Source organism: Ambystoma mexicanum, chromosome 6p, assembly GCF_040938575.1.
Source record: "Ambystoma mexicanum isolate Mex_15411 chromosome 6p, UKY_AmexF1_1, whole genome shotgun sequence".
In the NCBI taxonomy this organism is placed as follows: Eukaryota; Metazoa; Chordata; class Amphibia; order Caudata; family Ambystomatidae; genus Ambystoma; species Ambystoma mexicanum.
In genome coordinates this window covers 167314741-167603098 of record NC_090935.1, presented here as the reverse complement: position 1 = coordinate 167603098, position 288358 = coordinate 167314741, and positions in this window count along the sequence as shown.

The window sequence follows — 288358 nt, the reverse complement described above, 5'->3', positions numbered from 1 at the left end:
TTTGTAATCCTGCACTACCCCTCCAAGCAGGAATCATATAAAGTGGATTGGATGAAATGGGCTTGGATGAGTCTAAACCTCACTTCAGCCAGTGATAAATATCCCTAGGCTTCATTGTGATAGCAATCAATCCTTCCAAAATACATTGTGAAGTGTGTTTGGCAGTACCTGGCAGGAGACCATGTTTAACTTTTTGCGAGTCCAGGTGTAGTGGAGTCTTTCAAAACTGTCTACTGGTTTGGAGGTGGAGACTGAAACTACTCAAATAGTAATACACACCGCGGACATGCACTGTGTGTGCAGTACATTTGGCAGTGTTCATCAGAAGGCACAGCATGGCTCGAGATCAGAGAGACTTTTAAATGGAAGTGCAGTGTGAGTGCCACTCTCATTGATTCAAGCCTCATAATAGTTTTGTATTCCTGTAATTATTGACTTGAGAAAGTGTGTGCTTTCCCCTCATGGCTATTATTCCTGTACATCCACCAGAGTCATTTTTGACCCATGTACCTTAGGAGTGGAGCCAAGACAATTGCTGAATGTGGATATGGTCCAGGACCGGACAGATGGACAATTACAGACTTGAAACTAATGCACTTGGCCTTTGACCTCACGTTTCCTCTATCTCCAGGAGAAAGACCCTCAAGTGTAGAGGTAGCAGCTCCAACTGGGCTGGGCATGTGTGAGCAGAGAGAACGGTGAGACATGGTGGTTGTAAAGGTAATAGCTGTGGCCCAAGGCAGCATTATCACCGCCTTCTTTAACACGGTGTGGGGAAAGGCGACGGACCTTTCAAAAAAGCATGTGACTCAAATAAGATCTGCAAGACAAGAAGTCCCTGCAACACCACATAGTGATGTCTACAGTGAGAGTGATGGGCTTGAAATAGAAAGCTTAACTGGGTAAACAGATGCAATGAATGGCTGGCAGTGTGAGGTTTATGCCTCTCCAGATCTAACGAAATCTCGGTCTATGACTCTAATTTTTTTGCGACACATAACACGACCCCAGCTCTCTCTCCACGCAGGAGAAAACCGAATGAGTCACACAACATGGACCAGTCCATAAATAAGGAGGGGTACGAGACTCCAAACCCGGTGCTGGAAGAGATCAATCAGGCGCTGAGCATCCTGGTTACATTGGTTTGTTGCATGAAGGCCGAAAAGTGGAAGTCAAAATGCAGGCCACATTATTGGAATTATTGGTATTCAAATTCAATAATGTGGGCATCTGTCAAAAGATAAAATACTTCTTGAACTTAAACAAAACTAACCAAAGGACACTGATGGAATTAGGAGCAGCGGACCTCAGAGGAAATCTAATGAATGCACCTGAGAGTCAGTCCGTGCCCCTAACTTGTGGGAACAATGTGTGGCCTGAGTAGCACACAAACCCAAGTATGCAAAGGCAACCAAAGCTCAGAAGACATGTTGCAACAGACACAGTGGGAGGTTGATACACACAAAGAGGTCACGCAGCCTACAGCCACATCCTTAAATGCTGAACATACAATTTCATCAGGTGAAGAAGACCTTACTCAAAATGTTCAACCTAGGAAAGCAAGAAAGAAACAGAAAACCAGGAAAGTATTGGACATGGCAAAAGAAGATGAAGTTACACAGGACCAAGTTGAAGCAAAGAGGAAAAACACCAATAAACAATCCTCTAGCAAGTTCTTACATACATTATCTAAACAGCCCTCAGTCATGGCAGTACAAATCAGCAAACAGGACCAACTATTAGATCTGAAAAAAGGTCTCCTTCAGTGACTGGCAATATAGACAATCCTACTGCCACAGTAACTAAAGTTAACAGGAGTACACAAGTGCCCATCATGGTGGAAGAAATAGAAACACAGACTAGCAGAGAGACGCAAAGCTTGCCTTCTGTGAATGCCTGGTTAAATGTTGATGAGCAGTAATAATATTTCAATACTCTGGCGTATTGTGAATGGAATAGAAACCTCATAATCATGTGAGCAGTTAAATGCAGTGGCATAGCTGGTTTGGGTAGCCCATTTCGATAAGATATATGAATTGGATATTCTAAATATCAATTTTCAATTAGAATTGAATCCAGTGGATTGGCAATTAGAAGTGGACAAAGAACGAGTCCTGGAAATTCTGGTTAGAATTAGCATATCAAGGGCCTCGGGACCGAAATAACTTTGTCATTTTGTGTTCAGTGGGTGGTACTTTTGGCCCAACTTTTCAAAGATGTGATAAAAACAAATTATTTTCCGACCACCTGACATATGGCACATGTGGTCCAATTTACAAAATGCACCTAAAGATGATCAGGGAATTATCGGCCAATCTCTATTCTTGACACAGAAAGCAAGGTGTTTGCTGCCATGCTGCGCGTCATGTGGAGAATTGGGCACAGGAGACGGGTATAATCCTAAAGTTGTGAACCAGTTTTTGGAAGATAATGCATAAGTCTCTAAAAGTTATTTTTATTGAAATGTATTGAAGCCACAGCCTGGTAAAAATCATACTCCTCAGTATTCATTGCAACAGTTGATCTAACTGCAGCTTTTGACAGAGTAAATTGGGACCTCCTGTCGAAGAAGCTACAGGCGTTGGGAATTCCTTTTGGTTTACTAAGGCACATAATTGGCTTACACGAGAATTCCCCAATGCAAGTCAGACTAAATCAGGACAGTGCACTTTCTGGTAAGATTCTTGTTCGATGAGGTGTTAGACAAGGCTACGTTCTCGCGCCATGTATATTTAATCTATACACCTAAGATATAGGGGAATATCATTTGTTTCACCTAAATTAGCCCATTTGAAAATAATGTGGCTCAGTTACACGGAAGCGCCTCTCTTATTCGTTTGCACAGAACGAGGTCTACCATACTTACTGGATGCATTTAATGGCTATGCTAGTGCAAACTCTGGCAATAAAACCCACAGAACACAACAATCAAGACTAAGGTATCTTCATATATACAGTGATTAGTAACAGAGGTACTAGAAAGGGTGGACAATTTTATTTATTTAGGTTTTCCAGTGCATTCCATATGCAGTATTTCTAAAGTAAAGGAATGGGTTAGAGCATGCATAATGGCAATGGTAAACAAAATGAAGCATGTAGATCCTAAATTTGGTAAGTGTTCGGTGAGACCAATTGTTAGATTTTAAGAATGAAAGCTTTTACCTAGAATTTCATACAGAATTTAAACTTTTTACCTGTGGATTTTAAAGATTTTGATATGTTTGGAAGGTCTGATCTGGAAAGCTGTGCTGAGTCAAAACTCCCTTCCCATTTCTGTTTCACGCTATCAACTTGTTTTGTGTTCACTGGAGGTTAGAGCACACTGGAGACTATAATCTTTTTATAGAAAATTACTGGTACCTGTGAAAGACTTCCTGTTTTTAGATCTGAATCTGGCAAATTCTGGTCAGAACACTTACTATTTAAAAGAGTGTTTGCCATTCTGTTCTGGGTTGCTCACTAAAATTGGAATAACTGACATTGACCTTATGAGTAACCCAGAGAGGGATAAACATATATTGTATATGGCCAATTGGGTGCAAACCACTGAGGAGTTTCATTCCTGTGAATCTCTCGATCCTCTGAGAATGGACCATAAGAAACAAGGTGTGATTGCCCTATATCTGTACAGATATCCGAACAGATATGTCAGAAGATCCTTATTGCGGGTGCGTGGCTTGGCCCCGACAGAGATTGCTGCCTAGCTCCGGCACGCTGCTCTGGTGGATTGGCACTGCCTTTATCCCTCTTCACTTAGCTCATATTTTGCTTTCTTGGTGGCCTATTTCCTGCTGTTGAACGTCCGGGGGACCATGGCTCCTTCTGAACAGCTACATTTCGGCCGCATTTCCTCACTTGGAGCCTTCGTTGGGCCGAGCCTGCAGCTGCGTCGTCCCATGAAGGAAGCTGCTGGTGTCTCCTGTCCGCTGCTCGGCCTCTGTGATGCAGGAAGCTCTGCTGACACTGGTAACAAGTTTTCTTCAGAACACAGGCTTTCTTCACAAATAAACTCCTGACATCAATATTGTCCTAATTTTAACAATATATTAAGTTATTTTTGAGATTTTTTGCCAGAATCTTTCCCTTTGGAAGGGCTTGCCCGCATAATGACTGCTTTTTAAGGGAGAACTAGCTTTATTTTTCTTTTTGTCTCATGTCACCTCATAAAGCTTCTGCTTCTTACTACTAATGATTTTCTTCTAACCACTCCCTCAAGCAAATCAATAATTTGTCTGGGCTCAAGGATTATTCCACAGGTTTGCTTTTGCATGCTTGATGATTCTTTGCTCTCTCCAAGGGAACTAACACAGCTAATTTTCCTATCTGCAGTGATATACACTTTTGAGTACTATGGCTTCTAAAAAGGGACAGACAAATGAGACATCCTCGTCAACACCTACTACTGTCAAGAGAGAGAAAAGTGATTCTCCTACACATAAATAAGACACGTTGGATCCCATCATTCAAACAAGAGCTCTTAAACCCTTATGGAGGACACCAATGCTAAACTCCAGCAGCTCGACAATAAATTGTCCATATTTGAATCTCGGATGAATGAGGTGGAAAGGCGTGTTAGTGACGCAGAAGATATCACTAATAGGGTAATTAACCTGGAAACTAAAATTAGTTCCCTACAAACACAGGCTGAGAATCTTTAAAACAGAAATAGGAGAAATAATCTATGTATAGTTGGCCTTCCGGAAGGAATAGAAAAGCATAATCCTATTGCTTTCTTGTATGCCTTTCTACCTCAGATTCTTTACCTGCCAGAATCAGTGCATCAGTGCATCAGTGCATCAGTGCAGATTAACATCCAAAGAGCACATTGATTTTGTCCTACTATCTTGGCTCATAATTCTACTGATCTACCCAGAACTCTCATACTGGCCCACATCACTGTAATAATGGAGACAGACAAACAAATTAAGCAGCTGGCTTGGGTTGCCAAGAACATTTTCAGTTCAACTGCAGCAAGAAGAAAGGAACTCCTCTCCTTTAGACCATTCCTCAGGCAGTTAAACGCTAGATATGGGATTATCCATCCAGCCATTCTCAAAGTGACCCTCAATGGGCATACTTCTACTTTACAGAATCCAACGGATTTGAGAGATTATATCCAATCTCATAAAATAGATGATATGGACACATCAAGACCCCCCACTTGAATGATATCATAACTTCTTTTTGGATAAATATTGAACTATTTCAGACTACTGTATGTCCTTCTCGGTGAACTTTGTGGCAAAGTGAAAGAACTGTTAATTTATATGTGAAAGCAGTTATGAGTGAACTAATTGTACATTGAACTGTAAATAAAAAAAATACTTTGTTTCAGAGGTCATTCATTTTGAATAAAACAATCAAAGAAAATAGTGAAATCCGGGTAAGTACAAATAAATCCAGGTAAGTGAATTTCATTTTGAACCAAATAGAAAAAGGTCAATTTGGCCCATTTAAAAAAGTTCAATTTAGTCATTAGGTCAAATGCTTTAGGTCAAATAGTCCAATACCTGCTCATAGACCATCTCCAGCAATAGAAGTGAATTAGTTCCAATGACATTTAACAAGGAAATGAGAGCAGGATTATACATATTGATATACAATTTGCATATCCTGTTGTTAGATAGATTTTCACTTATGCCATGTTAAGCAGTTGAAGAGTGAACAAACTGCCACACATTCAGGTATATTGTAATGATGTGTGTTTTTGTTTATATGCGCTCGTGTTCCAGTTTCACAAGCTACGTTGAAAGTTCTGCGGGCTCATGAAACTGGAACGCAGCATTTAAGAGTTTACGGTTGGGCATCACAATTTTGGTGGGCCCGTTTCGAATAAAGACTTACTTTAGCATATCTCCCTGCATTGCGCCTTTCTTCATATTGGTGACGAGGTACTGAGGCAGGCCCGCCACACATTGATACTGCTTCTCTAACCGGACTGCTTGCATTGGCAGGGAGCCAATGAGAGGGACACGAAGCACAGGATGCTACGGTTGTATCTTAGGGACCTGAGGCCATTGAAGAGAGCAGGCTCAACCCTAATGGACCCCACGCGGTGCGAACTGGTGAGCCGCTGACCGCAGATAAGCCGCTCCGCCCTTACCCTGGGCATCGCAGCGGCCAACGGAGCACAGTAACACTGCTGCTAGCCCCTTTCGTTTCGTTGCAAGCGGCAAATATATCTCCCCGCCCACTTTTTGAGGCCCAGGCTGCCTCCTCCTACCGTAACACCTGGTAGTGAGTGGCAAGGACCTTTTTGTTGGGCTCCTCCTACCGTAAAGCCTGGTAGTGAGGGGCAAGGACCTTTTGTTGGGCTTTCCTGCATTGGCTGCGAGTGTGGAAGGGGGCAGTGTGTCTTCCCAGGAGCAAATTCTGGTCAGGGGGCCCAAAGTCAGCATGTTGTAGCTGAGGGGCACTTAGCCTTCCTGATTGCATCCACATTGAGGAAAATAGGCTCAAACTGAGAAGCATCTTAACAGGAAAGACTCAATACAGGGAGCACAACAAAAGAAACACTGAGTGAAGCTACAGACAGAGTGCATCTTTGCAGCAGTAACCTAATTTATCACAGGTTAAATCTAATAGTTCAGCGTTCAAATATATTGTGTTCAACATGCAAGAATGGCAGCTCTCAGCATGTCTCCCCTTCCACGTTTTTTGTCAGAACCTGGTACACCACTCATCAGATGGGACAGATGGAAGACGTTATTCAACACTTAAGTGATTGCTATGGGGGGGGGAAAGTTTGCCCCAGCCAGGAAGGATGCTGTATTACTGCACAATTTGAGAACTGAAGGACGCAGTGTCTTAGAAGGCTTGTCAGAACCTATGGGAGTAGGACAAGGGGATGTAGATCAGTTTTCAGTAGCGATCAGGAAACTGCAACTGCACTTTGAGCCTAGGAAGAACGTCACCTTCGAGAGGCATACATTCTTTTAAAGGGGCCAAGAGCTTCAAGAACCAGTTGATACATTTATTGCTGCACTTCTGACCCTGAGCCACTCGTGTTAATTTGGACCTTTGGCAGACTCGCTTATTACTGATCAACTGGTACGCTGCACAAACAACAGTAGGGTGCAAGAAAAGCTGCTTATCTCTTGAACAAGCAGTAGAAGTAGCGAGAGGTATGGAAGAAACGACCAAGTATATGGCGAGTATAAGCCAGACAAAAAGTCAATGAAGTTGTAGCAGTCAGAAGTGGCAAGAATTTTAACACTGGGAGAATTTTAAAGTGTTTTAAGTGTGGCTGTAATTAACATGTTTCTTCAAATCCATTTTGTCCTGCCCGGAATGCCAATTGTCTTGTCTTGTCAATTGTGCAAAAAGAAGGGGCATTTTGCCAGAGTTTGCAGGGAAAATTCTTCAGTAGAAAATATAGAGACAAATGCTAGATTTCCTGAACAGGGAGAAAATGTGGGAGAGTTTCAACAAGTTAAGCATGTCCTGGAAATTGGAGATGTGTCAAATGGAGAAAAGGGGCCTATTGATGTCTTTTTGGTTAATGGCAGAGTAGTCACCATGAAAGTGGACAGTTGTTCTCCATGGACAATAATGTCTAGACAGACGTTCTAGAATTGTGTAAATGGCAAGATGGAGCAACTGAAACAACCTGACATTGAACCCTATGCTTGAGGCAACATCAAGATAGACGTACGAGGAAAGTGTCCTGCTACTATCAAGTTTAAGGGAGGGAGTTGCGAAGCTGAAATATTCATTACCAGAGAAGGATCGTCGCTGTTAGGATGGAGCGAGCAGAAGAAGCTTGGGATACAAATACAAGACAATGCTGAGTTCCCGGTCACAATTGCAGAGGTGAGAGACCAGTGGTTAAAGGAGTTCCTGAATGTATTTACAGAGGACCTAGGGAGATTGAGAGGCTATGATCATGAAATCAAGTTGAAGAAAATTCCTATCCCAAAAGTACATAAAGTCAGACTAGTTCCACAGAACCTCAAGGACAAAGTAAAAGAGGAGATTGAAGCTTTACCCCAGAGGGGCATGATAGAAAGGGTGGAAGGATCAGAGTGGCTGTCGCCAGTTTTCATAGCTACAGAATTCAGCTGGGACATAAGTCTATGTGTCGACTTGAGGGATCTTAATAAGAACATTTTGGTGGACCGTCATCCCCTACCCATAATCAGTGAAAAGATGGCTATGTTGAGCAAGGCGAATAACTTTTCAGTAATTGACTTGTCACAAGCATATCATCAAGTGCCGCTCTCAGAGCGGTGTCAACATCTGGCTGCTTTCATCACCACTGAAGGCACATTCAAATATTGCAGGATGCCGTTCGGTTTGGCATCGGCGGCTGCCGTTTTTCAGAGAGTGATGGAGATGATGATGGATGGTGTTCCGAATGTGATCATTTTCCAAGATGATATCTTAGTATATGCAGAGTCTAGTGAAGAACATGACAATCTATTGAGAGTTGCACGATCAAGGTTGGGTGAGGCTGGACTAACAGTAGGGAGGAGTAAATGTAAATGGTCAGTAGATACTGTTGAGTACCTAAGTCATGTAGTGTCGAGTCAAGGTATCAAACGCAAGCTGAGTTTCGTGGATTCCATTGAGGGAGCTCCATGTCCCTCTGATAAGGATCAAGTTAGGACCTTCCTTGGGTAAGCAGAGTATTACCACAAGCTTGTGAAAGATTCTGCTAGCATTTCAACTCCTATAAGGGCTTTTTTTTTAGAAAGGAGTGAAGTTGCAGTGGTCCACGCAATGTGAGAAAGCATTTAAAAAGATTAAACAAGGAATTGTACGGGTTCCCACCATTGGGAAGTTTGATGCCAGTGACCAAACTGTTTTAGTGTTTGATGCCAGTATGTTAGGTTTAGGAGCGATGTTAATACAGTATGACACCAATAAGGTTGAGAGAGTTACAGCGTTTACTTCCAGGACCCTCAGAGGAGCTGAGGAGAATTATTCGGTAATAGAGCCTGAAGCGTTGGCCATGTTCTGGGCTGTCAATCATTTGAAATACTTTCTGTGGGGAAGAAGGTTTATTGTGTGGTCATACCACAAACCATTGGTACAGTTGTTTGATAGTGGCAAATGGGCCGGGGGATCTCCAAGGATAAGTAGGTGGGGTCTAGGTCTTCAGTTGTATAATTTTGATTTTAGCTATCTGCCGGGAAAAAATAATTTGGTGGCAGATTGTCTGTCAAGATTGCCTGTGGAACGTCAACTAGCACAAGCTCAGGAGTGTGAAGAGTGTGTTGTTGCCGAGCTAGTAAGTGTGGACCGTGAGGAGTGGGAACAGGCAGAGCTTGTAGATCAAGATTTTAAACGTATTAGCAGTGGACTGTGGATGGGTGGCCTGACAAGGAGGTTCTTGAAAATAGGTTTGAGACCTGGTGGGAAATAAAAGAAGACTTGAGTTTGGTGGGAAACAGGTTGAGAAGGGAGATCTGCATTGTTCTACCAGAAGGAGTGAGGAGATGTTTGTTGGAGTTGGCACATCAAAGCCATCTGGGTGAGGGAGCTACCAGAAGGAGAGTGAGACATAGTTACTGGTGGCCCATGATGGATAGAATGGCTGAAGAATTTGTAAAACAGTGTAATGCATGTTAACTGAGTGATAAAAATAAGGTTGTGCGAGAAGTACCTTTGATTCCTAATTCTGTGCCAGTTCAACCATGGCAGAAACTGGCTGTGGATATTCTGGGACCCGTGGCAGGTTTAGGAGACGGATTCAAATACATTTTTGTTCTTGTTGATTTTCATTCCAAATGGGTGGAGTGGGAAGCAACCAGGGAAGTGACGGCAACAGAATTGGTTTCTTTCTTAGAAAGAGATTTTCTCAGGGAGGGTTGTCCTTCTGAATTGGTTTCTGACAATGGTGTGCAATTTGTTTCCCAGTTTATGAGGACATTTTTAGAGGTATATGGGATTAAACACATTAGAACAGCACTTTATCATCCAAGAGCAAATGGATTGGTTGAGAGGGTCAACAGGTATATCAAGGGAGGTATTCAGCTTGCTATGCGAACCGATCAGTCATGGAGAGATTTATTAAATCACATGATGTGGAGTTATCTAACTACTCCTCATTCCACCACTAAGGTGTCTCCCTTTGTGTCACTGAAGGGTAGGGAGCCAGGATCTAAGCTTTGTCCCGGTCGGTTAGGATTAGCAGGGGCAGTTGTAGTGGATAGAAACGATATTATGAGATTTATAGAACAAAGGCAGAGAATCAATAAAGAGTCGTTTGACAGGAGAGAGAGTGTGAAGAGAAGAGAGTGGAAAGTTGGAGACTGGGTGCTAGTGAAGAACTCCAGGACTTCACAAATGTGTGTGGATAGTAAATTCATGGACCAAAGAAGATTGCTGCGGTGCGTGGAAGTGTTGTCATATTGGAAGGAGGTGAAGTGTGGTCTCAGGGCAGGTTGGCAAGAACTGAGGTTGTGAGGGGTGAAGATTGTGAGGAAGCTCAGGGTGAGAGTGATGAGCAAATCACATGTGAGGAGGGGGAAGGTGATGCCTCAAGCACAGGTTCTAAAGTGATCGACATTAGTGCTGCAAGGAGATTTACACGTAAACCGAGTTGGATGAAGGATTTTGTTCAGTGAACATTTTATATATATATTTCCTTTTTTCTGGTTACTTGGTAATTGTTAAATTGTGTTATCCTGATTGTGTTGGGTTTCTACTTTCTGTTCTAGGGGATGGAGATATGTAATGATCCGTGTTTTTGTTTATATGCGCTCGTGTTCCAGTTTCATGAGCTACGTTGATTTTCTGCGGGGCTCGTGAAACTGGAAAGCGGCATTTAAGAGTTTACGGTTGGGCATCACTGTCCTGGTGGGCACGTTTTGAATAAAGACTTACTTTAGCAAATCTCCCTGTGTTGCGCCTTTCTTCACATATATCTTTTTGTTTATTGCCAAATGTACTTTACCCAGGAGCAACGTTAGCAAATGTGGCTGCTCATATTTTAATGTTGAATTTCTATTCTTCAACACAACTGTATTTTCTGTGACCTTCTTCATGCAAATACACACTTGCAATGCTTTTCAGTGACAAAGCCACTTGGTGGAACATTTAATTAGCTCAAAGAATAGCACGGTCAAAGCAATTTGCTATTGGCATGATCGTGAAAAAACATTGAACTTTACCAAAATCATTCCATCAGAAAAAAACGTTCATGCACCTCAAGTCTCAATACAATTTTGAGGTAAAGTGGATTGTACCTAGTTTTGTAATGTGTTTTTCATTCATACAACTTGGAAGGATCTTTGATAACTGGGTTATGGCTCCCTCTGCGGGCTAATCCTGCTAGATGCCTTGGAGGCTATTGATATGGTAGTTCATGACATCATAATACGTCCACTTATACATGGTTCCAGAGTATTTGACCCTGCCCGTGGCTGGTTCTGATCATTCCATGCTAAAAATGGGGGCAATATATAAGGTTGGTAAAACACCTCTTCTCTTCCAAGCTTGTCACATGTGTAGTTCAAAAAGGATCCCGTCTGTCACTCTTACAGTTATTGTTATGGTTATGTTTGAAATTATTTGGGAGTCATTATCCCCATGACGTTTTTTATGCTAGCTTGAAGAGATGTAAATGGGTTGAAGGAACTTGCAATAAAGGGCAGTAGTGAGCCAGCTCTTATATTGCTACAGTGTGTATACGTATTGTGAAGGGCCCACTTTCAGGCCCTGGCCAGGGAGGGAGTGAGCCCAACCCAAACAACCTGTGATGCCCAAGTGAGTGCGAGTAAGCCCCTTCACCTCTCCACCTTCGCTGGGATGAAAGTGGCGGCCCCGCTGCCGGAGAACACTGGCATTGAGAAGACACAATGGGTAGCAGCTGGAAGATCATTCCAGAGCCGCACAGCAGCTGTCTCAACTATGCCATGGGATGTGGTGAACCACATAACACCACCCATAAGAGAAAGGTGCTGCAGAGGCTTTACAAGCCAGTGCACGGTCACAAAATTGAGCCTGAGCAGCACCACTAACAGACCAAGGATTCTTATTAGTTAATGAAAGCTTCTACAGAGGGCCTATTGAGGAAATCCCAAAAAGTCACCAGGGATAATTTGGGTCAGGGTTTGGCCAACATGAAGACTTGGACCCCATCAAGGTCCATATTGGAAATTCAGCAAGAGGTGGGGCTTACATGTCCTTTTTAAGCCCTCCCCTATAGCCTCTCCAGTGTCCCGTCTCATGCCACGTAAGTGATTGGACAGCGTAACTATCCAATCCCAGGAGGGGGTGGGGTATTTAAGGAGGTGAATGTGAGTTGTGCAGTGTGGGTTTGTTAGGTGATGAAAGAGGTGGTGGAGGACTTCCAAGAGACCAGAGGAGGAGGGTGCAAGTGGAGTGCTGAAGCTATTGGTGAGTGGGGGTCTGTGGAGAATCTGTGTGTGAGAGTGGAGAGTGTGAGGAGTACAGATAGCATATGGGTTGAAGGGTGGTAGTGGAGGTGGTAGTAGTTGTGGGTGTAGTAGAGTGGTAGTGGGTTTAGGAAGTGTTAGTTGGTAGTAGCAGACAGTACTTTTAGTGAGTGATAGTAGCGACGCAGAAGTAGTGAGACGGAGTGGAGGAATAGGAGTGTTGGTAAGAAATTAAAGAGAGTAGTGCTAGTGGTGGAGTTGTCGGACCAAGGAGGTAGCATAGGAGGTAAGGGAGACAAAAGCATTGCAATGAAAATAACAGGGGGTAGCAACAGTAAGAATTGATAGAGTTTAGAAGTGAGAGGAGAAGTCAGATCAAAGTGTGAAACACCTGTGTATGAGTGTGATACGAATAAAATATCGATATCAACATCAAAGGTAGAGTGAGAGATCGGAGGAGCAGCAGTACGGTGGGAGGTGAACATCTGTTGAGACTAGGTTAGAAATGGGTCAGGAGAGAATGGGAGTAACAGACAGAGGAGTGACACTGGGCGAAAGAAGGTAACATCCCTAATCCCCTAAGACTACTAAGCAGGATATATCATGAGAAGCCTAGATGACTCATAAGGAGTCATGTAGCCACTGTATTAGGGAAAACACCATTAGCACCAGGAAGAAGAACACACAGTAGGAGTCACCTGGCGGTAGTACTGTTAGGGAGAATTCTCTGTTTAGGCTGAATTTCCTAACCTAGTGAGTCCCCCAGCAGCTTTGCTGGATTTCTGGAGTTTGTTTTTTTCCATCCTGCCAAGAGTGAGACTCTTTTTCTCCCACTCTTGGACACGAATGTGTGTAATTCCTTTGAATGTCAATATGTTCTATGGGCTATGTGGTCCTTTACTCCATATGGTCTCATATGTTTTGCTATGTGTGTTACACCGCACCCTCCGTGCCGTAACACTGGGGCGTCCTAGCGGACCTCCATCATAGACTCCATACCCGGGGACTGACTACTGTCTCCCCGGGCATGTAAAGTCACCATTGGCTTTACTAGACCTAAATTTACTAACAGAACTAGTACAAACCATCCTATTGTGGACGTACTAGTAGGGGTAATTCGATTACTCCTGGGTCTGTTATTCGAGGGGGCACTGTCCCGTCCCCCCTCGTCGAGTTTTGGCTGGTGGCAGTGGAAACTACTTGTTATATTCGACCCCGAATATAACACTATGGGATTCTTCCCATTGTTAGAGATTGATACTTTTTCTCGTTAGTCTCTAACATACCACCGGTCTACTTATCTTAAATAAGTCTATCGGATGGTATTTTCTGCCAGAACTCGGTTTTTAAAATGGCGTCTGTGTTCGTCTCTGTGACTCCTAAACCAAAGGTTGAGCCCTTTGTTCCACTTTTGGCGGGCTTCTGTACAGAGACCCTCCAAAGTGGTGCCATTCTGTCTGGGTTACCACAGGGGTGTGGGAGGGGGTTTAGGCACCCTGGACCGAGTTGCCTTGCCAACTCCGGTCACACTCTGGTGTGATTGGCCCAAGTGGTGAGCCTCCCCGCTCACCACTTAGCGTGTGTTGATTGACAGCTAGGCTGAAAGAAGGGGGGTTTTCTGCATAAAAGCAGGGCTTTTGGGACTGGATCTTCAGAAGTCTCCACAGGACCTAAGAATCCGACGAGGGTAAAGCTGAGCCGACCTGCAACGACGACACCTCCGGTGGAGCCCTGCTGAACCAACTCACCACTTCCCGACGACAGAGGAGATCTCCCTGCCAGAGAGTCTCTTCCCCTGACTGGTGGGAACAACCAGACTCCTTTTGCTTTTTCTTAGTCTCAGGACGCAGTGGTCGAATTGCCCGTGCAGAGCACCTCGGCAACTGGATTGCCACTACCCCTGTACCGCGACCAAAAGGTGGTGCCTTGTGACGGAGCACTCCGCGGCTGGTCTCTTCCCTGGTGGTGCAACGATCTTCAACTTTCCTTCTACGACGAGATCATCTCTTCTCTTGGCAAAGACCGGACGTGCATCCACCACCAGGAACAACTGCCCCCGCCGGAGCTGTCTCTCCACAATCAAGGTACTGTGTCCACCTGGCTTCCCTTGTTGCCGGATAGAGTGAGGTGTCTTAATCCTCGCCTCTCCATAGAATCGCCTCCAAGCTTTCTCTAGCGTGTTGTTCTGAACTGGTCCAATCTGTCGATAACAATTTGCTACAAAGACTCGAACGCATTTCCACTAAGATACTTTTTGGGACATATCGCCTTGCCTCTCTCCGAGTGGGCCTGGCCTCTGAACTTTATGATCTACCGTGGTTCTTGTCTTCTTGCCTTGCAGTTGTCCGTTAAGTATTGGAACCATGTTGATTTCCTAACCTGCTTATTTTTCTCTCCCGTCCTAACGAATACTAGAGTGCCATCTAGGTTGAAGCATACACCTCTGTCTGCAAATAAGTGATGCTGGTAAAACCTAGACTTGTCGAACTATTGTTGGGGGGGATTGATCTGTTTCCTTCGTAGAGTAATTGTAATTGAAGTGTTTGCCGTGATAGTGCCAAAGTGTTTTCTATAGATGTGCCGTTATAAATAAATACCTTTATATCTTTACACTGAAGCTTTGTTGCGTGTTTGCTTGTCTTACTGTGAAGAATTGCCCTATGTTGTATACTCCACATACTGTCTAACTCTTCTTGAGGGAAGTCTGACTGCTCAGCCACAGCTACCAAGTGAATCTGTGTGGTACAGAATGCTACCAAGTGGGTTTACTGCCAAACACCTGTGGTCCTAAATCTTTTGCAGTGGTCCCAGAGGGAACTGCACAGGTTTCCGCCTAACAAGTACTAACAGCCCGTTATGGACCCCTGTGCTAGGAAGGAGGGAAAGACCGGGGTAGACTAGTATCTCCCTTCAGACTCACTGCCAATCTGTCTGTATTTCCAAAAATAACTCCCTTGGACTTGCTACCTGAGTCAGATTGGTTATTTGTGGAGGGCCGCCCCGTCACAATGCATACATGTAGGGTGATTCAGTTGGACATAAAACTGTTATGAACTGGAGATATTTCACTCTGGCACAACCGTGCAGGAGACGTATGGTGGAGTGGCATTGGTCAGGCATTAAACCGTGCACCCCTGCTATGTAAACAAATCACCACAGCCCATTTTAGGGGTGATTATTAGTGGTCTACATATTTCTAATTGCCAAATGATAAAGAAGAAAAATAACAGCAAAAATGTGAAAGTATGTAAAACAAAGAAGAAAAGAAAAAAGTACTAGTGCTATTTTATAGTTAGAAACGTTGAAATATTGGGATGGAAAGAGAACATGCTTTCATATCTAAATTTCTCACAGTAATATCTATTGGAACAGACCAATAGAGTTTAAATACAAAAGTACAAATCAGCAGAGAAGCAGGTCTACATAAACCCAATGGCCAACTAGCAATGCAAGAGGAGCTGTTTCCATGATAGATTATATACCTCTTACCAAAAAAGAATGCAAGCACTGTGAACACTTTGAGGTTATTCCTGCAGAGTAACCATAATGCAAAACCTTATCTCTGATTGTAATAAGTGAAAAGACCCTGCAAACAGACAAGATCACATTGTACGATGGAGAAGGTTCAGATAGCAAATCTGAAATGCAGGAAGCCAATTAACATTGCGTGGAGGCTGAAGAAGTCTGATAACTCAGGTTCCAATATTACTTTTCCTAACTCCCTAAGAACAAATCCATTATGGAGCTAATGTTGGCAGAGAGCTGCACAAGAAAATGATGCAAAGACCGTCTGGAGATGTATAGCCCAAGGATCAGGTCCATGCAAATCCTGCAAATAAGTCAATAGCTCGGATCATGACTTGACCAATCTAGTGACTTCAATATTTAATGAACAGACCAGAGACACTTTCAGAGTCAATAAAGGATGAACAGCTCAAGCCACACAAAATAACATCACAGTCAAATTTCACCATATCATCTATTAAATACTGAAGTTGATAGCCTTTTAGCACTAACAGACCTGACTTCATAGAGATATATTTGTTTTCACAAAAATTCAGTGATGCTATAAATTATACATACAGTGGTAAAGCACCTGGGCACACCTGGTTCAGTTGTTCAGCATCGTCTTAACTGTTTCAAGCAGGTATTCATTAATTTGACGCTAAAGGTATATTTTCTGATTCTTGGTTGAATTCCACCATAATCCGGTTGTACAAATATTTTCCAAAATAGGTGATATTATCTTACAGACCTATCAGTTTAACCGACGTAGACTGCAAAACCTACAGTCGTGTCAGTCTTTCTGAACTGAATGACAGGATCAATGAGAATGCAATCATGGACCCATGCTGCTATATTTTGCCACCCTGGACTTTTCAGCAGTATTTCACTTGGTGGTTTCAGAGGCTATGGGCCAAATTGTCAAATATAAGCATTGTAGGTTGCTTTATATCATCCTGGGTCTATTTACTGAGACGGTCACCCAGGTTTGTTTCGGCAGATGTGGTAATTTAGCACACGCAATCACCACATCAGGGGGAGTGAAACAGGATGGACTTGTTAGCCTCAGTACTGTTCCGTTTGTCCTTTAATCATATGGCAAATACATTTGTAATTGTAGTCCAAGGTGTGCCATGCATTGTAGATGAACCGGTGCCTATACTTTTATATGCTGGCGAATTTCTTTTATTGGTCCAGACCCTGAAAGCATTAAAAGCACAGTTTGATGCTCTTCGCAAACTAAGTAACTGGGCACTAAATAAAGTTACATTGAAAATCATGATCTTGAAAGACCTGCAAACCATACAATACTATGAATATTCCCCAAACACTAAATAATGCTCTACACTCATCTAAACCACTATGCTATGCCATACTATACATTAGTACCCGGCGGTCCGTGCGTCCACGGGATACACTAACGTCATTGACTCGTTTCCAGCCATAGCACGTTACAATCCCCTGGACGCACGTAGATGCCTGTGTTTGTTCCCGGTGGGGGGTGTGGCAGCCTCTTAGCCAATGAGGAGGCTTGAAAAGGGGCAATCCCCGCTCCGAGCCTCCCCAGTATGTTTTTTTTTTCCTTCACCCCCTTGCCCTGCACACTGCGTTTCGGAACAGAAAACAATGCCACCGGTCTAACGGGCCGGGGTACTAATGGCTTTCGGCGGCGGGCCAATACCACCCACGGTAATGCCCCTGGGGCCTCGTTAAGGCGCCTTGCTACGCTCGGGCCTGTAACTAGGGGGCTGCAGGGGCATTACCTGGGGCAGTATTGGCCTGCCGCCTAAGGTCGAATTGCCACATTATTCTATAGCATACTATATATTCATTTCAAACTGGATGGTGAATTGCTTGATCAGGTCGCCTCTTTCTTGTACCTTGGCATCACCCTATCAGCCAACCTTACCTGGAATTCCCCCACACCTCTTTGGCAGTTACAAAAGCAGATTGTGTCGCAAGAACAATTAGAGATTTTGTCAGGGAAACAAAATAACACACTAACACAAACAAAAGACACAGTCTTTCTTGTCACATGAGTACGTTTCGTATCACACAGAGTATAGCTATGGGCGCTAGACAACAACGTTGTGAAGGTCGCAACAGTGAAAGAAAGTTTTGGAACCATGTCATTTATTTGCTCTAAGGGTTTCTGCAACTCATCACTAGAAATAGACCTTTGCATTGTTTCCCAACAGACGCAAGGAAGAGCAGGCCCAGCAAGAAACGCAGCAAAACGAGTCACATTTGGGAATGGAACCTTGACTGACAAAGCGTCACTCTTCTAAATACACAGGTTTTGGCTGCCATTTTGTATCCCACTGATCAAGACATAGGGTCAGAATTGAAAGCAACACAATATGAAGAAGCAGTCGGAAGCGGAGCTGGATAACCTAGTCCATGTGGTTGGGGCAGATGTAGATTCATGCTTTCAATGGCCCTATTTGAAAACTCTAAGAGATGGTTTTTCGCCCCAGATAGAGCAGAAAAACTATCCCTCTGTGGCCATCTAAAAAGATGGAATTGTACCAACAATCCAGTCACCAAAATATTCCAATCAGAAGGAGAGACTCCCACGCATTTTCTTTTAAAGTGTCATGGTTATACATACACACATTAGAAGCAAACCCATTGATCCTCATTTGCCAAGAGAAGGTCGTTTAGATGACCAGAGCGCCTCAATGATTCTTCTCTGTGGGGAGCTGGCGCACAGCACCACCAGTATGGCCACTGCTTACCTTGCTGCAGCCTGGAACTCCTGGGTACATGCCATGTCATGCATTGAGCACACCAATAATTGGAAATGTAACTGCTAATTTCTGTTATACAGTTTTCTCCCTTTTTAGCATGAAGGCTGTGAGGTGAAAGCAGTGAGGCACTCAATTAAAGATGTTATTTTGTTAAATGATACATTAAAATCTTGTTTTAAAAAATAATATATAAAACAGGCTTATGGAGTCGAATGTGTAAATATATCATTCAAATCAAATTAATCGACATCATCACCTAACAGGCAATCTCTGATTGCCTAGAATAATGTGTCATGCTGATCGCAGTGTGCCTACTGTTGTACAAAAGTGTTGTATCTACAAGCAATGAGCAAACTACATTATTGCAAATGTTTTTTGGGCCTCATACTAAGCTGGGAACTTCTTGCAACTGATAGTGAAGACCGTCTGCATATTTAATTGATTGTAAAAGGTGCTGAGAATTTAGAAAAGGTAACTTTGCTTATTCAATTCCTTTTGGATCACGTAGGAAATCAACGTTTTCAGAGACATTCTTTCTAAAATGTAACTTTTCAGTGCCACCTCCAACCATCACCCCCTAGAAATAGATGTACTGACAATGAGGAACATTGAAGAGGATATTAGAGGACTGGAAATAAGCGTTAGCATTTAATAACTAGTATTTATTTTTGTAATGGGGGCACAGGATGTGATGCATAAAAAAGGACTTTGGACATGGAGTGCATGAGTGTTAACAATACCTGCATCTAAAGCTTACAAGCTGAGACTAGTTGAGAAAACCCCATTCTGGCCATTTGCAATCTGGAAACCTTCAAAGTGCCCAGTTCTAATGCATTGGCATAATTGAGCCTGGAACTTGCAGGAGTGTTGACAACAGCTGGTCTATCACCAGGGTCCAAAATGTAAGAGTGTTTTTCAGAGTCCGTATTGGATAAAAAACACCAGCATCTGTTCAGCGCTTAATCCTGGAGACAAGCAGAGCAGCCTAGAATAGAGGTCCAGGGCTTTTACTGTTGCTCAATGGAATCATCACGTGGCCCCGCCATTAGGGTTCAGCAGAGCCAGTTACAATGAGACCAACCGCATCCTGGAAACAGCACAGTAATGGCCAATTGTCAAGGGAGTAATTAATAATCAGTATTCCAAGATACTGGGGACCGGACAATGGTATCACCTGCAGCTTGTGCATCACACGCAGGAGCTCATAATGTCACGTGCAGCAAATCGAAATTCATGCATAAAAAAAATGTAAAAAACATGTTACACGTGCATTTTACTCTGCTCGACGTTTCCCTTCCTTTGTAGAGTGCAGATGGGGTACACGACAGAATACCTGTTTCTGCCAGCCCCATCTACAAATGTAACCAGATTTATGCCCGCATGGCATTGCCATGCTGTCCTGAATGTGTTGCATTTCTATGAAATAGGGCTGCTTTTAGCACCAGCAAAAATGCATCTGGATTCCATAGTTTTCCATTATACACGCTGCCTGCCCTGCCTACATTTGCAGTGTTAGCATTGTATACCTCCTTTGGGAACTTTGCAGTTTAATGATGAAAATTGTCCAGAGGGTATTCGTTTGCACCTAAGTGCAAACATAACACGTTTCCTCAAGACAATTCGCGCCCAGGAGCAAATTGAGCTCCATGGTCTGTTAATAAACCCATGGCACGTCTATTGTAATTGTAATTGTTTATTTGTAAAGCGCTTATACACAAGTGAAGGGCTTCAAAGTGCTTCAAAGTGGGAAGGGAACAAGGGAATACAGTAGTCATTCTTAGGCCTTGAAGTTTCCAAATGATCTAACAAAAATAACAAACCTACTAGGGCAGAGGCATTTCTACTAGTGCAAGTGCATGACTGGAGGGAAGGAGAGAAGGGGAGGCGGGGGGAAGGAAAGAGCAACAATCAACAAACTGCTGTACTAGGCCTAACGACTTGTCACATAGTGATATGGTATGATATGATATGGCATTTGTAACGCGCCTATACACAAGTGTTTCAAGGCACAACGAGGCAGGGAAGGTGGAACAGAGGGGGGATAGAGATAACCATCTTACTAGGCCATGTGGCATTGTGATCGGGCAAGTGCAGGGGAGGGTGAGGGGAAACATTCCAGGGAAAAGGGGAGGGGGCAGTGCTGTACATGGGATCAAAACAATAACAAGAAGTGTGGCCTGCAGGTTGCAGGTGCAAGGGTAAGTGCAGACAGCAGGTGTCCAAAGGTGCAAGTAGGGGGTCTGTAGGGTTACCGATACAGACCCAAGTGCAAGGCTTGCCGGGAAGCAGTGCGGGTGTGCAAGTGCATGACAAAGAGTGGGAAGAGAAGGAGGGGGGAGGAGTCACTATAGACTAGTCTAAAGTCACTACCCACTGCCCACCCTGGTATATTGTTCATGAACTAAGAATCAGTGAAACACTGCTGCGGCAGATCGGGGAAGAGCGTCAACACACAACCAAGCTTTACAAGATTCCCCGATGCAGAGATGGGTTGCCATAAAATAATCCAAAGGAAAGATGTATAATCACTGAAGAAGTGGGAGATATACAGCATCATCACGAGGGGTGTCTTGCTAAAATGCCTCACTATCTTAAAACCTGTGACATTACTCAGATTTGACTAAGACGTGTTGCATGAAGTTGATTATATTTTAGAAATCAGTATTTTCTTGAAATTACTACATTGTGTCATCTTGTAATGTCCGGGTTAATAATTAGGCAACTAAACAGTATCCATTCATTCATTCAGTCTAACAAATGAGTCTGTTTGTCACATTTGTATTTGAAGAACCTTCTACTATAAGACATGATTGATTTTAAGTGGAATTAATGTAATTGTACATCCAGCCATCCTGAATCTAAACATGCACAAATTCATAGATATGTCTGAAAAGTTGTACTGGAATTATCCCAATCACGTCGTGTGTCACTAGAAGGAATGTGGTGCTTTGTTTTTTCTGAGACTACTCCTGCCTAGTGATAACTTCACTGACACCAGCACTAATTGCATGTTCTACTGTAGTTACAATACCTAAGCCAGATAGTTCAAGGAAGGTTTACAATGAATCTTAACCTCTGGCATCTCTCTAGGCAACCCTCTAGACCATGGCTCTGCAGACTGCCAAGCCATTACAGAAAGGGGAAAGACCATATGCAAATCAGGCCTGGTCCCACACCAAAAGGACAGTCCAGCCTGAACGTCAGGTTCACATCCCTTCTGCACACGAGCACAAGCATCCCCAGACATGTGTTGGCATCATTGGGCATCATCAGCGAGGTTTAACTTGAATCTGTAGGCTCAGAAGGCTCAGGACCCATGTCTGGGCATAGCCTCCCCAGTCACCTCAAATGGGACAGTTCAGTCAATCACCTCTTTGATTTTGCTGAAATTACAAAATATGACAGATATGATATATGTATGTTGACTTATAATGGTGCCTCTAAAGTGGCAGTCTAGCCAAGGGCTTTACCAGACGTTAGAATTAATTCTAATCATTCCAGCCACCACCTCTTGTGTTTTGCTGAATTTACACCATTTGCCAGATAGGATATATATCTTATGATGGTTTTAAAGAAGTAATAAGAAGTGGAGTATCTCTTACCAACTGCCTTAGCCTGGTCTGACCTGTGTGTGCGGTGCAAAAAAAGCAAAGCTGAACTTAAAGCCTTCCTGCTTGCTGCAAAATGTCTCATCAGGTGGTTAAGAACATTTGTCCAAATCAACCCCTGTCCTCACAGAGTTAACCTTCAAGAAGGCATCATGTTGAATACACCCTGCATCAAACACAAAGCACTCATACACCAAGCAGTCACTCTACCAGACTTATAATCTCACCATGCCTGGAGAGAAAATCCGATATAAGCCCCATTATTGCCAGAATGGAAATAAAGACCAACAGGACGGGGGGTGGGGGGAAATGGCACGCCCAATTTACTGAATTCAACATTTGTGTATTTCTTTCTTTGTTTTTTATTGACTGTGAATGGAACAGCAAGGGAGAAGCCTACCACCATTCTGAACCCTATATGTTACTGGGAGATATGAGGCAGTTAGGGCCATCCTTTGTTGCTCTTTTCAGCTCCTGCGGAGGATTACCCCAATAAAGGTCTTTAACTCCATCCCCTTTTTGGAGAAAGGCAGGCCAAATTCCCCCTGGTGGGTATAATAACCAGATCGCTAAATCAGACATCTGGTGTCATGACTCGGATACCTCAAAATTGGAAAAATAGAAAACGATTTTGACACTGATGCTCCAGCCCACATCTCAGAGTCCCCAAATCTTAAAGATTATACATTTGTTTTGGCGTCAAGATGAATGCTTATTTTATACAGAGGTGTATCATTGTAGGCAGGAGGAGATGAGAGGTCTACAAATCATAGCCAGCACACTTTAGTGTATGGCACATAGCCTTTGAGATGCAGAGGCCTCGAGGCATGGCAGCTTGAGGAATAAGAAACATAAGAAAATGAAAGCATATACATCATAAACATTTAAGCAATAAGCCCCGAGCTGTGGGGGCATTACTGAGTCAGGTAATTCCGATGGCCTTAACGAAGTCCCCGGGGCATTATCTGATCCAGTAATTCCCCCGCGGCAAGGACCATATTGCTATTAGTACCTTGGCCCGCAAGACAGGAGTACTAATACCATTCTTTTTCTGTTCTGAAATGCTGCAGCGCTTCGGACCAGGATTATTTTTTAGAAAGTAAATTTGAAAAAAATGGACGCCGTAGAAGGGAAAACAGATGCGCTGGGGACAGGAGTGTTCCTGGTGCATTTGCTATCAAAAACAGAGTAAAAAGAAGGTAAGTGGGGTTGGGAGGGCAGGGAGTGGATTGTTTCAAATGGGGGTGAGGGGAGAAATCACTTTCCTGAATCTCTGACAGGGGAGGATGGCAGCCTCCAGCCGTGTAGTGTCTCGGTGCGGGGATTACCCCGTGTCACGCCTTAGCTGAGGGTCTGCCACACCTCCCCTCCGGGGATATGAAGGCGAGGGATTCTGCGTCGGGTAATGCCCGGCTAGGGCCAATCAGATGGTTTGTTACATTCTGATTGACCCTCGCCGGGTACTACTAAGGAATAGACAACGTAAGGAAAATGAAACAATAAAGGAAAGGTAGGATAACATAGTGGGTGCATGTCCATTGACAGAGGGAGAAACACAAGTGCACACGCAAATGGAGATACAATGTGAGAGACACTGGAGCACAGTCCTAGAGAAAGATATAGATCCACCACCAAAGGATTCAGGCAATATTGCCATTGAGCTCATTTACTGGCTGGATTCCCAAGGTTCCAAAAATGAATTTCAGGATAGTAGGGCTGGCCAATCTGTGGGAAAGATTCCAATTTACTAGGTTGGCTGCCCACCAGCACATGATGGCTTTTGATTAAAGTCGAGATCAGAACACCTGTATAGAGAATGAATGCTATCGAACACAGCGTTATCATGAACAGAGTCTGCGGGGGTCACGAAGCAGCAGCAAGAACAAGTTTTGGAATTACAGAAGAATTTAGAGAGTTGCTAGCAGGAATGCTTGAATAAGTATAAAAACAATAGACATGCCCGAGATGTATCTTAGCAGGGCACTGAGAGATGCAGTGGGAAATAATGTTAAGAATGGTGATGAACCCTACCATACAATCAAATACTACAAGATGGTGGGCTGTGGCAGCCTGTTACTGTTACTCTATGGAAAGAGATTGAGAGCACCAATCTTTAAAGTATAAACAGCTGAGGAGCTTTTGGATGAAAAGAAGAAAGGTTCCACTTGGGTGGAAAGGTACGTTAGAGAGAAAGATAGTATAAAGGTGAGGTACAGGAGGAACTGGGGGCGAAGCTCAGTAAATTGGATAAGGAGTTGAAGTCAAAAGAGGAGGAGGCCCTGTTATCATGAAAAAGGTATTAGGAAGCAATCACAAATGATGACAAGAAGCCGTATCAAGCAGGGTCACTTAAACTTATACCGTGAACAATGCATGGGATTTACTGGTGATCCCAGATCAGGCTTATCAGCTGACGGATCCGGAAGATATAAACCAGGCTGAGGCAAAGGCATTTTTATTACGAATAATGAACCCCAATACAAGAAATAGCAAAAATGCTCAGCACCATGCAATGTGCCTCTGGAGAGTGAAACTAAGCACTGTGCAATATGCCTCTGGAAGTGAAACTAAGCACCATGCAATGTGCCGCTGGAGAGTGAAACTAAGCACTGTGCAATGTGCCTCTACAGAGTGAAACTAAGCACCATGAAATGTGCCTCTGGAGAGTGAAGCTAAGCACCGTGCACTGCGCCCCTGGAGAGTCAAACTAAGCACCATGCAATGTGCCTCTGGAGAGTGAAACTAAGCACCATGCAACATGCCTCTGGAGAGTGAAACTAAGCACTGTGCAACGTGCCTCTGGGGAGTGAAACTAAGCACCGTGCAATGTGCCTCTGGAGAGTGAAATTAAGCACCATGCAATGTGCCCCTGGAGAGTGAAACTAAGCACTGTGGAATGTGCCTCTGGAGAGTGAAACTAAGCACTGTGCAATGTGCCTCTGGAGATTGAACCTAAGGGTGTGCAGCAATGTGCCTTTGGAGAATGAAACTAAGCACTGTGCAATGTGCCTGTGGAAAGTGAAACTAAGCAGCGTGTCTCTGGAGAGTGAAACTAAGCACCATACAATGTGCCTCTGGAGAGTGAAGGTAAGCACCATGCAATGTGCCTCTGGAGAGTGAAATTAAGCACTGTGCAATGTGCCCCTGGAGAGTGAAACTAAGCACTGTGCAATGTGCCCCTGGAGAGTGAAACTAGGCACTGTGCAATGTGCCTCTGGGGAGTGAACCTAAGCAATGTACAATGTGCCACTGGAGCGTGAAACTAAGCACTGTGCAATGTGCCTCTGGAGAGTGAAACTAAACACTGTGCAATGTGCCTCTGGAGAGTGAAACTAAGCGGCATGCAGTGTGCCTCTGGAGAGTGAAACTAAGCGGGATGCAATGTGCCTCTGGCGAGTGAAACTAAACACTGTGCAATGTGCCTCTGGAAAGTGAATCCAAGCACCATACAATGTGCCTCTGGTAAGTGAAACTAAGCACCATACAATGTGCCTCTGCAGAGATAACTAACGGTACAAAGATACAACTATCCTTGGAGTAGGGGGTAGATTTCTCACCTGCACCTTTCACAATGTCTCTTAAATGCACCAACCTGGGTGAAAAATGAGGGCTTCTCTTGTAAAAATGACTCCCCTTGGCAATCATGTGTGTGACACTCTCCTGAGAAACACTGTATGGTTTCACATGTTTTTGGTTCTTAGCTGTGCCTAGTTGTGTGTGATGCTTTGTACTCCCAAGATTCCATCTACACATCTCTGGAATGCTGCTCATGTTTTTTTTTCCTCAAATGAATGTATCATTCACATTGGACACACATTTTGTACACATGTAAGATCACCCAGCGTTCTCGACGGTCGGATGACACTGAGCACAGCAAAAATACAAAGGAAAAGGGAGGAAGAGGATCATGCAGACAAGTGTTTATCAGCAAAGTGTTAAAGGACTGAGAAAGAAGGACTTCAATTAACAATTGCGCTGCCGAGTGCCACAACTCACACACCATTGCAGTCATGATTGAATATGTTATAGCTCTTGAAAACATTCCCCCCTTTATTGGTAGAAATGTGTAAAGCCTTTGTATGACTAAACTGGAAGGAATTTCAATGGGGAAGCAGCATTCAAAAGCCCTCGAACAACTGAAGCAACCTTTGTCTGCAGCACCAAATATCATCTCACCTTCACACCAGAAGTGGAATCGCCCCTACGGCTTCTGAACACTGTGACTAGGGTGTGTTCCATAGTCATAGTGCTGGCATCGTGCACACAGTTGTATGATCTTAAGCACATGTTGGTAGCATGCAATTCAAAAATGTTGAAAAATACATATTTGAGATACACCACATGCAAATGTTGTATCTTGACAATGTATCGGGTACCTTTCACTATTTAATTGGAGATTGGAAAGTAATTATTAAACGAGGAAAGCACCATTTATACGATTCTTCTCTCTGAAATGGACGCCTGGAATGTGTCTTTACACAGAATAAGGGCATGGCTAGTAGCTTTGTCATGGTTGCCTTTGGAAGTGCAGGAATATAGCAAGGCTGACACTGGATTAATTGAGGTAGAAGCGTCAGAACAGCAGCATAAGGAGTAGGGCCACATTCACCTTCTCTTTATTTGTGCCACGGGAGCTCCCACATGGCGGAAAGGAGAGTGGCAGCGAGAGTAGGAGTAGTGATTAGAACAAATGGCACTTAAGAATAATGACCACATTTTAAGATGGAATGGGTGGGGGGCAGTGCGTGCAAGGCTGCAAGAAGTGCCCACCTCACTCGCGCACTGTTATGCTCTGCCAGAGTTCGCAGTAGTTTTGCATGTAGACTTACATTTTGTGTTTAAGACTTCACTATCGATTCACACTGTCGCTGTAGAGGTACTGATTTGCCAAAACTTAATTTCTATTTCTTTGTGGCAAGAAATGGAAGATGTGGTCAATGTCAGATGCACAGTTAATGTTTTACAAGTAAAAGTTCATTCCAACTGCAGAATTTGAATGGAAGGTAATGTTTTAGCACATGAATCTGAAAAGAAGGGAGATTCTAGTGTGCAATGTGGCACATTGCACAAATGATAGTTGGCCTGTATGTCCCACAGAAGTATTTATATCACCTCCAGGTTTAGAATTAGATGAATGGGCGGTTGATTATGATGAGTGCAAATTAGTTATTCGCAGAGAGCACAAGTTATGAGACCATTACAGGATGAGGACAATACCCTCACATCTTGCAAAAATTGAGGGATGTTTCTTGTTATTCCTCCAAATGTGACAGACAATATTGTATATTGGGCTAATGAAGATTGGGCACCTGGGACAGGTGACAACATTTAGGATTGGTGTCACCCTCCTTGATTGGAACCCTTTTCTAGTAGTTTTCTCAAAGCCCGGAATAGTGACATGGGGGGCGCAGAGGACTCCACCGGGGAGGGAAGGGAGGGCGACAGCTCATAAAAAGCCGCGCATAACTTCGGCGCAAGGAAAAGAGGAATGCGAACGTTCCCTAACCAGTACCCTTGGGAGGAAAAGGCCAGTATGTCTGAACCGTTTAAATGTGTTGACATTCTTCAATAAGGTGGAGAGGTCGGTGGGCATTTCCTCGAGGGCTATAGATAGGGTGTCATTCCCCGACAAGTCAAACAATTGTGCATGCAAGTTACATTTTGAATCTCGTCTGGTAAGAGACCTTGGTTTCTCAGAAGGGGGAGACCTGGCAAGTATGCTGTTCCGAGTTGAGGGAGTGGAGTATGGGGAGGAAAAGCAGGCGTTGGGGAGCAAGGGAACCTACGAGTGGTGGTTAAGTCCGGGGAGTGCGTGGTCAGAAAAGTCAATGAGGGGGGTAGAGAGGAAGAAAAATTTGGCGTTCACAGCAAAAAGAATGACCTGTGCCTAACTTCTTGGAATACCAGGTGTAATGCCCATCTATTTAACAACCAGAGAGCACTAGATCAATTGGGACAGAGTTATTTTATTACAGGAAACCCTGGCTGACAACCTGTTGGGTATTTTGTGGATATTTGGGGCTTTGCTGTATTTTCTTACTGCCAAAATACCTTTAGCAATAATCACTCTCTGTATTCATATTGGGTCACACATGACAATAATACATTGCATTATTTCAGAATTCAGACCTATTTAGATGGTATGCGCGGTAGTTTGCGTGGTTGGTTGGTATAGTGGTTGGTTTATTTGTGGCCCCAATATCCAACATCCCTTGTTTTTTATCTAGATTGTTCTTGATCACTAGAGAGACCTCAGGCCTACATTTTAGGGATACCACATTTTCAGTGTTAGTGTTGTGTGCCACCATGGGCTATTGTGGTATTTTTGTGGTAATTTCCACTACCTTATATACGGTAGGGAACTATGTCCAGAGAGTCTCTCTTCCCGTTGACTCATGTACCTCCAACAGGCTATGCTACAAACAGTCACTCACAACTGTCCATACTGAATAGAATCATGCACACATCTGCCTTAAAATGACAATTGCACTGTTTAAAAATCTACCCACGTTTAAACCTTTCCCCATGCAAAATGAAAGAGAGAAATAATACACACTAGCTATCTGTTTTCAAATATTTTTGTATTATAGAAATTTCTTTTAAACTCAGTTTAACTTTTTTTACAGAAATAAATGAAATGGTACAACATTATTTGTGATAAAATGAACAGAGAGCTGCGAGAATATATTCAATTGGTAACATTAAATATGCTGATAATAAACTGAGACTCCCTCGAATACACTGGCTGAACAGTTTCGCACACTTTCACACAGCTCCCACTCGCTTCTATAATTACCTTATCTGTTCAGCATGAGTTTTCTCCGGCTATTCTCTTTCTGAATTTGGCTCCCTTGAAGATTAACCCCAGTGAAAACAAGCGTCTGCCGTTCTCAAGCCGGGGTTATTGCCTGGAACTCTCAGCTTTTGCAGCAGGAATGCCTCAGCCAGGAAACAGGTCCTTCTCCCAGCTCTGCAAGATCTCGATTGCCCTCCCCCTCTCCTCAAGCTTCTCCAGCAAAACTCTAATCACAGCCTCTAGCATGATACTTGCTATGACGCTGCTCCAATCAGAATCAATCATGTCATCTCCTCCCTCACTACACAATGGCTCGCTTATACAGTGGCAATTGTAACAAACTGATTTCCTGTTCCTTCGAGCTCTTTGCTTCCTGTAGTTATGTGGACAGAGCAGGAGAGAAAAAAAAATGAATGTGCGTTTAAAAGTTCACTTTCAGAGTAGGCCTAATTCTGCAGTGGAGACACATCTTTATTAGTGGGTTATGTTAAATGAAGTTTTATTAGTCAGGTTAGTTATTAATAAGGTTAGTTATTAATTTTCAAATGTGTCTCTTGCAACATAGGCATTTCAGGTGAAAAATAGTGTGCATTTTGAATGTGCACATGTGTGCTTTTAACTGTAAAAATAGATTTGCATCTTATATGTAAAAATCGTTTTTGACTGAATAGCCTGTCTTTACTTATATGTCCATGTTACTCTGGCAACACATATAGCAATGCACCACACCCATGTGGTGGTGCTGCATCAAAGAAAAAAATGCTACCTGTGCAGTAGTGCTGTACTCTGTGCTGTAACACGCCAAATATCCTTACATACCATCCTTTTGTTTTTAGAACTTGGCTACGATCCAAGCCAATTCCTAAAAACAACTTGTTCTTTTTTTTATTTTTTTAAATGCATGTGTATTGGGATATCTTTCTCTTCCTGACGTAGCTACTAAAATCAGTAACATTTTAATTTTTACTGATAGCACAATCAACCATCCACCCATGATTAGCACCAGGACAGCCAAACTCACTATTGAGCGTTCCCCCCAGGATCGCCAATTAAATCTTTCCACTTCTATTATCCCCAGATTACTAATTGTAATATTGTTTTTTCTCAAATTCATTTTTATAACATGTCTTTCTTTGTGATTCAATAAATATTCCACATCCGGATCTATTGGAAAAGTATCCCTTTGAAAAAAATCGATATTTTCCACTTGGCTTTCCCAAACATCACTTGTTACATGAAACAATGTTAACCCCCCAATTGACACAATTGTAACCTTTGGAACCTGTAAATAAAAAACATTATATTTCACCTGTTTAACCACGTATGTTCCATGGTTTAAATGTACTACCGTCATGTTCTTTAAACAGGCGCTGACCAACCATTTACCTCTGACCATCTTAGCCTGTGCCAGTTCTTCACTCCCCATATTGCTAATAATCACTTCACATCCTTCTGATATACTTGGGTCAGATTTCAAACCACATATAGCATCTGTGGCATCAGGAACAAACGGATTACCTAGACACATATAATTTTGTTCTTTAAATTTGACACATGTTTCCAGGTTTGGTATTAAATAAACTTCAGGTTCCCATGACTGAAATGCCACCACTTCTGGAGTCCGAGGGGCCGATTCATGGAACAAACGTGCGCCGAAAATCTTTGCGCAAGCATGCGCAAGCAGAAAAAAACAGGCGCACGCGCGTGCGATTCATGAAAGTCCCTGCGCGTGTTCACCTCGGGATGTGCGCCAAACCCGTGCATGGCGCACAAGTCACTGCAACATCCCGAAAGGCGTGCGCGACGCGCACAGTGAAAGCGCACAACCTCGGCGCATACACCAGAAAGTGGGCGGGACACGGGGCGTAACGCGCGGAATGGGGAACAATGCGCGAAAATAAGGGCGTAACTGGGGATGTACTGCAGGGAAGCAGACGGAACGCCCACACGCACTCGAACCACACGTATTCATGGAATCGAATAGGGCAAAGCCACGCACAGCCAAAGACACCCACAAGCTGAAACACGTCCACCACACGAAGGCAGGCGGTAGAGTCCCATCGCATCACAAAAGTGGCAACATACAGCAATTGAGCCTGTGCGAGCGGGGCACGTGTATTTTGGGGGTGCGCGGGAAGTTACACACGCGATTGAGCGGGCTATGTGTATTTCGGGGGTGCGCGGGAAGTTAGATACGCGATTGAGCGGGTTACGTGTATTTCGGGGATGCGCGGGAAGTTACACACGCGATTGAGCGAGGTACGTGTATTTCGGGGGTGCGCAGGAAGTTACACACGCGATTGAGCGGGGTACGTGTATTTCGGGGGTGCGCAGGAAGTCACACACGCGATTGAGCGGGGTACGTGTATTTCGGGGGTGCGCGGGAAGTACACACGCGATTGAGCGGGGTACGTGTATTTCGGGGGTGCGCGGGAAGTTACACACGCGATTGAGCGGGGTACGTGTATTTCGGGGGTGCGCGGGAAGTTACACACGCGATTTAGCGGGGTACGTGTATTTCAGGGGTGCGCGGGAAGTCACACACGCGATCTCATCAGGGTACATGTATTTCAGGGTGCGGGGGAAGTATCCCACGCAACATCAGCAGGGTACGTGTATTCCAGGGGTGCGCGGGAAGTTCCACACGCAATTCCATCAGGGTACGTGTATTACAGTGGTGCGCGGGAAGTTCCACACGCGATCTCATCAGGGTACGTGTATTACATGGGTGCGCGGGGAGCAGCACACGTGAATTGCACGTGTGGGTCCTCCCAGGTGTTCCCTCTACACCCTCCATGGCCCCTGCAGGTGGCTCACACCACAGGGGCCTACCCAGCACATGTCCTGCAGGCACCCCATCCACCATGGCCATGCCCACCAGCCAACCCACATGTCAACTTGCACTACTGCCCACCAACGCATGTCCCCCTGCACCCCCAGCCACCAGGGGCACCCTCCACCAGGCCCCCACCCATGTCTCCCAGCACCCCCACCCCCCAGCCACCAGGGGCAGCCTCCACCAGGCCCCCAACCATGTCTCCCAGCACCCCCACCCCCCCAGTCACCAGGGGCAGCCTCCACCAGGCCCCCACCCATGTCTCCCAGCACCGCCACCCTCCACCCCCCAGGGGCAGCCTCCACCAGGCCCCCACCCATGTCTCCCAGCACCCCCACACCCCAGCCACCAGGGGCAGCCTCCACCAGGCCGCCACCCATGTCTCCCAGCACCCCCACCCCCCCAGTCACCAGGGGCAGCCTCCACCAGGCCCCCACCCATGTCTCCCAGCACCCCCACCCCCCACCCCCCAGGGGCAGCCTCCACCAGGCCCCCACCCATGTCTCCCAGCACCCCCACCCCCCAGCCACCAGGGGCAGCCTCCACCAGGCCCCCACCCATGTCTCCCAGCACCCCCACCCCCCTGCTACCAGGGGCAGCCTTCACCAGGCCCCCACCCATGTCTCCCACCACCCCACTCCCCAGCCACCAGGGGCAGCCTCCACCAGGCCCCCACCAATGTCTCCCACCACCCCCACCCCCCAGCCACCAGGGGCAGCCTCCACCAGGCCCCCACCCATGTCTCCCAGCACCCCCACCCCCCAGCCACCAGGGGCAGCCTCCACCAGGCCCCCACCCATGTCTCCCACCACCCCCACCCCCCCAGTCACCAGGGGCAGCCTCCACCAGGCCCCCACCCATGTCTCCCACCACCCCCACCCCCCCAGTCACCAGGGGCAGCCTCCACCAGGCCCCCACCCATGTCTCCCAGCACCCCCACCCCCCAGCACTGTGGGGCACCCTCCACCAGGCCCCCACCCATGTCTCCCAGCACCCCCACCCCCCAGCCACCAGGGGCACCCACCACCAGGCCCCCACCCATGTCTCCCACCACCCCCACCCCCCAGCAGTGCAGGGGCAGCCTCCACCAGGCCCCCACCCATGTCCAACTCATGTTCTCCACCACCCCCACCCCCCAGCACTGTGGGGCACCTGCCAGCAGGCCCCCACCCATGTGCAACTCATGTTCCCCAGCCAACATGTCATCACAATCTAGATCCATGGTCCCTATGGTCAGCCTCCAAATGCAAAACACCCACCCGAGCATTGCATCCACCCACTCATAATTTGCAATTACATCACAGAACACCAATTGCAAGTTCCGAAACGAACACATTTCCCTCACATACACCCAATGGGTGTCAGTGAATCTCAAAACACATATCATGAAATGCATGAAACCAATGAGATACCACACATTGAAGTTCACCAAAAAAAATATGTATTAAAGGAAACATAAATAGAATAAAAAATGAAGAAACAGAAATGTGAATGTACAAAAATTAAAAGAAGCATGTCCGTGAAAAAAAGCAAAACCAAAAATAAAAATCCAAAGTAATGTTGTCCAAAGTCAATGTCCACAAAACAAAATCCAATGGGAAATAAAAAAGAAAGCCATTGCTCCATGGTTAAAAAGTGAAAAAAAAATACAATCCAACTGTGAGCTATGTACATGGGAACAAGCCAGGGTCCATTATCCCAACAAAATAAAGGAAACCTATCTAACTAAACTAACTAATAAAATAAACTATATACAAAAATGTGGCCAATGTCCGAAAGGTCCAAAAAAAATCAAAACCAAAATGAAACCTAACACTACCTACATAACTATGTACAAGGGCAGCGGGCTAGTTTCACGGCTCACTTGTGGATGTTCTGGGCCCGGTGCATCATGGAACTCCCCCTCAATTTCCCTGAGGCGGTCCTCCTCCATGGCCCCGAGGGTCCGCAGGGCCGTCGACGTCTCCACCTCCAAACCCCTGCGGATTGCCTCTAGGCACTCGGCCCGCCTCAGGGCCCTCCGCATGGAGTTCTCCGCCCTGACCATTGTGAGCCGTGCCTCTTCCGCCCGCTGCCGCTCCGCATCTATGGCGTGGCCCAACCGCTGCCACACGGAAGACACTCTCTGTCCTGGGTCCCCCTGCCCTCCGGCCGATGCCTGCCCCTCCGATGTTGAAGGCCCCGAGCCTTCATGGCTCCCACCACGTTGCTGCTGCTGCTGTGCCTCTGCCCGTGCACTGCCTCCTGCTGCCTGCACATCCTCCGCCGGCCGGGGTGCAGTCGTAGATGTGGCCACCCCTGCTGGACGTCCGACTCCCGACTCTGGCAGGACTCCCAGGACCCCCCTTGTTAATTAGCATATGCAAGTAACTTTGGGTCTCACCCTAAGTTACTAGGGGAATCCAGACGTGGACCCCTTGCTCACTATTCTCAGAGAGGCACAGCTCCTCCCTACTGATGAGGTCCAAACAGACCGAAACACGTGTCTGGGGATGCTGTTGGTACTCTTGTTCAGAGGAGAATTGCCTAGCATTTCGGTGCTGGACTGCCCCAGGGCAGGACAAATACTGATATGTTTAGGATATTTCTACTCTGTGAAAGATAGTGAGCTAAAGACTCTGGGTAAGTCTCTCGCAACCAGGACTAATGTCTGGCAGAGGGACTCCCAGGACCCCCCTTGTTAATTTGCATATGCAAGTAACTTTGGGTCTCACCCTAAGTTACTAGGGGAATCCAGACGTGGACCCCTTGCTCACTATTCTCAGAGAGGCACAGCTCCTCCCTACTGATGAGGTCCAACCAGACCGAAACACGTGTCTGGGGATGCTGTTGGTACTCTTGTTCAGAGGAGAATTGCCTAGCATTTCGGTGCTGGACTGCCCCAGGGCAGGACAAATACTGATATGTTTAGGATATTTCTACTCTGTGAAAGATAGTGAGCTAAAGACTCTGGGTAAGTCTCTCGCAACCAGGACTTATGTCTGGTAGAGGGACTCCCAGGACCCCCCTTGTTAATTTGCATATGCAAGTAACTTTGGGTCTCACCCTAAGTTACTAGGGGAATCCAGACGTGGACCCCTTGCTCACTATTCTCAGAGAGGCACAGCTCCTCCCTACTGATGAGGTCCAACCAGACCGAAACACGTGTCTGGGGATGCTGTTGGTACTCTTGTTCAGAGGAGAATTGCCTAGCATTTCGGTGCTGGACTGCCCCAGGGCAGGACAAATACTGATATGTTTAGGATATTTCTACTCTGTGAAAGATAGTGAGCTAAAGACTCTGGGTAAGTCTCTCGCAACCAGGACTAATGTCTGGCAGAGGGACTCCCAGGACCCCCCTTGTTAATTTGCATATGCAAGTAACTTTGGGTCTCACCCTAAGTTACTAGGGGAATCCAGACGTGGACCCCTTGCTCACTATTCTCAGAGAGGCACAGCTCCTCCCTACTGATGAGGTCCAACCAGACCGAAACACGTGTCTGGGGATGCTGTTGGTACTCTTGTTCAGAGGAGAATTGCCTAGCATTTCGGTGCTGGACTGCCCCAGGGCAGGACAAATACTGATATGTTTAGGATATTTCTACTCTGTGAAAGATAGTGAGCTAAAGACTCTGGGTAAGTCTCTCGCAACCAGGACTAATGTCTGGCAGAGGGACTCCCAGGACCCCCCTTGTTAATTTGCATATGCAAGTAACTTTGGGTCTCACCCTAAGTTACTAGGGGAATCCAGACGTGGACCCCTTGCTCACTATTCTCAGAGAGGCACAGCTCCTCCCTACTGATGAGGTCCAACCAGACCGAAACACGTGTCTGGGGATGCTGTTGGTACTCTTGTTCAGAGGAGAATTGCCTAGCATTTCGGTGCTGGACTGCCCCAGGGCAGGACAAATACTGATATGTTTAGGATATTTCTACTCTGTGAAAGATAGTGAGCTAAAGACTCTGGGTAAGTCTCTCGCAACCAGGACTTATGTCTGGTAGAGGGACTCCCAGGACCCCCCTTGTTAATTTGCATATGCAAGTAACTTTGGGTCTCACCCTAAGTTACTAGGGGAATCCAGACGTGGACCCCTTGCTCACTATTCTCAGAGAGGCACAGCTCCTCCCTACTGATGAGGTCCAACTAGACCGAAACACGTGTCTGGGGATGCTGTTGGTACTCTTGTTCAGAGGAGAATTGCCTAGCATTTCGGTGCTGGACTGCCCCAGGGCAGGACAAATACTGATATGTTTAGGATATTTCTACTCTGTGAAAGATAGTGAGCTAAAGACTCTGGGTAAGTCTCTCGCAACCAGGACTAATGTCTGGCAGAGGGACTCCCAGGACCCCCCTTGTTAATTTGCATATGCAAGTAACTTTGGGTCTCACCCTAAGTTACTAGGGGAATCCAGACGTGGACCCCTTGCTCACTATTCTCAGAGAGGCACAGCTCCTCCCTACTGATGAGGTCCAACCAGACCGAAACACGTGTCTGGGGATGCTGTTGGTACTCTTGTTCAGAGGAGAATTGCCTAGCATTTCGGTGCTGGACTGCCCCAGGGCAGGACAAATACTGATATGTTTAGGATATTTCTACTCTGTGAAAGATAGTGAGCTAAAGACTCTGGGTAAGTCTCTCGCAACCAGGACTTATGTCTGGTAGAGGGACTCCCAGGACCCCCCTTGTTAATTTGCATATGCAAGTAACTTTGGGTCTCACCCTAAGTTACTAGGGGAATCCAGACGTGGACCCCTTGCTCACTATTCTCAGAGAGGCACAGCTCCTCCCTACTGATGAGGTCCAACCAGACCGAAACACGTGTCTGGGGATGCTGTTGGTACTCTTGTTCAGAGGAGAATTGCCTAGCATTTCGGTGCTGGACTGCCCCAGGGCAGGACAAATACTGATATGTTTAGGATATTTCTACTCTGTGAAAGATAGTGAGCTAAAGACTCTGGGTAAGTCTCTCGCAACCAGGACTTATGTCTGGTAGAGGGACTCCCAGGACCCCCCTTGTTAATTTGCATATGCAAGTAACTTTGGGTCTCACCCTAAGTTACTAGGGGAATCCAGACGTGGACCCCTTGCTCACTATTCTCAGAGAGGCACAGCTCCTCCCTACTGATGAGGTCCAACCAGACCGAAACACGTGTCTGGGGATGCTGTTGGTACTCTTGTTCAGAGGAGAATTGCCTAGCATTTCGGTGCTGGACTGCCCCAGGGCAGGACAAATACTGATATGTTTAGGATATTTCTACTCTGTGAAAGATAGTGAGCTAAAGACTCTGGGTAAGTCTCTCGCAACCAGGACTAATGTCTGGCAGAGGGACTCCCAGGACCCCCCTTGTTAATTTGCATATGCAAGTAACTTTGGGTCTCACCCTAAGTTACTAGGGGAATCCAGACGTGGACCCCTTGCTCACTATTCTCAGAGAGGCACAGCTCCTCCCTACTGATGAGGTCCAACCAGACCGAAACACGTGTCTGGGGATGCTGTTGGTACTCTTGTTCAGAGGAGAATTGCCTAGCATTTCGGTGCTGGACTGCCCCAGGGCAGGACAAATACTGATATGTTTAGGATATTTCTACTCTGTGAAAGATAGTGAGCTAAAGACTCTGGGTAAGTCTCTCGCAACCAGGACTAATGTCTGGCAGAGGGACTCCCAGGACCCCCCTTGTTAATTTGAGGGATGCCTCCACCACCAGCCTGGCCGCACCGTCAGAGGCAGCTCCACAGGACACCCAGGTGACTGATGGGTGGGAAGATGGCACAGAGGATGACTGGCACGTAGGGGGTCCAGTTGAGGAGGGGGTCGTAGCAAGCCCCATCAGACGGAGGAATCCGGCCTGCGTGACCTGTCCCAGCAGGCTGACGTGGTCAACGAGCCATTCGAGATGACGTGCAGTCTCTTCATGAAAAGACTGCAGGTCACCTCGCATGGCCCGTTGATGCAACGCCACACCAGCCAGGACAGGCTCAACCCAGACCTGGATAGCCACGTCCGCAGGCAGAGGAAGGCCAGTTGATGTGAGCTCATCCCCTGCCTGAAAACGGGTCTGGACGTAGGCATCCCTGCTGGTGCAAGATGATGCAGGGACAGGATCAGGGACAGGATTGCACACAGGCACCTCCGCGGCGGCCTGTGCTTCCTCCTGTCCCTGGTCCTGCACTGCACCACTAGCACCAGTGGGATCCCCACCTCCAGACCCCGTCTCTGGTGCTTGCATGGCCTCCTCCTCCACCAAACCCCCCACCAACCTGGATGACTCCGTGCCATCTTCCTCTGTTGGGCCCTGTGGGGTCCCAGCTGCCCCTTCTGCTGCCGAGGAGTCCAACTCCAACCTCCGCCTCTTGGACCTCCCCCCGGCAGCTGCGGCCTGGGACGCGGCACCGGACTCCTCACTCCCCAACGAGATGACAACATGGGAGGGGAGCCGGACCTTGCGTCTCCGGCTGGCGGTGGGATCCCCGCTGCTGTGCTCCACAGCACCTTCTCCGCCCTCTTCATCAGTTGACGCTGCAGACAGGGAGAAACAAAACATAGGCATCAGGGCACTGTACAATGGACACATACACACATGACAGTTGTACATGAGTGGCATTGGCAAACCTCAGACATGTCATCACAATCCCCAACACACATGTCATTACAACTCGCACACATGAGCCATACCACAGCCATATCGCAACTGCCACCACCATCCATACACATACAACAGCATGAGCAGCCAAAGGTGAGCCAGACATCACATGCAACACAGGAAGTGCACCACACATGTACACACACCACCACACTTGCATGCATGTGTACACCTCTGCCAAGTGTCGCAGTGTTCAGACGGGCATCCATGTCACATCTGCCAATCAGGCTTCCACATACCGCTGTCACATGCATCCATGTTGCATCACTGTTGCACCCTTGTCAAATACACACACATGCACATGAACACAGCGCTGATACATGCAGCCAAAAACAACATACATGCGTGACATCACAGACATGTCTACTTACATACACATTCATCCAAACATGTGTGCCCACACAACTGCATTTGGCATGCAAGCCTACACACACAAGCACCATCCATGTCTCACACATTACAGCCCTCGCATGTGTCAGCCCCACGGCCCTGTACACCCCCACCCATACTCGACCCCATACAAACAGATGTGCAACCTGCACACTACTGAATAATCACCATACGCACTGCTCACAATCAGGATGCATGTACACTCACCGCTCGACTCCAGATGGGTCTGCTTCTCAAGGACCTGGACGTGGAGCGCTGGGGATATGCGTTCCAGGACCCTCATCTGTTCTTCCGACAAGTGGCCCCGGCGCCCCTTGGCATCCGCTGCCTTCAAGAGGCGCCGGGCCTTGTTCAGGGTCATGGACCTGAAGTCCTCCCAGCGCTTCTTGACATGTTGTAAGTCGCGGACTGCCACCCCCTCCGCGTTGATGGCAGTCACGATGTCAGTCCAGATCCGAGTCCGTCCTTCCTTGTCGGCGCGGGAACTTCCGAAGAGGGCATCATACTGCCCCAGGACTTGCTCCACCAGGACACCAACTTCGGTGGCACTGAAGCTGGTGCCCCTCTGCCTCTCTGGCCGGGGGTTGTCAGTGGTCACAGATGGTGTTTGCCCCGACATGACAACCCCAGAGGCAGGAGTGGGTGGGCAACTGGGTCCTGGGGCTGGGCTGTGGAGCGATGGAATCCCAGTCGGGAGTCTTCGGTTCCAGCAGGGGTGGTCACAGCAACAGCACCCCTGGCTGATGTGCAGGCAGCAAATGGCAGGGCACGTGGGCAGCAGGCAGTCAGGCAGCAGCAGATGGCAGGTGGGAGCGTGCTCGGGGCTCTGGGGGGCAGTAGTTCGGCCTTCTGGGCAGGAGCGTGGTCTTCCGTGTGCTTACGCGTGGCCAGCTTGATACGGAGTGATTTGGCACGTGAAAAATCTGCACGTCAGCGTGTAATTCGAGGAAAGGCCCTTAGAGCGTAAGCGCGTCTGCACGCATACGCATTTTCATTGGACAGAAGGCCCCTCAAGCGCAAGCGCCCCTGTGACGTGACGCGTACAGACGTGCATGGGCATTTCAGCGCGCGTGAAAAAATGCACGTCCGCGTGTAATACGAGGAAAGGGCCCATGCGCGTAAGCGCGTGAAAAAATGCACGTCCGCGTGTAATACGTGGAAAGGCCCTTAGCGCGTATGCACGGCAGCACGCATATGCGATTTCATTGGACCAAAGGCCCTCAGCGCGTGAGCACGTCTGTGACGTGACACGCGCGGGTGATGACAGAACACACGTGGATTTCCACCAATCGCGTGTGAAAGTTCCCGGCACCCCGGAACACACGTACCCAGGCTAATCGCGTGTGGAACTTCCTGCGCACCCCGAAACACACGTACCCAGGCCAATCGCGTGTACGCTCACTCCCCTCCGATCACACGCGATGACACCCGAAAACGGGAAACCCGGGCACGGCAAAAGACGTGCACAGGCGTCAACGCGTCCCTCCACACGAAGGCAGCCGGAGGCGTCCCCGCGCACAGCATAAAAGCGCGCGCAAACAACAAACGCGTATATACAGCTACGATGAATGCCCCATTTGTCGCTGCACTTATCGTGGGACACCGCAGGAGGAGGAGAATAGCCAGGGCACGCATTTTCGCACCACGGACAAGCCTTTTTGGGATGCCTGACGACCAGGTCTACGGCAGGTATAGGTTTCCACCCCATATCATCCTAGACCTGGTCAGGGAGTGGGATGATGACCTCACATCCCCCACCCTTTGCTCCCAAGCATTGAGCCCCTTGGAAAAGCTGCTCAATGTCCTGCATTTTTTGGCCACTGGGTCATTTCAGCGGACCACTGCCATAGTGGGGGGGGACTCACAGGCCACGCAGTCAGGCTGCCTACACCAGGTACTGGCAATCATGACAGCGCGCCCCTCAGTCCGCAGGCACATATACATGCCCAGAACACCCGCAGAAATGCAGGCCGTTGTCCTGGATTTTTACAGGGTGGCACACTTCCCCAGAGTGCTCGGTGCCATAGATGGCACCCATGTGGGCCTACGTCCACCTAGGGCCATTGAGCACATCTACCGAAACCGCAAGCACTGGCATTCCATCAATGTACAGGTGGTATGTGATGCAAAGGGAATCATCACCTCTGTCTATGCAAACTACCCTGGCTCCACCCATGACAGTTTCATATACAGAATGTCCGCCCTGAGCCGGGCCCTGGAAGCTGGGCAGCATGGCGACACATGGCTCCTAGGTCAGTACAAATGCCCTTGCACATGCATGCAAGTCACACACAGACAAATATCCAAACCCTAATAATCTCAACTATTATCACCTCCCCAGGGGACAGTGCCTACCCTCTGAGCAACCACATGATGACGCCAATCCGGAACCCCACCACACCACCCCAGGTAAGATACAACGCCGCCCATATTGCAACCAGGGGCATAGTGGAGCGCACATTCGGAGTGCTCAAGTCACGTTTCCGCTCCCTTGACCGCTCTGGTGGGCAACTACTCTATGCACCACCAATAGTGTGCAGGATCATTGTGGCAGCATGTGTCCTGCACAATGTTGCAACACGGCAGGGCGTCCCGGTGGACATGGTGGTGCCCCCACATCCCCAACCACAGGCACAGGCGCTGCCCATGGGAGGGGACAGGGCACGTGGCGAGGAAGCCCGGACCCAGCTTGTGGCCACATTTTTCACCTAAACTCCCACCCCTGCGGAGTGCACACAGGCCTGGCACATACCAGGTGACAATCGATGATGACAAAGAGACAGTCAACTGTCACAACCCTACCACGCTGAGATAGTTGCCATGGAAGTCCCACATCGTCTGCATCCCTAGCTACTTAAACACAAGCTATCCTGTGTGACCAAAATGCACACATATGACATATGATATGATATGGGCCATACACAAGTATTCCAAGGCGCAATGAGGCAGGGAGGGGGGAACAAGGGAACACAGAGAACGGTACTACTAGGCCAGGTGTCATTGAGATTGTGCAAGTGCAGGGGTAGGGGGAAGGGAAAAGTGCAAGGGGAAGGGTGGGGGGGAGTCCAGTACAGGGGAAGTATCCCAAAAAAATAATACATAGGTCGCCTGGTGGCAACTGCAAAGGTAAGTGCAGACAAGTGCTGGGAAGGGAGGGCTGTAGGGATAGAGAGACAGTACTGCAGTGCAGGGGTTGCCAGGGAGGCAGTGCAAGTGGAGAGTGGCTGGGCCAGGGACCGAGGTCAGTGAGAGTGGCCCAGTTGCAGCTCCTGTGCAGTTCCAGTGAAGAATTCTGCAAGGGAGAGGCAGAGAGTAAGCAGAAGCAAAGAGGAAGGTCTTGAGGTGCTTCCAGAACTGGAGATGGTTCCCCTCAAGTTCAAGTCAGGCAGGAAGTCTGTTCCAGGGGGAGGGCCCTGCTGCGGAGAGAAATCTACCCCCAGCTAATTGCTCTGAGAAGCGGATGACCCGGACATGCAAGGTGTGCATCACACACACCTGCAAAACAGGCCATGGCCATCAATGTCATGTCACTCAAACCCTCCCAAACATCAACATGACATGGCAAGCAATACCCATACACCAACGCAGTAACGATAAGGTACACATTGCCATGCCCTAAATGTACAGTGGCATCGGACACTGCTGCCTGACCCGGAATCAGATGAAATGACAGACCAACAAAATCCCCCACCCAAAATAAGTCATTTCCAAATGCATTACAACAGTCGTAGACGTAACATCGCAATGAATGCCTGTCTACATGCACATTATGCATTGCAAAATCAACACTGCAGCTCATGTGTGCAGTGTCCTACTCCTGCATCACACTGCTCAGCGCACAGCACAGTGAACAGCCATTGTGTGTGATGCACACCCTGAGCATCACATCTAAGTGACAGACCACGTCAAACATCAAATTAGGCATGTACTGGATCCATGATCGGTCACAGAACATGTGCTGCCGGGACACAGTGGGCACCAGAAGGCAAACAGTGTACACATGGATATGCAAGGGTGGGAGTACATGTAGTGCATCAGAGTGCAAGTGTGTGGTTCTGCAAGGACATGCACTCCACATATGCATGTGCACTCCAGTGACCATCAGTGTTCCATACACATCACATGTGAACATCCACCATGTGTACACCCCAGCATGTCAAACCACAACTATCCCCTCGCACCTGAAAGGAAAACACAACACATGAACAGGCATTGATCAGCAGAACACAACAGGTACATAGGATACCACCATTACTATGTCAGAGTTCCCATCACACTGCAGGGCAAGGCAACTATCAACAACAACCCCCCCCTCACAAATGACCATGACCCACTGAACAACTGCACCTGGGTCATGGAGCCTCCAAACCTCAATTCCACCTGGCCACAGGATCACCTTTACCCTTCGTCACCATCTCCCACCTTGTGTGTAAAAAGATGCCTGCACCCTCAGAATCCACACTCATTTCCAAAATCACAAAATCCAAGGCATGAAAACGAACCCGAACACCCTCCAGTAGATGACTTGACATAGCAGTACCTCACAAAGGCCAAGTACTACCACAATGATGCAACAACCAAGGTAGCACAGCAAAACAATGTCACGACAGGATGTGAGACATGTGTGGTACATGACATAGGATGATGCTCCATGAATGGATGTGTACTGTCACAGGTCCCCTGTACAGGCGCGGGAGTGTCACGAAACAACCACCCCCACCATGTCCCGGGTGCCTGCAAGGTCAAACTCGCACAGGCCCCTGAGACCCTGGTGGGGAAGGAGGTTCAGGGATATGCAGTCGGGACAGGTGTTGACACACTGGATGACTGGAATGAGTGGCAGGAGAGGGGAGGAGGAATGACACATGAAACTAGGGAATGCACGAAAATGTACAACCTGCATGAACACATACACAATCCAAACAAACTTGGACATCATTGTCATGGCCTTCTGTAGTCCAGGCTCAGGAGTGGTACGAACCAACCACCCCCTCTAGGGTTTTGGCGCCTGCAAGTTCGAGGCTTACACAGGCATCCGCAACCCCAGTGGGGAAAGAGGGTCAGGGAACGTTGCTTGGATAGGCACGGGAAGCAGGAACACCGGGTGGAGGGTACAGGTTTCAAAATTGCATAGGATCACGGGTGATTAGGGAGAAAAAAACATACAAAATTGAACCACACATACATCCATGCATCAGTACACTCCCCAGCAAGCCTATGCAGAGCAGTTCGTAAGAAAAACAACAAGACACTTAGCTCTGGTTTTGAGTGCTGGCCTCCTGCCTGCGCACTCTCAGGTCCGGTTACAGTAGCACTGCAATGCTGCAAAGAGAGCCACAGTCAACAAGCTGTACGTGCCAATTACACAAAAACACAACACCAAACATGCCCCATAGCAACAAACTACTCTACAAACAGACAATCTGTGGTCGATGCTTCGTACCCATATATAACATCACCTCTGTGACGGGTCATACACAGTTAATGCAGTAAGTCAACCGCTGGTGGGTGCGTGGCAAATGGAACACCAATGTGTCACAATTCACACAACATGCAATGTTCCCTGGGTAAGCAGACAGACCCATTTAGCAAGCCATGACTACAGAGCAAGTTGCGTACCACCATGACCGAAACAAAGTTGGCAGTGCATTTATCATGAAGTACGTGGAAAAGACATTCACTGCACCTGAGTATGTCCCTTGCTGTATGTCCCTGTGAGCTGCCCCTTTCCATGTCTCGGAAGGCTACATGGTTGATACAAGTGCCTCAATGGACCTTGGTGTACCGGAGGGTATGTGCCACTGCCCCTGCATGTGTCCCAGACAACCCTACTATCAACAGCCATCAGTCCACAAACACATCTGAGCTGCATTGTGTGCTTCAACACCAATATTCGTCTAAGCTCACCCTCAGTGCTGTGACTAAGCCTGCATGTGCAACTCGCCTGGTGCAAGCTTTGCTGTGTCGTGGCCCCCCTGTGATGCTCACCTTGCCTGGAGTTCCTTGGAACATGTCAGCAGTTCTAGGATGTGGGTCTGCAATCACTGTGCCTCTGCTTGTGCACACATGTGCATGTGGGCACCAACAAACGGGTCCAGAATTCCGTCGTCCAATGGGCCATGTCTGCTGGCAAAGGTGCTCTGGAGGCTCATCCCCCTGCAGAAAGGGCATGAAACACATGATTAATGCTTCAAAGTCATCTGTGTGTGTCTCATCAGGCATCTCATTACTTGACCATGTCAGAGAGTCACATCACAAATCACACCATCAGTCCGTCTATCACCTCCAAAGTGTGGAACACTATCTACAGCATGAATTGCAACAAGCACATGTACAGGAAAGATATGAAACATACTACACAATGCATAGCAATCAATGTCCACATTAATCATGACACAACCCATCTAGCAAAAGCTGAACAGTGGACAATGACACCTAAATCATCCCCACTAGGGGTGTCAACACAAGTCACACAGCACCAGACATGCCACAGATATGAAAGTCCAAAGCCCTTGTGTAATATTCTGTAACACTGAACCATCCTTGCGAGCCCATGGATAAGGGAGGCAGGAGTGGCATATGTGAGTCAAGGACCTTAAGCAGCAAACACATACACAAAACAACCATGAAGGGCCCAGCTGGAACAGACAGTGGATGCCTTCAAAAGCCACAAAGCACCGCACCGTCACATGAAAGCACAATAGACTAGCAATTTTAAACTAACTCAACTATTAACTAATTACACTAACTATGGAAAACCTACATTACCTATTTAAACTAACTATCAAACAGAAACTTAACTAACTAAACTAAAAGAAAAATCAGAAATGGCCACATACGACCCGGGGGGGAGGGGAGGCACCCAGGAGGGGGGAGGTACAGGGTGCTGCTCAACATCCACATGCAATGATGCTGAGCCAAAAAAGAAAATCCTCCATGGGCTCAACGCCTGCACAGCACGACCTATGTGGGAGATAGATGGTCGTCCGAGTCTGGCTCATCCTGGAAAGGAGGACGTGGCACAGTAGCCTGGCCACGCCTAGCCGCAGCTTGCCCCTCGTCGGCAGCAAGTCTGCCGGACGGGTGAGCCTGGTTCTGTGTGGCGATGTGACGTAGGTCTGCATGCAGAACCTCACGTGATACACGTGCTTCCTCTTGCAAGGTAGCACGTGTAACACGGAGTTCCTCCTGCAAAGCCTGGCTGGACAACCGCTGCACCTCCCGGCAAGCCTGTAGCTCAGCTGAGATGGTGCGCTCAAGCTGTGCAAACCTCTCCTCTGCCTGCTGCCTCTGGGACATCAGAGTGGATCTGAGGGAAGCATACTCCTCCCTCAGGGCATCCATGTGCGCCTCTGCGTGAGCAGCAATTGCTTGACGCAGAGACGACATTTCAGCCTGGCGTGCCCTGTCTGAGGCCGCCATGCCCAGCCTGAGCTAGCGGGCCGTGGACTGTGCCGCCTGCTGCTGGAGAAGCACCTGCCTAGCAGGGGGGAGCACAGATCGGGCCACACGCTCCATGCTCTCAGCGATGTTCTCCATTGCTGCCCCCTGCCGTTCGGAATTGGCAGTCATGTCTTGCTCCCACTCAGTATACAGCGGTTGCGCGCGGCGACCGCGTTGCCGGGCTTGATCCCTGCGGGACCCAAGGACTGGGGGTCCTTGCTGTGTTGGCACCGCCTGCGGCTGCACGACTACATGCCCCCGTCGACGTGATGTCCCAGGCACATCAGTGACTGGTGTGGAGGGTGACCCTGCGTCCCGATCCACCACGGGCAGAGGAACCAAGACTGTCCGATCCCTCAGTGCAGGTGTCGCAGACAGAGGAGTGTCCACATCAGAATCACTCACCCCTGACACATGGACTTGATGCTCATCCAACTCAACATGGACGTCAGAGTCGTCATCAAGGCTGGACTCATAGGCAGCCAGAGACAAGATGGACTGCAGCACTTGGGGGTTTTCGTGGCCTACCACCCCACGACCCCCACTAGTGCCGGGTTGATGTGGTGTTACCAACCCTGTGTCTGGCATGACAACACCATCCTCCGCCTCCATTGCGTCATCACCTGAAAAATAGAGAGAAAAAGGTCAATACACATGTCAGAAGCACACGACACACACACACACCGACAGCAAAGGCATCCGGCAGACATGTGACACACAACATATGACCTGGCATGCATGCTGGGTCTACTTTGAATAGCTTCTGTGATCAGACCTGTTGAAAGGTGGCAGTTTCCATGGAAGTGGGTCTATGCAGTGCAGAAAATGTGTACGCCACTCACTACCTACATGTACAAGCACTACATGGTGTGTGCCAGGAAATGTGAAGGCAGTGCAATGTCAAATTCAGACATCACGTGCATTGTGCATTCAATGTGTACCATGTCTAGAAGCCAAGCACCCCTCTACCCCAGTACCAAAGCAGGGATGCCTAGCATGGTATCAAAAGGCTGACCATACACCTGTGTATTGACAGGCAGTGTTGACTGTCATCAACAGCTTAATGTGATTCAAATTACAACACTGCAAATGATGCTGGGACAGTGGGCAGGACACATGATGGAAACTCCGGAGGCCGCCCACGTGTGAAGAAGACATAAGAGTTGGACAGAGTCATTGGCCATTGAACAGGCTGAGGCCTGTGAGCCACACAGATTGTCAGGGCCTAAACATGTGTGCAACGCAGGACTGAGCCACAGTTGACATGGGGAGGCCGATGAGATGGCAGGCAATGTATGTAACCAAGGACTCATATTACAGTGATCATCCAGTCAAGGACACATAGGGGCATGCGTGCAATGCACATGGAGCATGAATGGGCACTCATGTCCCTGCGGGACATCTGACCCATGCACAGTACAAGTGAGATACCCTGCATCGAGTACTAAGGCTGTACCACACGGCATATGTCTGGCAGTTTCTACGCTGGAAGTTGGCATCTACACAGGACACATGAACAAGAAACTACACATTGGCAAGATTGGAGCACACCAGTGCAAAGGTGGAACTGGAGTGCAGAGTGGCGGAGGAGGGGCAAGGGAGCATGCCCACATGGAGTCCCGCATGCAGGCAGAGGAAACATGCATGATGGTAGCATTGCATTACTTACACATCAGAACCATGTACACGTCACATGTAGCAGCAATCATGCACAACACATCCCACAAGTGAAACACACACGTCCTCAACAAACACGCATCAGCACTCACTGGACTGGGCATCAAAGTCCAGCATCTCTCCCACTCCTTCGACCAATTCAGGTGGTATGAACTCCGCAACGAGAGCCTCATGCAGAGTGAGTTCTTCCTCCTCTGGTGCAGGCCCACCGCCAGTCACCAGAGTCAAGTTGTAATTTGAGGCACGCTTGGCCTTAGTGCTGCGCTTGATGTCATTCCAACGCTTTTTGCACTCCTGCGCCGTGTGCACCTCATGGCAGAATGAACTGACATGTTCCGCAACATGCTTCCAGTGGGTGTCACGTTGGGCAGCCGTAGTCTGACTATTGGCACCCACTAGCATGTCACGGCTGTGGCCCTGCACGTAGTCCACGAGGAAGTCCAGTTCCTGCTTACAGAAAGGCTTCTTCCTCGACGTTCAGGAGGTCGTGGCTGTGTGTGGGGTCCCAGCCTGTGCTGCAGGTGCAACCTTCCTCCTCTTGGACCGTGGCGCAGACCCTGGCTAGCTAATGCCGCCCCGACCAGTATGGCCAGTGGGTTTGGTGGATTGAGCCAAGGGAGTGGCAGGTGGAGGGATGACCAAAGGCCTGACTTGTGTCAGTGGCAGCTGGGTGCCCACTAATGGACCCTGTGCAGCAACATCAGCTGTGGCAGGGTCATTGACCGCAACGGTCCTGGTTGGCAGACTCACAACCGGGGTGCTGTTGGGTGCATCTGCCCCTGCACTTGCCAACACCTGGCTGTTCGGGGCAGCAGATGACATGACTGCCCCAGGGACACGTGTCTTGGTCTGAGCAGCCCGGCCTGCCCCTATGGTTTCCCCCCTGGCCTGTTGGAGATCTACCAAGGGCTCTTCAAGTGCCAACGCAGCCTGCGCTGGCAGACCCTGAGCCTGGGTGGCGGTGTCCACAGCTGCACCTGCAGCTACCACTACCCTTGGGCCCGTGGCAGTCGATGGAACGGACTGCCGGGTCATATGGGTGCCAGTGCCAGATGCAGGAGCTGCATCCCCCGGAACCACAGGGGGTGGTGGCATGGCTGCACCGACACATGGCACAACATTGTGCTCAAGTGGCACACCCCTGCCTCTTCCCCCTCTGTGGCTGCCCTGGACACCCTGGAGTCCCCCTACTCCCTGATCACCACGGCCACGTCCCCGACCACGCCCGCCACGAGGAGTAAGCCCAGCTGAGGCGCCCCTCACCTTTGGTGGCCTCCCAACCATGGCACAGATGTAGTAGTGCTGGCACAGATGGAGTGGTGCCAATGGGAGGTGTACACAACAATTGACCTGGGCAATTGGGGTGAAGGGGGTGGGAAGCAAGATGTTAACAGCCCCCCTGCACCTGAAAGGCTGTATGTGACCCCGGTGATGTGGTGATGGGTCACGCAACGCTCAGGCACCCCAAAACTGCAGTAAAACCGTGCACGCAACCCTGCAGCCTACGTGCGTGGATTCAACCTCCCGCAGTACGCGGTGGCACCCAGTAACACGAATAACGCGTACGCGTGGGACACGCAGGCTACTATGACATCGAAAATGGGTGCGATACACAGGGGCACCCGCAGTGGGAAAAAGAGCGTGTGCGACTCACCGTCTGACTAGCGCGATGCAGAAAAACACGCGTAGCCAATACCCCCGCCAAAAGAAGAGATACGTCCTTGATAGCTGTGAAGTTGTGATGGCACGCGAAACAACAGGAAGCAGCAACACACGTAGGTCTCCACGAAAGGCACGTAGAGCGAACTGCTGGGCCCGCTCACCTTTAACCTGTGCTGAGGGAAACACACGCGCGCGTCACGTCACTTACGCGCATGGGCCCTTTCCTCGTATTACATGCGGACGTGCAGTTTTTCACGCGCGCTCACGCGCTTAGGGCCTTTGGTCCAATGAAATCGCATATGCGTGCTGCCGTGCATACGCGCTAAGGGCATTTCCTCGTATTACACGCGGACGTGCAGTTTTCCACGCGCGCTTACGCACATGGGCCCTTTCCTCGTATTACACGCGGACGTGCAGTTTTTCACGCGCGCTGAAATGCCCATGCACGTCTGTCACGTCACAGGGGCGCTTGCGCTTGAGGGGCCTTCTGTCCAATGAAAATGCGTATGCGTGCAGACGTGCTTACACGCTAAGGGACTTTCCTCGAATTCCACGCTGACGTGCAGATTTTTCACGTGCCAAATCACTCCGTATCAAGCTGGCCACGCGTAAGCACACGGAAGACCACGCTCCTGCCCAGAAGGCCGAACTACTGCCCCCCAGAGCCCCGAGCACGCTCCCACCTGCCATCTGCTGCTGCCTGACTGCCTGCTGCCCACGTGCCCTGCCATTTGCTGCCTGCACATCAGCCAGGGGTGCTGTTGCTGTGACCACCCCTGCTGGAACCGAAGACTCCGACTGGGATTCCATCGCTCCACAGCCCAGCCCCAGGACCCAGTTGCCCACCCACTCCTGCCTCTGGGGTTGTCATGTCGGGGCAAACACCATCTGTGACCACTGACAACCCCCGGCCAGAGAGACAGAGGGGCACCAGCTTCAGTGCCACCGAAGTTGGTGTCCTGGTGGAGCAAGTCCTGGGGCAGTATGATGCCCTCTTCGGAAGTTCCCGCGCTGACAAGGAAGGACGGACTCAGATCTGGACTGACATCGTGACTGCCATCAACGCGGAGGGGGTGGCAGTCCGCGACTTACAACATGTCAAGAAGCGCTGGGAGGACTTTAGGTCCAGGACCCTGAACAAGGCCCGGCGCCTCTTGAAGGCAGCGGATGCCAAGGGGCGCCGGGGCCACTTGTCGGAAGAACAGATGAGGGTCCTGGAACGCATATCCCCAGCGCTCCACGTCCAGGTCCTTGAGAAGCAGACCCGTCTGGAGTCGAGCGGTGAGTGTACATGCATCCTGATTGTGAGCAGTGCGTGTGGTGATTATTCAGTAGTGTGCAGGTTGCACATCTGTTTGTATGGGGTCGAGTATGGGTGGGGGTGTACAGGGCCGTGGGGCTGACACATGCGAGGGCTGTAATGTGTGAGACATGGATGGTGCTTGTGTGTGTAGGCTTGCATGCCAAATGCAGTTGTGGGGGCACACATGTTTGGATGAATGTGTATGTGAGTAGACATGTCCGTGATGTCACGCATGTATGTTGTTTTTGGCTGCATGTATCAGCACTGTGTACATGTGCATGTGTGTGTATTTGACAAGGGTGCAACAGTGATGCAACATGGATGCATGTGACAGCGGTATGTGGAAGCCTGATTGGCAGATGTGACATGGATGCCCGTCTGAACACTGCGACACTTGGCAGAGGTGTACACATGCATGCAAGTGTGGTGGTGTGTGTACATGTGTGGTGCACTTCCTGTGTTGCATGTGATGTCTGGCTCACCTTTGGCTGCTCATGCTGTTGTGTGTGTATGGATGGTGGTAGCAGTTGCGATATGGCTGTGGTATGGCTCATGTGTGCGAGTTGTAATGACATGTGTGTTGGGGATTGTGATGACATGTCTGAGGTTTGCCAATGCCACTCATGTACAACTGTCATGTGTGTATGTGTCCATTGTACAGTGCCCTGATGCCTGTGTTGTGTTTCTCCCTGTCTGCAGCGTCAACTGATGAAGAGGGCGGAGAAGGTGCTGTGGAGCACAGCGGCGGGGATCCCACCGCCAGCCGGAGACGCAAGGCCCGGCTCCCCTCCCATGTTGTCATCTCGTCGGGGAGTGAGGAGTCCGGTGCCGCGTCCCAGGCCGCAGCCGCCGGGGGGAGGTCTAAGAGGCGGAGGTTGGAGTTGGACTCCTCGGCAGCAGAAGGGGCAGCTGGGACCCCACAGGGCCCAACAGGGGAAGATGGCACGGAGTCATCCAGGTTGGTGGGGGGTTTGGTGGAGGAGGAGGCCGTGCAAGCACCAGAGACGGGGTCTGGAGGTGGGGATCCCACTGGTGCTAGTGGTGCAGTGCAGGACCAGGGACAGGAGGCAGCACAGGCCGCCGCGGAGGTGCCTGTGTGCAATCCTGTCCCTGATCCTGTCCCTGCATCATCTTGCACCAGCAGGGATGCCTACGTCCAGACCCGTTTTCAGGCAGGGGATGAGCTCACGTCAACTGGCCTTCCTCTGCCTGCGGACGTGGCTATCCAGGTCCGGGTTGAGCCTGTCGTGGCTGGTGTGGCGTTGCGTCAACGGGCCATGCGAAGTGACCTGCAGTCTTTTCATGAAGAGACTGCACGTCATCTCGAATGGCTCGTTGACCACGTCAGCCTGCTGGGACAGGTCACCCAGGCCGGATTCCTCCGTCTGATGGGGCTTGCTACGACCCCCTCCTCAACTGGACCCCCTACACGCCAGTCGTCCTCTGTGCCATCTTCCCACCCATCAGTCACCTGGGTGCCCTGTGGAGCTGCCTCTGACGGTGCGGCCAGGCTGGTGGAGGAGGCATCCCTGCCACAGTCGGGAGTCGGACGTCCAGCAGGGGTGGCCACATCTACGACAGCACCCCAGCCGGCGGAGGATGTGCAGGCAGCAGGAGCCAGTGCACGGGCAGAGGCACAGCAGCAGCAGCAACGTGGTGGGAGCCATGAAGGCTCGGGGCCTTCAACATCGGAGGGGCAGGCATCGGCCGGAGGGCAGGAGGACCCAGGACAGAGAGTGTCTTCCGTGTGGCAGCGGTTGGGCCACGCCATAAATGCGGAGCGGCAGCGGGCGGAAGAGGCACGGCTCACAATGGTCAGGGCGGAGAACTCCATGCGGAGGGCCCTGAGGCGGGCCGAGTGCCTCGAGGCAATCCGCAGGGGTTTGGAGGTGGAGACGTCGACGGCCCTGCGGACCCTCGGGGCCATGGAGGAGGACCGCCTCCGGGACATTGAGGAGGAGTTTGATAATGCCCTGGCCCGGGACATCCACAAGTGAGCCGTGAAACTAGCCCGCTGCCCTTGTACATAGTTATGTAGGTAGTGTTAGGTTTCATTTTTGTTTTTATTTTATTTGGACCTTTCGGACATTGGCCACATTTTTGTATATAGTTTTTTTTTATTAGTTAGTGTAGTTAGATAGGTTTCCTTTATTTTGTTGGGATAATGGACCCTGGCTTGTTCCCATGTACATAGTTCACAGTTGAATTGTGTTTTTTTTCACTTTTTAACCATGGAGCAATGGCTTTCTTTTTTATTTCCCATTGGATTTTGTTTTGTGGACATTGACTTTGGACAACATTACTTTGGAATTTTATTTTTGGTTTTGCTTTTTTTAACGGACATGCTTCTTTTAATTTTTGTACATTCACATTTCTGTTTCTTCATTTTTTATTCTATTTATGTTTCCTTTAATACATATTTTTTTTGGTGAACTTCAATGTGTGGTATCTCATTGGTTTCATGCATTTCATGATATGTGTTTTGAGATTCACTGACACCCATTGGGTGTATGTGAGGGAAATGTGTTTGTTTCGGAACTTGCAATTGGTGTTCTGTGATGTAATTGCAAATTATGAGTGGGTGGATGCAATACTCGGGTGGGTGTTTTGCATTTGGAGGCTGACCATAGGGACCAGGGATCTAGATTGTGATGACATGTTGGCTGGGGAACATGAGTTGGACATGGGTGGGGGCCTGCTGGCAGGTGCCCCACAGTGCTGGGGGGTGGGGGTGGTGGGGAACATGAGTTGGACATGGGTGGGGGCCTGCTGGCAGGTGCCCCACAGTGCTGGGGGGTGGGGGTGCTGGGAGACATGGGTGGGGGCCTGGTGGAGGCTGCCCCTGCACTGCTGGGGGGTGGGGGTGCTGGGAGACGTGGGTGGGGGCCTGGTGGCGGGTGCCCCACAGTGCTGGGGGGGTGGGGGTGGTGGGAGACATGGGTGGGGGCCTGGTGGAGGCTGCCCCTGGTGGCTGGGGGGTGGGGGTGCTGGGAGACGTGGGTGGGGGCCTGGTGGCGGGAGCCCCACAGTGCTGGGGGGGTGGGGGTGGTGGGAGACATGGGTGGGGGCCTGGTGGAGGCTGCCCCTGGTGACTGGGGGGGGTGGGGGTGGTGGGAGACATGGGTGGGGGCCTGGTGGAGGCTGCCCCTGGTGGCAGGGGGGTGGTGGGAGACATGGGTGGGGGCCTGGTGGAGGCTGCCCCTGGTGGCTGGGGGGGTGGGGGTGGTGGGAGACATGGGTGGGGGCCTGGTGGAGGCTGCCCCTGCACTGCTGGAGGGTGGGGGTGGTGGGAGATATGGGTGGGGGCCTGGTGGAGGCTGCCCCTGGTGGCTGGGGGGTGGGGGTGCTGGGAGACATGGGTGGGCGCCTGGTGGTGGGTGCCCCTGCACTGCTGGGGGGTGGGGGTGGTGGGAGACATGGGTGGGGGCCTGCTGGCAGGTGCCCCACAGTGCAGGGGGGTGGGGGTGGTGGGAGACATGAGTTGGACATGGGTGGGGGCCTGCTGGCAGGTGCCCCACAGTGCTGGGGGGTGGGGGTGGTGGGGAACATGAGTTGGACATGGGTGGGGGCCTGCTGGCAGGTGCCCCACAGTGCTGGGGGTGGGGGTGGTGGGAGACATGAGTTGGACATGGGTGGGGGCCTGCTGGCAGGTGCCCAACAGTGCTGGGGGGTGGGAGTGGTGGGGAACATGAGGTGGACATGGGTGGGGGCCAGCTGGCAGGTGCCCCACAGTGCTGGGGGGTGGGGGTGGTGGGGAACATGAGTTGGACATGGGTGGGGGCCTGGTGGCGGGTGCCCCACAGTGCTGGGGGGTGGGGGTTGCGGGAGACATGGGTGGGGGCCTGGTGGAGGCTGCCCCTGGTGGCTGGGGGGTGGGGGTGCTGGGACACGTGGGTGGGGGCCTGGTGGCGGGTGCCCCACAGTGCTGGGGGGGTGGGGGTGGTGGGAGACATGGGTGGGGGCCTGGTGGAGGCTGCCCCTGGTGACTGGGGGGGTGGGGGTGCTGGGAGACATGGGTGGGGGCCTGGTGGAGGCTGCCCCTGGTGGCTGGGGAGTGGGGGTGCTGGGAGACATGGGTGGGGGCCTGGTGGTGGGTGCCCCTGCACTGCTGGGGGGTGGGGGTGGTGGGAGACATGGGTGGGGGCCTGGTGGAGGCTGCCCCTGGTGGCTGGGGGGTGGGGGTGGTGGTCGACATGGGCGGGGGCCTGGTGGAGGCTGCCCCTGCACTGCTGGGGGGTGGGGGTGGTGGGAGACATGGGTGGGGGCCTGGTGGAGGCTGCCCCTGTTGGCTGGGGGGTGGGGGTGCTGGGAGACATGGGTGGGGGCCTGCTGGGAGGTGCCCCACAGTGCTGGGGGGTGGGGGTGGTGGGGAACATGAGTTGGACATGAGTGGGGGCCTGCTGGCAGGTGCCCCACAGTGCTGGGGGTGGGGGTGCTGGGAGACATGGGTGGGGGCCTGGTGGTGGGTGCCCCTGCACTGCTGGGGGGTGGGGGTGGTGGGGAACATGAGTTGGACATGGGTGGGGGCCTGCTGGCAGATGCCCCACAGTGCTGGGGGGTTGGGTTGGTGGGAGACATGAGTTGGACATGGGTGGGGGCCTGCTGGCAGGTGCCCCACAGTGCTGGGGGGTGGGGGTGGTGGGGAACATGAGTTGGACATGGGTGGGGGCCTGCTGGCAGGTGCCCCACAGTGCTGGGGGTGGGGGTGGTGGGGAACATGAGTTGGACATGGGTGGGGGCCTGCTGGCAGGTGCCCCACAGTGCTGGGGGGTGGGTGGTGGATTTAGACATGGGTGGGGGCCTGGTGGAGGCTGCCCCTGCACTGCTGGGGGGTGGGGGTGGTGGGAGACATGGGTTGGGGCCTGGTGGTGGGTGCCCCTGCACTGCTGGGGGGTGGGGGTGGTGGGAGACATGGGTGGGGGCCTGGTGGAGGCTGCCCCTGGTGACTGGGGGGGTGGGGGTGGTGGGAGACATGGGTGGGGGCCTGGTGGAGGCTGCCCCTGGTGGCTGGGGGGTGGGAGTGGTGTGAGACATGGGTGTGGGCCTGGTGGAGGCTGCCCCTGCACTGCTGGGGGGTGGGGGCGGTGGGAGACATGAGTTGGACATGGGTGGGGGCCTGGTGGAGGCTGCCCCTGCACTGCTGGGGGGTGGGGGTGCTGGTAGACATGGGTGGGGGCCTGGTGGTGGGTGCCCCTGGTGGCTGGGGGGTGGGGGTGGTGGGAGACATGGGTGGGGGCCTGGTGGTGGGTGCCCCTGCACTGCTGGGGGGTGGGGGTCCTGGGAGACATGGGTGGGGGCCTGGTGGAGGGTGCCCCTGTTGGCTGGGGGGTGGGGGTGCTGGGAGACATGGGTGGGGGCCTGCTGGGAGGTGCCTCACAGTGCTGGGGGGTGGGGGTGGTGGGGAACATGAGTTGGACATGAGTGGGGGCCTGCTGGCAGGTGCCCCACAGTGCTGGGGGTGGGGGTGCTGGGAGACATGGGTGAGGGCCTGGTGGTGGGTGCCCCTGCAATGCTGGGGGGTGGGGGTGGTGGGGAACATGAGTTGGACATGGGTGGGGGCCTGCTGGCAGATGCCCCACAGTGCTGGGGGGTTGGGTTGGTGGGAGACATGAGTTGGACATGGGTGGGGGCCTGCTGGCAGGTGCCCCACAGTGCTGGGGGGTGGGGGTGGTGAGGAACATGAGTTGGACATGGGTGGGGGCCTGCTGGCAGGTGCCCCACAGTGCTGGGGGTGGGAGTGGTGGGGAACATGAGTTGGACATGGGTGGGGGCCTGCTGGCAGGTGCCCCACAGTGCTGGAGGGTGGGTGGTGGATTTAGACATGGGTGGGGGCCTGGTGGAGGCTGCCCCTGCACTGCTGGGGGGTGGGGGTGGTGGGAGACATGGGTTGGGGCCTGGTGGTGGGTGCCCCTGCACTGCTGGGGGGTGGGGGTGGTGGGAGACATGGGTGGTGGCCTGGTGGAGGCTGCCCCTGGTGACTGGGGGGGTGGGGGTGGTGGGAGACATGGGTGGGGGCCTGGTGGAGGCTGCCCCTGGTGCCTGGGGGGTGGGAGTGGTGTGAGACATGGGTGTGGGCCTGGTGGAGGCTGCCCCTGCACTGCTGGGGGGTGGGGGCGGTGGGAGACATGAGTTGGACATGGGTGGGGGCCTGGTGGAGGCTGCCCCTGCACTGCTGGGGGGTGGGGGTGCTGGTAGACATGGGTGGGGGCCTGGTGGTGGGTGCCCCTGGTGGCTGGGGGGTGGGGGTGGTGGGAGACATGGGTGGGGGCCTGGTGGTGGGTGCCCCTGCACTGCTGGGGGGTGGGGGTCCTGGGAGACATGGGTGGGGGCCTGGTGGAGGGTGCCCCTGGTGACTGGGGGTGCAGGGGGACATGCGTTGGTGGGCAGTAGTGCAAGTTGACATGTGGGTTGGCTGGGGGTCATGGCCATGGTGGATGGTGTGCCTGCAGGACATGTGCAGGGTAGGCCCCTGTGGTGTGAGCCACCTGCAGGGGCCGTGGAGGGTGTAGAGGGAACACCTGGGAGGACCCACACGTGCAATTCACGTGTGGTGCTCCCCGTGCACCCCTGTAATACACGTACCCTGATGGAATCGCGTGTGTAACTTCCCGTGCACCCCTGGAATACACGTGCCCTGCTGATGTCGCGTGTGAAACTTCCCCCGCACCCAAAAATACACGTACCATGATGAAATCGCATGTGGAATTTCCCGCGCACCCCAGAAATGCACGCGCCCTGCTGAAATCGCGTGTGGCACTTCCCGCGCACCCCTGAGATACGCGTACCCCCAATCGCGTGTGGAAATTCCCGCGCACCCCTGAAATACACGTACCCTGCTGAAATCGCGTGTGGCACTTCCTGCGCACCCCTGAGATACGCGTACCCTGCTCGCACGGGCCCAATCGCATGTGGAAATTCCCGCGCACCCCTGAGATACGCGTACCCTGCGGAAATCGCGTGTGGAATTTCCGGCGCACCCCTCAAATACGCGTACCCTGCTCGCACGGGGCCAATCGCGTGAGGTACTTCCCGCGCACCCCAGTGATACACGTAGCCCGCTTGCCGTGCTGGTACAGGGTTAGCGCAGCCCTTTGCGCTGGATTGGGTATATTGATGGCTTTTCCCTGCGCGAGAGGCGTTCTTGGGGGCGTAACTGGCGCTGCTGCAGGGTCGCTGCGCCACTGTGCGCCACGGCTGGTTTTGGTGGCTGGAATCCATGAATACGCTGTGCGCGGAAATGGATTTTAGCGCACGCGGCTGGCGCAGGGATTCGCACGCGCACACTGTGCGCCAGCCGCGTGCGCCACTTGTGCGCTGAATTCTATGAATTACCCCCTTAATCTTAATAAATTTGTCCTCTTGCCAAAATCCCACGTTGTGTACCCACTTCGTTTGATAAATAAGTTCAGGAGCTACATATGGGATGCATAGCAAAAATCCGATCTCTAGTCTTTCCAACGGCATTGCATTACCCATTTCAAATGCGATTTTTACCTGTATTATATCAATTTCCCTCCTGGTCAATCTTTCTATCATTTGACGAATAATATCCTGCGAAACAAAATACAAGGGAATATGTCCTTGAATCAATTGTGAAACTGCAGTTTGAACTTCTCTCATATAATTCGTTAATAGTCTATCAACAGGACTCATTATGTTCAATATTTCATTTAAAGTTCTGTCATGCTTAAGTATTATTTTAGTCGCCCGTTGCATCACATCTGCTTGTTCATTTAGAATGATTGCAGTTTCATTTATGAATCTTACTTGTTCATCCAGTCCCCCTCTAATCCCATCTAATGTTTTTTGTATTATTTCTAGGTCAATACTCAGTTGTTGCGCTTTAGTACTCAGTGTTCCTACCGATAAAGAATTGGCTGTTGATATTGTGGTACCTCTTATGGCTCCAACTATAGACATTACCAATGATATCGCGAGCATCACCGCACCTCTCTTTCCTCTCCTCTTCTTAATGTCTGCTGAATTCACAAATGTTTTCTCCAACTGCATTAATATATCTCTTATTGACTGCTTAGTGTCCTCTTTTCTTATTTCCAGCCACTCTTTAGTCTGTTCAATCTTAATTCCGGTATTGTTCAAATGTTTTTCAATCAAAATCTCAGGATTCAATGGTATGTAGATGTTTTGGAAAATCATCCTTCTATCACTCATGATGAATCCTGGTGCCTCTTCCACCGCGATACCAGATGCTGGTCCAGGTTCAATGACAATCTGTGCTTCTGAATTCTTGAAGATCCCTCCAAATATCATCATCATTAACCATATCATCGGTATCATCTTCAATGCTGATCGCTTTGCAGCCTTGGTCTTCACCCCTCTTTGGGGCTTTCCCGGAATCCGTCCACGTGGGCTCCAGGACTCCATCGTCTCCCGTGGCCTCTGATCCCGGAACCTCCCACCAAATAATGTTAATTTTCTAAATCAAATAGAAAAGAAACAGATTAAGTATATTGCACAATACTAACTTTACCCTTTTTCCAAAAATAAAACATGCTTGGTAAAAACATTTCATTTTTTTTTTTTCCTGAAATTAAACACAAGTTAAAAAGAAAACAAGCATATATAAAACAGCATTCAATATTTAATACATTTTCTCTCTGCACACCAACCATGAGCTTCCATTATATATATTTATTTATTTATTTATTTATTTATTTACTTATTTTATATTATATATTTTTACATATATTACAGTGTTTGTGTGCCATTATAACAATCAACTTTTTAACTTCTCTGTCACTGCCTCCTGATTGTGTCCATTTATTTTCTCTTTTTGTGTTCAAGGGACTTTATGTTGTATTGTGTGCATCAGTGGGTAGTAGCCCCAGGGCTTTCTGTTTCTACATGCTCAAGCCGCCTGATCTCGTGTCTGGGATGGCATGGTTTGATCTGATTTACATGGACAAACTGCTCTATCGCCGTTTCACCTTCATTTTTCAAAATTTTATAAACCACAGGAGAGACCTTATCTATAATTCGAAATGGCCCCTGCAAGGCTGCAAGGCTGCTAGAAATTTAGAATTTTTCTGTTTACTTTTTCCAAAAATGAAACTTGTACACCTGATGCCCTACACTGTATTCCTTTACTGATGTCTTTTTATCATAATAAGACTTTGCACTGTCAGCAGCTCTTTCCAGATTTCTCTTCACAAAAGCAAATGCATGTTGCAAATGCCTCCTCAGTTCGTCAATATATTCATGAACTGTGGATGCACATGTTTGCTCATGTGTTCTGTATAGTAGGTGTTGTGGTAACACCATTTTCCTACCTGTCAAGACCTCATGGGGGCTAACACCTGTTGCTTGGCAGGAGTTGATCTGATTGCCATCAAAACCAACGGTAAACGTAAATCCCAGCTGGAACCTGCTTCTGCCACGAATTTCTTTAAAATATCCACAACAGACCTATTGCTTCGTTCAACTCCACCTGAAGAGGCCGCCCGATATGCAATATGTAGTTTTCTTTTCACAGCCAGTTTTTGCCATACCTTACTCATTAGAATACTTGTGAAATGACTTCCTCTGTCTGACTCAATTCTTTGTGGCAACCCAAACCTTGAGAACACATGGTTCACCAGCAATGTGGCTGCTGTTTGCGCACTACAATCTGGTGCAGGAATGCATTCAATCCACTTTGACATCAAACATACCACACTTAAAATATAATGGTTTCCTCTGCTCGACCTTTTTAAAGGCCCTACATAGTCTATTTGCATATCTGACCATGGAAGAGTTAGGCCTCTTTTCATTAATGGGGCTCTATGTATTGGTGAAGCAGGTTTAAATTGGGCGCATACTAGACATCCTCTAGTATATAATTCCACATCTTGGGACATATGTGGCCAGTAAGCATAATCTTTTAGTATTTCTAATGTTTTTTGTGAACCTCTATGGCCTGCAGTTATGGCATCATGTGCATGGTGTAGCATTAGCCCTCTGAATGAAAGGGGTACCACCCACTGTATTTGTCCTGTTATGGACTCTCTAATCATGAGTCCATCCTGTAATCTAATTCGTGTTTTGTTCTTTAATAGCACCCTCAACTCTTCTTTTCCCATACAATCATTTTCTGATAAAGGATTTTGTTCAGGATCTATCAAATGATTATAATAGATTCCCAAAATTTGATCATTCTTTTGTGCCTCAATCAAATCTTGGTCTGGTGTGTCATGACTCCACTGTACCACTGGTTGATCTACCTCCTTTGGTGCTTTAGAACGTGTTACTGCATCAATTTGTATTTCACCCATTAAATAATCAATAGGTAGCAATTCTCCCATCACAGCCCCAATCTTAGCCAGGTGGTCTGCCTTATCATTTCCCTCCTTATCCTCTCCTGCTGTTTTTAAATGCCCACGAATTTTTCTCCAGTATATTGTTAAATTATTCTCTGACACCAATTTGTCTATGGCTTGTATCATTTTTCCATGTTTAAGTGGCTTTTTGTTGTATGTAACCATGCCTCTTGCTTTCCAACCAGGCAAATACTCCACAAAGCTATTCCGTGCATAGTCAGAATCAGTCACCAGGACAATTTCACTGAACTTTTTATCAACTACAGTATCAATTGCTTTATAAACGGCTGCCAATTCCGCCACCTGACTGCTCCTAGCTCCAATCCTCATCCCTATACTGGGGACGCCTTCACATTTCAACCAGACATTTCCTATTCCTGCCACTAATTGTTTATTACTGTCATTTTCAATGTGAAAAGCACAACCATCCACATATACAATTGGCAAATCCTTGCATGTTTTTTCATCAAAAGCTTTGTGTGGTGATTGTTCAAATTCCTGCAAACTAGTTTCCACTTCCATTTCATTTGGTATTTGTTCAGCTGCGCAGTCATGTAAGTCAGCTAACCCTTGAGCAATTGGATTCTTTTTATTTTGTCCATATCTCACTTCTACAGGAAAACCTTGTAATGCCAGCGTCCATGAAGTGATTCTGGACTGCGCTAGATTACCTGATCTAATTCTTTTACTCTCTAAAAATTGCAAAGGTTGATGATTTGTTTCAATAATCACCTTTTCTCCCTGAACAATGGGGCGGAAATGTTGTAGCGCCCACACAGTGGTTAATAGGGCCTTTTCACATTCATTAAATTTCATTTCAACTTGGGAAAATGCCTTACTTGCATAGGCAATGGTTTTGTGATTCAAATTGTGTTTTTGTGATAACACTGCTGACATACAATGTTCCGAAAAACCTATTTCTATAAAGAAATCCCTGTCCTTTATGGGATATGCTAAACATGGTGTCTTCACAAGACATTCCTTTAATTTAGCCACTGCATCAGACTGCTATTTTTCCCATTTCCAGGGAGTATTCAGTTTAAGCAGTTTAGTCAATGGTTGAGTGATTTCTGCATAATTTTCAATGAACTTTCTGTTATAGCCTGTCATCCCTAATAAACTTTTTACTCCTTTCACATTTTTAGGATCTTTTAATCTTTGTATGGCCTCTATTTTCTTCTTTTGTGGATTTAGCCCATGTTCAGTCACTTCATGCCCTAGAAAGTTCACTTTTTTCTTGCACCATTGTGCTTTCTGCAAAGATACAATGGCGCCTGCTTTCTGCAATTGGCCAAGCACATGTCTTATTTCATCAAAATGGCTTTTCAGGCTTTCATTTTTTATCAGGACATCGTCCACGTAAACTATTGTTCCTCTTTCCGCTGCATCCGGCATGGCCTTTCTCAAAAATATGCCAAGTTCACTCCCACTATTGATGTACCCGAACGGAGCTCTAAGCGAGGCGTATTGATTCCTGTCAAATGTAAAGGAAAATAAATGTTCTATCTCCTCTGCCAATGGCACGCACCAATATCCAGAGTTGAGATCTAATGTGGTAAATACTTTTGAACCATGTACCTGAGCTAGGCCCTGACCAATGAATGGCAGTGGCCATCTAGATACTGGTACTCTTTTATTTAACTCTCTCAAGTCTGCACATAGCCGCCATTGACCATTTGGCTTTAATACACCTAAAATAGGTGTATTGGATGTGCTATGAATGGGCCTGATGATTCCCCGCGATTCCAAATGTTTAATAATCTCTGCCAATGATTCTAAACATGCCAGCGGTAGTCTATACTGGCGTACAAACACTGGACTTCTGCTGCACCCTTCTGGTAGTGTGGCCACATGTAAATCAGTTAAACCACAATCATAAGCATCTTTTGCAAATACATCCTTAAACTCCATAAATATCTCCCTCATATTGTCCCTATCCTCATTGCTGTCACATGCATCCGCTAAGGAGATCTGCTCTTCTACCATTTTGGAAAATTCTGGAAAATCTTCTGGTAAGGGAATCTCGGCGCTTTCCTCTAACTGTGTGGCTGTGTCTTTTTGTAAAGCTGCCACTTTTAAATATTTTGGCATATCAGCTTCCACTTCAATGGGCTGATTTTCTGTTTCATTTTCATTTAAATTAAATATTATGCAATCCTCTTGATGGCAGCACACTGTCTCATTTGAATCATAAGGATACACAGAACGAATTTTAAATATTCCTTTGGGCTGAGAGTCCAGGTGTTCTGGCAACTCACCCTTGGCATCTACATACTTTTCCGGGATATTTCCAATCACCATGTTATTTAAAACTGCCGTATAATGTGATTTGTGTATGGTCATTCCTAATGGGGAGTTTTCCTCTAAATGAATATCCTGACAACCTTTATTATTTACCATAATTTTTACAGATCCTTCACCAATATCTACTAATGGAATGTATTCATAATCCAGGCCTTGCTTTTTTATGTATTCATTCAGGCATACAAATGCATCAGAGTCTTTCATCTGCTGTCCATTTTTGCATTTCAGTGTTATTGCAAACTGTTTTGTAAATGCAGGAATAATAGTATCTTTCCTCATTTGTAATTCGATTGCATAAGGAACCAGTTGTGCACAATGATAAGCCCTTCTTTTGTCTTCAAATTCAGGTGCCGGACCACCTAGGCGTGACCATATTTTTTGATTAAGGAAATCTAACACCATACACATTCTGTGCATGATGTCATTGCCCATGTAAAATTCATTTTGTGCTCCACTCACTATCCATACATTATGGTAAATTGTTTTCTGCCCAATGCTAATTTTAAGCATGCATCTGCCTGCAATTCGGTTTTCAAAGTCTGGACTGTCCAACCCAGAAACATATTGGTTTTTAATCCTAAATTTCGGGATTTCTACCCTCTCCATTATTTTTTGCAACAATTTCTCATTAATGAAACTCCTTTCATGTCCAAGCGCTAAAGTGGCTTTTATTGTTTTAAAATAGTCATTTATACCAACATGAACCCATGGTTGCTCATCTTCCATGTGTATTTCTGCCAGAGCGGTAATGTGTTTTTCTGAATCTGTTTTAGGAGCAATATTCTGTTTGCATGTTTTCTCTTTTAAAAAAAAAACGTAATGTGTGCTCATCTATGGCAGTCTGCCAATTTTTCCTTGGGTCCAAGTATATTTGTACAGGTAGTTTTTCATTGTCGCTCTGCATTTTGTCTTGACACATTAATATAACAGTGACACTAGGTATGCAACTATTCTGGAGATATACCTCCACATCATCATTTGTTTTGGCAACGGTGTGACATTCATTTATGTTGCTGTTTTGTGAATTTAGTTTCTTAGGCCTCAATGGTTTTTTGGTTAAGGACCACAGCACTCCATTCACCCCATCTATGAGAGGAGACAATCTTTTCAGGCAATCTGTCCCCATCAGAAATGGAATTTCACAAATAGATGTGATCAATACCTCTTGTTTCATTCTGTGCTTTGCTATTTTTATGTCAACCTCAGTTACACCTATGATGGGCACCTTCTCCCCATTAAAGTTATGCACTGGACCTTGATTTTCCTTCACTGTGATCTGACTCTGTGGGGTCTCCCTTCATTAATACTCTTTACCAGCTCCTTGGACATAATTGTGGCCTGTGCGCCAGTGTCAATCATAGCAAAGGTGTGGCATTTTTCTTCTACAGTGATGGGTGCATAATATCTGCCCTCAACTTCCTCTAATACACATAAGAAGTGTGAATTCTTACTGATTTCAGGGCTCACCTTTCTCAGGCCTTTTTCACTTTTGGCTAAGCACATTGGTAAATGGAAAGACATTTTTCCCTCCTTTTTACCCATTTCTGCACGAGAGACTTTATTCATTTCTCCATGATCAGAGGTTTTTTGGAGTGTGGCCACTGTTCGCCCATCCATCTGGGTAACATCAGAGACCACACTACAACCTTCCAACTGAACATGTGTAACAACATCATTCAACAATTTGTCATTTTTTAATTCTGTGCATTTGTGATCATTTAGTGTGATACCAGCCCTTTCAGCCTCTTCAAAAATATGTGGCTCAAAGAATTCTTCAGGTGATTGACTTGTATCCTCCTTTTGAGTATTTCCTTTTTCGGCCTGTGTTTGGTCATTGTTTTGCTTGCCCAGGGAAGGAGCTATAGCATCCCCACTTACTCCCTGTTCACTGGTATTCCCCATGCATGAGTCATTTTTCTTAAATCTGTCCCTTTGTTCTTTTGGAATTCCTAATGTTTCTTTTTCATTTGTGCAAATCTTTACTGTTTTATTTAGCTCTAGGTTAAACCGTACCTCTTTTTTAGAAGTATTTGCACTTTCTGTCACAAGTTCATTTACTGGCACTTTCATTTTTAATTCATTAGGCATCTCAGAGTCGTTATGCAAAATTATATCAGAGCAATCTGTCATTTTGGCACTGCAGTTATCATGAGTACTTAGTCACTTTTCGGAAGCCCCCCGGTCATTGCTATGGCCATCAGCCCCCTCTTTGGAAGGTTGTTTTTGCGCTGTATAGAGCTTTCCTATTTGCTCAGCTAACATTTTCACTTGGGCCTCAAGGCACTGGAACCTTTCCATCTCTCTAGAATCCTCTTTCTGTGGCCTAGGTCGATATTGGTTGTTTTCCCCCTGATTGGATCTATTCTGATACCTCTCAGGTGATTGATGTCGGTTGGGATGGTTTCTGAACTCTTGATTCATTTGTGGAGGGGAGCGGGTTGCACCCATCCTTTGATTATAGTCCCCTGGTGGGGAATCATTGTACTGACGTGGATTGTAGTTCATGTTTTGCCTCATATCCTGTCTCTCAGATTGTGGGTACTGGCCCCTATGTTGATTTCCATTATCAGTAAATCGATCCACATATCGGGGTCTATCCTGATTACCATATATCATGGTGTTGGGATCAAATCTGCTCTGTGTCCCCAATGACTGGTAGGGACCATCATTTCTTTGATCTTGATTTTGTCTCTGGTTATTGTTCATACCTGCCATATCAGGCCGATATCCTACCCGGGGTCTGTCCCCTAAATACCTAGGGCTGATGTAGCTCTCCCTATTACTAGGATCATGTGATTGGAACATTGGTACAGGAAATGGCGATCTTTGTTGATTACCCCTTTGTTCAGGTGTCACATTATTTTTACCTTGGCTTTGAGCAGACTCAAGGGACATTTTGGCTGACCTGATTTCCTTTACTGTGGCTAAGGGTTCTTTAGATTTAGGTCTAGTATCTTTCATTTTATCACTTTCTCTACCCTGACAATAGAGTACCTCATATAGTTTTGTGCTTTGATGTACAATCCATTCAAGGGACTTGTCACGGTCAAATTCACGGACCAATTGGGATATGATGAGTTTCTGTAGCCCATAGAAGTATGCAGTTTTAAACTCATTGGAATTTGGGTCAAAAGATACATCAAAGCGAGAAAATGCTCTTTTTAAGTCTTGTAAAAATTGGCGAAGGGATGTATTAGGTCCAGCAGTAATTGTGTAAGCGACTTTCTTTGTCTCCTGCAATGACTGAAAAGGAGAAAAATGACGCCTAATTTCTTTTTCAAACTCCACCCAGGTCATATTCTGCTGTTCATTTAATCCCCTTATGATGCTGGCCGTCGGGGCATCTAAAGTTAAATGAAAATATTGTCTGTACTGTTCCTTAGGTATCTGGAGTGCTTTAAAAATGTCATGCACCGCTTCTAAGTGATCCTCAATGCAGCATTCACCTCCCTTTTTAAATGGTTTGATCAGGGCTTTAATGGATTTCATTATTTTTACGAGGCTACTTGTTGCAATGCATGGAATTGCACTATTTTGTGATTCAATCCTGTTTTCAGGTGTATGAGATTGGTGGCTGCCCCCAATGGGAGTATCAAATCCCCCAAGGGCGCTGCAACCAAGTTCAGTCACCGGCCCAGTCACTGGAGCACTAGCTCTTTGGGCAGAACTAGAATTCACCTCCACTCCATTGAATGGGGTACCCTGCCGCCTCTCCTGGGACCTGGGAATGCACATTTGCTCTTCTAAGTCCTTACACTTTTTAAGGAATCTGTTTGCTTCATTTTGCAAATAGTTGTTTTCATCACTCATCTTATTAATCACCTCCTGCATGTAGCACATTTGCATTTGGCATTCATTGAACTCTTTATTTCTCTTGTCTCTTTCTTGAATCATTTTAATCATTTCTTGTTCTGCACTCTGGAGATCACATTCTTTTTCACAATGTTCTTTTTGTAAAATCTGCATTTCTGAAACAACCTCATCTTTATCCTGTCTAATGTGGTCCACTAAGACTTTTAAGTGTACCAATTCTTGCTCACTATCCTTAAATTGTTTCTTGCTTTTGGATAACTGAGCATCAAAGTCTCTGCATTTTAATTGCATGTCTTTTTGGCATACATCCAATTCTGCTCTTAACATTTCCTGATTTTTACTTGCCCCATCTAATTCAGTCTTTAACCTGTTAATTAGCTGGGTATCATTCTCCTGCATTCGCAGGGACTTATTCAAAATAAACCATATTTTGCCGCATAGCCGTATTAAACAATCTTTCTCTGCACTTTTATCGGCTGCATTCAATAATCTTGTAAGGCAGACCTGAATTATGCTGCCTTCTGCAAAAATATTGTCTAGTTTTTCTTTCTGCACCTCACCCTGAATGCGGTCACGCCATTCTAAGGTGCTGTTCGACGACCACGTCCCATGTGCAAACAACTTTGCCTCTAAATATTGCACTAGGTCTGAAAATGTGGTTTCCCTTTGTGACATTCTGAAATTCGTTTTTAGTGGCACACTGCTATTATAAAATGGGTTCCCTTTAATGTGCAAATGGCAGTGTGAGACACGCTTGCAACGCCCAGTAGGTACTCTATGATCACTTTCCTGGCCTGCAACGCACCATAAATATGTTGGGTATTTTGTGGATATTTGGGGCTTTGCGGTATTTTCTTACCGCCAAAATACCTTTAGCAATAATCACTCTCTGTATTCATATTGGGTCACACATGACAATAATACATTGCATTATTTCAGAAATCAGACCTATTTAGATGGTATGCGCGGTAGTTTGCGTGGTTGGTTGGTATAGTGGTTGGTTTATTTGTGGCCCCAATATCCAACATCCCTTGTTTTTTTATCTAGATTGTTCTTGATCACTAGAGAGACCTCAGGCCTACATTTTAGGGATACCACATTTTCAGTGTTAGTGTTGTGTGCCACCATGGGCTATTGTGGTATTTTTGTGGTAATTTCCACTACCTTATATACGGTAGGGAACTATGTCCAGAGAGTCTCTCTTCCCGTTGACTCATGTACCTCCAACAGGCTATGCTACAAACAGTCACTCACAAATGTCCATACTGAATAGAATCATGCACACATCTGCCTTAAAATGACAATGGCACTGTTTAAAAATCTACCCACGTTTAAACCTTTCCCCATGCAAAATGAAAGAGAGAAATAATACACACTAGCTATCTGTTTTCAAATATTTTTGTATTATAGAAATTTCTTTTAAACTCAGTTTAACTTTTTTTACAGAAATAAATGAAATGGTACAACATTATTTGTGATAAAATGAACAGAGAGCTGCGAGAATATATTCAATTGGTAACATTAAATATGCTGATAATAAACTGAGACTCCCTCGAATACACTGGCTGAACAGTTTCGCACACTTTCACACAGCTCCCACTCGCTTCTATAATTACCTTATCTGTTCAGCATGAGTTTTCTCCGGCTATTCTCTTTCTGAATTTGGCTCCCTTGAAGATTAACCCCAGTGAAAACAAGCGTCTGCCGTTCTCAAACCGGGGTTATTGCCTGGAACTCTCAGCTTTTGCAGCAGGAATGCCTCAGCCAGGAAACAGGTCCTTCTCCCAGCTCTGCAAGATCTCGATTGCCCTCCCCCTCTCCTCAAGCTTCTCCAGCAAAACTCTAATCACAGCCTCTAGCATGATACTTGCTATGACGCTGCTCCAATCAGAATCAATCATGTCATCTCCTCCCTCACTACACAATGGCTCGCTTATACAGTGGCAATTGTAACAAACTGATTTCCTGTTCCTTCGAGCTCTTTGCTTCCTGTAGTTATGTGGACAGAGCAGCAGAGAAAAAAAAATGAATGTGCGTTTAAAAGTTCACTTTCAGAGTAGGCCTAATTCTGCAGTGGAGACACATCTTTATTAGTGGGTTATGTTAAATGAAGTTTTATTAGTCAGGTTAGTTATTAATAAGGTTAGTTATTAATTTTCAAATGTGTCTCTTGCAACATAGGCATTTCAGGTGAAAAATAGTGTGCATTTTGAATGTGCACATGTGTGCTTTTAACTGTAAAAATAGATTTGCATCTTATATGTAAAAATCGTTTTTGACTGAATAGCCTGTCTTTACTTATATGTCCATGTTACTCTGGCAACACATATAGCAATGCACCACACCCATGTGGTGGTGCTGCATCAAAAAAAAAATGCTACCTGTGCAGTAGTGCTGTACTCTGTGCTGTAACACGCCAAATATCCTTACAAACCCCACTGATATTGGATGGTTATAAGGTTTTTCAGCAAAAATACAGGTCGAGTCAGGGGGGACGCAACACAGGGTCCTGCTCCCGTCAATTCAATTGGGGTAGGGTCTGAGAGCAAAAGAAGTTCCCAAAACACTGTTTGAAGAGATGGGAGTGGAAGTCTGGGATAGTGATGTTAACAATCCAACGCTAATACGTAACGTATATTGGCATAGGAGAATCTTGGTACTACATACCTTTTATTAGATATTGACTGGGATACAAACTGATACTGGGATACAAAAAGATACTGACTGGAAAAACGAGAACCATAGAGGGAATATCATCCTGGCGGGGGACTTAAATGCTAATTGTCATGTGATAAAGTCCAAGGGAGAAGAGTGGGAAACAACCCCCGGACCCATGATAGCCAGCGACCACAAAAGCCATGCAGGAATGGAATGGCTGGTTGCCCTGGCTGCTGTAGGTCTTTGCAAACTGAATGGTAATGTACAAGGTGATTGGGGGGCAAGGCATGCCTGGCACAGGGGCGCAAGTGAATCAACACTTGATTACGTCTTTGTGAACGTAGAACAGTTCCTCTTATGCAAAGGGATGGAAATATTTGAAAACATATGGATTGACCATTCTATGTTGAAGGTGAAGTTTAACGCGCCCGCATGTAAGGTCGAGGAAAGTGCATGTGTGACTGTTGTCCCAAATGTGGTGGTAAATAGAATACGATGGACGCCTCCTCTGTTGTCCAAATAAAATCATTACATAACTACCCTGATCAAGGAGACATTTTACGAGTGGAAACTGAAGGTGTTTAACATTAATAACTTTGATAATACTATTGAATACTTGCCAGATGAAACCCAGGGAAGGGTAGGAAAAGGTAGGGGGCAAGAACGAAAAAGATCCATGAACTCCAATACAATGAGGATGTAGTATGAAAAAAGGTTGAAATGAGATGCACATTATGAGAAATAAAACATTCAAAAAACACAGAGGCCTGGAAAGTGGAGAGGGGCAAATCTGTAAAACAAGCATACAATAGCTTCTGCAAGAATTACAGGGTGAAGTTGTTAAAAATGGACGCAGAACTAATGTTGGGTATTCTGATTGGGAAGGACTCGAGGGCCTTTTGGGAGCTATCAAATGCAAAAGATGGCATAATCAGAATGGCCCTACTAAATGCCGTACCAGATGATACTTGGTGGGAGCACTTTAGTACCTTATATATGCAAATGGGGCAAAGGAGGAGGGTGAGAATGGGAGTGACAAAGCGGCAAAGGTTGAAAGGGTAACCACAATAGAACATAAACAGATACAATACTTGATTCTGAAGTGTAAAACCTCAAGGTCCCACCATCCAAATGGTTTAACAAACATGATACAGAAATCTAATCCAGATGACTGGGCAGTTTTGCTGGCTTGCCTCTTTAAGGATGTGGTAGATCCAGGGTTCGACTGGAATCATGGAACACAGTACTAGTGGTCCCCATATTGAAATATCTACAGGATTGGGCACTAACAGTGGCAAGGTCTTCCAAACTTTAAATGGGCTTCATAAAATTCTGTTCAATGAGACTGAATGGGCTTGTGGTGAGGGAAATCCAAGAGGGGGCATGGTCAGGAAAATTGGGCTGCAGGTTTATGAGGTTTATGAGTTCAGTGGACCTGTTGGCTGCCTTTGACCGCGTTGAACGATGCACGCTATGGAGAAAGCTGAAGGGATGAGACTTGCCGGGGGTCTTCTGAATCTCATAATGCAACTCCACGAGAACTTTGGGATAAAGGTTAGATTGAACCAGGAGGGACATCTTAATAGGATGATAAACAAAGAAGCAGGTTTAAGACAGGGGCGCATTCTAGCTCCCTGGTTATATAACATGTATGTATCTGATGTAGGAGAGTTCATGGCAGACAGAGGATTGGCAATTCCGAGTCTGGGCAAATTAAAAATACAGCACATAATATACGCAGATGATTTCTTGTTCTTTGATAAGACCATGATCTACCTCGAGTGCCCGATGGGAGCTTTTGAGGAGTATGCCCTTGAGAACGGACTGGTGATGAACCCAGAAAAAAATACAATTTTACAATTCTCAAATAAGAAAAGGGCAGGGGCGTCCAATGGGTAATAGCAAAATTGTTACTCCAAAGAACTAAGTGCGTCACGTACCTGTGCTTCCCAATAGCGGCAAACAAAGGCCACGGAAATCTGTCCACTGTGTTAAAACAAAAGCCCCAGCTCTTTTAAACCAAACCGTGAAGAGTGGACTGCAAGTTTGGGTGATGTTCCGTAAAAGCGGTGATTACGTACTATGAAGGAAATATAGTACCCAAATTAACCTATGGTCTTGAACTGTGGGAGGCAGATTCTTTTGCACAATTAGATAAGATGGAAGCAATGCTGTGAATACATATATTGAAGGTCCCTAACTGTGTACCACTGACTGCAATTCGTTTTGAGATGGGCCTTCTGTCCTTAAAAGTAAGAGTACAGTAGAACATATTAACATTACTCTTTAAGGTTTTAACAGGTCCTAAGGGATCCCTGTACAGGGACCTTGACGAGTATAGAGAATGGTTGGTGCAGTCGAATAACACTACAAATTTACTGGGGAAATTATTTGAATATGGAAAACTCTATTGGATGAAGTCAGCCTTTATATAGAGATATTGAAAGCAAACCCCAAGAAAGCAACAAAAAAAAAAAACTCTGTAGGATCATGATTGGGTAATTACACTGGAAGGCTTCCACACCTATAAGTCATTGGTACACTTATCACATGAACATAAACCAAGAGGAGTAATGGCTCCATATGTGCTGCAATTCCCAAATAAGACATGCAGTCAAGTAGTGATGCGTTTCAGGTGCAACCTCCTTCTAGGGAGGTGTTGAGTAGAAGGAAACTAGTAAAGGCAGGGGAAATAAGCTGTATGTGCTGCAAACAAAATGGAGGGGTATGTAAACACAAGGCATTTGCTAATGGAATTCCAAATGCTGTCAAGTACAAGAGCAAGGTATTTTGGAAAATGGCAGAACATATCCTGGGTGAATGGAGAAGATCTTTGGAGAAGATGCCTGTCACCTCAATCAACCCCTGTGGGAATTGCGGTCACAGGCTTTTTGAAAACCCTGAAGCTTGACGCTCATCAGACTGAGAACCCCAGCAGAGAGGACGTGGAGGCAGGGCAGGTATGTGATGGCGGAAGGGGGACCCACGAGAATGAATACCATTGATGATAAGCGTGTCACGTTTTGTTGAAAAGGATTCTAACCATAAGGTGCTGCTATAACTTAATGTAGGCGGAAATATATAAAGTGGTGGGCGAAACGAACTCAGTTTCTTAATAGATGAATGATAATGATGAATTGTAGTTTTAACGTTTTTGTGTTTTGTAAAGGTTCAGTCATGTATGTGTCTTTTTATTTGATTTTATTTTACTGAATCATATACAAATAAAAAAAAAATGAGTTTTCTTTCTCCATATCCCTCCCATAACCCTGGGAGTATAACACATCTTAATCCAGCATGCATTAGATCCTTCTTAATTGCAACGCATTCCATCCCAAACTTGAGAGTGAGGAGGGTCTTAAGTAATGAGACGTGGAAAAGCAGCGCTAGGAGTAATACTGATTACAGGTAAATAATGTGATCATTACCTGCACATCCCTCTTCCTCGTCCAGTACTTATGAGGTATAACAAAGACACTGTGGAATGGTTTGAGAATTCCAACTCTGGCCATGGAAAAGTGCAAATTGTTCCCATGAAGGCCACGCAGCAAGAACGACACTGTGGGAACCTGCGCACAGAAAATAAAAAAAGGCCCTGCATACTAATAGAATTTCCTGCACAAAATAACAGTATACGCAAGTTGTTTTGGAATGCCCCGACATGCCCCCACGCAAATCCAAACAGCCAGAAAAAGCTACATTTACTTGCTCCCCAGATGCGCATACATGCACCCAGTAAACATTGTGTGGGGTCCCCCACAAGCATTCCTACACCACAGGGACCCTGCACAGGGTCCCCCGCAACTGTTAATGGCACCCGGTCACAGCACATAAGGTTTATCGTAACTCAGTTATCACTCAGGAAAATCTGAATGGGAACCCCCCTAAACCATTTCTGCATCCCGCTACGCTGCATTCGCACACCCCTAACTATGATCGGGACCCCTTCTGCATGCACGCACCCCTAAATCTGACATGTAACCTCATCTCCGAAGTTGCAAATCCTCTGCGCATGTCTGTATGCCTGGTTTCAAGTGATGGAGAGTTCAAGGGCTTTGCAAGGGCATTTCGCAGGCAAGAGGTTGCACGGTCAAATCCATGAATATGCTTTGTTGTGCACACTTGTCGACTTGCCATGCACTGCCTGCATGCTATCCCTTGTAACATCCCCTTTTCGGCATGTTGTTCCCTATTTTCCATGTTCCACCCACAAATCTACCCACTGCTTAGGTGTTGCCCATGCCCTGCGTGGTCTCTCGTGCAATGCCCTCAGCCGCTCTCAGAGAGACATGGAGAATGCTGGCAATCCGCGAAAGTCGGCAAAATATCCTGCATTGTTGATTTCATGAATCGACTGACAGGATTCTGTGTGCATTTTGTCTCGCCAATCCTGTATTTTTTACACACAAATAATTCCGGGAATCGGGCCCCTGGTGATCAGTGACCTTCTCCTACGCAGGTTCAAGTCCTACCTTGCCAACCACCTACAGTCGACGAGATAGACTCCTCTAGATCATCAATGCTACTCATCACCTGCGCAGTTCCATCCTCTCCCCAGTGATTTTCAATCTATACATGGAGCTGCTGGGAGCCACTAGGAGCCCTCCTAGCAACACACAACATCCACATCAACCAATACGCCAACGACACACATCTATATTTCAAGATCGACTCCATCAAGGACATCCACAGGGTCAAACCCTTCCTCTCACTGATCCATTCATGATTCCCAGTGCATACTTGAATCTCAACCCCACCAAGACCAAATGTCTTCTCCTTACCAACAACCCCGAACACCCAGACATACAGACCTGGCTATGAACTATGAACTATGAACCCTGAAGGCTTTACACCCAAGCTCACCCCCTGCTCCAAGCCATTTGGGTCCCACATCAACAAACACCTCTCCTTCAATAAGGAAAGGACCAGCATCAAACTCGCCCCTATGCTCCTACAATTCAGAAAATAACTCAAGATCCACCTCTTCAAGGAGTCTCTCCTGCACAACGCCTAGGCCATCATGTCGCCCCATGCCTCCTGACTCGCTAGACACTGTCCGTCCCTCTCCTACCTGCCACCCTGTATAGCTGTACCCCTCCTCTGTGCCCCTATGTATCCTCTGTATCTGTTGTTACCTCTGACAAGGACTCTGTTACACATATGTACTGTTGGATACCTCTGTAAAGCACTCTGTTATGCATCTGTATTATTGTTATCTCTGTATAGAGCTCTGTTGCTTCTAGAAGCTTTGTCCGCACTCAATAAATATCAATAATAATGATAATAATAATAATAATAATAATAATAATAATAATAATAATAATAATAATAATAATAATAAATACAAATTAGTCAAACAGTCTATTTACAAAATGCCAACACTCAGAATGCCCCTACCAAATTAGGCTATCCCTTCTGTGTGCAGTTAAAATGATACTGTATTGCGAAAGTGTTGAAATCAGCCCAGGTAGCAGCCCTACAAATGTTTTAAAATCCACATCCTGAGTTTCTGCCAAGGAGGCTGACATTAATCTCATAGAATGCCCCATAAACACCTAAAGAAGGATCTCATACCCCCACTAAGTAATATTGCAAAAGATTTCAACAGACCTTTGCTGAGAAGATAAGATCAACACATAGAATAATTGCCAAACACCCTAGCCCCAAAGCACAATTAAATTGTATGGGAACTAAAGATGCTGGCACACAGCTAAGGTTTGAATTTAAACAGGTTTCTGTAATGGAAGTAACTAAAGTATTGAAAAGCATGCGCCCTACAACATGCAATTGGGATACCATTCCATCCGAACTCATCATATGCAACTCCTTGCTCCTTTCCTTACGCGCTTGGTTAACTCTAGCTTTGATCACAACAGTATAACAGGCACCATTTATGTATGTATTTATGTATGTATGTATGCATTTATGTATGTATGTATGTATGTATGGATGTATCTATGTATGTATGTATGTATTTATTTATTGGAACACACATCATGCCTAACGGCCTCAGTGTGCACATAAAACAGGACAAACACAAACACCACAGAAGGAATCCAGCAGGAAGAAAATAAGTCAAGAACCAGCAGATCAACACGCACAACTCAAATAATGACTTAGGCATTAGGCATGAACAAATGTCTTTTTATAGCTTTCTTAAAGCTAAAGAAATCATGCATCTCCTGCAAAGTATCTCGTAGCACATTCCAGAGTATTGGGCAATAGTGATCGAAACTCGTGCCACCAAAGTTCTTAAGTTTTTCCTTGTGATAGGTGATGTTTATTATTTTCATTTGACCTGGGCACCCTCACTCTAGGGACCTCTTGCAAATGATCCTTGAACTCTAGAGATGCCACAAACCTGAGGCCTACTCCTCTTGAAAATGTCCAACAAAATGGCTGCCATACAACTCCCAGAATACTTAGAATGCAACTCCATTCTACACTCAAGGCAACCTGGTGATATCATAGCACAGAATCTGCCTTATTAGATTTCCAATCACAAATGCTAAATATTATGAATAAAAGCAAAAATGGCCTCTTGGTATTACTAGACCTGTCTTCAGCATTTGACCTTCTCAATCATGAATAACTCTTACAAACTCTAGATACTACAGGTTTTTGCTTCGAGAACGCAGTAAAATGGATCCAATCTTTACTAGACAATGGAAAATCCTGGGTGCAATGGGACAATCCCATGTCTCACCTATAGAAATTTACCTGAGGAGTCCTACAGGAGGCCTGCCTCTCTACAGCTCTCTTTAATATATACAGCAAACCCTTATGCAACATGCTCACGGGTATGGGGTACAATTCACCAACTACAGAGACAATATATGCAATAAGAACCTAAAAGAGTATTACACTCCAGTAAACCTCTCTGCCTGGTGTGCCCACAAACTAAGTGGGTGAGAGGGAACGGCTGTTCTTTATCTGCCCAAGCAGCACACACAAGGAACACATCCTCTTAGGATCTGTGGCAGGAAGGAAATCGCTCAACTTTTAAGAGATGTTTGAAGACTCACTTATTTGAGTGATCTTTTAGCCTTCGACCGCACAATTACCTGCTAGATCTCGTAGCATTAGTTAGCTTTTGTCTTGTCTCCTTCTTATATTGTCCTGTGTGCATGTGACAGCAAAATTGGTTTCCACACACAAAACGAAATTTGTGCCACACAAATTTGTGATACTTCAACAACTTTATCCTTGAACTTCAAAAAGTAAAAAACAGAAAGTGAAAATGAAAAAAACACTAATGTGGTGGTGCCTTGTCGGCAAACACATGAATTTAGGAACCGCTATTGTCCAATAGTGCCCTTTGGATTACACATGTTTCGGCATTACGAAGTGCCTTTCTCAAATCAGGGCAATTTTTCTGAAGCCAATAACAAATCACAATGTACATACATTTTTGTCAAATGATCATGAAACTAATTTCCATGTGCAATGGGTGTCATCTCCAAAATCATGGGTTCAAATCCCTCCTTGCGTCGGCCTGTGTGTATTTGAGCCCTGATGCCTGCAGGCTACGGTTCATTACAAATAATTGAATGAATAAATACACAATTGGGAATGTGATGGGAGGCATTCTGAGTGCTCCAACCTTGTTGTCTTTGAAGTATTTAGCACAGGCTGCAGAATTAGGGGCGCTTATTTAAATGCTGCAGAGCTTTGAGAATGAGGAAGTGACAAGGTACTCTGACTCCGCCTACGTGGTGTTAACTGTGCATGCAGGTCTGTCATGCTGGAAAAGGACGGGCACATGCAACATGCTGCCCTATTGGATAGGCGTTTTGAAGCATTAAGTCTCCCATTATTTCTTAGCAGTTGTAAAATGCTCAGCGCATTCTAAACGGGCAGCTTAAAATTCCCAAAGAAACAAAGCCAAAGAAAGATGTAGCGACCAAAAAAGCAGCCTATTATCCACCCACATCTAGTTTAGAGATAGAACATATTAAACAAATGACAGGATGATGCATGTTGGTAAAAGAGGGCTTTAACATGCTGTTTATTGTCCAGTTAATTGAAGTACAAGGCCGAGCTCCACAAGGAGAACAAGATGTATGGAGAAAGTGGGGGTGTTCTTTATCCCCCACTGAGTCAATGTGAAGGCAGGATAGCACTGGAAAGCAATTTTTCCCTCTAGCATTATTAAGAGTAGCACTGGAGCAGCTTCACTACCCAGCACATACGACTCTCGAGAGAGCCTAGCTGCAACAATTGCAGAAGAGCGTTTCTCACCTAATCTCCTGGAACATGTGGCACAGTTCATTGTGAATTGCATTATGTGTCAGAAATGTACTGCAGGACACACTTTGCAAACAGTAAGAGGAGCAATCCCCAGACCCAATGGCCCATTTAAACATTTACATATAGATTATGTAAATATGCTACAGATATGTAACGGCCACATATATATGCTGGTTCTAGTATGTCCTTTTTCAAGATGGATAGAGGCAGGACCGTGCAAACACCCTGATGCCTTGTGCACTGCCAGGTTTCTGGTATGCAAGTTGTTCCCCAATTTGGGCATGTGCCAATTTTGCGGTCTGACAATGGACCGCATTTTGTACATGAACTTTTCGAGCAGATAGTATTTCTGTTAGGCATAAAACACAGATTTCCGTCTGCTTATCACCCATAGGGCAATTGTATCTGTGAGACATTGAACAGACTCCTTAATGTGAGGATAGCCAAAATCAAGATCACTTTAAAAAAGGAGTGGTTGAATTGTCTGGCCCTTGCTTTGTTTGAATTAAGAAACCAGCCTGGTTCCAATCACCATCTAACGCCTCATGAGCCGGTTGACTAGACTCTGTATGAGAACCCCATTGACTCCTCCAACTAGGGTAAGAACTGATGCCCAATATGTAGGCATGGCATTAGGTGACGAGATAAATGATTATTTATCAACAATGATTGCAAGTGTTTCTTTCATGTCTCAACAGATCAAGAACAGAAGTGAGGGGTTAAAATGAAGCAATAAAGATGATCATGTGTATGAAACAGAAGATTTGCTGAAGCCCCCAAGGTTGTACCAAGGAGACCAGGTGCTAGTGGACAAATTCATATGCACCTGGAGTATGCCTCGCTTTGAGGGTCCACAAGAAGTAGAGGAAGCAAGCCCCACTGCAGTAAAATTGAGGGGGCAAAGAGTGTGGCTACATCTATACAACATGTATACAACCATATAAAGGTGAAACATCAGCCCCTGTCAAAGACATCCCAATGAAAGACCAAAGAAATATCGAGGCTTAGTACCACAAAATGAAATACACCAATCACGGGCTGAAAAGATACAAGTATCTTTTATTTCTGTACAGTCAAAGCAAAACAGATAGCTATCTGGCTCCCAACACCTCACAGTGTCTACCAGTAGACACAGTGAGGAGTGAGAATGCTGGACATCTAAACACAGACATATTTATACTATTTCTGAAACATTGTCTAGCCCCTGTCCATACTAATAAGTTACTGGCTAGAGTTTGTGCCCAGTTGACATGTCAAATATTAAAATATTGTAAATGGGATTATATAAGTTTACATGTCCATGACCATACAATGGTACTGTTAGTTCTCAGATCCCCGGTAAGCCTTATTCCAAGAGTCACTATAATGCAGTTCAGCTAAAGCATACGCTTGAAGTTTGTTCTTCATAGTTTCTTTGTTTATATAAGGATGAGGCTTTTGAGCGCAGACAACACTTGATGGCAGTTCATTCGAGTTACAAGGTTTCTTTACATTGGTCAAACAGTCTGCTCTCGGTCAGCATAAACATTAACATAACTCTAAGGTCGTTCAGCTTGGCTGCAAGTTGAAAACACAGTCCACCATTTTAGAACATAGAAACAAGAGCTGAAATCAAAATGGCAGACGATTCTTAAAATGGCGGCAGCATTGATCAAACAATGGAACATTTCAGATGCGGTTTTCTGTGTAACACGAAAGGGCTTAGGCCAATATTTATAATAAGGCGGCAATATGCAAATACGGTTTAACAATCCCTCCTTTTGGCCTAAGCCAGACTGGATATAACATTTTAAGTAACAGTTTTAATTGAATAATTTGTATATAGTATCTGTTCCATAGATAATTATGTGGTATACATTTGATATATGAAGATTATGCTTAATGTTATCTTTATTTTTATTTTTATTTTTTTTCTGTTTATATTAATGTTATGTTCTAACTATATGATATTTATTTTATATTATGTGTAAATTTTATATTTTAAACTGTATCACAATAAATAAATAAATAAGCCAAGAGCATTACTCATACATTCACTTTACTCATAACCCCACGTCTCAATGTCCGTACATCCTGAATCACATTCTTCAGAAATATCGATTACCATTAGTTCTGTGATAGTGATATCCTTCATTACAAAAACATTAGTCATTTTCTCGAGTGCATGTATTTTTGGTCCTAATGTACACACAGTTTGCACACAACAGCCCACTAACATCGAACATATGGCAGGAAGACATTGTATCCAACAACAGAAAATAGAATACCAAGGATTACCACAAAGACTGAAAGGAGCTTCCATCCCCAAGATGATAGAAAGTCCCAGAACGAAGCACTAAGATCCCAATTTCCCTCGGAAATATGTACTTCTGTACTTAGGACGTGCAGATTTTGTATTGCCTTGAATATGATAGGGGAGGAATCAGGCACGAAAACACAAAAAGCAGATTCCACCAATTTACATACTCCACCACGCTCAGCCTAGATGACGTCTAACACCATCCGCTTCTGTAGAGCCACTAATCTGATTGCTTTGTGTTCCAACGCATATTGTATAGTATATCGGTGGTTCTGTTGATGGTTCTCTCCAGTACTCTTGCCAGTCTCCTAATATCCTCAGAGTTCATGATCTGTCGCCAAAATGTCAAAAAGGATTTCGCTACATCACCCATAACCTGTGAAGGAGTATCACCACTCTTGTCCCGCCATGGACGAGCTCTAGAAACCTCAGAGGTGCTGGCTACATATACCCCTCATAGCAAGATACCCAAATAACAAGTACCCTGCCAATCTCTAGGTAACCAGGGATAAGCTTCATTGCCACAGACAAAATAAACGTGATCACCTACATAAAAAGGTCTGTCCTCACTAGTTAGATTCGCAAAGTTGGTACAACCCTCAAACGTACCCATTAACTGAGAACCATCCCTTTGTATACAGAAAGAAACAGAGTTGGTGCTATGATTTATAGTGTAAGAAGGAGGCATGGCAGCCCGGTCTTGAAAGAATTTAAGTTTTGGGAAGGTCTAGAAAGTCTATCTGAAGGCCTAATAGAAGCAACATTGAGTTTGCTCCTATTTGTGAAAAGGGAACATCCCAGAGGCGTCAGGACCTGTCTTTCAAATTCATTCAAATGAGTCCCATCAAAGTTCCCCGAGATGCTGTCATTCTAATGACCAAAGAATAGTGCCCTTAGAGAGGCATAGCATGCAGTAGTCAAAGGAAGATGATGAATATACCAGCACAACCCCTTTTCACCGTGCAGTGGCAAATGCAAACATATTCAGCAATTTGTTTTATTCAAAATCGCATTGGTCGCATTCATGATTAATAGAAGTGTATTATTGTGGTAACTCTGTCTGTGTTGGGAATCCCTAGAAGATAGAGTGTGCAGATGCAGAAAGGGTGAAGACGTAGTAGGAACACTTTCAGTAGGTAACAAAGTGTCAAGTGGACGCACCCCTTCAATGTACCAAAACCCAAGCGCAATCACAACTGTTAGACCAGTTAACATTATGACAAGAAAACAGTAATTCCTCAAGGACCATGACTTTTGATGCGCAATGACTTTGTTAGCCACACGACCATCATTACACTCCGTACGGGTAGAGTTAAAAAAGGGCATTGTTCCCAGCCACTTACTTATGTTTCAGTGAGAGAGTGGCAAGGGACTAGCTCAACAGTAATTCCTCATGGGCACAGCCATGCTGTGCTGTAAGTCTAGCGCTGTGGACACAGATCGTACCTCAAGACTCCAGGTACGGTGTGATCTGCGAAAAGAGTGTTGTTGGTTCCTGATGGAAGTTGTGAAAAAGAGGCACGATTGCTCAAGGGTGCAGAAAGATCTGAGGATGAATTTGAAGACAAAGGAGCAGTCTCCCCAGGCCCCACGGGCTCCAGAAGAATCTCCGAGACACCCTTGGTGTTGTTCAAAACAGGCTTGTCGTAGGGAACAGAACAGTCTCCTTCTCTTCTCCTTCGTCAAGTAGCAGAGGAAAAGGTATATTCTTGACGTGAGTCGTGTGGATCCAGTGTCTCTTTCCGGATACTCGTACAGCGGTCTGTGTGGCCAACAGGACCTGGAACAGTACTCTCCAGTGCGGTGCGAGACAGGATGCTCTTTCAAAGGCTTTTAAAAGCACCCAATCCCCAGGTCGAAATCGATGACCTGGCCCTCGTACTTTACTGGGAGGGCTTCTCGCACCTGTTGATAAATCAAATACAAGCTTTGAGTTAACTGGTCACAGTATTCAGAAAGAAGCAAATGCTCCACGTCTTTCAATCATTTTGGCTTGTGCAAGTTCCAAATATTGGCTGGTTTCCCCATTACTATTTCATAGGGGAGAGTCCAGTTCTTGTTTGTGGGGTCATCCGCATGGACAATAAATCTACTTGTAAGGACTCTGGCCATTTCAAATTGCTACTGGCACAGATTTTAGCCACCTTATTCTTCAAGAAAGATACCATTATGGCGTTCTACAAGCCCAGCACTCTGAGCATGTCTGGCCGAATGGAACCGTTTATCGATCTGTAATCCCGCGCATACTTGCAGAATAACAGCAGGGATAAAATGTGGACCATTGTCTGACCAAATGACCCTTGGCAAACCAAACCTAGGAAAATATTCCTTAAGCATGGTTTTCGCCGTTGTCATTGCTGTGGCATCTTTCACAGGGAAGGCTATCACCGCAAGCAGTTTCTTGCAGAAGAGGCAATAGTTCAGCTGGATTTAATGCGCAACATCTTGTAATTTTGATATGCGGTGCAAATAGAATCAGCTCATATCTTGTTAATCGTGCTGATGTAAGATGTTGCATTTCATTTGCGTTCTGTTCAATAGAACGTCTATGGAGTGTGGTACTATCACGGATAATGAGTGACCCAAAACCATACCCTCACTTTTTATTATGGACACAGTTGCAGCAGCAACAGCTCTCAAGCATCTCAGAAAAGCGAATGCAACAGGATCAAGTGTGGAGGAAAATAACCGCACGGTCTATTCTTCCCCCCGTGTTCCTGTGTTAACACAGCCAAAGTACATCCATCACATTCATGCACATACAGAACGAAGGCCTTATCATAATTTAGTGTGCCCAAAACTCGTACTGAACATCGTGCAGTCTTGAGCAGATGAAAAGCATTCTGGTGTTCCAAGTCACACGGTAATGGCAAATAAATGCCCTTCTTTGTCAATGCCAACATTGGTTTCATCACTAGTGAAACATTCGGGGTCTACAATAAGAAGACATTCCTCTCAGGGCTCTGACCTCTTTCTGTGTATTTGGGACAGACACGCTAGAGATGCTTTTTATCCGTTCAGGTGTCAATCTTCTTCCCTCCTTTGACAGGAGACAGCTAAATAGGCGACCCCCTGTCGACAATATTGAAACTTTTTCAATGAAGCTTTATGCTCATGCTCTGCTAGATGAATAAGGAGCAACACAGTGCCCTCCTTGCAAGCAACTTCTGAGTCTGCAGCTAAAAGAAGGTTGTCAACATACTGTAATAATGTACAAGTGGGAGGCAACTCAAGTGTATCGAGCTGCTCTTTCAAAGCTCTACTGTAAATACTCAGACTTTCTGTGTACCCTTGCGGCGCACAAGTGAATGTAAATGAGCGTCCCCCTAGGGTGAACGCGAACAAATATCTACTATCCACACGTACGGGAATACTACAGAAGGCATTCTTAAGATCCACCACACTGAAATGAGTAGCAGAAGCTGGAATCATCGTTAATATTGTGGTCACATCAGGCACAACTGGAAATTGTGGAGCAACAATCTTATTGATAGCACACAAATCAATAATAAAACGGAAGGGAATCGCATTATCAACCTTTTTTGTACACCGGGAAAAAATTAGGCTATTGCACAAACTTCCTGCAATTTCCTCAATCACTCCACGATTAACAAAATTAGAAACTATGTTTTTTAGAGCTTACTCACCATCAACTGAAATCTTATATTGTGGAATACATGGCAATTTAACTCCTGGTTTCAAAACAATTTTAACAGGTTCAATTTGCAAAATGCCAACATCATTGTCATTAACTGCCCACAAACATACCGGAACTTTACTAAATTCAGACAGTAAAGGTCTAGTCAAAAACCTTGAGGCAGAAGATTGCTGGGGTCAAATTGTCAAATGTACTCCATCCGAAGAACAATGAATTACCAAATTTAATTCCTTCAACAGATTCAGCCCCAAAAAATGTTCACCACAATTTGTTGTTAGAAGAAATGGACAATGCTCCGTGAATGGCCCCAGTGAAATCGGTACCAGCCGAGAATCTGGACTGACCACTGGCGTCCTGGAAAACCCTACAGAGATGTTATTCTGCCCTGACAGTGGAATGTCTGGAAGCCGTGAATGATCAATGGAACACTTCTGTGTTCCTGTATCTATCAAAAATAGATGTTTCCTATTCCCCACCATCATTTCTACGTAGGGCCCTTTCTGATTGATGGGAATAGGCACCGGTTCCAGACCCTGCTTCGGGCTGTCATAACGGAACAGTATGTCATCAAATACGAGATCCTCAGAAAGATAGGCAGTAGAAGGATCATCAAAAATATTACGATTATCAACACTATTTTGCTGACTATCCTGTGAGAATGACTGTGGATTCTGAGCGAATTGACTTCTGCCAGGACCCCCTATCCCAGGGCGGCCTCTGGATCGTCTACCCATGACACCATATCTGTTATTTGATCTCTGCTGAAGGATCAGGCATTGTGCTCACCAATGACCCTCTTGTCTGCAATAAGCACATTGGGTCATGTGTACAGGACCCATCTGCGCATTACTTTGTGGAGCAAACTGGCCTCTAAACTGCATACTCCCTCCTCTGGTCCCTCTAACTATCTGTTGCAACAATAGTTTGGTTTTCAGGTCTCCCTTTTTCTTCTCAATTCTTTCTTTTTCATTATTGACTCTATTTTCATTATACTGAGCCATATGCAATACTTCGGACTGTGATTTAGCTTGCCAAGCACTTTTGGAGGTCATAATTTGTGATTGGATATCATGCAACAATCTACGCACAAATTTGTCCACAAACAACCTTTTCCCTGACTCAGTGCTTAAATCCTGTCCGCTAAAATCTGAAAATACTTGTTTGAACCGATTAAAAAAATGTGGTAGCACCTTCAGATTTCCCTTGTGTACAAGCAGTGAGTTTGTCCCAAACTATCCTTCTCTCTGGAACTAGAGTCTTTAATTTAATTACTATTCTGTCTGGCAGTGTCAGTATCACCTGTGATGGTCTCTCACCAGCTTTCCTTTCTCTGTCTAACCGTACTAAGTTAATCCATGTGTCAACTAGCCCTGCCTGATCATCTACAGTTCTAATCTGTTTCCATAAATCAGCAGGTAAGATCACAGGGAAGAACAAGTCTATATTGTAAAGACTGGAGGGGGGGTCTGTACTTCTGCTCTCTATATGGTAGAGGAGAGGCACTGAGGACCCCAGCCAAGATTATCTATAAGATAGCAATGGACGAGCAATCAAGGCCTAGCTTCTTAGGAGGTGATTTATTTATTTTAATTCTTGATAACGCACCAAATCGCCTGATGGCCTCACAGCGCACATAGAACAAACAAGACAAAAACTGAGCAAGAAAATTGAGAGGCAGAAATCTCAGGAGGGACTATATTGCAAGAGCTAAGAAGCTTTAAAAAGATGGGTCTTGAAGTTTGTCTTGAACTGGATCATTGAGGAGGAGCTCTTGAGGTGAAGAGGAAGAGTGTTCCAAAGAGCAGGGTCTGTGACACTGAAGATGGTTTTGCCAAACTTGACTGAGCGGAACCGTGGCTGAGTAAGCATGGCTTGCTCAGTGGACCTGAGTGAACGGCCAGGGACATAGCGATGAATACAGTGGGTGAGATAGTTGGGTGCGGAACCAGTCAAACATTTGAAGGTGAGAGTGAGTATCTTAAAGGATACCCTATGCTTGATGGGCAGCCAGTGCAGTTTTTTCCTGGCTTCTGTGATAGAAGAGTGCCTGGCTAAACAAAGCACTGCTCGGACTGCGCCGTTTTGGGTTGTCTGGAGAGCAGTCTGGTTCTTAAGTACTGTGTAGTCCTCAAACCCCACAAAGGAATGTTCACACACTGTATTAGTTAAAACACAGTCTTTATATAATTAATATTCAAGGTTATGTACACTATCACAATAACTCACTTTGTGCTCAGAAAATCTACAATGGCAAATGTATACAGTTCTAAAGTGGTACCACAATTATTATCAGATCTCATTAAAGGGCATCAACTATACTCTGGTCAAATGTCACACAAATCAAGTAATAAAAGTAACCAACAATAGATATATGAGGAAAGCAGTTGGTTAGAACGATTGGCGGAATATTGACCCCTACCAACTAGGCACAATTCTTTGTGGAGATCCCCCCAACTGGGCAACCTGTAAATAAAGATATATCGTACAAGCGCAGTCCATATATTGTTCAAAATAGTCTTATTTCCTTATAAAATAGTTCTAAAACACCAATGTACCAGGAATAGCAGAGTTTGGCGTTGGGTCGACGACGGATCCTTCTTGAGCGGCTCCCTTTAAAGCAAGAGCCACAGATCATTGAGATCCCACGAGTAAAAAGGGGGGAACGATGACGGTGAGGCGGCAGCTTTGTTCCCAGCGGTGCTCAGTGACGACAGAGCATTGGTGTCTTGCAAGGAAGAGGCATGCAGGGCACCTCGATGATGATAGTTTAGGACCGCAAAGAGATTGTAAATAACTGTGGCCCAGCAAGGGCGTCGAGTCGTCTGGCACCTCTACGGTTGTCAGGTGGCGGGAAACCCACTGGCAGATGCTCCTCGGCGCTTCGGTGGCCTCGACTTTCTCCAGCGGGACAAAGCGGTCGACGGTGCAGACGAGAGCGTCCTTGGATCAAATGTTACTTAGGCAAAGGGAGAATGGCAGCTACGGTCAGCGACGCCGGTCATTGACGATGATGGACAACAGTGTCAGGGCGCTTCTCCTTGTGATTCCGTGGCGGTCCCCCTCTCCGGTCGGCAGCCTGCCATGGGTCTGTCTACCAGGGAACTTTGGTGAATATCAGCACGATGGTCCCTTGTAGCTCGGGAAGAGGGGGCCTTACCAGGTCCTCTCTGGGTCAGTCCTTGGAGACACAGCACTTTCAGATTGATGAAGTAGGGCAGCATCAAGACTTATCTTCCAGCAGGGCTTCAAGGTTAAGCTTCAGTTTCAACTCCAGTTTCTCTTCAGCTTCTGAACATGAATTCTAGCAGTGAGAGGCCCCCAGATATACTAGTTGATCTCCCATTCATTCTGCTGGGTACCACTCAGGCAACCAATCAGTCAGAAGGGCATTCATGCAGGCAGTCAGCCAATCAGGTGCATAGTGCATTCAGGCCTTTCACTTCTCTCTAGACACTCATAACAAGTTATGTGTATTATGACAAGGACCCAGCCATTCAACACTCCACACTGCATTCATTCCAGTTTCAGGCAGGGCTGTCTCAGTCATTGTATCAAACACCAGAAACTAGACATCCACAACAAGAAGTGCCTATTAGTCACACGCTCCATTCACCCAGGTCCCACCCACAGGGTGTACCCACAACATACAGTCACTGGGAAGGCTCCAGCCAGTCTGGCCTGGATTTCACAACAACTCCATATATGGAACTTCCACCCAACAGCCGGTCAGGGAGAAGGGACAGAGTCAGGGCTTCCCAGGGCTTTGGGAAAACAAGGTAACAGGCAATAGAAAGCAAGAGGCCACAGGGGCCATCTTGTTTCCTATCAGAAATGAAATGATTCCAATGGCAGGGCCTGGGTCTACCAAAATGGAGCATACTCAGAGCACCTGTCAAATTCAGCATGGAGCTGCCACCAGCCCATACCCTGCTTTGTGGGCCACACACAGATGCCCAGAAACATGCACTAGGGGCACAGGGTTGTTCCCCCCACCCATGGGTGCCATAGGGGTATCCCATGGGTCTGTACACCAAACCAAAAGAGAGAGCGGCACCGCCAGGAGTCCCACATGAACTCCTATATGGAAAACATGACAGAACACACAATAAAATACAGTAAAGGAAATGGATACGGAGGCCCTGTCCATCCGATGTATTTCCATCATCACATATATCACCCAGAGCGAAAACTGATGAATGCAAGACAGATTCAATTTCTTTATAAAACCCTGTAGGAATTGTCCTAATATCTGGAATCGACTGTCTAATGGTATTCACCTCCTGTCCGGAAAATGGGACATGAACAAATTGTGAAACATAATGAGCTTCAATAGTGGTAGCTGGTGTGCCTGCTGCGGAATCAGCTGGAATTTCCACTTTAGGGACAAATGTCAGAGGAACCTCTCTCATTGGCTTTTGAGAAGTAGGGAATTCCGGGCGTTTATTAAATCGAGCGAAAAAGTAGTCAAAGCAGTGTCAGGTGAAAAGGCTCTCTTATAAATAATCATCAAATCTGCGGGGCAACAAATCTTTTTCTTCATACACTCATCCTGCAGGTACTCTACCATTACCTGTAACACTTTCTTTTGCATTTCTGGAGTATACTGACTAAACGTATCATATACAACCATGGGAGATATCGAAACATCTGAAATCCATCTAAGCGCATCCCTTGTGCAAATTTGTGTCTCTTCACTGGTTGATTTACAATAAGGAAGAAACATTCTGCACATACAGAGGGGGTCATTCCGAGTTAGGAGGTAAGGGGAAAACGATGCCGGAAAAGGATTACCGTCATCGTTTCCCGTTACGGACTATTCTGCCCTACCAGACCGTTATTTACGGCGCCGTAAAGTACGAAGTCGTAAATAGCTGTCTAGTGGCACGCGCCCGACACTCCATGCCGAAATTAGCGGCATGGCATAAACCGGAGCTGATCCCAAGTAATGCGGACATGCAAAAAACGGCCTCCACAAGGCCGCAAAGTACCTTACCGGCATGGAGTAAATAACGACATCGTTGAGAAGGTGTTAAGAACCAAGAGCAGTGTTTCCAAGAGGTACAGGTGCACTCAATCAGCACAGGTGGAGGCAATGGAGTCTGGCACAGCACAAAAAGAGCACACCCACACACCACACCCCCTCCCACACCAAGATGATACCAATTGTAGCAGCATTCCTGGAGCTGGAGGCCCTGCTTTCAAGGCAGCAACTACAACAACAGCAACAACAACAACCACAGCCCCCACCACAGAGGATACACAGGAGGAGAAGGAGGGTGAGACAGGCCCAGCCTGCCCTACCGGTGCAGCCACCATTACCACGCCGCCAGCCCCCAATCCGCCGCATCAGAGCCACCCCCTTCAACCTCACACCAGAGCAGATCCACACCCTGTACCGGCTTGACTGGGACACCATTACCACCATAGTGGACCTGATACATGACAATATAGTGAGCCTCATAGAATTCAGCACTGCCATCCCCCCTCTACTGAAGGTAGTGTCTGTGCTCCACTTCCTTGCCATAGGCACCTACCAGCATACAGTCGGACACATGCATGGCTTTTCACAGCCCATATTTTCCCGGATACTCAACCAAGTGCTGGATGCCCTCCTCAACCACACAAGGGACTACATATCCCTACCCCGGACTCCCCAGGAGATGTATGATACAAAAGTTGCCTTCCATGCACTGGCAGGCATGCCAAATTGCATAGGTGCCCTCGACTGCACCCACGTTGAATTGGTGGTCCCGCATGCCATGGAGGTGCCGTATCGCAACTGCAAGCAATACCACTCCATCAACATCCAGATGGTGTGTAATGCCAGTAAAGCCATCAAACATTACAATGCCCGATACCCCGGATCAACTCATGACTCCTTGGTCCTGCGGAACTCCACACTACCACGCTACATGGAGCGACATGCCGGATGACGTGCCTGGCTGCTTGGTGAGGAACCTGAATGGGCCATGGCAGTGCATTGGGGCTGTGAGTATGTTGGCTGCCTACTTCACCTGGGTGGGAAAGGGGGGGAGATGCCTACTTCACCTGGGTGGGAAAGGGTGTGGGGGAGATGCCTACTTCACCTGGGTGGGAAAGGGGGGGGAGATGCCTACTGCACCTGGGTGGGAAAGGGGGGGAGATGCCTACTTCACCTGTGTGGGAATGTTCACGCCAGTGAACGATGTGCACCGCACAGAACACTGTGCCCCAAGGCAAGTGACACGGCACATGACTACCTAACCACACAGTGATGATTTAGAGCCGATACCTAACACAACATGACTAACAGGAAACCTGCTCAAATACCACAACACATGCACCACTCATCGGCGGCCCTTACACACCGTAAGGGCATTGTGCACCATGCAGTGCAATAGCACCATGTCGCAGACACCTGCATCTCACCACACAGGACAGTCATCCCTGGGAGTGCATAGAAGTGAGTCTAACAGGGATCCCACAGCGTGTGAGTGGTCCTGCACACCCATAGGATTGCTGCAAGTCACCATGGCACAGATCAGTGCAGAATGATGAGTATGCTACTAACTAAAGCCAACCCCCCCTGTCACCAAAACTCGAACAACACAACAATGAATGCAGTCCAACACTGCTGCATGCATATACGATGCACATGCAACAAGACGTGAGTGCACACCATAACCCATCATGAAGAAGCTACCCCCTCCATTATTCCATTGCACAGGACACATAGCCGGGCCAGTAATGGGGTGAATGCATCCTGGGACATGTGTGTATGGCCAGTAATCACCTGCTGCCATGTAAGACTAGTACAGTTCTCCACCATGAATTTACAAACACTTACCTTCTTTCCACTCTTATGCAGGTGATGCTGGCTACCCTTTGAAGCCGTGGCTCATGACACCGGTCGGCAACCCACAGAACAGGCACGAGGAGGACTACAATAGATCCCATACCCATACACGGGTGGTGATAGAGCAGACCTTCGGCCTGTTGAAGGCACGATTTCGTTGCCTCAGCCGGTTGGGTGGGGCACTCATCTACAGCCACGAGAAGGTTTCCAAGATCACCATGTCATGTGTAATGCTGCACAACATGTGCATCCGTCGGAGCGTGCCACTGCCCTCTGACGTGGAACTGCTACCACCAGATGATGATGAGGGGGAGGATGAAGGAATGGCAGGACAGCATCACGGTGCCGATGCACAGGAGGGACGTGCCGTGCGGCAATCATTGATCGGACAATATTTCTGACTCACTAGTCAGCTGAGGGTGTGAGGATGACAGGACATAAGGCACTGGGTGTGGGGATACATGTACACCATGCACTGTGGAACATTTAAAGACACATGCACAATGATCAATGTCCACTCTGTTTTCTTTGGATGATCAACCGGTGTATTGAATGATAAAGTTCTAATGTGTACAACAAAACCTCCACCACCACCCCCTACCCCTCCCCCCCAACTCCCACACACACCCTCACCCCCCTCCCCCCCAACTCCCACACACACCCTCACCCCCCTCCGCCTCCCCCCAACTCCCACACACACCCTCACCCCCCTCCACCTCCCCCCACAATAACCCCACAATAGTTCAATTAGGGCAACATAGGCCGCATGTGTGTGCCAGCATGGCCAATGTGCACTCCCAGAGCCAGGGGGATCCATGTCGTGGTGGCGCAATGTACGCAGTGAACGACGGACCAGGCTGGTCTGGGTGGAGGAGCTTTGTGAAGTTGGCTCCTCCCGCTGGGGCTGTGGTGTGGGGTGTGCAGCTTCCAGGGCATCTGCGATCCGGCCAAGGACGTCGCAGAGCCGGTTTGTGTTTGCTGTGATCACCTCACCCAGAGCCTGAAGGTCATTGTGCCACTCCACCCTTGATTCGCGATTGTCCCTGATGAACTCCTCAATGAGGCCTGTGAGATGTTGGGAGCGCACTACATCCATGGCCGATGAGGCCGATGTGCTTGGCGGGCTTGGTATTGGGCCTGCAGGCCTTCCCGGAGATTCTGCAGGGGAAGTGGATACAGGACAGGCAGGTTGTACTCCTTGTGCTGTGAGCCCTGGGGTATCACTCTCCCCGGAGTCACTGTGTGCCACCTGGCTGTATGATGGTGTGTCAGGGGTATGGCCAATGTCAATGGTGTCCTCCACGTTGGCTCACAATATTGATGGGGGGCTGTCTGGCACATTGAGGAGGCACATGGCTGCATTCTCACCAGCCACACTGGACTCCTCAGAGTGCAGCGTGGGACATGTGTTCAGCAGCACTGCAGGCATGGGTAGGGGTGCAGTGGGGGTTGTGCACCCTCCATGGGGGTTGCTGGAGCAGGTGGTGTTGCCTGTGTTGTCTTCCTGCTTGCAGGTATGCAGCGGCCCCTGACTCTGCCCCTGGAGGTACTGGCCCGGGTGCTTTCCTGGTCCTCGCTGTCATGCTCGCTGCCTGTGGGGGGGAAGAGAGAGACGGCATGAGCAATGATTTGGGGGTCAGCATTTCTACATGCCTATGGTATCACAATGGGATTGCAGTGGTGTGTTGACATTTGGGTGGTGACTGGGACAGTGATCTGGGCTTGGATGGTCAATGCATGCAGATGTCTGGGTCACTCATGTTGGCGGAGTACTGTGATGACTCACATTCACAATGTTTACAATCACTGCCCCGTGTGCCTCACAGATTCGGCCGCTTTGTGTGGTATGGGCCATATGGGTTACAGCCTTACACCTGACATCAGCCTGGGTCCCACTTGTTACAGCATGATTTCATTGGGGGGGGTTGCCCAACCATGACGTGACACCTTGCCCAGCCCTTGGCAGTGACTTATGTTAGGAATGCATGTTCTGTCTTGACTCATGACACTCACCTCCATCAGCGGATGACGCTACACCGCACTCCATTTCTCCAACACCTTCTATGGCTTCTGTGCCCATCATAGCCACGCACGTTTCCTCCCACGGCATCATTTTGATGGGGGAACCTGGCCCTCCTCCTGTCTCCAGGGCCTGACTTCAGTTTGCCGAGAGGATGGCCCGCACCCTGAGACGGAGGACATCCCAACGTTTCCTGCAGTCCTTGGTGGTGCGGCGGGTGTTTCCCACGGCACTCACCCTCTGTGCCACCAGGACCCAGATCTCTTTCTTCCTGACGACGGTGGGCCTCCGCATATCACTGCTGAATACAGTGTCTGCATGTTCGTGCAGAGTGTCGACCAGTACCTGGAGCTCATCCTGGGTAAAGCGCTCCTTTCTTATGCGTGCAGCACCCTTTTTTAATGCTTTGGGCATGATGCTGGTCTCCAATGCCTATTTCTCTGATCACTGTATGGCTCCAGGTCCTGTATGGAGAGGATGGCAATGGATTGTGATTTTAAAGATGGGCGCCGTGCTCCTTCCCGTTCCTGTGTGATGACGTTTTTTCCGGTTCTGTTTTTTAACGGTGACCATAAATAGCGGGGACCGCTATTTCCAGTTACCACTAATTTCTCTATGTCGGTAGTGTTATGTACATTGCGCTTGTTGCCGGTAAGGGCTTTTGGGGCCCTTTTACGGCATGGCGCTGAGGTGCGTTACCGGCATGGCGCAAAGCGCCTGCACGCGGAGTCGGAATAGGCCGATTTTTATGGTCTTTTGCCATCACGGAAACGCTCTTTACGCCATGCCGGTAATCGCCTATACCTACCGCCCTACTCGGAGTGAGGGCCAGAGTGTCCAATATATTACCATCTGCTTCATCATTCTGTAACCAATCTAACTCCCTCTTAAACTCAAAAACCCTCTCGACATGCTCATATACTTTCTCCGCAGAGTCACTTGAGTAAGCTTAGACATTCAAATACCTCAACCCTTGTGGGACATCCATGTCCATCAAATCATTCCACATTTCAACCAAGTGCATTCCCCTCCCCTCTATAAAAATATTCTGTTCGGGAATACTTTCTTGGTCAGAAATTGTAGCTAAAACTGCTGATTTTTCACCTTCTTCTATACATTTCTTAGCCCATACATACAATTCCCTCTTTCTAGCTTTAGAAACTGTACTACGAGTCACCACCTTTGATTTGGCACTTGCCCCTTCAATTGTTTCAAGTGGAGCAGAACCCCTTAGGAATGAGAGTTCAGACAAATCCTGTACAACAAGTAGTGGAGACACTACCGCTGGCAGTAAAGACGGAATTATGGTAACAGCAAGTATCGGTAAGGGTGGAGATGCAGAAGGGGGAGAAACAACAGGAAAAGGAGCAACAACTGTAGGCGGAGGGACAACGGGAGGAACAGGAATAACAGTGGGAGGAAGTGCAACAGCGGGAAGAGACAAGGCAGCAGGAAGAGGCACATAGGGAGGTGGTGCAGTGGCAACAGTCCTACGCTCATTTAAAAGTGTATCAATTAATTTGTCTGAGGCATGAAAATCCTTAGACAGATATATTTTCTGTACACCAAGTTGGAAAGCCCTATTCATGTTTCTAACAGACTCCTACTGTTTCTGTTGGTCATACAATAATGCTTTCTCTGTCTCTCTTTACTCTTAAATTGCTGCATAACTTTCTTTTTCCAATTCTGAATAACATCAAATGCTGCAGGCCTAGCCTTTTTCTTTAACAAAATAGACTCCAAATACTCTATTCAGGCATTTTCAAAACTGCCATGAACTGGCCACTGAAATTCGGAAGCATGTCTAGTTTGTCTGTGCCAAATATCATTGAATACTATACTACCACCAGCGACCCCTCCTGTGCCATCAGTCGGCCAAATTCCAAAGAATGTCTGTCTCTGTGTAATAATCCCCTGAAACAGGCAAATAATTTCCCAGGCATATCAGATCACTGGTGTTACTTGCTGTTGTTTGATCTTGCGAGTGTAAAACTGCAACCAAATATCATGATATTTAGGAATCGGGGCACGACTCACCTGATTACGAAGGACTAAGGAGGTCCGATCAGATTACAAAGGACAAAGGACCCTCGTGGCTGGTGATTTCGGCAAAACAGCCCGCCTCGATATGAGGACCCTCGTCAAGAAGCCCTCTCGAACCGCGTGCTCACCGTCCAGGGATCAGAAGGTGCAGTACTGTCAAGGTGTCGCGTCTCATACAAAGGGGCCCCCTTTTTTCTCACCGTCCGATTCCGGTCCGATAGCCACGTCTTCTCTTCAACGAGCTGACATCAATCTTGAGGGTCCCTATTTGGGTGCCATCTGAAAGACCAAAGAAATATCGAGGCTTAGTACCACAAAATGAAATACAGCAATCAAGGGCTGAAAAGATACAAGTATCTTTTATTTCTGTACAGCCCAAGCAAAACAGATAGCTATCTGGCTCCCAACACCTCGCAGTGTGTACCAGCAGACACAGTGAGGAGTGAGAGTGCTGGACATCTAAACACAGACATATTTATACTATTTCAGAAAAATTGTACGGCCCCTCTCCACACTAATAAGTTACTGGCTAGAGTTTGTGCCCACTTCACATGTCAAATATTACAATATTGTACAAGGAATTATATAAGTTTACATGTCCATGAACATACAATGGTACTGTTAGTTCTCAGATCCCTGGTAAGCCTTATTCCAAGAGTCACTATAATGCAGTTCAGCTAAAGCATATGCTCAAAGTTTGTTCTTCATTGTTTCTTTGTTTATATAAGGATGAGGCTTGTGAGCTCAGACAGCACTTGGAAGTCAGTTCATTCGAGTTACAAGGTTTCTTTACATTGCTCAAACAGTCTGCTCTCGGTCAGCCTAAACATTAACAGAACTCAAAGATCGTTCAACTTGGCTGCAAGTTGAAAACAAAGTCCACCATTTTAGAACATAGAAACAAGAGTTGAAATCAAAATGGCGGGCGATTCTTAAAATGGCAGCAGCATTGATAAAAAAACAGAACATTTCAGATGTGGTTTTCTGCGTGACGTGAAAGGGCTTAGGCCAATATTCATAATAAGGCGGTAATATGCGAATAGGGTTTAACACCAAGAGAAGCAAGACAAGTAGCTCCACGTATGCAGACCCGCCAAATGGCTGGAAACAAGAATAAAGAGAAAGAAGTGCACACAAGCATTATAGATTAGGGTTCAATGTTTTTCAAAATAAACTAAAGATCATTAGTTTCCAGATTTGACAAGGATAAATTAGACTTGCAGCTACCTTGGAACACTCCTTTTAACTAGGATCAAGAGACAATCAGAGAAGAATATTGACTTTTGTTTATGATACCCATCATCACACTAGTATATACATTCTTATCTGTTCTTTTTTTCCTATAAACTGCAGACTTATCCAGCTTTAGTTCAAATAGAAATAAACATTATTACATTTTTGGAGGAACCAAAAAACAACTGTATTTTCGGAAGAGTGAAATTGCAATAATATGCCAGTTTTTGATATAGAAGTGATTACAAAGGAGATAACAAATGTGCATATTAAAGTAAATACAAGATGGAGAGGCTTCAACATTTTAGAGATTTGTTGCCATCCAAGAAATCGAAAGGTTTTCATGTGATATTGATGGTGATGTCAGCTGGTATTGTGATTTGTGCTTTTCTCCTTATTCCTATGGCATTGTGAAGTGTTGCAGAAAATGGCACTATCATGGAGGGTATTAATAACATTGATATGAAGGGTATTAATGAAAAACGTATTATTGTTCCCACTAAAGGCACAGACAGCCTGTTTTTTCATATAATTAAGAGTTTATTTTGATTTAAAAGGGATGTTGAGAACCATGAAGTTACAAATACGTGTCTTGAAAACTCAGTTCATTTAAAGAATAATCTATGGTACCAGCACATGCAAGAGGTGGGCGAAAGAACGTCATACAAAAGTTGTTATGTTTGTTCCTTAATACCATACGCCATGAATGCGGCAAGAACATTTATTGCAAGAGAAATGTCTTCACATGATGCAAGATGCCTCCGTCATCTAGCTGCATGCACAACCAGAGGACAATTTGAAGGAAAATGTACATGTTACGATGGCAATCAAAAATGTAATTCCCATAAGTAGATACCTATGTGAAGACAATAAGGATGGAAAATGGACTAGGATGGTCAAGGAAGAAACTCATGTATCCATCTCAGATAGGAGATCGCATAAAGGTGGCCCAAATGAGGAAGCTGAATTTCTCAGACATAACTGAAATACCAGGAGATCCAAGATGTGGAGAAAGACCTCAGTTAGTAATATATGGATGTGTTTTCACCAGTACTGGATGGGAAGAAAGGGTATTGGCCTGCCCTGCACATCTATTGAAGAAATAATCAGCAAGCATAGTGCAGATAGTGAGTGATAAATGCCTGGAATCATGGACCAAGTACTTAAAGTTACTCACATGGGTCAACAATGAAGCAGGACCAGTTTCTATAATACCACTGAGAAATGCAACAGCATTCTTTAGAAATGATGGCATGATTCTGGTTGGACAAAATAAAGGATGTGAACAGATAATTGAAGTCCCAGAAATGAATGGAGGAACTGCAGTGTTAATGGATTGATATTAGCCCCGTGGATCCAGAGGCTACATGCAATTGCCAAAGAATTGGGGAGGACTATGCTCCATGGTAATGTTACATGCACCAGCATTGGTGATTCCCGAAAGTGACCTCCATATTGATGTGTTTCCAAAAATGGATGAACACATGAGGATGAAGAAATCACCACAAACTCTGCCAAATGAAGGGAATCAATTATTTCTCTGCCAAAATAATAGAGTCCTATTACAATATCCTAGATGAGCATAAGCTGTTGAGCAAGATAGCAATGATAATGACAGCTATATTCTTTCCAGCGCTACAGGCTGCAGTAAACGCCAATTGGCTGCAGATTACAAGTTGGGAGCGGCTGCAGACATTCAATGTAAAAATAAAAGGATTAAATGCAATCAGAAAAGAATGAAGAGCCATCAGACTAATGACTCTCCAGAACAGGTATGCCCTGGACTTAATTACTGCAATGGATTGAGATGTGTGGTCCAAGGTCATCCCTTCTTGCTGTAAGTTTTATATCATCTTGTGATTGAGGAAATTGAACCCTGACAGAAGCAATAACCATGTTGTCATCTTTGCACACAAAGATGGTGGAGGAAGTAGACAACATTGAAGATGATGATTATTTTACATCTCTCTTCTCGTGGATTCCGACCTGGTTATCAAATGCTTTAAAAATTCTTGCAGCAACACTAGTGCTCATGTTGCTAGTATTCTGTATCATAAAGGTCATTGTGGGACAATGCAAGAAGACAGCCAAGAAAGCTATTGGGATGGAGATAATGATTGAAATTGATCTGGAATGGGTGAGCAGATGCAAAATGAAGCCAGTGTCCCAGAGAATATAATGAAAAATACCCTTGCACCTCCAGGAACCATGTTTCAGTGCCCTAAAGATTGGAAAGAATATGTAGGACGTTGGATATTCTGTTTGCAATCTGGAGTGTGCTGTCATATGACTTGCAGTGTGGATGAACACAAAAATAAATGCAAGCCACCTGATGGTGGTGACAAAGATTTTGATCCCAAAAAAGAAGCAGGATGAAGAGAAGATGCTGATAAATGATGAAGAAGAAGTAAAGACTATGGAAGAAGAGAATATGGTCAACGATTCAACCAGAGGGGAAAATGTAGAGAAGCAGGTAAATGTGTTCTTGCCAGTTCCCACACCTCACCACCGTCATATTGGAACAGTCTAAGAAAAGCCATAGATGGGACCCCTTGCATCGTTCCTATATCGCATCAAGTGTGTGAGAGACGTTATGCACTCAAACAGTCATACAAAATGTACCCTTGCACTGAAACTGTGGAAGGATGTCAACTGGAAGAAAGCTGCAGGGAAGGATGTCTTCTGCCAAGATGCCAGAATGCATCTGTAAACATCATGGATGGATGTTAAAGTAAAATCTGATGAGGAGGAAGTGATGTCAAGAAGAAGATATATGAACCTATGTTGATACAATATACAAATATTAAGTAACAATGTAACTGAATCACTGAGAGTAACATGTACCTAAAGCTAAAGTAATCATGGATCTAAAGAAAATGATGTAACTTACTGACCAATAACTGTAAATATGCAGTAATGCAGGGTAGAAAGGCAACGTATAGAAGCATGCCATAGAGGACTATATAACGTGGCAAGGACAGCCATTTTAGGAAAATGGACACAAAACTTACTTTGAATTCAACCACGCCAACTCAGAGACAGGCCAAGGCTCTAAGAATCAGGAGACGTAGAAAAACAGCCCCATGAGCAGACCCGACATTAAGTCAAGGTTGGCCCAGAGCGAAGATACTATTTTGGGGGATAAGTGCAAAGCACAAAGGGGTTATATGGATAAGCTCTGAATCTGGAACATTCTTTATAGATGCAAGAAGATGAAAAAATCTGTGAGAGCCAAACTGCTGGTCAATTAAAAGTGTATATAATTCATATGCAGAGCAACAGCACCGTGCACAATTAAATCAAATAGCATTAAATGGAAGGCTGAAATTGACAAATTTGTGGTCTTTTCACATGTGTCTCAGAAGTCAAAAACAAAGGCTATTCATTAGAGCCTTAAACTAATATAGTGGTGTGCTAACACTCCATTGAATGTTCCAGGACAATGAGCAGCAACAAGGTCAACTACAAATGGAAGACTTTGGCTGATGGCCTACGGATGACAGATGATACACTAATTGGGAAAATGGGGAATAGTCTGACTGGATTCAAACACCTAGGTTTTGATTCATGTGCGTGCTGCTAAGGGGCTAAACTTCCAAGGTTGGTATAGAATCATTGAGGCTGGGGGCAACCTAACATAGAAAGTTACAGGAGCCAATCCACTGATGTTTTGTCCACTATAATCAGTACTATATGTGTTGAGAGGTAGTTTAAGGCATGCCCTACAGACAAGAGATGCCAATGCAGCACTGATCCTTATATATTCTATAAGTAGATAGATCTGGACCCTTCACCTATCCCTTCCCTCAATAGGTTTTGCTTTTTTTCAGTTATAATGACATCACTGATGATGCATATTGAGGTATAAGAACTCCATGTAATCAAACTCGGTTGGGAGTGTGCAAGCACATGTCCGATCTCTGCCAGTTGACACTGCTTTATTAAACTTAGAAGGAAGTAGTACTTTGACATACTCTTTGAGTCTGTCCGACTATTTGGTTTTAGATTTATTTTTGTAATTCCATCTAGCACAAAATATGCTTCAAGGTACTAGAACACATAGTCAATGTGCTATTAGGTTTCTCAAGAATGGCGAACAGGGTTTTAGGGAGAATTCTCAGAAATGTGCTAATTCCCTTCACCTTAGAGACACCCAGCAACTTTGCTGAATTTTGAGGACTTGATTTTTTTTTTACCTGGAAAAAGTGTGAGCCTTTTTTCCACTCTTTCATGTGTTTTGATGTGTGTTTTACATTTGTGTTCTCTGATTATGGAGTTTTAGATAACTCCATAGGCATCATCTTTTCATGTGTGCTACACAGCACCCTCAGTGCAGTGACACTAGGATTTTGGGTTTCTCAAGAATGGCGAACAGGGTCTTAGGGAGAATTCTCAGAAATGTGCTAATTCCCTTCACCTTAGAGACACCCAGCAACTTTGCTGAATTTTGAGGACTTGATTTTTTTTTTACCTGGAAAAAGTGTGAGCCTTTTTTCCACTCTTTCATGTGTTTTGATGTGTGTTTTACATTTGTGTTCTCTGATTATGGAGTTTTAGATAACTCCATAGGCATCATCTTTTCATGTGTGCTACACAGCACCCTCAGTGCAGTGACACAGGGATGTCTTTTATACTTCCCAAAGGTTTAGAAACCTTCTCTGGGATGAACTACTGTTTCCCAGAGAATGACAAGTGAAATTGACTTTACTAGTCTTTTCCAAATTCACAGACCCAGCACACATCATCTTACAATGGAGTGCCGGAGGGGTTACTTAGTATCTCATGATTCTAAACACTCATGTAGCAGTCAAATGCTACCCTTCTTATTGAAAACGCTGGTGGCAGGGGTTTTACAATGAACTACCATTATTTTTCCTGACCGCAAACTCCGGTAGCTAAAAATCACGGGAGCCATGCTTTTCAAGATGGCGCCTTAAGCCACTTTGTTTAAACGGGTTCCTTTTTTCACAATTTATTTTTGCAAAGGTCCTTCTAGTGTTTGTCTCTGTGTGCCAAACCAGGTTTGGTCTCTTTGTTCGTGTGCTTTTGGTGGGCTTCAGGACTGACATTCGCCCTTGGTGTCTGAGTGTCTGGGGTGGGCAGGAAGTGAGGGAGGGGCCCGAAACTCCCTGTGCTTAGTCTCCTAGGAGACCCAAATGAACTGTGACGTGATTGGCTGGCTGACTTTCCGGCAAGGACAGCCACTCTGCTGGGTGAGTGACAGCTAGGCTGAAATGAAAGGGAGAAAACTGTTAAAAAAACGGGTCTCCAGGATTGGAAGGCAGAGTCGACCACTGGAACAAAAGAACTGAAGACGAGCTGGAAGAGGACGGCTGCTGCAACTACTGGACCATTGGTTTGCCCAGTGAAGCCCTGCTGTAGGTCCGAATTGCCAAACTCCATTCGACAGAGAAGCTCCTTCAAAGACAGCTTCTTCCTTTGAGTTGGTGGGACCAATAAACTCATAAGACACCTGGATACCATTCTCAAGGCTGGTTAGGATTAACCAGGGAGAGGGATACCAGATTGTGTTTGTGTTCTTGAATATACAGCTAATGCAAACTCAGGTGACTCCATTTTGTTTGCTTTCTTCAATGATCCTGTGCAGTGCAGGAGTCCCCCGACGTCCTCCCTCTTGTCCCCACGACTGAGGTTCAGGAACAGCCAGATCTGCAGGAACTGCCAGGAACCACGACTTCAGCAACATTTGTTTTCTTCATACAAAGGTACTGTGCCAACCCGATTGCGAGAATGTGACTCCCGCGGTTATAGTTCATGAAACTTTCCTCACTTGCAGGCCTAATTATTTTGTGACCCCACAAATGATTCTTTTTCATCTAAACTATTTCTGAGATCTTTTGCAAAGACTTTACCGTTTGATACCAGAACAGCTCTTTCCTATCCAGAACACTAGCCCATTGATTTTGGCCTGGCCTATTGACTTGAATTGAACTATTCTGGTGAACTGAAACTATCTGCACTGCCTAGAAAGTATATATAATTTATTCTACTTACTTTTGTCCTTTTTGCTCAATGCTAAGTAACCGAACTGCCATCAAGGAAGCTCAAACTGTCTCAAAAACTTAGAATTATGTATTGAAGTTTATTGGTCTATATTATTAAGTTGCCTTCTTCTAATGAAATGTTTTATAAATGATTGTGTAAATAAATTAATCAGTGCTTTACCAAGAAACCTTAAGTATAACTGTCTTCTTGAACCACTGTGATTGAAAGTCCTTGGTGTAACTACTTGTACTACTCACATTCACTCTTGAGATAAGCCTGGCTACTTAGCTTGCTACCAACACACTGGGCCTCATTACACGTTGTGCGGTAACGGAATACCGGTACCGGTAAAGATTTACCGGTACCGTTAATTTCCTAAGCCAATCACGACCCGGACCCACCGCTATCAGCGCACCCGTTAATTACAGTGCCACTAATAGCGGCACGATCGTGGGCGTGCGACCCCCAGGCCGGAATTAGCGCCATGGCGCTAATACCAGGCCATCACAAGCCATGCGGACATGGCATTAGCGGAATGGAAAACACCCAAAAAACCCTTACCAGCATGTCGCTAATAACGGCATCGAAAAGCACCCGTTAAGAGACCTGAGCAGTGTACCCATCTACCACAGGTGGACACAATCAGCACAGATGCATGCAATGGAGACAGGCAGCACAAAAGAGCACACCACACCCCTACCCACACCCCTTCCCACACCAAGATGGTCCCAATAGCAGCAGCATGACATGACGGGCTTGACTACATGATGGCAGTGCAGCACCAACAACAACAGCCCGCACCAGAGGTGACCTGTAACAGGTACCCATTCCTCACACCATACAGGCGATGCCAGCTATCCACTGAGGAGGTGGCTCCCAACCCCTGTACGGAACCCACAGAACCAGCAGGAAGAGGACAACAATATTGCACATCCCCGTACCTGCGTCGTGATAGAGCTGGCAGTCAGCCTTCCAATGACAGTGCTCCGCTGCCTAAGCAGCCTGTGTGAGGCACTCCTGTACAGCCGTGTCAAAGTGGCAAAGATAACCATGGCATGTGTAGAGCATCAAAAAATGTGCATATGATGGAATGTGCCAATACCACCTGAAATTGACATGCAACCACCAGAAGAGCATGATGTGGATGGGGATGGGGATGAGTGCGGGTGGAATGCCCCGGCAGGACATGCAAGAGGCAATGCCAAGGAGGCACACGATGTGCGTCAGCATCTGATTCTGAAATCCCATCAGGCACAAAGGTGAAATAGCATGGACGGAGATGGATATTGTTGCCCTGGTGCACGTTTGGAGTCCCACAAAGGACCCTGTCCAAGATAAATGACACATACGCAATGATGGAGACCACGCTTGGGTTTCAACTTCATAACAGTGTGTATTGAACAGAATGTGATAAGAAGTGCAACATCCCAACACAGCCAAAAGCACCCTTACCCCCCTGCCCCCCAAAACACCCAAATGCACCCTTACCCCCCTCCCCCCAAAACACCCAAATGCACCCTTACCCCCCTCCCCCCCAAAACACCCAAATGCACCCTTACCCCCCTCCCCCCTAAAAACCCAAATGCACCCTTACCCTCCTCCCCCCCAAAACACCCAGGTGAGTATTATGGTGTCTATGTTTCCTGCACCACATGTGCCACCTGGTCCTTGGTGGAGCTAAGCATCAGGGCCTCCACCAACATTGGGTTGCTGTGATGTGGGGCGCCTCAGGTTGCGCAGGGAGCGGTGCAGGGGGCTGGTCTGCTGGGAACTCGCTGAGGAGGAGGTTCCCGGTCGATCCTGTGTTGGGGGTTGGTGATGCTGCTCCATGATGTCCCCAATACGTAAAATGGCCTGGCGGAGTTGGCCCATCTCCTGGCATATCCTGTCAGTGCAGGCCTCAATGGCCTCCTTTGTTTGCCCTGCATATTTTTGTTTGGAGGTCATCCCTTAGACGGCCTGTCTCGGCCACATGCTGGGCGACCAGCGCAGTAATGTCTTCCTGCCTCCGGGTGATGGTTGCAAAGTCTGCCAGGGTGGTAGGTGCTGCTGGGCTGGACGGTGCGCCCAGGTCCGTGCTTCCGGCATCTGGAGAGGACAGCTGAGGGCTCCATGCACCTTCTACAGTGTGGGTGTCATGTGCTCCCTGGGTAGCAGATCCGGACGTTGCCCTTGGACTCCCCTCAATGGACCATGTTGGGCTGGGGTTATGGATGAGTTGTAGGACATCGGTTGCGTCCTCCTCGTCAGTGGCCGGTGCGGTGGCTGCTGCCTCCCCAGTGGAGCTGGTGGCTGCGGAGTGCGTGCCCTCCGTGCTCATCTCAGCAATGATGGGGCACACTTGCGTGGGTTCAGCTACAACAGGAGCCGTGCCCTCAGGCTGTGATGTAATGGTGCTCCTGCTGCCCTTGGCCCTCTACAGATGGACTGTCCTCCCAGTTCCCCTGGAGGTGGTGGCGGTGTCACCTCTCTCATGCATTCTGGCTTTTTTGGCTGCTGGGGGAGTACGTGCTGCAGTGCTTGTGTCTCCAGTGTCTGTCGGTGATCCTGTGGAGGACATAAATAGGATACATCATTGTTAATGGGTCTAGGTGCCTCATGAAGAATGTTCACGTCATGCTGCTCTATGCATTGGGGCCTATTCATCAGTGATTCTTGTAATGGGGATGTCGGGTTGGTCATGCATTGATGGGTCAGTATTGCACGTGTATATGGTGATGCATGCATGTATGTGTGTGGCAGGATCAATGGCCTGGTCATCGACACATGTTTGGGGTACCCCCTCACCCTTCACTGTACATTGTTTGACGTATACACTCACCTCCATCAGATGAGATGGCCACACCCTGCTCCATGTCTCCGACCCCCTCTATGGCTTCGACTCCAATTGTGGAGGCACATGTCTCCTCCCACTGCTTCATCTTCAGAGATGATTCTGCGCCACCTCCTGTGGCCATTGCAAGGTTGCGGTTGACTGATAGGATATTCCGCACACGTAGCCAGAGGTCGTCCCACCTCTTGCGGCAGTCCTTCACACTGCGGGTGGTAGTGCCCACCTCACTAACTTTGCAGGCAACTTCGTCCCAGATGGCCTTTTTCTTGATGATCGCCTCCCGGCGCATATCATTTGCAAAGACGACTTCGGCATTGGCTGCAAGTGTGCTAGTCAGCATTATGAGCTCCTCTGGTGTGAATTTCTCTTTCCGCTGTCGATCAGAGGTTTTTTTCAGGGCCTTTGACATCTTCAGGCAGTCCTGGATGGTTATTTCATTGAGAGTACTGCTATCACTTTTGTTCAAATAACCTTCACAAGGATAAGCATCACTAGAAAAGCAATTGTCTTATAATGCCAAATATGGATAACTTCAAACAGGAAGCCCTAATCATTCTTACAGTAGATCAACTGAAAGATATGTGCAAAATTAGGTCTCTCCCTGTTAAAGGCAAGAACAACAAATTGATTTAGAAATTGTTGAATCATAAAAGACTAGGAGGTAGCGCTATAACCCCTATCCCCCCAGGAAATGTGGATAATGTTAATGAGGATGATAATGTTTCTGAGTCAGGCTCAGATGTTATTGATGAGTTAGAAGAGTCAGAGGAGTCTCAGGAAGGGAGGCCCTCTTTAACTCAACCAGCTCTAGGCCCTCAACCTATAGCCACAGGGACCCTCCCAGGTCTAGTACTGAGTCCAGATTTTGTCTCTCTTGGGTAGTTGAGACTTGAGTTAGAATTTAAAAGGCTCCAAATGCAAACTGAAAGCAAACATCAAGAACTCAGGCTCAGAGAAATGGAGTTAAATAATGGACATGAAATGAAGAAATTGTCTTTTGAAATGGTTCTCTCCCAGAGTCTTCTAGGTCTTCCAGTGCTAAGAGGCCTTGCATGCCTAAAGAAGCTGTTAGTATGTATGAGGTGAGACTTTATATTTTAGATTGGTTGGCTGCTTTTGGATATAACTATGCGATTCAGGATTTCACAGGGAATCAGTTGATTCCTTGGCTTTTGTCTAGGCTCCATCAGGTTGCAACTGATGCTGTAATGGAGGTGGGGGAACTTGAAAGATTGGAGTATGAAAATGTGAAGCTAGCTTTGGTAGCTAGATTTGGGAAAACTCCTTCCCAGTACCTTAAGAGGTTTAGGACCCTTAAAAAGCATGATGGTACCCCTTGGACTACCTGGGTGTGTGAATGTTTGAAAAACTTAAATGGTTTGGAAAAGGGTTACAGAGTTAATACTTTTGAAGGAATGAGGAACCTATTTTTGTTGGAATCTATTTGTGATGCCTGCTCTCCTAAGCTGAGACAGCACTTGGCTGACTCTAAGGAACTTGCTCCAAAGAGGTTAGCAAAGGCTGCTGACTTGTGGGTTGCCAACAGGGCTCTTCACATGGATTCTGGGGCAACTCAGAAAAAGGATGAGGGGAAGCAGCACAAGAAAGATGACAAAGAGAATCCCAATACCTCCAATCCAAAAGAGGGCCCCAAAAATAAAAAGGGTAAGCCACATGGGAAACCAAATCAGGCTACTGAAAACTCTGGTGCCGAGAGGGAGGTCAGCAGGGGCCCTGATTTGTCAAAACATTTGGAAAATGTTATGCTTGCGGGTCAACTGACCATGTGAAAGGGGATCCCAGATATAAAGGTAAACCTTCAGGGATCCACACTGTCTCCTTAGACTTCTCCCCAGAGGAAGAAGTACATGTGACAAGTGGTAACTTTAAAATACTGGCTGAAGACCCCATTGGAGTCTCTCACAAAAAAACACAGGGAGGTTGAGGGAAAGAAATGAGTCACATGCAAATCTTCACATTCAGGGCTGAACCCTTGTTACACAACAGAAAAGGCTTGTGACTCCGAAATTGACCGCTGTCTTGTAGTAAGGGGAAAAGCTAACCTACATCCTCAAACCATATCGAATACATCAAAGATGGAAAACAACATAGTTGATGGATCTAAAACATTTGCATATTTTAATTAATATTCAAACACAAGTGCATTACACAAATTAAATGCATAAACAATATGAATACCCTCTGATAGGGCTAATAAAAAAAGAAGGTTAATAAAAGGATTAAAGAGAATATCACTGTACAGAAACAATGCAAAGTAATTCCACAAATAGGTCCCAAATTTGGGGGCCTAGATGCAGTGTAATAATACATAATCATATTTCAGTTAATTGTTAATTGTTATTCATTCATTCACACATGATAAATTTAAACAATGGTTAAAACAAGCCCAACATGTTTCTTTCCTATAGAGGGTTAATCCATGGAAATTCATCAGGGGCGGAATTAAAGTTGGAATTGTTGAATAGTAACAGTGAGTCCGTACTCTTGCATTGAATGGATTTCCTCAGAGCGCAAATCCTTAGGTTGATTTCATAGATATGCCATTGTTTAATTTCAAGGAATTTTAGTTAGAAGACTTCAAAGGGTAGCTTTCCCTGCAAGAGAGCGGTACAGAAAACAGAATATAAATTTCCATTGGCAACTATGTGTGGTACAGGTGTACTGACACTCCGGAAACTAGACAAATATTGTTCCGGATATAATGAAGCTTGCAATTAGCTCAGTTAAAAATGGTTTCAAATGGCAATCATGGCTCCAGTACCCTTCACCCATAAGTGTCAGAATGTTGGTAAATATCTTAACTACGGATAACACAGATTTGAAAATCTAGATAATGTGCACAAGTCTGCCAGGTGATCGAAAGGTGGCATCCCCCTAAGCGGGAGACAGGAGAAGGGAAAGAGAGAGAAGGAAAAGATCCTTTGGATCGCAGCCAGACCACATCATATTATACGCTAGGTTCTTATTCAAGTATCCCAGAAATGAGTTAAATGGGTTCAAAAAGAAACCGTCATAGTGGAAGAGGGATTAGCCAGTGTGACAGATAGAAAGATAAATAGAGAGATTACCTTACTGGCTATCCAAAACATTTGGCCGCTTCTTTCTGATAGGGCCTGATTATTCATTACTAGCTCGATCAACATTATTAACTCGATATTTCGGCTGTGCCTGTCCAATGAACTAGGTTCAAGGTCCAAAGATCAAAGTCCCCTCCCCACCAGCGATGATGTAATACTAGAAGGGGTTATAGCTAGCCTTCAAGAAGAAGAAGTCTTACATTGAGGTAGAAAGCTCCGTATCTGTCTGATGGTTGATAGCAGACTCTACGCGCAGGGCACTAATTATTCTTGGACCGCGCTGCACAATGTCAACACGCACGTATCAGATGTCAGGTGAGTTTCACGTCCCAGCTCTAGAGGAAGTATCATGGGAGACGGCTACATTAGTTGAGCAGTTAGTTGGCACAATTGTCAAGATAGCAGTAGTAATACAGCAAATGTGTCTAAATCATCACATCATCAATAGTCTTACCCGGATAATAGTGATTACTTGCCCTTATACGAGATCTGAGCCTCTGACCCATATGGCGTGGGACACGGTGTAGTGTCTCAGTACGGAGTGTTGCACACGTCTAGTGCACGGGATACCAATACTGCACCCACCCAGTCGAACCTGGTAGCTTCACAGAATATGTCGGGGAGGACATAAAAGATAATGTTACATGGCGTCATATTCAGTTTCCATTGCGTGGAAAGTATTTGTTCATCCCGACTTACGTGAGGTTAGGTGCTCGAAGTCTACATACATGTGTCAGATTAAAGACTCGATCCATTTGAGTCTCTGCCAGTGTTTCTTTAGTGTCACTGGGTCTGTGGGAACAGCAGAATTTAGATGTCTATAATTCAGTTCCAGAATACACAAAAGAATATTACAAGGACAGTGTTCTTGTGAATGGTCAGGAGACCCCTGCCATTAGAGACACTGGGGCCAGCATACTGTAGTGGATGAATCTTTTTTTAAGGCTGAGGATGTTGTGAAGGCACCCAAAAGCCTCACTAAGCTTGCTGAAGGCCCTGTTCAAATTCTTCCTAGACTGCCAGCTCTCATCCAGTGCCGCAACATGACTGTCAAGATACCTGTTAGTGTACAAAGTGAGGTGCCTGGGAGAGTCCTATTGGGGAATGACTTAAAAACTGTTGGAGTTGTATCAAGCACCAACAGGCCTCCCAGCAAAAGGAAACAGGAGCAGACAAGGAGGGCCGGGGAGAGTACCTTAGATGGCTCTACAGAGGATGTTACAGAATAATCTATTACACCTAGCCCACAGGAGCTACTGACTGCTATTTCAAAGAAGAATGAGACAAAGGGGAAACCCAAGATCTCCAAGAAAAAGCCAGAAAGCACTCCTGTGCTAGCAAGAAGGACAACCCGAGAGGACTATCCTAAGTCACACCTATGACGACTCCACCAACTGAGGGTGAGTGTGGGGACCAACCAGGGAAGGTTGAATCAGCTGCTGAGGATTCAGAGCTGAAAGAAGGCCTGACCCCTGTTGGAGATCTGGATTCTATAGACCATCCTGAGCTCCAGTCTTTACTGGCAGAAGGTGGCCCCTGTAGAGCAGACTTCAGTAGAGGCCATAGAGAGTGTCCTACTCTCGAGGGTATTCGCCAACAGGCAGCTTCCTAGCCGGACGGGCAAGAGCCAGGGAAGGATAGGTTGTAATGGGAAGATGGCCTCTTCTACAGTGAACCAACTGAGTCTATCCCAGGGAACTACAGAAGACTTGTTGTGCCTCTGGAGACAAGACACCAGTTCCTACAGTTAGCCCATGAGATTCCTTTGGCTGGTCGCATGAGCTTCAAGAAGACCAAGGAAAAGCTTTCTCTGTATGTCTACTGGCCTAGGTTGGGGTCTGATGTAGATACATTCTTTAGGAGCTGTCAAGCTCTGGCAAGAGTGGAGCCAAGAATGTGGCACCTCTGGTGCCCCTCCCAGTGGTGGGAGTCCCTTTTGAGTGGGTAGGAATCGACATTGTTGGTTCCTTAGACTCTCCAACATCTTCAGGAAATCAATTTATATTGGTTGTATTAGACCATGCTACTAGGTATCCTGAAGCCATACGTTTGAGGACTGTTACAGCTCAGGCTGTTGCTAAGGCCCTACTCGTTTTTTTTAAGGGTAGGTTTTCCTAAGGAAGTCATCTGTGACAGGGGATCAAACTTTATGGAGTGACTTACAAGTTCTCAACTGCCTACCATCCGCAAACAAATAGATTGGTAGAGATGTTTAACCATACTATGAAGAGCATGATAGGTGATTTAGAGGAACCCCTTAGAACAAAGTGGGACCTTATAATGCCATGCCTTCTCTTTGCTTATAGAGAAGCCCCTGAGGAGGGAGTTGGATTTAGTCCCTTTGAGCTTCTCTATGGTAATCCGGTTAGAGGTCAATTGGCCCTAATTAAGGAGGGGTTGGAGAGTGCTCCTTCTCCCAAGCCAGTGAGAGTCACTGACTATGTGTTAGGTCTCTGGAGGAGAATGACACACATGATGACAGAAGCCTCAGATAACTTAAAAGCAGGTCAGGCTCTGGTAAAGCATTGGCATGACCAGAAGGCCAACAAGATTGAGCGTACTCAAGACCAGCAAGTTTTAGTTAGGGTTTCTAAAAGGCAGAGGACCTTACTGGACAAATGGATAGGACCCTTCAAGGTTGTGGGAAAACTTGGAGAGGTGAACCATCTGGTGGACTTAGGCCATCCTAAGGGGGCCCCCAGGGTCTTTCATAACAACCGTCTAAAAGCGTATGTCACCAGACCAGAAGCGGGAGCTTTGCTTCTAGCTTCAGCTCAAGAGGAGGAAGAGAGTAAACCTCTACCTGATCTCCTCAAGGGACAGCCTTTAGATGATAAAATAGAAGAAGTTAATATCTCTTCTAATCTGACTCTGGAACAACAGGATGAGTGCAAATTTCTGTTAAATCTGTTTGCCTCACTGTTTTCACTATCAACAGGCTTGACCCCTTGGGGCCAGCATGATATTCTCACTGGTGACTGTTTACCTGTTAAAAGCAGAGGTTACAGAATGTCAAATAATGTTAGAACCCACATAAAGGAGGAGGTCAACAAGATGCTTGATCTCGGGGTACTAGAAACCTCTATCAGCCCATGGTCTATTCCAGTGGTGCTAGTACCAAAGGCAGGATCCAAGGAGTTGAGATTTTGGGTGGATTATAGAGCTCTAAATGAATTCACCAGGTTTGATGCCCATCCTTTACCTAGGACTGATGACCTGATGGACAAACTTGGTTCAGCCAAGTACCTCAGTACATTAGACCTAATGTCAGGCTGTTGGTAAATAGCCCTGACAGACCATGCCAAGGAGAAAACTGCATGCTCAACCCCAGCAGGCCTCTACCAGCTTATGGTAATGCCTTTTGGATTAAAGAATGCACCTGCTACATTCCAAAGGATGGTTAATCAAGTTCTGAATGGGATGGAGGACTTCTGCATGGCATACTTGGATGACATAGTACTGTTAAGCCCTACTTGGAAAGAGCATGTTGACCACTTAGGATATGTTTTGCAGGCTCTTGAGCAGGCCCATCTGACCATAAAGGCAAGTAAATGTCAAATTGGTCAGAGCAAAGTGGTTACCTTGGCCATGAGGTAGGAGGAGGTGAAATAAGCCCATTGGCTAGCAAAGTTCAAGCTGTACAAGAATGGGCCACCCCTACTACTCAAACCCAAGTGAGAGCCTTCTTAGATCTCACTGGTTATTATAGGAACTTCATTGAGAACTATGGGTCCATAGATTCTCCCTTTAATGTGGTGTCCTCACCCAAATTTCCAAAAGAGTCAGTTGGAATGAGGAGTGCACTAAGGCATTTCAAGGATTTAAGAAAGCCCTTTGTCAAGCTCCAATTTTAAGAGCTCTAGACTATAGCCAAACCTTCATTGTGCAAACAGATACTTCCAATACAGGTATAGGTGCAGTTCTGAGTCAGCTGGATGAGAAAGGTAGTGAGCACCCCATTTGCTTCATCAGCAGAAAGCAGAAGGAACCAGAAACAAGATGGGCAACCATTGAAAGAGAAGGTTTTGGTATTGTGTGGTCACTGAAGAAGTTTAGACCATACTTGAATGGATCTACTTTTGTGATTCAGACTGACCACCAACCCTTGAGATGGTTAATGCAGATGAAGGGGGAAAATCCTAACTTGTTAAGATGGTCAATCAGCCTACATGGGTTTGATTTTTCCATTGAACACAGGTCAGGGTGTAATCACCAACATTCTGATGGGCTCTCCAGAATGTTTGACCGACTAGAGTAAGGAGATTCACCCAGGGGTGGATTAAATCCTCCTGTCCCTTGGTCTGGGGGGGGACGAGTGTTAGGGAGAATTCTCAGAAATGTGCTAATTCCCTTCACCTTAGACACCCCCAGCAAATTTACTGGATTTCGAGGACTTGATTTTTTTTTACCTGGAAAGAGCGTGAGGCTTTTTTTCCCACTCTTTCATGTGTTTTGATGTGTGTTTTGCATGTGTGTTCTCTGATTATGGAGTTTTAGATAACTCCATAGGCATCATCTTTTCATGTGTGTTACACAGCACCCGCAGTGCAGTGACACAGGGCTGTCTTTTAGACGTCCCAAAGGTTTAGAAACCTTCTCTGGGATGAACTACTGTTTTTCAGAGAATGTAAAGTGAAATTGACTTTACTAGTCTTCTCCAAATTCATAGACCCAGCACACACCATCTTACAATGGAGTGCTGGAGGGGTTACCTAGTATCCTGTGTGTCTAAACTCTCGTGTAGCAGTCAAATGCTACCCTTGCTACCCTTGCCTATTGAAAAGGCTGGTGGCAGTGGTTTTACATTGAACTACCAATAATTACAAAGACCTAGAAATTGCTGCATCGCTCTTACTGTGCTTGGCTGAGGTGTTTTCATGATCACTTCAGCTCTTTCAGGGGTCACCTTTGTGCCATCTTGAGATACCAACTGTCCAATGTACAATACTTCCTCCTGACAATATTGTAGCTTCTGCTTGTCTACCTTGTACCCCTTGTCTACCGGGATTTTTATCAGCTGTACTGAATCTCTTTTTTGCACTGCACTTCTGTGTCACTGCACACCAACATATCATCCACATACTGGATGTATGTTTCCTAAATCCATCTGGAGTACCCTGTTAAAAATGGATGGTGACTCGCAGTACCTCTTTGGGAAACAAGTATGTTTCCACTTTTTATTTCTATATGAACATGAAGTCAAGTCTTGTGATTCTTCTTGTGAAGGGGGATAGAAAAGAATGCATTTTTGAGTATATAACCGTAAAACAGTTGGTCTCAGCTGTAATATTGCACTATATTGTGGATGGATTTGGGACCAATGGAAATTCTTCTTCAACAATGTTATTTAGGGGGTGTAGAACCTGAATAAATCTATCACAACCCCCCTGTTTGCTTTCGTCACTGGGTACACTGCTGTGTTGCATGGGGATTCAGAGAGAACCAGCATTCCATGCTGCACAAGAACTGAGATGGTCTCATAAATGCCCTCATCTGCTTCCTTTGACATGGGATATTGCTTTACTCTTGGTAAAATTTCTCCTGGCTTTAACTTAATTTTGGCTGCACCTACTCCTTTAAGTAGGCCAACAACATAAAGACTGCTGGTCCACCATGTGTCTGGCACCTGTGCCAGATCTTCCTTGAAAAATGAGGGTGTCTTTTTTATCATTGCTATCCTCCGTGGCATTTCTCTGTCCTCAATCTTCTCGTCATACATGAAACTTATGATCTCGTCATACATGAAACTTATGAAGAATACTACATCATCTAAATTACTGTTCATAAATAATTCTTCATCTCTCCAATCAGTTAATCTGTATCCTTTGGCCAGAGCTATTACTGCTCGCCACGCCTTTCCTGCATAAAAAGCCCTGTGGATAACCACCCTTACTATGGCAGCTTCTAGCTCCAATGGAAATGCATGTCCCTCTTCTTCACCCATAGGAGTCTGGTCTGAGTAAAAACTCTTGGGGTTTAGCCTAAATATTTTGCCTCTGATCCCAAGAAGCCATGGCAACATGATATTCACTCCATATTGAAATAACTTGAAATCCATAGGCACACCCACTAGGCTTTCTGTCCTGCAAAAGCCAAGACAAACTTGTGGGGATTCACATAATGAATTCCAGGAGTGGAAGACACTATTCCCTAATCGGTAAATGAGATGGTAATATTGAGTTTGCTCATTTTGTCCCTTCCCATGTTAACTGGTGTTTGGCAAGAATATAGTAGTGGCATGGACACATCATGTTCCCCTAGAGTAATGGGTAGGTTGTCAATAAATGGAACCAAATGGGTATCCCCAGAAAAACCTTGCACATTCATGGCAGTGCCTGACATTGAGAACCTCTCCTCCCTGACAAACGACCAGGTCGCCCCTGTGTCTACAAGGAAGGAAAATGTCTTGTCACTTTAGGTTACTCCCATCCGTGGTTCCTCTTGTATGTCCGGAGTAACAGATAGGATTTAACACATCAATTCAGTATGTGGGCAGTCCTATTGTGAATATAGGCTCAGTCCTCTCCCAGTAATAGGGCTTCCTCCTACCACTGCCACTTTCTGTCCTGCTTTCAACCTGAGTCAGCGGTTGCTGGCTGCTCTCATTCACCTCATTGCTCGAGAGGCTGACAAAATGAGGGATGCATCTCCCCAATTACTCAAGGTAAGCCCAGTTGGGCTGTTTGTTTCATTGTGCCTCGATAACAACAAAATAATAGCTGCCTCCATCACTGGCATAGCCGTGCCTCTGATAGTGAGCCTGGGAGCCTGCCAAATTCAGTCACTGATTGGCTCGGATTGCAACTTGGCCAATCCAGTGAGCCGGCAGGTAAGAGCCAGCCCCCAGAAAAAGGCCCACTCTTAAGGCCCCTGAATGGCATGTCTGGCCGTGGCTGCCAGGCCGCGCCGCAAGCCAGTCACAAACTTCTGCTGGATCCGATGTTCTTGCATCACTCAGTCTCCACCTGACATTCAGTGCCTCGGCCCCTGGAACTGTTGGTAAGTGATTGTTCCTGCTGCTGTTCTGATCCACTGTATGCACTCTGGGAGCCTCAGGACACTGGCAGCCTTCTCCAAATCTCCCACCTGAAACCGCTATGCTGCATTCTTCCTTCCCACTTCCATTAAACCAGTAACGCCCCACTAGTCTTTTCACCTCCTGTTTTTCACCATAAGCCTGCTCTCCTGGCAAGTTAAACCTACTTCAATCTTTGTGCCTGTCAACTTCTTCTGCCATGTATTCTCGTTAAGCATATCACGCTACTCTGGTAGTTAATCTAGCCTGTTCTAAATCTGCCTGCTTTCAAATGCTGGCTGTATGTCTGTTTAAAAAAGAAAAATGAATATTGATTTCTCTGTATCTGTTTGCTTATGCTAATGGTGGCATTTAGCTGTAATTGTGGAATTTGAAATCTGGGCATTTTTAAATGTGCGTCTTACCCTAATGATGGCATTTTAAATGTATTCCTGAAATTCAAATCATGTTCTTCTAAAGCCACAAGCTCTGCCTTTCACTGGATGTGGGATTTACTAATCAGAGTACCATTTGTAATACAGCCGTATGAATTGCTATTTCTTTTACCTGTACCCCAACTGTTATCTATGGTTGCTCACTTTTTCAGGCTGCACCACCACATTTGATTAAATTGTTCATGCTTCCCACTTCATTTAATTAACATATGCCCTATCTCTTATTGCTTTTTTTCTTACTGTCTCTGCTGTTGCATTTGACTCTTCATCACTTGACCTGCTGCTAGGCTGGCTGGTGAGTGCCTCGTGCTTGTGCAGTCCTTGTGTCTGTCCTCCACCCCCCTGCAACTATGGAGCACCCCATCTCCCTTATCTACTCCAACTGCTACTCTATCACCTTTCCTACCTCCGTCATGAAGTCCGGAAAGAAAACATTTAAAAAAGGATTCCTTGTCTCCAACCCAGGCCTATAGCTGACACCTACGTCAATGCTTCCTCCAGACAGACTATCACTGACATCCTCTTTGCTGTCCCCCTCTCTTGAACTATGGACTCCACAAATGGTTTCTATCCTCTCCCCTTTTTCTCATTTGACCATTAATGATGGCACCAGATGGGAAGGTCTCCTGGCACACTTCTCAACTTTTAGGTGCATTATTAATGCACCAGAATGACACTATCATGGTCCAGGGCTTGCAGCCCTAACCTCCTCCTTCTTGACAGCAGTCCACTGTCTCTCTTTAACTTCCTCCCCATTCCTTTCACACTTCCAACTGGAAGCTGTCTAACGTCCTTGCCATCACCTACGGGAGTACCCAGTCCCTGCTCCCTACCTCGGAAGACCTTTAAAAGTAGTAAACAGCTTCACTTACCTATCCTCAATTCCTGCTGTGCTGTCAAACACTCCTCTGACATCTGCCATATCCTCTAAGACTTTGACCTTGAAATCCTCACCCTCAGCAAGACATGGTTCAATGCCCGCTCTGTCATTGTTTTTGACACTCTCCTTCCTGATGGCTATAAGACCCTCTCAAAGCCCAGGACTAATCAGTCTGGGGGCTTAGTGACCCTGATTGTCCCTGAATGGGTCCCTGCTTCTATCATACCCAATCAACACTATGCAGCCTTCAAATGTATTGTCTGCAAGCTTTGCATCTCTATTAACTTCTCGCTCACTCTCACCACCATCTACAGTACCCTTGGGCCTATATCCCTCTTCCTCTCAGAGAGGGCCAACCTCACATATTCTCTCCTGACCGCTAAGCTTCCCCTCATTGGAGACTTCAGTATTCATCTCCACTCTCCAGATGAAGCCACTTTACCCTTCCACAATCTCTGTGACTCTCTCTCCCTCACCAACCTTACATCTGGTTCTACTCAGGCAGCCAGACATAACTTGTTTGCCTTCTTTCTGCTGACTTCTCACTCTCTAATCCTCCCACTACTCCTCTCTCCTGGTCTGCCCATGCTCTCCTCTCTTCCCACCTGGAACTCCTGGGCTCTCCGGCTAAGCCTCTCCCCGCACTGCCAGTCTCCTTCTCCATCATTCGACTGATGAAGCGTGTGTCAGTAGCTGCTTCCTTCATTCCCCCACAGCTGCTAATGACTCTCACACTGATTCACCCCTTACTGCCCTTATCTCTCCATCTCCAACACCCTTGACATCCTTGCCCCTGCCTTGAGGATCTGCATGGAGACTGCTTCCAAGTGAAATAGCTGGTGTGATTCTGACCTTGCCTGGCTCAAAAACAAGTGCAGAGTCGCGGAACGGAGGTGGTTGCCTTCTAGCATATACCCTAACAAATTGGCCTGTCGGCTGCTCTAGAATCAATACAGACTCTCCATCCACTCCCAGAAATGGGCCCATATCCAAGCCTGCATCTCTAGGGCCATAAACAACATGGCTGAACTCTATAAAATCTTCACTATCTCCCCCTTTCCCTAAAGTGTCTTTCTAAACTCTTTTCTCTCTCACACTCCTGTTGATCGTTTCTCTTTTTTCTTTGGCGTTCGTGTTCCACTTCTTTTTTTTTCAACTTCCATTGCCATCTCTCTCTACTCTGCTCTTTCTATCTTTCTCTTTCATCCACTAATTCCCTCACTTGTTTCTCCTCTGCTTCCATTCAACTCCCCCTTTCTTCTTTTCATCTTCTCGCCTTTCCCCTTTCTTCCCTATCGTTCTCCTGTTCTCTTTCATTCAGTTCCCTTCTCATCTGCTCCTGTCGTCTTTGCTCTTTTTATTTGTTTGCTTGTTGCTTTCTCTCCCTTTCTTCGACTTCCTTCATTATGTTACCAGATTCTATTTTTCTCCTAACTTCCTCATTTGTCTCACTTCTGTGTCCTCTTTTTCTTGTCTCTTTTTAAGTACCTCATCTCTGTATTTCGATTCATTAATTTTCTTTCCATCCACTTTAAATATTATTTGTCCTCCCACCCACTCATTTGATGTGATTGCTGTCCCTTCATTGGCATTTGATTTACTTTTCTGCCTTTACATTCCCTCATCAAGTGCTGTCAATCTTGCCTGTAATGCTTGGCACTGACTGTATTCTGTTTGCATGGGCACTGGTTTTTGGTTGTTTAACATAGTTTAAAGTGTCCTCATTAATATAAGTGGTTGACACGTATTTGAGATTAGTGTACCCTACTGCTGCTTTTAATTTTATTAACGGATAACATCTCAGTCCGTCAGCTGTTGGGTCAATGCTCTGGGTAGGAGGAGGAGAGCCAAAGGCGCTGTGTCCTCCCCTTCATTGTAATTATGCACCCACTCCTTCGGGGTGGATCTTCCATCTCGTCTCCATATTTTCCACAATTCTAGAATAGCTCATCTTATCTGCATCTTTTTCCCTTCATATGAAGCGTGTAAGAATGTGGTCATGTGTTGCAGCACTGATTACAACAGGGTTCCCTCTTGAGGCCAGGGCAAGAACCTTTTACCTGCTACCGCTCAAACCCACTGCACATGATACTTTTCTATCTTATTCTTGTATCTCAGCAGGGACTTGAATAGGTGCATAAGGGGAGTATCTCCTCTCATGCTGGCGCATCATGCTCTTGACTGTCAATACTTACCAGATTTATACCCAAGCAACTCTTTAGGTCTAATACCTCATCACTCTCTTGTTTACCAATTTTCTATCAACATGTTTTACTTTACTTGCATCACTTTTCTATATTTCCTTTCAAGCCTCTCGGCTCCACCACCAGCCCTGTGGATCCAGACCATAAACACTGTCTGTGCTTCACAATTCTGCCTTTTCCATCACAACAAAACTCATCATCCTATAATTCAAGCTACCTTTTAACAAACACCTTGTGTTCCACACCCTATAACAATTTCATCCCCTACAGCTGGCCAGAAATCACTTACACATATGATTATTTATATTCACTGAAAACACTTTGTTAAAGGGACCTTATGGTTGAGTTGCACCGTCAAAAACCCATGAAATTCAATGAAAAGACTTTGTTAAAGAGACGTTATGGTTACAAGTAAAACCGATAAACCCTTGAAATTCACCAGTTATGGTAAGCTAAGCAACCATAACTCACCCAACCTCTGTGTACTGCTATGACTAACACCTAGAACATCAAAGATGACATCACAAATGGCATTGATAACATCACTGATGACATCACATATCTGGGCTACTTCTTTTTGTTCACTGACATATCTAGGCCACATGGTTTTGTTCAATGATAGAAACAATGTTAATAGTTAAAAGGTGTTACATATGTAGATATGAACCTTGTTGTATGTTGTTAAGGCACTTTCCGTAGGATTTGTACTCAGCTCATGGTGCACATATATAGAGAAATAACCACAAACCTCAAACACACAATTCATGTGTGTTCTTGATAATAAAATTTAATGTTACTCTAATTTTTTGCTGGTGTTGTTTCTTTCCTCCTTACTAAAGTTTCCCTGTATGTGCTTGAGATTTATATGTATTGTGGGTCTTCATACGTATTGTTTATACTAACACAAGAATGTAGTAAGTCTTGAATTATTATCTATTAGCTATTTATTCCATGTTCATCATTAATCAAAACGCTGAAAAGGTACCATTTATCATTTTGCTATTCAAAATTACCAGCTAAAAAATAGTGTACTTATATAGGGCATGCTGCACCCATTGCTGATGTGTAATTATGATCAGGTTCCTGTATTAACAATAACACTCCAATATCATGTTTTGTTCAGATGAGTGCATTCTTTATACATTAAGTAGTTCATGATAGGTATCCTGATCACTGCTGGCATCTTGTTACTAACATTATAAACACAACCCCTTTCAGAGACTTTTCATCAAAATTAATTTCATATGTGATGTCATCAATGCCATTGTGATGTCATCTTTGATGTTCTGGGTGTTAAATTTACCAGTGTAGGGCATGGAATTGGCATGATTTATGGTTGCTTAGCTTACTGTAACTAGCGAATTTCAAGGGATTTCTGGTTTTACTTGTGACTATAATGTCTCTTTAACAATGTTTTTTTTCATTGAATTTCATGGGTTTCTGTTAGTGCAACTTAACCATAACGTCCCTTTAACAAAGTTTTCTTCAGTAAATTCCCTGGGTTTTTTTCAGTGAATTTTATAATTTTTACAAGTGCACCCTTAATGTGCTACAAGTTCCTCATATTATACTCACCCCCAATGTGGCAGATATGGAGTCCGCAGACAGTGCGGTAGTCCACAAACAACTTTCACTAGCCTAGGGGAGACCCAAAAAAGGCATACCCATCAACCAACAAAAAGATGTACATAACATGATTACTAATGTTTATGACACGTAAATATACCTTTTTGTAGAAACAATTACTTCAAAGAATGCTCATTATTTCTGGAATGCACCAATCAGAAACCATAAGTGTACACTTCATATAATCTCCTCAGTACAACTTGAGAAACACCAGGTGCTTATTGGAAAACAGATTTGCACTGAATAGTAAGTGCATTGTATTAATTTCTCTATTATTAGCATTCATTATGTAAACAATTGTTATAAAACAGAAGCACTTCATTTTTCTCACAGTAATGGCAAAAACACTTGAGTGGTTAGTGGAGAAATTCCCAAAAGAAGAAATGAGTGATGATAACATCTCTAATGGTACACAATACATATTTTAATTAAACAAATCATGTAATGTGTGCAAACCTTACTAAAATATTACGGAGTTGCACACACATTGAATACAGGCTTTAACCTTTTAAACATGTCCGCTACCCAACTGCTTCAAATGATAAAAGACAAAGATGATATTTTGTTTGCAGTCAAGTATCCCAATTCTCTTGTCAAACATGCATGGTACAAAATAATACGGGTTCTGATGTCACATTGATGTATGTTGTATGCTAAGGAGCCTAAGCCCGCCCACATGGTTTGTTACTTTAAGTTGTGCAGAGTACGCTTGGGATGACTTGCACAACTTCTTATGCACTGCAAACCAAAATAAAGATGGAATAGATATAGAAACAACAGGATAACTCTATTCTCTTGACCCTGCCAATGTATCAAGGTACTTTCACTATTGCCTCATTGCCATGCTGCTCTTTATCTGAAATAAAAATGCCCTTTCACTCAGAGAAGTGCAGCACTTATTTTGGAGAAACGAATATCAATCCAGAGGAGCAACACAAATCGACATGCGTTTGTAGATAAAAGATGCTCCTAATTTTTGTCCATGATAGAGACATCACTGTTTTACAGTTTAATGGAAAATAACCTGCAACATCCCTTCAGAAACCACAGATAGTGACCTACATATGCACATTTTATGCTTCCGAAAACATAAGTGTGGCAAATACTGCCGATGTATATATAAAAACAAAGTCAAATACCATACCAAATGTCACTTTGGCTTTCCTAGAGCAGTTTGAAAAAAGGACAAGTAAATAGCTTGATGTTTTCTGTTAGACACAGTGTAAAAGGCAAATCCTCTATACCACATTCAACATTAAAAGGGACAAAGCATACAAGTACATCAATGATTACAATGGAATCATTGCCATCTTGTGGAGTGCAAACATAGACCTACAATAAAATGCAGACAATTGCACTGCAGTTGCAAGATATGTCACAGCCTGAGAAAACAGAGCTAAAAGACTTCTGGCATGACATATCATCTGAAAACCACTATCACAAAAATTGTAGAGCGTTAAACTTGCTGTCCCATAGACAATGCAGGCGCTACGAAGCTGCAGATGTTTAACAGGTACAGCCATATATGGCAAATCTGAACACATTGTCTGGCTGAACCTTGGTCCAGCTTCATCCCGAAAAAGAGTACTAAATCGCACCAAAAGATTGAAACCATTGCAGTACTTTGTGTCTGTACGGCATTAACAAAAACTATACCTACAAAAACAACGTCAGACCAAGTGACACAACATGCAAATATTCTGTCTCAACTTGTAAAGGAAGCCTAGTGAAACTCGCCAAACCCAGTGTAATTAACCATATAAAGTTATCATTTAAATGTCCACTACATAGAGAAATGTATTACATGGCCCTACACCAACTTTTTAAACCTTGGAGAAAGGAAGAAGAATTATTAGGTGACTATGACTCATTTTAAGCTGCATTCAAAGCAAATGAAAGCAGTATAACCAATGACAATTTCAAACAATACAAACAAATGTAGGGCAATGAATGCCAACAATAGGAAGAAATTGAAGCTCAACTAGATAAAGACACTCCCAAGGGCAATCAACCATCCACTATCGGAAGCCAAGAACACTTGGAGAACCACTCGTTCTAAATGTATACAGAACTAGCCATTACTGAGGTAGAAAATACCATGTATCAGTATAAACAATCTGAGGAAGACTTGTCAGTGCTGGAATCATAGCTAAATGATGAACAACTCACCATTTATCTAAAAGTCACTCAAGAAATTGAACATGGCTTTAAACATGAAACTAAAACCTAAGTTGTAAACACTATAAACCTCTGCTCCTATATGGAAGTGGTGAAGCTGTTTCTGGTAAAATGTCATTAATTAAAATACTCAGCACATTTCTACAAACCTTAACAAACAGCAACCTTTCGGCTGTTGTAATAGTCCCACAGGTTTAGCTGCCTACAACATAGAAGGTGTAAAATTACAACTACTACTCCTTCAGGTAGAAGACCAAAACAAATTTAGAATACTACAATTCATCAGCTCCAGCTGCTACTGAAGTACGCAGAATTCTGAAACAAATGAAAGTGTTCCTGATAGATGAATTACGCATGACTTCCAACCTCATGTTGGTTTTAATTCATCTCAGTATGCAAGAAGTCCTATAAGACAACTATGAAAACTGTTTGGAGGAAAGCATGTCATTGTTTTAGGAGACCTCCTGCAGGTAACACCAATAAAACGTAAACCTATTTTCAAAACTTTAAGACCCAAACAATACTGCAATACATTCAGCAGCATTGGAAATGTAAATCTGGCAAAAATGTCACTACAGAGAACTAACTCAAAACATGCGCCAGTATGCAGACCTCACCTACACTAACATTTTAAAAGATTAGAACTGATCTGCTTACTAAAGATGCATAATCCATCTTAAATAGTAGACTGATGCATGAGCTATATGGACAAAACACAACTTCTCCTGATGCCATAGAACAATTAACTCAATGAAATATAAAATGCATGTCCTTAATTCCAACCTTTGCAAGCTGTAGTCAATTCAACGAGACAATGTTGAACAAAAGAAAATGCAACCCATACTGCATATCAGCTCCACAGACAAACTAGAAGTGCAAGACATGAAACTTCCTATGTTTTCAAAAAGCACCAGTACAACTAAATAGCTAAGGAAAATGTATCTCTAACACAGATGAATTGGAGAGAATATTGACTTTGTGTCTAAACTGCAGAGTAATTCAAAAATGTAACCTTGACATAGTACAAGGTTTAGTCAATGCAGCAATCAGTACTGTTGTTGGTTTCCAAACATATCCACATGACAACAACACTCAGTTTGTCAACATCCACTTTCACAAACTTGCAGAAGGTCAAAAAAATTGGCTGCACAATTACACGATTCCTTCTTTTCGAAGACATGTTTAGACGCAGAGAACAATTCTCTCTATCTCTTGCATATGCTGTCACTATTAAAAAATCACACAGCCTAACCCTAGATCATGCATTGATTTTTTTTTTTTTTAAACTTTGGTTTTATTGGCATTTTGAAAATTTAACAAACTGGGCTGAATAACCCATTAGGTTCACAAGGCGATTAACTGTCCCATTCAGCCCTTAACCCCCCCTACCCTCTGCCCCCTCCCAACAGTGCCCCTCCCCCCCGCAATCCTGCACTAACTTCAAACGAAAGAGACAATGAGCAGCTTTATCCTCCCCTGTGTTCAGGAGACGCTGTGGTAGGTGACCATTCTTTCCGGCTGTGGCCGATGGTGCCGTTCCCCCGGTCGTGGGCATTCAAGGCGGGCCCAGCTGGGCTCCATGCCCTCCTCCCCTCCCTCGGTGCGTGCCATTGTCTCAAGTCAGTGAACATCCCATCCCCAAGATTGTTGCACCCCATACCAATGTGCCATGAAAGGCCCTGAGTCGTTGTTCACCATAGCTGTGAGTTTATCCATCAAGAACATATTCTTTACTTTCTTCAGCCAATCCTCCTTGGAGGGGAGTTCCAGGCTCTTCCACTTCTGTGCCAGGGCCACCCTCCCCGCCCGCAGCATTGTTTCCATCATCCTTGGATATCTATATATTTCCATGTCTTCCGGGGGTACCCCCAACAACATTGACAGAGGGTCCTGGGGGAGAGGTTCGTCCGACACCTCCGCGATCCAGGACCGTACTTTACCCCAGAAGACCTGAACTTTCGGGCAAAGCCACCACATGTGCTTCCTGGATCCCCTCTGGCCACAACCCCTCGGGCACATTGGAGTTACACCCGGGAACATTTTAGATAATTTTACTGGGTCCCTATGCCACCCCTGCAAAACCTTGAAGTTATGTTCCATGTCTGCGGTGAACAAGTTCCCATGGAAAGCGATTTTGAAAATTCTCGACCAGGTGTCTTCCGGGATGACCTCTCCCACCAAATCGTCCCAGAATGAGCGGAAACCCCTTCTCCCGGGGAGGATGAAAGTGTTCAAGATTTTATACATGTTCGACACCGCGCCCTTTCTCGAGGTCGCTGTATCTAAGAACTTTTCAAAGGGGGTCAGCTGCCTCCTCAAGTTTTTGCCCCATGATTGGTCACATAATATGCCCTTGAGGCGGAGGTATTCAAAAATGGTGAGGGATCCCCTGCCGAGGGCCTCACTCAGGTCCTCGTATGGGAGAAACTCTCCTTCCCTGAACATCTGCCCAGCCCATTCCATCCCCATGTCGGACCAGGTCTGGGAATTCCGAAACCCCCTCCCGCCCATGTCAAGTGGGAGCCCCCAAAGGGAGGACATCGGGGACGGCCATGAAGTGAGGTAGGATGTCTGTGGGCCCTCCCTCCAAATTTCCCAAAGGACTCCCAGGGTCGGGTGCCCTCTTAACTTCCCCGGAATGGATTTGCGTGGGGCCCACAGGAGATCCCTAACCTTCAGGGGGTGGGCGTCCATGTCCTCAAGGTAAGACCAGTATGTCTCCATCCCCTCTTTCATGTGTTCCAAGAGTACCCTCAATTGTGCAGCCCGGAAGTACAGGCGGAAATCAGGGAGCCCAAATCCCCCCTCCTCCCTCGGCAACGTCAGGGTCGCTCTACCTGTCCTTGGGGTTTTCCCCTGCCATATAAATTCTTGGACTGCATTTTGTAGGACCCTGAAGGTCTGCTCTGGGATGATGGTGGGGAGCGCTGTGAACAGGTACAAAAGCCTGGGTAAGACATTCATCTTGACCGCTGTCATCCGGCCGTACCAGGACAGGATCATCTTGTCCCATCTCCTCAGGTCCGACCTGACCCCAGCAATTATAGGGTCATAGTTAGTGGAGGCTAGTTTAGATAGGTCCCTAGTTAGCAGGACTCCCAGGTATCGGATGGAGGTCTTTCCCACCGCGATTCCCTCGAACCTGTCCAGGGGGTCCAGCTCGGGGTCTCGCACTTTCATTGGGAGCAGGACCGATTTGGTTGTGTTGATTCGCAGTCCGGAGAAGCGGCCAAATGTGGACACCAGGGACAAAAAGGGGGGGAGCGAGGTGGCCGGGTCCACCACATAAGCAAGGATGTCGTCTGCAAAAAAGGGAGAGCTTGAACTCTACGTCGTCTCTGCTAATCCCCCTGATGTCCGCATGCGCTCTGATCGCTATAGCTAGCGGTTCTATCGTTAGGACATATATCAAGGGGGAGAGGGGACAACCCTGCCTGGTCCCTCGCGAAAGTGCGAAAGACTCGGTCAACCTCCCATTCACCTGGACCCTCGCTGTAGGAGCTCTATAGAGTGCCGATACCCAGCTCCTAATGTGGGACCCGAAGCCCATTTTCTTGAGAAGGAGTTCCATGTATCTCCACTCCACCCTGTCGAAAGCTTTTTCGGAGTCTAAAGAAATGACACATGCGTCCAGGTCAGATTCCTGTACGAAGTGGAGCAGATCTATCGTTTTATGGATATTGTCCGACCCCTGTCTCCCTCTTATGAAGCCCACCTGGTCTCCATGAACCAACCTCGGCATTATCCCCTCCATCCGCCTCCCTACCACCTTGGCCAAAATCTTGACGTCCGTGTTCAATAATGATATTGGGCGGTATGAGGAGCACTCTGCTGGATCTTTCCCCTCCTTGGGCAGTACTGCTATTATGGCTCCCATCATGGAGTCGGGGAGAGTGCCTCCCTCGAGGACAGAATTGAAGACCCTCGCCAGATGCGGGGCCAAGCTGGAGCGGAACCTCTTGCAGAAGTATACTGTATAACCATCCTCCCCCGGGGAGGTTCCCACCTTCATCCCACTTATCACTTTGTCTATCTCCTCCTCGGTGACCGGACCCTCTAACCCCTCCGACATCTCTTTTGTTAGGGCCGGGACTTGTATGGACTCCAGGAAGCCTTCCATCTGGGCATCGCCCTCGTCGAATTCCGAGGTATATAATTTCCAATAGTAGTGGCGAAAGGCCTCTCCTATATGGGGAGCATCATAGCCTATCGTCCCCTGGGCGTCCTTCACTGCCTTGACCATTCTGCTTCTTTGGACCACCCTTAGTTTCCAGGCTAGGATGCTATCTGCCTTATCCCCTTTGTCATAATATTTCTGCCTCACCATCTGGAGGCTCCTCTCCGTTTTGTGCAGGAGGAGGTTTTTAAGCTGGAGTCTGTAATCCTCCATGGCAGTGACCTGGTCACGCTCAAGTGGCCGTTCCGGAAGCCCGCCAGGCTGGTGCTGCGCTATTTTATCCCATAGGGTCTTTTCCAGGGTCTCCCTTTCTCTTTTCTTCTGGGCTCCTATTTTGATGAGCACACCTCGTAGGGTTGCCTTGAATGCATCCCACAGTGTGTGTATGCCGACTTCCCCATTGTCGTTCAAGTCAAAGAACTCCGTGATGGCATCTAGCACTTCCTGCGCAATGACCTCGTCTTTGAGAAGGGAGTCATTACATTTCCAGCGGCCTTTGCGTTCCGCGTGCCAACCCCCAGCTATAGTGACGCGGGCCATGTCATGATCCGTCCTGGGGACCGGGTCCACACTGTAGCCCGAGACGTGTGGGCGAAGCGTTTCGTCCACCAGGATATAATCGATTCTGGAGAATGAGGTATGAATGGCCGAATAGTACGTGAACGAGGGGACGTCTGACCTGGGGAATGGAATCGTGTCGACCAGGCCCATCTCAGCGTTGACCCTCCGGAAGCAGCGTGCCATGGCCTCGTCCACCGGTCTGACGTTCGGAGGGCCAAGTCGCTTCCTATCGAAGGCCGGATCTAGGACCATGTTGAAATCCCCCCCTACCACTATTTTGCCTTGGACAAAGAGTTTGAGCCTGTCCTTTACTTCCTCCCAGAACTGGGCTTGGCCTTCATTTGGGCCGTATATAGCTACGAGGGTTAAGGGGGCCCCCTGTAGTGAGCCCCTCACCATTAGGTAACGTCCCTCGGGGTCCTTCAGGGTCGCCTCTTGCTCAAAGCCTACGCTCCTTGCTAGCAGAATTGCCACTCCCCTCTTCTTTGACTTATGTGATGCACAAAAAATCTCGCCAATCCCTCCTCCCCTCATCTTTGGTTCCTTCCCGCGGGCCCAATGGGTCTCCTGCAGGAAAAGCAGGTCTAGCTTAGCTCTTCTGAACTCCCTGCAAACCAGGGACCTCTTTGTGGGGGTATTCAGACCTCGCGCATTCAAGGTGCCCACCCCCAGGGCCGGCAAGCCATCACCATTATCTATGTAACTCTCCCGGCTGGCCACCCACGTCATGTCAGAAACCCTGTTTCGCTTCATTTGTCTCGCTTCTGGATTGCTTGGATTCCCCCCACCCCCTTCCCCCGGGGCCCTAAAACTGACCCCAAACATCCCCTCCTCCCCCCTCCCTGAAAAACATCCCCCGCCAACTTGAAAGAACCCCCCACCCCCCTACCCGACGTCCAGCCAGTAAGTTCCGCCATCACTGGCATGTGGCCGGACCACCAGCCTGACCTCCCCTGGCTAGGTCCACTGAACAATGCTCATCTCCTTGAGCCCCCCTTTTTCCCCCCCCAGCCTCTTCCCCGTCGGTTGCCCGCTGTGTACTTGCTGTTCCAGGGGGTAGAGTCGTCATTAGGACCTCACGTGCTTCCACGCCTGTCCCACCGCTTGTCAGGGCTCCCCCGCCGTCAGCCCGCCGAGTCCATTTGTTCTCCTTCCTGGGCGGGAGGTGGAGTATTCAATTTTTTGTATTTTCGTGAGGCTGTTTTCCTTCTCCTGGGTCCCGAATGACCCGGCCCACCCCTGGCCAGAGCCTCCGGGCCGATTGGGCTTCTTCGGGGGGCTGGGTCCACCACGTAATCGTGTATGGCTCCTCTAATGTCCTCTTCTGTGATTAACGTGGTGCGTTGGCCCATGTATTCGAAGGACAGGGAGAAAGGATATCCCCACCTGTAGCGGACCCCCTTCTCCTTGAGTAGCTGCGTCAGGGGACGGCACATTCTGCGCTTCGCCAAGGTGTAGGCGGAGAGGTCCTGAAAAATAGTGATCTGGGCATTGTTGTAGGTGATCACCCCTGCCTTCCTCGCTTCTTCCAAAACCTTGTTTTTTTCCGTGTAGTAGTGGAATCGGGTTAGGACAGATCGGGGGTTCCCGGCCCTGCCCCCTGCTCTATGCACCCTGTCGAACGTGGGTTCCGTGGTCATCTCCTCCGCGAACAGAAGGGTGATAATGTCTTTCACGACTCGGGTTAGGTCTCTCTCTGTCTCCCCCTCCGTTTCCGGGATCCCGAAAAATCTTAAGTTATTCCTCCTTTCCCTGTTTTCGAAGTCATGAAACTGTCTGGCCTTTTCCTCGTCCCTCTTCTCCAAGCCCGAGAGCCTCATGTCAAATTGAACCTCATGTGCCGTTGACGAGGACTGGTTGGTTTCTACCCGTTGCAGCCTCTCCTCCACTTTGTCCACCCTCTGTTCCATTTTTTCGAATTTCTGTGCGATATCTGATCGCATTTCCCTAATTTCCTGAAGGATGGAGGCAAAGCCCCTCTCCATCGCCGTCGAGGATTCAGACATGTTTCCCGGGTGGGTCGGGTCACTGTAGTCTGTGTGGTTGCTGTTGCGATTCCTATACCTAAACGCTTGCAGCGATTCCAGCCCGTTCATGCGATCCCCCTCTGTGCCCCCTTTGGGGTCCGCCGCTGGCCCAGATCCCCCACGTCCTGGTGCGGTCTCGTGGGGAGTGGGAGGCTGCCAACGTCGTGTTCCAGCCTCTGTTTGCTGTCCAGGTTCTCCACCCGGGGGGAGAGTCAGGCGGGCACACGCCCCGGGGTTGTCACCGGGGGCCACCACCTGATTAGGCCTGGTTTCCGTCCCTCCGGGCTCGCTGGGCTCCTTTGTTGGGTCGGTGGGCGATATCCCCACTCCCCAGCGTGTATTGCGCTGTGCGGCCAGGCCAGGGCCCCAATGGGTCTGTGATCGCTGGGGTGGGGTGTGCTGCGGGGGTCGCCTTGGCCGCCTCCGATCTCGGGTGTGCTTCCCTTGTCCTGCGATTGTCTCCTGGGGGCACAGGGGGGGCAGCGTTTCCACGCCCCGGATGCTGGGCCCGGGGCCGCCGACTGGGTCGTCCTGGCCCGGTGCGGGAGCTAAGGCTGGGGGTCCGGTTCCCCTCTCAGGGGATATTGCCCGTGGTGGGCCCGAAGTATGAAGCAGGCGCCGGCGGGAGGGACCGTTCCTGCCCGTCCGGCTCCTCGCCTTTCCGGGCCGCTTCCCGCCGCCGGGGTCTGGCAGGGGCGGGCCCGGGCCGATCCTCCGAGGCGGTCCGCCGGAGCCCGTCCGGGGGTGGACTGGCCCGCGAGCCGCTTTGCTGCCGTGACCCCCTTACCTCCTCCGCCCGGTGTTGGTGCCGGCTCCGTTCGCCCGCTCCTTCCGGGTCTGCGGGGCGCTGTGCTCTGGCTGGCGGTCGGGCTCCTCTGCTGGGCTCTGTACGTCCGCAGGCCTCTCCCCGTCCTCGCTCACTCGGCCGCGACTCCAACACGGCCCGATCTCCGGTTTTCGGGGGGCGGCGAGATCCGCTCCTTCGTGTCGGCGTCTCGCGGGGGGGTCACCAGTCGATGACCAGATAGCTGTTCCGCCGGGGGGGTCCGGGGGGGGCTCAATCCCTCTAGAAGGCCCTGTCCTGGCGGGAGCTCGGCACTAGGCAGCCATTGCCTCTGCGCCCCCTGGTGGTCGTAAATCATGCATTGATTGACAGTGACAGGACAGTCTTCAAGGAAATTATGAGTTATGTAGCACTTTTACGTCCGTGTCGACTTGAAGGTTTATTCCTAGCCAACTTTGATGCAAACAAAGTCAACACTGACATTCCTTGCATCCAAGAATATGACAAGCGTTGTGGACTGTACACCCCCTATATAGATATGTACCCTGTACCTCAACAAAATAAACCTTTTAAAAGAAAAGTAATACAAATAGAACCTATAAGAGAACTCCAAACAATACCACCAAAGAAACAAAAAAACAACTGCGACTCCATCAGAATACAAAAAGACAAATATTTATTCTCAAAAGGTAAGTGCAGGCCTATCAAATAACATAGAAGCTCAACTGTCTGGTCCATTTAAATGTAGAAACACAACTGGAGTAAATTGCTATGCAAATGTAGCAATTAATCATCTCTTCCAATTACCACTAATTGTTAAAAATGTTTACTTAAACATATCAGACCAGTTGTGTTTGCAAATTCTGGTCCTTCATAGAAATGCGACAAACAACCCTGACAAAACGTTCAGTGTCTCAGGTATACCGCAAGAATTGGACTGTTATACAGGAATGGTGCAATTCACCATAAACACACATGAAGATCCACAAGCATTTCCAATGTACTTACTGCAAGTACTAGCGACCAAAAACACACTGTTAAATGAAATCTTTCAGATTTCATACACATGGAAACATCCATGCAGTCTTTGCAACCATGTTTCACAAGAGAAAATCCCTAATGAACAATTTGTGTATGTATCCATACAACATTAGGAATCTGTTCCATTTCACCAGCTTCTGCAAAATGCAAATCATGGCATATTGTGCATTTTTTGCAATTCAGTCAATCGTTCCACCATACAAATAAACTCACATAGGCAATGTCTTATGCTAATGCTTTTAAGGTATAATGCAGATGTACCAAAAACAACAGTAAGCTTACTATCTTCAAACATGGCCAAGTATCTCTTGGCAAGAAAACCTTCACAACAGTAGGCATAATCTACCACTCTGGTGCCTAAACAACTGCACACCACTATACTGCATAGGTTAAACAAATAAGCGGTTGGTTTGAATGTAACAACACTTCTGTTACTAAAATATAGCTGACCAGCAAATCTAATGAATACCTACTTAATATACCTTAAACCCAAATTTAATCTCTGATCTGTAACACTATCAACAATTAGAATACGCCAACTGTTATCTAACTATGTCCATAATGCTATAATACTACTTTTAAAAGTCTAAATATTTAGAATACGCCAACAGGTATCTAACTACTTTACAAACAGCCTTTATTGCACCATACTTCAAATACACCATCACAATTGTTCTTCAGTTCTTCTAACATCAAATATACTTAGAATACACAAACAGGTATCTAAGCACTTTAATCATTCCCTTAAGTACAACACACTTCAAACACACATACTGTCAAACCTAGACTCATATAAATGTATTATGGTTTTTTAATCCTGTATGGATTGTTTCACCCAATGAACCAATGATTATTTTATGTCAATAAAACAATAGTGTAGCACACACTAATGTTGTACCAAACATATCACATAGAATGTACTGTTTATGAGGCTCTAAAAAGTACATGAATATGTGAAAATGTATGCAATTAAACATTTCAAACTATTCTGCTTAACATATTATGGGGTCGATTCATGGAATTAATGTGCGCCGAAAATTCCCGCGCAGAGGTGCCAAAACGTGCGAATCGCAGGAAAAGTGCGAAAATCGCAGTGCAAGTGTGAAAATCGCAGGAAAACCAGCGCACAGCGATTCATGGAAGTCCGTGCGCGAGAAAAACATCGGATGTGCACTAAAAATGTGCGCCGCGCATGCCGGCCTGGTGGAGGCTGCCCCTGCACTGTTGGGGGGTGGGGGTGGTGGGAGACATGGGTGGGGGCCTGGTGGAGGCTGCCCATGGTGGCTGGGGGTGGGGGTGGTGGTAGACATGGGTGGGGGCCTGGTGGAGGCTGCCCCTGGTGGCTGGGGGGTGGGGGTGGTGGTAGACATGAGTGGGGGCCTGGTGGAGGCTGCCCCTGCACTGCTGGGGGGTGGGTGTGCAGGGGGACATGAGTGGGGGCCTGGTGGAGGCTGCCCCTGGTGGCTGGGGGGTGGGGGTGGTGGTAGACATGGGTGGGGGCCTGGTGGAGGCTGCCCCTGCACTGCTGGGGGGTGGGGGTGGTGGGAGACATGAGTGGGGGCCTGGTGGAGGCTGCCCCTGGTGGCTGGGGGGTGAGGGTGGTGGGAGACATGAGTTGGACATGAGTGGGGGCCTGGTGGAGGGTGCCCCTGACTGCTGGAGGGTAGGGGGTGCAGGGGGACATGAGTTGGACATGAGTGGGGGCCTGGTGGAGGCTGCCCCTGCACTGCTGGGGGGAGGGGGTGCAGGGGGACATGAGTGGGGGCCTGGTGGAGGCTGCCCCTGCACTGCTGGGGGGTGGGGTGGTGGGAGACATGAGTAGGGGCCTGGTGGAGGCTGCCCCTGGTGGCTGGGGGGTGGGGGTGGTGGTAGACATGGGTGGGGGCCTGGTGGAGGCTGCCCCTGCACTGCTGGGGGGTGGGGTAATAGGGGACATGAGTGGGGGCCTGGTGGAGGCTGCCCCTGGTGGCTGGGGGGTGGGGGTGGTGGGAGACATGTGTTGGTGATCAGTAGTGCAAGGTGACATGTGGGTTGGCTGGTGGGCATGGCCATGGTGGATGGTTTGCCTGTGGGACATGAGCAGGGGTGCAGGGTAGTACCCTGTGGTGTGGGCTGTCTGCAGGGTCCGTGGAGGGTGTAGAGGGAACACCTGGGGGGACCCACATGGCCAAATCACGTGTAGCATTCCCCGGCACCACCAAAATACACGTACCCTGCAGAAATCGCGTGTGAATCTTCCGCGCACATCGGAATACACGTACCCAGGGCAATCGCGTGTGGAACTTCCCGCGCACCCCAAAGTACACGTACCCAGGCCAATCGCGTGTGGAACTTCCCGCGCACCCCCACCTACCCAGGCCAATCGCGTGTGGAACTTCCCGCGCACCCCGTAATACACGTACCCAGGCTAATCGCGTGTGGAACTTCCCGCGCACCCCGAAGTACACGTACCCAGGCTAATCGCGTGCACCTCATTTGTCCTAGAGGGCCACTGTATGGGCCATTCATCATGGCTGTATATGGGTGCTTTTTGTTAGCGCACATTTTGACGCACATTTTTTTCAGTCGCATTGGCGCTACCGCCTGCTTTCTTGTGGCGTACTTGTTTGGCCCTGTGCGCGTCTTTGACCGTGCGCTGGTTTGCCCTATTCGATTCCATGAATACGGGTTGTAGGCGAGCGTGTGGGCGTTCCGCGCACTTGCCTCCTGTACTTCCCCCGTGACGCCCATATTTTCACGCGTTGTTCCCCATTACGAGTGTTACGCCCCGTGTTCCGCCTACTTTTGGCCCCCACTCATGTCTACCACCACCCCCACCCCCCAGCCACCAGGGGCAGCCTCCACCAGGCCCCCACTCATGTTTCCCACCACCCCCACCCCCCAGCAGTGCAGGGGCAGCCTCCACCAGGCCCCCACTCATGTCCCCCTGCACCCACACCCCCAGCAGTGCAGGTGCACCCTCCACCAGGCCCCCACTCATGTCCAACTCATGTCTCCCACCACCCTCACCCCCCAGCCACCAGGGGCAGCCTCCACCAGGCCCCCACTCATGTCCCCCTGCACCCGCGCCCCCCAGCAGTGCAGGGGCAGCCTCCACCAGGCCCCCACCCATGTCTACCACCACCCCCAACCCCACCCCCCAGCCACCAGGGACAGCCTCCACCAGGCCCCTACTCATGTCTCCCACCACCCCCCACCCCCCAGCAGTGCAGGGGCAGCCTCCACCAGGCCCCCACTCATGTCTACCACCACCCCCACCCCCCAGCCACCAGGGACAGCCTCCACCAGGCCCCCACTCATGTCCCCCTGCACCCCAACCCCCCAGCAGTGCAGGGGCAGCCTCCAACAGGCCCCCACCCATGTCTACCACCACCCCCACCCCCCTGGTGGAGGCTGCCACCAGGGGAAGCCTCCACCAGGCCCCCACTCATGTCTCCCACCACCCCCAGCCCCCAGCACTGCAGGGGCAGCCTCCACCAGGCCCCCACTCATGTCTACCACCACCCCACCCCCCAGCCACAAGGGGCAGCCTCCACCAGGCCCCCACTCATGTCTCCCACAACCCCCAGCCCCCAGCAGTGAAGGGGAAGCCTCCACCAGGCCCCCACTCATGTCTCCCACCACCCCCACCCCCCAGCAGTGCAGGGGCAGCCTCCACCAGGCCCCCACTCATGTCTACCACCACCCCCACCCCCCAGCCACCAGGGGCAGCCTCCACCAGGCCCCCACACATGTCTCCCACCACCCCCACCCCCCAGCAGTGCAGGGGCAGCCTCCACCAGGTCCCCACTCATGTCTCCAACCACCCCCAACCCCCGGCAGTGCAGGGGCAGCCTCCACCAGTCCCCCACTCATGTCCCCTATTACCCCCATCCCACAGCCACCAGGGGCAGCCTCCACCAGGCCCCCACTCATGTCTACCCCCACCCCCACCCCCCAGCCACCAGGGGCAGCCTCCACCAGGCCCCCACACATGTCTCCCACCACCCCCACCCCCCAGCAGTGCAGGGGCAGCCTCCACCAGGCCCCCACTCATGTCTCCCACCACCCCCACCCCCCAGCAGTGCAGGGGCAGCCTCCACCAGGCCCCCACTCATGTCCTCTATTACCCCCACCCCCCAGCCACCAGGGGCAGCCTCCACCAGGCCCCCACTCATGTCTCCCAACACCCCCAGCCCCCAGCAGTGCAGGGGCAGGATCCACCAGGCCCCCACTCATGTCTCCCACCACCCCCACCCCCCAGCCACCAGGTGCAGCCTCCACCAGGCCCCCACTCATGTCTCCCACCACCCCCACCCCTCAGCCACCAGGGGCAGCCTCCACCAGGCCCCCACTTATGTCCCCTATTACCCCCACCCCCAGCAGTGCAGGGCCAGCCTCCACCAGGCCCCCACTCATGTCTCCCACCACCCCCACCCCCCAGCCACCAGGGGCAGCCTCCACCAGGCCCCCACTCATGTCTCCCACCACCCCCACCCCAGCAGTGCAGGGGCAGCCTCCACCAGGCCCCCACTCATGTCTCCCACCACCCCCACCCCCCAGCAGTGCAGGGGCAGCCTCCACCAGGCCCCCACCCATGTCTACCACCACCCCCAGCCACCAGGGGCAGCCTCCACCAGGCCCCCACTCATGTCTCCCACCACCCCACCCCCCGGCAGTGCAGGGGCAGCCTCCACCAGGCCCCCACTCATGTCTCCCACCACCCCCGCCCCCCAGTAGTGCAGGGGCAGCCTCCACCAGGCCCCCACTCATGTCTCCCACCACCCCCACCCCCCAGCAGTGCAGGGGCAGCCTCCACCAGGCCCCCACTCATGTCCCCCTGCACCCCCACCCCCCAGCAGTGCAGGGGCACCCTCCACCAGGCCCCCACTCATGTCCAGCTCATGTCTCCCACTACCCTCACCCCCCAGCCACCAGGGGCAGCCTCCACCAGGCCCCCACTCATGTCCCCCTGCACCCCCACCCCCCAGCAGTGCAGGGGCAGCCTCCACCAGGCCCCCACCCATGTCTACCACCACCCCCACCCCCCAGCCACCAGGGGCAGCCTCCACCAGGCCCCCACTCATGTCTCCCACCACCCCCACCCCCCAGCAGTGCAGGGGCAGCCTCCACCAGGCCCCCACTCATGTCTACCACCACCCCCACCCCCCAGCCACCAGGGGCAGCCTCCACCAGGCCCCCACTCATGTCTCCCACCACCCCCACCCCCCAGCAGTGCAGGGGCACCCTCCACCAGGCCCCCACTCATGTCCAGCTCATGTCTCCCACCACCCCCCAGCCACCAGGGGCAGCCTCCACCAGGCCCCCACTCATGTCCCCCTGCACCCCCACCACCCAGCAGTGCAGGGGCAGCCTCCACCAGGCCCCCACCCATGTCTACCACCACCCCCACCCCCAGCCACCAGGGGCAGCCTCCACCAGGCCCCCCCTCATGTCTCCCACCACCCCCACCCCCCAGCCACCAGGGGCAGCCTCCAGCAGGCCCCCACTCATGTCCCCCTGCACCCCCACCCCCCAGCCACCAGGGACAGCCTCCACCAGGCCCCTACTCATGTCTCCCACCACCCCCACCCCCACCCCCCAGCTGTGCAGGGGCAGCCTCCACCAGGCCCCCACTCATGTGTACCACCACCCCCACCCCCCAGCCACCAGGGGCAGCCTCCACCAGGCCCCCACTCATGTCCCCCTGCACCCCCACCCCCCAGCAGTGCAGGGGAAGCCTCCACCAGGCCCCCACCCATGTCTAACACCACCCCCACCCCCCTGGTGGAGGCTGCCACCAGGGGAAGCCTCCACCAGGCCCCCACTCATGTCTCCCACCACCCCCAGCCCCCAGCACTGCAGGGGCAGCCTCCACCAGGCCCCCACTCATGTCTACCACCACCCCCACCCCCCAGCCACCAGGGGCAGCCTCCACCAGGCCCCCACTCATGTCTCCCACAACCCACACCCCCCAGCAGTGAAGGGGAAGCCTCCACCAGGCCCCCACTCATGTCTCCCACCACCCCCACCCCCCAGCAGTGCAGGGGCAGCCTCCACCAGGCCCCCACTCATGTCTACCACCACCCCCACCCCCCAGCCACCAGGGGCAGCCTCCACCAGGCCCCCACACATGTCTCCCACCACCCCCACCCCCCAGCAGTGCAGGGGCAGCCTCCACAAGGTCCCCACTCATGTCTCCAACCACCCCCATACCCCGGCCGTGCAGGGGCAGCCTCCACCAGTCCCCCACTCATGTCCCCTATTACCCCCATCCCACAGCCACCAGGGGCAGCCTCCACCAGGCCCCCACTCATGTCTACCACCACCCCCACCCCCCAGCCACCAGGGGCAGCCTCCACCAGGCCCCCACACATGTCTCCCACCACCCCACCCCCCAGCAGTGCAGGGGCAGCCTCCACCAGGCCCCCACTCATGTCTCCCACCACCCCCACCCCCCAGCAGTGCAGGGGCAGCCTCCACCAGGCCCCCACTCATGTCCCCTATTACTCCCACCCCCCAGCCACCAGGGGCAGCCTCCACCAGGCCCCCACTCATGTCTCCCACCACCCCCACCCCCCAGCAGTGCAGGGGCAGGATCCACCAGGCCCCCACTCATGTCTCCCACCACCCCCACACCCCAGCCACCAGGGGCAGCCTCCACCAGGCCCCCACTCATGTCTCCCACCACCCCCACCCCTCAGCCACCAGGGGCAGCCTCCACCAGGCCCCCACTTATGTCCCCTATTACCCCCACCCCCCAGCAGTGCAGGGCCAGCCTCCACCAGGCCCCCACTCATGTCTCCCACCACCCCCACCCCCCAGCCACCAGGGGCAGCCTCCACCCGGCCCCCACTCATGTCTCCCACCACCCCCACCCCACAGCAGTGCAGGGGCAGCCTCCACCAGGCCCCCACTCATGTCTCCCACCACCCCCACCCCCCAGCAGTGCAGGGGCAGCCTCCACCAGGCCCCCACACATGTCTACCACCACCCCCACCCCCCAGCCACCAGGGGCAGCCTCCACCAGGCCCCCACTCATGTCTCCCACCACCCCCACCCCCCAGCAGTGCAGGGGCAGCCTCCACCAGGCCCCCACTCATGTCTCCCACCACCCCCACCCCCCAGCAGTGCAGGGGCAGCCTCCACCAGGCCCCCACTCATGTCTCCCACCACCCCCACCCCCCAGCAGTGCAGGGGCAGCCTCCACCAGGCCCCCACTCATGTCCCCCTGCACCCCCACCCCCCAGCAGTGCAGGGGCACCCTCCACCAGGCCCCCACTCATGTCCAGCTCATGTCTCCCACCACCCTCACCCCCCAGCCACCAGGGGCAGCCTCCACCAGGCCCCCACTCATGTCCCCCTGCACCCCCACCCCCCAGCAGTGCAGGGGCAGCCTCCACCAGGCCCCCACCCATGTCTACCACCACCCCCACCCCCCAGCCACCAGGGGCAGCCTCCACCAGGCCCCCACTCATGTCTCCCACCACCCCCACTCCGCAGCAGTGCAGGGGCAGCCTCCACCAGGCCCCCACTCATGTCTACCACCACCCCACCCCCCAGCCACCAGGGGCAGCCTCCACAAGGCTCCCACTCATGTCCCCCTGCACCCCCACCCCCAGCACTGCAGGGGCAGCCTCCACCAGGCCCCCACTCATGTCTACCACCACCCCCACCCCTCAGCCACCAGGGGCAGCCTCCACCAGGCCCCCACTTATGTCCCCTATTACCCCCACCCCCCAGCAGTGCAGGGCCAGCCTCCACCAGGCCCCCACTCATGTCTCCCACCACCCCCACCCCCCAGCCACCAGGGGCAGCCTCCACCAGGCCCCCACTCATGTCTCCCACCACCACCACCCCACAGCACTGCAGGGGCAGCCTCCACCAGGCCCCCACTCATGTCTCCCACCACCCCCACCCCCCAGCAGTGCAGGGGCAGCCTCCACCAGGCCCCCACCCATGTCTACCACCACCCCCACCCCCCAGCCACCAGGGGCAGCCTCCACCAGGCCCCCACTCATGTCTCCCACCACCCCCACCCCCCAGCAGTGCAGGGGCAGCCTCCACCAGGCCCCCACTCATGTCTCCCACCACCCCCACCCCCCAGCAGTGCAGGGGCAGCCTCCACCAGGCCCCCACTCATGTCTCCCACCACCCCCACCCCCCAGCAGTGCAGGGGCAGCCTCCACCAGGCCCCCACTCATGTCCCCCTGCACCCCCACCCCCCAGCAGTGCAGGGGCACCCTCCACCAGGCCCCCACTCATGTCCAGCTCATGTCTCCCACCACCCTCATCCCCCAGCCACCAGGGGCAGCCTCCACCAGGCCCCCACTCATGTCCCCCTGCACCCCCACCCCCCAGCAGTGCAGGGGCAGCCTCCACCAGGCCCCCACCCATGTCTACCACCACCCCCACCCCCCAGCCACCAGGGGCAGCCTCCACCAGGCCCCCACTCATGTCTCCCACCACCCCCACCCCCCAGCAGTGCAGGGGCAGCCTCCACCAGGCCCCCACTCATGTCTACCACCACCCCACCCCCCAGCCACCAGGGGCAGCCTCCACAAGGCTCCCACTCATGTCCCCCTGCACCCCCACCCCCAGCAGTGCAGGGGCAGCCTCCACCAGGCCCCCACTCATGTCTACCACCACCCCCACCCCCCAGCCACCAGGGGCAGCCTCCACCAGGCCCCCACTCATGTCTCCCACAACCCACACCCCCCAGCAGTGAAGGGGAAGCCTCCACCAGGCCCCCACTCATGTCTCCCACCACCCCCACCCCCCAGCAGTGCAGGGGCAGCCTCCACCAGGCCCCCACTCATGTCTACCACCACCCCCACCCCCCAGCCACCAGGGGCAGCCTCCACCAGGCCCCCACACATGTCTCCCACCACCCCCACCCCCCAGCAGTGCAGGGGCAGCCTCCACCAGGTCCCCACTCATGTCTCCAACCACCCCCATACCCCGGCCGTGCAGGGGCAGCCTCCACCAGTCCCCCACTCATGTCCCCTATTACCCCCATCCCACAGCCACCAGGGGCAGCCTCCACCAGGCCCCCACTCATGTCTACCACCACCCCCACCCCCCAGCCACCAGGGGCAGCCTCCACCAGGCCCCCACACATGTCTCCCACCACCCCCACCCCCCAGCAGTGCAGGGGCAGCCTCCACCAGGCCCCCACTCATGTCTCCCACCACCCCCACCCCCCAGCAGTGCAGGGGCAGCCTCCACCAGGCCCCCACTCATGTCCCCTATTACTCCCACCCCCCAGCCACCAGGGGCAGCCTCCACCAGGCCCCCACTCATGTCTCCCACCACCCCCACCCCCCAGCAGTGCAGGGGCAGGATCCACCAGGCCCCCACTCATGTCTCCCACCACCCCCACACCCCAGCCACCAGGGGCAGCCTCCACCAGGCCCCCACTCATGTCTCCCACCACCCCCACCCCTCAGCCACCAGGGGCAGCCTCCACCAGGCCCCCACTTATGTCCCCTATTACCCCCACCCCCCAGCAGTGCAGGGCCAGCCTCCACCAGGCCCCCACTCATGTCTCCCACCACCCCCACCCCCCAGCCACCAGGGGCAGCCTCCACCCGGCCCCCACTCATGTCTCCCACCACCCCCACCCCACAGCAGTGCAGGGGCAGCCTCCACCAGGCCCCCACTCATGTCTCCCACCACCCCCACCCCCCAGCAGTGCAGGGGCAGCCTCCACCAGGCCCCCACCCATGTCTACCACCACCCCCACACCCCAGCCACCAGGGGCAGCCTCCACCAGGCCCCCACTCATGTCTCCCACCACCCCCACCCCCCAGCAGTGCAGGGGCAGCCTCCACCAGGCCCCCACTCATGTCTCCCACCACCCCCACCCCCCAGCAGTGCAGGGGCAGCCTCCACCAGGCCCCCACTCATGTCTCCCACCACCCCCACCCCCCAGCAGTGCAGGGGCAGCCTCCACCAGGCCCCCACTCATGTCCCCCTGCACCCCCACCCCCCAGCAGTGCAGGGGCACCCTCCACCAGGCCCCCACTCATGTCCAGCTCATGTCTCCCACCACCCTCACCCCCCAGCCACCAGGGGCAGCCTCCACCAGGCCCCCACTCATGTCCCCCTGCACCCCCACCCCCCAGCAGTGCAGGGGCAGCCTCCACCAGGCCCCCACCCATGTCTACCACCACCCCCACCCCCCAGCCACCAGGGGCAGCCTCCACCAGGCCCCCACTCATGTCTCCCACCACCCCCACCCCGCAGCAGTGCAGGGGCAGCCTCCACCAGGCCCCCACTCATGTCTACCACCACCCCACCCCCCAGCCACCAGGGGCAGCCTCCACAAGGCTCCCACTCATGTCCCCCTGCACCCCCACCCCCAGCACTGCAGGGGCAGCCTCCACCAGGCCCCCACCCATGTCTACCACCACCCCCACCCCCAGCCACCAGGGGCAGCCTCCACCAGGCCCCCACTCATGTCTCCCACCACCCCCATCCCCCAGCACTGCAGGAGCAGCCTCCACCAGGACCCCACTCATGTCTACCACCACCCCCACCCCCCAGCCACCAGGGGCAGCCTCCACCAGGCCCCCACTCATGTCTCCCACCACCCCCACCCCCCAGCAGTGCAGGGGCAGCCTCCACCAGGCCCCCACTCATGTCTACCACCACCCCCACCCCTCAGCCACCAGGGGCAGCCTCCACCAGGCCCCCACTTATGTCCCCTATTACCCCCACCCCCCAGCAGTGCAGGGCCAGCCTCCACCAGGCCCCCACTCATGTCTCCCACCACCCCCACCCCCCAGCCACCAGGGGCAGCCTCCACCAGGCCCCCACTCATGTCTCCCACCACCACCACCCCACAGCAGTGCAGGGGCAGCCTCCACCAGGCCCCCACTCATGTCTCCCACCACCCCCGCCCCCCAGCAGTGCAGGGGCAGCCTCCACCAGGCCCCCACCCATGTCTACCACCACCCCCACCCCCCAGCCACCAGGGGCAGCCTCCACCAGGCCCCCACTCATGTCTCCCACCACCCCCACCCCCCAGCAGTGCAGGGGCAGCCTCCACCAGGCCCCCACTCATGTCTCCCACCACCCCCACCCCCCAGCAGTGCAGGGGCAGCCTCCACCAGGCCCCCACTCATGTCTCCCACCACCCCCACCCCCCAGCAGTGCAGGGGCAGCCTCCACCAGGCCCCCACTCATGTCCCCCTGCACCCCCACCCCCCAGCAGTGCAGGTGCACCCTCCACCAGGCCCCCACTCATGTCCAGCTCATGTCTCCCACCACCCTCACCCCCCAGCCACCAGGGGCAGCCTCCACCAGGCCCCCACTCATGTCCCCCTGCACCCCCACCCCCCAGCAGTGCAGGGGCAGCCTCCACCAGGCCCCCACCCATGTCTACTACCACCCCCACCCCCCAGCCACCAGGGGCAGCCTCCACCAGGCCCCCACTCATGTCTCCCACCACCCCCACCCCCCAGCAGTGCAGGGGCAGCCTCCACCAGGCCCCCACTCATGTCTACCACCACCCCACCCCCCAGCCACCAGGAGCAGCCTCCACAAGGCTCCCACTCATGTCCCCCTGCACCCCCACCCCCAGCAGTGCAGGGGCAGCCTCCACCAGGCCCCCACCCATGTCTACCACCACCCCCACCCCCAGCCACAAGGGGCAGCCTCCACCAGGCCCCCACTCATGTCTCCCACCCCCCCCACCCCCCAGCACTGCAGGGGCAGCCTCCACCAGGACCCCACTCATGTCTACCACCACCCCCACCCCCCAGCCACCAGGGGCAGCCTCCACCAGGCCCCCACTCATGTCTCCCACCACCCCCACCCCCCAGCAGTGCAGGGGCAGCCTCCACCAGGCCCCCACTCATGTCTCCCACCACCCCCACCCCCCAGCAGTGCAGGGGCAGCCTCCACCAGGCCCCCACCCATGTCTACCACCACCCCCACCCCCCAGCCACCAGGGGCAGCCTCCACCAGGCCCCCACTCATGTCTCCCACCACCCCCACCCCCCAGCAGTGCAGGGGCAGCCTCCACCAGGCCCCCACTCATGTCTCCCACCACCCCCACCCCCCAGCAGTGCAGGGGCAGCCTCCACCAGGCCCCCACTCATGTCTCCCACCACCCCCACCCCCCAGCAGTGCAGGGGCAGCCTCCACCAGGCCCCCACTCATGTCCCCCTGCACCCCCACCCCCCAGCAGTGCAGGGCACCCTCCACCAGGCCCCCACTCATGTCCAGCTCATGTCTCCCACCGCCCTCACCCCCCAGCCACCAGGGGCAGCCTCCACCAGGCCCCCACTCATGTCCCCCTGCACCCCCACCCCCCAGCAGTGCAGGGGCAGCTTCCACCAGGCCCCCACCCATGTCTACCACCACTCCCACCCCCCAGCCACCAGGGGCAGCCTCCACCAGGCCCCCACTCATGTCTCCCACCACCCCCACCCCCCAGCAGTGCAGGGGCAGCCTCCACCAGGCCCCCACTCATGTCTACCACCACCCCACCCCCCAGCCACCAGGGGCAGCCTCCACAAGGCTCCCACTAATGTCCCCCTGCACCCCCACCCCCAGCAGTGCAGGGGCAGCCTCCACCAGGCCCCCACCCATGTCTACCACCACCCCCACCCCCAGCCACCAGGGGCAGCCTCCACCAGGCCCCCACTCATGTCTCCCACCACCCCCACCCCCAAGCACTGCAGGGGCAGCCTCCACCAGGCCCCCACTTATGTCCCCTATTACCCCCACCCCACAGCAGTGCAGGGCCAGCCTCCACCAGGCCCCCACTCATGTCTCCCACCACCCCCACCCCACAGCAGTGCAGGGGCAGCCTCCACCAGGCCCCCACTCATGTCTCCCACCACCCCCACCCCCCAGCAGTGCAGGGGCAGCCTCCACCAGGCCCCCACCCATGTCTACCACCACCCCCACCCCCAGCCACCAGGGGCAGCCTCCACCAGGCCCCCACTCATGTCTCCCACCACCCCCACCCCCCAGCAGTGCAGGGGCAGCCTCCACCAGGCCCCCACTCATGTCTCCCACAACCCCCACCCCCCAGCAGTGCAGGGGCAGCCTCCACCAGGCCCCCACTCATGTCCCCCTGCACCCCCACCCCCCAGCAGTGCAGGGGCACCCTCCACCAGGCCCCCACTCATGTCCAGCTCATGTCTCCCACCACCCTCACCCCCCAGCCACCAGGGGCAGCCTCCACCAGGCCCCCACTCATGTCCCCCTGCACCCCCACCCCCCAGCAGTGCAGGGGCAGCCTCCACCAGGCCCCCACCCATGTCTACCACCACCCCCACCCCCCAGCCACCAGGGGCAGCCTCCACCAGGCCCCCACTCATGTCTCCCACCACCCCCACCCCCCAGCAGTGCAGGGGCAGCCTCCACCAGGCCCCCACTCATGTCTACCACCACCCCACCCCCCAGCCACCAGGGGCAGCCTCCACAAGGCTCCCACTCATGTCCCCCTGCACCCCCACCCCCAGCAGTGCAGGGGCAGCCTCCACCAGGCCCCCACCCATGTCTACCACCACCCCCACCCCCAGCCACCAGGGGCAGCCTCCACCAGGCCCCCACTCATGTCTCCCACCACCCCCACCCCCCAGCACTGCAGGGGCAGCCTCCACCAGGACCCCACTCATGTCTACCACCACCCCCACCCCCCAGCCACCAGGGGCAGCCTCCACCAGGCCCCCACTCATGTCTCCCACCACCCCCACCCCCCAGCAGTGCAGGGGCAGCCTCCACCAGGCCCCCACTCATGTCTACCACCACCCCCACCCCTCAGCCACCAGGGGCAGCCTCCACCAGGCCCCCATTTATGTCCCCTATTACCCCCACCCCACAGCAGTGCAGGGCCAGCCTCCACCAGGCCCCACTCATGTCGACCACCACCCCCACCCCCCAGCCACCAGGGGCAGCCTCCACCAGGCCCCCACTCATGTCTCCCACCACCCCCACCCCCCAGCAGTGCAGGGGCAGCCTCCACCAGGCCCCCACTCATGTCTCCCACCACCCCCACCCCCCAGCAGTGCAGGGGCAGCCTCCACCAGGCCCCCACCCATGTCTACCACCACCCCCACCCCCCAGCCACCAGGGGCAGCCTCCACCAGGCCCCCACTCATGTCTCCCACCACCCCCACCCCCCAGCAGTGCAGGGGCAGCCTCCACCAGGCCCCCACTCATGTCTCCCACCACCCCCACCCCCCAGCAGTGCAGGGGCAGCCTCCACCAGGCCCCCACTCATGTCTCCCACCACCCCCACCCCCCAGCAGTGCAGGGGCAGCCTCCACCAGGCCCCCACTCATGTCCCCCTGCACCCCCACCCCCCAGCAGTGCAGGGGCACCCTCCACCAGGCCCCCACTCATGTCCAGCTCATGTCTCCCACCACCCTCACCCCCCAGCCACCAGGGGCAGCCTCCACCAGGCCCCCACTCATGTCCCCCTGCACCCCCACCCCCCAGCAGTGCAGGGGCAGCCTCCACCAGGCCCCCACCCATGTCTACCACCACTCCCACCCCCCAGCCACCAGGGGCAGCCTCCACCAGGCCCCCACTCATGTCTCCCACCACCCCCACCCCCCAGCAGTGCAGGGGCAGCCTCCACCAGGCCCCCACTCATGTCTACCACCACCCCACCCCCCAGCCACCAGGGGCAGCCTCCAGAAGGCTCCCACTCATGTCCCCCTGCACCCCCACCCCCAGCAGTGCAGGGGCAGCCTCCACCAGGCCCCCACTCATGTCTCCCACCACCCCCACCCCCCAGCAGTGCAGGGGCAGCCTCCACCAGGCCCCCACTCATGTCCCCCTGCACCCCCACCCCCCAGCAGTGCAGGGGCACCCTCCACCAGGCCCCCACTCATGTCCAGCTCATGTCTCCCACCACCCTCACCCCCCAGCCACCAGGGGCAGCCTCCACCAGGCCCCCACTCATGTCCCCCTGCACCCCCACCACCCAGCAGTGCAGGGGCAGCCTCCACCAGGCCCCCACCCATGTCTACCACCACCCCCACCCCCCAGCCACCAGGGGCAGCCTCCACCAGGCCCCCCCTCATGTCTCCCACCACCCCCACCCCCCAGCCACCAGGGGCAGCCTCCACCAGGCCCCCACTCATGTCCCCCTGCACCCCCACCCCCCAGCCACCAGGGACAGCCTCCACCAGGCCCCTACTCATGTCTCCCACCACCCCCACCCCCACCCCCCAGCAGTGCAGGGGCAGCCTCCACCAGGCCCCCACTCATGTCTACCACCACCCCCACCCCCCATCCACCAGGGGCAGCCTCCACCAGGCCCCCACTCATGTCCCCCTGCACTCCCACCCCCCAGCAGTGCAGGGGAAGCCTCCACCAGGCCCCCACTCATGTCCCCCTGCACCCCCACCCCCCAGCAGTGCAGGGGCACCCTCCACCAGGCCCCCACTCATGTCCAGCTCATGTCTCCCACCACCCTCACCCCCCAGCCACCAGGGGCAGCCTCCACCAGGCCCCCACTCATGTCCCCCTGCACCCCCACCACCCAGCAGTGCAGGGGCAGCCTCCACCAGGCCCCCACCCATGTCTACCACCACCCCCACCCCCCAGCCACCAGGGGCAGCCTCCACCAGGCCCCCCCTCATGTCTCCCACCACCCCCACCCCCCAGCCACCAGGGGCAGCCTCCACCAGGCCCCCACTCATGTCCCCCTGCACCCCCTCCCCCCAGCCACCAGGGACAGCCTCCACCAGGCCCCTACTCATGTCTCCCACCACCCCCACCCCCACCCCCCAGCAGTGCAGGGGCAGCCTCCACCAGGCCCCCACTCATGTCTACCACCACCCCCACCCCCCATCCACCAGGGGCAGCCTCCACCAGGCCCCCACTCATGTCCCCCTGCACTCCCACCCCCCAGCAGTGCAGGGGAAGCCTCCACCAGGCCCCCACCCATGTCTACCACCACCCCCACCCCCCTGGTGGAGGCTGCCACCAGGGGAAGCCTCCACCAGGCCCCCACTCATGTCTCCCACCACCCCCACCCCCCAGCAGTGCAGGGGCAGCCTCCACCAGGCCCCCACTCATGTCTCCCACCACCCCCACCCCCCAGCAGTGCAGGGGCAGCCTCCACCAGGCCCCCACTCATGTCCCCCTGCACCCCCACCCCCCAGCAGTGCAGGGGCACCCTCCACCAGGCCCCCACTCATGTCCAGCTCATGTCTCCCACCACCCTCACCCCCCAGCCACCAGGGGCAGCCTCCACCAGGCCCCCACTCATGTCCCCCTGCACCCCCACCCCCCAGCAGTGCAGGGGCAGCCTCCACCAGGCCCCCACCCATGTCTACCACCACCCCCCCCAGCCACCAGGGGCAGCCTCCACCAGGCCCCCACTCATGTCTCCCACCACCCCCACCCCCCAGCCACCAGGGGCAGCCTCCACCAGGCCCCCACTCATGTCCCCCTGCACCCCCACCCCCCAGCCACCAGGGACAGCCTCCACCAGGCCCCCACTCATGTCTACCACCACCCCCACCCCCCAGCCACCAGGGGCAGCCTCCACCAGGCCCCCACTCATGTCTCCCACCACCCCCACCCCCCAGCAGTGCAGGGGCAGCCTCCACCAGGCCCCCACTCATGTCTACCACCACCCCCACCCCTCAGCCACCAGGGGCAGCCTCCACCAGTCCCCCACTTATGTCCCCTATTACCCCCACCCCCCAGCAGTGCAGGGCCAGCCTCCACCAGGCCCCCACTCATGTCTCCCACCACCCCCACCCCCCAGCCACCAGGGGCAGCCTCCACCAGGCCCCCACTCATGTCTCCCACCACCCCCACCCCCCAGCAGTGCAGGGGCAGCCTCCACCAGGCCCCCACTCATGTCTCCCACCACCCCCACCCCCCAGCAGTGCAGGGGCAGCCTCCACCAGGCCCCCACTCATGTCCCCCTGCACCCCCACCCCCCAGCAGTGCAGGGGCAGCCTCCACCAGGCCCCCACTCATGTCCCCCTGCACCCCCACCCCCCAGCCACCAGGGACAGCCTCCACCAGGCCCCTACTCATGTCTCCCACCACCCCCACCCCCACCCCCCAGCAGTGCAGGGGCAGCCTCCACCAGGCCCCCACTCATGTCTACCACCACCCCCACCCCCCCCAGCCACCAGGGGCAGCCTCCACCAGGCCCCCACTCATGTCCCCCTGCACCCCCACCCCCCAGCAGTGCAGGGGAAGCCTCCACCAGGCCCCCACCCATGTCTACCACCACCCCCACCCCCCTGGTGGAGGCTGCCACCAGGGGAAGCCTCCACCAGGCCCCCACTCATGTCTCCCACCACCCCCAGCCCCCAGCACTGCAGGGGCAGCCTCCACCAGGCCCCCACTCATGTCTACCACCACCCCCACCCCCCAGCCACCAGGGGCAGCCTCCACAAGGCCCCCGCTCATGTCTCACACAACCCACACCCCCCAGCAGTGAAGGGGAAGCTCCACCAGGCCCCCACTCATGTCTCCCACCACCCCCACCCCCCAGCAGTGCAGGGGCAGCCTCCACCAGGCCCCCACTCATGTCTACCACCACCCCCACCCCCCAGCCACCAGGGGCAGCCTCCACCAGGCCCCCACACATGTCTCCCACCACCCCCACCCCCCAGCAGTGCAGGGGCAGCCTCCACCAGGTCCCCACTCATGTCTCCAACCACCCCCATACCCCGGCCGTGCAGGGGCAGCCTCCACCAGTCCCCCACTCATGTCCCCTATTACCCCCATCCCACAGCCACCAGGGGCAGCCTCCACCAGGCCCCCACTCATGTCTACCACCACCCCCACCCCCCAGCCACCAGGGGCAGCCTCCACCAGGCCCCCACACATGTCTCCCACCACCCCCACCCCCAGCAGTGCAGGGGCAGCCTCCACCAGGCCCCCACTCATGTCTCCCACCACCCCCAGCCCCCAGCAGTGCAGGGGCAGCCTCCACCAGGCCCCCACTCATGTCCCCTATTACTCCCACCCCCCAGCCACCAGGGGCAGCCTCCACCAGGCCCCCACTCATGTCTCCCACCACCCCCACCCCCCAGCAGTGCAGGGGCAGGATCCACCAGGCCCCCACTCATGTCTCCCACCACCCCCACACCCCAGCCACCAGGGGCAGCCTCCACCAGGCCCCCACTCATGTCTCCCACCACCCCCACCCCTCAGCCACCAGGGGCAGCCTCCACCAGGCCCCCACTTATGTCCCCTATTACCCCACCCCCCAGCCACCAGGGGCAGCCTCCACCAGGCCCCCACTCATGTCTCCCACCACCCCCACCCCCCAGCAGTGCCGGGGCAGCCTCCACCAGGCCCCCACTCATGTCTCCCACCACCCCCACCCCCCAGCAGTGCAGGGGCAGCCTCCACCAGGCCCCCACTCATGTCCCCCTGCACCCCCACCCCCCAGCAGTGCAGGGGCACCCTCCACCAGGCCCCCACTCATGTCCAGCTCATGTCTCCCACCACCCTCACCCCCCAGCCACCAGGGGCAGCCTCCACCAGGCCCCCACTCATGTCCCCCTGCACCCCCACCCCCCAGCAGTGCAGGGGCAGCCTCCACCAGGCCCCCACCCATGTCTACCACCACCCCCCCCAGCCACCAGGGGCAGCCTCCACCAGGCCCCCACTCATGTCTCCCACCACCCCCACCCCCCAGCCACCAGGGGCAGCCTCCACCAGGCCCCCACTCATGTCCCCTATTACTCCCACCCCCCAGCCACCAGGGGCAGCCTCCACCAGGCCCCCACTCATGTCTCCCACCACCCCCACCCCCCAGCAGTGCAGGGGCAGCCTCCACCAGGCCCCCACTCATGTCTCCCACCACCCCCACCCCCCAGCAGTGCAGGGGCAGCCTCCACCAGGCCCCCACTCATGTCCCCCTGCACCCCCACCCCCCAGCAGTGCAGGGGCACCCTCCACCAGGCCCCCACTCATGTCCAGCTCATGTCTCCCACCACCCTCACCCCCCAGCCACCAGGGGCAGCCTCCACCAGGCCCCCACTCATGTCCCCCTGCACCCCCACCCCCCAGCAGTGCAGGGGCAGCCTCCACCAGGCCCCCACCCATGTCTACCACCACCCCCCCCCAGCCACCAGGGGCAGCCTCCACCAGGCCCCCACTCATGTCTCCCACCACCCCCACCCCCCAGCCACCAGGGGCAGCCTCCACCAGGCCCCCACTCATGTCCCCCTGCACCCCCACCCCCCAGCCACCAGGGACAGCCTCCACCAGGCCCCCACTCATGTCTACCACCACCCCCACCCCCCAGCCACCAGGGGCAGCCTCCACCAGGCCCCCACTCATGTCTCCCACCACCCCCACCCCCCAGCAGTGCAGGGGCAGCCTCCACCAGGCCCCCACTCATGTCTACCACCACCCCCACCCCTCAGCCACCAGGGGCAGCCTCCACCAGTCCCCCACTTATGTCCCCTATTACCCCCACCCCCCAGCAGTGCAGGGCCAGCCTCCACCAGGCCCCCACTCATGTCTCCCACCACCCCCACCCCCCAGCCACCAGGGGCAGCCTCCACCAGGCCCCCACTCATGTCTCCCACCACCCCCACCCCCCAGCAGTGCAGGGGCAGCCTCCACCAGGCCCCCACTCATGTCTCCCACCACCCCCACCCCCCAGCAGTGCAGGGGCAGCCTCCACCAGGCCCCCACTCATGTCCCCCTGCACCCCCACCCCCCAGCAGTGCAGGGGCACCCTCCACCAGGCCCCCACTCATGTCCAGCTCATGTCTCCCACCACCCTCACCCCCCAGCCACCAGGGGCAGCCTCCACCAGGCCCCCACTCATGTCCCCCTGCACCCCCACCCCCCAGCAGTGCAGGGGCAGCCTCCACCAGGCCCCCACTCATGTCCCCCTGCACCCCCACCCCCCAGCCACCAGGGACAGCCTCCACCAGGCCCCTACTCATGTCTCCCACCACCCCCACCCCCACCCCCCAGCAGTGCAGGGGCAGCCTCCACCAGGCCCCCACTCATGTCTACCACCACCCCCACCCCCCCCAGCCACCAGGGGCAGCCTCCACCAGGCCCCCACTCATGTCCCCCTGCACCCCCACCCCCCAGCAGTGCAGGGGAAGCCTCCACCAGGCCCCCACCCATGTCTACCACCACCCCCACCCCCCTGGTGGAGGCTGCCACCAGGGGAAGCCTCCACCAGGCCCCCACTCATGTCTCCCACCACCCCCAGCCCCCAGCACTGCAGGGGCAGCCTCCACCAGGCCCCCACTCATGTCTACCACCACCCCCACCCCCCAGCCACCAGGGGCAGCCTCCACCAGGCCCCCGCTCATGTCTCACACAACCCACACCCCCCAGCAGTGAAGGGGAAGCTCCACCAGGCCCCCACTCATGTCTCCCACCACCCCCACCCCCCAGCAGTGCAGGGGCAGCCTCCACCAGGCCCCCACTCATGTCTACCACCACCCCCACCCCCCAGCCACCAGGGGCAGCCTCCACCAGGCCCCCACACATGTCTCCCACCACCCCCACCCCCCAGCAGTGCAGGGGCAGCCTCCACCAGGTCCCCACTCATGTCTCCAACCACCCCCATACCCCGGCCGTGCAGGGGCAGCCTCCACCAGTCCCCCACTCATGTCCCCTATTACCCCCATCCCACAGCCACCAGGGGCAGCCTCCACCAGGCCCCCACTCATGTCTACCACCACCCCCACCCCCCAGCCACCAGGGGCAGCCTCCACCAGGCCCCCACACATGTCTCCCACCACCCCCACCCCCAGCAGTGCAGGGGCAGCCTCCACCAGGCCCCCACTCATGTCTCCCACCACCCCCAGCCCCCAGCAGTGCAGGGGCAGCCTCCACCAGGCCCCCACTCATGTCCCCTATTACTCCCACCCCCCAGCCACCAGGGGCAGCCTCCACCAGGCCCCCACTCATGTCTCCCACCACCCCCACCCCCCAGCAGTGCAGGGGCAGGATCCACCAGGCCCCCACTCATGTCTCCCACCACCCCCACACCCCAGCCACCAGGGGCAGCCTCCACCAGGCCCCCACTCATGTCTCCCACCACCCCCACCCCTCAGCCACCAGGGGCAGCCTCCACCAGGCCCCCACTTATGTCCCCTATTACCCCACCCCCCAGCAGTGCAGGGCCAGCCTCCACCAGGCCACCACTCATGTCTCCCACCACCCCCACCCCCCAGCCACCAGGGCCAGCCTCCACCCGGCCCCCACTCATGTCTCCCACCACCCCCACCCCACAGCAGTGCAGGGGCAGCCTCCACCAGGCCCCCACTCATGTCTCCCACCACCCCCACCCCCCAGCAGTGCAGGGGCAGCCTCCACCAGGCCCCCACCCATGTCTACCACCACCCCCACCCCCCAGCCACCAGGGGCAGCCTCCACCAGGCCCCCACTCATGTCTCCCACCACCCCCACCCCCCAGCAGTGCAGGGGCAGCCTCCACCAGGCCCCCACTCATGTCTCCCACCACCCCCACCCCCCAGCAGTGCAGGGGCAGCCTCCACCAGGCCCCCACTCATGTCTCCCACCACCCCCACCCCCCAGCAGTGCAGGGGCAGCCTCCACCAGGCCCCCACTCATGTCCCCCTGCACCCCCACCCCCCAGCAGTGCAGGGGCACCCTCCACCAGGCCCCCACTCATGTCCAGCTCATGTCTCCCACCACCCTCACCCCCCAGCCACCAGGGGCAGCCTCCACCAGGCCCCCACTCATGTCCCCCTGCACCCCCACCCCCCAGCAGTGCAGGGGCAGCCTCCACCAGGCCCCCACCCATGTCTACCACCACCCCCACCCCCCAGCCACCAGGGGCAGCCTCCACCAGGCCCCCACTCATGTCTCCCACCACCCCCACCCCGCAGCAGTGCAGGGGCAGCCTCCACCAGGCCCCCACTCATGTCTACCACCACCCCACCCCCCAGCCACCAGGGGCAGCCTCCACAAGGCTCCCACTCATGTCCCCCTGCACCCCCACCCCCAGCACTGCAGGGGCAGCCTCCACCAGGCCCCCACCCATGTCTACCACCACCCCCACCCCCAGCCACCAGGGGCAGCCTCCACCAGGCCCCCACTCATGTCTCCCACCACCCCCACCCCCCAGCACTGCAGGGGCAGCCTCCACCAGGACCCCACTCATGTCTACCACCACCCCCACCCCCCAGCCACCAGGGGCAGCCTCCACCAGGCCCCCACTCATGTCTCCCACCACCCCCACCCCCCAGCAGTGCAGGGGCAGCCTCCACCAGGCCCCCACTCATGTCTACCACCACCCCCACCCCTCAGCCACCAGGGGCAGCCTCCACCAGGCCCCCACTTATGTCCCCTATTACCCCCACCCCCCAGCAGTGCAGGGCCAGCCTCCACCAGGCCCCCACTCATGTCTCCCACCACCCCCACCCCCCAGCCACCAGGGGCAGCCTCCACCAGGCCCCCACTCATGTCTCCCACCACCACCACCCCACAGCAGTGCAGGGGCAGCCTCCACCAGGCCCCCACTCATGTCTCCCACCACCCCCACCCCCCAGCAGTGCAGGGGCAGCCTCCACCAGGCCCCCACCCATGTCTACCACCACCCCCACCCCCCAGCCACCAGGGGCAGCCTCCACCAGGCCCCCACTCATGTCTCCCACCACCCCCACCCCCCAGCAGTGCAGGGGCAGCCTCCACCAGGCCCCCACTCATGTCTCCCACCACCCCCACCCCCCAGCAGTGCAGGGGCAGCCTCCACCAGGCCCCCACTCATGTCTCCCACCACCCCCACCCCCCAGCAGTGCAGGGGCAGCCTCCACCAGGCCCCCACTCATGTCCCCCTGCACCCCCACCCCCCAGCAGTGCAGGGGCACCCTCCACCAGGCCCCCACTCATGTCCAGCTCATGTCTCCCACCACCCTCACCCCCCAGCCACCAGGGGCAGCCTCCACCAGGCCCCCACTCATGTCCCCCTGCACCCCCACCCCCCAGCAGTGCAGGGGCAGCCTCCACCAGGCCCCCACCCATGTCTACCACCACCCCCACCCCCCAGCCACCAGGGGCAGCCTCCACCAGGCCCCCACTCATGTCTCCCACCACCCCCACCCCCCAGCAGTGCAGGGGCAGCCTCCACCAGGCCCCCACTCATGTCTACCACCACCCCACCCCCCAGCCACCAGGGGCAGCCTCCACAAGGCTCCCACTCATGTCCCCCTGCACCCCCACCCCCAGCAGTGCAGGGGCAGCCTCCACCAGGCCCCCACCCATGTCTACCACCACCCCCACCCCCAGCCACCAGGGGCAGCCTCCACCAGGTCCCCACTCATGTCTCCCACCACCCCCACCCCCCAGCACTGCAGGGGCAGCCTCCACCAGGACCCCACTCATGTCTACCACCACCCCCACCCCCCAGCCACCAGGGGCAGCCTCCACCAGGCCCCCACTCATGTCTCCCACCACCCCCACCCCCCAGCAGTGCAGGGGCAGCCTCCACCAGGCCCCCACTCATGTCTCCCACCACCCCCACCCCCCAGCAGTGCAGGGGCAGCCTCCACCAGGCCCCCACCCATGTCTACCACCACCCCCACCCCCCCCAGCCACCAGGGGCAGCCTCCACCAGGCCCCCACTCATGTTTACCACCACCCCCACCCCCCCCAGCCACCAGGGGCAGCCTCCACCAGGCCCCCACTCATGTCCCCCTGCACCCCCACCCCCCAGCAGTGCAGGGGAAGCCTCCACCAGGCCCCCACCCATGTCTACCACCACCCCCACCCCCCTGGTGGAGGCTGCCACCAGGGGAAGCCTCCACCAGGCCCCCACTCATGTCTCCCACCACCCCCAGCCCCCAGCACTGCAGGGGCAGCCTCCACCAGGCCCCCACTCATGTCTACCACCACCCCCACCCCCCAGCCACCAGGGGCAGCCTCCACCAGGCCCCCGCTCATGTCTCACACAACCCACACCCCCCAGCAGTGAAGGGGAAGCTCCACCAGGCCCCCACTCATGTCTCCCACCACCCCCACCCCCAGCAGTGCAGGGGCAGCCTCCACCAGGCCCCCACTCATGTCTACCACCACCCCCACCCCCCAGCCACCAGGGGCAGCCTCCACCAGGCCCCCACACAATTCTCCCACCACCCCCACCCCCCAGCAGTGCAGGGGCAGCCTCCACCAGGTCCCCACTCATGTCTCCAACCACCCCCATACCCCGGCCGTGCAGGGGCAGCCTCCACCAGTCCCCCACTCATGTCCCCTATTACCCCCATCCCACAGCCACCAGGGGCAGCCTCCACCAGGCCCCCACTCATGTCTACCACCACCCCCACCCCCCAGCCACCAGGGGCAGCCTCCACCAGGCCCCCACACATGTCTCCCACCACCCCCACCCCCCAGCAGTGCAGGGGCAGCCTCCACCAGGCCCCCACTCATGTCTCCCACCACCCCCACCCCCCAGCAGTGCAGGGGCAGCCTCCACCAGGCCCCCACTCATGTCCCCTATTACTCCCACCCCCCAGCCACCAGGGGCAGCCTCCACCAGGCCCCCACTCATGTCTCCCACCACCCCCACCCCCCAGCAGTGCAGGGGCAGGATCCACCAGGCCCCCACTCATGTCTCCCACCACCCCCACACCCCAGCCACCAGGGGCAGCCTCCACCAGGCCCCCACTCATGTCTCCCACCACCCCCACCCCTCAGCCACCAGGGGCAGCCTCCACCAGGCCCCCACTTATGTCCCCTATTACCCCACCCCCCAGCAGTGCAGGGCCAGCCTCCACCAGGCCCCCACTCATGTCTCCCACCACCCCCACCCCCCAGCCACCAGGGCCAGCCTCCACCCGGCCCCCACTCATGTCTCCCACCACCCCCACCCCACAGCAGTGCAGGGGCAGCCTCCACCAGGCCCCCACTCATGTCTCCCACCACCCCCACCCCCCCAGCAGTGCAGGGGCAGCCTCCACCAGGCCCCCACCCATGTCTACCACCACCCCCACCCCCCAGCCACCAGGGGCAGCCTCCACCAGGCCCCCACTCATGTCTCCCACCACCCCCACCCCCCAGCAGTGCAGGGGCAGCCTCCACCAGGCCCCCACTCATGTCTCCCACCACCCCCACCCCCCAGCAGTGCAGGGGCAGCCTCCACCAGGCCCCCACTCATGTCTCCCACCACCCCCACCCCCCAGCAGTGCAGGGGCAGCCTCCACCAGGCCCCCACTCATGTCCCCCTGCACCCCCCACCCCCCAGCAGTGCAGGGGCACCCTCCACCAGGCCCCCACTCATGTCCAGCTCATGTCTCCCACCACCCTCACCCCCCAGCCACCAGGGGCAGCCTCCACCAGGCCCCCACTCATGTCCCCCCTGCACCCCCACCCCCCAGCAGTGCAGGGGCAGCCTCCACCAGGCCCCCACCCATGTCTACCACCACCCCCACCCCCCAGCCACCAGGGGCAGCCTCCACCAGGCCCCCACTCATGTCTCCCACCACCCCCACCCCGCAGCAGTGCAGGGGCAGCCTCCACCAGGCCCCCACTCATGTCTACCACCACCCCACCCCCCAGCCACCAGGGGCAGCCTCCACAAGGCTCCCACTCATGTCCCCCTGCACCCCCACCCCCAGCACTGCAGGGGCAGCCTCCACCAGGCCCCCACCCATGTCTACCACCACCCCCACCCCCAGCCACCAGGGGCAGCCTCCACCAGGCCCCCACTCATGTCTCCCACCACCCCCACCCCCCAGCACTGCAGGGGCAGCCTCCACCAGGACCCCACTCATGTCTACCACCACCCCCACCCCCCAGCCACCAGGGGCAGCCTCCACCAGGCCCCCACTCATTGTCTCCCACCACCCCCACCCCCCAGCAGTGCAGGGGCAGCCTCCACCAGGCCCCCACTCATGTCTACCACCACCCCCACCCCTCAGCCACCAGGGACAGCCTCCACCAGGCCCCCACTTATGTCCCCTATTACCCCCACCCCCCAGCAGTGCAGGGCCAGCCTCCACCAGGCCCCCCACTCATGTCTCCCACCACCCCCACCCCCCAGCCACCAGGGGCAGCCTCCACCAGGCCCCCACTCATGTCTCCCACCACCACCACCCCACAGCAGTGCAGGGGCAGCCTCCACCAGGCCCCCACTCATGTCTCCCACCACCCCCACCCCCCAGCAGTGCAGGGGCAGCCTCCACCAGGCCCCCCACCCATGTCTACCACCACCCCCACCCCCCAGCCACCAGGGGCAGCCTCCACCAGGCCCCCACTCATGTCTCCCACCACCCCCACCCCCCAGCAGTGCAGGGGCAGCCTCCACCAGGCCCCCACTCATGTCTCCCACCACCCCCACCCCCCAGCAGTGCAGGGGCAGCCTCCACCAGGCCCCCACTCATGTCTCCCACCACCCCCACCCCCCAGCAGTGCAGGGGCAGCCTCCACCAGGCCCCCACTCATGTCCCCCTGCACCCCCACCCCCCAGCAGTGCAGGGGCACCCTCCACCAGGCCCCCACTCATGTCCAGCTCATGTCTCCCACCACCCTCACCCCCAGCCACCAGGGGCAGCCTCCACCAGGCCCCCACTCATGTCCACCTGCACCCCCACCCCCCAGCAGTGCAGGGGCAGCCTCCACCAGGCCCCCACCCATGTCTACCACCACCCCCACCCCCCAGCCACCAGGGGCAGCCTCCACCAGGCCCCCACTCATGTCTCCCACCACCCCCACCCCCCAGCAGTGCAGGGGCAGCCTCCACCAGGCCCCCACTCATGTCTACCACCACCCCACCCCCCAGCCACCAGGGGCAGCCTCCACAAGGCTCCCACTCATGTCCCCCTGCACCCCCCACTCCCAGCAGTGCAGGGGCAGCCTCCACCAGGCCCCCACCCATGTCTACCACCACCCCCACCCCCAGCCACCAGGGGCAGCCTCCACCAGGCCCCCACTCATGTCTCCCACCACCCCCACCCCCCAGCACTGCAGGGGCAGCCTCCACCAGGACCCCACTCATGTCTACCACCACCCCCACCCCCCAGCCACCAGGGGCAGCCTCCACCAGGCCCCCACTCATGTCTCCCACCACCCCCCACCCCCCAGCAGTGCAGGGGCAGCCTCCACCAGGCCCCCACTCATGTCTCCCACCACCCCCACCCCCAGCAGTGCAGGGGCAGCCTCCACCAGGCCCCCACCCATGTCTACCACCACCCCCACCCCCCAGCCACCAGGGGCAGCCTCCACCAGGCCCCCACTCATGTCTCCCACCACCCCCACCCCCCAGCAGTGCAGGGGCAGCCTCCACCAGGCACCCCACTCATGTCTCCCACCACCCCCACCCCCCAGCAGTGCAGGGGCAGCCTCCACCAGGCCCCCACTCATGTCTCCCACCACCCCCACCCCCCAGCAGTGCAGGGGCAGCCTCCACCAGGCCCCCACTCATGTCCCCCTGCACCCCAACCCCCAGCAGTGCAGGGGGCAGCTTCCACCAGGCCCCCACTCATGTCTCCCACCACCCCCACCCCCCAGCCACCAGGGGCAGCCTCCACCAGGCCCCCACTCATGTCCCCCTGCACCCCCACCCCCCAGCAGTGCAGGGGCAGCTTCCACCAGGCCCCCACCCATGTCTACCACCACTCCCACCCCCCAGCCACCAGGGGCAGCCTCCACCAGGCCCCCACTCATGTCTCCCACCACCCCCCACCCCCCAGCAGTGCAGGGGCAGCCTCCACCAGGCCCCCACTCATGTCTACCACCACCCACCCCCCAGCCACCAGGGGCAGCCTCCACAAGGCTCCCACTAATGTCCCCCTGCACCCCCACCCCCAGCAGTGCAGGGGCAGCCTCCACCAGGCCCCACCCATGTCTACCACCACCCCCACCCCCAGCCACCAGGGGCAGCCTCCACCAGGCCCCCACTCATGTCTCCCACCACCCCCACCCCCAAGCACTGCAGGGGCAGCCTCCACCAGGCCCCCACTTATGTCCCCTATTACCCCCACCCCACAGCAGTGCAGGGCCAGCCTCCACCAGGCCCCCACTCATGTCTCCCACCACCCCCACCCCACAGCAGTGCAGGGGCAGCCTTCCACCAGGCCCCCACTCATGTCTCCCACCACCCCCACCCCCCAGCAGTGCAGGGGCAGCCTCCACCAGGCCCCCACCCATGTCTACCACAACCCCCACCCCCCAGCCACCAGGGGCAGCCTCCACCAGGCCCCCACTCATGTCTCCCACCACCCCCACCCCCCAGCAGTGCAGGGGCAGCCTCCACCAGGCCCCCACTCATGTCTCCCACCACCCCCACCCCCCAGCAGTGCAGGGGCAGCCTCCACCAGGCCCCCACTCATGTCCCCCTGCACCCCCACCCCCCAGCAGTGCAGGGGCACCCTCCACCAGGCCCCCACTCATGTCCAGCTCATGTCTCCCACCACCCTCACCCCCCAGCCACCAGGGGCAGCCTCCACCAGGCCCCCACTCATGTCCCCCTGCACCCCCAGCCCCCAGCAGTGCAGGGGCAGCCTCCACCAGGCCCCCACCCATGTCTACCACCACCCCCACCCCCCAGCCACCAGGGGCAGCCTCCACCAGGCCCCCACTCATGTCTCCCACCACCCCCACCCCCCAGCAGTGCAGGGGCAGCCTCCACCAGGCCCCCACTCATGTCTACCACCACCCCACCCCCCAGCCACCAGGGGCAGCCTCCACAAGGCTCCCACTCATGTCCCCCTGCACCCCCACCCCCAGCAGTGCAGGGGCAGCCTCCACCAGGCCCCCACCCATGTCTACCACCACCCCCACCCCCAGCCACCAGGGGCAGCCTCCACCAGGCCCCCACTCATGTCTCCCACCACCCCCACCCCCCAGCACTGCAGGGGCAGCCTCCACCAGGACCCCACTCATGTCTACCACCACCCCCACCCCCCAGCCACCAGGGGCAGCCTCCACCAGGCCCCACACATGTCTCCCACCACCCCCACCCCCCAGCAGTGCAGGGGCAGCCTCCACCAGGCCCACCACTCATGTCTCCCACGACCCCCCACCCCCCAGCAGTGCAGGGGCAGCCTCCACCAGGCCCCCACTCATGTCCCCTATTACCCCCACCCCCCAGCCTCCAGGGGTAGCCTCCACCAGGCCCCCACTCATGTCTCCCACCACCCCCACCCCCAGCAGTGCAGGGGCAGCATCCACCAGGCCCCCACTCATGTCTCCCACCACCCCCACCCCCCAGCAGCCACCAGGGGCAGCCTCCACCAGGCCCCCACTCATGTCTCCCACCACCCCCACCCCCCAGCCACCAGGGGCAGCCTCCACCAGGCCCCCACTCATGTCTCCCACCACCCCCACCCCCCAGCAGTGTAGGGGCAGCCTCCACCAGGCCCCCACTCATGTCTCCCACCACCCCCACCCCCCAGCAGTGCAGGGGCAGCCTCCACCAGGCCCCCACCCATGTCTTCCACCACCCCACCCCCCAGCCACCAGGGGCAGCCTCCACCAGGCCCCCCCTCATGTCTCCCACCACCCCACCCCCCAGCAGTGCAGGGGCAGCCTCCACCAGGCCCCCACTCATGTCTCCCACCACCCCCACCCCCCAGCAGTGCGGGGCAACCTCCACCAGGCCCCCACTCATGTCTCCCACCACCCCCACCCACCAGCAGTGCAGGGGCAGCCTCCACCAGGCCCCCACTCATGTCCCCCTGCACCCACACCCCCCAGCAGTGCAGGGGCACCCTCCACCAGGCCCCCACTCATGTCCAACTCATGTCTCCCACCACCCTCACCCCCCAGCCACCAGGGGCAGCCTCCACCAGGCCCCCACTCATGTCCCCTTGCACCCCCACCCCCCAGCAGTGCAGGGGCAGCCTCCACCAGGCCCCCACCCATGTCTACCACCACCCCCACCCCCCAGCCATCAGGGGCAGCCTCCACCAGGCCCCCACTCATGTCTCCCACCACCCCCACCCCCAGCAGTGCAGGGGCAGCCTCCACCAGGCCCCCACTCATGTCTACCACCACCCCCACCCCCCAGGACCAGGGGCAGCCTCCACCAGGCCCCCACTCATGTCCCCTGCACAGCCACCCCCCAGCAGTGCAGGGGAAGCCTCCACCATGCCCCCACCCATGTCTACCACCACCCCCACCCCCCAGCCACCAGGGCAGCCTCCACCAGGCCCCCACTCATGTCACCCTGCACCCCCACCCCCCAGCTGTGCAGGGGCAGCCTCCACCAGGCCCCCACCCATGTCTACCACCACCCCCACCCCCCAGCCACCAGGGGCAGCCTCCACCAGGCCCCCACTCATGTCCCCCTGCACCCCCACCTCCCAGCAGTGCAGGGGCAGCCTCCACCAGGCCCCCACCCATGTCTACCACCACCCCCACCCCCCAGCCACCAGGGGCAGCCTCCACGAGGCCCCCACTCATGTCCCCTATTACCCCCACCCCCCAGCAGGGCAGGAGCAGCCTCCACCAGGCCCCCACTCATGTCTACCCAGCCACCAGGGGCAGCCTCCACCAGGCCCCCACTCATGTCTCCCACCACCCCCACCCCCCAGCAGTGCAGGGGCAGCCTCCCCCAGGCCCCCTCACATGTCTCCCACCACCCCCACCCCCCAGCAGTGCAGGGGCAACCTCCACCAGGCCCCCACTCATGTCTCCCACCACCCCCAACCCCCAGCAGTGCAGGGGCAGCCTCCACCAGGCCCCCACTCATGTCCCCCCTGCACCCCCACCCCCCAGCAGTGCAGGGGCAGCCTCCACCAGGCCCCCACTCATGTCCCCTATTACCACCCCCAGCCACCAGGGGCAGCCTCCACCAGGCCCCCACTCATGGCTCCCACCACCCCCACCCCCCAGCAGTGCAGGGGCAGCATCCACCAGGCCCCCACTCATGTCTCCCACCACCCCCACCCCCCAGCAGCCACCAGGGGCAGCCTCCACCAGGCCCCCACTCATGTCTCCCACTACCCCCACCCCCCAGCCACCAGGGGCAGCCCCCATCAGGCCCCCAACTCATGTCCCCCTATTACCCCCAACCCCCAGTAGTGCAGGGGCAGCCTCCACCAGGCCCCCACTCATGTCTCCCACCACCCCCACCCCCCAGCCACCAGGGGCAGCCTCCACCAGGCCCCCACTCATGTCTCCACCCACCCCCCAGCAGTGTAGGGGCAGCCTCCACCAGGCCCCCACTCATGTCTCCCACCACCCCCACCCCCCAGCAGTGCAGGGGCAGCCTCCACCAGGCCCCCACCCATGTCTACCACCACCCCCACCCCCCAGCCACCAGGGGCAGCCTCCACCAGGCCCCCCCTCATGTCTCCCACCACCCCCACCCCCCAGCAGTGCAGGGGCAGCCTCCACCAGGCCCCCACTCATGTCTCCCCACCACCCCCACCCCCCAGCAGTGCAGGGGCAACCTCCACCAGGCCCCCACTCATGTCTCCCACCACCCCCAACCCCAGCAGTGCAGGGGCAGCCTCCACCAGGCCCCCACTCATGTCCCCCTGCACCCCCACCTCCCAGCAGTGCAGGGGCACCCTCCACCAGGCCCCCACCCATGTCTACCACCACCCCCACCCCCCAGCCACCAGGGGCAGCCTCCACCAGGCCCCCACTCATGTCCCCCTGCACCCCACCTCCCAGCAGTGCAGGGGCAGCCTCCACCAGGCCCCCACCCATGTCTACCACCACCCCCACCCCCAGCCACCAGGGGCAGCCTCCACCAGGCCCCCACTCATGTCCCCTATTACCCCCACCCCCCAGCAGGGCAGGGGCAGCCTCCACCAGGCCCCCACTCATGTCTCCCACCACCCCCACCCCCCAGCCACCAGGGGCAGCCTCCACCAGGCCCCCACTCATGTCTCCCACCACCCCCAGCCCCCAGCAGTGCAGGGGCAGCCTCCACCAGGCCCCCACACATGTCTCCCACCACCCCCACCCCCCAGCAGTGCAGGGGCAGCCTCCACCAGGCCCCCACTCATGTCTCCCACGACCCCCACCCCCCAGCAGTGCAGGGGCAGCCTCCACCAGGCCCCCACTCATGTCGACCCAGCAGTGCAGGGGCAGCATCCACCAGGCCCCCACTCATGTCTCCCACCACCCCCACCCCCCAGCAGCCACCAGGGGCAGCCTCCACCAGGCCCCCACTCATGTCTCCCACTACCCCCACCCCCCAGCCACCAGGGCAGCCTCCACCAGGCCCCCACTCATTTCCCTATTACCCCCAACCCCCCAGTAGTGCAGGGGCAGCCTCCACCAGGCCCCCACTCATGTCTCCCACCACCCCCACCCCCAGCCACCAGGGGCAGCCTCCACCAGGCCCCCACTCATGTCTCCACCCACCCCCCAGCAGTGTAGGGGCAGCCTCCACCAGGCCCCCACTCATGTCTCCCACCACCCCCACCCTCCAGCAGTGCAGGGGCAGCCTCCACCAGGCCCCCACCCATGTCTACCACCACCCCCACCCCCCCAGCCACCAGGGGCAGCCTCCACCAGGCCCCCCCTCATGTCTCCCACCACCCCCCAGCAGTGCAGGGGCAGCCTCCACCAGGCCCCCACTCATGTCTCCCACCACCCCCACCCCCCAGCAGTGCAGGGGCAACCTCCACCAGGCCCCCACTCATGTCTCCCACCACCCCCACCCCCCAGCCACCAGGGGCAGCCTCCACCAGGCCCCCACTCATGTCCCCTATTACCCCCACCCCCCAGCAGGGCAGGGGCAGCCTCCACCAGGCCCCCACTCATGTCTCCCACCACCCCCACCCCCCAGCCACCAGGGGCAGCCTCCACCAGGCCCCCACTCATGTCTCCCACCACCCCCAGCCCCCAGCAGTGCAGGGGCAGCCTCCACCAGGCCCCCACACATGTCTCCCACCACCCCCACCCCCCAGCAGTGCAGGGGCAGCCTCCACCAGGCCCCCACTCATGTCTCCCACGACCCCCACCCCCCAGCAGTGCAGGGGCAGCCTCCACCAGGCCCCCACTCATGTCTCCCACCACCCCCACCCCCAGCAGTGCAGGGGCAGCATCCACCAGGCCCCCACTCATGTCTCCCACCACCCCCACCCCCAGCAGCCACCAGGGGCAGCCTCCACCAGGCCCCCACTCATGTCTCCCACTACCCCCACCCCCCAGCCACCAGGGGCAGCCTCCACCAGGCCCCCACTCATTTCCCCTATTACCCCCAACCCCCCAGTAGTGCAGGGGCAGCCTCCACCAGGCCCCCACTCATGTCTCCCCACCACCCCCACCCCCCAGCCACCAGGGGCAGCCTCCACCAGGCCCCCACTCATGTCTCCACCCACCCCCCAGCAGTGTAGGGGCAGCCTCCACCAGGCCCCCACTCATGTCTCCCACCACCCCCACCCCCCAGCAGTGCAGGGGCAGCCTCCACCAGGCCCCCACCCATGTCTACCACCACCCCCACCCCCCAGCCACCAGGGGCAGCCTCCACCAGGCCCCCCCTCATGTCTCCCACCACCCCCCAGCAGTGCAGGGGGCAGCCTCCACCAGGCCCCCACTCATGTCTCCCACCACCCCCACCCCCCAGCAGTGCAGGGGCAACCTCCACCAGGCCCCCACTCATGTCTCCCACCACCCCCAACCCCCAGCAGTGCAGGGGCAGCCTCCACCAGGCCCCCACTCATGTCCCCCTGCACCCCCACCCCCCAGCAGTGCAGGGGCACCCTCCACCAGGCCCCCACTCATGTCCAACTCATGTCTCCCACCACCCTCACCCGCCTGCCACCAGGGGCAGCCTCCACCAGGCCCCCACTCATGTCCCCCTGCACCCCCACCCCCCAGCAGTGCAGAGGCAGCCTCCACCAGGCCCCCACCCATGTCTACCACCACCCCCACCCCCCAGCCATCAGGGGCAGCCTCCACCAGGCCCCCACGCATGTCTCCCACCACCCCCACCCCCAGCAGGGCAGGGGCAGCTTCCACCAGGCCCCCACTCATGTCTACCACCACCCCCACCCCCCAGCCACCAGGGGCAGCCTCCACCAGGCCCCCACTCATGTCCCCCGGCACCCCCACCCCCCAGCAGTGCAGGGGCAGCCTCCACCATGCCCCCACCCATGTCTACCACCACCCCCACCCCCCAGCCACCAGGGGCAGCCTCCACCAGGCCCCCACTCATGTCCCCCTGCACCCCCACCCCCCAGCAGTGCAGGGGCAGCCTCCACCAGGCCCCCACCCATGTCTACCACCACCCCCACCCCCCAGCCACCAGGGGCAGCATCCACCAGGCCCCCACTCATGTCCCCCTGCACCCCCACCTCCCAGCAGTGCAGGGGCAGCCTCCACCAGGCCCCCACCCATGTCTACCACCACCCCCACCCCCCAGCCACCAGGGGCAGCCTCCACCAGGCCCCCACTCATGTCCCCTATTACCCCCACCCCCCAGCAGGGCAGGGGCAGCCTCCACCAGGCCCCCACTCATGTCTCCCACCACCCCCACCCCCCAGCCACCAGGGGCAGCCTCCACCAGGCCCCCACTCATGTCTCCCACCACCCCCACCCCCCAGCAGTGCAGGGGCAGCCTCTACCAGGCCCCCACTCATGTCTCCCACCACCCCCACCCCCCAGCAGTGCAGGGGCAGCCTCCACCAGGCCCCCACCCATGTCTACCACCACCCCCACCCCCCAGCCACCAGGGGCAGCCTCCACCAGGCCCCCCCTCATGTCTCCCACCACCCCCACCCCCCAGCAGTGCAGGGGCAGCCTCCACCAGGCCCCCACTCATGTCTCCCACCACCCCCACCCCCCAGCAGTGCAGGGGCAGCCTCCACCAGGCCCCCACTCATGTCCCCCTGCACCCCCACCCCCCAGCAGTGCAGGGGCACCCTCCACCAGGCCCCCACTTATGTCCAACTCATGTCTCCCACCACCCTCACCCCCCAGCCACCAGGGGCAGCCTCCACCAGGCCCCCACTCATGTCCCCCTGCACCCCCACCCCCCAGCAGTGCAGGGGCAGCCTTCACCAGGCCCCCACCCATGTCTACCACCACCCCCACCGCCCAGCCATCAGGGGCAGCCTCCACCAGGCCCCCACTCATGTCTCCCACCACCTCCACCCCCCAGCAGTGCAGGGGCAGCCTCCACCAGGCCCCCACTCATGTCTACCACCACCCCCACCCCCCAGCCACCAGGGGCAGCCTCCACCAGGCCCCCACTCATGTCCCCCTGCACCCCCACCCACCAGCAGTGCAGGGGCAGCCTCCACCAGGCCCCCACCCATGTCTACCACCACCCCACCCCCCAGCCACCAGGGGCAGCCTCCACCAGGCCCCCACTCATGTCCCCCTTCACCCCACCCCCCAGCAGTGCAGGTGCAGCCTCCACCAGGCCTCCACCCATGTCTACCACCACCCCCACCCCCCAGCCACCAGGGGCAGCCTCCACCAGGCCCCCACTCATGTCTCCCACCACCCCCACCCCCCAGCAGTGCATGGGCAGCCTCCACCAGGCCCCCACTCATGTCCCCTATTACCACCACCCCCCAGCAGTGCAGGGGCAGCCTCCACCAGGTCCCCACTCATGCCCCCCAGCCGTGCGATTTGCCTGGGTACGTGTACTTCGGGGTGCGCGGGAAGTTCCACACGCGATTGGCCTGGGTATGTGTACCTCGGGGTACGCGGGAAGTTCCACACGCGATTAGCCTGGGTACGTGTACTTCGGGGTGCGCGTGAACTTCCACACGCGATTTGCCTGGGTACGTGTACTACGGGGTGCGTGGCAAGTTCCACACGCGATTGGTCTGGGTACGTGTACTTCGGGGTGCGCGTGAACTTCCACACGCGATTGGCCTGGGTACGTGTACATCGGGATGTGCGTGAACTTCCACACGCGTTTGGGCCTGTGAGAGTGGGGTACATGTATTGCAGGGGTGGGCGGGAATATTTACCCACGACTGTGCCTGTGAGAGCGTGCTACGTGTATTCCTGGGGTGGGCGGGAAGATTCACACGTTCGCCTACGACGTGCCGAAAAATAAATGGTCCAATCCTGAGACACGTACGCCAGCATGAAGCAGGCGTACGTCGACCCGCGCAGCATAAAAGTGCGCGCAAACAACAAACAAGCTCATACGCCAGGATGAATATACCATTCCTAGCAGCAGTGGCCGTGGGTTACCAAAGGAGGAGGAGGAGGATAGTGAGGGCCTGAATTTTCACTCCCAGAACCAGCCTTTTTGGGATGCCTGATGACCAGGTGTATGGGAGGTACAGGTTTCCCCCACACATAATACTGGACCTGGTCAGTGAGTGGGAGGATGACCTCACATCACCCACCCTGTGCTCCCAAGCACTCAGCCCCCTGGAGAAGGTCCTCAATGTACTGCACTTCTTGGCCACAGGATCATTTCAGCGGACAAGTGCCATAGTGGGTGGGGTGTCACAGGCCACGCAGTCACGCTGCCTACACCAGGTCCTTAACATCATCACTGCACGCCCATCAGTTCGTAGGCACATATACCTGCCCAGGACACCTGCAGAAAGGCAGGCTGCCACCCTCGATTTCTACGGTGTGGCACAATTCCCAAAAGTGCTAGGTGCCATTGACTGCACCCATGTGGCACTACGTCCCCCCAGGGCATCTGAGCACATCTATAGGAACAGCAAGCACTGTCATTCCATCAACGTGCAGGTAGTATGTAATGCTAAGAGAATCATCACCTCAGTATATGCCAACTATCCAGGGTCCACCCACGACAGCTTCATTTACCGAATGTCTACCCTAAGCCGGGACCTAGAAGCTGGGCGGCATGACGATACATGGCTGCTTGGTGAGTATGAATGCCACTGCACATGCATGCATGTCAGATGCAGAGTTATGTCACTACCCCACTAATGATACCCATCACCTCCTCACAAGGGGACAGTGCCTACCCTCTGAGCACCCACATGATGACGCCAATTCGGAACCCCATCACGCCTCCAGAGGTAAGATACAACACAGCCCATATTGCAACCCAGGGCATAGTGGAGCGCACATTCGGAGTGCTCACGTCACGCTTTCGCTCCCTTGACCGTTCTGGCGGGCAGCTGTTATATGCGCCCCCAGTAGTGTGCAGGATCATAGTGGCAGCATGTGTCCTGCACAATGTTGAAACACGCCGGGGCCTGGCCGTGGACATGGTGGTTCCCCCACATCCCCAACCACATGCACGCCTGCTGCGCATGGGAGGGGAGAGGGCACGGGGAGAGGCAGCCCGTACGCAGCTGGTGGCTAATTACTTCACATAGAAATCACACCCAGTGGAGTGCACACAGGCCTGGCACATACCATCTGATAAGCAATGATGACTCGACCTGACAATTAAGACGAACAAAGGGACTGTCAACTGTCAGAACCATAGCAGCCTGAGATTGTTCATGTGGAAGTGTCACAATGTGTGCATCCCTACCTACACAAACACCAACCAATGCAGTGTCATGAAAAGACACTTCCATGCTGCAGAAATGAATACCCACTTGCAAAATACTACATGAAAACAGTGCCATGTCACCCACCCCCTCCCCGGCACGGCCACACAACACACCATGGCATGTCATGCAATGTGAGAGGAAAGAAATTAATCCCCACAACATGCCCCAAGTGTCAGCAGCTACAGTGTCCCTAATGGAAACATGTCCACACATGAAATGCTCACAGTAATGCAGGACCTACAACCCACATTACCAAATACTTACCAAGAATACCAATCACCTACACAACCTCCAACCTACCTTAAACATGACATTACAGACTTAAAAATTAGCTCGCCTCACCACCTGATCATGACAGCCCTCCGAACACTTCCAAGTATACAGTGTTAGCGCCACGCAAGAGTGTAGGTGCACTGCTTACAACATGGACTTCAGTTCCAAGGTGGACCGCATTGTGAAGACATGAGGAATGGACCTGCAAATATGGAGGATGAGATGGATGCAGAGGCACATATCAATACACCACGCAGTGTACAATACAACAACAATATGCACTATGAATGTATGCACAGTATGGACTACAGACTGCCCACACAGCTCATGGGAGTCCAATGTCACCATGTACGTCAATGTCACTTGGGAACACCCTTTGCAAGCCCATGGAAACGGGAAGCAGGAGGGGTTTGTGTGACAAAAACCCAAGCATCTGAACCAAATCCATGACAAGCCTGCATGTGCCCAGCCACAATGCAGCGTATGCCCACGGGAGCCACACAAGGCAACACACTGTCCCAAAAAAAAAAAATCAAAAATGCCCATTAATGGGCCCGGGGGGGGGGTTGGGGAGGCCACCTAGGAGGTCCGAGGACAGGGTGCACACCAAAACCCACCTGTGTGGTTCTTGCGAAAAAAAAACACCTCCATGGGCTCATGGCCTACACGGCTACCCTATTGTGGGAGTATCACTGCTGTCGCTATCCTCACCCTCTGCAGGTGGTGGCACTATGGGAGGCAGCCCATGCAAAGCCATAGTCTGTTCCTCCATGGCTGCAAGCATGCGGGTGTGGTAGGTCCAGTTCTGGAGGATAAGTGTGCGAAGGTCCCCATGAAACAACTCACGGGATGCCCGGACCTCCGCCCTAGTTGCCTGCATCTCAGCTGAGAGTGTACGGGTGAGACGCTCCAGCTGCTGTTCTGTCCTTCGGTTTGTTGAAGCCTCAAGCTCAACAAGAGTCGTCCTGAGGTGAAGAAGTTCCAGCCTCAGGGCTTCCCTGTGGCCCTGGGACTCTATGGAGATGGCTTCCTGCAGAGTCGCCAGTGCCGCCCGCCTGTTCCTGTCGGACGCCAACATGTCCTCCCTGTGTGACTGGCAGATGGAGTCGGTTGCCTGCTGTAGTCGCTCCATCAGCCTTTCGGGGGGGACAATGGAAGTGGCCACCCTATCCATGGCCTGAGCCATCATCTCTGATGATGCTGCCTGTTGGGTTGCCATACCGTAAATGGATTGCTCCCATGCGGTATTGCCAGGTGGCGTACGGCCACCACGTCGGCGGGCACCACACCTGTCTGGGGCAAGGCGAACTGCGCCTTGCTGTGCCGGCACTGCCTGAGGCTGCAGGACTGCATTCCCCCTCTGATCTGCTGGCCCAGGAACAGGATCAGATGTCGCGGAGTGTGACCCTGCATCCGTAACCACCAAAGGCGTACCTGCCAACACTGACATCCCCATTGAGGGTTCTAACCCTGGTGCAGGTGGGTCGGACAGAACAGAATCCCTCCCAGGAACACTCACCTGCGACGGCACGTAGGTCTCATCATCCGAATCAACACCTGAGTACAGCTCGGGCGAGGTGCAGCCAGAGACACCCCTTGAGAGCACGACCTGCAGCAGTTGTGGGTTCTCACCCACCACCACACCACGTCCCTCACTGGTGGTCGGTCGGCCCTCAGACCCCTCCTGGGTCTGCACCATCTCCACAACCCCAGCAGTATCAAGTGCGTCTTCCCCTGCAAAGACATAAAAGAAAACAAATGGAAACAGGCATTAGCACTATGGTACACAATTAGGGCTGAGAGGCTACAGAAACAGTACTTGATTGACACATGTCCCACATGACTAAAACACTCCCATGCATGCACCGTCACTGCGTGTGATGGGGAGGCAGATGGCACACATTGATGACACCAAGATGGAAGATGAACACATTTGCTGCATGCTGCCTAGCAGTGGCATCACACATTGGCCAGTGATTGGCAGGTCAAATACACATGCCATCACACAGATGGCATGTACCCTAGCCATGAAGTGAAGAGGGAGAGGAGGTCACCAATTGTTCATTCAGTCCAGTTTGTTCATATAATTGATTATTTTCATTGTAATGGTCCAAATGTTTAACCTGCAGCTGCCAGTCAAAAATGGTCCTATAGCACAGGGACATGTCCAAACTAATCATGTCCACGAAACTGAGCCAGTCCACTGTACCATAGCCATGTCAGACATGTGACAATAGGACTGAGAAATCCCGAGTAAAAGTGGTGGTATGCAAACAATCTGCCTGAATAAACAGAGGCAAATAAGCAACAGTGTTGTGGCAAGATGACACTCCAAGGGCAACTGGCGTGGTGTTGGGCTGGATGTCTAATGTTGGCCGAAGGGATGCTGCTATACCCAAATGCTGTTGCCAAGAATGTATAGGAAGAGGCACATGGGTGAGCCGAACCACTCAGGCAAACACACCCTCCCCTGGCACCCAAACAGAAGCCCTCCCACACACACCATGCACATGGATGACACACACATGCATGTGCACTCACCGGACAATGCCTCGTAATCTGCCACTTCTCCCACGCCTTGGATCTGTTCCTCTGTGACGTAGGTCCCAGCAACCTGTTCATGTGGAGTGAGTTCTATGTCCTCTGCTGGAGCCCCACCTCCAGTCACTAGAGTTGCGGCATTACTTGAGGCCAGCTTATTCTTTGCCCTGCGCTTCAGGTCATTCCAGCGCTTGTAGCATTCATTAGCTGTGCGCCTCACGATTCCAAGGGCACTTATGATGTCCGCAATGGTCTGCCAGTGTGCCTGACGTTGTGCAGGTGTGTTCTTGGATCCTGCAACAATCACCATTTCGCGGTCATGTGCGGACACATACTCTACAAGTGCATTCAGTTCGGCCTCATTGAAGCTGGGCTTCCTTGACGGGCCGGACTGTGTAGCCGTGTCTGGGGCATCAGCCTCTACTGGACGAGCACTCTTCCTCTTCCGCTTGGAAGGTGGTGGGGATCCGGAGTGTCCTGCGCCGCTCTGGACACTAGGGGCAGAAGCCTGGGATTGCACACTCAGCATGGGAGTTGGTGCAGGCATTATCTCAAGTGTGATGGTGTCAGGGGGAATGTCAGCATGATGGACTTAGACCGACACTGTCCTGGATGGGTGTGTGAGAGGTGGGGTGGATGGAGCCGCAGCTGCCCCTGCAGCCTCCCCAGCCTGCCTACACGGGGCAGCAGATGACCTAGCTGCCCCTGATCCACTTGGCCTGATGACACCAACGTTCACCGGCGCACGTGGCCTAGACCTGCTAATCTGGAAGTCAGCCATGGAGTCACCCTGTGCCAGGTCTGGTTCCACAGTGGGCTGGTCCAACAAGGGCTGAGCATGGATGGTGTCAGCCACGGTAACCTCAACCAGGGAGGGGGGGGGCATGGGTGTCCCTGACTGCTCCTCAACACATGGGGGGCTAGGGGCACCCTGCAAGTCACGGCCACGTCCCCTACCGGATCCACCACGGCCACCACTTGGGGCTCGGCCACCTTTGCCACCCTTACGGCTTGTTCGCCTCCCAGCCATGGCACTGATGTTATTGTGCGTATGGGAGTCAATGTGAACTATTGTCCTGGGCAATTGGGGTTCAAAGGGGTTGGGTACCAGATGGTAATCGTACCCTAGTGCTCTAGCAAGGCTGTATGTCACCCCTGGGGAAAGATGACGGGTCACGCAACGCACAGGCACCCCAAAAAAGCGAAGTAAGGTGCACGCAACCCCTCCTAGACCATGTGCGTGGAAAAATAAACCTGCACTACGCTGTGGCACCCAGGAACACAAGAATGAACGTATGCGTGTCACACGCAGCCTAGAATGACCTCTGAAGGGGTACGCGACACACGGGGCAAGCACAGATGTTAAATACGTGCGCGACTCACCGTCCGCCAGGAACAAAAGCATGAAAAATATGCGCGTGTGCGCGTTGGCAACACCCCCGCCAAAAAGAAGAATTGTACGCTGTCTGAGGAGACAGGACAACAGTAGTAGGGAATGCTGTTTGAGGAAACAGGCCCAGGAAAAAGAGGAAAAGAGAAAAAGCTGTCAGAGGTAACAGGGAGTACGAACTGGAAACGCCGTGAAGTAAATCGCGTGTGAACCAACAAGAAGTACAGATTTCACCCACTCGCTCTCCACGAAAAGCACGTACAAGGAAATGGCGTTCTACACGTACCTTTTATACACACGTCACAGACGCGCATACGCAATGAGGCCATTTCCACCAATTACGCGCTTTGACACTCAAACATGTATCTCTTCATTTTTACACGCGCCATTCTCTACGGCCATGTGAGTGACGTCACAGCTGCGCATGGTGGCCTTTGGGCCAATGAAATCGCATATGCGAGCACACGTGGTAAAACTGCACGTCCGAGTGTCATCGCGTGTAATCGGAGGGAAGTGAGCGTACACGCGATTGGCCTAGGTGCGTGTATTTCTGGGGTGCGCAGGAAGTTCCACACGCGATTGGTGGAAATCCACGTGTGCTCTGTCATCACGTGTAATGAGGGAAACACCCGCACGCCTCACGTCACAGAGGCGCTCACGCGCTAAGGGCCTTTGGTCCAATGAAATCGCATATGCGTGCTGACGTGCATACGCGCTAAGGGCCTTTCCTCGATTTACACGCAGACGTGCAGGATTTTCACGTGCCAAATCACTCCGTATCAAGCTGGCCACGCGTAAGCACACGGAAGACCACGCTCCTGCCCAAAAGGCCGAATTACTGCCCCCCAGAGCCCCGAGCAGCCTCCCACGAGCCATCTGCTGCTGCCTGCCTGCCTGCCTGCCTGCTGCCACCGTGCCCTGCCATTTGGTGCCTGCACATCAGCCATCTGCAGGGGTCCATTTGCTCTGTCCACCCCTGCTGGAACAGAAGACTCCTGACTGGGATACCATCGCTCCACAGCCCAGCCCCAGGACCCAGTTGCCCACCCACTCCTGCCTCTGGGGTTGCCATGTCGGGCACTGCTACATCTGGCACCACTGGCAACCCCCGGCCAGAGTGGCAGAGTGGCACCAGCTTCACTGCCACCGAAGTTGGTGTCCTGGTGGAGCAAGTCCTCGGGCAGTATGATGCCCTCTTCGGAAGTAAGCGCGCCAACAAGGAAGGACGGACTCGGATCTGGACGGACATCGTGACTGCCATCAACTCAGAGGGGGTGGCAGTCCGCGACTACCAACATGTCAAGAAGCGCTGGGATGACTGCAGGTCCAGGACCCTCTTGAAGGCCCGGTGCATCGTGGAGGGGGGCCGGGGCCGCATGAGTACCATCCAGATGAGGGTCCTGGAACGCGTAGGCCCAGCGCTCCACGCCCAGATCCTTGAGAGGCAGACCCGTCTGGAGTTGAGCGGTAAGTGGCCAAGCATTGCTGTGTGAGACAGGGCATGTCGCAGTGTGCTGGTTGTCTGATACTTGCCTGTATGTGTGACATAGGCCATGTATGCATGTGTGTGTGCAGGGACATCATGTATGTGAGACCAGTAATGTGTGAACCACACGGTTGGTGCATGTGTTCAAATGCAACATGGGTTGCCGTATGCGGAATGGCCACATGAAAGCATGGCAGTCTCTGTTCCTGGACATGGGTGAGGGATGGGTGCTGATGCCATGTACATGTATGCTGTCCATGTCTGTGTGTCTGACCTGCGTGTCTGTGACTTGTGAATGCCAGGGATGCATGACACATGTCTGTCGCAATGTTCAGGTTCACTGATGCAGCCTAGTCATCCTTGTATCCACTGTGTCTGTGGTGTACGAGGCCAGATGGATGAAACTAGGGTGAAGTGTGTGCATGTGATAGGCATGGCACATGATGCATGTGAGTTCCAAAACAACAGTGTATGTTTCAAGAATCACTTGGACATGTATGCTAATGTCCATAGCATGTGCCATGCCTGTTACCGAATGTGTTTTACCTGCACTGAGCCATGTGTTGTGGAGGGACATGATGGAAGTGATCTTTGACAGTGCCACTCATCTGCTATTGCTTCCTGTCTAGGGGACCATTGTACAGTACCCTGATGCTTGTGTTCTATGTCTCCCTCTACACAGCGCCACGTGAAGAAGAGGGCGGAGACGGCTCTGTGGAGCAAAGCGGCGGGGATGCCCCCACGGCTGCAGCGAAAGGGGTGGGTGAGCCCCCACAGGGGCTTGCAATGGCGGAAGACGGGGTGGAGCCATCCAGGTTGGTGGTTTCCACAGAGGAGGAGGAGGCCGCTACTGAGGCGCACATGGGGCCTGGTGGGGGCATCCCTGCTGGTGCAAGTGTTGCAGTCCAGGGACAGGGGCAGGAGGCAGCACAGGTCGCCGTGGAGGGGCCTGTGCATGTCACTGTCCCTGACACTGTGACTGCACCACCATGCACCAGCAGGGATTCCCCATTCCAGGCCCGTCCGCAGGTAGGGGGGATGTCCATGTCATCTGACTCCCCTCCACCTGCGTACGAGGGGACCCCTGGCCGTATGGAGAAGGTCCTGATTGGTGTCGCGTTGCGCACAGGTGCAATTCGTGATGAGGTGCGTGCTTCCCGGGAGGAGCATGCACGTCATCACGGAGAGCACCGTGCCGACGTGGCCCAGTTGGGAACGGCCATGGTCGGGGGTTTCCTACATGTGTCGGCCAATCTGGCGACCCTCTGTGGAGACTATGCACCAGTCATTCTCCATGCCGTCTTCCGGCCCAGATGCCACCAGGGCCCCCTGTGGAACTGCCCCGACCAATGCAGCCGGCTCGGTGGGGATCCCATCCCTGCCACAGTCGGGAGTCGCAGGTCCAGCAGGGGTGGACACACCAGCAACTGGACCCCAGCAGATGGAGGATGTGACGGCATCATCAGGCAGGGCACGTGCACAACGGCGTCGGTGGATACCATCAGCCTGGATGCCGTCGTGCTGGCACAGGCAGTTGCGTCGGAGGCAGCGGCAGGCTCGACGTGGGAGGCATCATGGCTCGGTGCCATCAACATCAGGGGTGCAGGCATCGGCCGGAGGGCAGGAGAACCCTGGAATGGGAGTGGCTTCCGTGGCTTCCGCGTGGGAGCGGTTGGGCCAGCAGATAGGTGCGGAGCGGCAGCGGGCAGAGGAGGAACGGCTCACAATGGTCAGGGTGGAGAACTCCATGCGGAGGGCGCTGAGTGCCTCGAGGGTCTTTGCAGGGAGTTGGAGCTGGACACTGCTTTATCCCTGCGAGACCTCAGGGCCAGGGAACATGCCCGCCTCCAAGCCATTGAACAGGAGTTTGATGATGCCCTGGCCCATGACAACATCCAGTGAGCCGTTGGACTAGTCCGCTGCCCATGTAAATAGTTATGTAGTTAGTGTTAGGTTTCCTTTGTTTTTGCATTTTCTTTGGACCTTTTGGACAATGGGCCACATTTTTGTATATAGTTATTTTTTATTAGGTAGTGTTGTTAGATAGGTTTCATTTCTTATGTTGGGATCATGGACCCTGGCTTGTTCACCTGTACATAGTTCACTGTTGGATTTTCTTTTCTTTCTACAATTTACCCATGGAGCAATGGCTTTCAATTATAATTTCCCATTGGATTTTCTTTTCTGGACTGTGACTTTGGACACCATTCCTTTGGATTCTGATTTTTGGTTTTGCATTTTTTCATGGACATGCTTCTTTTTACTTTTTTTACATTCCCATTTCTGTTAGTTTATTTTTGATTCAATTCATGTTTTCTTTAATACATATTTTTTGATCAAACTTCAATGTGTAGTATCATCTCATTGGTTTCATGCATATCATGATATGGGTTTTGAGATTCACTGACACCCATTGGGTGTATGTGAGGGACATGTGTTCGTTTCCAAACTTGCAATTGCAGTTCTATCATGTTATATCCATTTCTGAGTGGGTGGATGCAATACTCGGGTGGGTGTTTTGCATTTGGAGGCTGACCATAGGGACCGGGGATCTAGATTGTGATGACATGTTGGCTGGGGAACATGAGTTGGACATGAGTGGGGGCCTGCTGGCAGGTGCCCCACAGTGATGGGGGGTGAGGGTGCAGGGGAACATGAGTTGGACATGAGTGGGGGCCTGCTGGCAGGTGCCCCACAGTGCTGGGGGGTGGGGGTGCAGGGGAACATGAGTGGAGGCCTGGTGGAGGCTGCCCATGGTGGCTGGGGGGTGGGGGTGGTGGTAGACATGGGTGGGGGCCTGGTGGAGGCTGCCCCTGTACTGCTGGGGGGTGGGGGTGCAGGGGGACATGAGTGGGGGCCTGGTGGAGGCTGCCCCTGCACTGCTGGGGGGTGGGGGTGGTGGGAGACATGGGTGGGGGCCTGGTGGAGGCTGCCCCTGGTGGCTGGGGGGTGGGGGTGGTGGTTGACATGAGGGGGGGGCCTGGTGGAGGCTGCCCCTGCACTGCTGGGGGGTGGGGGCGGTGGGAGACATGAGTGGGGGCCTGGTGGAGGCTGCCCCTGCACTGCTGGGGGGTGGGGGTGGTGGTAGACATGAGTGGGAGCCTGGTGGAGGCTGCCCCTGCACTGCTGGGGGTGGGAGTGGTGGGAGACATGAGTGGGGGCCTGGTGGAGGCTGCCCCTGGTGGCTGGGGGGTGGGGGTGGTGGTAGACATGAGTGGGGGCCTGGTGGAGGCTGCCCCTGCACTGCTGGGGGGTGGGGGTGGTGGGAGACATGAGTGGGGGCCTGGTGGAGGCTGCCCCTGCACTGCTGGGGGTGGGGGTAATAGGGGACATGAGTGGGTGCCTGGTGGAGGCTGCCCCTGGTGGCTGGGGGGTGAGGGTGGTGGTAGACATGGGTGGGGGCCTGGTGGAGGCTGCCCCTGCACTGCTGGGGGGTGGGGGTGGTGGGAGACATGAGTGGGGGCCTGGTGGAGGCTGCCCCTGCACTGCTGGGGGGTGGGGGTAATAGGGGACATGAGTGGGGGCCTGGTGGAGGCTGTCCCTGCACTGCTGAGGGGTGGGGGGGTGGGAGATATGAGTGGGGGCCTGGTAGAGGCTGCCCCTACACTGCTGGGGGGTGGGGGTAATAGGGGACATGAGTGGGGGCCTGGTGGAGGGTGCCCCTGACTGCTGGGGGGTGGGGGTGCTGGGAGACATGCATTGTTGATCAGTAGTGCAAGGTGACATGTGGGTTGGCTGGGGGGCATGCCCATGGTGGATGGGCTGCCTGCGGGACATGAGCAGGGGTGCAGGGTAGTCCCCCGTGGTGTGGGCTGCCTGCAGGGGCCGTGGAGGTTGTAGAGTGAACACCTGGGAGGACCCACACGGCCAATTCACGTGTAGTACTCCCCAGAACCCCTGAAATACACGTACCCTGCTGAAATCACGTGTGGAACTTCCCACGCACCCCTGAAATACACGTACCCTGCTGAAATTGCGTGTGGAACTTCCCGCGCACCCCTGAAATACACGTACCCTGCTGAAATTGCGTGTGGAACTTCCCGCGCACCCCTGAAATACACGTACCCTGCTCGCACGGGGCCAATCGCGTGTGGAACTTCCCGCGCACCCCTGCAATACACGTACCCTGCTGAAATCGCATGTGGAACTTACCGCGCACCCCCGGAATACACGTACCCTGCTCGCACGGGGCCAATCGCGTGTGGAACTTCCCGCGCACCCCTGAAATACACGTACCCTGATGGAATCGCATGTGAAACTTCCCGTGCACCCCTGAAATACACGTACCCTGCTGAAATCGCGTGTGGAACTTCCCGCGCACCCCTGAAATACACGTACCCTGCTTGCACGGGGCCAATCGCGTGTGGAACTTCCCGCGCACCCCTGAAATACACATACCCTGCTGAAATCGCATGTGGAACTTCCTGCGCACCCCTGAAATACACGTACCCTGCTGAAATCGCGTGTGGAACTTCCCGCGCACCCCTGGAGTACACGTACCCTGCTCGCACGAGGCCAATAGCGTGTGGAACTTCCCGCGCAGCCGTGAAATACACGTACCCTGCTCGCACGGGGCCAATCGCGTGTGGAAATTCCTGCGCACCCCTGAAATACACGTACCCTGCTGAAATCGCGTTTGGAACTTCCCGCGCACCCCTGTAATACACGTACCCTGCTGGAATCGCGTGTGATACTTCCCGCGCACCCCTGAAATACACGTACCCTGCTGGAATCGCGTGTGATACTTCCCGCGCACCCCTGAAATACACGTACCCTGCTGATTTTGCGTGTGATACTTCCCGCGCACCCCTGATGCACACGTACACAGGACAATCGCGTGTGGAACTTCCCGCGCACCCCTGCAATACACGTACCCTGCTGAAATCGCATGTGGAACTTACCGCGCACCCCCGGAATACACGTACCCTGCTCGCACGGGGCCAATCGCGTGTGGAACTTCCCGCGCACCCCTGAAATACACGTACCCTGATGGAATCGCATGTGAAACTTCCCGTGCACCCCTGAAATACACGTACCCTGCTGAAATCGCGTGTGGAACTTCCCGCGCACCCCTGAAATACACGTACCCTGCTTGCACGGGGCCAATCGCGTGTGGAACTTCCCGCGCACCCCTGAAATACACGTACCCTGCTGAAATCGCGTGTGGAACTTCCCGCGCACCCCTGGAGTACACGTACCCTGCTCGCACGAGGCCAATAGCGTGTGGAACTTCCCGCGCAGCCGTGAAATACACGTACCCTGCTCGCACGGGGCCAATCGCGTGTGGAAATTCCTGCGCACCCCTGAAATACACGTACCCTGCTGAAATCGCGTGTGGAACTTCCCGCGCACCCCTGTAATACACGTACCCTGCTGGAATCGCGTGTGATACTTCCCGCGCACCCCTGAAATACACGTACCCTGCTGGAATCGCGTGTGATACTTCCCGCGCACCCCTGAAATACACGTACCCTGCTGATTTTGCGTGTGATACTTCCCGCGCACCCCTGATGCACACGTACACAGGACAATCGCGTGTGGAACTTCCCGCGAACCACTGAAATACACGTTCCCCGCTTGGCGTTTGCTGTTTGCCAGCCCTTTGAACTGGTCCATGGTTAGAGCAGCCCTTTGCGATTATTTGGGGATTTTGAAGGCTTTTCCTTGCGCGAGGGCGTTCTTGGGGGCGTAACTGTCGCTGCTGCAGGGTCGCTGCGCCACACTGCGCCACGGCTGGTTTTGGATGTGAAAATCCATGAATACGCTGTGCGCGGAAATCGATTTTAGCGCACGCGGCTGGCGCAGACATTCGCACGGGCACGCTGTGCGCCAGTCGCGTGTGCCACTTTTGTGCGAATTTCTATGAATTACCCTGTATATTGTGTGTTTGTCACAGACAAAGAACCACACGTCTCCTTCATCACCATCTGCAACTAAGTAAACCTACCAAATGTAATCCTTTTTGTTATGTTTACAAAAACATGTACATTTGATAACCCTCAATTGTACTGCACTTTAAATGTATTACCCACCATATTACAAATAATGTATACTCCCCCTAAAGTACCTATAATTACTATACACATATTACTATACTGTGTGTAGCCAGTTGCCATATTCTTGTAGGAATGACCACTACCCTCAATAGTTCAAATGTATTATGCCACAATAATACAAATAATGTATTATCCCCCTACAGTACCTGTAATTACTGTACAACATATTACCATAGTGTGTGTAGCCAGTGGCCGGATTCTTGGCCACAACATTCACAATGAAACCATATAGCAAGTAAATCCAGTACATATTGAAATAATCAAACTAGGCCAGATTCCCCATTCAGTACAAACTATTTCCATGGATATGGACATTGACTGCAGACTCCACACCCCACACTCCCGAGCCCCGTTTCCACCACAAAATAACCTAAAATGTGTTTTCCAGACTTTTTCCCTGCCACGCTATCCGAGGACACCGGCTGCTGTGCACGGATCCATCATGGCGGCTATTTCCAAAAATATGACGCACCTCACACTCTTCACAATCAAATCAGCGGGTACGTCCGATGTCCGCGGCCTCCCTGGGCCAACCGGAGGCCCGTCCATGGACGAACCTGGGAAGTGAGTCTGCAGACCAAACCCAGATAACACAAATCTTTTTAGACCTACATTTTGGCCATTAAAAATGTATTTATTGGACAGATTCACACCAAATGTATGAAAGCATGCTTTCTGACCAAGCTGCTGCTCCTTCCAGAAAATTTGATGAAAATCCGTCCAGCGGTTTGGGCTGTAGGTGTGAGAAAAATATTTTTCCATCGCGTATATGGGAGAAACCACACATTTTGGGACCCCCGCTATAACTTTGACACTTCTGAACAAAACGTCAAAACAATTTGCAGAATTGATTTGAGGGGGCCATATACTTGTATTGCAAAGTTTGGTGCAGTTTTGTAGAGGAGGGACAATGTTATAGGGAGGGTCACACAATGTGTGGAAATCCTCAAAGATGCAATGGAAAAAAACATTTGCTCACGCCTAAAGTGCAAACCACAAGCAGCTTGGTCTCAAAAGTATGCGTACGGAAATTTGGTGTAAACCCATCCAGCAGTTTATTTTAAAATGACCAAAAAGTAGGTCAAATAAAATTAGTGATATCTGGGGCCAGTCCACAGAATAATTTCATGATTCAGAGTCCGTGGATGCCTCGGGACCAATCAGACATCATAAATGCTCACTGATTGGTCAGTTAAAAATGCGAGGTCTATCAAAACCTTTGTAATGGATGCATTGTTGGATTTGCAAACAATGCCCGTAGTCTGCGGACATTGTGGTAAGAACCTGTTACAAAACACAACATTGCACTTGTAAAACTAACAAAACTATCTCTGAGGAGCTGAGGGGTGATGCAACGGTATGGAATATGGTCATAAATAGCAAGATATCAGGTGTTTTTTCTTCTACGAAGTCTGCGAACATCTCAGATGTTGGGGGGCATTCCTGTGATGTTCGCAAACATCTCAGATGTTTGGGGACATGCATGCATATTTCTGCATTAAAGGGTCTGTGAAAAGTGATTTTTGGATGGCTTATACTTTAGGTGTCACTCAATGATACTGCAGGAAATGTTGCAATAGAATTTTAGACCTGACCCTGAATAGTTCTGCAAAGTTTGGTGTTGTTTCGCCTGTTACTTACATTACTTAAATTAGAGGGGGTTCCCAAAGTATTTGAAAGGCTTACAAATTTGCTGCCATTTGACTAATCTGCACAAATGTTTGCAAATTGATTTTAGATCCAGATTTCCAAAGTTTGGTGGGATTTTAGTCAAGAGGGGGCAACATTAAAGAGGGGTCTTATCATTTTTAGTTGGCTTATAACATTGTTGCTGTTTCAAGAATCTGCAGGAAGGTTTTCAGAAAGATTATAGACCAAACCTTGAACGCTAGTGCAAAGCCTGATGGATTTTGTCAAGTGGGGGCTAAGTTATATGACCATTTTTTGTATGCACACTTTTCAAAAAATAAAACATAGACATATTTGCAGCAAACTTGTGCAATTACTGACCATGACCACGAGGGAGTGGCAATGGGGTTAAAGTGGGCATGGCCACCAGGGGCAATGTGGTAAAGTTTTTCGGAATCTAGATAGGTTTGAATAGGAAAAGAACATTCTGCTAGTGGGTACAGCCCGAAATGCTGGAAAGGATTGCAGCAAAAATTTGCAAGGAGCGTCAGCAAGGATGTCAAAGCATGGTTTTGCAAATCTATCCTGTGTTTTATTTTTTTGAAAGTGCTAAAATGTAAGTACACATTGTGATATAACCTTCGTGCCTGGGCAGTGAGCTTGGCCCTGAGCAAGGACAAATGTGTACTCTGATTTGCTTATTGGGCCATGCGGCATGACTGAAGCCCTAGGTTTGCATGAGAACAAATATTCTGCTTGTGGCTGCATCCTGAAATGCTGGACTGGATTGCAGTGAACCTGCGCGAGGAGCTACAGCTAGGACCTGAAAGCATACTTTTGCAAATCTTCCTGTTTTCTACTTTTTTCAAAGTGTCAACCAGTAGTACAAAAATAGTGATTTAACTTTGCTGCCTGGCAGTGGACCTGGCCCTAGCCAAGTACACATTTCTACTCTGATTTGCCCTTTGGGGAATCTGGCATTGCCGAAGCCCAAGCCCCATGGATTGTGGATACTGGGAATGGCTGCAAGCCATGAACACTGTCCGTGGTCACATTATGAGGGTATAGTGGACACTGAACTAGGATGCAGGGTAAGTGCAGTGGATTTTGGAGGGGGGTTTGGTAGGGCTGCGGTCATGGTGGAGCCTCACACCCTAGGCAATTCAATCATGACTTGCATCCCAAGCATTCTCTGCTGTTAACAACACACATCAGTTTGCATTGCAAAAAATATGTTTGTTAAAGGAAGTTTACAGTTCTTTCATATATGTTAAAAGAGGAATTATAAATAACTTTTATACAGTGATGTAATATCATGAAACATTTTCACTCATAAAAACCTATGAAATTCACAGAAAAAACTGTGTTAAAGAAACGTTATCGTTAAGTTGCACTGATAAAAAACTATGAAATTCAGTGAAAACAAAAATAGAATTTAGCCAGTTATGGTAAGCTAAGCAACCATAACTCGCACCACCATCGTGCACTGCTAAGAGTAACAACCAGGACATCAAAGATGACAACACAAATGTCACTGATGACATCACTGATGCACTTAATTTTGATGAAAAGTCCCTACAAGGTGTTGTGTTTATAATGTTTATAACAAGTTGTCAGGGATGATCGGGGGACCTATCATGAACTAGTTAATGTATTAAATAATGTACTCATCTAGACAAAACATGATATTGGAGTATTGTTCATCTTCATGTATACAAATAAATTGTGTGTTTATTGCCATGTGTATATGCACCTTTACCCCTTGAGCTGAGACCAAAAGTACTATAAGAACATACAAGAAGGTTAACGTCTAGATATATAGCACCTTTTGAATTTCCATATTCTGACTATCAGTGAACAAAAACAGCTGGCCTAGATATGTCAGTGAACAAAAACAAGTCGCCTACATATGTGATGTCATCAGTGATGTCATCATTGACATTTGTGATGTCATCTTTGATGTCCAGGGTGTAAGTGTTAGCAGTGCACCTGGTGGTGCAAGTTATTGTTGACTAGCTTACCATAACTGGTGAATTTCTTGGTTTTTCAGTTTTACTTGTAACCATAATGTCCTTTTAACAAATCTTTATCACTGAATTTTATAGGTTTTTATTAGTGCAACTTAACCAGAACATCCCTTTAACTAAGTTGTTTCACTGAATATATGTATGTATATAGGTGCACCTTTAAAACCCCACAATCAAACTTCTTGCAGCTGTCTACTTGTGAAAGCAACAACATCTTTCTTATTCTTAAATCCCACCAGGATGTTTGCAATGTATTCTTCTTAACCCCTTGGCTAAAGATATCCTTTTATCAATCACTAACTACAATACCGCCTTCCGAGTGTTAATGCGTCACATTCCACGATGCTTTTAGAAGGGAATCCTCATAAATACAGCACTTTATTGCAATTTTCCCACCATATTAAAATAATTTCCTCTCACCTTCGTTTGTCACTACAATGCTCCTATAGTTACATCATCCGTGGATCGATCGAGGTCTCTGGTATCGCGCATCTCCCAACTGGTCACTTTTCTTCACCCTGCGGGGAATGTCGGCAGGAATAGGGCAGGATTTTCACAAATGTGGCTCCTGACGACTGCCTCAAGGGTCACGTGTGATTCTCTGGTCTCTTCCAGAGCTCACAACGGGAAAGAGTCAACCATCCGGGGGTCCTGGTCAACCATCCGGCTGCTACCATATGTAATGGAGGACCCAAAGTCCCAGCCCTTTGCAGCTTGGTTAGGCTGGGAAATCCCAGGCCCAAAAAAGTGAAGAGTCAGAGCACGTGACAAAGGCCTATTTTATTCAATTATTTGAAAACAGGGGAAGCAGTCAAGTGTACAAGTCTCACATCTCTCTAACTTCATAATTCAAGGGCCCTCATTACGACCCAGGCGGTAAGGGGTTTACGCCGGCGTAAACTTCGCCGACCCTTACCGCCTGAGTATGAGTTCCCTTAGCGCCATGGCGGATTTAACACCTGCTTTTAGCAGGTGTTAAAATCCATGGCGCTAAGGGACCTTGTTGTTAATTACGCCACCGTAATTTACGGTGGCGTAATTAACGCCTTCCCCACTCCCATTATGCCCTATGGGGCAAAAATGGGAATGGGGAAGGGTAAATGGGGATTGGGGACTTACCGCCCCACCAAGGTCGGAATGGGGCGGTAAGTCCGCCAACCACCATGGCGGAGTTGGCAACTTAGCGCCATGGACCATGGTGCTAATAGCACCATGGTTCTCCGCCAAGGTCGTAATGAGGGCCAAAGACAATAAATGGTTTAAAAGACAAATGGCCTCATTAGGACTCCGGCGCTAAACCATGGTGCTATTAGCACCATGGTCCATGCCGGAGTCCGCCATGGCGGAATGGGGAATTACCACCCATTCCGAGGTTGGTGGGGTGGTAATTCCCCATGCCGCCATGGCCCTTCCCCATTCCCATTTTTGCCCCATAGGGCTCAATGGGAATGGGGAAGGCGCTAATTACGGTACCGCAAATTGCCGTACCGTAATTAGCACCAAGGTCCCTTTGCGGGTTCCTACTTTAACGGCTGGTAAAACCAGCCGTTAAGGTTGGGTCCCACAAAGGGACCTCGTAATTAGGCGCTAGGTGTTTAACGGCGCCGCAGCCTTTTACGCCTGGGTCATAATGAGGCCCAAGAATTCATCACTTCTGATGTCACAACTTTATGTGGGTTAGTAAAACCTACGAGACAGTGGGATTGGGTTAGAGGTAGCATACAGGTATATAATTTGCATGGGTCGACATTGCAATTGTTCTTACTCTATCTAATGGTTCCACCAGGTACCACTTCTAAATTGATATGGGTGACTATATGCAATCCCTACACTACTTGATTGGCTAATGAATTCTGTTAAAAACAACATTGTTTGAGAGCAATGATTGGTTGGCATTGGCTTCGCCAACCTTGGTTACTTGCCAGGTCATCACCACATGAGCAATAATTTATGGCAGGGGATCAACATCCAGGTTCCACTTTTCCTAATTATAACACACCATCTCTTAGGTCATGAGGCATGGCTCTTAGCTTTGAACTAGGTCCTATCCTGTTTTTTTCTTTCTGAGAATTCAGAGGGAGTGGGGGTCTTGGTTTGCTCTGTGTCTGGTGCTAATGAATAGACAGTGTTCTTGAATTATAGGTCACATGTGAGAAGACCGCATTTGGAATCACTTCACCTTGCATTTTATGAGTTTCTTTAGCTAAAGTTCATGCAGGTGTTATATGCCTTCTCTACCACTGGGGTCACGCTTAAGCTTATTTCCCATGGTACCTTCTGAGTTATGATTGTCCTGTAACTGGCTTGTGATAGTCGATTGTGCTTGTTCAGACCGTAATTAATTTTGAACATACACTCTTTGCATCCTGGGAATCCTTATCTGGTGCCTTCTCTCCAAGGTTGAGACCGTTCATAAGTGCTCGGTAACCTTGGAGTGCTTGTGCAACTACTGTCCAATCTGCTCATTTCTGTGCTCCTTTAGTTAATTCAGCGGATTTGCCTTTCCTGTATCTTTGAAGGTCCTTCAAACTCTCCCTTTCAGTTGAGCCTCTCAGCGCCATCCATTTTATCCAAAATCTCAGCACTCCCCTGTTGCTCTTCTGCATTAAGCAAATATTATGTGTTGCATCTTGCATTACAGTGTGTATATTCGAGTATGTGTTTTCTAGTGTCTATTCAGTGCAGTGTATGTTCTTCATGTATAAGTGCTGATTGACCTAATGTTCTTGTAACTTTCTGATGAATGCAAGTCTGATTCATGTCTTGTGGATCTATGTGTGTCAGAAGAGGGGTGACATCACTCACTTTTGTCATTCTTCGGTTACATGCCAGAACTTGTAGGCATATCCCTTCTTCGAGCTGTATGGAGTAAGGCTGATCGGGTCATTTCAGTGAATAACTCCTTTTGTGTCTGTAGTATTATGGTGAAGGGGGGCAGTTGTCAGGATTGTTGCATTCCTCTCATTTCAGCGATATGGAGGCGGGCACGGCTGATGCAATGTATGACACATTAATCTGTCTCTCAACTCTAGATTATCTGACAAAGCACCATTCTGCCGAATTCCATTCTCCTAACACCTTTGAGTCATGAGATAGGAGGCTGCATAATGCCACAGGAGCTGAGCTCCCCTGCGTCACTTAGTGAAGTTGACGGTCGCTGAAGGTGGTTTTCCTGGGTTCCTTCCAGTGCTCTGAAGACTGCTGTATCAGTGTTTTCTTTGTTCTTCATCCAAATCAAGAGTAGCAGCTCCTGTCTGCAACTACAGCACCAATGCATCTGGAAACAAAACTGAGGATGGGGAAATCCTACCTCAGATGACCACTCTTAGGCCTGCGAAGTCTGGTCCAAAACCTAGCTTAGGACGGGGAATAGTATAGCCACTTGCTGGTGGTCCTTTTTTCCATCCAAACACATTTATGCATTGAAGGTTCTTTTTGGCCTTTCTGTGATTGCACAGTTGGATTGGGTAGTATTTGTTTCCTAAGACCCTCCAAAAGATTGGAACAGCTTTGTGCATTGCAGCAAATGCTCACCTGACAGTTGGAATATCCTTAACCCCTTCAGAATTCTTCCCCTATCTTTTTCTTGCGCTCTAAGAAGTACTTGTGAATTTTACGCACAACTGTGCACTTTTACACATGCAGTGAACTTTGAGCTCAAGGCTCCATTCATTTTAGGGCTGCACTTATAAAGTTAGGGTTGCCATCTCTGAAGATTGTTGGTGCTACTAAAGTTATACACCCTTTTCCTTTGCCGGTATTGGATGATTTATTAACTTTCTCACACTAACTCCAGTGACTGAATATATATTATATAGTGTGTTGCTTGCGTGGTGTTTTACTATTGCATTTCATGATTCATTTGTGTTGTTATTGGGCCCTTAATAAATATTATATTTTTATATACTATGTCTACTTGCAATTCTTGGTGTTACAATGGGTGTGCTCATTGTAGACCCCGGATCAACCTCATGCCTCCTGAGACTTAGCCATTACTGCTTTCCAAGCTACCATGATATAGTCTGGATATCTATCTAGAATTGTTCCCCTGTTGATCTAACAAGGGTGGCCTCCAAAACATATATCCACCAGGGCAGAGTTTAGAAATCCATTCTAACAGGTGCTCAGGGACACCATACATCAACATATGGGGATCAGTGACCCTGTCCTACGCTGGTTCAAGTCCTACCTTGTCAACCACCAGCAGCTTCTTCAGATTGACTCCTCTGGATTGAAAATGCTACCATTCAACTTTGGAGTCCCGCAGGGCCCTTCCTCTCCCCAGTGATCGTCCTATACATGAAGCTGCTAGGAGCTCTCAAATTCACACACAAAATCCACATCCACCAATACGCCAATGAGACACAGCTACACCTCAATATTGACTCTATTAAGAACATCAACAGGCTCAAACCCTGCCTCTTGCTGAACTGTCTTGGACGTCTAGTGCATACTTGAAGCTCAACCCCTCCAATACGGAATTCCTACTCCTCGCCAAAAACACTGAGCACCTAGACATACAGACCCGGCCATCAACCATGAACCCTGAGGGCTTCACAACCAAACTCACCTCCTGAACCAAGTCCCTCAGGTTCCACATCAACAAACACCTCTCCTTCAAGAGAGACATAGCTAAGAAAACTCGGAAAGCTTGGTATCAGCTCTCCCTGCTGTGGAAAGTCAAGCCCTTTGTCACACCAGACAGTTTAAGATCCACTGTTTAAGCACTGGTCCTATCCCACCTGGATGGCGCAAATCCCTCCTTGAAGTCCCCCTGTCATCCTCCCTTGTGCTCCTGAGAATTGTTCTACAGGTGGCTGCACACCTCATTAAGGGTATACGCAAATAGGACCACATCACCCTGGCCCTCATCGACCTTCACTGGCTCCAAATGGATGCATGAATCACCTTCAAGTCTTTCTGCATCTTCTATAAGGCAGTCACTCTCAAGTCATTGAGCTATCACGCTGAGAAAAACTCAGCATCTCCGGCGGACAGTGCACCCCCAGAAGCCAGGACACATGCAGACTTGAAATCCACTTCTGCAAAAAGGAAAGGACCAGAAAACAAGTATTCTCTGCCGACACCCAAAAACTATGGAACCTCCTCACCATCAGCATCAGACTTTCCCCCATGCTCCTACCATTCAGGAAGAAACTCAAGACCCACCACTTCCAGGTGTCTCTCCTCCTCAACACCTAGGCCATCACGTTGCCCCCCGCAACCACCTGACTTGCTAGATGCTGTCCGCCCCTCACATCCCCGCCACCTTGTACAGCTGTACCCCTCCTCTGTCTCCCTCTGTATCATACCCCCTGCTGTATATCAGTTCTGATATTAGCTCTGTTGTTGTTTCCTCTGCAAATCACTCTGTTATGCATCTCTACTGCTGTAAACCACTGTAAATTGCTCGTTTGTGTATCTCTATTGTTGTATGCCTTGGTAAAGAGCATTGTTGCTTCTTGAAGCTAGGTCCATGTTCAATAAATACAATAATAATAATAATAATAATTGAATTAACAGCTACTGATCAGAACATTGGTCAATGGGTAGGTTTTTGTTTCAAACATGTCCCAATCGTAATGAGATTGAGAGCCGCATCACGAGTTGGGTGGAGTGGTGAAAAGTAGAGATAATACCATTACCACAACATTTACCACAACATTTGCCTCCATCTCTGAGTTGGAGGCAAATGCACCGGCTTCAAAGCCATTTTCGGTGCTATTACCACTACTACCGCTGGGCGTTAGCAGCCCCCAACTCCATTGGGTCCATTGGACCCAATAGGAATGGGGACTTGCCGCGCTTCCCACTGCAATTCGGGATCCGGTGCAAATTGCGCCAGATCGTGTTGTGGTAACGCTAATTGTGTTGTGTGCCTGGACACCACCTAACTTATGATTAGGCCCTGAGCATGTTATTGTGAACTTCGATAAAATAGAGGAACCACAAAAACATGGCTGTACATGTGCACAGATCCTAGTTTTTAAAGACATGTTTTTGAAAAGAGAGACATTCTCTCTTTGTTTTGCATATGTTGTGGCTATTCATTCATAAGTCACAAAAACTTAATTTGGATGTTAAACTGGATCTGGTGCAAACGTTTTCAAAACGAAGTCAGATATGTGGCCTTTTCATGTGTACACACTCTAGATGTACAGTATCTAATGTATTACTTCAAAGGTGAATGTTTAAATACTCCGCAATTTGAGGTACAATAGACTCTGTTAATTATGAAGCAGAATTCATTGCCAAAGAGGCTTGCTCCTTTTAGAAAAGAAAGAATCACAAACAGAGTAAAATAGTCCATAAACCTGGAGTTTTCAGGATAAACTGAATGATGCAATGTCAAAGACTTCTCAAGGTAGTCATTTCAAGTTTTAAAACATCAATAGATTCAATTGCTTCTTAAATAATATTAGATCAATATACTGTTGCAGTCATTTCCATTACCGAGTATATTTATGCAAATAATATGGAACACCTCTGCAAAGCATTACCTCTACTATTCAGACATTGGGCCTGATTACCGGGTAGGCGGTGAGCCATGGCGGTAAAATACCGGCACCGCCTTGGCGGAAAGGGGATTTACCGCCCCATTCCAAGGTTGGAGGGGCGGTAAATCCCCCTTCCGCCATTGCCCTTCCCCATTTCTGCCCCATAGGACTCTATGGGAATGGGGAAGGCGCTAATTACGGCACCGCAATTTTGCGGTACCGTAATTAGCTCCCTGGGTCCCTTTGCGGGTTGGTTTTTAACGCCTGCAAAAAGCAGGCGTTAAATTCCCCAACCCGCAAAGGGACCTCGTAGTAAGGCGGTAGGGATTTACCGGTACCGGTATTTTACCGGTACCGGTAAATCCCTACCGCCATCCGTGTAATGAGGCCCATTGTGTGTCATTTCCATTCACCAGTCACAGTGTTTCTGGCATTCTGCTGGTTATTTGGACAGGTAATAAAAGGTTTACTCAATCTATAACTCTGATGCTCCTGAGTTGTTTCTTCAGTGGGACACATAACGACTATGAAATTGCCAATTTTAAATATGAACCATATCGATAAATGGATGTATTTTAAAGACAGTTGGCATTGTTCATTTTGGAATATGCACTTATTCTTGAATCCATACTGCATGAATTTGCTATGCAGCTTCAAGATATGAATATATTGACAAATCTATTACCTGCAGACAAGGAACACCCTGCAATTTAAAAGATGCAGATCTTATTTTGTATAATGATTTGAAAAAAGAAACATGTGTAGTTAAGTTTAAACAGTACTACATGTGATCAGCTTCCACAGATAACATAGATTAATAAAATGTACATGAATAATGTGTACACTCTGTTATAAATACTATTGATAGGTGTATCTTTGTTATTAGTATATAAACATCATTAGTGATGGTCTTGGAGGAAATCTAACGTTTTGCACGTAAGAAAATTAGAACACAGCACAAAAGGCATTTTGAGTGGTATTTGGATGAGAGGAGGGGGAGTAGATCTTCATGTTGCAAATTAGGTAATTGCGGAGTAACCTCGTACTGTACTAGTAGCAATAATTGATCTTGCTCCTCAGAGTGCCTTATGTGCATTTGAAAACAGAGCTCATGCCCTGAAAAACCATATAACTTTAGAAATGGGCTTTCAGTGCAAGAGCCAATATTTAGAAACATATTTTCTCTTTTGGGGAACATGATGTTGTTTGTTTCCATCCTTAGTTCTTTGCATATGTGGCTTTATTAGATTTATGTTTTTAAATAGTTGTACGGTCTTTCTTGAAGGAAACAGACAGTTATGAGTTCCAATTCTTTGTCCCCGTTGTTCTCTTGTAAAGATATCTATACCAAAGAAAAGTATGGCAAGAAAGACAAGTGCCAGTGTAATACAAACATGTGTGCTGCAGCTTACATGCAGCATCGGAAAGAAATGACACATGGGAAGAAATGTGCAATGCTCACAGCCCATCTACAATAAAATGATATGTTCAACACAACTACAAAAAGGAATTGTTGTGTAACAGAAAGATTCCAGCAAACGTTTATTAAAATAGTAAACTGTCCAAGCTGAGATGAAAAGCAGAACATTTGATAGCAAAGACTGAAACTGGAATTGAGCCTTGCGTTGTGTTTATTTCCATTACAGGATTAAGAGACAGTATTATGAAACCTACAAGGTTGAAGATGTGGTCCTTTGATAGGAGTATGATGTTGCCCTGTTTTGTGGAAATGTAGAAACAAAGGGGAAATATAATGTGACTTTAAAGGCTGAAACTGTGAATGAAACCATCATGAATGAAATTAGGCCTAAAATGCCAATTGGCATTTCTTCCTTCCACCAATCCATGTCAACACAACAAGAGCAGGACTGGGGGTCAGCTTGCCTTCCCATGACAACATGGGTCAAAAAAGGCTTTTGAAGCTGAACCATAAAATCTTATGACTGTGCCTGGAGTTTCTTCACATGATTGAGGCCCTGCAATAAAAACAAATGCCCCCACTACCATCTGTCTCTTAGTTTGGCTAAAATCCTAAAATATACATTGAATTCATCCTGACCAGCAGTCGTCTCTCAACTAATCTAATATTTCAATCATTCAGGTCTCTTCTAAAGAAAACTCTTCACACTTGGGAGGACCTAAGGCCATCTACAGGAGGCTGATGCTGGAATCACTCAAGTTGGTGTGATATTGCAAATGGCCATGCTAGCACTACAAAGAATTTTCACCCTGACAACAGTACTCTCTGAGTTATAAATGCCCCTGTCCTAAGGTCTAAGAGGAACTGATATGTGATTTCAAATTGTGATTCATCCCATATGTCAAATAATTCACAGTGTTAAATTGATTTTGCTGTTCAGCTTTAAAGACTCTATCAGGTGGATGTAAAATGAAATTTGTTGGTATATGTCAAGTTTGCAAATTAGGTGAATATGGATATATTTTAGGAAAAACAGTGCACACCAGTGATTTATCAATCGTAGTATCAACGCCAAAGAGCCTGTTATTTTGAGATGGAAAAATAATGTTTGTATAAAAGTATTTGGGAGTAAATCTGATAAATGGAATAGCTACATGATTGCATGTGTGAAATATGATGCTTTAAAAGGTTTAATGTGTTTAATGTAGAAAGCTCTAAGATTATATCACATCAAATGAGGGGGAAACTGGGTTGAGAAGGTAACCCCATCAGACAGCCTTCCTCATTCATATGCCCAATGACCTTATAGGTGTTGGTTTGGTGTGATGTCACTTTTGGAACACTGTCCAAAGAGAAACATTAACCAATTAGAGTAGAGAAATGATACGCACCTTTTACAGTAGCAAGCGTCGGAAGCGGCCACGGCTACCACTGTGTTTCAATCAGTGTCAGCAACGTTGATGCGGCTTGACGTTCACGCGCTAAGCATTTTGGGTGCTTTCCTCTAGCGGACACGGACGCGTATTCGGAGGTGGAGGTGAAGTGTTTTTCGTGGGAGTGGGGGCAGCTCTCCCTGGAGTCTCATTGGAGCCGTATCGGCGACGCCATCCACCCCATCGAGCCGGTGACTAGGAAGTTCTTTCCCTCAGTGGCAAAGGAGGTGAGGTGAGGCGAGGTGAGGGGCGGTGGTAGTGCACCACTGTGCACCCTGTCTGCCTGGATTGCGGTGCCATAATCCATCTACTAGACGCACTGATAACTTAGTGACTAGAGAGTCACACCCCCCCTTTTTTTATCCCGCGCCAAGATTTGCCGTGTCTTTTCTTTACGGTACTTGCGCTCCACTGATCTGTCTACAGCCCCCTCCATTCCCTTCCACTCCCTTTCCCGGCTCCTCTGGCTCCCGTAAGAGCATCACAGCGCCTACAGCTACAGCTCTGCAGCAGCAAGAACAGCTCTACGCTGAAGTGGGCACTGTGCCGTCAGGAGCGGAAGGAGAGGAGTAGCCTAAAATCATTGGCTCTACTTGATTTTTCACCTGCCTTGCCTGGGAGACTGTGGGCAATGCCTTTGATCCCAGTGCATAAGGCATGTCTATTTTGATATAGTACTAAGCAATAAGCATACGACATGAGCGTTCCATAGATTGCGAGCATCACTTTTGTCCCTGACGCTTGGCAGTTTGGAGCATCTGAACCAGAGTGTCAGCGACACGCAGTCCAACTGCCTGAGTTGCCTACAGTGACAAAAGTGAACAGATCCCCACTGTTACTGTTAGGCCACACCTGGAACAGGAATTACACTAACTAACTGCCTGCAAGACTTCCTTTCAACCAAGCACCCTCCATTTTTGAAAGACCATCTTATAGAGGGGTGAGGCAAGTCATATAATGCTTACAGTTAAGAAGTGTTCTGCTACGAGGCACAATCTTCGCAATCAGAAGGGTAGGTCCTCCACATAAGGTACGAACAAATGTAAGGGAACTAAATCTGTACCGATGGAAAAAGGCACTATCACTGACTTTTTTCCGATCCCGGGCACCTCAAACCTAATAATTTCACCGCCACTTGCGGAGAAGGAGACTGGCAGCCACAGTATGATTAACACCACAGAGGGCTTAGGGGAAAGCGCAATCGACAGTAACTCACTGCTGGATCTCTGCCTATCTATGCAGAGATCCATGACCCCATTACCAGGAAGCAATGTTGGCAACCAGATCGATAGCTATCAACACCCGGCTATCGATACACAACGTGAAATATACAATAGACTATCTGCTTCCCCTAACTTGGATGTGCATTTGGAGTCATCGGAAACAGACAGCAGCAGAGATCAAGGGGAAAGCGGTACGACCCTGGGGGATCTGCAAGCCTCAGTCGCGTCATTACAATTTGAAATAAATATTCTGCTAAAGATTTGCGGGAAGATACTGGATGTTACCATTGCCTTGTCGGCAGGAAATACAGAGAACAATAGTAATCAGGAGCCTGAGCCAGAGGAAGGTAACACCACTATCCCAGAATGCTTGTTATCAGCGGACCTTGACTCAAATACTACAAACAACTTGGACGTCTATTTCTCACGCAAACAGCGACAAATGGCCAGAAGAGCGACTGGAAGGAAAAAGCGTCAAATTGTGACCATAACATTACCTGACACAGCTGAGCCGGAAGATGAAATTGCCAGACCCACGGAAGGTAGTACGCCCAAAAAGGGACAGAGAAAAACAAAGCGGAAAGCGGCACGTGCCCGGAAACACACTGCAGGAAAAGAGGGAAAGTTGACCAGTTGGCTCATCGTTGATAAGAGTAATACCTCGTATCCAGTAGACGTGGGGGATCCGGAGCCATCACTTTGTTTAAGCGAGCAGGACATGAACCCAGCTCTGAATATTACAAACACTGAACCAGTCATCTCATTGCAACCAGATATTGAACCTGCACCGCCAACAATATTACCATCTGAGGACAATGATAATACTATACTGCCCCAAGGCGGAAGAACTTGTCTCATCAAAAATATATAACAAACCAGCGACCATGACTGGATCACCAGATCTGCACTGATGACCAGACTACACTCCATTCCACAGCTGAGAGTGCTTCGATCTGAGGACTTTGAATGTGCCGAACCACTGAAAGTAAGGAATTCTAATACATTGGCAATACACCGCAAATTCTTAGCAACAGCTAATTTGATACGTAGCATTAAAACCCGCCTGAAGGAAGCATACATGGAAGTATACGCTGATCCTAACTTGATTGATCCGCTATGGCCGACGCAGATGACGAGCACAAAAACGGAAGAAATTACAACACCATAGTTACCAAAAGTCAATTCTGTACAGATGACAGATGTATAGAATGTTCTTAAGTGGCTTGCGGAGTCTCTCACTGCACTAACATTAAGACAATGAGATCAAAGCCTAATATCATGGAACTGGCAGGGCTTTAGCCACTTATTATCTGCGGATGGCTCTATCCCCCTGTTAGCATGACATACCTGAATATGCCTCCAGGAGACGTTGCTTACCTCTCGGGCCCTGCTAAATGGTTATAACATCCATCAGGAATTAGCCAAAAATGGGCAGAGGGGAAGACCATATGGGGGATTACTCATTGGAATCTTACATCCACTAAGATCTACCCGTATCCACACTAACATGGACAAATTTGTGCTAGCGGTGGAACTAGAACTCCCCGGCAAAGATACAGTGGATAAAATACTGCTGATTAATCTATACAATCCTCCCGAATCTTCCCACAGAGACCTTATTCAGGAAGCCTGCCACAATCTGATGATTGATTGGATGACAGATGTAAGAAAAAATCTGGTAATAATCGCTGGCGATTTAAACTGTCATTTAGTGGGAGATGCGAGCAGAAGTAACAATCCCTTGCTAAAGAGAATAGGCAAGATGTGGAATGCAGGTGCAAATCCTGAGGGATTACTATGGTTCAACTTCTTCAACTCATGGAACTTTGAAATCCTAAATGGTAGAACCAACAGTGACTACCCGGGACAACCCACATGGGGTAATATCAAATCCAGAAGTACATTGGACTACATTTATGTAAGTCCCTCTATGGCCACTTGGGTCACCGATATGAAGATCAATGACAATGATTGGAGTGACCATGCCACACTTACATTCACATTCAATTACACTGCACAGCACTTTCGGACCAGACCTACTGGTGAATTGAGGATGAACCATGCTTCCTCCAACATCCGTTGGTCCGACAAAAATATCAAGAAAGCAGTAGAATCCACAATTGATAAGACAAGTATGGGTTACGATGAGCTTCTTGCTATGACCAGCAATGAGATCGAAGAATGGATTACATCATTCTCGTATAGTTACGCTATTGTCAAATGAAATATGTTGGCCTCAGAAGTGAAATTCACTAATGCCTTTGACATTGAAATCAGAGATGCCAAAAGAATACTAAGAGCAGAAGTCAAGAAGTTGTGCACAGCCTCCATTACATGGAACAGTTACCTGAATTTAACCTCTTTAATGCAAAGGACGAGCTATTATCACTGTAAGCAGCCCCTCTCCCCCTCCCAACCTACAGATTTGGGCCTAGGGTGTCGAAGCCAGCAAGGAAAACAGGGAACCCCATTCATTTGACAAAAGAGGACACCCGTGGGAATGCACAGAGGTCTGACTTGCGCGAAGCGGCCCAGAATTTATTACCCAGAACCCCAGAAAAAGTGAACATTGTGTTTTTTCCCCACCAAATATCACTCTGTCAGGGATTGTGGCTAATATAAACTGGGGCAATTTGCGCAAGGCAGACCTCTGTGGATTCCCACGGGTGTCCTCTTTTGGGAAATGCATGGGAAACCCACATTTTTCACTTTGTCGGGGGTTCTGGGTAATAAATACTGGGGCGATGTGCGCAAATCATACCTCTGAGGATTCCCACGCGTGTCCTCTTTTCGGAAATGCAAGGGGTTCCCTGTTTTCCTTGGTGGCTTGGACACCCGAAGCCCATATCTGTATGTTGTGCCGGTCGGCAGAGCGTCTCAAATTCCGGTCTGAAATCAGACTTGGGGTTACTTGTGTTTTAGGCTTTCCCCTTGGCGGCCAGGTAAGTGCACCCACATATGTGAGGTACCATTTTCATTGGGACACCTGTGGGAACGTGGGACGGTAGGCCATATGTTGTTGGGGGCGTGTTTCGATGGGTGATCTGAGCAAAATGTGCAGAAAATGCTTTTTTTTCCCACATTTCAGACTTTGCGGGGTTGTCTGGGTAATACATTCTGGGGCGATTTGGGCATATCATACCTCTGCGGATTCCCACGGGTGTCCTCTTTTCGGAAATGTATGGGGTTCCCTGTTTTCCTTGGTGGCTTGGACACCCGAGGCCCATATCTGTATGTTGTGCCGGTCGGCAGAGCGTCTCAAATTCCGGTCTGAAAACAGACTTGGAGTTACTTGTGTTTTAGGCTTTCCCCTTGGCGGCCAGGTAGGTGCACCCACACATGTGAGGTACCGTTTTCATCGGGACACCTGTGGGAATGCGGGACGGTAGGCCATGTGTTGTTGGGGCGTGTTTCGATGGGTGAGCCGATCAAAATGTGAGGAAAATGCGTTTTATTCCTACATTTTGGACTTTGCAGGGGTGTCTGGGTAATAAATTCTTGGTCGATTTGGGCATATTATACCTCTGCGGATTCCCACGGGTGTCCTCTTTTCGGCAATGCATGGGGTTCCCTGTTTTCCTTGGTGGCTTGGACACCCGAGGCCCATATCTGTATGTTGTGCCGGTCTGCAGAGCGTCTCAAATTCCGGTCTGAAAACAGACTTGGGGTTACTTGTGTTTTAGGATTTCCCTTTGGCGGCCAGGTAGGTTCATCCACACATGTGAGGTACTGTTTTCACAGGGACACCTGTGGAAATGCGGGGCGGTAGGCCATGTGTTGTTGGGGGCATGTTTCGATGGGTGAGCCGAATGAAATGTGCGGAAAATGCGTTTTTTTTCCCACATTTCAGACTTTGCGGGGGCTGTCTGGGTAATAAATTCTGGGGCGATTTGGGCATATCATACCACTGCGGATTCCCTTGGGTGTCCTCTTTTCGGAAATGCATGGGGTTCCGTGTTTTCCTTGGTGGCTTGGACACCCGAGGCCCATATCTGTATGTTGTGCCGGTCGGCAGAGCGTCTCAAATTCCGGTCTGAAAACAGACTTGGGGTTACTTGTGTTTTAGGCTTTCCCCTTGGCGGCCAGGTAGGTGCGCCCACACATGTGAGGTACCGTTTTCATCAGGACACCTGTGGGAACGCGGGACGGTAGGTCATGTGTTGTGTTTGTGTGGTTTTCATAACGTTTTGACCCATTTGCTGGTGGCCTTTGTCACACAACCCTTTATTTTCTCAATTGTGACCTACATTTAGTTGCTGCTTTAGGCACCACACACTTTAGGCAGTCACCTACCCTTGAAAAGGTCTGCATGTGCTCTTTCAAAAAATGTATGCTTGCCGTTCCTCACCACATTGATTTTCCCAATTTACACATGCTAAGTGCGTCTGTTCAGGCCATGAGCATAAAACTCCTGTGTACCATGGCTCAGTGTTTGGCTTGTGGTATTGCTTGTTTTGTAAAATACTACAAAAAATGTGTGCTCTCCTAACTGGAAGAGTCGGGGGAATGTAGCGGAGCATTGCTTTTCTCAAAATTCATAGAAGCCATTGCCGTACCAAGCCAACCATGTCCAACACATAACTTTTTTTTCGATCATTTTCCCGCTTTTCCCCCAATCTATGCCAGTTTCCCCTACCTAATTGTTCCCTGACCTATGCAAATCATCCCCTTCCTAAACTTGGAATTTTGTCTACTTTTCACAAATATATGCCTTTCTGTCCTCCAATTCAGCTTTCCTACCCTTTTCTTCCATTCCGTCCATGCATGTCCAATTGGCAAAAATGGCCAAAATCGCCTACCTCTCACAAAACGGTTGATAACCACAGCCAGGAAATTGGGGAACTCAGCGCAGCAAACCATTTGTTCTAGCTCTTACAAGGAAAAAGCCACAGCCTTCTTTGTACCTCATTTTATTGGCATTTTTTGAAAAAACCCAAAATGTTCACCCTTTTTGCTTATTTTCTCTCACCCCCCTACAGCAACCTAGGATTCCTGGGTGGCGTTACGACCACCTACATGTGGGAAAAAAAGGAGCCAAATGTGGGCGAGATATCTCATGTAACAAAAAATTTACAAGCCATTGAATGGCCACATACCGACATCACCAAAAAAGACCCTGGCACTGGGGGGAAATACCCATGGCAGTTAAAGGGTTAAGTAAGAAGCGAAAACACGCTTTTAGAGAATGGCTCAGGCAGAAACACTACGCAGCCAAATTACTTAAATGGCAAAAGACAGTTCAAACACTTTACACAGGGAACTCTCGGTCTATATGGGGACTGCTGAGCAAGGCAAGGGGAGACACCAGTAGCTCCCTATCTAATCCTATTGGCATAGTCCAGTGGGAGGAATTCCTGAAAAACCACAACTATATTGCCCCTGGTCAGTCCCAGGTGTTGAAAATTCTGAGCCGACCCACTCCCCATTTTAAGGTGACAGTCGAATCACTGATTGCCAAGATAAAAAAGCTCAAAACATCGAGCGCTTCGGGTCCTAATGGCCTGGCAAATGTTATTCTAAAGAGCAATCCGGAATTTTGGGCAGGAGTCCTTGAGATACTATTTGAAAAGATCTTGAACGATGGGCGTATTCTGAATCCTGGCAGACAGCAACCCTGGTCCCGGTTTATGAGAGGGGAGACCGGTCAGACCTTTCTAACTATCGATTACTGTCCATGTTGGACTGCATGGGCAAACTATTTGCAGCGTACCTACTACACGAACTACAAATATGCGTAGACAGAGAGAAGATCCTAGACCAAATCCAATGCGGCTTTAGGGGTGGATATTCTACAATACACAACCTAGTTGTAATGGACATACTGTGAAATAAGGCCAGAACACCAGGCAACCCGCCCCTATATGCATTGTTCATTGATTTCAAGGCTGCCTTTGACCTAGTCCCTAGGGATCTACTGTGGTCTAAACTTGAGAACTTGGGTTGCCCCAAAGGAATACTACACTATCTCAGATTGTTACATCACAACACTAAGTCTCCCTGAAGTTAGACTCTAAGGGGAACATGACTAATAAGATTGGACAAAATCGTGGAGTAAAACAAGGATGTGTTCCAGCACCAATATTATACAATCTATTTGTCCTCGATATACCTAAAGTATTAGCATCAGAAAACAACAGTCCCCCTAAAATAGGCGCCGCTCATTGTTTGGTCCTAGCATATGCTGACGACTTAGTCATCATGGACCACACAATTAGTGGTATCCGAAGGTCAGCAGAGGCATTATGGTTTTATATTCAAAGCAACGGCCTTGCAATCAATTTGAACAAAACCCAGATGGTGGTCATTAGTAGCAAGAAGATACCACGATTGAATGTTAAAATACATGGGTCTGCAATTCAATACCACCCCTATTATAGATATCTGGGCATTGAGATTGAGCCCAAGGGGCAATATACTATGTGTAAACAGGCTAGAATCACGCGAGTGGCCCAAGTTACAGCCCTGATATATAGTTTTTCTACTTCTCATTGTGGGTACACCATCTGGGCGGCACAACAATTATATCTCCAGGTGCGAGCACCAATGATAACCTATGCCTAGAAGCCTTACAACTGATAGATATGGGGTGGCTGCAGATTCTTGAGGGAAATACTGGAAGAAAATACTCGGACTTCCGGCATGCATACCCATGTCCATCCTTAGACTAGAACTGGGTCTTATCTCGTGGAAATCTCAGGTACTTAGAAAAAGGGCTGAACTGTACTTAGAAATGACATTGTATACAGATAACCTCTTGCTGGCTGCTCCATACAGAGAAATCAAATAAGTCCTCCTCATTTCCACTCATGAAGAAACGCATGTACTGTTACCTGGAAAAGATTGGCTGAACCCAAAGGCCATACGGGGACATAGCCTCTTCACTCAGAGCATTATCTAAGAAATCCGAACTGAACTACTGGATTGCCAATTTTGCACATCTGGAAGATCTGAAGCTCTACAAATGTGTCGAACATATGAGATACACCTTTAAGAAGCCATTACCATACTTGTCTCTTTGCCCTTCACCGCGCCTGAGACGATTTATCCTCTTGCTAAGGATTGACCAGTTTCCGGTACTGGCTATAAGCGGGATTACGAGTAATCTCACTATACTTGAATGCTCTTGTCGACTGTGCACGAACAGATCTGAGACTAAAAATGGCAAACATGTCCTTACTAGATGTCCTGCTATGCTAAAAGTCTATTCAACATGCTATTCGGACTTTGTCCACAGAATGGACCACACCAGCAGCAATGACTTCTGGTTAAGGGCAATCAACGCAAGCGGATTGAAACTTTATATCGCAATCTTTAATGTGTGGTTGACTATGGAGAAATTACTGGATATAACGATATAGTTGCTCTGCTAATCTGCTAATCTATTTACCAGAGTTTCACCTATGAACCAACAAGTGTTTGCACCAGTAATTTGCTTCTGAGAACTTTTTCTTTTTTAGAATATGAAACAGATGTAACATAGGCAACTATTAATGAATGCCAATGAATTTACTATACATTATTTAGATATGCTTTATCCTTTATTGCCGGTTATGTACTGTTTATCGCTGGTTTTGCCTGTTCGCTTGTTCTCTACTCATTAATCACTATTCCCTCTTCTTTTTATTTTATTTTCTCTCTTTCTTACTTTTCACTTTAGATATTTTGAAAATTCTTTTACATACTATTGTCCTTGTTTCTCTCTTTAAAATCATTTTAATGTATTTTTTGTATGATGATCGAAGTTACAAGAGTATTTACTTTATGTAATTTATGAAATGTGAAAAGCTTATGTTAAGCTATAACACATTAATAATAAAATTAAAATTATATTAAGGGGTGTGGTTTCTACTCAATAACAGTACAAACCTATAGATTCCAAGACAGTCACTTGCTCACACACTGGCTGATGGAGAGAATGGATAATCGATAACAGAAAGGTAGTGGAATATATTGCTTTCATTTTGGACCAAAATTTGGATTTCTAGCAGTACACTTTGAGTACACTTTAAGAGATGACTACCTCGAGTTAAAGTACCAGCACATCTTCAGTGGAAGAGAACAAAGACAGGATGTATCTTGCTGACTGACACCCACCTGTTCCTGTGGGAGAGGGTTAAAACCAGTTTTTAAGATGGTGTGCAAAGATGGTGTGCACCTTCCGGTGAAACACCCAAAAGAAATTCATATGTATAATACCAGTGGGAAATAATCCTGAGGAGAGCGATATTATAAAGTAACATCGATAAAACCCCAGTCCCTGTCATTTGTAAGTACTGAAGCGTGGGAGTGTATACATTGATTGTGCATCATTGGAAGTTGGGGAATATTTCAGACGTGTTTGTGCTTCTGCAATTATATATTTGATAGAATAGGTCCTATGGTGTGCATACAAGGAGGTCCCCTTGCTCCTTCTCCCGTGAAGGCTCCTCCCATAGACAAAGTATTTTTGGATTCAAACTGACTGTTTTCATACCTCAAACAATAATGCAATTGTAGTAAGTTCCTGGTGACGTCCAAGCAGTACCAGACAAAAAGCAAAGAAGGAATCATTTGCAAGCCATTTTCCCACCTTTAAGATGCCCATTGAAAATAAAACATATTTAATTTTTACATTAATGCAAAAGAAATGACTCTGAAGGGTATTTAGCAAACATAAACATTGAGCATACATTTCCTTTTTTCAAGCTATTTACATGCAGGAAGGTCAAACAGCCAGTATTTCGAGTGAGTTTTCTGGAACACTGTTTGAAAGTGACATGTGCATTGAGTAAAGCGGGAGATATCTATTTTCAATAAAGGGGAAGTATAGAGGTTTAGATATTCGGGGATGATCTGATTTAATTTGGTTTTAAGCAAATTTAAGTTTTATCCAGATTCCACAATCATTTTTTAATCCATAGTGGATGGGCGCTCTGGGTAAACCAAATGTACAAATGCTGATGTACCAGTTCACAAAAGTCTGTTCAAGTAAATGTGGTACAGAAAGTGAAGTGACTAGTCTATTGATCTTCAGTGTTGATGTTGAAAAATCATAGATGTATACTTTGTTTATATTTAAATTGATTGAGCTTTTGTGCAACCCTGTGTGTTTCCAGTCCTGAAAGTGGAGAGAGGCTCCAGTGAATCAATGCTGTTAAATTCGGGTTCCAGGTATTAAAATGAGCGTTATTAAATAAAGAATATTGTGTGCACCGGATTTGGGGCGGGTGGAAAATTCAACTAGATTTCCCACGATTAATACATCCTACACATCAAACAAATGGATTAAAAAAAAACTTAAAAAACAGGACAAAGTTATTTTTAGGACTACCAATTTTCAATAAAAGAACTCGTACATGCTTTTTAAAGTAAAACATTCTAGTATTCTAGACACAGGAACATTATAGTACTTCTAGAGAATTAACCTTGTCTGCATGGCTCCTTAGGCCCAAAAGATCTCCACCTTCTGTCTCAACTTTCAGTGTTATACGGATGACACACAGGTCTCTTTCAGTGTCCCTACAGCTTCCTCCCCTCTCTCGTGCATTCCTGTCTATCCGCAATTCTGGGGTGTTGCACCTTTAATGATCTCTGCCTTAATTCAAGTAACACAGAGATTCTTATTATCGAGACCCCTGCTCCCGCTTTCCCTCTCTCATGCTGGCCGCCTTCCATGGGCCTCTTATTTTGGCTTTCTGTGAGCCAAAATGCCTTGGGCTCATCTTCGATTCCACTCTCTCCTCTCCTCACATAACTGACCTTTCCAAGAAGGCCTATTACCAGCTGCACCTCCTCAAAGGTACTCTTCCTTTTCTCATTTCCCCCTAGAAGTTCATTATCTCAAGAGCCCAGGTTCTCTCTAGGTTGGACTACTGTAACAGCCTCTTTCTCAACCTGCATTCCTCTACTCTCCGCCCTCTGCATATATTCCAGAATGGGACTGCAAGACTTATCCTTGGCCTCAAGCTAAGGGACCACATATCTCCAGCCCTGCAATCTCTCCACTGGCTCCCAGTGGATGCAAGGATCAAGTTCAAGACCCTCTGCCTCGTCCACAAGGCTTTCCGGAGCCAGGGCCCACACTACATCCAACACTCTGTTCCTAAATACCTTTCTTCTCGAGCCATTAAATTCTGCTGCCTCCAACTCTCTGAGGGTCAGACACTTCTCCAGGCAGAGCATAGGGGGCAGATCACTTTCCTCTGCAGGTGCCTCCTTCTTTAACGGCTTCCCTGCCTCTCTCAAACTTGATCCAGACCACCTGAAGTTCGCGAAGCCGCTCAAGACTTTCTGTTTCTCCTCTGCTTTTTCTTTCTCCCTCCCCTGATGACCTAACTGCCTGTTGTACTGACTGGTTGCTTGGATACCATCTGAGTTTCAGTGGGTACCAGGCTCCTATATCACCAGTCTCCCCTGCACTGCCTCCGGGCCTGTCATGAACTAGGGGCTGTAACTATAATCTCTATATTCCCCCTCCTCCTTGCACTTGCCCTGAGCTGCACTGACCTGGCTGTACTTACTCAGAGCAATTTCGCCCTGATTGCGCTTTCCCTTTCCCTCACCCTTGCACTTCTCCGATCCTTCTCTCCTGCTCCTTGCCTTACCACACTTGCACGACCTGAATGACTGAAGACCTAGTAAGATTGTGTGTCTTGTCTTCCCTCCGTACCCTCCCTTGTCTTTTCATTCCTACAAACACATGTGTAAAAGCGCCTTATAAATGACTTATATCATATCATATGGTGTGTGGTTCAGTTAACTCAAAAAATGTTTTGAAGATGTTCTTACTTTTATGTTGTGTATACATAAAGATATGCATAGCATTTCAAAAACAGTGAAGTTTAGTCAGAACATCTTGTAAGGGAATGTTGTGGTTAAGTTGCATTTGGAAAGACGTTTTTTTTTTTTTAAAAAAAGTGATGTTCACTTCGGTAACATTGAATAACAACTTCAGTTTTTAAAAATCCTTTGAAAATCAGTTCAAATCTTTGTTAAGGGTAGATCTCAGACAGCCAGGGAATTCATGGGTAGGGATGATCTAAGGACGAGACTGGGGGTCTGGACTTGCTCATAGGGCCAAGCAAAAGCTGAACCAAGGAAAAGGCTGTGTTAAATGGAGAAGAAGTTTGTGTCAAGGGCTTGGGTGAAAGAAAAGGGGCTACAAAGGTTGGGAGGCCAGACAGAGGTCTAAAGAGGAAACAAAAGCAGCGACATGTGACTGGATCAAGAAAAGGCTCTAAAGAGGGCTAGAGACAAGAATAGGGGCTTAGCGGGACAGGGGCAGCAAAGCAAGCTATAGAGGTTGGGGCAACAAAAGGGGCTAAATGAGATTGGAGCAGCAAAAAGGGCTTAAGGTGTTGGGGAAAACAAAAGGTACTTATGATGGCTCAGGGATTAAAAAAGTGGGATTTATTAAAAAAAAAAAAAGGGAGCCGGATAGCAAAGAAAAAGCTAAATGGATTGAGGGGAAGAAAAAGGGTATGAACAGGATTGTGTGGTCACCAAAAAAGGCTAAAGGAGTTGGGGGTACCCAAAGGGCTAAATTGGGCTGGGGCTAAAAGGGGTCTAAAGTGCAAGAAAATGGGCTAAACTGGACTGTGGCAACAAAGGGTGCAAAAGGGTTTGGGGCAATACAAGGGCATGCATTGGATGGGGAAATGAAAGGGGCTAAACGGGAATTAAGGCTATGAGACTTTGTGGGGTTTGGAAAAACTCCTACTTTGCCCTATAACTAGGCTAGGAGCCATCTCGACTATCAAATAATAAAGAAAATAATAAGGAAAACAGTCTTAGTCGTGTCTGTCAAATCACAATGACCTTTGCTAACAAAACCTAATACCTGCCGTACCTTTTGTACAAAAAAGTGTAAAGGAGGTATGTATTTAAAAGGAAAATCAGTATTTCACAAAGATAAAATGTGGCTGAATCATCTCTCCTTCCCACATTCAGACAGCGTGGTATAAGGCAGTCTATCTGGCAGGATGACACACTCTGGCTATGGCTTTAACACTGAAACAGTTCAGAATGTGGATCGAGGCCGGCCTGACCTCCACTTTAAAGGCACTTGTTCCAGTTTTCCCCAAATAACTAAACAAAAGGTTCACACCGGTAGCCTTCTGTCGGGCTCAGACCTTTAAAAAAAACAAAAGTTCAACGTTGGTCCCCCTCTGCCGGTCTCACAGCTTGCACAGTTCAACAATGGTCCCCCTCTGCTGGGCTCAGACCATTCACAGTTCAATGTCGGTCCCCCTCTGCCAGGCTCAGACCTTTCATAGTTCAACATTGGTCCCCCTCTTCTGGGCTCAGAATTTTCACAGATCTATACTTGCCATGGCTCCCTTCCCCAAGCTTTCTACAATTTGGGTCTCACTCAGTTGGACTCAGGCCGCTTTTCGGATGTCAAAGACTTTCAAATGTGTAGTGCTTCCATTACAGATCACTGCAGGACCACTCAGACTCCGAATGTAATGTTCAGCTTTTCCTCTGTGGGATGTTCTGACCCACTAGGCTCTGCCCTGCAATATCACTGTGTGCTGCGTTCATCAGAAACAACAGAATGGCCACCAAAAAGCCCAATGTGTGCTAAACAAATCTCTGAGAAGTGCGCAGGGAAGCCGGAAAATAGGCCGCCAATCTATTTTGCCTATGTTAATGGTAGAACAGGAGATCACACTGCCAAAACCTGTCATTGGGCTGCCCACAGAGTGAAATGGAAATACCTAAAAAGGCAGGGCTTCATTGCCAGGAAAACCCAGAAGTGCTTTAAAATCAGTTTTTCCTGGCTGTTGAAATTGCAAAATCATGTTCTCCAAACAGCAGAGAAGATCCAACATCCTTGTGGGGTGTTCACCATCATCTTATTTAAGGAATCCCCATAAGCACAATGTCAGGAGAAGCACCTTTCATCACAAAAATATCCCCATTCAAAAAGGTGCTTGCCTGGCAAAACCTGTCAGATATGGGCACAGTACCACTGCTCGCCTGTGTCAAAGCTGTCATTTACTTACCCTGTAGTTTAAACTTGTACATTAAGATCAAATTGTGGAAAAGAAGAGACTTTCCATGAAAAGCAATATAGGTTGCTACAATTCAATTTTTATGTTTTAAAAAGACTGGAATTAAGAGATCTGTGGGTATATTTGTTGAAAATGTAAGGTTTATTTTAGCAAAAGACAATTTTGAACAAAGTATTTTACAGTGGACTGAGGCCAGCCACACTGGACTTCAAAGGCACATTCCACAGTTTGCCCCAAACAAAGGTGCCTTCCCTTTGCTCTCTGCCCAGGAACTATGCTAATGAAAGAAGGAGGGGATTTTGCTCTGCTTCTCTGGAAGAGACAATAGGCTTCCTGGACTGAAATGGAATGCAAATTCAGGTGTCAACAGAAACCAACTGCCAGCAGGAAGAGAGCCCTGCACTGCTCTGGGTCCAGCAAACCATGGAGGTGGGACCAGACAGATTTGTTTATCTGAAACTGTAGAAAATATCTTTTTTGAAAAAAATACTCATAGAGAACTGTGAAAAAATTGTAAAAATCTGTCTGTAATGTATAGGTTGTTAATATGAAAATGCTGCTCACAGTTTGAGACTACTATGAACTCTGTGCGATTTTCAGAGACAGGACTACTGAAATGTTGATGTTGTAGCAATTGCGATAATGCTAGAAATATGAAACTTCACAGGATTATGCCCAGATGTCGTGCACATGTATGGAGAAAAATGTGGACAGATCTGGCATTGGGTAACGAACCCAAAGCGCAAAAACTGTCACTTTTGAAACAAAGCTCACACTGAGTTGTGACTTGCACGGATACGTGCTCTACTAAATCTGTGATGTGAATATGTATTATTAGCAAGTTGGTGATATTGTAAATATGATTTATGTGAAAAACAGATTTACTGTACAGAAAGAAAGGGGAGGTACTCCCTGGATTGTAAAATGCCACATCATCATGAAACCATGTGTTCCTTCTCAAATCAGGAGAGAGGACAGACCCTAACCAATAGGATTCCTAGAGGGTGTGCTTAGTATAATTTAGCCTACCCACCACTTAGGGAAATACATAAATAGGGACAGTTTAGGACCTAGGGACACACACAGATTCACCCATCAACTGATTTACTGGTGAAGCACTCCACAGGAGAACCCATATCCAAGACTCCAGAACTTTGAAAGCAGAGAGGCCAAATTCCAAAGCTGAACCCTTCTCAGCTTGGCCTTTAAAATCTTGCAACCTGATTTTACCCCAGACTTCCAAGGGGCACAACAAAAAGAACAGCCTGGCTGTGCTGTTTCTGCTTTCTTGCCAAGAACTCTTGCTAGAACCCAGAGATCCAAACCAGTAGAGCAAAGCTGTAACCAGATAGCTGCAACCCAGAACCAACCCTTCAGATCCAGTCCCGAGGCTGTGCAGTGTCCAGAGTGCCGTACTAAGTGCAGAATCCAGGTGCCCTGAATCTGTCCGGTGGGCTAGCAGAATTCCAGTCCAGAACCCTTTAACCAGATTGCTGACGGGCCCTATTCCAAACCATAGTTGTGAGTATCTATAGCATAGAATTGTCCATAGCCAGTATCTTATCCTTAAGTAATCCTATCCAACCCATTCTATAATATATAGAAATGCATTGTAGAATCTCTTTTGTTTTTCCTGAATCTTTCCCTCACCCATATAGTCCTTTGATAATTGTAGTGATAATATCATCTTTGCGCTAATATATTTGCTGAAGAAAAACAAGTGTCTCGGTGGGCAAAAGTCAGAACAGAGTTGCCGCTGACCTGGTGGCTGTCCGGTTGGGTATCTTGTATCTTCATAGCCTCCCTAGTGTAAAGAAAACCTTGTTTGAAATTCAAAAGCGCATCTTTCATTTGAAAATCTTGACTCTTTCTGAGATAAATCAACCTCTACTAAAACCTCTGTAACTTCCATACAGTACATGCTAGAAACGAAATTGTCAAATTGAAGCTAACATCCTCAGCTTTCCAACAAACCCAAAACCGCATTCCAACTCTCTATACTTTTTCCGCAATCGGGTTTCTCGCGTGCGGAAAAATTTGCTGCAAATTTGCCTTTGGCTCAATTTCATCACGTGTAAAACAGCTATTCTTTGCATCTGACCTCAGACTTCAATTTTCAATCTGATAGTTGTCCAATCATCATTGCTAGTGTTTACCTGCAACTTCGCAAAGTGGATCCCACTAGTTTTGAACCCAGTTTAGTAAATTAAATCAATTTTTCAGTGTTTTTCCCATTTATTCAAGGCACATTGAAAAGAAGTTGCCCTTTTTTGAAATCATTCCTGTTTGTCTCTGCTTGCTGGGGGGGAATTGGAATTCAAACTGTATTGTTGAGTGTTTATTCCTGAAACCTGTGTTCTCCCCTTCCATCTCTTTATACTGCATATTGGGGGGAATTGAGTAGGGTGCAGGGGGAAAAAGTGACATTGCATTTGATTGAACCCACACCAAGTTTTATGCTGTGCTGCATTGTTTTCCTATCCATATTCCTTCTGATAAAAGAGATTGTTGATTGTTGTGACATCACCCCAATGGTGATCATTGTATAAATATTAATAGTGTGATATATATATTACATGGCCACGGTAGTGGCCATGTAGTTATGGTTAAGTTGCTGTTTCCATAGGAAGAGCTCTTTTTGGGCGGCTTATAACTTCGCTCTCCCTGAACGGATCCTCACCAAACTTTGCAAAAGTTGGGTCACTCTGAATTTTTTTGCAAAGTTTGGTGAGGATTCGTCCAGGGGGGGCAAAGTTATAGGGGGGGTCCCAAAACTTTTTTTTTTCCCATAGACTGAATGGGAAAAAACTTTGCGCACGGCTACAGCCTGAACCGCTGGACGGATTTACACCAAATTTGCGGCAGGAGCGGCGGCCTCGTCCCAAAAGTGTGCTTTTGTAAATTTGGTGTAAATCTGTCCAGTAGTTTTTTTAAAAATGACTAAAATGTAAGGCAAAAAAATTAGTGATATCTGCGTTCGCTTCGCGGACGGACTTCCCTGTTCGCTCCGCGGACAGCACCCCGATTGGCCCATGGGCTTGCATCATGTCCGCGGACATGCGACGTGTTCGCTGATTGGACGCGAGGGGCGTGGAGCGCGTCAGATTTTCGGTGGCGCCCGCCATCTTGTATTCGCAGTCGACCGCGTACAGCGCAGTGAAAGGTGGATAAAAAATTGTATTTAGTGCCGTGTGTTGGTGTGTAAGAGTGTTTGGGGAGGGTGGGGGAGTATGAGATAGGTTCAATGCTTTGTTTTTTTATGTGCTAGACGTTTTTGTTGCGTTCGATTTGTCCGCGGAGAACACGGCTGTTCTGACATTTTGTAAATAAACTAAATGGTGGAGTGTTTAGAGGACGGAGTATGTGTCATTTTTGTTCGCAAGGAAGGTAAAAATGAGCTATGAACACTCGTGGTGTACTTAATTGTTCGTAAATACACAAACTGGGGGTGTCCTCAGGACGCTGTCCGTATTGTAATCTGTCTAGTTGAATGTGTTCTAAGAACACTCGCAGTGTCCCGAAATGGTTGCAATTACACAAAATGGGGGTGTTCTGAGAACCTTGTTTGTATTGTTCGTTGCCAGGGTGAAAGTGTTTTAAGAGCACTCCTTTTGTCCGCTAATAGTACAATTTCCTAGGGGCGTCAACCGACTTTTTGTCCACTAAAGAAACGATAAATCCGGCTGGTGTGCGTCGACATTATGTGATAATCCTATGACTGGCGCTATTGACCTGGCTGACTTGCTTTTGCGACACTAAATCATATCTCCCACCACTAAGCCTGATATTATCAAAGCATTCATATTCCCCGCCTCTCTCTGTGACGTTACAGGGTGCGTAATGAAACGCGCCCAGTCGTCTCCAGTACTACGCGACTTTATACAGAACCCGGAAGACAACACACATTATGTCACAACACAGCGTGCCACAATTCAGAATATGAAACTGTGATTTAAAAGCAAAGAGCAAGATTGTAAATGTTGTAAAGTACATTTATTTGACATCAAATGTTTAGAGAATATTCAGCAATTTGCATTTGTCTTTGTTGGCGATCCGCAAAAGTTCATGTTGAGACACGCGATGTTCCTTTGCGGTACAGAGAGTGTTAGATCAGGTTACAACTCAGTGCGCCACAATTCGGAATATGAAACTGTGGTTTAAAAGTAAACAGCAGGATTGTACACTTGGTAAAGTACATTTATTTCACATGAAATGTTTAGTGAATATTCAGCGATTTGCTATTGTCTCTGCTGTCAATCAGCAAACGTTTATTTGGAGCCGTGTGTTGTTCCTTTCCAGTTGATAGGCTGTTGGTTTATGATAAAAGCAGTAAATGGTCTCTCTGATAATCGGAAGGTTGCTGCAACAACGAGACATTAGACCACCGTATTGGTTGGTATGTTGTTTGTAGCCGCTAGTACTGCGTAAGGGCATATTGGTCCTTGGCGATTGTCCCATAAAATGGTGAGGGTCATGAAGTTGCATATTTGGACTTGCACCTGGCAGTTGAAGACCCCATCTGCTGGAGTCTGTAAATCGTGACATAGACAAAACGGGGCCACGTACCTGTTTTAAAAATCATAAATTAGTCTCACCAGCCGATCTTCATTAAAAATCATCATTTTATTTATTAGGGCGTGAAACTATTTGCTATCGAAGATAGTGCAACAGGTTATGTTAATAATAAAATAATAATATGTTCCCATTCATATAGCGCTAAGAACTGTGAGGTACCTAAGCGGTGCTTATTATTAACCACGGTGTGTGGTGCTCATTTATCGACCACGGAAGGATGAAAGGCTGAGTTTGGGCTTGCCGGGATTCAAACTTGCGTTAGCAAGCTGTGCACGGATGTCAAAGCGAGTGCTGTACTCGCTGTGCCACTTGACAGGCTACAGTAAAGTGGCACAGCGAGTAGAGCGCTTGATCGCCTATAGACCGGTTACATTATTTCTATTAACCCACTTTGTGTCGTCTGCCTTTTTCAGATCCCTCTAAATGACAGGGGATCAATTCGGCGGTGATAGTACGCGGTAGAAAACATTATGCCACTTTCAACGAACAAGTTCAACTTCAGCGGTCTTTAATGCTACGCTATTGTAATTATATTTGGTATAAAGTAATGTAAAGGGTTACTTACAGTACAATTGCAATTTCCATTGTCTACGAGTGGTGCAGTTCCGAAAATACGACTCCGCGTGTGCCAACGATCTTTCGCATAGTGATATAATATGTAAAAGTGGTTTCGTTTCAGAAATTTCATCTTTATCTTCTCTTACGTTTTAGCAACACTCTTCAAGAGAAGTCTTTCATCACAATCTCTGTCTGTCAAGGTCAAAACACAATACAACCTGATAGTCTGCTTCGTGAGCCTCTCCGGGGCCCGGGAAAAAAATGAAGCAGCTGACCTTCACTGTGAACGAGCATAAATTCTTACTTTGCAACATTCTGTGTAAAGCCATCTGTAGAAGTTGGTTTTTGCACGCCATGTTTGTATATTGTTTGCGTGATATTAAAAAAAGTTTGTTTAAAGGACGTTATGGTTCTAAGAACAGCCGAAAGACCCCTAAAAATAGCAAGTTATGGTAAGCTATGAAAAATAACTCGCGCCAACACCATGCACTGCTAAGACTAACACCCAGGACATCAAAGATGACATCGCAAATGTCATTGATGAAATCACTGATGACATCACATGTGTATGTACTTTTCATGGAATTTGTGTACTAGGGATTTTCATTATAATGTTCCGAAAAAAGTGTCAAGGATATTGCAATAAATATCATACCGTTATTAGTGCTTTGAACGATGCATTTATATCAATAAATAGCATTGTATTATGGGATTCTATGTAGTATACTGAGCTGCTAATGGAGAAAGATAGCATTGTGTGCAGAGTACAAGATAAAAGTATAATATTTGTAATGTTAATATGTAGAATAATGAAATGATAATTGTCCTGAAATGTTGGAAAATTCACAAAATGGGGGTGTTCTGAGGACGTTATTCGTATTGTGTGATTGCTTAGCTGTATGCAATGAGGGAATGGTACAGCGAGTAAAGTGGACGCCGCCCGCGGACACCGCGGCTGTTCGTGGACAGGGCGTGGTAAATCCGGGTTTTTCCAGGAAATCCAACATGAAAATAAGACTGTATGGATCAGCCAATCAGATGTCGAGGTTGTGGATTTGTGTTGAAAGAGACTGTGTGTGGTGAAGATGGCAGAAGTGGAGAAAGTCAGGGTGTTGGTGCTCGGAGATATGTTTGTGCATGGTTTACAGCAGTACGCTGAATGCAGGCATGTTGCAAAGAACTTTGATGTCAAAGGAGTGGAGGTGGTGTGGAGCACTGTGCCTGATTGCAATGTACAGGGAATTGTACAAGTTTGTGCGGATATGGCCACGATGAACAGTCCGCATGTGGTAGTTTTGCACTATGGAGCTTTCCATTTGTGCAACGTCAGTGCCCCTACTTTGTTGGCTGATTTGGAACGCTTGGTTCAAGTCGTAGTGAAGATCCTTCCAAATGCGAAAGTAATTTTTTCTGGATTACTACTTAGGGCAATATGGGACAATAGTTCAGTTTTTTGTCCTCAGCAAAACATTGCTAGGTGTGTCATCAACCGAGGCATGTGTGCCTTCATGCTTAGAGCTGGTATGTTCTTCTGTAACAATGAGAATATTGATGCCAGTAATGCTGTTAATTTTAAAGAAGATGGCATTTCTTTATCTTTTACCGGAAATGCCTTTTTATTTTGGAATGTAAGGGTTGCTTTGGAGAAGGTTATGTGAAGATTTTAGGAGTAAAGTAAGAAAAAAAACAAGAAAAAAAATATAAAATAACAGGTGTCTGTCAAGCATCTGTAAAAAAAAAAAAAAAACGGCTCTTTTTAGAGCAACTTCAAAGGGGAAATGGGGCACACTATTTAAATCTACATTCACCACGCTCAGATTTTAGATGTGTCCGCGGACATGGCGGTAGTCCGCGGACATGAAAATCACTACGAGGGGGTTAGTATGTTCTATGTTACATGTCAGGGATATTATGGTTAAGTTGTGCTACTAAAAACCTATGAAATTCAGTGAAAAAACTTTGTTAAAGGGACGTTATGGTTCCAAGTAAAACCGAAAAACCCTTGAAATTCGCCAGTTATGGTAACATAAGCAACCATAACTTGCGCCACCGTGCACTGCTAACACTAACACCCAGGACATCAAAGATGACATCACAAATGTCATTGATGACATAGCTGATGACATCACATGGCTGGCTCTCCCTTTTTATCCTTTAGTGACATATCGAAGCCACATAGTTTTCTACAGTAACAGTCAGGAAGTAAAAATTGAAAAGGTACTATATTTGTAGACTTGGGTTCCTGTCACATCATATATGAAACATGTACGTAGCGGAAGATACAGGCTTGAAAGAGAGGAATCCTTTCTGTGCATGAAGATAATCATTATGGTATCAGCACTTTGTCATAGTTTTATTTTTATTACTCTACCTTCCCTCTATATGCTCATATTTGTATACATTATAGTCACTCTCCATAGATTTCCACCAAATCTGGACCAGGAGCAGCGGTTTGGTCCCGAAAGCGTGCTTTTGCAAATTTGGTGAAAATTCGTCCAGTAGTTTTTTTTTAAAATGACCAAAAAGTAGGTAAAAAAAAAGTTAGTGATATCTGTGTTCGGTTTGCGGATACACTTCCCTGTTCGCTCCGCGGAAAGTGTCCTGATTGGCCAATCGTCTCGGACAGCGCAGTGAAACTTTGTTCAAAATGTGTATTTTGTAGAGTGTGTTGGTGTGTAGGAGTGTTTGGGGAGAGTGGGAGTGTGTGAGATAGGATGAAAGTTGTGTTTTTTATGTGTTAGATGTTCTTTTTGTGTTCGATTTGTTTGCGGACATCACAGGTGTTCTGATATTTTCTAAATAAACTGACTAAGGGGTGTTCTAAGGAGTCAAAATGTGTCCGTTTTGTTCGCAAGCAAAGTGAAACTGTTCTAAGAACACTCGTGGTGTCCGGGGAGTGTTCGTAGGTGGTGTCCTGAGGACGCTGTCCGTATTGTTCTCTGTCAAGTTGAATGTGTTCTAAGAACACGCGCAGTGTCATGAAATGTTTGCAAATAAACAAAATGGGGGTGTTATGAAGACGCTTCTAAGAACACTCGCGGTGTCCGGGGAGTGTTCGTAGGGGGTGTCCTGAGGAGGCTGTCCTTATTGTTCTCTGTCAAGTTGAGTCTGTCCTAAGAACACTCGCGGTGTCCTGAAATGTTCGCAAATAAACAAAATGGGGGCGTTCTGAAGACGCTTCTAAGAACACTCGCGGTGTCCGGGGAGTGTTCGTAGGGGGTGTCCTGAGGACGCTGTCCGTATTGTTCTTTGTCAAGTTGAAGTGTCCTAAGAACACTCGCGGTGTCCTGAAATGTTCGCAAATAAACAAGATGGTGGTGTTCTGAAGACGCTTCTAAGAACACTCCCGGTGTCCGGGGAGTGTTCGTAGGGGGTGTCCTGAGGACGCTGTCCGTATTGTTCTTTGTCAAGTTGAATGTGTCCTAAGAACACTCGCGGTGTCCTGAAATGTTCGCAAATAAACAAGATGGGGGTGTTCTGAAGACGTTTTTGAGAACACTCCAGGTGTCCTGGAATGTTCGTAGGGGGTGTCCTGAGGACGCTGTCCGTATTGTTCTCTGTCAAGTTGAATGTGTCCTAAGAACACTTGCGGTGTCCTGAATTGTTCGCAAATAAACAAGATGGGGGTGTTCTGAAGATGTTTTTGAGAACACTCCCGGTGTCCTGGAATGTTCGTAGGGGGTGTCCTTAGGACGGTGTCCGTATTGTTCGTTGTTAAGTGTTCTAAGAACTATTGCGTTGTTCTGAAATGTTCGTAGGGGGTGTCCTTAAAACGGTGTCCGTATTGTTCGCTGGCAAGCTCAAAGTGTTCTAAGAACACTCACATTGTTCGCGGACATTAAAAGTTTCCCATAGATCATAGTTGAAATGTTTGACTCTATGGATGTGATATGCTGCGGTGGTTGTTGCCAGGGCATAGAGTCTTGGCCATTTGGCCATGCACCCAAGACTCTATGCCCTGGCAACAACCACCGCAGCATATCACATTCATATTTGTTTATAACTTTGGGTGAAAAACAAATGTATAAGGAACAAAGGTATTAGATACTATGGATGTGATGTGCTGCTATGGTTGTCCTTATTATTGTATACTTACTGTTTGGTCTAGTAATGGGAGTCCATGTTTTTTTTCTTCATTTCTGTGATAAAAGAAAATAGCATGTTAGTATTAGTATTTTGTAATGACTTATTACATTGCAAAAGCAATATACTTTTATTTTTTTTCGTCCCTCATATTTAGTAGAGTACAAATCAGAGTACTGTGCAATTTGCTCAGTTTCTGTATTTGTTGGTAAAATCATTGGGTCTGTGGCAGAAAATAAAATCCATGTTGGATTTAAAAAAAAAACTTTTTCTGTTATGCTACAGTTTATTTGTTTGTTTGTTTTCAGTGTTCACTTGTTGTTTCTGGCTAATGCTTTATACTTTGCTTTGTTGTATTTCTTTTGGAACAGTAACAGATTCTTCATATGTTTTGATATTATAAAATTTTGGAGCAGTTAGATACCAATCGGCGTATTCTAACTGTCTATTTTTTTAATATATTGTAGTGGTTTTCATTTACCTATTTGGATATTGTTAAATTTTGGGACAGTTAGATACCAATTGGCGTATTCTAACTGTGTATTTTTGGTCTAATTTAGTGGTATTCATTTATCTGATTAGTTGTTGTAGAATCTTTGATCAGTTAGATAGGTTTTGGAGTATTCTAACAGTTTATATTTTTGTAACACAAATTTACTTAAAGGTTTAAATACAGTTTATTTATCAAATTTTGGTTTTAAGAACATCAAATAAGCATTTGTAAGATTTGCTGGTATCTCTGCTTTAGAGTAATGGTACTATCATTACATTCAAACCATCCACATTTCTTTTTTATGTATGCAGTGTAGTGCCCTGAATTGGTTGTGGCTCCTGTGTGGTAGATTATACCTATTGGTGTGAAGGTTTTCTTACCAAGTGATATTTGACCATGTGTGAATCCAGTCAGCTTGCAGTTGTTTTTGGTACCATCTGCATTGTAACGTAGAAGCATTAGTCTTACGTATTTACTATGTGTTTGTATTACTAACGTGGAGCGATTATCTGAATTGCAGGTAGAGCATATTCTACCATGTTTTGCATTTTGTACAAGTTGCTGAAATGGAATGGATTCACAATTTGGTATTGATATATATATGAAGCGTTCATTGGGGATTTCTTCTTATGTCACATTGTTGCAGAGAGTGCATGTATGTTTCCACATGTATGAAATCTGAAAGATTTCATTTATAGGTATGTTTTTGTTTTCCAGTACTTGTAGTAAGTACATTAGAAATTCTTGTGGATCTTCCTGTGAGTTTATAGTGAATTTCACCATTCCAGCACAGTAGTCCAATTGTCGTCTTATTACAAAAACACTATATGTGTTGTCAGGATTGTTTGCTGCATTTCTGTGAAGTACTAACATTTGCAAACACAATGGGTTTGTACTGTGTGAGTAAATGTTGTCAACAATTGGTGGTAATTGAAATAGAATATTCATTGCTACATTTGCATAGCAACTTACACCAACTATATTTGGGAATTTAAATGGTCCAGGTAGTTCTGTATCTAACTGCTTTTTTTGGAGTTTGTCTTCCTTCTTTAAAGAAGTACCTGGTTTACTTTCTCTAATTGATTCTTTTTTGTTTGTGGTACTTGATGGAGTATTAGTTTCTTTTACTCTCTTTGGAGGATTTCCAGTGACGTCCTGTTGCATTTCAGTTTGATTTAGTTTTCCTTTATAACGTTTTAGTTTTTGTGGAACAGAATATGTGTTTAGATGGGGAGTGTATAGTGAGAGAAGTCTATTATATTCTAAAATGCAAGGAATATCAGCGTTTACTTTACTTGCATCAAAGTTGATTAGAAATAGACCGTCAAGTGTACGTAAGCGTGATAGTGCTACGTAGCTCATGCCTTCTTTAAAGACTGTGTTACCAATATCTATCATTGCTTTGTCTAGGGTAAGATCTTGTGATTTATGAATTGTGACTGCGTATGCAAGAGTTAGAGAAAATTGTTCTCTGCGTACATACATATCTTTGAAGAGAAGGAATCTAGCTGTTGAGCGTCCTATCCGTTTTACTTCTGAAAGTTTGTCAAATAGTATATTGACAAACTGAATTTTGTTGTCACGTGGGTATGTTTGAAAGCCAACAACTGTACCCAGTGCTCCATTAACTAGTCCTTGGTCCACGTCAAGGTTACGTTTAAGCATTACTCTGCAATTTAAGGATAATTTTAACATCTTTTCTAAGCCTGCTGTGTTTGAGATTGATTTTTCAAAATTATTTAGTCTTGTTGTGGCTTGGTCACACATGGGTAGTGTCATACCATGTACATCTAGTTTGTCTGTGGCGCTAATTTCCATTATTGGTTGCATTTCTTTACTTAGCATGATTTCATCGAATTTGAAACAGCTTGCAAGAGTTGGCATTAAGGCATACAATTGACATTTTTGTGGGCTAATTGTTCCATAACATCTGTAGCACATGCATTATCGCCATAAAGTGCATTAATGTGCCGGGTTTTCAATGTTGCTTCTGCTTCTTTAGAAAGTATACCAACTCTCAAACTTTTTAAAATGTTGGCATAAGTGAGATCTGCAGATTGGCGCATGTTTTCTGTTAATTCTCTGTATTGGAAATGTTGCCAAAGGTTGACATTTCCAATGCTGCCAACAGTTTTACGGCAGAGTTTGTGCCCTAATGTTTTAAAAATAGGTTCACCTTTTACTGGTGTTAATTGAAGCAGATCTCCAAAAACAATAATGTGTTTTCCTGCAAAGAGCTCTTCATAGTCTGTTTTGAGTACTTCTTGTAATCTGAGGTGAATCAAAGCTAACATCAGGTTGGAGACCATGCTCACTTCATCTATTAGTAGCATTTTCATTTGTTTCAATACTCTGCGTAATTCCATTGCAGCTTCTGCAGAAAGTTTGTAATAGTCTAATTTGTTCTGGTGTTCTACTGGTAATAGTAGTAATCGGTGTAATGTAAAACCACCTATGTTGTAGGCAGCTAAACCTGTGGGGGCAGTGACAACAGCTGACAGTTTGTTGTTTGTCAGTTGTTGAAGGAACTTACTAATGATTTTGATTAGGAATGTTTTGCCAGAACCAGCTTCACCACTGACGTACATTAGTATAGGTTTATAATTATGGCAGGAACATTCTTTATTTTCATGTTTTACACCATGTGCAATTTGTTTTGTTACTTCTTGAAAAATGCTACTTTGCTCATTGTTTAGTTTTGATTGTACTATAGTTAAGTCTTCTTTATCTTCATACTGACACATGGTGTTTTCTACTTCTATCATAGCTAATTCTGCCTCATTTGTTATTAGTGGTTCTCCCAGTGGTTCTTGGCTTCCTGTTACAGAAGGTTGACTACTGTCAGGAGTATCCTTATCTAGTTGAGCTTGGAGTTCTTCTTCATGTTGCTGTTCATTGTGCAACATTGTTTTGTACTGTGTAAAGTTTACATCAGTTATAGTGCTTTCATTTGCTTTGAAAGCATCCTCATATGAGTCATAGTTATCTAGTAATTGTTCTTCTTTTCTCCATGGTTTGAAGAGTTGCAGCAGGGACATGTAATATACTTCTTTATGTTGAGGAGTCTTCAATGACAATTTGATATGATTCATTAAATTTGGTTTAGTGAGTTTAACTAAGCTGCCTTCACAGTCTGTCACTCTATATTTACCTTTTTTTTCATCGGGTTTCATATTATTTTTGTATGTGTAGTTTTGGGCTGTGTGGTATAGACACATGTTTTCCAAAGTATTACTTCTGTTGGGTAGTATGTGTCTAATAAATTGTTTTTAAAATGTCTTGGCTGTTGGGATCATGTTTGGCTATTGTTTCTATATCTTCATATGATTTTAGAACTCTTTTTCTAGATTTAGCTGGACCAAGACTTAGCCATACTATATTTTCAGATTTACCATACAATGAAGTACCAGTTAAACGATCAGCTGCTTCATAAGATCCACATTCTCTATGGGTGAGCATTTTTATGCCCAAGCTGTATAATTTCTGAGATACTGTTTTATCTGATGACAGGTCATTCCAGAGGTCTTGGAGCTCTGTCTTTTCTGCTTTAGTTAAGTATGCTGTGACATATCGTGCAACTGCAGTAGAATTGTCTGCAATGTACTGCACATCTATGTTTGCATTCCATAAGTGGGCAATGATTGCATTATAATCATTGATATATTTTTCTTCTTCTTTTCTTTTTATGTAATATGTATTTTTAGGTGACTTTCCTTTAACAGTATGTCTAACTGAAGGCATAAGGTTGTTTACTTGACCTGTATTTGTAACTGGTCTAGGGAAACCAAATCGGCATTTGGTGTAGTATTTGCCTTTGTTTTTGTATTTGCGACGACAATATTTTCCACATTTGTGTCTTTGAAATTGTAAAATTTGTGCACAAAGATCACTATTTGTGGCTTCTGATGGAATTTGACAAGTGACATATTTTTCAATAAACTGTAAAACAGTGGGATCACTGTCTTGACCAAAATTAGGAGCATCTTTAATCCATAAAAGCATGTGGATATGTGGTGCTCCTCTGGCTTGGTATTCTTTTCTCCAAAAGAAGTGTTGCACTTCTCCAAGGGGAGGAACAGTTTTATTACAAATAAAATGTAGCATAGCAACGAAGCGATGGTGAAAATATCTTGAAACATTAACAGGATCCAAAGAACAAAGTTCTCCAGGTGTTAGAATATCTATGTTTGTTTTGTTTTTATTTGATATGCGTAGGAAATCATGTAAATCTTCCCATGCATATTCTGTACAACTTAATGTAACAAACCAAGTGGGTGGGCCAAGGTTTCTGATCATACAACGTACATTTCCATGACGTCGAAACCAGTACTCTTTAGTGCCACGCATATTTGCTAATAGATTTGTAATATTTGATTGTAAAATGTCATCCTTTTGTTGCACTTTCTCTAATAATTGTGTAGCTGTCATATTTTGAAAGTGTGATCCTGATTTTAATATGTGTGCAATTCCGTAACATAAAGTTGCTAGTTCACTTTCAAAGAGTAGGTGGAATATGTATTCCACATTTTGTCTAAATCTGGGATCCGTAATGAGTGGTATTCTGAAGCTGATATTTGAATAGGTCTATCCTCATATCTTCCTCCTTTGCCAGTTGGAAAGAGTAGAGGAAAAGCATGTGCTTCTATACTTTTTTCCCATATACTGATTAGCGATCCTTTTGTTTGACGCATTTGGTAAGGTTCCAGTACATCTTGTACGGTGTCATTACAGTGCAAAGGATGAATTGTATACTGGTCTAAAGTATTTGATATTGTAGCATGATCTAGTAGCTCAAATCGACCAGCTTCTTGTGTTTCTTGAATTATTTCAGTTGTATCTTTCAAGTTTTCTTCAATATTAATTTCTTTGTAATATTCATTATTCTCTTTAAGATATTGGAAGGCTTGTCTAACTTTATATAAATCTACCAGCTGTTGCCATATTTTTTTGTCTTTTGTAGGTACTCCATTTACTAATATAATTAAAGATTGGTGCATTGGACGTTGCACTCCTAGAGTATGCACATTTTCTTTTAGATTTAATGGTAAATAAACTACTTTTCCACAAATGCCTTTTACCAATTCAGAGGGAGGTAATTTTCCTGTTTTTGGTTGAAGGCGTATTATTGCTTGAAATGGGTGTACTGTTTGAATTATGATGCTCTCATATAAATTAAGTTGTTGTAGAGGTTTTGGTACTGGGTATAATTCCAAATTATTTGTGATAGAACATGAAGGAGTTTGGTTATTGTCAAGTTTTGTGGTGCAATAACTGCAAAGTATTAAGGGCTCAGTTATTTCGTATTTGTTTTCTGCTAGAAGGTAGAGAGCTAATTCAAACCATTTAGAATCTTCATTGTCTTCTATTTTGTATGATAGTCCACAGTTTTTGTGTTACTTTTATAAAAAAATTCTACGGCAACATACACATACATGGTTTGGTACTTCAGCTGATGTACTTTTAAATTTTAGTATTTCTTTTTTGTATGTGTTTAGCAAAAGGTTGCCATGTGTAGAATTGTTGCTTAATTGGTTTAAAGCTATTTCATTCTGTAAATGGCTTTCACTTCCAAAATATTTTTTCTGGATATAGTGAATTTCTTCAAGTAGGTCTTTTGCTGTACCATGTAGAAGGATGTTATTTAACTTTGCTAGTGCTAAAGCAGGACTTTTAGCATAGTACAGTTTATAGACTAGATTTCTTATAGTTGAATGATGTGTTGATATCCTTTTGATATCATGGAAAGTGGTTTTACAAGTAGGTCCTGTAATGCAGTCCAATGAATGTCCTTGTAGTCCTGTGTACTTGCGCACTGGACAGGTATCTATATTTTGCAGTAATTTAATTTTGATTTTGTCTTTGCTTTTTACATATTTATTGAGGAATTGGTGTAAAGATTTGAAACATTGTTTGGGAATGTTACACATTGACGTGCATGGCCATTTGTACACTAGACGTTCTGATTCAGTTGAATGGAGGGGTAATTCTAAGTTTTCAGGGCATATTTTTGTAAGGAGTACTTCTTGTTCCATTATGGTATTATTCACTTTTTCATAACCTCGACCACTGCTATTTATGGCAATTGTATTCGTTTGCTTTTGTTTGTACGCTTCTTCATTAAAAAATGGTTCTGTGCTCGTAGTGTGATTCTATTCACCTCCGCAGATACGTAAGAAGTTTTTTCTGCTGACATTTCGCTTATTGAGAAGTCTTTTTTGTAATTTAGTTATTAGTTTTGTTAGTGGTTTCATTTTGTTTGACAGTAAAATAAATACATTTCTTTAGAGAAGAATTGCACTGTCCATCAATGCTTCTAAGATTAATTTCCTACGATAGGTTTTAAGCTTTGAACCTGATTTCTCTCCTGTTTTTATAAGATTTTGAAGGACTTTGTGACGGTATATTTTGGCTAAAATACTTTTCTTGGTATGCTTACTTTGCACTATATTAAAATTTGAAGAAGTAGTTTTATCTGTACTGATAGGTGATTTTCTGTTAATTGTTTTTTGGTTTGTTTTACATTTTGATAGAGGAAGCGAAGTTGTTGTACTTGAAACTTTTTGTGTTTCACTAAATGATTGTATTAGCTGTTTTGTTTCAACTTTTTTTTACAAATTCTGATAGAGATGGATGCTTATGTTGGACACCTTTATTTTCATTTGCTCTAATTTTGCGTTGCTTTCTACGGAGTTGTCTTTTGGTAGGCATTCCTTAGGGTCTGTTGAAAAAAATAAAGAAGATATGGGTTGGGGTGTTCTGGAATGTATGTGTGCTGTGTGCATGAGTGTTTGAGTAAGATGATAAAGATGTATGTAATGGTGTGTGATTGTGCATTGGGAACTAAAAGTAGTAGGGGTAGGTATTCTTGAATTTATGTGTCACTAAGCTGGGGTTCAGATGACAAAAAAAAAGTAAGCTAGTGGTGTGGAAAAGTACAAATAGTAAATGTAATGTATACAATTAAAACAGTTGTTTGTTCTATAATATGAAAATTGTAGTGGTTCAGTTGGCTAATTTGTGTGTCCAAAAATAGAAATTTGTGGGCCATTCTGGTTGTAAATCGCTGTTTAGGACATGGAAATTTTTGGACAAAATGGTACAAAATCTCTATTTTAAGAAACCAAAATAGCTGCTATTAATGTTATAGTATATTTGATTAATAATATAAATAATATGGTGATATTTTACTTACTTTTTTTTAAATTAACAGGTAACTTCTTAGTTTTTCTTTCTTCTTCGAATTCGGCTGCTTCTTTTCAGGAAACTGGTCTTCACTGCAACTGTGAAAGCTTCAAATTAGTAACTTTGTTTGTATATAGCACTGTTTTTAATTTAGATATTGATTTTTTTAATTGAAATCCTCAGTGCCTTCTGTAAAACTATTAAACTAATTTATTTACATAAGATACATTGCATCAGGTCAGTGTATATGATATGTTCTTAATGAACAAATTGTATTGAATGACTAACTGTAGCAAAAATAAAATATCTTTACTATGTCTTGTGAAATTTATAATATATTAGTGAATACACTATTTCTGTAAGTAAACTGTTCTAGGTAATAGCGCCTCAATGTCATGTCTAATTTAAAGTAATTAAGTAAATAAATAAATAAAAACAAAAAATATGAAATTGTATAAGTATTTTTATAAAGGTTTAAACATAGATTGTGTTTGCATGCAATTTTGTTTGAATATATGTAGTCTATATATTTCATTTAAAAAAAATTAGTTTAACATGATTTGAGTGTGTGTGTTTAAAGAAAGTAAAAAGTATAAAGGTGTATAAGTGGTAGTTGATTTTAGGAAATTGAAAAAAGTACAGTAAATTCATTTAACAGATTTTACAAGGTAAAAGTCTGTTTGAAAATGTGTTCATCTACCATAGCTCTCAAGTCACACGCGTTTGGCGGGTGTCACACGCCTTGTAAACGGCAGACTCACCCGCCAAGCCTCCTGCATGCCAATTCATTCCAATGGGCGTCTCACCCGCTAAAAACAAAATCGGGTGATTTCACCTGCCTGTAAAACAAAAATGGTTGAGAGCTATGTCATGTACTATACAGAAAATATGCATACCTGAAGTTTGTGTTCATGCATATGGATATGCGTGGAGCTGCAAATAGAAATCTTGAATACTTGTACAGTATTTCTGGTAGATGCTGCTTGTCAATGATATGACACTTGTACTCAGAGAGATTCAGAGTACATTCGCAGTGCTGATCTATGATGATGCAGTTAGATGTAGAGGTCTTGAATGTGATTGGTGCATGGTCATGTGATTTTTGAGGTACATCCAATGAGGGAATGGCAGAGAGAGTGTAGTGGAAATGGTAGAAGAGCTGTTCATGTTACGAAATGTCCGCGGACATGGCGGTAGTTCCAGGACATCGGGAGTTACATCCGGGGATTTTTGGGTTCAGAAGTCATGCAAATGAGAATAAGCACTGAAAGGGATTGGTCAGGAAAGTTTGGTGGGTGTGTTGTGCCAGGAGAAATTTTTTGAGATACTCTTTTTGCTGAGAGAACAAAAGATAGCTATGGCTGTGTGTTTCAGAAAACAGATTGTTTGGATTTTAGGAGATTCGTGGATTCATTGGTTGAAGGTGCATGCAGAAAGCTGTGGAGTAGCTGTAGATCTTGGATTCCCACATGTGGAAGTACACTGGCATGGAGTACGTGGAATGAAGTGGTTGGATTTGCTACCTCTCTGTGCTACTTTGGAGACAGAGCAACATCCAGACATAATTGTAATTCATTTTGGAGGGAACAGTTTAGGGCATGTGACTGGAATTTTTTTGCAATTTGCTATGAAAGAAGGACTGAGGAAGGTTATGGACATGTTTCCAAATTCGCAAGTGATATTTTCACGGATTGCGCAGAGACAAATGTGGCTTTGTTCTTCTTCATTTGGTCCACAAATGGAAAAAGCAAGGCGCAATGTTAATAAGGCTGTTTGTGGCTTTCTAAGAGATTTTGGCATGTCTTCTTTTCACAATGAAAATATTATGTTTTGTAGTACATACATTTTTCGCAGAGATGGAGTCCATCTTACTTATGCTGGCAATCAGATTTTTCTGAGAAATGTACAAAATGCATTGCGACCTTTTTTGGAATTACAACAACGATTTTGAAGTAGATGTTAAGCATTTACAATTTTTGACTTACAAACACCACCCAAAGGCTCTTTTCAGAGCCACCACTTCTTTCCAGAGAAAATTACAATGTTTGTGATGGAGTAGTAACCCAATTTTTTTAATGTTCGCGAACTGTTCGCGGACTTCTAAAAAATACAAAGATCCCTGCTTCATTTATTTTCACTTCTATTTTTTAACTGGGAAAGGCGGCTCTGAAAAGAGCCTTATTTTTTTTTGATTTTTGTGATTTTGTATTTTTTTTGGTTTTTCAGACACGACACAGTAGGAGAGGAGGGTAAAGGAGGGTAAAGGGGGGGACACCAACCACAGGGATAAGAAAGGGCGAGCTGAGAGAGGAAGATGTAGAGTGGGTTTTATTTGGGTAGTGAGCAGGTCTTCTCGTGCTCTGAGACGATAGTCTCAAAAGCACTCCGAAGTCGCTCCCCCCTGCAGAGTACTGTGTCACAGTACATACATACAACTGTGACCCTCGAAAGGTAAGTGTCATCAGCATTCTGTATGGCCTGTGAGGCAGCTTCAGAAAGACGCTGTCCCACAGAGGTGGTCCTTGTGGTGACAGGATCAGAAACAGAGGATGAAGTAGAGGAAATCAACCTGCTACGTTCTTCGCAAGGTACAACCCTGCGAATAGCCCCAGAGTGAAATGACCTCAGGTGTCGCTTCATAGTAGTGGTTCCAAAGCTGTAGTTACCATCCTTCCCGCGACTGAGTATCATTTTGCACTCATTGCAGGTAACATGGTTCGCACGAGCCTTAGGACCATTCCCATGTATGGTAAATAACCGCCACACCCAAGACTCACGCCTAGTGCGGGTAGTAGGGATTTCCTCTACCTCATTCTCATCATCCTCTTCTTCCTCCTCCGCACCCTCACTCCTGTTCCCCTCTTCAGGCCCTTGGGGAGGTGGTGGTGGTGGAGGGGGTGGTGGTGGTGCTGAAGCAGGTGCAGTTTCACAAAGTTTTTTTCACTGAATTTCATAGGTTTTTAGTAGCGCAACTTAACCATAACGTCCGTTTAAAAAAGTTTTTTCACTGATATATATATATATTCAGGGAAAAAACTTTCTTAAAGGTACGTTATGGTAAAGTTGCGCTACTAAAAACCTATGAAATTCAGTGAAAAAACTTTGTCAAAGGAACGTTATGGTTCCAAGTAAAACCGGAAAACCCTTGAAATTCGCCAGTTATGGTAAGCTAAGCAACCATAACTCACGCCACCACCGTGCACTGCTAAGACTAACACCCAGGACATCAAAGATGACATCACAAATGTCATTTATGACATCACTGATGACATCACATGTGTATGTACTTTTCATGAAATATGTGTACAAGGGATTCTTATTATAATGTTGCGAAACAAGTGTCAAGGATCATTGCAATAAATATCATACCCTAATTAGTGCATTGAACGATGCATTGATATAAATAGCATTCTATTATGGAGTTCTATCTAGTATACTAAGCTACTGATACAGAAACATAACATGGTGTGCAGTGTACAAGATGAAGGTATAATATTCGTAATGTTAATATGTTGAATAATGAAATGATAATTGTTTTCTTAATAGATTTTTGTGTATTGTGAAATATGTAATACGTAGCTAATAAAACATTACTATAGACAAAACACAAAGACACAAGAACACATACCAATATGGGTATATACAGGGAAAGTGAAGTTAGCAAAAAAGCACAAGTAGTAGCAGAAACAATTCATAACTTAACTGATTATTTTCAAGCAAATAAATGATTGCTCTGTTTCAAAGCTGCTATTCACCCTATGTATATGTATCACTTGATGTGATTGGACCCACAGGGAAAGTACAGCCATAAAAAAAAACAACAGAACTATCAGAAAGTGCTCATAAGTCTATTGATTATCTTTATGCACAAAAAGGATTGCTGTCTTTCAAGCTTGTGTCTTCCCGTATGTATATGTTTCATATGATGTGACTGGACTCTAACAGAATTACTGTAAGAACCTACTTGAAGGATACATCTACAAATAAAATAAAATGTTTAGTTTCTGACTGTTACTGAAGAAAACCATGTGGCCTAGATATGTCAGCAAAAGAAAAAAGAGTGAGCCAGACATGTGATGTCATCAGTGATGTCATCAATGACATTTGTGATGTCATCTTTGATGTCCTGGGTGTTAGTCTTAGCAGTGCACGGTGGTGGCGCGAGTTATGGTTGCTTAGCTTACCATAACTGGCGAATTTCAAGGGTTTTTCGGTTTTACTTGGAACCATAACGTTCCTTTGACAAAGTTTTTTCACTGAATTTCATAGGTTTTTAGTAGCGCAACGTTACCATAACGTCCCTTTAACAAAGTTTTTTCCCTGAATTTCATAGGTTTTTAGTAGCGCAATTTAACCATAACGTCCCTTTAACAAAGTTTTTTCATTGAATTTCATAGGTTTTTATTAGTGCAACTTAACCATAACGTCCCTGTAACATTTTTTTTGACTAAATTTTAAAGGTTTTTATTAGTACAACGTGACCATAACATCCTTTTCAATAGATGAAGACCACTAACATCTTATGTCCTCAAAGTGGGAATGCCGGGTGGTAAAAAAAACAAAAAGATTTTCCTTCCTACGCCGGGATGCCTGCGGCGTCTCGGTGTAGGAAGGAAAATCTTTTACCAAGATGGCCACCATGGAAAGGGAAGGCGGGGTGTATAAAGAACACAACGGCGCATGAGCGGGGTAGGGGGGGCACAGGGGAGACACATGGGCATGAGCGGGGGGTGAGAGGGAACAGGGTACAAACGGGGCATGAGCAGGGGGTGGAGGAGGAAAAGGAAGGAAACACAGGGCATGAGCGGTGGTGGGGGGAACACGAGAGAGACACGGGGCATGAGCAGTGGGTGGGGAGGAACATGAGGGAGACACAGGGTATGAGCAGGGGATGGGGAGGAACACGAGGGAGACACAGGGCATGAGCGGGGGGGTACAGGGCACATACGGGACATGAGCGGCGGTGGGGAGGAAAGGAGAGAGACAAGGGGCATGAGCAGGGGGTGGGGGGGAACACGAGGGAGACACAGAGCATGAGCGGGGGCGGGGGGTAACACGAGGGAAACACGGGGCATGAGCGGGGGTGGGGGGAACACGAGGGAGACACGGGGCATGAGCGCGGGGTGGGGGGCAACAGGAGACAGACACGGGGCATGAGCAGGGGGTGGAGGGCAACAGGAGACATACACGGGGCATGGGTGGGAGCAAGAGGAGACAGACACGGGGCATGAGCGGGGGGTGGGGGTAACAGGAGACAGACACGGGGCATGAGCGGGGTAGTGGGGGGCAACAGGAGAGAGACATGGGGCATGAGCGGGGGGTGGGGGAAACAGGAGAGAGACATGGGACATGAGTGGGGGGGTGGGGGGGTACAGGAGACAGACACAGGGCCTGAGCGGGGGGTGGGGGGCAACAGGAGAGAGACACGGGACATGAGCGGGTAGGGGGAACAGGAGACAGACACGGGGCATGAGCAGGGGGTGGGGGCAACAGGAGAGAGACACAGGGCATGAGCGGGGGGTGGGAGGAACAGGAGACAGACACAGGGGATGAGCGGGGGGTGGGGGGAACAAAAGAGACAGACACGGGGCATGAGCGGGGGGTGGGGGGCAACAGGAGAGAGACACAGGGCAGGAGCGGGGGTGGGGGCAACAGGAGACAGACACAAGCATGAGCGGGGGTGGGGGGGTACAGGAGACAGACACGGGGCATGAGCAGGGGGTGGGGGGCAACAGGAGAGAGACACGGGGCATGAGCGTGGGGTGGGAGGAACAGGAGACAGACACAGGGGATGAGCGGGGGGTGGGGGGAACAAAAGAGACAGACACGGGGCATGAGCGGGGGGTGGGGGGCAACAGGAGACAGACATGGGGCATGAGCGGGGGGTGAGGGCAACAGGAGACAGACACGGGGCATGAGCAGGGGGTGGGGGAACAGGAGACAGACACGGAGCATGAGCGGGGGGTGGGGAGAACAGGAGACAGACACGGGGCATGAGAGGGGGGTGGGGGGCAACAGGAGACAGACACGGGGCATGAGCAGGGGGTGGGGGGCAAAAGGAGAGAGAAACGGGACATGAGCGGGTGGGGGGAACCGGAGACAGACACGGGGCATGAGCGGGGGGGCAACAGGAGACAGACACGGGGCATGAGCGGGCGGTAGGGGGTACAGGAGACAGACATGGGGCATGAGCGGGGGACAACAGGAGAGAGACACAGGGCATGAGCGGGGGGTGGGGGGAACAGGAGACAGACACGGGGCATGAGCAGGGGGTAGGGGGAACAGGAGACAGACATGGGGCATGAGCGGGGGGTGGGGGGAACAACAGAGACAGACACGGGGCAGGAGCGGGGGGTGGATGGCAACAGGAGACAGACACGGGGCATGAGCGGGGGTGGGGGGCAACAGGAGACAGACACGGGGCATGAACGGGGGGTGAGGGGCAACAGGAGACAGACACGGGCATGAGCGGGGGGTGGGGGGCAACAGGAGACAGACACGGGGCATGAGCGGGGGTGGGGGGCAGCAGGAGACAGACACGGGGCATGAGCAGGGGGTGGGGGCAACAGGAGAGACACGGGGAATAAGCAGGGGGTGAGGGGCAACAGTAGACAGACACAGGGCATGAGCGGGGGGTGGGGGGAACAGGAGACAGACACGGGGCATGAGCGAGGGGTGGGGGAACAGGAGACAGACACGGGGCATTAGCGCGGGGTGGGAGGAACAGGAAAAAGACACGTGGCATGAGCAGGGGGGTTGGGGGGCAACAAGAGAGAGACACGGGGCATGAGCGTGTGGGGGAACAGGAGACAGACACGGGGCATGAGCGGGTGGGGGAACAGGAGACAGACACGGGGCATGAGCGGGAGGGTGGGGGGCAACAGGAGATATACATGGGGCATGAGCGGGGGGGAACAGGACACAGACACGGGGCATGAGCGGGTGTGGAGGGGAACAGGAGACAGACACGGGGCATGAGCGGGGGGTGGGGGAAGGGGAGAGACACACGGGGCATGAGCGGGGGTGGGGGGAGGGAGAGAGACACACGGGGCTTGAGCGGTGGGCGGGAGGGAGAGACACACGGGGCATGAGCGGTGGGCGGGAGGGGGGAGAGACACAAGGGGCAAGAGCGGGGGTGGGCGGGAGGGGGGAAGACACAAGGGGCAAGAGCAGGGGTGGGCGGGAGGGGGGAAGACAGAAGGGGCAAGTGCGGGGGTGGGCGGAGGGGGGAAGACACGGGGCAAGAGCGGGGGTGGGCGGGAGGGGGCAAGAGACACAGGGCCAAGAGCGGGGGTGGGTGGGAGGGGGCAAGAGATACGGGGCCAAGAGCGGGGGTGGGCGGGAGGGGGCAAGAGACACGGGGCCAAGAGCGGGGGTTGGCGGGAGGGGGCAAGAGACACGGGGCCAAGAGCGGGGGTGGGCGGGAGGGGGCAAGAGACACGGGGCCAAGAGCGGGGGTGGGCGGGATAGGGGCAAGAGACACGGGGCCAAGAGCAGGGGTGGGCAGGAAGGGGCAAGAGACATGGGGCCAAGAGCGGGGGTGGGCGGGAGGGGGCAAGAGACACTGGCCAAGAGTGGGGGTGGGCGGGAGGGGGCAAGAGACACGGGGCCAAGAGCGGGGGTGGGCGGGAGGGGGCAAGAGACACGGGGCCAAGAGCAGGGGTGGGCGGGAGGGGGCAAGAGACAAAGGGCCAAGAGCGGGGGTGGGCGGGAGGGGGCAAGAGACACGGGGCCAAGAGCAGGGGTGGGCGGGAGGGGGCAAGAGACACGGGGCCAAGAGCGGGGGTGGGCGGTAGGGGGCAAGAGACACGGGGCCAAGAGCGGGGGTGGGCAGGAGGGGGAAAGACACATGGGCCAAGAGCGGGGGTGGGCGGGAGGGGGAAAGACACACGGGCCAAGAGGGGGGAGGGCGGGAGGGGGAAAGACACACGGGCCAAGAGCGGGGTGGTCGGGAGGGGGAAAGACACACGGGCCAAGAGCGGGGGTGGGCGGGAGGGGGAAAGACACACGGGTCAAGAGCGGGGGTGGGCGGGAGGGGGAAAGACACACGGGGCAAGAGCGGGGGTGGGCGGGAGGGAGACAGACACACGGGGCAAGAGCGGGGGTGGGCGGGAGGGAGACAGACACACGGGGCAAGAGCGGGGGTGGGAGGGAGGGAGACAGACACACGGGGCAAGAGCGGGGGTGGGCAGGAGGGAGACAGACACACGGGGCAAGAGCGGGGGTGGGCGGGAGGGAGACAGACACACGGGGCAAGAGCGGGGGTGGGCGGGAGGGAGACAGACACACGGGGCAAGAGCGGGGGTGGGCGGGAGGGAGACAGACACACGGGGCAAGAGCAGGGGTGGGCAGGAGGGAGACAGACACACGGGGCAAGAGCGGGGGTGGGTGGTAGGCAGACAGACACACAGGGCAAGAGCGGGGTGGGGGGTACAGGAGACAGACACGGGGCATGAGCGGGGGGTGGGGGGCAACAGGAGAGAGACACGGGGCATGAGCAGGGGGTGCGGGCAACAGGAGACAGACACGGGGCATGAGCGGGGGTGGGGGGAACAACAGAGACAGACACGGGGCATGAGCAGGGGGTGAGGGGCAACAGGAGACAGACACTGGGCATGAGCGGGGGGTGGGGGGCAACAGGAGACAGACACGGGGCATGAGCGGGGGGTGGGGGGCAACAGGAGATAGACACGGGGCATGAGCGGGGGGGTGGGGGAGAACAGGAGACAGACACGGAGCATGAGCGGGGGGTGGGGAGAACAGGAGACAGACATGGGGCATGAGCGGGGGTGGGGGGCAACAAGAGACAGACACTGGGCATGAGCGGGGAATGGGAGGAACAGGAGACAGACACGGGGCATGAGCGGGGGGTGGGGAGAACAGGAGACAGACACGGGCATGAGCGATGGGGGGGTGGCAACAGGAGACAGACACGGGGCATGAGCGGTGGTGTGGGGGGCAACAGGAGACAGACACGGGCATGAGCGCGGAGTGGGGGGGTACAGGAGACAGACACGGGGCATGGGTGGGAGCAAAAGGAGACAGACATGGGGCATGAGCGGGGGGTGGGGGGAACAGGAGACAGACACTGGGCATGAGCGGGGGGTGGGGGGTACAGAAGACAGACACGGGGCATGAGCGGGGTAGTGGGGGGCAACAGGAGAGAGACACAGGGCATGAGCGGGGGGTGGGGGGTAAAGGAGACAGACACAGGGCATGAGCAGGGGGTGGGGGGCAACAGGAGACAGACACTGGGCATGAGCGGGGGGTGGGGGGCAACAGGAGACAGACACGGGGCATGGGTGGGAGCAAAAGGAGACAGACATGGGGCATGAGCGGGGGGTGGGAGGGGGTACAGGAGACAGACACGGGGCATGAGCAGGGGGTGGGGGGCAACAGAAGAGAGACACGGGGCATGAGCGGGGGGGTGGGGGGTAAAGGAGACAGGCACGGGGCATGAGCGGGGGGTGGGGGGTAAAGGAGACAGACACAGGGCATGAGCAGGGGGTGGGGGGCAACAGGAGACAGACACTGGGCATGAGCGGGGGGTGGGGGGCAACAGGAGACAGACACGGGGCATGAGCGGGGGGTGGGGGGCAACAGGAGACAGACACGGGGCATGAGCGGGGGTGGGGAGAACAGGAGACAGACATGGGGCATGAGCAGGGGTGGGGGGCAACAAGAGACAGACACAGGGCATGAGCAGGGGAATGGGAGGAACAGGAGACAGACACTGGGCATGAGCGGGGGGTTGGGAGAACAGGAGATAGACACGGGGCATGAGCGATGGGGGGGTGGCAACAGGAGACAGACACGGGGCATGAGCGGTGTTGTGGGGGGCAACAGGAGACAGACACGGGCATGAGCGCGGAGTGGGGGGGTACAGGAGACAGACACGGGGCATGGGTGGGAGCAAAAGGAGACAGACATGGGGCATGAGCGGGAGGTGGGGGGAACAGGAGACAGACACTGGGCATGAGCGGGGGGTGGGGGGTACAGAAGACAGACACGGGGCATGAGCGCGGAGGTGGGGGGCAACAGGAGAGAGACATGGGGCATGAGCGGGGGGTGGGAGGGGGTACAGGAGATAGACACGGGGCATGAGCAGGGGGTGGGGGCAACAGAAGAGAACACGGGGCATAAGCGGGGGGGTGGGGGGGTAAAGGAGACAGACACGGGGCATGAGCGGGGGGGTGGGGGGGTAAAGGAGACAGACACGGGGCATGAGCGGGGGGGTTGGGACAACAGGAGAGAGACACGGGACATGAGCGGGTGGGGGGAACAGGAGACAGACACGGGGCATGAGCGGGGGGTGGGGGGCAACAGGAGACAGACACGGGGCATGAGCGGGGGGTGGGGGGCAACAGGAGACAGACACGGGGCATGAGCGGGGGGTGGGGTGGAACAGGAGACAGACACGGAGCATGAGCGGGGGGTGGGGAGAACAGGAGACAGACACGGGGCATGAGCGGGGGGTGGGGGGCAACAAGAGACAGACACAGGGCATGAGCGGGGGTGGGAGGAACAGGAGACAGACACGGGGCATGAGGGGGGCGTGGGGAGAACAGGAGACAGATACGGGGCATGAGCGGTGGGTGGGGGGCAACAAGAGACAGACACAGGGCATGAGCGGGGGTGGGAGGAACAGGAGACAGACACGGGGCATGAGCGAGGGGGTGGGGGGCAACAGGAGACAGACACTGGGCATGAGCGGTGGTGTGGGGGGCAACAGGAGACAGACACGGGCATGAGCGCGGAGTGGGGGGTACAGGAGACAGACACGGGGCATGGGTGGGAGCAAGAGGAGACAGACATGGGGCATGAGCGGGGGGTGGGGGGAACAGGAGACAGAAACTGGGCATGAGCGGGGGGTGGGGGGTACAGAAGACAGGCACGGGGCATGAGCGGGGTAGTGGGGTGCAACAGGAGAGAGACATGGGGCATGAGCGGGGGGTGGGAGGGGGTACAGGAGACAGACACGGGGTATGAGGAGGGGGTGGGGGGCAACAGAAGAGAGACACGGGGCATGAGCGGGGGGTTGGGGGGGTACAGGAGACAGACACGGGGCATGAGCAGGGGGTGGGGGCAACAGGAGAGAGACACGGGACATGAGCAGGGGGGCAACAGGAGACAGACATGGGGCATGAGCGGGGGGGTGGGGGGTACAGGAGACAGACACGGGGCATGAGCGAGGGTTGGGGGTACAGGAGACAGACACGGGACATGAGCAGGGGGGGCAACTGGAGACAGACACGGGGCATGAGCAGGGGGGTGGGGGGATACAGGATACAGACACGAGCATGAGCGGGGGGTACAGGAGACAGACACGGGGCATGAGCAGGGGGTGGGGGGCAACAGGAGAGAGACACGGGGCATGAGCAGGTGGTGGGGGGAGCAAAAGAGACAGACACGGGGCATGAGCAGGGGGTGGGGGGCAAGAGGAGAGAGACACGGGGCAGGAGCGGGGGGTGGGGGGTACAGAAGACAGGCACGGGGCATGAACGGGGTAGTGGGGGGCAACAGGAGAGAGACATGGGGCATGAGCGGGGGGTGGGAGGGGGTACAGGAGACAGACACGGGGTATGAGGAGGGGGTGGGGGGCAACAGAAGAGAGACACGGGGCATGAGCGGGGGGTTGGGGGGGTACAGGAGACAGACACGGGGCATGAGCAGGGGGTGGGGGCAACAGGAGAGAGACACAGGACATGAGCAGGGGGGCAACAGGAGACAGACATGGGGCATGAGCGGGGGGGTGGGGGGTACAGGAGACAGACACGGGGCATGAGCAAGGGGTGGGGGGTACAGGAGACAGACACGGGACATGAGCAGGGGGGCAACAGGAGACAGACACGGGGCATGAGCAGGGGGGTGGGGGGATACAGGATACAGACACGAGCATGAGCGGGGGGTACAGGAGACAGACACGGGGCATGAGCAGGGGGTGGGGGGCAACAGGAGAGAGACACGGGGCCTGAGCAGGTGGTGGGGGGAGCAAAAGAGACAGACACGGGGCATGAGCAGGGGGTGGGGGGCAACAGGAGAGAGACACGGGGCAGGAGCGGGGGGTGGGGGGCAACAGGAGACAGACACGGGGCATGAGCGGGGGTGAGGGCAACAGGAGACAGACACGGGGCATGAGCGGGGGGTGGGGAGAACAGGAGACAGACACGGGGCATGAGAGGGGGGTGGGGGGTAACAGGAGACAGACACAGGGCATGAGTGGGCGGTGGGGGGTACAGGAGACAGACACGGTGCATGAGCGGGAGGTGGGGGGCTACAGGAGAGAGACACGGGGCATGAGCGGGGGGTGGGGGGAACAACAGAGAGACATGGGGCAGGAGCGGGGGGTGGAGGGCAACAGGAGACAGACACGGGGCATGAGCGGGTGGTGTGGGGTACAGGAGACAGACACGGGGCATGAGCAGGGGGTGTGGGGAACAGGAGACAGGCACGAGGCATGAGCGGGAGGTGGGGGGAACAACAGAGATACACGGGGCAGGAGCGGGGGGTGGGGGCAACAGGAGACAGACACGGGGCAGGAGCGGGGGGTGGGGGGAACAACAAAGAGACACGGGGCAGGAGCGGGGGGTGGAGGGCAACAGGAGACAGACACGGGGCATGATAGGAGGGTGGGGGGCAACAGGAGACAGACACGGGGCATGAGCGGCGGTGGGGGGCAACAGGAGAGAGACACGGGGCATGAGCAGGGGGTGGGGGGAACAACAGAGAGACACGGGGCAGGAGCGGGGGGTGGGGGGCAACAGAGACAGACACGGGGCATGAGCGGGGGTGGGCGGGAGGGGGAAAGAGACACGGGGCAAGAGCGGGGGATGGGCGGGAGAGGGAAAGACACACGGGGCAAGAGCGGGGGTGGGCGGGAGGCGGAAAGACACACGGGGCAAGAGTGGGGGTGGGCGGGAGGGGGAAAGACACACTGGGCAAGAGCGGGGGTGGGCGGGAGGGGGAAAGACACATGGGGCAAGGGCGGGGGTGGGCGGGAGGAGGAAAGACACACGGGGCATGAGCAGGGGTGGGGGGAACAACAGAGACAGACACGGGGCATGAGCAGGGGGTGAGGGGCAACAGGAGACAGACACAGGGCATGAGCAGGGGGTGGGGGGCAACAGGAGACAGACACGGGGCATGAGCGGGAGGTCGGGGGCAACAGGAGACAGACACGGGGCATGAGGGGGGGGTGGGGGGCAACAGGAGACAGACACGGGGCATGAGCGGGGGGTGGGGGGGAACAGGACACAGACACGGAGCATGAGCGGGGGTGGGGAGAACAGGAGACAGACACGGGGCATGAGCAGGGGGGGCAACAGGAGACAGACACGGGGCATGAGCAGGGGGGTGGGGGTACAGGAGACAGACACGAGCATGAGCGGGGGGGTACAGGAGACAGACACGGGGCATGAGCAGGGGGTGGGGGGCAACAGGAGAGAGACACGGGGCATGAGCAGGGGGTGGGGGGAGCAAAAGAGACAGACACGGGGCATGAGCAGGGGGTGGGGGGCAACAGGAGAGAGACATGGGGCAGGAGCGGGGGGTGGGGGGCAACAGGAGACAGACACGGGGCATGAGCGGGGGGTGAGGGCAACAGGAGACAGACACGGGGCATGAGCGGGGGGTGGGGAGAAGAGGAGACAGACACGGGGCATGAGAGGGGGGTGGGGGGTAACAGGAGACAGACACGGGGCATGAGTGGGCGGTGGGGGGTACAGGAGACAGACACGGTGCATGAGCGGGGGGTGGGGGGCTACAGGAGAGAGACACGGGGCATGAGCGGGAGGTGGGGGGAACAACAGAGAGACACGGGGCAGGAGCGGGGGGTGGAGGGCAACAGGAGACAGACACGGGGCATGAGCGGGTGGTGGGGGGTACAGGAGACAGACACGAGGCATGAGCGGGGGGTGGGGGGTACAACAAGGAGACACGGGGCAGGAGCGGGGGGTGGAGGGCAACAGGAGACAGACACGGGGCATGATAGGGGGGTGGGGGGCAACAGGAGACAGACACGGGGCATGAGCGGGCGGTGGGGGGCAACAGGAGAGAGACACGGGGCATGAGCAGGGGGTGGGGGGAACAACAGAGAGACACGGGCAGGAGCGGGGGGGTGGGGGGCAACAGGAGACAGACACGGGGCATGAGCGGGGGTGGGCGGGATGGGGAAAGAGACACGGGGCAAGAGCGGGGGATGGGCGGGAGAGGGAAAGACACACGGGGCAAGAGCGGGGGTGGGCGGGAGGGGGAAAGACACACGGGGCAAGAGCGGGGGTGGGTGGGAGGGGGAAAGACACACGGGGCAAGAGCGGGGGTGGGCGGGAGGGGGAAAGACACATGGGGCAAGAGCGGGGGTGGGCGGGAGGGGATAAGACACACGGGGCATGAGCAGGGGTGGGGGGAACAACAGAGACAGACACGGGGCATGAGCGGGGGGTGAGGGGCAACAGGAGACAGACACAGGGCATGAGCAGGGGGTGGGGGGCAACAGGAGACAGACACAGGGCATGAGCAGGGGGTGGGGGGCAACACGAGACAGACACGGGGCATGAGCAGGAGGTGGGGGGCAACAGGAGACAGACACGGGGCATGAGCAGGGGGTTTGGGGCAACATGAGACAGACACGGGGCATGAGCGGGGGGTGGGGGAGAACAGGAGACAGACACGGAGCATGAGCGGGGGGTGGGGAGAACAGGAGACAGACATGGGGCATGACCGGGGGGCGGGGGCCAACAAGAGACAGACACAGGGCATGAGCGGGGGTGGGAGGAACAGGAGACAGACACGGGGCATGAGCGGGGGGTGGGGAGAACAGGAGACAGACACGGGGCATGAGCGAGGGGGTGGGGGCAACAGGAGACAGACACGGGCATGAGCGGTGGTGTGGGGGGCAACAGGAGACAGACACGGGCATGAGCGCAGAGTGGGGGTACAGGAGACAGACACGGGGCATGGGTGGGAGCAAGAGGAGACAGACATGGGGCATGAGCGGGGGGTGGGGGGAACAGGAGACAGACACTGGGCATGAGCGGGGGGTGGGGGTTACAGAAGACAGACACGGGGCATGAGCGGGGTAGTGGGGGTCAACAGGAGAGAGACATGGGGCATGAGCGGGGGTACAGGAGACAGACACGGAGCATGAGCAGGGGGCAACAGAAGAGAGACACGGGGCATGAGCGGGGGGGTACAGGAGACAGACACGGGGCATGAGCGGGGGGTGGGGGCAACAGGAGAGAGACACGGGACATGAGCGGGTGGGGGGAACAGGAGACAGACACGGGGCATGAGCGGGGGGTGGGGGGCAACAGGAGACAGACACGGGGCATGAGCGGAGGGAGGGGGCAACAGGAGACAGACACGGGGCATGAGCAGGGGGTGGGGGGAACAGGAGACAGACACGGAGCATGAGCGGTGGGTGCGGAGAACAGGAGACGGACACGGGGCATGGGCGGGGGTGGGGGGCAACAAGAGACAGACACAGGGCATGAGCGGGGGTGGGAGGAACAGGAGACAGACACGGGGCATGAGCGGGGGGTGGGGAGAACAGGAGACAAACACGGTGCATGAGCGGGGGGTGGGGGGAAACAAGAGACAGACACAGGGCATGAGCGGGGGTGGGAGGAACAGGAGACAGACACGGGGCATGAGCGAGGGGGTGGGGGGCAACAGGAGACAGACACGGGGCATGAGCAGTGGTGTGGGGGGCAACAGGAGACAGACAGGCGCATGAGCGCGGAGTGGGGGGGTACAGGAGACAGACACGGGGCATGGGTGGGAGCAAGAGGAGACAGACATGGGGCATGAGCGGGGGGTGGGGGGAACAGGAGACAGACACTGGGCATGAGCGGGGGGTGGGGGGTACAGAAGACAGACTCGGGGCATGAGCGGGGTAGTGGGGGGCAACAGGAGAGAGACATGGGGCATGAGCGGGGGGTGGGAGGGGGTACAGGAGACAAACACGGGGCATGAGGAGGGGGTGGGGGGCAACAGAAGAGAGACACAGGGCATGAGCGGGGGGGTGGGGGGTACAGGAGACAGACACGGGGCATGAGCGGGGGGTGGGGGCAACAGGAGAGAGACACGGGACATAAGCGGGTGGGGGGAACAGGAGACAGACACGGGGCATGAGCAGGGGGGCAGCAGGAGACAGACATGGGGCATGAGCGGGGGGGTGGGGGGGTTCAGGAGACAGACACGGGGCATGAGCAGGGGGTGGGGGGCAACAGGAGAGAGACACGGGGCAGGAGCGGGGGGTGGGGGGTAACAGGAGACAGACACGGGGCATGAGTGGGCGGTGGGGGGTACAGGAGACAGACACGGTGCATGAGCGGGAGGTCGGGGGCTACAGGAGAGAGACACGGGGCATGAGCGGGGGGTGGGGGGAACAACAGAGAGACACGGGGCAGGAGCGGGGGGTGGAGGGCAACAGGAGACAGACACGGGGCATGAGCGTGTGGTGTGGGGTACAGGAGACAGACACGGGGCATGAGCAGGGGGTGTGGGGAACAGGAGACAGGCACGAGGCATGAGCGGGGGGTGGGGGGAACAACAGAGATACACGGGGCAGGAGCGGGGGGGTGGGGGCAACAGGAGACAGACACGGGGCAGGAGCAGGGGGTAGGGGGGAACAACAAAGAGACACGGGGCAGGAGCGGGGGGTGGAGGGCAACAGGAGACAGACACGGGGCATGATAGGAGGGTGGGGGGCAACAGGAGACAGACACTGGGCATGATCGGGCGGTGGGGGGCAACAGGAGAGAGACACGGGGCATGAGCAGGGGATGGGGGGAACAACAGAGAGACACGGGGCAGGAGCGGTGGGTGGGGGGCAACAGAGACAGACACGGGGCATGAGCGGGGGTGGGCGGGAGGGGGAAAGAGACACGGGGCAAGACCGGGGGATGGGCGGGAGAGGGAAAGACACACGGGGCAAGAGCGGGGGTGGGCGGGAGGCGGAAAGACACACGGGGCAAGAGCGGGGGTGGGCGGGAGGGGGAAAGACACACGGGGCAAGAGCGGGGGTCGGCGGGAGGGGGAAAGACACACGGGGCAAGGGCGGGGGTGGGCGGGAGGGGGAAAGACACACGGGGCATGAGCAGGGGTGGGGGGAACAACAGAGACAGACACGGGGCATGAGCAGGGGGTGAGGGGCAACAGGAGACAGACACAGGGCATGAGCAGGGGGTGGGGGGCAACAGGAGACAGACACGGGGCATGAGCGGGAGGTCGGGGGCAACAGGAGACAGACACGGGGCATGAGCGGGGGGTTGGGGGCAACAGGAGACAGACACGGGGCATGAGCGGAGGGTGGGGGAGAACAGGAGACAGACACGGAGCATGAGCGGGGGTGGGGAGAACAGGAGACAGACACGGAGCATGAGCAGGGGGGGCAACAGGAGACAGACACGGGGCATGAGCAGGGGGGTGGGGGGGTACAGGAGACAGACACGAGCATGAGCGGGGGGTACAGGAGACAGACACGGGGCATGAGCAGGGGGTGGGGGGCAACAGGAGAGAGACACGGGGCATGAGCAGGGGGTGGGGGGGAGCAAAAGAGACAGACACGGGGCATGAGCAGGGGGTGGGGGCAACAGGAGAGAGACACGGGGCAGGAGCGGGGGGTGGGGGGCAACAGGAGACAGACACGGGGCATGAGCGGGGGGTGAGGGCAACAGGAGACAGACACGGGGCATGAGCGGGGGGTGGGGAGAACAGGAGACAGACACGGGGCATGAGAGGGGGGTGGGGGGTAACAGGAGACAGACACGGGGCATGAGTGGGCGGTGGGGGGTACAGGAGACAGACACGGTGCATGAGCGGGGGATGGGGGGCTACAGGAGAGAGACACGGGGCATGAGCGGGAGGTGGGGGGAACAACAGAGAGACACGGGGCAGGAGCGGGGGGTGGAGGGCAACAGGAGACAGACACGGGGCATGAGCGGGTGGTGGGGGGTACAGGAGACAGACACAAGGCATGAGCGGGGGGTGGGGGGAACAACAGAGAGACACGGGGCAGGAGCGGGGGGTGGGGGCAACAGGAGACAGACACGGGGCAGGAGCGGGGGGTAGGGGGAACAACAAAGAGACACGGGGCAGGAGCGGGGGGTGGAGGGCAACAGGAGACAGACACGGGGCATGAGCGGGCGGTGGGGGGCAACAGGAGAGAGACACGGGGCATGAGCAGGGGGTGGGGGGAACAACAGAGAGACACGGGGCAGGAGCGGGGGGTGGGGGGCAACAGGAGACAGACACGGGGCATGAGCGGGGGTGGGCGGGATGGGGAAAGAGACACGGGGCAAGAGCGGGGGATGGGCGGGAGAGGGAAAGACACACGGGGCAAGAGCGGGGGTGGGGGGGAGGGGGAAAGACACACGGGGCAAGAGCGGGGGTGGGCAGGATGGGGAAAGACACACGGGGCAAGAGCGGTGGTGGGCGGGAGGGGGAAAGACACACGGGGCAAGAGCGGGGTGGGCGGGAGGGGATAAGACACACGGGGCATGAGCAGGGGTGGGGGGAACAACAGAGACAGACACGGGGCATGAGCGGGGGGTGAGGGGCAACAGGAGACAGACACAGGGCATGAGCAGGGGGTGGGGGGCAACAGGAGACAGACACAGGGCATGAGCAGGGGGTGGGGGGCAACAGGAGACAGACACGGGGCATGAGCGGTAGGTGGGGGGCAACAGGAGACAGACACGGGGCATGAGCAGGGGGTGGGGGGCAACAGGAGACAGACACGGGGCATGGAGCGGGGGTGGGGGAGAACAGGAGACAGACACGGAGCATGAGCGGGGGGTGGGGAGAACAGGAGACAGACATGGGGCATGAGCGGGGGTGGGGGGCAACAAGAGACAGACACAGGGCATGAGCGGGGGTGGGAGGAACAGGAGACAGACACGGGGCATGAGCGGGGGGTGGGGAGAACAGGAGACAGACACGGGGCATGAGCGAGGGGGTGGGGGGCAACAGGAGACAGACACGGGCATGAGCGGTGGTGTGTGGGGCAACAGGAGACAGACACGGGCATGAGCGCAGAGTGGGGGGTACAGGAGACAGACACGGGGCATGGGTGGGAGCAAGAGGAGACAGACATGGGGCATGAGCGGGGGGTGGGGGGAACAGGAGACAGACACTGGGCATGAGCGGGGGGTGGGGGTACAGAAGACAGACACGGGGCATGAGCGGGGTAGTGGGGGGCAACAGGAGAGAGACATGGGGCATGAGCGGGGTGGGAGGGGGTACAGGAGACAGACACGGAGCATGAGCAGGGGGCAACAGAAGAGAGACACGGGGCGTGAGCGGGGGGTACAGGAGACAGACACGGGGCATGAGCGGGGGGTGGGGGCAACAGGAGAGAGACACGGGACATGAGCGGGTGGGGGAACAGGAGACAGACACGGGGCATGAGCGGGGGGGGGGGGAACAGAGACAGACACGGGGCATGAGCGGAGGGAGGGGGCAACAGGAGACAGACACGGGGCATGAGCAGGGGGTGGGGGAACAGGAGACAGACACGGAGCATGAGCGGGGGGTGCGGAGAACAGGAGACAGACACGGGGCATGGGCGGGGGGTGGGGGGCAACAAGAGACAGACACAGGGCATGAGCGGGGGTGGGAGGAACAGGAGACAGACACGGGGCATGAGCGGGGGGTGGGGAGAACAGGAGACAAACACGGGGCATGAGCGGGGGGTGGGGGGCAACAAGAGACAGACAGGCGCATGAGCGCGGAGTGGGGGGGTACAGGAGACAGACACGGGGCATGGGTGGGAGCAAGAGGAGACAGACATGGGGCATGAGCGGGGGGTGGGGGGAACAGGAGACAGACACTGGGCATGAGCGGGGGGTGGGGGGTACAGAAGACAGACTCGGGGCATGAGCGGGGTAGTGGGGGGCAACAGGAGAGAGACATGGGGCATGAGCGGGGGGTGGGAGGGGGTACAGGAGACAAACACGGGGCATGAGGAGGGGGTGGGGGGCAACAGAAGAGAGACACAGGGCATGAGCGGGGGGGTGGGGGGTACAGGAGACAGACACGGGGCATGAGCGGGGGGTGGGGGCAACAGGAGAGAGACACGGGACATAAGCGGGTGGGGGGAACAGGAGACAGACACGGGGCATGAGCAGGGGGGCAACAGGAGACAGACATGGGGCATGAGCGGCGGGGTGGGGGGGTTCAGGAGACAGACACGGGGCATGAGCGGGGGGTGGGGGGTACAGGAGACAGACACGGGGCATGAGCAGGGGGGCAACAGGAGACAGACACGGGGCATGAGCAGGGGGGTGGGGGGTACAGGAGACAGACACGAGCATGAGCGGGGGTACACGAGACAGACACGGGGCATGAGCAGGGGGTGGGGGGCAACAGGAGAGAGACACGGTGCATGAGCAGGGGGTGGGGGGGAGCAAATGAGACAGACACGGGGCATGAGCTGGGGGTGGGGGGCAACAGGAGAGAGTCACGGGGCAGGAGCGGGGGGTGGGGGGCAACACAGGAGACAGACACGGGGCATGAGCGGGGGTTGAGGGCAACAGGAGACAGACACGGGGCATGAGCAGGGGGTGGGGAGAACAGGAGACAGACACGGGGCATGAGAGGGGGTTGGGGGGCAACAGGAGACAGGCACGGGGCATGAGTGGGCGGTGGGAGGTACAGGAGACAGACACGGGGCATGAGCGGGGGGTGGGGGGCTACAGGAGAGAGACACGGGGCATGAGCGGGGGGTGGGGGGAACAACAGAGAGACACGGGGCAGGAGCGGGGGGTGGAGGGCAACAGGAGAGAGACACGGGACATAAGCGGGTGGGGGGAACAGGAGACAGACACGGGGCATGAGCAGGGGGGCAACAGGAGACAGACATGGGGCATGAGCGGGGGGGTGGGGGGGTTCAGGAGACAGACACGGGGCTTGAGCGGGGGTGGGGGGTACAGGAGACAGACACGGGGCATGAGCAGGGGGGGCAACAGGAGACAGACACGGGGCATGAGCAGGGGGGTGGGGGGTACAGGAGACAGACACGAGCATGAGCGGGGGGTACAGGAGACAGACACGGGGCATGAGCAGGGGGTGGGGGGCAACAGGAGAGAGACACGGTGCATGAGCAGGGGGTGGGGGGGAGCAAAAGAGACAGACACGGGGCATGAGCAGGGGGTGGGGGGCAACAGGAGAGAGACACGGGGCAGGAGCGGGGGGTGGGGGGCAACACAGGAGACAGACACGGGGCATGAGCGGGGGTTGAGGGCAACAGGAGACAGACACGGGGCATGAGCAGGGGGTGGGGAGAACAGGAGACAGACACGGGGCATGAGAGGGGGTTGGGGGGCAACAGGAGACAGGCACGGGGCATGAGTGGGCGGTGGGAGGTACAGGAGACAGACACGGGGCATGAGCGGGGGGTGGGGGGCTACAGGAGAGAGACACGGGGCATGAGCGGGGGGTGGGGGGAACAACAGAGAGACACGGGGCAGGAGCGGGGGGTGGAGGGCAACAGGAGACAGACACGGGGCATGAGCGGGTGGTGGGGGGTACAGGAGACAGACACGGGGCATGAGCAGGGGGTGGGGGGAACAGGAGACAGACACGGGGCATGAGCGGGGGGTGGGGGAAACAACAGAGAGACACGGGGCAGGAGCGGGGGGTGGGGGCAACAGGAGACAGACCCGGGGCAGGAGCGGGGGGTGGGGGGAACAACAGAGAGACAAGGGGCAGGAGCGGGGGGTGGAGGGCAACAGGAGACAGACACGGGGCATGATAGGGAGGTGGGGGGCAACAGGAGTTAGACACGGGGCATGAGCGGGCGGTGGGGGGCAACAGGAGAGAGACACGGGGCATGAGCAGGGGGTGGGGGGAACAACAGAGAGACACGGGGCAGGAGCGGGGGGTGGGGGGCAACAGGAGACAGACACGGGGCAGGAGCGGGGGGTGGGGGGAACAACAGAGAGACAAGGGGCAGGAGCGGGGGGTGGAGGGCAAAAGGAGACAGACACGGGGCATGATAGGGAGGTGGGGGGCAACAGGAGACAGACACGGGGCATGAGCGGGCGGTGGGGGGCAACAGGAGAGAGACACGGGGCATGAGCAGGGGGTGGGGGGAACAACAGAGAGACACGGGGCAAGAGCGGGGGTGGGTGGGAGGGGGAAAGAGACACGGGGCAAGAGCGGGGGTGGGCGGACGGGGGAAAAAAGACACACAGGGCAAGAGCGGGGGTGGGCGGGAGGGGGAAAGACACACGGGGCAAGAGCGGGGGTGGGCGGGAGGGGGAAAGACACACGGGGCAAGAGCGGGGGTGGGCGGGAGGGGGAAAGACACATGGGGCAAGAGCGGGGGTGGGCGGGAGGGGGAAAGACACAGGGGGCAAGAGCGGGGGTGGGTGGGAGGGGGAAAGACACACGGGACAAGAGCGGGGGTGGGGGGAGGGAGACAGAAACACGGGACAAGAGCGGGGGTGGGGGGAGGGAGACAGACACATGAGGCATGAGCGGGGGGTGGGCGGGAGGCGGAGAGACACACGAGGCATGAGCGGGGGGTGGGCGGGAGGGGGAGAGACACACGGGGCATGAGCAGGGGGTGGGCGGGAGGGGGAGAGACACACGAGGCATGAGCGGGGGTGGGCGGGAGGGGGAGAGACACACGGACATGAGCGGGGGGTGGGCGGCGGGTGGTGAGAGACATACGGACATGAGCGGGGGTGGGCGGCGGGTGGGGAGAGACATACGGACATGAGCGGTCGGCGGGTGGGGAGAGACAACACGGACATGAGCGGGCGGCGGGTGGGGAGAGACAACACGGACATGAGCGGGGGTGGGCGGCGGTTGGGGAGAGGCAACACGGACATGAGCAGGCGGCGGGTGGGGAGAGACAACACGGACATGAGCGGGCGGCGGGTGGGGGGGACAACACGGACATGAGCGGGCGGCGGGTGCGGAGAGACAATACGGACATGAGCGGGCGGTGGGTGGGGAGAGACAACACGGACATGAGCAGGCGGCGGGTGGGGAGAGACAGCACTGACATGAGCGGGGGTGGGCAGCGGGTGGGGAGAGACAACACGGACATGAGCGGGCGGCGGGTGGGGAGAGACAAAACGGACATGAGCGGGCGGCGGGTGGGGAGAGACAACACAGACATGAGCGGGCGGCGGGTGGGGAGAGACAACACGGACATTAGCGGGGCATGAGCGGGGGGTGGGCGTAAGGGAGAAAGACACACAGGGCAAGAGGTGGGAGGAACAGGAGACAGACACGGGCATGAGCGGGGTGGGGGACTTACTGTGCAGGCGGGACACAAAGCCTCTCATGCGAGGAACAAAGATGGCGGGCGTCTCTGAAGCCAGACGCACTGCACGCTTCCACGCATCCAATGAGAGAGCACGTCAGATGTCCGCGGACATCACGCAAGCTGCTGGCCCAATCAACGTCCTGTCCGCGGAGCGAACAGGGAAGTGTGTACGCGAAGCGAACACAGATATCACTAATTTTTTTCACTTACATTTTTGTCATTTTTTAAAAAACTACTGGACGGATTTACACCAAATAAAGCAAAGCACGCTTTCGGGTCCAAGCCACCGCTCCTGCCGCTAATTTGGTGTAAATCCGTCCAGCGGTTTGGGCTGTAGGCGTGAGCAAAGTTTTTTCCCATTATGCCTATGGGAAAAAAAAGGTTTTGGGACCCCCCCTATAACTTTGCCCCCCCTGGACGAATCCTCACCAAACTTTGCAAAAAAATTCAGAGTGACCCAACTACTTTTTTTGCAACGTTTGGTGAGGATCCGTCCAGGGAGAGCAAAGTTATAAGCCACCCAAAAAGTGCTCTTCCTATGGAAACAGCAACTTAACCATAACTACATGGCCATGGTATGTTATATATATATATATATATATATATATATATATATATATATATATATTGTTCAAATTCATAAAATAAATCTTTTAACTTTGCAAAACAAACAGACTGATTCCTGGTTCAATGAGACCGGGGGGGTTCAAAGAGAGGGGTGTGATATAAGGGTACATCATTCTGAAATAAAAATAACTTATAGACACACATATATAATTAAGGGTTCCAGCTGTGCATCACACGCTAGGCATTGACTTAGTTGGAGTGCCAGGGGGGTTGAAATCACTTACAAGAATGGGGGCTCGTGTCTGAGATTTCTGAATTAGATATACCACTTGTGACAGTCTAATACATTGTGCTAACTAGTGGGGTACATAATCCCTGCTGAGTTACCACGCTGTGTTACACTGTGAAAAGCACCCCTAATAGGAACCCTCTAAGGAATTGGTCTGTTTTTCAAAAATAAAATAAACTTCTGTAAGTCAGGAAGGAAATCAATATTTCCAGAATGGCGAATTTGGTAGCAATGAATATGGCTAAAGAACACCTATTGCATAAATTATTTGTAGGGGGTGAATGGACAGAGCAGGATCAGAATGTGTGGTTGCAGGTAATCACAGAACAGATCACTGCAACAGGGTTAAATATGTGGCAAGATCAGGGTCCATTACATATGGCCCTGAGTGAACTATATATGGCCCCTAAGGCAAAGGAAGAGCAAAACAAGATTGCCAAAATAGCAGCATATATATATCTATATATTGGAGCAATACAGGATAAATATGCCAAGGGCCAAGATCTGGCAACCAGGCAACTGCAGGCATTAGAAAAGGCCCAAACTGATCTGGACTCTGCTGAGCAGAGGCTGCAGAGGAGCCAGGAGTCAGAAAATGAAAGTGGGCAGTACCTAATCAAAATAAAATAGGACATGGGTATCCTGCAGCAGGAAAAGGCAGACTAGGATACCAGAATGCTGGCCTTGAAGAAGGAGTACCAAGAAAGTTTGGACTCTCTACTGCAGAGCCAGAAAAAGCTGGACCAACAAATAAATTTCAACAGGGGATGCGCAGAGCAGGGAGTCACCCTGCAAAGCCACCTAGACAGAGAGAAGGAAGAGAGTAATAAGTTAATCCTGAAAGACCTGGATACCCAGACAGAATTTGATGAAGAGCACCAGAAAGCTGGTGTGCTCCAAAGGCAGAGGGACAACCTGGCTGCACAGAGGCAGGCTCTTGCTCAGGAAAGGGACATCTTAGGCCAGGAAGTCTGTCATTTAAAAGAGAAAATACATTAAAATCACCTGGCTCCTCAGGGACTGGGGGACCTCCATAAATACCATCAAAAATTGTTAGAGCACACCATAAGGGTGGAAGAGGCTCTAGCAAGAAGGACCAGGCCAGTATGGATAGGACTCAGGAGGTAACCCTCCTGCAGCAAAGACTGGCCCAGTACTCAAAAACCACCCAGGAAGCACAGAGAGAAAATGAGGCTCTCTGTGAGAACAATGACAGGCTCCCCAGACAGGTTGCCATGCAAGAGAGACTGATAGAAACTAGCAGGGTGTTATAGAGGAACAGAAAGCTCAGATTCTTGCATGGCAACAGGGAGCAGGGGCTGACTGAGATGAGGTTCGCTGTGAAAGGGAAACACCTGAGCATAACCTCAGGAACACTAGTACCAGAGGCCTTCATCTCTTCCAATCCCTGGACTCTGCCACCCCCATGTCCACTGGCGCACATAAGCCAAGGGCCACAGGGATGGCAGATTACAATCTAATCAGAAATATGGGGCTCATAGACCAGCACCTCCCAGGAATGGATGGGCGGGCATCTGGGTATGGGTGCCCAAGTACTGTGAAATTTAGTGGGGAACTCCATGAGAGTAGGCCCACTAAGGGCATCCTGAAAACCTCAGCCCAGTTAGGACAGTGGGGGGGGGGGTACTCATCAAATCATGGGACCAATGTGGAATCAGAAGACTCCTCTGAGCGCCCCAGGACACAGGAGACCAGGTCCCCACATTCTGCCGCCATTCCCAGACTCACAGAATCCGGGAGAGCCTGAAAGACCAGATGGGCAACTCTGGGAGCAGTGCCTCTGAGTCAGAGGAGGAGTGGACCAGGGTTACCCGAACCAAAAAGGCCAATAAGGCAAAAAGGGCATTGCTTAAGGACCCCTTAAAACAGATCAAAGCGATAAGGAGCGTCATCACGCCCTATCATAAGAACGCTAAATATTCTGTTTGGGAGCACTAAGAGCTCTTTGAGCAGATGATGGAAACGTTCCATTTGAAGGACAGCCAAAGCTGTATTCAATATGTGAAATGGACCTTCTCACCAGAATATTCCAGCTTCTTTGCGGGTCTGGAGGACCAAAATCATTCTAGATGGTCCACATATAGGGCAGCCATCTTGAAGCATTTTTCTGTGCACAGAAATCCTCAGGAGGCTCGCAAGGCAGCCTACAACTTGCAATGTGGGGAGGATCAGGCCCCCCCAAGAATGTGTTTAGGAGTTAAAGCGTGCCTTTGCGCATACCAGCAGAAGGGTGCGCACAGACAGCAAAGAATTTGTGAATACTTTTTTCCATGCTCTCCCCAAGTACATCATGACCCAGCTAGTGAGAGATTTTCATGAGAAAAGATCACTAAACTGGGTCATTGAACAGGCCACACAAATTTATGAGGTGCAAAAGCCCATAGAAAACAAAAATAATGCAAAAAGCCCCAAACCAACCAACACCCCTGCTGCTGCTAAGGTGGTAGAGGTAAAGATTTCCCCCATTTTAGATTTGGAGATGAGGGGCCTAAAAATCTGCCCGCACCTAATCAGAATAATCCCAAGCCCAGAAGGCCCTCGGGCCAGTGACAAACAGGGAGAAAGGAGGTAGTCCCACAAATGGGATTCCTCACTCCCTGATTACATAAGTCCCCGCTACAAGGGGAACAGACCCATTCTGGGTTATGTGTGGACTCCTCCTGCCCAAGGGGGGGATCCAACCAAACAGCAGCTAACCCAGGGAACTTCCCTCCTCACTTCCCCCAGGAGGGCAGAAATTCCCCAAATCCTGGACAGAACTTCTTCCCCAGGTACCCGCAAAACTTTCATCCCCAAAACCATCCATCCTTCTTTCCCCAATTTCCTGAGCCCAGACAACCCAATCCGGGAGAGGGAAAGTCAAGGGTGGAGGGGTACCCAAATTTTCCAAACCCGGGGTTATTTCAGAGTAGAGATAGCTACCCTTCCTGGGATCAGCCCAGGGGACACAACAGGACCCCGTATCAGCCTGAGCGGGTGTCACAGCTAGAGCACCAGGTTCAAAACATGGCACAGGATCTGGGTTGCATGCTGAGGGCTCAACAGAACCCTCAGATGAGTATGCCAGCGAAGAATGCCTCAAACTCCAGACCTGGTGCCCCAGAGCAATGATGGGGGCAGAACCCTGACAACCCACCGGTTCCCAGGGAGGAGGGACAAGGGGAAGGGGGGTGTAAAGCCTTGGAGAAAGCTTCCTGCCCCACTTGTAAAAAGCCCCTGGAAACCCAGGAACCGGAACCAAAATCTCCTGCCCCTGAAAGTCTGCCTCCCAAGGAGCAGAGGGGGGTAGGAGAAACAAAGAACCCAAACAGACCCATTTTGAGGAGGAGGTACAAATCTTCCAATTTGAAGGAGAGGGATCCCCAGAGGATCCTGGGAAAAGGATGTTCTCCTTCAGAGATGGGGGAACTCTTCCCAAAGAAAAATGGGTCCCAAAAGATACAAATCCAGACTGGGTAGATGTGGGGACTGAGCTAGCGCCGCCCATCATCCAACCCCAGAACCAACAACATGAAAATCCCCTGTTTCAAACCAGGCCTGGTGACTACCTCCAAAAGGGGGGGGGGGGCGGCCGAGAACTGGAACCAGGGAAACCCAAAACTTCTCCGATATCTAGTTGCCACCTTTTCTTTTCAGATTCCCAAGACTCCCCACATACTTCTGCCCAAATCTCTTCTCTATCAGTCTCCAAAACTAGAAAACTAACCCACCAGTTGTCCAAAAATGTACATTAGCTGTGCCCCCTTGAGGAGAAGGAGGGAAGATTGTATGCCCCGGTCCAGATACAGGGCAGGGTACAATGTTGGCACTGGTGGACACTGGATCCCAAGCTACCCTTCTGTCCAAAAAGGCCTTTGATATACTGAATTCGGGAAGGGGGGAGAAATACCAAATTCCTCTCACCCCTCTTCCTTGACAACTTCAGAACTTCGACGGGAAGGAAATTCCCTTCGAGGGGACTGCGGATTTGGATATTAAAATTGGGCGACACAAGGTGAAGCACCCGGTCATAGTTGAAACTCCAGAGGACACCCCTTGTTTACTAGGGAATGACATCCTGCAAAGGCTGTCACCCCTAATACATTGTGTAAACAACGTCCTCTGGACCCAGACTAACCGACCAATAAAGTTGAAACAGAGTGTCAACCATGCTAGTTTAAACGGCACATGCCAAATGGTTGAACAAAAATCTGACCAAGTAGAATTTCACTTCCAGAACAATCAAATCCCAGACATGACAGTAATAGCAGTAGGACAACAAACTGGTGATGGGGGGTCCTCTCTATTTCTGAAAATCAACCTTCCTTCCAGTCTAAGGTGGCATTCCACACTGGAAGGAAACTCTCTGAAATTCTTTACCAATCCACAATCAGACATTCCCACTTCTATAGTCCAGAAAGATGAGAAATCAGTTCAGAGCCTGGCTGATATCCAGCAAATTGGAGAGCAGTTGTTCATCCCTATTCAGTTAAATGAAGGGAAGGACTCTGTTCTCGCCCGAGTGTGTGTGAACAACGGTAAGAGCTTCATCAGCGAAGCCATGTTCCGCAAACTCCCAAAAGATCCAGCAATACTCCAACATTTAAACACATACACAAATGGGAAATGGTTCTGGAAACACCCAATTCCAAACATCTCCTGACAAGAAGGTGTATGCTCAAAATCTCCATAGGCAACAATAGCATAGTCCATAATTGTTGGGTCGTGCGAGACGTCACTACCGCCTTTTACTTAGGCAGTGACATTCTCAATTACTTCGCATTAGTTTGGACCTAATAAACCTCAAAACTTGGTCCCGATTAGCGGATAATCCCATGGGCTTTGATGATCCAGAGAAAGCATTTAGGTCAGCTCATTTGCTGCCTCATGTAGTTGAAATTCAGATTAGAGAGGAAGTCACCATCCCAGAAAGGACCCGACAATTCTCCCTGGAAGTGAAAGTTAAAAGAGTACAGAAACTGAAAAACCCTGATGCCTATATTCATCTAAATGCTTACTTCCAACAGCAAGGGATGGGGTAAACCGAACACCACTAGTCAATATAGAACATGACACCATTCCAATAGAGGTGGATAACTGCGACTTAAAGAGTATCACTCTAGTCGCAGGCACAATTATTGGAATGGCGTTTGATAACTTACTTTTTTCCATAGATTTAGGCAATGAACTGTTAGGACCAATCCCCAAGGACTGTTTTCACAGTGACAGTGATGACAACACAACACCAGACAGGATCTTTACCCGGCATGGGGGGAACTTCCTGGTGTACATTTCCTGCCCTTATTTTAAGGAAGATGTGACCTGTGACTTCAGGAGGGATGAGGTGATTTTCCAAATCCGCGAGGACTGCCTTCCCCACCTGAAGCCACCAGTCCAAATCAGCACTTTGACCAGGGATTTATCCACCCAGCTGGAGGAGGCTGCTGAGATAGCAAAACCAGAAGTCTTTCCAGGCTTCAGGCAGATGGTTGAAGAGAGAGTCAGCCTAGCTGATGCCTGTGAGACTCTGGAGCAGAAGCAAAAGTTGAAACAAGTTTTCTTGGATTTTCAGGATCTCTTTGCGGGTGACTCATATGACTTTGGTCGCACCGACATCCACACAACAACAATTCCCATGGACCCTGGCATGACTCCAGTGTTTGTGAAGCAATATTGCCTGCCTCTCGCATCAATGGAGTCCCTTACTGAAATAATTAAGAACCTTGAGTCCAGTGGGATAATCCGTCCAGTCCACATCACCTTCAATAATCCGGTGCTGGCGATATTGAAGACAAATGGCCAGTGGAGACTCTGCGCCGACCTTAGGGAGCTCAACAAACGGGTCCATACTTCCCAATGGCCTCTTCCCTACATTGACCGAGGGCCGGGCCAGATCCAGGGGTCACAGGTATTCACTGCAATAGACCTGACCAATGGATACTGGACTGTACCTGTCAGTAGGGAGGCCCAATACAAGCTGGCCTTTACCTTCGGGGGGCAGCAGTACACATGGACCCGGACTCCCTTCGGATACATCAACTCTGGCAATGAATTCAACATTTTTCTACATAAGGCCATGCCTGACCTGGGTGAAAGGGGTAACCTAGCTTATGTAGATGATGTTCTCATCAAAAGCTCGACTGTGGAGGGACACATAGTGGAGATCCATTATGTTCTGACACAGTTGAGGGCTGCCGGAGCAAACCTCTCCTTTAAAAAGGCACAGTGGTGTAGAACCCGTGTACATTTCTTGGGACATGAGATTACTCCTCAGGGTCTCTGTCCCCAGGAAAAAAAGGTGGAAGCACTCCAGAAATTGAAAGACCACACAACTCTGCGGGAACTAAGGAGCCTCCTTGGACTGACTAATTACAGTAGAAAGTTCATTGAGCACTATGCAGAGATCACGAGACCCCTGATTCATCTTTTGAAGGGGGGGTCAAGTGGGAGTGGGGTCCAGAACAAGCCGAGGCAGTAAGACAACTCAAACGAAGCCTCTCACAAGCGCCTTGCCTAACTTACCCTGTCAAAAACAAGGAGTTCTTCTTGGTGACAGGGTTCTTAAATACATGCTTGACTGCAGTATTATAACAAAATCATGACAAGGTCAATAAAGTAATCTCCTATGCGAGTAAAACTTTATCCTCTGTGGGGGAAAAATTCAACAATTGTGAGAAGGCACTCCTGGCAATGGTGTGGGCATTGAAGAATTACCGCCCGTTTATCCAAGGGGAACACATCATAGTGGAGACTCCACACCAGCCTTTGCAATATCTCCAAAGTGACAGAATCCGGGCCAGAAATGTGAGTAATTCCCGAATTACTTCCTGGATTCTGTCAATGCAAGGCTTTCCTGTGGAGGTCAGATATGGCCAAAACAAGGCGAGTCCCCTCGCGCAAGTTCTGGCTGACTTGTATGATTGTGCCAGAGAAAACTGTCTCGAGGACGAGAGTCTTAAAATCAAGGACAACATGGAGGCATACCTCAATTCCCCACACAAAGTCTTTGAAGTGTGAGGGAATGCCCACTGTCTATGTGGATGGATGCTCCTACCATGTTGACAACAATGGGGAAAAAGAACTTGTGGCCGGCGTAGGGAATGCACGGGTGAATGAGACCCCAGAACCCTCCGCTGGGTACAAGATTGGTCCCCGAAGTAGTCAAGTGGCAGAGTTGATGGCTGTGCATCAAGCCATCCTCACTGCTGTCCAACATCAACTCCACTAATTGGTCATAATCACAGATTCGAATTATGTACGGAACGGGTTCGTGGAGCACCTGGTTAACTGGAAAACCAGAGGCATGCTATGTGCTAACAACAAACCATTGAAACATGGAAAATTAATTCAAAATATTGATGATCTGGTCACCTTGAATCGGATGACCATCTACTGGTATACGATCAAGGGTCATTCTAAAGTAGAGGGACCAGACAAAACTGGAAAGGACTTAGCTGATCAGCTGGCCTAAACCGGAGCCATCCAAGGGGATCTACTTGAGATCGAGTCTCTATTGGGGGAAATCCAGGTCACTGCTATCACTTGGTACTAGACAAATGGGTCACAATGAACTCTCAACTGCACAATGGAGTAAGGAGACCCCAGATGCTGATTTGATTACTGCTCAAAAAGGGGATCCAATAATTGGTAAGTTTTATCAACACATTGAGGACCCTAGGAATTTTCCCCTGACGGATACCGATTACATAGGGAAAGAGGACCTCAGAGTGTTGATGAAATGTCCAAAAATGTTCCGAATCCAAGACGGTTTGTTGGTAAGGAAATCCCAAGCTGGCCATGATCAGTGGGTGGTTCCTGCCTCATTCCGAAGCCTGATGTTAAGTCACACCCATGATGCGGCCACAGCCGGTCATAGGGGGTTTCATACAACACTTGAAATCTTAAGAGAGGTTGCATACTGGCCACACATGGGGCAGGACATCAACCAATACTTTAAGGGGTGTCTTGTGTGTGCACAATTTCAGCCAACATCCCTCACATACCGTGCGCCTCTCCAAAAGAGGGGGATGATACTGCCTTGGTCAGATTTACAAGTCGATTATATTGGGCCCGTGATTTGCTCCTCTAGGGGAAATAAGTACATGTTGACCGTGACATGCTTGTTTACTAAGTGGGTGGAATGTCTCCCAGCCCCAAACTGCAAGGCAGAAACAGCAGCTGCACTGATGATCAACCACATCTTCTCGCGTTTTGGACTACCCCAAAGGATCGAGTCAGACCGAGGTAGCCACTTCACTAGCAAAGTAATGACAAAGATGTGGGAGATACTTGGGGTCAAAAGGAAATTACACATTTCCTACTGGCAAGCCTCTAGTGGTGCTGTGGAGAGATACAGTAAGACAATTGTGAGCATATTAAAAAAGTTTGTGGCAGATTCCGGGGCAAGTTGGGATATCCGATTACCTCTTGTCCTAATGGCCATCAGATCTACCCCTTCATCCGCAACTAAAATGTCACTGTTTGAGCTGATGACTGGATGCAGGATGGTGCTTGCCCAGCATCTGCTCTACAGAACCCAAAAGCAGAGATTGATCAATGTCTCCACAACTCATGAGTATGCTGAAAATCTAAGAAAACACCTTCAACATGCTTTTGCCTATGCTCAGCGACATCTGGAAAGATCTGCCGACAGCATGAAGACCCACTATGACTTAAAGACTACTAGAAAATAATACAATGTAGTAGACTGGGTCTACTTATACAATTTCCAAAGGAACTAGGCCAAACAGTGCAAATTTTTGCCTTCCTGGAGGGGTCCTTTTGAAATTGTAGATAAAATCTCACCAGTCGCCTACAAAATCTGCATCCCCAAAGGCAGTTTGGCAAAGGGGGAAGATAAGTGGGTCCATATTAACCAAATAAAGTGTTGCCATCCTAGGCACACTCTGCAGCAACTGGAGGAGTCTTCTGGAACCCCAGAGGGGGTCATTCCAGCTCCCTAGAATTCCAACTATAAAATAGTCCATACATAGTCAATACACTGCAATAGTAAAATGTGTCCTGATTTGTCAAATGTATGTGTCCGCCCCATTACATCAATAGTGGTGGGGAAATGTCTACAAATATGTTTTGCTTTGTCATCCTAGAATTGGAAACAATGGAGACTAAAACCAAGGAGGCCCACCCAGGGACCTGAAGCAAAGATCCAAGGGGCCCGGGATATCGCTCCATACTCACATCAGGACTGGGCGAGTAGAACTGTTCGATCCACCCCTGATGGAAGAAAAGATGATGAACTTTGCCATTTTTGGAACCAAAAGAAAAGAGACTGATCATCCCAGTCTTGCAACTTCCCATTGATGGACGGCAACGCCAAATCGCAAGAGGGGGCTTGTGGGATGTTCTGACCCACTAGGCTCTGCCCTGCAACATCACTGTGTGCTGCGTTCATCAGAAACAACAGAATGGCCACCAAAAAGCCTGATGTGCGCTAAAGAAATCTCTGAGAAGTGTGCAGGGAAACCGGAAAATAAGCCGCCAATCTATTTTGCCTATGTTAATGGTAGAACAGGAGATCACACTGCCAAAACCTGTCATTGGGCTGCTCACAGAGTGAAATGGAAATACCTAAAAAGGCAGGGCTTCATTGCCAGGAAAACCCAGAAGCGCTTTAAAATCCATTTTTCCTTGGCTGCTGAAATTGCAAAATCATGTTCCCCAAACAGCAGAGAAGATCCAGCATCCTTGTGGGGTGTTCACCATCACCTTATTTAAGGAATCCCCATAAGCACAATGTCAGGAGAAGCACCTTTCATAACAAAAATATCCCCATTCAAAAAGGTGCTTGCCTTGAAAATCCTGTCAGATATGGGCGCAGTACCGCCTCTCGCCCGTGTCACAGCTGTCATTTACTTACCCTGTAGTTTAAACTTGTACATTAAGATCAAATTGTGGAAAAGAAGAGACTTGCCATCAAAAGCCATATAGGTTGCTACATTTCAATTTCTATGTTTTAAAAAGACTGGAATTAAGAGATCTGTGGGTATATTTGTTGAAAATGTAAGGTTTATTTTAGAAAAAGACAATTTTGAACAAAGTGTTTTACAGTGGACCGAGGCCAGCCACTGGACTTCAAAGGCACATTCCACAGAATGCCCCAAACAAAGGTGTCTTCCCGTTTGCTCTCTGCCCAGAAACTATCATTTAGATGCTAATGAAAGAATGAGGGGATTTTGCTCTGCTTCTCTGGGAGAGACAACAGGCTTCCTGGACTGAAAGGGAAAGCAAATTCAGGTGTCAACAAAAATCAACTGCCAGCAGGAAGAGAGCCCTGGACTGCTCTGGGCCAAGCAAACCATGGAGGCGGGACCAGACATATTTGTGTATCTGAAACTGTAGAAAATATCTTTTTTGAAAAAAGACTCATAGAGAACTGTGCAAAACTTGTAAATATCTGTAATGTATAGGTTGTTAATATGAAAATGCTGCTCACATTTTAAGACTACTCTGAACTCTGTGCGATGTTCAGAGACAGGACTACCGAAATGTTGATGTTGTAGCAATTGTGATAAGGCTAGAAATATGAAACTTCACAGGATTATGCCCAGATGCCATGCGCATGTATGGAGAAAAATGTGGACAGATCTGACACTGGGTAACCAACCAAAACCACAAAAAACGGTCAATTTTGAACCAAAGCTCTCACTGAGTTGGGACTCGGACGGATACATGCTCTACTAAATCTGTGATGTGAATATGTATTATTAGCAAGTTGGTGATATTGTAAATATGATTTATGTGAAAAACAGATTTACTGTACTGAAACAAAGGGGGGGTACTCCCTGGATTGTAAAATACCACATCATCATGAAACCATGTGTTCCTTCTCAAATCAGGAGAGAGGACAGACCCTAACCAATAGGATTCCTAGAGGGTGTGCTTAGTATAATTTAGCCTACCCTCCCCTTAGGGAAATATATAAATAGGGACAGTTTAGGACCTAGGGACACACATAGATTCACCCATCAACTGATTTACTGGCGAAGCACTCTGCAGGAGAACCCAAATCCAACACTCTAGAACTTTGAAAGCACAGAGGCAGAATTCCAAAGCTGAACCCTTCTCAGCTTGGCCTTTAAAATCTTGCAACCTGATTTTACCCCAGACTTCCAAGGGGCACAACAAAAAGAACAGCCAGGCGTGCTGTTTCTGATTTCTTGCCAAGAACTCTTGCTAGAACCCAGAGATCCAAATTAGTAGAGCAGAGCTGTAACCAGATAGCTGCAACCCAGATCCAGTCCTGAGGCCGTGCAGTGTCCAGAGTGCTGTGCTGAGTGCAGAATCCAGTGCCCTGAATCCTGTCCGGTGGGCTAGCAGAATTCCAGTCCAGAACCCTTTAACCAGATTCCTGACGGGCCCTATTCCAAACCATAGTTGTGAGTATCTATAGCATACAATTGTCCATAGCCAGTATCTTATGCTTAAGTAATCCTATCCAACCCATTCTATCATATCCAGAACTGCATTGTAGAATCTCTTTTGTTTTTCCTGAATCTTTCCCTCATCCATATAGTCCTTTTATAATTGGAGTGATAATATCAACTTTGCGCTAATATATTTGCTGAAGAAAGGCAAGTGTCTCGGCGGGCAAAAGTCAGAATAGAGATGCCGCTGATCTGGTGGCTGTCTGGTTGGGTATCATGTATCTTCATAGCCTCGCCAGTGTAAAGAAATCCTTGTTTGAAATTCAAAAGCGCCTCTTTCATTTGTAAATCTTGACTCTTTCTGGGAAAATTCAACCTTTACTAAAACCTCTGCAACTTCCATACCGTACATGCTAGAAACGACATTGACAAATTGAAGCTAACATCCTCAGCTTTCAAACGAACCCAAAACCACATTCCAACTCCCTATAGTTTTTCCACAATCGTGTTTCTCGTGCGCGAAAAGATTTGCCGCAAATTTGCATTTGGCTCAATTACATCACGTGTAAAACAGCTATTCTTTGCATCTGACCTCAAAATTCAATTTTCAATCTGCTAGTTGTCCAATCATCATTGCTAGTGTTTACCTGCAACTTTACAAAGTGGCTCCCACTAGTTTTGAACCCAATTTAGTAAATTAAATCCATTTTTCAGTGTTTTTCCCATTTATTCAAGCCACATTCAAAAGCATTTTACTTGTTTTGAAATCATTCCTGTTTTTCTCTGCTTGCTGGGGGGAATTGGAATTGAAACTGTATAGTTGAATGTTTATTCCTGAAACCTGTGTTCTCCCCTTCCATCTCTTTATACTGCATATTGGGGAGAATGGAGTAGGGTGCAGGGGGAAACAGTGACATTGCATTTGATTGAACCCATACCAAGTTTTATTCTGTGCTGCATTGTTTTTCTATCCATTTTCCTTCTGATTAAAGAGATTGTTGACTGTTGTGACATCACCCCAATGGTGACCATTGTATACATATTAGTAGTGTGATATATATATATATATATATTGTTCAAATTCTTAAAATAAATCTTTTAACTTTGCAAAACAGCATGCTTCCTGGTACAGTGAGACAGGGGGGATTCAAAGAGAGGGGCGTGATATAAGGGTACATCATTCAGAAATAAAAGAACTTATAGACACAAATATATAATTAAGGGATCCAGCTGTGCATCACACGCTAGGCATTGACTTAGGTGGAGTTCCGGGTTGAAATCACTTACACCTCTCCCATTCTCTTGATGTTAACTTCGTTCACTTTCGCTTTTGTAGTTCATTCATTTTTACCGCCTCAAACAATGCACCTTTCACAGAGACTTTTGAGTGGGCTACTCCTTTTTTCGTCGGATCACTCCATTACTCAGTATTGCTGATTGCACAGTTGTCTTTATTTTAAAGTTGATTTACAGGTTTGCCTTTCTTCACGTCTAATCCATAAGCGTTCAGCCCTCTCTAGCGATATATTGCTTCAAACCTCAATCTTTCTTAGCACACACCGGTCTCTCAGGTCACTTGACAACTCATGGCTGTGTGCATTTCTTTCTTGCTTTTTCAATTTCTATTTCATGGGTCAAGGTTAGTACCACAGGCCTGGCCTGGCCTTCCCAAATCTGCTGTTCACCTAGAAGGGTCACTGGTGTCCTTGAAACTCAATGCAGTCTTCGATATATGGATCTGCCCTTTTCAACATGTCTTTTGTAGACTTGTGGAGGCAACAACCTTCTGTAGGGAAGTTTTGGGTTTTCCGACTTGCTGCTCTCGTCCCTTGGTCTGTTGCTCTGTTCCAGTAGGTTTGTCTTTACCCCAGATGTTCTGCTCGTTCATTGTGTTCCATCTTGCTCAGAGTGTGCACTAGGTTCCACCTTTTATCCATGTGAGGACAGCTAATTGGAGTCAGATGTATGCAAGTCAAGTGACTGATTTTGCGGAACCCGATTAGTGGGACATGTCCAATACGATGTATAAGAGTTAGTCTTGTTACTCATTTGCCCTCTTTCTCGGCCTAGTGTTTGTGCAAAGAGGGGGGGGGTGAAGTTGGGATATCGGATCCTAAAAATGAGGAGGGGTTGGATGTACAAAAAAGGGTTGAGCTCAGCTTCCCACCATTGACTGCCTCACCCCACTCCCTTTAGACCCCTCACCCACGTGAACCTCAAACACTGGTCCACCCCGAGGAAATTGATCCAAAAGTGATGGCTGTGTCCTAGTGTGGCGAATCAACTTCCGGTGTCCCAGTGGTCCAGAGATGAATATCAGTTTCTAAACCATCAATCAACCCCACACCTCTAGTACACCAGAAGGGATCCGAACATATTGGAATACAGTAAATTATAAGACCTCCTTGTTCAATTTTGGTAACGTGGATGAAACGGGCAGGCTGATCTCCACAAGGTCGTGGATTGTTGGTTAGTTGCAACACAGCAAAAATACAATTATTATAAAATGATTAAAGGGATTGTCCTGTCGACCGGGAAATCATATCATACCTCCTTTTATTGTATGTATTGGCCTAAGACCAGTCGCTCTGCGAAGAAATCCGCGTTGCAGGGTCCTGACCTTAGATCTGTGTTAGCCGCCATTTTAGGTTCGTCTGCCATTTTAGATTCTCACTCTGAAGTCACCCTGTGTTCCAAGATGGTGGACAGTGTCGTTTTGAATGTAACATGGCCGTCTTGACCTTTGTGTACAAGTTAATGTGTAAACTGCCCGCAGGCCAAATGTTAGGGTTATCTACTGAGACCTTGTCCTTCGTTGACCTGTGTATAGAGGATTACCTGTGCCAACGAAGGTAATCCATGAACATATATTGTGCACAATACTGTTTGAGCATCTTATGTGAACACTTGTTTTACTATATAGTATAAGATATGTGCGAAGGCTCAACGTGAAATCCGAAGACACACTGTTGCTATTGTAACTTGTTGGTGAATGTATTAAGGATAACCTCTAAATGTATAGATGCGTAAATTAGGAATGAACTCGGCATGAACCCTAGATACGAGATTTATTAACCTGCAAGTGGGCTGAACATCAGATTATACACTGTATAAAAGGCATGACTATTTTACTGTACAGTCCCACTCACTGAGCACACCGAAAAGGGCTGGTATTCGCTGTGTTGTACTGAGGGCCTGTTAGCTATCTGTTACTTTGTCCTTTGAAACTGTTTAGTTGTAGAATAAAGATCTGTGTATCTTTTGAAACCGCGTTTGGTGGATTTCCTTTTGGGGTACTCAGCCTTGTTATCTTCTTTTTGCTTTCATAGATGGCGCCCGAATAGGGACCCTCAAGATTGATGCCAGCTCGTTGAAGGTTGACGTGGCTATCAGATCAGGATCGGACGGTGTAAAAGGGGCCCCTTTACTGAATGAGAAGCGACACCTCAGCAGCGCAGCACGGCCCGATCCCTGGACAGTGAGCACGCGGTCCGAGTCAGCATCTTGACGAGGGTCCACTTATCGAGGCGGGCAGATTTGCCGAAATCACCAAACACGAGGTAAAATTTGTTAGAAAAACTTTGAATCCGATCGGACCTCCTTAGGCTTGATCAGGTAAGTCATGACCCGATTCTTAAGTATCCTGATTATTTGTTTTGGCGTATTACACTTGCAAGTGCAATTACTGACCAGGTAACACCAGTATTCTGATATGCCTGGGAACTTGTCTGCCTGCTTCAGAGCGTTATTCCGCGGTGACAGACAATCTTTGGAATTTAGCCATCCGGTGCCACAGGAGGGGTCGCCAGCTTGTACTATGTAATGTAAGCATGGCATTGGTAGTACAGTGTTTAATGATATTTGGCACAGACAAACTAGACATGCTTCCGGACTTCAGTGGCCAATCAATGGGAGTTTTGAAATTCCTCATATTGAATACTTAGAATCAATTTTATTAAAGAAAAAGGCTAGACCTGCAGCATTTGACGTATTGCAGAATTGGAAGAAAGAAGCTTCACAGCAGCTTAAGAGCAGAGAAAAACATGCGCGCCGTCATAAAATGAACGCCGAAAAAGCGTTGTTATATGACCAAGATAAACAGTCTGAGTCAGCTAGGAATATGGATAGGGCTTACTCACTTGGTATCCAGAAAATGTATCATTCTAAAGACTTTCATGTTTCCCATGAATTTATCGATAAATTGTTAAATGAACGAAGGTCTGGTGCCACTGTTCCACCTCTGTACGTTCCTCTTCCTGCTGCTTTGCCTCTTCCTGCTGTTATTCCTCATCCTGATCCTCCTGCTGCTCCTATCGTTCCTCCTGCTGTTCCTCTTCCTCCAGTTGTTGGTCCTCCTTTCATTGTTGCTCGTCCACCTGCTCCTCCACTTTTTCCTGTTGTACCAGTGATAGCACCTCTGTTGAATTTGCCTATTCTCCCTCTTCCAAGTGGTCCTGCACCGTTTGTAGTAGATCAGGGAGCAGGATTGTGGGTTCTTACTAGCAATACTGTACCTCCAGAGAAGAAATGTGAGTTGATTGCGTGGGCTAAGCATTGTATGGAGAAGGGTGATCGAGCTAATGTTTTTGCCACACTGTCTAATATGGACAATTTTCCTGAGAAAAATGTTTTTATTGAGGTATTAGGGATTCATTTGTATGTAATGTGGGACAGATTAAACGATACAGATCTCCCACAAGGTTTGAGGGATCTGAACACTTTAGCGTTCTCTAGAGACACTGCAGAGAAAGTACAAGAGCATGTTGAGAGGGTATTTGAGTATAGAAAGTAGTTGGAAAGGTTACAGAATGAGGATGAAGATGGAGATAGTTTGGACATTATGTATATGCAGAAACGGTTCCTCCCTTGTCGTAAATCGATATCTGAGGAAATGCAAATCTGCACGAAAGACGTGATTAGATGGATCTCAGACACGTCGATAACTCCTGTTGAAGTATATGACACGTATAGTCAGTATACGCCAGAAATGCAGAGGAAGGTGATACAGGTAATGGTAGAATACCTACAGGATGAGTGCGTAAAAAGAAAGATTTGTTGTGCCACAGAGAGTTATTGGGTATTTACAAGAGAGCTTTTTCATTTGACACTTCTTCGGCTGCCTTAGCGCTCGATTTAGCTATGTTGCTTAGTAAGCGTTCGGAGTTGCCTACTTCTCAGTTGCCTATTAGAGAGGTTCCTCCGACACTTGTCCCAAAAGTCGAGGTTCCAGCGGATGTCGGAACGGGTGTGCAAGCCTATGAAATACCTGCACACTATATGTCGCAGTTTTACAAAGGTAGCGGGCGCCCCTCTCTCGCAAGAACAGACATGATAACCTGTTCAGTGGTTATTAACCACTTGAGAGTTCGCAGCCACTGCTTTTACTCACTGTGCCTTTCACAGATGGGTAATATCCATTTGCATATCAGTCTTTGTCCTGCCCAGGGGCAGTCCAGCACCGAAATACAATGGCAATTCCAATCTGAACGAGAGTACCACCAGCAACCCCATACACGTGTTTCACCCTTGTTGGGGATCATCAGTGAGGTGAAGCTGATGCCTCTCTAGGCACAGTGAGAGGGAGACCACGTCTGGTTGCCCCCAGGAGACCTAGGGTTACCAATCCCAGGTTCCTTAAAAAACAGTTTTACAAAGGTAGCGGGCGCCCCTCTCTCGCAAGAACAGACATGATAACCTGTTCAGTGGTTATTAACCACTTGAGAGTTCGCAGCCACTGCTTTTACTCACTGTGCCTTTCACAGATGGGTAATATCCATTTGCATATCAGTCTTTGTCCTGCCCAGGGGCAGTCCAGCACCGAAATACAATGGCAATTCCAATCTGAACGAGAGTACCACCAGCAACCCCATACAAGTGTTTCACCCTTGTTGGGGATCATCAGTGAGGTGAAGCTGATGCCTCTCTAAGCACAGTGAGAGGGAGACCACGTCTGGTTGCCCCCAGGAGACCTAGGGTTACCAATCCCAGGTTCCTTAAAAAACAGTTTTACAAAGGTAGCGGGCGCCCCTCTCTCGCAAGAACAGACATGATAACCTGTTCAGTGGTTATTAACCACTTGAGAGTTCGCAGCCACTGCTTTTACTCACTGTGCCTTTCACAGATGGGTAATATCCATTTGCATATCAGTCTTTGTCCTGCCCAGGGGCAGTCCAGCACCGAAATACAATGGCAATTCCAATCTGAACGAGAGTACCACCAGCAACCCCATACACGTGTTTCACCCTTGTTGGGGATCATCAGTGAGGTGAAGCTGATGCCTCTCTAAGCACAGTGAGAGGGAGACCACGTCTGGTTGCCCCCAGGAGACCTATATGTCGCAGTTTGTTCACGTCCCGTTTTTGAGACAGGAAGTGAACATCATTATACAATCTATTCCCGACATTAGGAAAAATCCGACAGGGTTCTATAAAGAAATAGAGTCTGTTTTACAATCCTCAGTATTCACCTTAAGTGATATTGATCTGTTATTTCCTGTACTCCTGCCCGTAGATTTGTGGAAACAGGTTAGGACTATAGACGATGTAGCAGGGTTAGGAGATACATGGACTAACATAATTAGACTCGATGGAGAAAGGCCAGCTGGCGAGAGACCGCCTCAGGTGATATTAACTTTACCTGACAGAATAGTTGTGAAATTGAAAACTATAATTCCTGAAAAGAGAATTATTTGGGACAAGCTTACTGCCTGTGTCCAAGGGAAGTCTGAGGGTGCTACCGAACTCTTTAATCAGTTCAAACAGGTATTCTCGGATTTCAGTGGACAAGACTTAGGCACAGAGTCTGGGAAAAGATTATTTGGAGACAAATTTGTGCGTGGATTGCTGCCTGACATCCAGTCGCAAAAGATGTCTTCTGAGAGCACTTGGCAAGTGAAGTCTCAATCAGAAGTACTGCACATGGCTCAGTACTATGAGAATCGTGTCAATAATGAAAAGGAAAGAGTCGAAAAGAGAAAAGGTGATTTGAAGACAAAAGTATTATTGCAGCAAATTGTTAGAGGCCCTAGAGGGGGTAATTCACAAATTAGAGGTCAGTATGTTACACAAGGAAATGTGCCCTTGGGTCCTGTAAAAATTAACCAGTGTGCCCATTGTAGGCAACAGGGTCATTGGCTTCGACAGAGGTCAAATAACATATTTGGGAATATGGGTAGATGACCGAGAGGTCGACCGGGTGTAGGGGGCCCTGGTAGAGGTCAGTTTGCACAAGATTCACAGCAACCTTTTTCAAAGGATAATCAGGCACCAAGTGTGGATACTAGAAACATTTTCAATCATCCTTCTGCCGCTTACCTCTGTGAAGAACTTCCTTTTGACGATATTCTGTTTCGTTAGGATTGCCCGAAGCAGGGTTTGGAACCGATGCCTATTCCCGTTAATCAGAAAGGTCCCTACGTTGAAATGATAGTGGAAAATAAGAAACATCTATTTTTGTTAGATACAGGGGCACAGAAATGTTCCATTGATCATTCTCGGGTTCCAAACATTCCACTGTCAGGGCAAACCAATGTTTCTGTAGGGTTTTCTGGCACACCAGTTGTCTGTCCGGTTTCTTCGCCGGTACCTATTTCTTTGGGTCCCTTTACGGACCTTTGTCCATTCCTTTTGACTTCGAATTGTGGAGAGAATTTGCTGGGGTTGAATCTGTTGAAGGAATTAAACTTGGTAATTCATTGTTCTTCTGATGGGGTGTGTTTGACGATTTCACCACAGCAACTTTCTGTCTCTCAATTCTTGACTAGACCTTTGCCGCCGGAATTTAGTGATGTTCCGGAGTGTTTGTGGGCTATCGACGACAATGATGTCGGTGTTTTGCAAATTGAGCCTGTTAAAATTGTCTTGAAACATCCAGTGAAGCTGCCACGTATTCCACAGTATAAGATTTCAGTCGATGGTGAGCAAGCTTTGAAATGCATCGTCTCCGATTTTGTGCATCGATGGGTGATTGAGAAAATTGCAGGTAGTTTGTCCAATAGTCCGATTTAGCCCGTGTACAAAAAAGGTGATAATGCAATTCCTTTTCGTTTCATAATTGATTTACGTGCCATTAATAAGATCGTCGCTCCACAATTTCCAATTGTGCCTGATGTGACGACGATATTGACTATGATCCCCGCTTCAGCTACTCACTTTAGTGTTGTGGCCCTAAAGAATGCCTTCTTTAGTATTCCTATACACAAGGACAGTAGATACTTGTTCGCATTCATCTTAGGGGGACGCTCCTTCACATTTACCCGTGCACCGCAAGGTTACACGGAAAGTCCTAGCATCTACAGTAGGGCTTTGAAAGAGCAGCTCGATACCCTTGAGTTGCCCTCTACTTGTACACTGCTCCAATATGTTGATGACTTGTTGCTAGCCGCTGACTCAGAGAGCGCTTGTAAGGAGGGCACTGTGTTGTTGCTTATTCACCTGGCTAAACATGAACACAAAGCTTTGCTTAAAAAGTTTCAATATTGTTGCAGGAGGTCACCTATTTAGGCTATCACCTGTCAAAGGAGGGAAGAAGATTGACGCCTGAACGGATAAAACTTATTTCTGGCATGTCTGTCCCAAATACACAGAAAGAAGGTAAAGCCTTGATAGGAATGGCTTCTTACTGTAGGCAGTGGATCCCCAACTTTTTGTTAACGATTAAGCCGATGTTGGCTCTGACGAAGAAGGGCATTTCTTCACCATTGCCGTGGAACATGGAGCACCAGCGTGCATTTGGTTTGCTCAAGACTGCATTGTGCTCGGCACCGGTTTTGGGCACACCAAATTATGAAAAGGCCTTTGTGTTGTTTGTGCATGAATGTGATGCATGTGCTTTGGCTGTATTAACGCAGGATCATGGAGGGAAGAATAGGCCATGTGGTTACTTTTCTTCCGCCCTTGATCCTGTAGCATGCGCTTTGCCAAGATGTTTGCGTGCTGTCGCTGGTGCTGCTGCATCTGTAAAACAGAGTGAGGGAATGGTCCTAGGCCATGCTTTGACCCTGATGGTACCTCACTCTGTGGATGTTCTACTGAACAGAACTCAAACACAACTCCTCACATCCACACGGTTGACGAGATATGAATTGATCTTGTTTGCACCACACATACAAATTAAGAGGAGTTGTGTCCTTAATCTGGCTGAACTCTTACCTTTCCCACAAGGTACTGCTTGCAGTGACGAAGAGTCACATGACTGCCTTTAAACTACCGAACAAGAGACAAAGGGTAGAATTGATCTGAAAGATACTCCTTTGGACAACCCACAAGGGGAGCTGTTTTGCGATGGCTCCTGCTTCAAACTTCTGGATGGTACATCCACAGCTGCTTATGCAATCACTACCTTGAGCACGGTCGTGGAAACCAAGAGAATCACGCATAACTCTACGCAGGCCGCAGAGATTATATCATTGACCCGAGCTTGCAAACTTTCCGAAGGGTTTACCGTGAATATATATACTGACAACCAGTATGCCTTTGGGGTGGTTCACAACTTTGGGAGACTTTGGTCAGAAAGAGGGTTCTTAATTTCACATGGCACAAAGAACCAGAATGGCTCCCTGATAGTACGACTACTCTCAGCGCTTGTACTCCCTACTCAGTTAGCTGTCGTAAAATGCGCAGCACATCAAAAGATTGTAGATGATGTATGAAAAGGGAACGCTTTTGCTGATCGGATAGCTAAACAGACTGCCACTGATCTCTTTTCAGACATGTATATTTTGAGGGAAGTCACAAGTGCCTGTACAATAGATGAGGGTGTTGATTCCGTAAGGGATATCCAAGCTGATGCCACTTTAGAAGAGTCAAGGAAATGGGCTGAGAGCTTGGGGAAACTCGATGATGATGGGTGCTGGGTGGACAGAGTTGAGGGGAAATGGCTACTTCCTGAAGCATACATTATGATGATGGTTGTTATGGCTCATGGTTCCACGCATATATGTGCCCGCAAGATCACAAAAATGTTGGAAAATGTATGGGTAAACGATAAAATCTCTAAAGTAGCTGAACGCTTCGTTCAGGGGTATATGATCTGTTTGCAGCATAATGTGGGAAAGGGCACATTAACTCCTAGGGGAAGTTTTGGTCCACCTTCTGTCCCCTTTGAGGTTATACACTTTGATTTTATTGAAATGGAACGATGTAACAATGTGAAGTATGTGTTAGTTGTCATCTGTGCTCTTAGAAAATGGGTTGAGGCTTTTCCTGTTAAAGATGCTACAGCCATGACTACTGCAAAGACTATGTTAAAAGAGTACTTCCCAAGGTTCGGGCTACCAAGGTCATCTGGTCGGACAATGGGCCACATTTTATCGCTGCTGTAATTCTGCAGATATGTGCGGGATTACAAATCGATAAACGGTTCCATTCGACCAGCCACGCTCAGAGTGCCGGACTAGTGGAAAGACACAACGGAATCATCAAAAACAAGCTTGTTAAGACGTGTGCCGGCACCACACTAAAATGGCCGGACGCCTTACCGATCATGTTGTTATCAATGCGTACAACCCCTCAAAGTAAGACTGGGCTCTCTCCCTTTGAGGTGGTAATGGGGAGGCCTGCTAATATCTGGAATATTCCAAAATGTCGTTCCTTGAGAAATGTTGAAAATGTACTTCTCGCAGATTACTGTAGCCAGTTGACTAATAACTTGTATTTGATTTTTCACCAGGTGCGAGTGCTTTACCTGTACGAAACGAGGGACCCGGTCACAGTATACGACCTGGTGAGTGGGTCCTTGTAAAGTCCTTCGAGCGATCGTCTTGCCTTGCACCTCGTTGGCGGGGCCCCTTCCAGGACCTACTGGTCACACAGACGGCGGTGCGAGTGTCAGGCCGGAAAAATTGGATCCATGCGACACACACAAAGAAAATTCTACACCCAGTGCCATACGATACAGAAGAAGCAGAACCCCTCACCAGTACTGCAACCAACGATCCCGAAGCAGTAACTGGCATCGAAACTGTGTCAGGGAATCTCCCTGATCCTGTGAGGTCTGGGGAAACAGCCATTTCACCCCCACACTCTTCAACCATTTTGTTTCCAGAGGTGATCCCCATATGTGCCTCTGACTTCGCTTCCGCTCATTCACCGCTTCCAGTGGGAAGTGATGACACGTTGTTCACGGATCAATCAGTACCAGGGATCGCAAGGTATGATCTGCGTCCAAGGAAATAGATTTACAGTACGGTTCGGCTGTGCGCTTGGAGCAGAAGAAAGTCATCAAGGGCTTACTTTTTGGGATGATCAATTGTCTGAAAAAGAGGATTCTGTTGGCTAGGGTTTGTGGAACGACTAAGAAGACGCTCGGCCTGCAGGTCGCCAGCTAAAAACATTGGTGTTTTTCGTTTGAAGACTACAATGCCTGCAACCTCTCCCGCTCATATGGAAAAGGGAAAAGACTGTGTGACCAGCTATGGGAATAAACATTTAACTGTGTGGGCCCCGAAAACGTACTGCTGCTTTGTAAAAATGTTAATTGGGTTTATAATAGTAATTGTTTTAGGCTTCTGGTATCTAGAAGAAGTAAATCCGCTAGAGAATTTGTTGTCGACTGAAAATGTACCTACTGTTTCTACTCCTTTCATTCATCTGCACACTCTATCTCCTAGGGACTCTCAGTACAGACAGAGATATCCTAATAACACGCTATTACTCATCATGAATGCTACACATGCCATTTTTAATAAGTCCAACTGTTGGGTCTGCTCACATTTACTGCCACACGGGAATAAGGGGCTAGTTTGGTATATTCATCCTCTACCTTTGACAACTGCCTGCTATGCTTCTCATAGAGCACTATTATTTGGTCGCTGGAACAATAACATCTCAGGGAACTTTGATGGGACTAATTTGAATCATTTTGAAAAACGTGTTCTGACTCCCTTGGGATGCTCGCTCTTTGCAAATAGGAGTAAGCCTAATGTTGCTTCTATTAGGCCTTCTGATAGACTGTCTCATGCTTTTCAATCCTTGATCTCTTTTAAAATGGCTCCTATAGGCAATAAGGATGCCACGCCTCCTTCTTACACTGTTAACCATATCCCCGATTCAGTTTCTTTCTGCATACAGAGGAATGGTACTCAGTCAATGGGTGATTTTAAAAGTTGCGCCAATGTTGCAAATTTGACTGGGGAGGACAGACCTTTGTATGTAGGCGAACCTGTCTACTTTGTTTGCAGTAATGTAGCATTTCCATGGTTACCCAGGGATTGGCAGGGAACTTGTTATTTAGGGATCTTGTTACCCGGAGTATTAATAGCCAGTACTGTAGAAGTCTCAAAGGCTCGTCCACAACGGGACGAGGATGGTGACACTTCAGCACAGATTCTGGGCGATGTAGCAAAATCCTTTGTGCCATTTTGGGGACAAATAATGAACTCTGAAGATATCAGGAGACTAGCGAGAGTACTGGAGAGAACCATCAACCGGACCACTGACATACTCTATAACATGACTTTAGAACAGAATGCAATAAGGTTGGTAGCACTTCAGAACCGGATGGCATTAGATGTTATCCTGGCTGAACGTGGAGGGTATGTAAATTAGTGGGGTCCGCTTGTTGTGTTTTCGTGCCAGACTCCTCCCCAACTATTTTCAAAGCAATGTAGAATTTGAATGTCTTAAGTTCAGAAGTGCATGTTCCTGAAGGGAACTGGGATCTTAGCGCCTGGTTCTGGAACTTCTTGCAATCTTGGGGTTGGAAGCTACTCTCCGTCTTGTTGATTATCTTAGGAATTCTGCTGTTTCTTTGCTGTTGTATACAGTGTCTCCCTGGTATATGTTCGATGTTAGCAGGATGTTGCGCACAAGCAATGGGTACATTAGGACACAAAGTATACGCCCCTACAAGAACTCCAATGAATATGTGCTGAAGGAAATCCTAGTAACTGATCTAATGCCAATTGATAACTCAGATAGTGATTCAGGGTGTATGGACGTTGGGACATGGAGTTGTTTGTAAAGTGACTAGAAACAGTTTAGCGATTGGCTTAGGCCAAAAGGAGGGTTTGTCGAATGGGAAATCATATCATACCTCCTTTTATTGTATGTATTGGCATAAGCCCAGTCGCTCTGCGAAAAAATCAGCGTTGCAAGGTCCTGACCTTAGATCTGTGCTAGCCGCCATTTTAGGTTCGTCTGCCATTTTAGATTCTCACTCTAAAGTCACCCTGTGTTCCAAGATGGTGGACAGTGTCGTTTTCAATGTAACATGGCCGTCTTGACCTTTGTGTACAAGTTAATGTGTAAACTGCCCGCAGGCCAAATGTTAGGGTCGTGTACTGAGACCTTGTCCTTCGTTGACCTGTGTATAGAGGATTACCTGTGCCAACAAAGCTAATCCAATGACATATATTGTGCACAATACTGTTTGAGCATCTTATGTGAACACTTGTTTTACTATATTGTATAAGATATGTGCGAAGGCTCAACGTGAAATCCGAAGACACACTGTTGCTATTGTAACTTGTTGGCAAATGTATTAAGGATAACCTCTAAATGTATAGATGCATAAATTAGGAACGAACTTGGCATGAACCCTAGATCCGAGATTCATTAACCTCAAGTGGGCTGAACATCAGATTATACACTGTATAAAAGGCATGACTATTTTACTGTACAGTCCCACTCACTGAGCACACCGAACAGGGCTGGTATTCGCTGTGTTGTACTGAGGGCCTGATAGCTATCTGTTACTTTGTCCTTTGAAACTGTTCAGTTGTAGAATTAATATCTGTGTATCTTTTGAACCCATGTTTGGTGTATTTCCTTTTGGGGTACTCAGCCTCGATATCTTCTTTTTGCTTTCACAGTCCAGTCAAGGATGTACAACAATATCTACCTTATTATTACTTAAACTGACAGTTCTAGTACACTTCAATCACAACCCCCAATGTAAAGGCACACAGAGGACAGACAATTTCACATAGGAAAGGGGAGCACTCTGGATAATGACAGGAGGGTAGTTAGTAAAGCAATCAGTCTTACTGTTCAAGGTTATTTGGTTTCAACACCAAAGGGGAAAATGGTCATAACTGTCTCTAAGGGCCTTCAGAGAAGGACCAGGGGGGCAGAGTCACAATGTACCTGGTGCTGAAGAGGTTCTTGGTGCTCGACAGCATCGAGGTGGTTCAAGGGTGCTTAGCAGCCCATGAGACAGACTTGGTGGTGGGAGACAGCCGTGGGTACCAGGCGGCAGGCAGTTCGGCAAGCAAGGCTGGACGGACGTCTGCATGTTGTCCGGTGCTGAGACTCGGGGAAATAATTGTTATCTCTGTTCTGGTTGGTGGATCTGGAATGCTAATTGAGGTATGTCGGACGAGGACTCAACTCACTTGAAATTGACCATAAAAAGATGGACGCTGGATGATGCTTATGTGGCACTCCTCTTAGCTTCTTCGCAGGGCTCGTGTCAGGAGCTGCTGAACTGGTCCTCTGAGTCCATCTTCTCCCTCTGTTCCCTGGGAGATATTTAGGGGAGGGATCTTGCTTCCCTCTTGGAACTCCTTGCCTTCCTTCACTGGAGGAAGTTGTAAGGTACAACAAACATACAGAGACGTAGAGCCATTTTACCGACGTTTAGACAAGGCTCCTAAGAACAAATTCAGGACAATCCTTCGACCAAAGATCCAACTACGACCACCTGTTACCCCCTCATATACTCCCCAGGTCAAAACAACCAAGTACAAGACAACCCAGTACTTTTAGCAAATAGGTACTGAGTCACTACACAATTAATATATCACAATAATTTTATTTCATATATATCACAAATCATCATATCACCTACAAAAAAATGTGTTATGGTTAAAATTGCAAAAATTCCTAAAAACCTTGTACAAAATATCTCATAAAACTGGTTAACATATAAACAACAGCCTATGCTGTACTCAACCCTGTGACATCCTGCCTATACAAAGCTAAATCATGTACAGTACTTTGAAGAAGAACACTCTACCTCAAGAAACAAAATGGTCAGTAGCTCACTGGTTCCCTTCTGTTAGGGGATACCACTGGTACAGTATAACATCTACTCAGTACATTTCTACCCCATTCAGTGCTACCCTGGGGTGATTTCAAACTCAATTTGCAATGTTTTTCAAATATTGTCACTAAATCACAATACCCTTAATCGCCCAACATGTTTCATTCTGCACAATTTAGTTTGAAAAAATGCCTTAGAACTTCATCAGGGGTCCATCTGTACCCTTCAATCATCTCTCTTCCTCTATGGTTGGTTCAACACTGTCCAACACCTCACTCTAAGTGATGTTCAACAACTACAATTCAAACTACGCCACACAATTCCTGACCTGGGGAAACAAAATGAAGTAAAAAATAAATAACAAGACACAACAGTCAGTAATATACATTTTACTGTTGTCCAACCTAGTCAGCACCTAGGTTTACTGAACTAAGGCTTACTGTGTCGCTCGTCCATAAAGTCACTTGACAACGGTTACTTTAGGGGAGAGTCTCAACAACAATTTCGGACTACTCGATTCCTAAAAGACACAAAACAGACAGACAACTAAAACGGTGTTCAATCTACACATGGAACTTCTCGTCATACCATGTCAGTCATAATGTGTTAGCTATTCTTCCTGCAACAAGGTATTATTCCATTAGCTCTTCGAACTTATTCCACTTATGCTCGACCTAGTGGAAGGACACATCACTACACTATCTACGCTGGTCCATTGACTTCTATCCTTTTGAATAATACCACATTCCAATACATCAATGTATATCTAAATGTCTCATCCAACACTACTTGCTAGGTACACTCTGCTCTATTTAGTTCCATCACCAGCCTATTCACAACGGACACAACCCTTACCTACTGTACATGGGGGTCCAATCCTTTCGGTTTATTACTGATATATCCCCGGAACAGACTTTACTGCCGTCTTATTCAGGTTAAGTCGCTTCCCATTTCTACAATGGCGCTTCAACTCCGCCGCCTCTTGTCTGTAACAACATGGATTCCTACCGTGAAACATCAACAAACAAACCCACTGTTAGCCACGAGCGGGCTTCGCAATTTACATATACTGTCTCATCCAGGTCTTTTCCTCGCGGTACGGAGTGAAATCGACTTACCAATTTGGCGTTCTGTCTCAATCCTCTCACTCTCCTGCTGAACTGGGGCTCACTATACTGATGTTCGCGGTGTGTATTATACACACGTAAAGCCGCATCACGTGACCGCTACTCGTATCACGTGTGTCGTATTACGTCACGTGACCACTTCTAGTCCCACGTGTAACACATCACGTGTTCATCGCTTTTCTTAGAGCGTTAACTCATTCGTGCCTTGTAAGCAAATGACTCTCATCAATCGTCTACAGCGCAACGTTGGTTCTCAGTAAACTTTGTTACGGTAAGCGCACGACTTTTATTAAAATACCAATTTATATCTCCTGTAAACAATCCATGGTGGCTTGCAGCTTCAAAATCATATATTGCCAGTAGCTTCTTCAACTCACTACTAGAGCTTATACAACCCTAACAAGTGGGTTATTAATACACACTCATCAATCGGGATCTACCTACCTGATGTAATAACAGTAGTCCGTTTTTGTGTACTCGACTATCAACTCGATGTCCACTGTTTTGTAAAATGTGCCGCAGTCACCCTGTCAGTGTATGTAAAAACATCTAACCAACATCGAACCATCTGTACTTTAGTATCTATATCTGTGTATATGACAATAGTACAACATGTATCAGTGTCATCAAAAAATCTCCACACACCGTCAGTGTTGCAAATTCTCAAATTCATTGAGTCCTTTGGTAGCTGAATCAGTTAAAAAAAATCAGCCATTGTTCCTTATACCGCAATTTTTTTACGTCTGCATCAGTGTTACTTGTTCTCTCTAATTGCCACAGGACTGTCCATTTCAATTTATCTACATATGACCCGTCATCAAGAAATGACTTACCATAGGGGCAAGTACATTCTGGTTGCGAATGCAACTCCTGTGTTCACCTATTCGTGTGGTCACTTTACGTTCGGTCATACCAATATAAATCTTCTGGCATGGACACCAGACTGCATATATTACATGCGTCGAATTACAATTAGTAAACCTAGTTTGTTGCCACAACTTAGGAAGACCCAAATCCACCTCTCTTGTTCTGCTGGTATATTTCCAGTTTACACATTTGCCACATGGGGCATGTCCTACTAATGAGGGTAAACCCCACGATCGTGTGATGCTGATTTGTTCTTTCGATTTCAGAGCAATATCATTTTTAGTTAACAGTTCTTTCAAATTGGGCGCCCTCTTGTAAGCACATAATAGACTTGCAATGGGCTCTCAACCCCTGTCAGTAAATGCCAGTTATTTTTAATGATTTTAATAACTTCATTAGCTCTTTCATTATAAGTGCTCACAAACACAATATCCCTTTTGTCCAGATTTTTAGGACGATATTCAAGTAGTGCCTCACAGTGATTATTAATCGATCTTTTGTATGCTCTTTTGACAATTTTCTTGGGATAATCCCTCCTTATCAATTTCGTTTTCAGTTGTTCAGCCTCATCATGAAAGGTAGAATTCAATGTACTATTCCTTTTTAACCGAATAAACTGCCCGAATGGTAAATTTTCTCGTGTATGCCTCGGATGGAAGCTGTTAAAACTCAACAGAGCATTCTTATCTGTCATTTTATGAAAAGGTTTCACTTGCAATATTTTCTTTACTTTAACGACCCAGATAGTTATATCTAAAAAATCGATTTTCACTGAACTGTGAGTGCAGGTAAACTTCAAATATCGGTTCAGTTGGTTGATCCATTCAAAAAACTCCAAAAAAGAATTTACCGTACCCTCTCATATTATCAAGATGTCATTGATAAATCTCCGCCATAAAGCGATTTTTGAGAAATATGGGTTGATGGTTGAATAATATGTTGTATTTCAAAATTTTCAACATAAAGGTTTGCTGCCGTTGGTGCCACTGGAGAGCCCATGGCTGTGCCATGAATCTGATGGTATAATTCATTGTTAAACATGTAATAATTTTCCGAAAGAGCCATTTCAGCACACCACACCACAAAACTATTGGGTGTCGTACCTGAATTTCTTTTGGCAAGTAATACATTCTCAATCACCTCTAGTGTATCCTGTTGGGGTATACATGTATATAATGCAACTAAATCTAAGCTGACTAACAGATGGATTTCAGGATCAAAAATCATATGCTCCACACAATTTTTAACCTCTGTAGTGTCTTGTAAGTATGAACACATATTTAAGACAAACGGTTTGAGGAATTTGTCAGCGAGTTTTGCAAGTGGTTCCAACAATGACCCTGTCCCGGAGACAATCGGGCGACCTGGGGGATTGTGCAATGACTTATGAATTTTAGGTGAAGTGTAAAATTTTGGAACCGATGGTCTGGGCACAATGAGATATTCATATTCCTGTTTGCAGATCCAATCTCTCCCAAATGCTTTCTGAACTTTCTCTCTGATGAGAAGGGATAATCTTTCAGTTGGGTCATCCGTTAGCCTGTGGTAATAAGAACTGTCACCAAGCTGTCATTTGCATTCAACAAAATAGGCTTCCCTATCTTGGATGACAATTGCCCCTCCTTTATCGGCCTTGCGTATGATAATACTCTGGTTCTTAGCCATTAACGTTATAGCTTTCTTTTCAAAATTACTTAAATTTTGAAATTTAAACGGAGTATCCTCTTTTTCCAAGCTGCGGAGGTCGTGCCGTACTCTCTTCGCGAATACTATGGCCTCGGGGGTATAACTCGCTATAGGGGGGTCAAAATTGGATTTTTTCTTTAGCCCACTTTCATTCACAGTTTTCTCAAACTCTTTATCAATGAAATACTGTTTCAAGTGAATCTTACGGAGTAGCTGTTCTATCTCAATTCTCATTTGAAAACCATCATAATGTGTAGTAGGAACAAAACCTAGTCCAAGGTTTGAGACTGTCTTCTCAACAGTATTAGGAATATAACCAGACAGATGAACTAATAGGGATGGTTGCTCCGAGTTCTGCGCTCTTCTGATTCCCACTGGTTCACTTCCTCTCGCTCGTCCAAAAAAGAAACCGTGGAACTGGAGGATTGTTGTTGTTGTGGTGGTGGGCCTGCATTATATTGATTGGAAGTTGTAAGGTAGACTGTACCTTCAGCTGAGGACCAAATGAGTCCTTCTTATTACTGCTTGCAAAGACTTCAATGATCTGATCAGTGAGCTCTCAGCCCACTGTTAAAGCCAAACGAATTATTGGTGCAGGCTAAGCACATCTTAATGAACCAATTCTGGTTCCCCATGAACAATCTTCAGTGATGCTTCAGGTCAGAATCAGAGCACTTGGCAACAAACAGGGGAAGGATGACAACATACACGTGAAGTGGGAGAATGGAAGACCAGGCTCCCGTCCTTCACCTCTCGCGCTTGGCCTAGAGGGCCACGACCCAGACACCCGCCACGAGAAGAGTTTGTCCATTTACCAGATGACCAAATACCCTGGTATAGGAACATACAGATGTGTCCATCTGCCTGCCCAACAGCCCGCACTGGCTGCGGCGCGGACCAACTAGACTAAAATCTACACGTCGTTAGAGATGCCATGACGACCTAGACAACGGGAAGCACATCTGTGCAAATATACACATTGGACATTCCCACACCGATCTACACGAAGAATATACTCAGTGCTATGACATAGGCGACAGGCATATTCACGGACGTGCATCTTTATTATTTTTACATAGGCTTTCAGAATGCAGAAACGCAAGACGCGTCATGAACTCATCTACAACGCTTGCTCACGCTTCTCTTGAAACCAGTTACCACCATAAGAACTATAATGAAGACACGATACTGGTCATGGAACTATATGCTGCTATAACTTAAAGCTCCCATGCACCAACCGGACCACTTATGCACCAGGCCCAAGTAGGCCTCAAACAAGAGCTCCCGTGGACATTAACAAAGCAAGAGTCTGGTTGCTGATCCTGCAGAATGGGCCCGGTGAAACAACCAGCCAAGGTCGCGATGTTGCAAACCCACATTCCAAGAACAAAGCATCAAAGGCATGATGTTGCAGCCTCGCACTCCGCGCATCAACGTTAAGGTCACACCTGCAAATTAAACCAGACACACAGTGGAAAAGCAATATTAATTGTGCAGAATTCTGCCTCGAGCACGGTCCCTCCCCACGTGACCAAGCCGAACCTGACGAGATGCCAAAACCCAGGAGAGAAAAGGCGTCTGGATCCCTCGCTACGAGACACAGGCAGATACACTTGAAAGGCTCAATGGACATCTGCGACAGTGGGAGCGGTCAGCCTTCCAACTATGAATAAGTCCTCAAATTGTCTGCACGTACCCATATTGAAACATTGTTGCAATCGCAGGTACACCGAGAGCTGGGAACAACTGTGGTCCCAGGCTGGGAAGCTCACGGGTGCACCAATCAGAACATGGGGCTCTTATCTCAGACGTCAGTGATATTAACCAATCCTCAGGAGTCTTCATGTAACAAGTTTCATGTATCTAATTGTAGGGACAACCCAGATATATCACCTGACTACCCTTTGTCCAGTAACATTGTCCTCTATATGTGCGCTATACTAACCCTACCACTCGAGCAACCAATTAAGAGTGGCGATAGGTTTTTTGTTAACTTTCTGAAGTGACGCGAATAGCGCGTCATAATGCAGTAAAAAGGGCCTGCGAGCCCCACGATTGTGTGTGTGTCAGGGCGGACGCGTACGTTCCTCGACCCATCCCTGCCGTTTTGTCTAATAAACAGCAGAGTCACCTTGCTCCTTGTGTGTGTCTCGCACTCTGTCTCAACTGGGATACACGGGAGGAGTTGGGGCCTCCCTGCCTGGAGGTCTGCGGACGGCCCGGCCGACCCCGGCAGAATTTCCCCCCGACACACGTCTAAGTCCCACCTAGCTTTCTGTCTGTTATACATCAAAGTGTCTCCCTAGTTAACTGAGTCATATGCAGGGCTTGGTCACAACATGGGCCTCCTTTGAAGTAGGGGGTTGCAGGAAGACCTTTGTTTCCTACAATTCACATACTTCCCTGCTCTGAAAGGAGTACCAAGAAGGGGTGTTAGTACCAAGTTGACACATTGCATTACAAAGAGGTGTTGGTCTCTGGTCTCCATTGTCACTTCCTGCACCCATGCCTCCCTGAGGCCTGCTAATTAACATTCATCAGTATTCGCTGCAACCAGCAATGTTTAACAATGGAGATGTAAATCCATGGGGCCTTGAAATGCTAATCAGGCTGCCTACGGCCAGAGGCTTTTGATATAACCACAGCTGTCAGGTGTCAGCTACACATGACATGGGAGGCCGGTGTTGGTAAGCTGTGTCCTCCCAGAGTACATAACAATGTTCTGCTGTGCGGTGAGCATGAAGACCATTTGTGGGAATGGCCCCACATATTTTCAGTTGGTTGATCTCCCATCATTGATTATTTTTAAATAAACAAAATTCAAAAAGCCCAGGTTGAATTCCTCACACCTGACCACCTGGATGACATGTCACAGAGAACTAGCAGGTGAGACACCTGTTGGTTTCTCACAGCAACAAAAGGTGCTAAAAGGGTTTGGGCAACACAAGGGAAACATGTGACTGTGGCACCAAAGGGGCTTTGGAGGATGGGAGTTACAAAAAGGGTTAAAGGGCAACATAAGGGGGTAAAGTGTCAAGAAAATGGGCTAAAAGATCCTTAGGAGTGTATGAAACCAGAAGGTGTCTCAACCACTTGTCCACAGGGATCTGTCATCCAGATGGCCAAGACACAGCCATCGCTTTTGGATTCAGTTCCTGGGGGTGGATCAGTGCGGGAGGATCACCTTGGTGAGGGGTCTTCGGTGAGTGGGACACCGGATGGTGAGACGCGGTATCCTCTTCCTGTAACACCATTACCCCATCCTACCCTTTAGGATATTTAGGAACCCCCCTTTTACAATACAAACACTTTCACATGGACAGCTCGCTATGAGCGAAAACAGACTAACACCTGAGCAATATACCTGACGTGTCCCAATACAATGGTCAGGCAAGGTCAGGCAATTACTGACCATCACACACACCTGAAATCCAATAAGCTTCCCCACATGGATAAAAGGTGGAGCACAAGAGCACACTCTGAGCAAGACAAGGCACACGAGGAAACAGCAGTTCTGAGATGTTAGTTTAACGAGAGAAGAAAGACTGCAAAAAAGAAAGGGACCACAAGAAGTGTAGGTCCCTTGACCTTTTCAACAAAGAACTGTTACTTTCCAGAGACCTCGAGAATAGAAAGCGTAAGCCCAGGAAACCAGGCTGAAGAATCCTGCGTTGTGTGTCGGAAATACCTAGGGCCCTTCCGCGTCAATAATCAAGGTGGGAATAAGCACCCGCCGCCGTGGTACCGACCTTGACTCCAAGAACAAAGCAGTGTCAGTGAAATCAACACAACCGGTGAGTTGGGGAGACAGATAAAAGACTGGTTTGCGTTGAAGCCCAGGTTTCAAGCAGCAACATTGTATGGCGAGTGCTGGAACTAACATTGTTAAAACACGTCTGATAAGAGAAGCAAGAAAGGTTGAACTGCTGTTGAGTGATTGAACTTTCAAAGCAAGATACAATACCTTTGACAGAGTGCACCGGCACCTAGTGGGTGCTCAATCGAAGGTCTCTGTAAGGTATCCAGCTGATAAGTGGCAAATGTGAAAGTGAGAAAAAGGTTATATGAAGAAGAGAAGAGAACAAATAAATTGTGAATGTAAATAGTCATGCGATGGGTCGAGTAAAATCCTGCGCACAGTAGAAAGTCTTTGATTTGTTTAAGTAAAGTAAAATTTAGAAATGTAGATAAAGTTGGTCCGAACCAGGCAGAGGGAGATCAATCGAAAGCTTTGTGTTAAAGTCGGTCTGAACCCGACAGAGGGGGAGCTGGGATGAACAGTAAATCACCTGAGAAGTTTTTGTGCTAAAGTGGGTCTGAGCCCAGCAGAGGGGGTACCTGGTTGAACAGTAAATCACCCAAGAAGTTGTTCATGTGAAATCCTAAGAAGAACAGAACTTTAATGTGTTTTGTGTTGCATCAGGCCCTCAGAGTAAGAGATTTTGTATGGCAAAGAGACTTTGGCAGAGAAGGCCCTAAAGTTGATGTTTGAACTGCATCCTCGTGCAAGAGAAGCCAGAGAGCGTGCCTAGCTTGGGTGTGCCGCTTTGCCCCCTGCTGAAAACATGGGGAAGGGAAGCCAACGGCTTGAATATCCTAACATATCATTTCATGAACATTTTTCTTTTGCATATCATTGTTTCCTACACTATTTCTATTTATAAGAAAGGATTGACAAAAGGTTTTTTAGCATAGGCCCTTTATTTTGACAGACTGGACTCGGACTGCTTTTTTATTATTTGATGGTCATTGTTTTATCCCATCTTTAGATTAGATAGGCATTTTTCCAACCCAATTGAAGTTCAATAAACACCCTCGAACTGTGATCACTTGTATCTGTCTTACTGTTTGATACCATGCCTTTCTTACAGGAGAGATATGGAGGCAAGAACAGGGGCTAAACGGGACTGGTTGGCAACAAACAGTGTAAAAGGGGCTGGGGCAACAATAGGGGCTAAATGTGAAGAAAAGGGCTTCTGAGGACTCGGGAATCAAAAGGGGCTAAAGCCGTCTGTGAATAACAATGAGGGCTAAACGGCAGGAAAATGGCCTATATGGGAATTGGCGACTAAAGGGGCCAAAGGGGTTGAGGGGCAATGAAAGGGGCTAAACAGAACAGGGAGTAATAAAAGTGGCTAAAGGGGTTGGGGCAACAAAAAGGGGCTAAATTTGTTTTGGGCAGCAACAGGACGGGTTTAACGAGATCTGGGGCAACACATGGGGCTAAACCTGACTCAGTGGCAATTAAAGGGGTTGGGGCTGCACAATGAACTCAATGGGACTGGGCGCAAGAAAATGAGCTGGAGGGCAGCAAAGGGGCTCACTTATCTTTTATATTTGCTGCCGGCCGTTTCACAGCACAACCAGGAAGTGGTCCGGGCCTGCCCCAGCCAATCAATAAGCGGCTGCGGCGGGAGAGCAAGTCAGGCGGTCGGGCCTAGGAGTCAGGCTGTGAGTTCTGCTGACACGTGGGGGCACATCTTTTTTTTATTTTTGGATGGACAAGCAGCCAGTGGGGCTCATGGCAGGCCCCTGCTTTGGGCAGGCACTGACCTGAGAGGAGGGCCAGGCTAGAACCCTAATTTTGACATGCAACAGCCCGAACCCCAATGGGCTCGCCCAGGTCTACCTAAGGAGATATTACAGTCAACCTCACACTGGAAAAACATGGAAATTAAGTGAAACAACCCAAGTTGAAGGGACATTATGGTTGCAACAAAACATCTAAAACCCATAGGAATTGACTTGCTACGGTAAGCTATGCAACCATAAATGCAGCCAATATCATGCATTGCACAGATGTGCGCACATGACATCAGAGATGACATCACAAATGCCACCATCAATGGCATCACTACTGATATATACATATGCAAACAGAATGGCAACAAAACATGTACATGTTCAAAAACCCTAATTGACAGTTTGTACTACACACAAAAGCCTACAAGACGATGGTTCTAATCTCGCAAAAATACTGAAATGAACTTGACGCATTACAGATGCCATAGCATTGCAACAGAGGTCAACATATCGGTATCTTTGCATAAAGAGTTTCATCTTAATCTAGACTGGCTCAACAAAGGCATGGAGAAATCAAATGAGGTAATTTAACGCTATCAAATGACACAACCAAGGATTGTATTGAGATAGAAATACTCAGTCATAAACCATTGGCCCAGTGGTGTGTCAAAATAACTCATGCACGCCGGTCTACAACCAATCTCCAAGATCATGCAACGGGCAAAAATTGTCAATTTTGTCAACTGGTCAGTGGTATCAATGGAATTTGGCCCAGTGGTGAATTGGGTAAAATCCCACTGGTAATACCAACATGATAAGGACTGAAACACAATCTCTGTCCATACCCATCAGTAAATCATTGGTCATGCAGACTAGAGTATATTCTGTTCCAAGATATTTCTAAAAACAGAGTACATGCCTATTATATGAGAAAAGAGCAAGAGAACAGATATTCACTGCTCATTAACATGAACAGATATTGTCTTCTTTTGTGCGGTAATAAATGAGGTTTGAGAGGATAGAACCGTTAAGTGAGGTTTCTACCCTACAAGTGGTACCAGAGCATCATTGGTTGGCGTGTAGGAGGTGGATAAAATGAAAATGTGCGTGCCATGTATTTCTTTTTTTAAAACTTCTTTTTTATTGTTTTCATAATATGAACCAATTACAAATTACCAACATTCCCCCCTAACGACCCACCTCCCCCCTTCTCTGCCCTCCCCCTTCCGGAAGAGGTTTCATTGTTCAGTTGTCCTCGGGCTTGTCTATGAGGTGAATACGTCCGTTATTCTAATGTTATGTGGGCATCATTGTTCCATGTAGTCCGATTGTAGGTATTCTAGTACTCCCTCCAATTCCTTCATGAAGGAGTCCTGTGTTCCCTGAAGGTTATGCATGATTTTTTCCATGGTCTTTTGCGACCAGACCTTTTGTAGCCATGTGTATATCAGTGGTGGGTCTTGCTTCTTCCAGTTCTGTGCAATTGTGGCCCATGCCACTATGACCAGGCCCATGAAACGTCTCCATTGCGCCTTGGTGTATTTTTTGGTTTGTTGCTCTTTCAGTCCGCATAGCCAAACTTTCTCCCCAACTTGTTCCCCTTCTGGGAATAACTTTTTCATTTCTGAGATCATTTATGTCCAGAAGCCTTTGACCCTTTGACAGTCCCACCAGATATGTCTCCATGTGCCTGATTCTGTGCTGCCTCTCCAGCAACGGTTTGAAATTTTCGGATACATGTTGTTGAACCTCTCTGGTGTGTAATGCCATTGTGTGTCTATTTTTACCCACATTTCCATGGTCTGAGCTGCTCGTGTTAGTTAGTAGGCCCATTTTATATCTTCTTCCTGCTTGTTTATGAAGTTGCAAAGTGTGGAGACTAGTTTCTTGTCTCCTGAGTTGGTAAGGAGGTATTTTTCAAAAGTGGTCAAATCCCTGGTCGCCGCCTGGGCTATCTTGGGCATTGTCAACCAGTGTCTGAGCTTTTCATATTTGTACATGTCCGCACTCGTTAGATTCCACATGGTCTTGCAATCTGCAAATTATCTTATTTCATTGTCCTGGAACATTTCCCCAATTTTTCTGCACCCTGCCTATTCCCATTTTCCGAAGGCCCCGTACTCTAGTCCCGGTGGAAACTGTGGGTTCCTGCATATTGGTGTGAATGGGGTGGTCGCCGGGGTTATGTTTCCTTTCCGCGATTGCTCGTCCCAGGCATTCATTGTGGTTTTCATGATCTCGCTAATTTGAAGGTTTTGGTGTCTATGTTGCTTGAGTTTCCATAAGAGGTCTTCTAGAGGGGTTCTTCCGACCGCCCTATCCTGGGTCATCCAGATCGTTCGTTGGTTGTCCCCCAGCCATTCTTTCAGGACCCAGAGTTGCGCCGCGTGGTAATAGTTTCTGAAGTGTGGGAGTGCGAGTCCCCCCACTCTGACGTGGGTCATGAGGACTGCTCTGGAAACTCTTGGGGGTTTCCTACTCCAAATGAACAATGAGACTGTCCTTGCCAGCTCTTTAAAGAAGGAGTTCGGGATTGCAATCGGGAGGGCATGACAGTAGTATAACAGCTTGGGGAGTGTGTTCATTTTCACCGATTGTATTCTCCCCTACCATGAGATATTTAGCGGGCACCAACGTTCCAGGTCTTTTTTTACTCTGGCTAGTAGAGGGGGGTAATTCTGTTTGTAAAGCGCGTCTACCTTGTGTGTGAGTGTTATGCCCAAATATTTTATACCTTCCTCCGCTATTTTTAGGCCTGATGATCCCGCCTCTCTTTCCAGTAATTCTCTGCTCCCTGCTAAGTGTAGGATTTCCGATTTTTTCTTATTTATTTTCAGGCCCTGATGTCCCCAAATGACTTTAGTACCTGTAAGGCACATGGCAGTGTGTTTGCTGGGTCCTCTAGCGCTAATAGCATATCACCTGCGCAGGCAATCACCTTATGTTGTCTGCCCGCCATCTCTATCCCCTTAATTTGGGTAGATTCCCTTATTTTGATTAGTAGCGGCTCCATGAATATAGCGTACAGTAGGGGGGGAGTGGGCAGCCCTGTTTCGTCCCCCTAGTGATCATTACCCTCTCCGTGACTTCCCCATTGACCGCTATTCTTATCCATGTTTATAAATTGGTTCCCGAATCCCATGTGTTCCAGGGTTTTAAAGAGTATGGACCATTCCACCCGGTCAAAAGCCTTTTTGGCGTCAAGTGATAGTAGTATTGCTGGGGTGTGGGTAATGTTTATTTTTTCTATTAGGTGTATTAGTCTTCTGAGAATGTCATGGGTTTGCCTCCCCGGGATAAAACCGGATTGATCTGGGTTTATTAGGGATGGTAGTAACGGGGAAAGCCTGGCTACCAGAATTCTCGTGTAGATCTTAGAGTCCAGATTTATCAGTGCGATGGGTCGATATGAGCCGGGGAGGGAGGGATCTTTCCCTTTTTTATGAAATACTAGTACCTTTACCTCGTTCATGGATGGAGTTATGTTCCCGTTGTCTTTGAAGGAGTTTAGCAATCTTGTGAGAATTGGGGTTAGGATGTCCGCATATTTTTCATAGAAGGGGGCTGTAAACCCATCTGGGCCAGGTGCTTTGTTGAGTGGGAGATCTATTATTGCCTTTTTTACTTCACTTTCCGTTATCTGGGTATCTAGCGCTATTTTGGCTTCTTCTGGTATTTTTGGGATGGGAGTGACCGCAGGAATCTGCCTTGGTCTTCCTCATCTGGGTGTTCTGTTGCGTATAATATCTGGTAGAATACCTTAAATGTTTCCCCAATATCTTTGGTATGCGTTAGCGTATCTCCTTGTGCGTTTTTGATGTTTAGGATGGTCATGGATTTTTGCTTTGCGGAGAGTTGTCTTGCTAGATAACGATCTGCCTTGTTGGCTTTGATGTAGTATCTTTGCTAGAGGTAGAGGAGGGATCTCTCTGCCTTTTTGTTACGGAGGAGTTCCAGTTGCCCCTGTGTGTGTTTTAGTGCCCTCTTTAAGTTTCTGGTGGGGTGGGTCAATAGTTCTTCTCGGTTCTCAGTTAGTTTCTTTTCCAGTTCTTGTTCCCATCCTTGCCTTTGTTTGTCCCTTAAGGCTTTCAGGGCTATCAAGTGTCCCCTGGTTACCGCCTTGAACACCTCCCATACTGTGCCCAAGAGGAAGTCACCTGTGTCATTGTGCTTGAAGAATTCTGTGATTTTGTCTCTAATGGCCTCT